The 250,299-nt window shown below is 45.0% G+C and overlaps 5 protein-coding genes across 11 annotated transcripts; 2 read left to right on the top strand and 3 right to left on the bottom strand.

Annotated features, from left to right (window-relative positions):
- Positions 1-7,401: 7,401 nt before the first annotated feature.
- ADAMTS14 (ADAM metallopeptidase with thrombospondin type 1 motif 14) lies at positions 7,402-77,192 on the top strand. Of its 3 annotated transcripts, XM_033149094.1 has the most exons (23): positions 7,402-7,590; positions 10,356-10,777; positions 25,774-25,927; positions 28,156-28,352; positions 45,237-45,320; positions 46,923-47,079; positions 52,880-52,985; positions 53,806-53,949; positions 54,232-54,364; positions 55,257-55,370; positions 57,671-57,819; positions 59,071-59,246; positions 60,894-61,027; positions 62,391-62,514; positions 63,375-63,458; positions 65,598-65,761; positions 66,307-66,472; positions 68,568-68,700; positions 69,894-70,101; positions 71,754-71,883; positions 72,349-72,459; positions 73,986-74,042; positions 74,849-74,954. In XM_033149094.1, the coding sequence occupies exons 1-22, from the start codon at positions 7,503-7,505 to the stop codon at positions 74,024-74,026; spliced, it is 3,219 nt and encodes a 1,072-aa protein (XP_033004985.1). In that variant the 5' UTR covers positions 7,402-7,502; the 3' UTR covers positions 74,027-74,042; positions 74,849-74,954. The 3 variants fall into 3 exon arrangements, with proteins under 3 accessions (XP_033004985.1, XP_033004984.1, XP_033004983.1); XM_033149093.1 differs by lacking the exon at positions 73,986-74,042 and having other exon boundaries at positions 46,923-47,070; positions 74,849-77,192; XM_033149092.1 differs by lacking the exon at positions 73,986-74,042 and having other exon boundaries at positions 74,849-77,192.
- Positions 77,193-81,193: 4,001 nt separating this feature from the next.
- LOC117046744 (microsomal triglyceride transfer protein-like) lies at positions 81,194-101,664 on the bottom strand. The gene is made up of 18 exons (XM_033149091.1): positions 101,311-101,664; positions 99,821-100,008; positions 98,515-98,649; positions 95,991-96,098; positions 95,149-95,265; positions 94,210-94,349; positions 93,280-93,430; positions 92,810-92,967; positions 92,242-92,410; positions 90,608-90,715; positions 90,265-90,477; positions 89,295-89,509; positions 88,509-88,609; positions 88,170-88,291; positions 86,893-87,114; positions 85,957-86,081; positions 85,224-85,394; positions 81,194-81,363 (listed from the first exon to the last, which is right to left on the bottom strand). Exons 1-18 carry the CDS (start codon positions 101,375-101,377, stop codon positions 81,213-81,215), a joined length of 2,661 nt encoding a protein of 886 aa, XP_033004982.1. The 5' UTR covers positions 101,378-101,664; the 3' UTR covers positions 81,194-81,212.
- A 1,243-nt stretch (positions 101,665-102,907) lies between these two features.
- Positions 102,908-130,499, bottom strand: TBATA (thymus, brain and testes associated). Of its 3 annotated transcripts, none has more exons than XM_033149087.1 (9): positions 130,385-130,499; positions 124,679-124,918; positions 123,785-123,955; positions 121,858-121,946; positions 110,834-110,998; positions 108,148-108,229; positions 106,408-106,573; positions 104,788-104,840; positions 102,908-103,301 (listed from the first exon to the last, which is right to left on the bottom strand). In XM_033149087.1, exons 2-9 carry the CDS (start codon positions 124,896-124,898, stop codon positions 103,222-103,224), a joined length of 1,026 nt encoding a protein of 341 aa, XP_033004978.1. In that variant the 5' UTR covers positions 124,899-124,918; positions 130,385-130,499; the 3' UTR covers positions 102,908-103,221. The 3 variants fall into 3 exon arrangements, with proteins under 3 accessions (XP_033004978.1, XP_033004979.1, XP_033004981.1); XM_033149088.1 differs by lacking the exon at positions 130,385-130,499 and adding an exon at positions 125,609-125,760; XM_033149090.1 differs by having other exon boundaries at positions 102,909-103,301; positions 121,858-121,943.
- Positions 130,500-135,721: 5,222 nt separating this feature from the next.
- Positions 135,722-169,175, top strand: SGPL1 (sphingosine-1-phosphate lyase 1). Its single transcript, XM_033149086.1, has 14 exons — positions 135,722-135,809; positions 149,725-149,890; positions 151,527-151,594; positions 151,841-151,988; positions 153,364-153,443; positions 155,591-155,719; positions 162,383-162,471; positions 163,495-163,600; positions 163,798-163,896; positions 165,577-165,726; positions 166,527-166,765; positions 167,627-167,773; positions 168,447-168,567; positions 168,690-169,175. Exons 1-14 carry the CDS (start codon positions 135,807-135,809, stop codon positions 168,831-168,833), a joined length of 1,689 nt encoding a protein of 562 aa, XP_033004977.1. The 5' UTR covers positions 135,722-135,806; the 3' UTR covers positions 168,834-169,175.
- A 2,959-nt stretch (positions 169,176-172,134) lies between these two features.
- PCBD1 (pterin-4 alpha-carbinolamine dehydratase 1) lies at positions 172,135-181,088 on the bottom strand. 3 transcript variants are annotated; one of them, XM_033149082.1, is made up of 5 exons: positions 180,955-181,088; positions 179,837-179,878; positions 175,364-175,495; positions 173,702-173,782; positions 172,135-172,542 (listed from the first exon to the last, which is right to left on the bottom strand). In XM_033149082.1, exons 1-5 carry the CDS (start codon positions 180,955-180,957, stop codon positions 172,444-172,446), a joined length of 357 nt encoding a protein of 118 aa, XP_033004973.1. In that variant the 5' UTR covers positions 180,958-181,088; the 3' UTR covers positions 172,135-172,443. The 3 variants fall into 3 exon arrangements, with proteins under 3 accessions (XP_033004973.1, XP_033004974.1, XP_033004976.1); XM_033149083.1 differs by lacking the exon at positions 179,837-179,878 and having other exon boundaries at positions 180,955-181,086; XM_033149085.1 differs by lacking the exons at positions 179,837-179,878; positions 180,955-181,088 and having other exon boundaries at positions 173,702-173,781; positions 175,364-175,465.
- Positions 181,089-250,299: the final 69,211 nt, after the last annotated feature.

Below are 250,299 nucleotides of genomic sequence, written 5' to 3'. Positions count from 1 at the left end.
TGCCGCTGACCGCAACTGCTTCTTGATGAAGTGGATATTGAGCAATCACCCTGGCTTATTTTCACAGAATTTGTGTAGAAGTTGTGATATTGTGCTTTCCTCTTTAGTTTTCGGTCACTTTCTATAGTAAAAAGCCTTAATTATTATTTTTTTAAAAGTTATTCTGTTGCCCAAGAGTGTTTTGGCGCCACTGCTATTTATTGCGGTGAGTTAGGAAGGTAAACAGTCATACACTGACTTGACTGGGCAAGAGATCCGTGCAAAAGTTTGGCAGTCTGGAAGTCCAAACCCTGCCCCCTTTAAAAAACATGGATAATATCTACACCTGCGGAGATTGTGCTAGGAGGAAAGTCAGACTCCGCCCCCCCCCCCGGTGTCTCCTGACTGTCAGTATTTTGCTGGAGGGATTCAATTACATCCAGAAATTTGGGTTCGTGCAATTAAAGCAGATTAGAGCCTTCTGTTGCTTTGCTGTAACAAATCAACTTTTAAAGGGGGGGGAACCCAGACCTTTTGTGATCAGGAACATGATGGGGAAATGCAGTAAAAATGTGTGGGATAAATGACCAGTGAAGAGGAAGATATATACCCACTGCATGGGATGACAGCCAGTGTGGTGTAGTGGTTAAGAGCGGTAGACTCGTAATCTGGTGAACCGGGTTCGCGTCTCCGCTCCTCCACATGCAGCTGCTGGGTGACCTTGGGCTAGTCACACTTCTCTGAAGTCTCTCAGCCCCACTCACCTCACAGAGTGTTTGTTGTGGGGGAGGAAGGGAAAGGAGAATGTTAGCCGCTTTGAGACTCCTTCGGGTAGTGATAAAGCGGGATATCAAATCCAAACTCCTCCTCCTCCTCCTCCTCTTCTTCTCATTGTCGTATAACCTGCTTGCAAGCAAATCAGAATGAATGTTCAATAAACAAGGAATCTACATGAGCCCATGGAAAGACCACAGGGAAACATAATAGGATGACAATGATTGGTTGATGTGTGGGATCCCTAAAAGGTGAGTGATCAATGCATGGAAATTCCACCCTAAAAGCCTAGCATGGACTTAATTCCCCCTATTTTTCTTTTTCTTTTTTACACACATATGTGGGTTTTTTTTATACGGGACCCGGTTGGTGCAGCAGTAAATATTTTCTGTTCTCATATAATCCTAGCTCTGCACGTCTGGGAGATGAGATCATCTCCATTCACGGGGATACTGCTGGCAGCTTCGCTTTAGTCCCTTTGGAAGGGACACGGCACTAGGCTTGTCAAGGGACCACAAACACCAGAGAGAGAAATCAGTAAGAGGCAGGGAAGTTGAACGCAACCCGAACAAGCTGGTGCTACCACACTGATAATTTCCACAAGAGAATTTGACAAGCAAAGCTAATCTCCTTACTCATCAGTGTTAAAGCCTCACCCATTTGCTTTGCACTCATTTTGCAGGGTCCAGTTCACTGTGAGGAGGGAGTACCAGAAATTTGTGATGTGTCTGTAATGGCTGTTGATGAACATACAGGCTCAGCTGGTGGAAGCAAGCAAGCAAGCGCCCGGATAAGTGACACACAAGTCTTGCAGTTATCAGTTCCTGCCAAAGAAACAGGCACACACTTGCGGGTCCCCAGGGCTGCCTCTTGCTAGCAACCTCCAAAATAGCATACTCTCCTCTTAGAATCATACCGGTAGAACTGTGGAGTTGGAAGGGTCCCCTCCGAGGGTCATCGAGTCCAACCCCCTGAAATGTAAGAAACCCAACTAAAGCATTCATGACAGATGGCCATCCAACCTCTGCTTAAAAACCTCCAAGGAAGAAGAGTCCACAACCTCTGGAGGGAGACCATTCCACTGCCAAACACCTCCTATGATCAGAAAGTTCTTCCTGATGTTTAGTAGGAATCTCCTTTCTTATAACTCGAATCCATTGGTTCAGGTCCTACCCTCTGGAACAGGAGAAAACAAACTTGCTCCATCTTCCACATGACAGTCCTTGAGATATTTGAAGGTGGCTATTATACCTCCTCTCAGTCTCCTCTGTACCAGATTAAACTTACCCAACTAACTCCTTCAACCGTTCCTCATAAGGCCGTAGAAGAGCATGGTCCTTGTCTGCTGGACCTTTTTTGGAACATGTTCTTCTGTCTTAGATTCAATAGTTGTGTTACCATCAGCAATCATAGCCTCCAAACTCTTTTTCATTGCAGATATACTAGGACATTTCCTTTGGTACTGTAGTGCAGTCACCCCATCCAAAATCTTCAGCCAGCCTTAAGATCCAGCTTTTCAATATCCTTCTTTAATTGTGTTGCCCAGAACTGGACACCATACTTCAAATATGGTCTGATCAAGGCAGAATAAAGCAGTACTATTACTTCCTTTGATCAGGACAATATACATACCTCTGTTGATGTAGCCTAGAATAGCATAAGCTTTTTGTGCTGCTGCATCACACTGCTGACTCATGTGATGCTTGTGGTCTACTAAGACCACTAGATCCTTTTCACATGTGCTACTGGCAATCCATCTTATATTGGTGCAGCTGGTTCTTCTTGCCTAAATGCAGAATCTTACATTTGTCCCTATTGAAATTCATTTTGCTAGTTTTGGCCCAGTTCTCCAGTCTTTTAAGATCATATTGAATCCTGAATCTGTTTTCAGCTGCAATGGCTAGGCCTACCCCTCCCAGTTTGGTGTCATCTGCAAATTTGATGAGCAGCATCCCCCCAATTCATTCATCCAAGTCATTTATAAAGACATTGAACAACAATGGGACAGAACCCTGTGGCACCCCACTTGCCACGTTTTCCCTAGGATGTCGAGGAACCACTAGTGAGCACTCTTTGGATTTGGTCAGTGTCCCAGGACACTGCCTACTTTTTCTATATGCCCTATCAGCTTTCCTATGCCACTTTGTTTTCTGCCTAAACCCCACACTTCTTAACTGCTCCGTGGCTGCCCTGGAGCCTCCTTTCTTATATCAGTTCTCTCTCTCTCTTTCCCCCAAGCCCTCCGCGAACCCTTCAGCTTCCTCTTTCTCAGACCATTGGCTATTATAACTAATTTTAGCTTCCTTGCCGCTGGAATTCCTGCCTCGTATCTTCCCTATGTTCCAGAACATTTCCCAATCACCAACCTGCCACTGTATGAGATTTTGATCCCTGCCAAACTGATGTTTTCCCTCCCTCTCAGAAGCTGGACTACAGTTTACTTCCCTCAACAGCTGAGCTTCCTTTGCTGCCACGCCAGCTTTGCTAAACAGTATCAGATGCTTGGCTGCCACAAGCTCAATATATAAATTGGACCAAACAGCTAACTAGAGAGGGTTCAGTGTGGAAAAGAGGCTGCCAAGGCAAAGGGGGGGAAGAGCGCCTGCCATTTTCCACTTCTGTTGGGGCCAATGTAGAGAAATGGGCACAATTTGACATAATTAGGTAGGCTTAAGTTCACTAAAACCAATGAACTTAAAGCTTGCCTGGGTGTGTGTTGACTGTGACATATCAGTTAGCAGAATTTGATCTACTACAATTAACGCACTTTGTAGTACACAAATAACTTTGTGAGACACACGGCTGTGCTTCAACAGTTGGGCACCATTATTTTATCATGTTCACCAATGAGAGATTCACAGGTCACACCAGATGGAAGCATGACTTTCCATTTCTCACCTTGGAGGTCTCAATAAATTGGCTCATATTCATGAGATGATTCCGGATCGGAAATCTATTTTTGTCCTTGCTAGAAAGGCTTCTGTAATTCGTTCTTTCAGGCGTGCACAGCTGGTCTTGCAGAGCTTCAAGCTCATGGATTTTACAGATGAGGGTGCTGAAAAAAGCACCAATTAAAATTATTTTAGAACTCTCGCCAACATTTCTGAAATAGGCCTTAGGTTTTTTTGTGTTTTTTTTTTAATGTGACATGTGCAGAATGCATTACAGCAGTCATTCGGGATATGCATTTGTTCAAATGTCCCAAATTCATGGCCACAGAGACCTTCCTGCAATGCCGTAACATGTGATCTCTATAAATCTCGGTGAGAAAGGATTTAATATTTATAGAACAATATTTCTATAAACAGAGTCAAGGGCTGAGGACAAAAGGCATATGTAAGCCTGGAGAATGGTAGCAGTGCTTAAAACGGGTGTGTACCAAAATATGTGTGGGGAAGTCTGTGTTCTGTAGACAAAGATTCACATTCCTGGACACGCCTGGAAATTCTCTCCAGACTGATCCAAGTGTGGAAGGCAACAAGACTTTCACAGCCCCTGTGTGTTTCTGTTTCCTCTCTGCTGGCACAAGAGGAAACAATCTCAGGCTTGCCAGGAATGGCATCTTTCAGCCACCTAATGCCTGGCTGAACAGGAACATTTAAAAATGCCATCCTCAACATTAGTATTGAGAAAGACAGACACACCTCACCAGGGAGGGCATTCTGTAAACAGGGAAACACCACCAAGAAGGCCCTGCCACAGGTCAAAGACAACTGGGCAGCATTCGGTTGTTACCATGTTGGTTAGCAACACAGTTGTTCTGCAGCTTTCTAGGTGGTCTGGAACAAGATGTGTACAGAATTTCATCTCTCCAGGCCTTGTGGAAGTACCTCAGCCACTTAAAAGTCTTCAGTTTTGAAGGACAGATGCCCTCTGGATGGGTCAGATATTTAGAGTGCTCAATGAGCCTTATGTCAGATCATCCGGGTTCCGTATCACTCTGCGCCTCCCCCTCTTTTTTAGTGTTTGTTTCAGTAATCGCTGTGAGATCCCTGCTGTGATTTCAGGGACCCCCCTGGAGATTCCTGTGCAGACAGCTGTTTGCACTTAAGATCATATGGCGGTTATGCTTTACTGCTCGTGATTCTTATCATGCAGAACAGATGCTGTAAGGTCTCATCACGGTATTGTACATGAAAATGAAGATCTCTGTCATACTGAGGCAGAGGGGGGGGATTTTCCTTCCTTGCGACTATCCAAACACACAGGGAGAGGGCAAAATGCAGGAAGCCAATATGCAACCCAGTCGTGCATGCATAAGCTGACTTCAGATTCTCAAAACTTTATTGCAATATGCAAAAGATTCCAGCAGGGTTCAATACAAAGAAAACAGCCACTCACAAAAAACTTCCTGCATCGATTCCAGCCTAATAAAATTCCCAAGTTCATGTGCATGCAGAGGATTGCAACCTTAACTAGTTTCGCAAGCCTGGTGTGAGCACCTCGAGATACACTGTATCTCCTAAGTACAACGAAGTGCCTCATTCCGTATCGGGCACAGAATTTTACGTGTGCATGCGTTAGTTTATTTTTTATCAGGAGCAGATTGATTCCATAATACAAAAGAAAAAGGATGCTTAAAAGGTTTTTGAGGAAGCTTCTTTTAAAAATATATATCAGGGGTTCATTGTGGAAGCAAATGTTGCTCCAGGGCAAGTGTTTTGATCCCTCTTTCCCAAGTCATAGGAAGTTCAGCGTAGGAAGGGTAAGTTTCCTGCTGTCACTCCCTTTGTTCTCACATGTTTCAAACTGAAAATAAATGGCAGGGAAGCAGAAGTCGGCATACATTTTCAGAATCTCAATCTGGACCAGAAGCTGCTGAAAATGGCAACTGTGTGCTTTTAAGCTTCCCTTCCGCAATGTCTAGTAGTAATTATATCTGTTCTGATGTCGTAAGCATATGTGTTTACCTGCCTATGCACACCATTGGCTGTGATTGCTGCAGGCTGCTGCGTGTCACACCTCTGATATCACAGCACAGACCTATTATAGAAGAGGGAGAGCTAGAGGCATGGCTGCTGTTTTCAGCAGGAGGCATGAAAGACTGGGTGTTAGGGATGCTTTAGCGCCGCTGAGTTTCCTGCATCAGCAGCGAATCAGGTTAGAAGGCCTGTGTGAGGTCCTTTCCAAGATTCTGTGCATGCTGTGATCTAAGCACCAACAACTGGATGTTCTAGAGTAGACTGTTTAAGAGTGTTTTGTGATCCAGTGTCAGAAAGTTGGTTAGAAGTCCAGGAAGAGCAGCAGAAATAACATTCCATCTGTCCATCTCTAAGCAAAGATCATACAGCAGGGTTATTGAACCCACCCCCATTCCAAAACCAGACCCGCTATTGGTCTCGTCTGCTCAATGTGCCGGATCCTGACACCCCTGATTGCCACTTGAGTATTAGATATATATACATTAAGCTTGAAATGGCCATTAAGCTTGAAATGGCTACCAACCATTTTAGCCATGATGGGGATGAGCCCAAGGAGAATTCTAACACCAAATACTTTGCATCCTAGAGGGAGAGCAGACTGCAGTGATCCAGCAATTGTGAGGAGCGATTACTTTTGACGCTACCCTATGTGGATTCATATTGACTTTGTTTAAACAACAACAACAACAAAACACCACCACCACCACCACAGGTTTGTTATATTTTAAGCCACCTCATGGATTGTTTTAGAAGCAGAAACTGCCATGAACAAATCTTTTCCTGGGACTCAACGGTACTTATTTCTGAGTAGTACGTGTACAGAAACGCACTGGAGGAAATCAGAGACTGCAACACCCTCCCTCTTGAAAGGGTTTCAGTAACTTTTGCAGGAAGTCCTAGCATCCCCAGGCTGGCAGAAACTTTGGAACGCCCCGCCCGTTTATGAAAACGGTGACCGATCCCATTTCTGAGGGGCTGCACCTTTGCTTGGACCAAGGCAGCTTCAAACCTCCGAGGCGGCCGAGCAGGGCAGGTGGGGACTTCGCCACGCCAGTCTGCAAGGAGAAGGGGAAGTGCGTCTCGCGCCCTGGCTGTGTGGCAACGTGCGCGCGTGCGGCGCCTCTCTCGGGTGCCATTGGCAAAAGCCCTTGAGGCGGGGGTGGGACGACCCTCGCCGAAGAGTGGGGGGCGGGGCTTGGCTTCGGGGCCGGCCAATGGCAAGTGGCGCAGCGCTGGAAGCGCCACGTGCAATGGAAAGTCCTCTCTCTCTCTTCACTCTGCGAGTGCCTCCCGCGGGAGAGACGGCGGCGGCGGCGAGCGGGCTGTGTGCAGCCCCCTCCCCTTTGTATCCCATTCCAGCCGGCGGCCCGCCTGTCACTCAGAGGCGTCGCCGTCGTCACGGCCCCCCCCCCCGCGGGCTCGGCTCTCCTCAGCTGGCAGCCGCCTCGAGAGCGGGAAGCGCCTCCTCCGCTCCGCCGGCCGCTCGCTGCGCGCCTTGCCCCGTCGCAGTGCATGGAGGGCACTCGTCCCGGGGCGGGCGCAGCGCGAAGACGGGGCCGGCTGGAGGAGGAGGAGGAGCGGCGCCTGCCCTCGCTCGCCTCGCCCGCTGACAGAGCGCCCTTCTCGGGGCAGCAGGAGGAGGAGGTGGCAGGCAGGTAGGAGAAGGGAGAGCGCGCCAGGCTGGGAGCGCGCGGCTTCCCCTCCAGCCCCTCAGGCGACCCGAAGGAGCAACTTTCCGTCCTCCTCGTTCTCCTCACCACCTCCCGGCTGTGTGGGGCTGGCCGGGCGCTGGAGTTCCCGGGTGGCGCGCCGGGCGAGCGTCCGCAAATGGATTACCCGCCTCTGTATGCGATGCTGTCTTGCTTGGTGCCTCTCAGCTGCTGGCTCGCCGCGGGCAGGGGAGCGAGAGCCCAAGGTAGGAAGGAGCGCGCGGCGCGGGGAAGGGCGCGAGTGATCAAAGGGGAGAGAGGGTGCGGGAGGGAAGCGGGTCAACCTGCCCGCACCGGCTAGCTCGCCTTGCTCGTGTCCCGCTGCTTGCGGGCTTCCTGGGGTAGGAGGTGGGCATCTGGTGACTGGCCTCGGATGGAAGCAGGAGGCAGGGTCCGTGAGGCGCGCTCTCGGTCCCCGATCCAGCAGAGCAAGGCTCGCTGAATTCAGGGCTTTCTGACTAGCAAAACGTGGAAGGATTCCGCCCGCCCAGTCTCTGTATCTTCACCGGCAAGCAAGTTCCACTGGGCGCCGGTGGTGCTTGCTGCCGCGTTAAACGGCGACCAGGAATGAATGCAAATGCGTCTTCTCCCCCAGCCTGACCGAGTGGCCCGAGAAAGATGGAATTGCTCGTTTAGTCATTGCGTGGAAGTGCAGTTCAGGGTTTTGTTTAGTTTTTGGCCAGTCATCTGTCGTCCATCTGATCAAGTACCAAAGTGTGGCACCAAATGCTGCGAAACACCGAGGTTTCACATTTCCAGGCACCCGTTGCATTGTACCCTGCCCCTTACTGTAGGTGGGCGGGGGGGTGGGGGTGGGAATCCAAACAAAAACTACTCTTTGATGTTGACTCTTAGACATTCGAGATCTCTATCGGCTAATCCTGTTTAGGACAGGATAAGAAAGGCAGATTTTGGGAGCCATTTTCAGGTGCTTCTGATTTCTCCACTCCTGGCTTTTAAAGATTTTGTTTCTTCCAACAAACGAACAAACAAACAAAACCAACAACCCCCAAAACACTTTAATAAAAAACAATTAAAGAAAATGGAAGGGGATATTCAGCATTTCCCATATTACCAGCGACGTGTTTTCTTTTCAGGACAGGGAGAACTCCAATTAAAAATTCAAAGCCCCCACCCCTGTTCCTTATTAAGTTGGGATGGAGCCCTGAAACAATGGCAAGCACTAAACACAGAATTAAACTTATCACTGTGTTTTGGCTCTATGAGTCAGGTTTTCCAAATTAGCTTTAAACCTCTGATCCTAAGCATGTTTCCTCCACAGTCGGGTTCATGGATTTCAGCTGGACTGATGACATTTGATGGGTGGGCCGAGAGTTCTTTCCATTTACCTTGCTGCCCAAGTATTTTTTAAACAGGTTCCATTTTAAAACCTTTGCTGCATTTGAAGGGCGCAGAGATGGGCAGTCAGAAAGACAAAACAACAACAACAAACAAACAAAAAACAGTTTGCAGGAATAGGAGTGCATCACTTCAAAGATTATTGTTTTTCTTAAGAGGGCAGTGCTGATCACCCCCATAGTGCATTTTTTAAAAGCTTCCTTTTGACAATTGATGCAGTTTAAGCTCTGTTGAGGAATTGGAATACAGAGCTAACACATGGGATTCTTTTTTTTCCACATGGGATTCTTTTGCAAGCCTTGCCAAAGTACCGGTATGTTACAATGCTGACACACTTTTTTTTTAAAGTTCAGTGGGATTCTCTACTTTAGAGAAACAGTGTTAAATGGAAACTGCACCATGAATACTTTGGATGCTTGGTTGTTAGCTGGGCATGCAAGAGGCACAAGGGCGTGTCAGTGTGAATTTCTTCTGCTGTGTTGAACATGCCCAGTTGACGCTCTGTGAGTTACAGTTTATGAGGGGGAAATCATAAAGGTTTTGCAGGTGGAGGAAGAAGAGCAATAGCTTCCCACTTAACAGAACTGCTCCTCCTCTCCAGAAATATCAATGTTTGCGGCCATTATTCTTTTGGCTTACTCTGAAACAAAAGTTTGAAGGTTTGTAGTTAAAATTAAGAACTACTATAAAAGAACTGGGTGAAGGATGGATCGAGGTAAAAAGAAAAGTGTCATTTGCAGGCCAACACAATTATGTAGTAGCCCAACCAGACATGTAGCCCTCAGCACCTGTGTCTATTCTGTTTGTGTTCCGCAGTCCCACATGAGCACCGGGGGGGGGGGGAGATAAAGCACTTATGAGGAACAGACCTGAATTTCCTGAGATTCTCAGCTTTAATTTATAAAACAAGTTTCTTATAGGGGAGTATAGTCAAACTTTGAGTAGACACACTGAAATTAACGGATGTGACAAACGTTGGCCCCTGAATTTCAGTGGGGCTACTCTTGAGTCAAACTCCGTTGGTTACAGCCCCTTTGTGTGTGTGTGTTATAAACAAATTTCTAACTCTTTGGATTGGTGAAAACACACTTGTAAGTTTAGATTTTAAAAAAAGTATGCCTCCTGGAACTTGCGCCTGGTGTGGTGGAGGTGGTGGAACTGGGCAGGAGAAGACTTCAGGTCCCTGCATAGTTCCTTGATCCACCCCCACCCCCCAATGGTTAGCAAAACCTGCATAAGTTATGCGAAATACTTGAAATCCCAGAATCAATTTAAAACAACGAAATGGGTTTCGCAAATGTGTCTTAGGTGCATTAATTTATTCTGGTTGTAGAATTTTTATGTATGCATTTGTCCAGACTTCATACAGCTCTGCCTTTGCGTTGTTACTGGATGCCTTGTGTGATAGTTCCTTCAGGTGGCTCACTTGGAAAGTAGTGTGACTTGCCATGGGCAAATGAATGGCTAACTGCGGGACTAAGCTCCACCGCAGGTGTGCATATCTTGAGAGGAGCAAAGGCTATTCAGACACACGCTTAAGAAAAAGGGGTTTCCCCGCCCCGCTCTGCTTTGAATGTATTGAAGTATGTCTATCTGTATTTATTTCCACTAGAGCTGCTCCTGTCTGGAAAGCTAAGTGAATATGGTGTGATTGTGCCCTTCAGTGCAGATTGCCAGGGACGGTTCCTCTCTCACGTGGTGTCTGGCTCGGTGGCAGCAAGGAGGGGCAAAGCCACCCACCCTCCCGCTCCTCCACCTCACCCAGGCCGGCGCAGGGTTCCCCGCAGCACCTCCTTTCTGAACCAAGGCGTGCCTGGGAATCGCTTGTACTACTTCAATGTTACTGTTTTTGGAAAGGAGCTGCATCTTCGCCTGAAGCCCAACCGGCGGCTGGTGTCACCTGGCGCATTGACTGAGTGGCAAGAGGACTTCCGGGAGGTCTTTCGGGAGCCGCTGCAACAGGACTGTGCTTTTACAGGAGGAGTCTCGGGGATGCCAGGTGCCGCAGTGGCCATCAGTAATTGTGATGGACTGGTAAGCAAAAGCGGATTGAGTCTTCTTCCTCTTCTTCTTTTCCACAAAGAGATGAATCCCTTTCTCTCTCCTGTTTTCCTAGTCGTAGGACTGTCCATCCCTTGTTACCTAAGCCCCTCTGAGCCTTGCAAATAATTTTTTTTGCTATGAGCGTGTACTGTATTATGGAATTCACCTTACGTTTGTTACGGATATTGGGGGATAAAGTTGCCAACTTCAGATTTCAAAAAAATTCTGTTTCCTGGCTGAAGGTCTGGCAGATCAGGATAGGGGAGTACCAGCAGGTAAGTGGGTGTGAAGGGAATTCCCATTGTTCTGCTGACATCATGATGGTTTCCTTTTGATCTTCCGCAGCCCTGCTTTTCAGCAGCATGGCAGCAGCACCTGTGCTGGCAGGATACAAAGTAAGAACACAATGTCAGTTTCCCATGCAGCAGTGGGTGAATTAGAGCACGATGGGGCTATCTCACTAGTCTTGAGCCTTAGTGGGGCTCAGGGAAAACACTGCTTTTCACAAAAGAGCTTTACTCAAGAACTGTTGTTCATTTTATCAGACTTCTGGCTCTTAACGCAGCACAAAATATTTGCTACTAGCCAGGCTGAACTTTATTTTTGGTTGATAGGTAACCATGCCAACTAGAGTGTATTGCAGAATGTATAGGATAGGTTCACCTACATCTATTGGTCTTGATAGATAAATCTCAGGGAACCACGTGCTGCCAGCTTTAGGTTATTCCTAGCCTAGCTGCTGTTTTAAAGAGAATGGTAGCCTGCATGAACCACTGCTGGACCAGTTGAGGCACCTGCAGGCAATGATGACTTCAGGGATTCGGTGTTGATTTTCAAACTTTGGAAAATGCATCCAAGTCACCTGCAGAATCCTAAATATTTAAGTCTGGCAAGGTTTCTTGGCCTCATGGCTTGTGGGACCGTCTTCATTCAACTACTGACCCTGGGTACCATATCGCAAATAGTTCTTGAATCTATTCTCAGTTTCCAGCTTAGTTTGCCGTGGGGAAGGGGCTGCTGCTGTTGGCAGTAAAACAGGCTTCCTCAACCTTGGCCCTCGAGATGTTTTTGGCCTACAACTCCCATGATCCCTAGCTAGCAGGACCAGTGGTCAGGGATGGTGGGAATTGTAGTCTCAAAACATCTGGAGGGCCGAGGTTGAGGAAGCCTGGAGTAAAACAACTCTAAAGTTCACTTGCACTCTCAGAGCTAGTTTCAAATGTATTCTGGAGCTTCGTAAATGCATTACACAAGTGCAGAATTCTATATTTGGTACATAATTCAGCACCCTGAAAATTCCAGCTTTTATGTTAAGTTTCTTTTTAGAGAATATATTCAAGTGTTTAATGGTCTGTTGCCATCTATGCCATTTTCTTCTGTACTGAAAATTTGTGTGTGTGCGCTCTCTCTCTCTCTCTCTCTCTCTCTCTCTCTCTCACACACACACACACACACACACACACAGAGTGAATATTAGGGTTCTGTAGGCTTGCCCTGTCCCCTTCCTGGGCTACTACTATCAGGTCCACCCAGGGCCTGTGCACTGAGTGTCACAGTTGAGGCTAGTAAGTGTACAGCCCAGGAAGCCTTGGTTTGAAGTGTCTGTATACCGGAAAATTGGCAGGTCTCTGTGCAAGTTTGATGCTGAACAAACAGATGCAGAGTTGGTCAAGTCAGTGCTATCCTAACATTGCACACTTGACTGAACACCTGTGCAGGTCTTAAAGCGTTCCTAGCGCACTGTGCAATGTACCAAGTCCAGTGGTTTTGGCAAGAATATCCTATGTTAATTGAAATCTTTGTCAATGGCAAACCTATTTATGCACATTTCCAAATACATGAGAATTTTGAAGGTATTTATTTGTTAGCTGCTTCTTTGCCATAGCTGATTTCAAGTTAGACAGAAGCCTTATGTACTATACTTACTAGCAATTCAAAGGAGTGGATACAGAGGCTCAGTTTTGCATGCTAAATTCCATCTTGGATGGAATATGAGTTTTGTTGCATCAGAATATAATGAGCAATATAGATAAAGTGGAGTATTAAGGTTATTCCTACGTGCACTAGGTGTTAGGCTATACTTAGGGATCTGATAATATCGCCTCTCTGCATACTTGAATGTCCCATTGATAGAAATGCCTATTCAAGCTAGCTATGGCGGAACTGATGAAGCTATATTCCAATGAATGGGTCAGTTTACAATGAAGAAGATCATGAGTTCTGGTACATACAGGTGGTGACCATTTTGCATGGGGTTCCATTCCTGGCCTCAGTGCATGTCTGCAGAGCACACATAAACCTGCCCCACCCTCCTTATACCACCCCCCCCGTTCTGCCCCCATTCTGCCCTCTTCTCGGTCCAAAAGGACCCAAACGACAGGAGTCATGCACAAAAAATAGTTGCTCCCAGTGTAATATTTCTGCAGGTCATTTCTATTTCTGCAGAAGAATTCCAATGATTTTAAGCCCAAATTCAAAGGCCTTGAAGTCGGCACATCTTTACCACAGCCCTGCCCCTTGTTTTTCACACTGCAAGTAGCCAAGTGTTTTAGTTACAATTTTCACCCACTCAAGAGGGTGGAGACAAGACAAGTTGAAGGTAAGACTGGGCAAATGAGAAACTAAGAGAAACTGACGTTGATGGACTCATCCATGCCTAGCAAGGATCTAGATACAGACTTGGTCTGTTGTGCACTTTCCTAAACCTGCCAATTAGTTTTACTCATCCTGAGCCTGCAGGGGCATGGCGTGTTTAATAAGTAAAAATACAGAGCAGTGTCTCTTTGAAGATAAAAGATCAGGTGAAAAACCAAGAATAATTGCAGGATATGTAGGAATGAACACCTCCAGATGCTTTTAGCCCCTTACATCAAAATGCTTTTGTCCTTCTCAACTGTATAATTATGAACATGGGATCCAATTTTCCAAAGTGGTTTAGGAAATTAGAAGTTCTAATTACCATGGAGTTGAAAACCTAAGTCTTGTATCATTCTGCAAACAGCACTACAGCTGTAGCTCATATGCCCTTCAGCCAGCTGCTTGTCATTTTCTAGGCAAGTGAGTAAGCAAACTAAGGAGATGCCCAGGAGTCTTCATCTGGCCAGAGCCCTAAATTCCCCTTGCGGCCCCTATATTTCATTTCAGTGTCCAGATGTCTGCTGAGTTCTCTCCCCCCTGCCCCATGATTTGCAGAAAGGAAAGATGGTGATTTCCCATAGCCTAACCAAGTGGTATTTGTGGGGATGGCGTGGGGAATAGCATTCTTGTTAAATGTTTAGAATTGTAGCCATATTTTAAAGGGGGAACCAAGTCAGACAATTGAGCTCAGTACAAGAATTCTCCAGGGTTTGACTTCCCCATTTGTACCTGCTGGGGATGCCTGTGACTGACATTAAACAGGTTCCCACATTCTATATATTTTGTCAAATGCAGAAAAGTTTTTTTGTTTTGTTTTCCCAGACGTTTCCAGGAGGAGGAGTTTATTTGTGGGCAGTAATTTATATCCTTTGAGAACTGTTTTACCTGTTTTTTACTTGCTGAAAACTTTTTTGTTTTTGTTTTTTTGTATACCTCTGTGGTGGTATTAAGAAGCTTAGAGTTAATAAATATTTCTAATAAATAACAGTGTTGTATCTAGACTAACTGGAGGGAGTGTAGTGACATTTAAAGTGGGGGAAGCATAACTTGTGAGCAGTAATAACATGCATTAACTGAATCGGGTACATTAACTAAATCAAGTGATTTCAGCCCCAGGTTCTTAATCACCACACTACCGTAGCAATTTCATCCAGGAAGGTTTGATTGCTCTCCCATCTGCTGGTGGCAGAGAGGCTCATCAGTCCCTGGGACGTAGAAACGTATTCTGAGGAACTCACTTATTGGGCTGTAGCCAACAGTGGCCAGTTTTGCCTTCTGTCAGCACATAGGGATGTTGCTGAGGGAACTGTTGCCAGTTCCCAATACAGTGGTACCTCTGGTTACGAACTTAATTTGTTCTGGAGGTCCGTTCTTAACCTGAAACCGTTCTTAACCTGAGGTAATACTTTAGCTAATGGGGCCTCCTGCTGCCGCTGCGCCACCGCCATGCAATTTCTCTTCTCATCCTGAGGTAAAGTTCTTAACCCAAGGTACTACTTCCAGGTTAGCGGAGTCTGTAACCCGAGGTGTTTGTAACCTGAGGTACCACTGTATGCCAGCCTGCCAGATTTAAGGTTTTGCTGTTAAGCATATAAAGCCCTAAAAAACCGGGGAACAAGATATCTGAAACATCAGTTTGCTCCCTATGTAGTTACCTGCCCACTGTAGTTGTCTATGGGGACTGCCTGTGCTGCGCCACTTATACCAGAGATTCATTCTGTAGTGATTTGGACTAGGTCCTTTACTGAAGGGCCCCTTGCTCGGTGGATCATGCTGCCCACTGCAGTTAGACAGGCTCCAACATTGTATGCATTTTGTCTGATGCTGAAAACTTTTATTTTTACAGGCTTTCCCAGATGGGTGGGTTTATTTGCAGGCAGAGTTTGCTGCCGTTTGATAATTTTTGTTGCAAACTGCTATGGTATTTTTTTGCAGTGCTTAATATAAATTATTTCTCTCTGCCTGAAATTGCCTCTCTTCTTGGCTGGTGCTCTTCTAGATCTTTTTAAATCTTAGTGAAATATTAGTTGCAGTGGACTGCTCTTTTGCAGCTGAGATTCCATGCCTTAATGATCTCCAAGTAGCAGTTTTTATCAGTTTTCTCGTATTTCACTGTCAGCATTTCCTGTCCTGTTTGGTGTGTCATCCTCTTTACCTCCCCTCCTATTGATTTATTGAGGAAACACTAGAGAGGGCAGTAATTTTATCCATGGCACAATGTGTAATGTCTGTGCCAAACTGTCTGACTTTTCATTAAACGACTGGCATGTTTCCAGCTTGGTGGATTCCACTGTCCTGTATCGAAACAGACTATCAATGGAGGTTTGAAACACCCCCATCCACCCATTCAGTTATTTTATTCCATAAAACCTCTCTGTTTTGTTTGGATAAGTTTATTTTAACGTTTTCCAAATGAAGCAGCCGTGTGTGCCGCCTCTTTCTGTTACAAAATTGAGCTCATTCTGGCAATGCCTGTCTTGTTGAGTGTCTTAGATAGCTGCTTCAAATTATACAAATCACTGAGTTGTATTCCCAAAGTATCCTCAGTCACAGCAACTTTTATGTGTCACATATTGGCTTCTTTTTTTTTTTAAATAAAACAACTTCTAAATGAGAGCCATGTTGTTCAAGTGAGAAAGATGAAAGAATTGGGCTCTCAAGTGATAGTATGTACAGTATTTGAAGGAATAAACCTCTCATTCCCTAGGAAACGTTGGTGTCTAAGACTACAAAAATAGAGGCTTTTGATTTATTTCCTTCCCTAAGGATAGGACGGAAGAACAAAAGAAAAAGATTGTGGTATTGACTTTTTAATGGCCCACATATGCAAAGTATATTAGAAGGGCAAGTGAAAAGTGAGCTTGGACAGCCTGGAGAACATCACAGGCTGCGCTGGTCCTTGTTGTCACCTTCTATTTTGGGATTGCATCCAAAACGCACTGGCAGTTGAGAACCTCCAGAAACAGACATAATCACTTCAGTGGCATAATAATAGTTGGCTATGTTGAAAGTTGCGCCCTGAGATCCACTGGAATAGTGCAAGTTCTTACGAGGAGCGCTTCTCCGATTGCACATGGCGTCATCGGCACCTCTAAAGAGATTTCTGACCCTAAGTGACTGCACGATTTGCTTCTGGTGTTGGTTCCATTGTAGATGGTGTTGGCACAGAATATGGCTTTTGATTCCCACCCTTATTTTAGAGATAGGCAAGCTCTCCTCAGCTTCAATTAGAAATGATCTGGCAATTTATGATCAGCATTGGCAAACGTTTGGATTTTTTTTTTTTAAAACAAACTTTTGAACTTGCATGTAATTATACATGCACAATTTTTTCTCCCTGATCTGTGCATGCTCTCTCGGTGTTGGTGGGGAATGGCAAAACATTGCCTAGGCAAAGGCTGGGATTTTAAAATCCACCAGGCTGCTATATACTGGTGACTTTCCCCCTCTGCATGGTTGGTTATTGTAGGTCACCTGCACCAGCCAACCAAATTGGAAGGCACACGCCAATATTTTTACATTGATTGCCTTGTTAGGTTAACTTTTAAATTGGTTCATTGGTCTGCTGTTCATGATGCAAGGGTTTTGTTTTTCAAATAGTCGAGTTTTTATTAAAAAATTTTTTTGTAACAGCCAGGTTCCCAATTTGGCTTTTGTTAGAGGTCGCAAGTTGTGGTGCATGCATTATTATTTTTTCCTAACAAGGAAATTCCAAGCCAAACTGATTGCTCAAATCACAAATTAGGAGACAGGGTATTATTATTTTTAACTGCATACTCAAAGCTGAACTCTTTGTTTCAGAAATCAACAAATGCTGAGGATGCCTCTGAATTTCTCATCCAAATATCCTCCAGAATTTCCTGAGTCACCCAGTCTTGCTTCTAAGGAAAAACCAGCACACTTGGAATTTCCATTTTTTCCTTTAATGAATGAATGAATGAATGAATGAATATGTATTTTGAACATGGTAGGGTGCTTGTGCACTATGTGGCAGCTTTTAGTTCCTTGGGTTTCTTTGTGTTCCCCTTGCAATACTTAACTGATGCACAGTGCTTTTTATCAATCTTTATGCGATTGTATGTATAATTGCCCCAAGATTCTTTTTGTGTGGCGTTTTTACCATTGCGGAGAAGTTCTTGTATACACCAGTGGAAAACCACGCAATTTTTTTTTTTTTGAGGGAATCGTACGATTTCTTGTTTTGCAATGTTTCATCGAAGTATATGTGCACTGTGGCGACAGGGGACTGTGCAAACAAGGTGAAGCAAGTGAAATCCCAGAATTGGTTTTAGATGTTCTCTTAGCTACACTGAAATTCAGGTGGAAGGAAAGAGGAGGAACAGAATTGTGGAAATCTTCTCCTCCCTAACCAACTTTAGTGACAGCCCTTAAATTCAGAGGAAAGTAGACCATGGAGGCACAAAAACGGGCACATGAGAATAATGTTCAGAAAACTATTTTCTGGGGCAAAGTGAACTTGTATTCAAAAACTGGATATTTTTGAACTCTGGTAGCATTGTTACTGAGTGCATGGAGTGTCCCGTGATCCTGATCACTGCATCTTCTTAACACTTCTAACCTCTGACAAAAGCCTCTGAAATGGCAATTTATCATTTGATCATAGTGTCATGGGCAGGTATCTAGGAAGGCTATGATTCTATGTCATGGGCGCTTTAGTTGAGATTCCTGCATTGCAGAGGATGGGAGTAGATGACCCTTGGAGTCCCTTCCCACTCTATGATTCTATTATTTTTCTATTCATCACAGTCAGCATTCTTTTGTTTTCCACCATAGGTTGTTTTCTGCCAAACATTACCTTGTTTTTCTAGCTGTACACAAGTTGCATAAGTTATGTGACTATTTACATTTCCTACATAACAGTTAGTGTAAAGAAAACGGCAAAACAGTGTAAAACAACAACCATAATTATGTATCATTTGCGGACCTAAAAACAACAGCAGCTACATAAATGAATACAGATTTTATTCACTGGACTGATTGTCATTCCTGACCACAGAAAAATGTGTGAACTGCAACAATCTCTGCTTACTTTTCCATTTTTTGTTGGAATTCTGACATCCCTGGTCACAGGAGGATGGAAATAAGAACTGGGAGGGGACCATGGCTTGGTGCCAGAATGCATGTTTTGTACACAAAAGATCCCAAGTTCAATCCCTAGTATTTCCAGGTGGAGCTGAGAAAGATTCCCGCCGGAGAACCAGACAGTGTAGAGACGAACCATTAATCTTACTCTATACTGTATGGCAACTTCCTACGTACCTAACTTGCTGAATTCCTGGTGTTGGTTCGAGCTTGGAGAAACACTCTGAAGGAATACTGTTGTGTGCCCCGGTCTCGTTTCTTCTTGTTTTCATTTGTGCACAAGCTGGCAAAACATGCAAATAAAGCTAGCGTTCTTTAAAATGGGCATACTTACAAAATGTTAAGTGCCCAACTTCCCTGGCAGGAATTGAATGAGCTGCTCTGAGGTCTTTTTGCTTTTTTAGAATACTCTCGTTGTAAGTGAAAAGTGCACACCAGTCATTATTCCATTTACAGTGTAATGGGAACTTGTTGGAGTTTGATTAATGGATGGGGATAGGAGGTTGCAGTTAACTTCCCCACGGCCCTTTACAAACATTGCCGTGTCTGCAGCTGGTACAGATGTTGCTTAATAACGGCCTTACACAATGTTCAGAATGTGTGGCTGTTTTAACTCAATCCTATTCATTCTTGGAATGTGCCAAAATGGGATTCTGGTTTTCAGGAACACTTTCTGCAATGGGGAGTGACAATGAAGAGGGTAGAAATGTTCACCAATTTTGCAAGACTCTCCTATCAGGAATGGAAGGACAGTGGCAAAGATCCACTGCAGCGTAGCAGGTGGAAAAGCATTGGCATCATTTCCTTGTTCGGTTTCCTAGCCCTGTGGCATCTCACTTGCCACGTGAGTCTTGATCGGTTGGAATTGGTTAAGAAGGAAATGTCCCACGATTTGCTGCTGCTGTGGTGTCAAAGAGGGAGAATGCAATGTGTTGGAAGAGGCTGGGAAATATTTCCATAATATGAAACATACCGAAGCTGCTGAAAGATCATTCAGTGAACACATAGGAAAAGCACTGATATGTACATTGCACATTTCTTTTTGTTGGCCTTGGGGGTGCCAATTATTGAAATAAAAAATGCTGGTTCCTGGGGAGGGTCAGGAAATAAGGCCAGCATATGTTTGTGTGTGTGTGTGTGTGTGTGTGTGTGTGTATCTGGATAGGAATCCTTACCACAAAAGCTGTTTCCACCTAAAGTTGACCTGCCCACATTCTACAATTGGAAACAATGTTTCCTTGGCAGTGCCACACTGACCTGTGATTCAGTATGTGTTTATGCAGAGCTGGATCCAACTTGAAAATGAATGCCTGCATTAAAATTATGTTCTGCTTAGTTGTTTGGGTGGATTAATGAGGCACAGAGTGTGAAAGTTATGTAAAGTAGGGTAGTAATGGAAGCTGTCTAAGATGCAAACTTCCGGAAGTAGAGTTTCCTTCCCTTATGCCTATGGACTAATAAAGACACTTGTAATAGAGTGGGTGAAACTGGGGGGTGGGGCGGATTATCGAGCGTGTAATCCCTAATAACAAAGACTAACTGTGCTTAATTTTTGGTTGTACTGGGTGGAATTCAATGTGGTGCTAAGGAGGTTGTTTCTACAGTGCGAGCATTTTTTCTCCCTCCACACATTGTTCTGGAGTGGGGAGTGTTTCTCAAAAGCCCCTAGAGTGGATTTTTTTTGGGGGGGTGCACAAGGGGGGAAATCCCTGTTGTGTTAGCAGGGGAGCCCTCATACTGGCTTCTGCTAGCAGAACAGGGTAGTTGAATACAGCTCAGTGTATTCAAAATAAGACATACCCTGTCTTGAATGGGGGGGGGAGATATTTACTTCCATCTGCTGGCCATGCAGATGCTGGATATTTGGTAAGCCAGAGAATAAGGTATGTTTGCCCTGGGCGCAAAATTGCTAGGGGCACAAAATTTCAACACCCGGTGCTTCCTCAATTCAGCTGCATGCTTCCATCGCTTCCATCCATTGAAAACGGCTCTCCATGCGAACCAGGAAGTGACCTCTCCATATAACAGAACAACTCTTCTTTGCTTATCTCTGCGGCTGCGATCTTCTGGGTGACGTGGACGTTGTTAGGCAGTTGAATGCACATGCGTACCTCCCTCCCACCCACCCACTTTGCGCAACCCCAGGCATCAGCAACCCATGCTACGCCACTGCCCCCAACCCCCTGACCTTTTATATGGAGACCCATCAGACATGCAGTTCTGCACCACATGCTGCTTCTGAACATTTAGACTAGCTTTGACTTCATGTGTGTACACAGAACGCTTCAGGGTTTTTATTTTACTGTGCAACGCTGAGAAAACCCGCGTCAGCCTAGAGGTTTGAGTCTAGTCATACGCTCATCACCTCCAAGCCAACTAAAATGTTTGAGACCCAACTTTACCAAGATAGCTGGCAGGGAGGTGCAGAGGTTGGCAGGGTCTACTGAAGCATTGCCTACTAGCCTCCCATGCTGGGGGCTGCCAGGAGCTTCTGCCAAGCCAGTCTCTCTTTGGCTTGGGGCTGGCTCCCAACTCCAGAGCTGCTCAGCTGATGAGATTCCAGCAGAGAAACGTGCTTGGCTGAAAAGGCTGGTGCCAGGCCCATTGGGAGAAAAGAAAATAAGGGGATTCAGCTCCTGTATGGGATCATTTTGGGACATTTCGCAGCCATGTCTGCACTTTTAGCCCTCCTCCAAAAAGGAGGGAGAAATAAGACAATAAAACAACTTTTAACCCCCCTCCCTGCCCATTTGTTGTTGCTGCTTGTCTTCTGAACAAGCTCTGTTATGTTGACAGTGTGGTGACTTCTTAGGCTTTCTCCCTTTGCCATTGACATATGCAGTAGAAGAAGCTATAGAACAGGGTTCCCCAAACTTGGGTCACCAGCTGTTTATGGACTACGATTCCCATCATCCCGGACCACTGGCCCTGCTAGCTAGGGATGATGGGAGTTGCAGTCCAACAGCAGCTGGAGACCCAAGTTTGGGACACTCCACTATCAGACACTATAGACCTTGTGATGTGGAAGTACGCCTCATTGAACTGTGTGATACTTGTTCCTGAGAAGGCTGTGCAGGGGATCACACTGTTAGTGCATTGTCCTGTTTGTTTTAAAATTGCTTTCCCCCCCCTGTAGCAACGGCAAAAAAAGAACCTGTGATAAACAATAAAAAATGTTAGAATTAAAAACAAACTAACTGAAACGAACCTTTGACCAATAAAATAATCGAAAGCACATCAGAATATCACTATATCTAGTTGAAAATGCTTAACCCCCCCAAAAAAAACTACTGCAAGATGTGTCATTTAAATATGATTTTTGGGAGCCTGATGACATAGTAAGAGCCCCTGCTGGTTCAGACCAAAGGCCCATCTAGTCCAGCATCAGTGAAGAAACTCACAAGCTGGACTGGAGTTCAGTAACAATTCTCACTCCTTGCGATTCCCATAAACTAATGTAGAGGCAGGTTGCCTGCTCCGATAGTGGAGGTAAAAAAGACTAGAGGCCAATGATTATCAGTGAATTTTGCCAATCCTCTTTTAAACCCACGCAAGTTCAGAGCTCTGTACTGAATTTTCTTTCCTGGACAGCACAGCAAAAAAGCGTACATAAGCCCATGACCTCAACACTCCCATTCATTCTTGCAGATACATTTTTTTTTTAAAAAAAGTTTACATGTACTTTTGTTTCTCAGAGTGGCTTGAACAGTGGGGTCAGTGTGAGCCCTTTCCCTGGAAGTAGTTATTATTCCTAGCCCAGGAGAGGGGAGTGCAAGTGAGGCAAGTCTTCACAAGAATACTTTTGGTGATTGCAAAGGTTAGGGGTTTGTGTGTGTGTGTGTGTGTGTGTGTGTGTGTGTGTTGTTTTGTAAAAGTGTGATTCTAGGTTCTGGACCAACATTGCATTGGTCCACTCATTAGCAGAGGCCCTGTGCCACCTGCAGTTCAGTGACCTTAATCTGTTCAAAGGCAGCGTTATAACATGGAAAAATAGATTGCCCAGTAGGGAGCAGATCATTAGAATCAATTGTCTAGACTGTTTTTTCAGTCATCCCAGGAAGCTGACAAGTGTGTAACGTGCAACCTGCACTCTGCATTCCATGTAAAGGTCATAAGAAAGGGATGCTTGATCCTTGCTTGCAGAAATGCAAAGGAGCAGGCAATGTTGAGGCAACAAATCATATGCACACTTACTTGGGCTTAAATCCCATTGAGATCAGTAAGGAACTTACTTCCCATGTAATCAAGCGTGGGATCAAACTGCATCAGGTCTCAGAAGGAGTTCAACCAGATCAGTACACTGCTGGCTACCCTTATGCACCTTTACTTGGAAGTCATTTGTACTAGCCAATGAAGACAATATCCAGATGTAGTAAGGAAAACCCAGAAAAACCCAGAAAAACCCAGAAAAAGTCCATCATTCTGTTCTCACAATGGCCAAACAGATGCCTCTGGAAAGTCTACGAACAGGGCGTGAGGGTAATGGCAACTCTCCCTATTTGTGATACCCAGCAGCCAGTGTTCAGGGGTGTGCTGCCTTGGACAGTGGAGGTGGAACATAACCACCATGGTTAGTAGCCATTGATAGTCTTATCTAATTTGTCTATTCCTCTTTGTGGCCATCTTGTGAAAGCAGCTTCCGTAGTTTAAGCATGTGATGTGTGAAAAGTGTTGTTTTCTTTTGTCTCCTGATTCTTCCCAGGTTCATGGATGTCCTGTCCTAAAAGAGATCAAGGGAGATCTGGTCCCTCCCTCCCTCCACTCTAGGGTGCACTCCTTTTTGATTTGCAAACAGTGAAGGGAGGGGGAGATCTAGGGTTGCCATAACAACCCTAGATCAAAAAAAGAGGATGATGACTCTTATTTTAAATACCCCTACTCTAGGCTATAGAAGCTTTGACATATTGTTGAGAGGTGTGGGGCAGGAGAAGGGAAGAGGAAAGCAAGTCTTCAACCACCAGTTATGCCTATGTTTCATCCAGAAAGTATAGCCAGAGATATTTTGGCAAGTTTAAAAAATCCACCCAGGCAGAAATTCCGCCCCTGTAAAGGAGGATGTGTCCTGGAAAAAGAAGAGACATGGCAACCCTTGGGAGCTCTTCCTTGTTCCCACTTACTGCAGTCTGGAGCTCTAGTGCTGCTTTGGATGGGTAAACAATATTGAAAGGTGGGGAGGTTTTGGAGGTAGTGGTAGGTGATATATTGAGCTCTTTTCATTGATGCTAGCATAGTATTGAAACCAGTTTGTACATGTTTATAACTAAAAAAAACAGAAGAAGGGAAACTGATGGTCATATAAGGCATTCTGAGGTCACCCTAGCTGCCGTACATTTATGGTACCAATATTCCTTCTTGTGTGTATAGTCCAGACCAGGGGCCAGCAAACTTTTCCAGCAGGGGGCCAGTCCACTGTCCTTCAAACTTTGTGGGGGGCTGGACTATATTTGGAAGGGGGGGAAATGAACTAATTCCTGTGCCCCACAAATAACCCAGGGATGCATTTTAAATAAAAGCACACATTCTACTCATGTAAAAACACCAGGCAGGCCCCACAAATAACCCAGAGATGCATTTTAAATAAAAGGACACATTCTACTCATGTAAAAACATGCTGATTCCTGGACTGTCCGTGGGCTGGATTTAGAAGGCGATTGGGCCAGATCCGGCCCCCGGACCTTAGTTTGCTTACCCATGGTGTAGGCCAACTTTTGCCAACCTGTTACCGTGCCGGCTGGGGCTGGGGCTGGTGCAAGCTGCAGCCAAAACATCTGGAAGGTGGCAGATGGGTGAAGGCTGGTTTAATATAATTACATTCCACCTGTACTACATAAACCTCCACTGCCCAGCTGTTTACCCCAGGCAAAGCTCGCTGAGCATTTAATATTCACGTAAGTGATTTTATAGTGCATTCCTATGAACTGCTGTCTGCTTGATATGCAAAATTAGTTTTTGGCTGCACAGTCAGTGTGAGAGCACTGCAGCAACTCTTTCAACTCTCTGGCAGTGCAAGCAAATCAACCATTGTTCTCAGGCCTTATTTCCCAGTGTGGACAGACTGGCATGTATTGGCAGCTCTGCGGCAACGAATTAAGCTGGGACTAGAGGCCACCAAATATGGTAACATGGCCAATGTTAGTTTCGAATTCCCAAAGCGTTTGTTGGCTTAATAGGGACAAAAATATTTCTTGAAAAAATAGTCTGGATTGTTGCAGAGCTTCAAAGGATACCGCTGATGTGTGTTACAAAAGAGCTTTTTCATAGCCAACAGATGAAGAAAAAAGTGGGAAAGTCAGTGACCGCTAGGTCAATATTAACATCCTTGCCAAAATCTGTCAGTCTGCAGTGTGTGATTTGATTTCCTTTTGATTGTCCAAAGCCTTAATCAGGTGGAGTTTCAGAATAAAACTGATGGGCAGCCTCAATGCAGATTTATTGGAAGTTATTTATTTCAGAGTAAAGACTTCTTATCGCAAGGATTTCATGCAGCGACTCCTTGGGTTGGGGGTATTCAACATTGTGACGCTCTGCGTTTCTAAGGTGGATTCTTCCTGAAGCATTCGAAATGTAGCATGTGAACTGAAATCAGAACTGTGATTAACCAAAATCGGGGAGACATTTGAAAATGGAGGAATTGACAGGGGCTCTCTGCCAAGTTGCACGTTAAGAAGACTAGTTGGAAAGAGTATTAGAGGATCCAGCAAAATTTGTAATGGCATAAATGAGGAAAGTTCACGCAATCACCAGGAGTTATTAATAGCACCAGAACTACTATTGTTATTAATGTCACTCTAGAGTGCATAATAGCAGCACCATTGATGGCACATATCTTGAAATGATGTTTATGTCACCAGCTACGCCATTTCTACTATTCCAGATATTTGCTTGCATTTACGGACCCCAACAGAAATTCACTGCTGTCTTGGCATGTGATTTGTTGTCTTTTTGTCTCTAGTGGAAATATGCACAAATGCCCAGTGCTATAGTGTTTAATACAGCAAGAAAACCACAACACTGCTATTCCTTTATCAGCAAGAGAAACAAATAGACTCCTAGTGGTGTCCAGCCTTGCAAATAGTATAAACTGCATGATCACTGAAGTCCTGCATTTTCACTCCAGAAGTTGGGAGGTTCCAGGATATGTTAATAATACTGCTGAATACATAGGGGCCAAACATGGCTTTAATACTGACATCACCAATACATGCTTCCTTATTTTTCTTTTGCCGTTTTCTTCCATGGCTCTCCAGGCAGGCCTGATTCGTACAGACAGTGGCGAGTTTTTTATTGAGCCCTTGGAGCGAGGACAGTGGGAGAAAGAAAATAATGGGAGAGCTCATGTGGTCTACCGTAGGTCTACCATCAAACAGAGAACAGAAGCATACAAGGACCATCATAATGAAGGTAAGTCTTCCTGTTGAGATGGATGCACATTTCCGGCATTGTGTTCATGGCTCCCACACATCCATTTCCAGATAGATTTGACTTGGAGGCACTATCTGCTGCTGCAACAGTTCCAGGACAGAAAAAAAACCATTATGCATGAAGAGGGACTCTTGCCAAGGTGCTGCAGTGGTGTTTGAAGTGTTGTCCATTCTCCCCCACCCCCACTTCTTCACAGGAAGCAGAGCTGGAATCCTGCTTGCTTGCAAATAAATACCTAGTGCTCATTAGCTTGATTTTATCCATTCCTGGGAAAACACACATTCTCTCTTTCTTATATAGAGACTCTTGTTTCTTCCTCTTAAACCTTCCAGATGCCTTGGGAGACCCAGAAAGGCAACCACTAATTCTATGTTCATATTATCTGCTCTTTGCTTTGCATATTTTATGGTTTTTGTGGGTTGCGAATCGTAGCTAATATACAGTGGAACCTCAGATTTTGAACGTAATCCATTCTGGAAGTCCGCTCGACTTCCGAAACATTCGAAAACTGAGGGTCAAAGGACGGCCTGCAAATTTACAGAGAAAATTGAAAAAAATACAGTGGTACCTCAGTTGAAGCTGTTTGACTTCTGAGGCACGTTTGAAAACGGAAGCATTTACTTCTGGGTTTTTGGCGTTCGGCTTCTGAAATGTTCGGCAGCCAAGATGTTGATGGCAGCCAAGACGTTGATGGTTTTTTAAAAAATGATTATAGTCTTGTTTATTTATTGAGGATCTCTATTTTTAACTTTTTATTGTATGCTGCCTAGATGCTGTTTTTGTATTGGGGGGATGAATCAATCAACCAGTCAGTTAATCAATCAATCAATCAATCAATCAGTATACATGCTTACATATAGAAAGCAAAAAAAAAGGCATAGCTTCTTCTCCTTTTAAGAGCTTCAGAGCCTGGCATCTTTGAGCAGATATAGTTTCCCCCAGGACTGACACACTGTGATGGGAGAAGCCTCCTCCTTTCTTGGAGGACAAAGAGAAACACAGTTTGCCTCTCCCAGTCACCAAGAAGTTGTTGCATATACACAGAAGAGATTTATTTTTGTGTGTGAAAAAAATGCTCCAGAATTCTGCAATCATAAAGTCCCAACATATGCAACTCGTATTCTTAAGCACTCCCTCTGGGTGGAGAAACCGTGTTTCTCCTAAAATAAGACACCGTCTTATATTTTTTTTTGCTCAACAAAACACAGTGTGGCTTATTTTCAGGGGATGTCTTATTTTAACCGTGTTGCATCGGTACGCTGCATAGCCACGCCTCTCCAGGCTGTTTTAATGGGAGGTACCACATCACTATGGCTTATTTTTGGGGTATGGCTTATTTTTGGGGAACGGCTTATATTTCGCAAATGCATAGAAATCCTGCTATGGCTTATTTTATGGCTATGTCTTATTTTAGGAGAAACAGGGAAGGTCTAGGGAAAGTACTGGTCTAGCGTTCTTTTGCATGAGAGAGTACTGGAGATTTACTTTGTCTAATAACTGGTTTTTATTTACAAATATGCAAGCAGAGCATAGTAAAAGCTGACAGCACAACTGCTAATCCTGCCCCAGGCACCCCAACCAGCAGCATGGACCGCTGTGCCCCTTCCATCTGCTATACCCAAACTCAAAGCTCTCAGGTCTTTCCACTTTTTCTGTGTCCAGATTCAGAATGCAAAACTGCGGTTAGCTATTTCTCTGCCCTTTCAAAACTGACGATGGTTGAATTCTGTAAGCTAAGGCCATCAAGGAACATAAATTCCAGTATACATGGCAGGCCAATACCTGTTCTTAGGCCAACCAAAATGTCACAAAATAGTGTTCAAGATTTGACATTTTGGTTGACCTATTAAATAGTCTGGCCCTACTATGTATTTTGGATTTTATTCTTACAGGCCAACATGGCTACCTTTCCCCTGTTTAAGGAGCATTCAGGCTTTCTTGTCCAATCCTTGGTCCCCAACAGGCAATACTTTAAACACAGATAATAGTGATAGCTTGACTCACAGCAATTAAGATCGTCCAAACACTACAGCATATACATTTCAGTGTGAAGATAACTTGCATGCTTTGGCTTGTGGTGTATGTGTTTTGAGGGTTTTTTGGGGGGCAGAATAATAAATTTTAGAGACCAGAATAACTACTGAAATTTCATAATTGTGCCAGCAATAGCTTTTTAACCCCTTTATCTTTGCTCCCAACTTTCCTAGTTCCAGGCTTTAGCCTAGGTCAGCTCCCAAACACACTGAACCTAATTGAAGAGCAGGTTGGCGAAGCAGATCGGAAAAGGCGCCACGCCAAGAAAGACGACTACAACATAGAGATTCTGCTGGCCGTGGACGATTCCGTCGTGCGATTCCATGGGAAGGAACATGTCCAGAATTACGTCCTCACCCTCATGAACATAGTGAGGCTCTCAGTTCTTTTATTTTAACTGTTACAAATGGGGACTGGAAGGGAGGATTGCATATCTCCGCTGATCGCATGAGTGTGGATATCTGCTGTTTGCATCGGATGACGTAGTTCCGCTGTTGCGTGTTCCAGTTTCTCTGTGTGAGCGCACATATGTATCCTAGAAGTCTGCGAGACCATAATGGCGCATATTGTGAAACCTTCATGTCTTATAATGGCATTTGATGTTGTGTTCAAAGGTGAGGGGCCTACCCAAGCGAAGGATAGTTGGATTGGCTCAATGGACATTTCCCTGTCAGATTCCATGGGCTGGGTGGGCGGGAAAGTGGTTGTTGAAGCAGGGAGTTGCTCAGATTCCCTACAAAGGAAATCACGACTCTTGATCAAAAGGTCTGATCAACAGTTAGTAGTAACCGACTGTCAGATCCTTCTGGCACCTCAGTTACTGTTTCTGTGGGTGAAGGCTTTCGGATGATGTGAAGCCTCATTTAAAATTCTGGCTATATAATGAAATTTGTAGGAATTGACCAGCTAAAAGATGTTTTGCTTGCAGTTTTACCAGAGGTCCGACTTCAGCAAATACCGGAGTAGCTATGGAGTGATTTCAAAAGAAGTGGTTCCCTTTTTGGAGCAGAGGTTTTATCCTAGCATCAACAATGACAGTTGTGGTGTAGTGGTTAAGAGCGGTAGACTCGTAATCTGGTGAACCAGGTTCGCGTCTCCGCTCCTCCACTTGCTGCTGCTGGGTGACCTTGGGCTAGTCACACTTCTTTGAAGTCTCTCAGCCTCACTCACCTCACAGAGTGTTTGTTGTGGGGGGGGGGAGAGAAAGGAGAATGTTAGCCGCTTTGAGACTCCGCCGGGTAGTGATAAAGTGGGATATCAAATCCAAACTCTTCTTCTTCTTCTTCAAATGTCACCGTGCTGCTAGGATGGATGTTTTTAATTAATGTTTGCCAGAGAGATGAACTCCATGCCATATTAGGGACCTGAGCGTTCACCTTGGCTTTACCCCTCAGATTTATCTGCCGTTTTATACGCCAGCTGTGTTCTAGAACTACTCTGCATAAATGATGTGCTTCTACATGCAGAATGGTTCGTCTGCTATTGGTTCATCTATTATTATTTCAATGTATTAGTTGCTTGCCCTATAAAGGAGCCTCCAAGTGACTTACAACCATTTTAAGGGCACAAAGAACAATACATTGCATTAAAAATCATTCAAGAACTCATAAAACAGACCCAGCAAAACAATAGCAAAAAATCATAAACAGGAAAAAACCATCAAAATATTAAAATCGTAACTGTCACATGGCAAAACGTAAATGCAAAGACGTCTCGTCTCTGTATAAATTTGATGTTTTAAATGAGGTGCTTTGGAAACCCTCCCCTTTCAAGTGCACCAATTTGCTCCTTAAACGAACCCAAGTTGTAGAGAAGCGAAAGGGTTTCCGCCACTCCTTGGCCCTGCGCTTGCCCCTCCTGCGCAACCGGGTGTCATGCATGATGTCATTTCCCCCCAGATTCTAGGGGGCGGCATGAGAAGCTTGAAATTGTCAGGTTTAATCAAAAGCTTTATTTTCAACCTCATTTCATGGTTTATACTCAGCAGGGAACGCTTTTCACTATGTGAATGTTCAGGATGCTGGGCTTGGGGGGGGTGGCGGGGGGGGGGGAGGAGTGGAAGAGAGGCAGCTGCCTTTTCAGATGGAAAAAGGCCCATTGGAGAGCTTAATGAGATAGAAGAAAAGATCGGTAAAAAGGGGAAAACATGACCTCTGTGGGTAAGATGAAAAACGAATAGCTTGCTAAAGCATTATTTCCTTCGCCAGCCTCCAGAACAGACTCTTTTTCTCTCCTTCCTCTTTGTCCCTTCTTTTCGTTCTGACACTTTCTTTTCGCAGCCTTGTCAAGTCTCCCGGCACTTGGTGAGCAACACCCACCATTTAAGGGCCTCGCCTGCTAGTTATCCATCATTGCTGGTGACCTTTGAGAGGCTTCTCTTTAGGCTGGACTCCCACAGCGCCACGATGCCACTCGGGGGGCCTCTGTACTTCAAAAGGTGTTTTGGCCTAGACCGTTTCCCAAGCAGTAGTCCCCCACCCCACCCCACCCCACACCACACACAATTTGACAAGTCTCGCTCTCTTCTCAGTACTGTTACAATAGTCCCAAAATGTGGCTGAGGTGGAATAAAATTAAGGGGATGCAAGCAAACTCCCCAGGGAGTAAGAGAACTATTTGTTTTCACTAAGTCTTGTGGATTTTTAGCTGCCTTTTGCCTGAAACCTTATGTACATCACTTGGAGATATTTGTGGTTAAGCAAAATCTTTCTAAATAAATGGGAAGCCAACTTCCTTCTATTTTTTAAATGCAACACAACTGAGAACCAGATTCTCTTAGTACGCTAACAGCCAACAACCATCTTAACTGCAAGGGGTTGCTTCTTCCCACATCTTCTCTAGGAGGTCTCCCTGCTCCAAATATTAACTCTCAACTCATACACGGCACAGGAACATAGGAAGATCAGCTGCCTTATACTGAGGCAGGCCATTGGCCCATCTAGCTCAGTACTGTGCATATTGATTGGCAGAAGCTCTGCAGGGTTTTGCATAGGAATCTATCCCAGCTCTACTTGGAGATCCTGGGAATAGAACCTAGAATGTTTTGCATGCACAGCATGTGCTCTTATCTCTGAGCGAAGACTCCCTCCCAATAATACCACTTTTGTGTATTCTTTCCCACAGCTTCAAGTTTCTTCCTTTGTTTGATACGGTTAGATCAGCTGGCAGAAGGGCAGGTTGGTGAGTGGCAACCAGGGTGTGAACCTCCCTATCTGGAGGAGGTAGTCTTTGCTGTGAAAAGAATGCGGGGAAACTTTTGTTTTAATTGGTGTTTGGATCAGTGAGCTCGAGTTAATGGGATGTTGAACTTCTTACTGCTTTTAGCTGCTGTATTGTTGGATATTTTGCATTTTTAGTTGTCAGCAGGGAGGGGCCTTATCATTTGGTCTTTTACGAAGCATCCCGTTTGTTGGATGGAATAATTCCATGTGCTTTGGATACTTTAAATTGTCCTGTAAATGCTGAAGTCTAGTGTGCAGAGAAAGAAACCATTGCGGGAAGGAGACTTCGACGTGTGGAGTGGAAAATGGGAGGACGCCGCAGGTTAGCTCTACTCAGAAGCAGCTTGTTTCTTTCTTAAATCGGAAATAGGTTAGCGGAATGCACAGTTGAGCAGAATGCCCCTGTGCTTTTTGTGGGGTGGGTGACCCGGGGGAGCAAGGCGGTGTTCAGAGTTCATCAGAAAGGAATACAAAAGGGAGCCATGCCAGCAGCTATAAATCGCAGCCTGACCAAGACCACACAAATGAACACTAATCCTGTTAGTTCAAGGCAAGGCTGAAGAGGGAGAGCCTTGGCGAAGCTCTTGTCAGATTGTAAGAAGAAAGGATTTGATGAACTGGTAGCTTGGGTGAGTAGAGAGACCACAGTGTTAATGGAGAGAGAGAGAGAGCGCGCAAGGCAGGGCTTAAGGGAGAACCAAGTCTGTCTCAGAAGTCTTTTGGCAGGTTTGAGATACACTGTACACTGTGCATTATTTTAGCCCTCAAGGGCTAAATCCTGCATGGGATATACTCTTATATAGGGCAGCCTTGAATGGAATTGAGCTGTTTTCCTCAACTAGAAACGCCCTGAGATTTTAAAGGGTTGAGCTTATTTCAGTTGTTTGTAAGATGTATCCTAATTGCGTTTTCTTAATGGAAAACGGAAGTTCCCTATATTGAAACAGTTCTATCAACATAGGGACGAAGTGTGTCTTTTGCCCATGAGCTGTTTATGTGGAAATGAAGTCTATATTTAGGACAGGATGATGACTGGATACTCATGTACATCTGTGTTGCCATGGATTCATTTCCCTCTTATTATTGTAAACAATATTTGTTTCTTTAGCAGCTTAGGCTGTCAATGAATCATTTAAGTTCAAGCTTTTGTGGTGATATAATTTAAAAAGTTGCCTTTAAAAATAAAGTGTGTTCCTGTTAGCGCAGTTTTAAGGCTGCAATACTGTACACACCTACCGTTAAACATAGTAGAGCTTGCTCCTGAGTAAACAAGCACAGGACTGCACTGTTAGAAATGTAAACCGAGTAAACATTCAGATATATTGAAATTTATGAAAACCATTTAAAGTGCTTTATGCTGTTTGGAACATAAACACTACACCGGTTGCACAGATTCCCCCCCAAAAAACATTTTGTTCAGTTTCTGGGATCTTCCTTGAATTCTGTCTGGTCTGTGACAATAATAAATCTGAAGAAGTGTGCATGCACACAAAAGCTCATACCAATAACAAACTTAGTTGGTCTCTAAGGTGCTACTGGAAGGAATTTTTTTATTTTGTAGTAAATCGATTTGTTCATTCATCTTCCTAGAATTCTGAAGAGCCAAGAGTTCTTTTATAAAGAATAACAACACAAAGGAAGTTTCTAGCCTTCATGAATGCAATGATACACAACAAGACTGAGCACACAAAATATCAAATGGCCTGATATGTGAGGCCATGCACAGTGTGTGTGCATATGTGTTAATTGCTTTTAAAAGCTGGCCTTGTAAAATGGTGCGGAGTTCCAAAATTGAATTCATGGGCACCCTATATGGGACGTGAATTTGGGGGAATGTGCATAGAAGTTAAGGAATGTACTGGAGAAAGCCAGAAGACGAGTGGGATTCTCTAGCCATGTGAACATTCAGGGTTTTTTAGATTCAAACTCAAACCTGGAAGCAACTCCTATGCACATCCTTAGCAGGTGTTGGAACAAAATGGGTTCTGCGTTCTTTGGCTACAAAGCCCAAGAGGTAGAGTAAGGGGTGCACTTTAGTGGTAGAACAACTGCTTTGCATGCAGAAGACCTCAGGTTTTTCAGGTAGCATTGGGATTGTGTCCCTTGCCTGAAATCCCAGAAAATTGCTGCCCATCATTGTAGACAGTACTGAACTGGCTGAACCAATGGTCTTACTTGGTATAAGGTAGATTCCCCATGTTCCCTGGACATTTCTTTTCATCTGTTCTGTTAATGCAGTGGTTCTCAAAGGGTACAGTATGCCACACTGATGTGGCAGGAGAGGATGGCAAATGTGGCAGGAAGATTCAAGGACAATCACAGAAACATTTAAACAATGTAATGTAGTATAGTATAGTGTCAAAGTATTTTTTATTTATTTGCAGAATATGGATAGATATCTTTTCGAAATGAGAGCAACAGGGAATAATTCATGTTCTTATGTAGCTCTGCACTGTTTTATACTTTCTGGATGTCCCATGATCATATTATAAAGTAGTTGTGTTCATGTGTTAACAAATGAAGCACTGATAGGGGTTGTTTCCTTTTGTTTTCCAGTTTTGTATTCCTTATCAATAAAAGATTAGGTGTGGCACGAACAAATTTTTATTCTGAAGGTGTGGCCCAGGGGAAAAAGTTTGAGAACCACTGCATTCATAGAAAGTGCAAAAGATTCCTAATCTGCAACCTTGCAGTGCTGATGGTTGCTTCCATGTCCCAGTGATTACTCTTCTCCTTGCTGGTATAAATAATAATAAAAAGATTATTAATAATTTATTTATACTCGCACATCTGGCTGGGTTTCCCCAGCCGCTCTGGGCGACTCCCAACAGAATATTAAAAACACGATAAAACACAAAACATTAAAAACTTCCCTAAACAGGATTGCCTTCCGATGTCTTCTAAAAGGCAGATAGTTGTTTATTTCCTTGACATCTGATGGGAGGGCATTCCACAGGGCGGGTGCCACTACCGAGAAGGCCCTCCGCCTGGTTCCCTGTAACCTCACTTCTCGCAGTGAGGGAACCGCCAGGAGGCCCTCGGAGTTGGAATAGCAAGGCAGAACGAAGCACCATTTATCTTTTCCTAATCCCTGGAGTTTATGGCCGATAATTTTTACTCTGCTGAGCCCACTGAAAGAGGGGAAAGATGCTTGGTGCGTATCATGCCTTACTGATATTGGAAGCCTTGAAAAATAAGGGGTGTGAGAAATGAGAGAATAATTTATTCAGATATTAAGCTCACGGCACTTAAAAAGCACAAAGCTCTTTCCCCCAGTGATCCTCTACGTTTGGCTGGAAGGTGGGGGAGGCCCTTGAGCCAGCTGTCTGTGAGCCTGCTGGGTTTTCATGAGGAGGACTCACTAGTTCCTGCCACCTTAATCTGATTAGAGGGAGAAAATCCTTCCAACCATATTCTAACAACGAGCTGGGTTCAAAACTGTAACAGTTACCATTTGGCACTAATGAGGTGGCCCGATTATCTACTGTGGCCCAAACATTGGCTTTGGAGATCCAAGAGCAATGGGAGGAATGTTACATGCAGGCACTTAGAATTTATTACGCTGCTGTTGGCTTGGGGTTGCTGACATTAGTTAAAATGGCAGTCGCTGCTGGTTTTAAAAAAATAAATATGAGAAACATTAAAAACAGCAACCCTGTACTGCAGAGGTTTTCAATCTTTTGGGGTCCACGGCTCCCTTGGCCAACTACATTCTTTCTGGAGCACCCCTGTGAGGCTCAGGAGCCCAGTTATGTCACCCCTTGCCTGCAGAGCTGGCAGCTCCTTACCCCCTTTCGAACACGTTCCCTTCTGGAGTGTTCCCTCAGCTTCCTCTCTTCTCCCCCCACCCCCTCCTTGAGAGTCCTCTGGGCAGCTGTAGCTGCTGCCTCTGGTCTCTAAGCTGCCCCACCCCTGCCCCAAAGAGAGGTGCCTCCTCCCACTGCTCCACAGGGGCCTGGGAAGCAACTGCTGGCCAGCCCCAGAGGCACCATTCTCCTGGGGAGCTTGTAGCCAGGGCTGCTTCAACAAACAGCTGTGCAAGCCTTTGGGAGGCAGAGATGCAAGAGAGCATCCAAGGAGGGGGGTAGAGGCCAGTGTTGCCCACAGCACCCCTGACTATCATTCAAAGCATCCCAGAGTGCCACGACGGACTGGTTGAAAACTACTGCTGCACTGTAAACTTTGTGATAATGGATCTTTGGAGACATCCACTTGTTCCTCTGTTATCATTAATTCTGTGTCCCAGATTAGTGGGTTTATTTTAGCATGCCTAGCTCAGATTCTCTGCAAAGGATGTTTCCCCACTGCAGAGAAGCAATCATGTTCAGGCTCTAGAACATACACTTAGCCCCCCCCCCCTTTTTGTGGCGGCACATCTGCACATACACCAAGGTATCCTTTTCAGTCCATTGTATGGATTGGATATCTTCCTATGGGGTCTCAAGGGAGCAATGTGTGTAAAGCAGGCATAGGGAAACTGGCCGTCCAGATGTTTGGGACTACAATTCCCATCATCCCTGACCACTGGTCCTGTTAGCTAGGGATGATGGGAATTGTAGTCCCTAACATCTGGACGGCCAGAGTTTGCCTATGCCTGGTGTAAAGTATCAAATGCAGTTGTAGCCTGCTTTCTATAAAAACATGACTTCGACTTTTTCTTGAACCATATGTGAAGAAAAGAGATATCAAACCAGAGTTGGATTTTTCTTCTTCTAAACAGCTGGGTACACAATTACGTTTTCTGTTCACCAGTTACAGCTGACTCCTTGTTCTTTGGCCTTCATATCAAACAATGTCACATCACTTATCACAGAAACCCCTGCAAACATTTGTTGCACCGTTCCTTGTTCTCTGTCCTCATTCTGTAAAATATATGTGCTTCTGTCTTGCGTTATCTCCGCCCTGCTCTGCTATTCATTCTTCTCAGAGATGGATCTTCCTTCCACCACAACCCTTGCTAAAGCTTTGTAGATTGTGTAAGAAAGAGAACAACGATGTATGGATTGATGGCATCATTTTTCCTCCTGGAAGGCAATGGCTGCTGTGTTTTGATATAGATGTGCTGACTGCTGCATTGTGGGAGATGGAATGGTAGCTGGCTGGAAAGACTGTTCTCCCCCACACAAACAATTTGAATATATGTTTTTAAAGGCACAGCAGGCAGCAAAATGAGGCAGGCCTTTCCCCAAACTTTTTGGGGTATTTCCCACCTCCCCGCCCCCATTCTGATACCAAAAGTGCATTGCTTGGGCAACAAAATGCCTTTACCCCGAACCATTTTTGCCCACCGCAGGGCAAAAAGCTGAATTTAGAACTGGTTTAAGAGGAGACGGGTTAGGTAAAATAAGAAGCTCCTGGATTAAAAGCATACCGCATTATGTTAAAATGCAACTTAATCCCAAAGCTAGCGATATTTTCCAGACGGGGAATGCTCTGCGTGATGTGTGGCACAAGACCTTGTTTGGCAAGGAACAGACATTGGCTGCTACAGTGGAGATGAAACTGCTGCTGCCAAAGGAAGAGGGAGAAAGTTGCTTTTTTTTTTTTTTTTTGGTCCGTGTGTCTCTTATGTCACAAGCAGAGAGACACTAGAACGATGGATTTAGCAGCTGGGTTGTAAGTTTTGTTTATTTAGCTAATTGTTACATTGAAACAATTTGCAAGACTCTCCCAAAATTATCTTCGTCCTTCCCCAAGGCACATAACTTTTATTGCCTATACAAGAGTAGAATAGAGAGAAGGAAAAGGGTCACTGCAAAAGAGTGTGTGCATGTCAATTGAAGATGAAGAGGTCACTTACTGTAAGTAGGAGCCTCACTTCATCAGGGACACGTCACGACATGCTTCATGATAACCCCCATAATAGCATCTTGGGGTCAGCATCTTCTTTGCCATGAAGTAAGCTAAAGTAGCTTGTATGCCAGGCAACCTTCCTTTTATTAAATCAACTTAAGGTTGCATAATATTCCAGTACTCTGGCCAATCCAGGGCTAATTGACAACTGAATATTTCATTCTGGTGGTATGGAAGCCATCTCTGAAAGTGACCCAGCATCACGGGGATACAAGTATCTTCAGGAAAATGGGAAGTACTGTTTTCAGTAAGGGAGTAAGTCGTAATATCTTTTTAGCATTTCCCAGTCGGTCGTCGTTCAGTTGTAAGATCTATTATTTTTTTATTATTCCTGTGGCATAAGATAAGTTCTTCCTCCCCCCCCCATCATTTAAATTAAAGGCTTTGCCTTTAATTTATTAATTTAAAAAAATTACATCTCCTTTCCCCCCTCCATTTGAAAGAAAATGCTCCTGGTTAGCTTTTGAGTCTTGTTGGAGATCTTGATGGCTTTGTGACATTTTTGTTGGTTGGATTCTGCTATTAAAGCTTAAATATTTTTTCTCTCTGTGTGTGAGCTTAATCTGTTCGTTAGAAGGATTTGTGCCAAGTAGATTCATTAGTCAAATCTTTCTCAATTTACTGCAAGTGGGGATTAACGGTTTTGCTGGCTCTGGAGTGCAACGTCCCCTCCAACCTTAGTTGTGTGACCTCCACTTTACCCCCTTTGTGTAGTGCAAAGTTTTCCCTTACCTTGGAGTGATGAATTGCCCCCGTGAAACAACACGTGAAGCTTTTCACAGGTCTGAATATCTTTGCACAGATGTAATTCGCTCAAGACTAAGCTACACATTACATAAATTGTGTGGCTCACAGCCATAGCGTGGGATTTTTTTTTAAAAAATAAAAACATTAACCTAGGTGTAACCCCCCTCCAATTTTCATTGGGACCACAGCAAGAGGGCTGGTTTATCTCCTAACCCTCCAGTCACGAACCTGATGAAAGTCCTGTCCCCCACTGGCGCCAATGCAGTTAGCTCCCCCCCCCCCAAATCCAACTGCAGTGTTTTGAAGTGAGGGGAAATTTTCATCAAGGTCCACACCCTCCCCACCCCCAGGATCACGATTGGGAAGGTAAGGGGTAAAACTCGCCTCCACATATGCTGCTGTTTCTAGAAAAGTTGGGCCCTAAACTGAGCAGCTAGACTGGTGACTGGGAGTGGCTGCTGAGACCATATAACAACGATCCTGAAAGACCTACATTGGCTCCCAGTACGTTTCTGAGCACAATTCAAAGTGTTGATGCTGACCTTTAAAGCCTTAAACGGCCTCGGCCAAGTATACCTGAAGGAGCGTCTCCATCCCCATCATTCAACCTGGACACTGAGGTCCAGCTCCGAGGGCCTTCCGGCGATTCCCTCATTGCGAGAAGTGAGGATACAGGAAACCAGGCAGAGGGCCTTCTCGGTGGTGGTGCCTGCCCTGTGGAATGCCCTCCCATCAGATGTCAAGGAAATAAACAACTGTCTGGCTTTTAGAAGACATCGGAAAGCAGTCCTGTTCAGGGAAGTTTTTAATGTTTGATGTTTTATCATGTTTTTAATATTCTGTTGGAAGCCACCCAGGTTGGCTGGGGAAACCCAGCCAGATGGGTGGGATATAAATAATAAATTATTCTTACTATTATTACTTGTACCTAGGATTAAATTTCCAAAACTCCTGATGTGGTTGCTAGCCACACAGTTAACGTAATTTGCATTTTGATGCTTGGTTGCACTGTTTTCAGAGGTACTGTTGTCTCCCTTGTTTCAGCTGCTCAATGCTCAGCCCAGACCTAGTGGGACCTGGTGCAGAGGGGGACTTGATGGGACCGACTGCAGCTTCCAGACAGTCCTTGTCAAAGTCAAGACCCCAAAGGGCCAGAAACTCCCAGATAATGCTAGATCCCATCTGGGGTAGAATTTGGCAGTATTCTCAACCAATTTTTTAACAACCATAAACAACCCTCCACATTTATTCTATGCCATTGCTTTAACCATTTGCCCTTGTCATGGTTCCAAGCAATCTCTGACTTCCAACTTGCTCCTTTGGAATGGTTAATAAGAAAGCCAGTTCAAACCAAGCTTGTCTTGCTTTAAAGGCAATCTGTAATCATGATTTAGGTAGCTAATGTATATGTTAAGTGTTGTTTCTCAGTGGAGTCTGCTTAGAAACGTATTTTCAGAACAGATGGACGGTGCCCATGATGATGGTGGAGTTAATAGCATTGGTGTGTCCTTCTGATGAATGGAGACCTTCTAAACGTCCCTCTTTCCGTGTGTCCATTGCACTGATTCTGCTTACCCAACACCTACATGCCATGTGAGGATTTTGACTAATGCCTTCATTCCTTAAGGCCCACCTGCAAGTTCCAGTCCTTGCCTCCAAAACGAAACTTCCTTTTGGTCCTTAGCAGACTACAGTCTTAGGAGACTCGCTGGTGGTTTTCGGTCCACCTCTTTGTGTGTAGATCAATTTGTTTCTCTCTCATGTTGTTGAAACCGTGACTCAGAATTAGAATGATAAAGGGCTTTCTTTCCCTTGCTTTTGAGAAACCTCACTTCCGTTGTCAGGAGCTTGGAAGAGTTGGATGCACAAACTGTCTCAAAAGCCCCAAGAGTGATGTTTCCACGCCATCTGTTTCCATGCAGTCTGGCCCTTAAAAAAAAAAAAAAGCACGAACGGAGCAGTTCTTTGTTACATGCAGATGTTGCCTTGCTACCTGCGTCTACATATAGCAGCAGAGATATTAAATCTCCCCTCCTAGCAGTAAAAAAAAATCTCATCTGGGTGGAATAGGAACAAGTGTACAACTTATTGCTGCCAGCACAAACAGCTCTGCTCTTCCACTTAGAGCTGGCTTGACCACACTCCAGAACACTTTGCGATCTCTCTCTCTGTGCGTAACTATCTCTCCCATTAACTGGGAGCAGAATGGGCATAGATTGGTTTCGCCCACCCAACTCTGCTTCAGACGGAATTCAGATTGTGTGCATGTACAACAAACGACTTAACCCCTTGGAGAGGTGAGGAAAGGAATTTCCTCAACAATTCTGAGCAAGACAAAGTTCTGCCACTTGGCAGTTGACTTGTGTTTGCTTTGCTTAATGTTTAAAGGCACATAGTTTTGCGCTCTCTCCTGTCTTCCCTCTCATTCAGTCCTCATTCTTCCCCCCCCTTTCCTTGACTTGGGCTGAGGCCAACCCATTTTCTTGAGGTTTTGTTTGCGAGCTGCCAAAGTCATGCTGAAGGCACTTCAGGTCAGCTCTGCCTGGTTCAGAGACGAGCTGGCATGCTCACTGCTAGTGAAATATCTGGTAGTGACCTCCCCTCTCCACATACAGGCAAGATAAATGCATCTCAAAGGCAAGGAGGTTGCTCGTATGCTTTTTCTGCTAATAGTTATTACTGATCGTAGCCAGACTCATTGTGCTAACACTTTTTGTTGCTAAGTACCTGATTTTATTCAGCAGGATTCTTAACTCTCTCTCTCTGTAACTATGTGTAAGGGGTAGGCAATGCAATGCCCTTCTGATGTTGCTAGACTACAACTCTTCTCTTCCCTGACCATTTGCCTTATGGCTGGGGCTGATGGGAACTGGAGTCCGACAACATCTGCTGCAGGGTAGCTACTGAAGGATTCACATGCCTTAGGAATTGCTTCCTGCCTATCTTCTGCTGCAACATCCAACCCTAACCCAGAAAGATGTCTGCAGAGCTGTCAACTACCCCCATGCTGCTTTAAGGCGTACCTGCTAGCATCTAGGTACAGCAGTTGGCTGCTTAATGCCAGCTTTGTCAGTGCTAGTCCTTTGTTTGGAGGAAGAAGAGATGGAGAGTCTAGATTCCGTCCCTCCCTCCAAATCACGATTGGTCCTGTCTCAGCCGATACAGCTGGCCATCTGCTCGGAGTTGCACACACAGTTCCCAATCCAGTGCCAGGAACAATGTGTGCAGTCCCAGTTTTTGATGCAGTGATCCAGCTGTGCGACTTGTGCACCTTTTTTTTGCCCATGCATTTTCCATTCTAGGAAGGAAGGGGTGCATATGCATCATCTTCTCTGGATCTGTTCATCTGTAGTAGTAGTAGTAGTAGTAGTAGTAATAATAATAATAATAATAATACCTCGCTCATCTGGCTGGGTTTCCCCAGCCACTCTGGGCGGCTTACGGAATTGTACTGAGGTAGTGGTTGTTACACCATTTATGCACATAGCTACTCAGAGGCACTGCCTTTGATATGGATGCGTTTGGCTAAGGTAGCATAGGAAATGGAGCCCTTCCTAGGTTTGGAGGACCTTTCAGCAAGAGGACTGCTAGAGCCTGAACTTTATTCTAGATTTTTTAATATTGATATGTACTGAGGGGGTGTGGAAGATTGTGGTTCTGGATCTCCACTTTACGCATACGTTTTCAACCATCAAAATGTGTCCAGTTCACATGTTTATTCGTTGTTTGGGAAATTATGATAGTGTACAGGGAAAATATCTCTGCCTTAGATACTTGGAAAATATTAAAATCGTCTTGTTTGCTTGCTGGTTATTAAGCATGACTCCTTGGAAAATATTTAAATCGTCTTGTTTGCGTGACTCCTTTCCCAAAAATGGAAAACCCTAATTCTGTTTTACATATGATATGGTAGTAAATAATGATATCATGTAGTCTTGGAAGAAAAAAAAAATCCTTCTAAATTGGGCCAGTTTAGAACTCTCTGTTGTCTGTTTGCATTTAGACAGCTAAGGGAACAAACTGGGAGGAGGTCCTACAGGGCATGTGTATTACCTCAGTGTTGTCTAAGGAGGGCCTGATCTGTGCTCAGCAACTGAAGTCTAGGCTTCATTTGCCTAGTGTGTGTTGCTTGCCCTCTGCCATGGCTGTAGGCCCTAGAACATTTTTTAAGGCCAATTGTGGGAAATGGGGGATGGAAACATTTTACGGGGTGGGCACTGATCTGTGCCCCTCCAAAGAGTCTTTCTTCTTTGGCGATCACTCGTATCCGAGTAAGATTGTCTTTCAAAAACACGGTTTTAACAATGAGTCTGTAAGTGAGTGTGGAGGCCAATTGTCAGTGTTTATACTACTTTTTTTTTATTTGCCTTGAGACAGTCTTTAAACCTCTTTGGTTGACCACCAGCATTACACTTTCCATTTTAAAGTTCAGAATAGAGTAGTTGCTTTGAAAGACAATCATCAGGCATCCACACAACATTACCAGTCCAACGAAGTTGATGTTGAAGAACACTGGTGATCTTTGCTTCTTCCAGTACACTGTTATTAGTTCGCCTGTCTTCCCAAGTGATGTGTAAAAAATTTTGGAGACACCGTTGATTGAATCTTTCGAGGAGTTGGAGATGGCGTTTATAAGTGGTCCGTGTTTCACAAGCATACAGTAAGGTTGGTAGCACAATAGCTTTGTAAACAAGCATTTTGGATTCCCTGCGAATGTCCCGGTCCTCAAACACTCTGCACTTCAATCAGGAGAAAGCCGCACCCGCAGAGCTCAGGCGGTGCTGGATTTCTGCATCAGTGTTGGCCCTTCTGGAAAGATAACTGCCTAGGTAGGAGAAGTGATCAACATTTTCCAACGTTACACCATTGAGTTGGATTTGTGGCGCTGCAGAGGGGTTATTTAGTACTTGTTGGTGCAGCGCTTTAGTTTTTTTGGATGTTGAGTGATAGGCCAAGCTTTTCATAAGCTTCTGCAAAGATGTTTAGGATGGTTTGGAGGTCATCCTCTGAGTGTGCACACACTACGTTATCATCAGCATACTGAAGCTCTATGATGGAAGTTACAGTAACTTTACTCTTTGCTTTCAGCCTGCTCAGATTGAAGAGCTTTCCATCTGTTCGATACATGATTTCTACTCCGGTGGGGAGTTTCCCTTCGACAAAGTGTAGGATCATGGCAATGAAAATAATGAATAGAGCAATAACACAACCCTGTTTAACACCTGATTCCACTGTGAATGGTTCACACTGATCTGTGCCCCTCCAAAGAGTAGGGCAATAGGGTAATAATTGATGTAGGGAAATAATTTACGTACATGTGTGTGAGAAGAGAGGGAAAGATTTCTCCTCTTTCTTATCCACCCCACCAGCTGTATATAGAGTGATGGGGTTGAGGGATGGTTTGGGAACCTGATTCATGTTCCTTTGGACTTTCCCCTCCAAAATGACTAGTAGACATCCAGTTTCTCTGTGAGCTGCAAATGTGTTCGGATGTGAACATTTTCCTTTTAGTTGGATGAATTCCACCCACTCTTTGGCCATTCATTGAATCTGCTGAATGTTTGCGGGATGTTTCGTGGCTGATGAACTCCCAGTGGGAAATCCAGCTGTTCTCAGTTCCACTTGGTGATATCATCACCCCCACCTAGCTTTCTGTCTTTATTTGAACATTTTGTTTATTCAAGATTGGTCTGTTTATGGTAAAAGAAGATGTTCCTTCAACACCTGGCACAGTAGCAGAGGGGCAGAACAGGAAAAGAGGGGAACTTATTAGCAAAGTTTACACGTTGCCACTGAGAATAAAATTTTTTCAATGTATTTGTTTGTTAAATATTTATCTCCTGCTACATCTTGACTTCCTTTTCTGTAGAAGACAGCAATCCCTCCTGTAATCTTTCAGAAACATTTTCATGGGTGTTTTGAGATAGGCAACAAGGGAATGAAGTCTAGCACAGGGAGAGCTAATCTTTATTGCACAAATTCTTAATGCAAGGGTTGTCAGGGCACGTTCTCTTTCAACTCGGGAGTAACCACTGTATTGTCCTTCAGAGGGTGTTGAACTACAACTCCCATCAGCCCTGACCATTGACCATGCTGGATGGGTCTGGTCAGAGCTGGAATCCAACAGTCTTTGGGGAGGGCACAGCCTTGACTATCTCTGCTACCTCCTCCAGTGATGCTAATGGAAGATTATTCTCACCTTTCTCCCTTTGCAATCCCCATAGCACATGCTAGGTTCCTGCTTACAAATAGAGGACTCCTATAGAGACATACTAAATGTGTATCAGGTCTGGGAAGAAGAGGCAAAGGGGGGTGGGCAGTGAAAGAAGCAGAAAGAGGAAAGAGCTTTGATGAGACTGCTTACAAGTCATTCCGTGTTTATTCAGCGTTTGAACCAGGATCGATGGCAGGAATTTGTTTGCGTGTGTGTGAGCGCGAAAAATGGAAAGATGTAAACCACCACAGAAATTTCTATTCGAAGGTGATACAAAAATTTGTGTTTATTGTCAAAACATTATCCAAGAAACATTTTATGCGTATGAGATACAAATAGGGCCCAGTCTTTATTCACTTACTTGTTGTTGTTCAGTCGTGTCTGGGTCACGAAGAGTCAGACACGACTGAACGACTGAACAACAAGTAAGTGAATAAAGACTGGGCCCTATTTGTATCTCATATGCATAAAATGTTTCTTGGATAATGTTTTCACAATGTGCATTGCATGCGCCCTTTATTTGCACCAGTGTTTCCCAAGCTTGGGTCTCCAGCTGCTTTTGGACTACAATTCCCATCATCCTCAACCACTGGTCTTGCTAGCTAGGGATGATGGGAGTTGAAGGCCAAAAACAGCTGGAGACCCAAGCTTGGGAAACACTGGTCTACATTACCCGTTCTGCTGTGCAAGGTGCCACTTTGCGTGACACCATTGGTGGATAAGCCATTATTATTAGTAGTAGTAGTAGTAGTAGTAGTAGTAGAAATAAATTTATAACCTGCCCTTCTTTCCACAAGAGCCCATTATAGAGTGATTTCTTTATTGGTCTTTATGTGCCAAAGCAGCCTTATGTGTCTTTGCGTAGCAAGATCCCAAGGTACCATGTCCTGAGGGGGGGGGGACAATATCTTTTCAGCCTACGGTGGCCTCTTTGCTGCTGTCTCATTTGTTCTGTTAGTTTCTCTCACAAAGGCCCCAGTCACCCTCCTTTTAACTAGATTCAGACCAAGGGAAACCAGGTCAACTCCTCTTGAAGTCCTCAGGTAGAAATGGGGGTTGCTTTCTACAAAAGTAGAGCTGAGGTTGTAGGTAATGATCACTGTGCTGCTTTGAGGATGAACAAGGTGAGCGTTGAAGCATGCTTCATACTCAGAACGTGATGCATACTTTTTAACCTGTGGCTTTTTATTTTCTGTATTCCCTCCCTCTGGCTCCCTAGGTAGATGAAATTTACCACGATGAATCATTGGGGGTCCACATCAACATTGTGCTGGTTAGAATGATTATGGTGGGATACAGACAGGTAAGATATTAGTAGCTTTTCTTTCTAATGTAATATATGTGCAGGCCTGTGTTTTAGGCAGAGGAAGTAAGAAGTTTGCAAACCAGTTTAAACGTTTTTTCTGTACTAGCTGTTCTCTAATTGTCCAAGCGTTAACATCCCTCATGCCAGAAATTATGGGGTATGCAGTGGTGCAGAACCTTTGACCATACAGGTGTTATTGGACTGCAGTACCCATCAGCTTTAGCCAGCATAGCCAGTGGTCAAGGATGATGGGAGATGTAGTCCAACAACTTCTGGAGGAGAAGAGGAGGAGGAGGAGGAGGAGGAGTTTGGATTTGATATCCCGCTTTATCACTACCTGAAGGAGTCTCAAAGCGGCTAACATTCTCCTTTCCCTTCCTCCCCCAAAACAAACACTCTGTGAGGTGAGTGGGGCTGAGAGACGTCAAAGAAGTGTGACTAGCCCAAGCAGCTGCATGTGGAGGAGCGGGGATGCGAACCCGATTCATCAGATTATGAGTCTACCGCTCTTAACCACTACACCACGCTAGCTCTCAGCCAAAGCTTCTCTAGTCCTGCTCTGCTGGGTGGATTATAAGAGATTGTAGACATTGGGGAGTTGGTAGAGAGAGGGCAGTAGAGAGAACAACAACAGATTTAAGGGAAATCTGTACTTTCAGAGAACTGGCATGATGTAGCCTTGGAGGAACCTATCTCTTCAGGCCACATGTAGGGAATCTAATGTGATGGCTGTTATCCATATTCTTAAAAATAGAAAGGAGAGGAGAGGACTGAGCAAACGTAGGGCTCAGATGCTAGGGAAAGACTTGATAAATGTGGAGATGGCTTGTCAGTCTTTTAATTGATCTCCTTCCTTTTCTGTTCATCCATCTAAGTCAAGGTTGGCTAGTCCTTTTTAGGCCAAGGGCTGCATAGATGACCAGCCCCCTCTTTGAGTGTCATATGGGTGTGGCCAATGTATACTTGTGCATGAGCTCATGTGTGTGCATATGCACACACGCACACACACCTGCTCACTTGTCCACTCATCACACCTACAGGCCACCTACAACACACGCATCACCCATGGACAACTCAAAGCACACAAACACACACACACACACACACACCAATTTGCAGCTGAGGGCTTTCCTGAGTAAAAAGCAGCTACTGCCCCTCTGCACTACAGCCCTGGAATACAGATGGTCAGTTGCTTTTTGCTCATCACAGGCTGAGAGTTTTTATCTCCCCATCTCAGCTTCGAGCACTATAACACTGATGTTGGGAGATAATGCTGTGGCTCCCAGGATTCGGCCCACAGGTTAGCCACCTAAATGTTGTAGGGAGTTGTCTCCACTGAACAGCATGTTTTGAGTTGTTTTACAGGGTTTTGTCACTCATGGGAGAGTGCCTTTTTAGGTCTCCATTTATTATTGAGCTGCTGACTCATTATGAGAAGGCTGATTTCCAATCAGCTGCAAGCCTCACGCCATATTTCTGACCCAAGAGTATGATTTTTTTGAGCTAGAGTTTCTGAAACAGACTTTATGAAGCCCCACTTTAAATTCTTGCCAGCCTCACTCATCCTGAATGAATTTCTCATTTCCTCGTTTCCTGTAGTCGATCAGTTTAATAGAGCGAGGGAACCCGTCTCGGAGCCTGGAGCAGGTCTGCCGCTGGGCCCATTCTCAGCAGCGCTCGGACCCAGAACACGCAGAATACCATGACCATGCTGTGTTCCTCACCAGGCAAGACTTTGGTCCCGCAGGTATGCAAGGTACTGTATTTATCTCGATCAGGTATGTGCAGTTTGGCGGACACAGGAGAGAGCCTTCCAGTTCAAAAGCGTTGTCTGATGACCTTCTGAAGAGCTTTTCCTTTACCAGTTGCCCTTAAAGTTTTAAAATAGGCTTACGAAAGTTGGGATTTTAAGAGGAAAGATGGAAAACAGACATAAGTATAGTTTATCCTTTTGAATTGTTCGTGCATGGTTCCGTGCATGCATAGAGGTGGCGCTAATTCACACTTGCACTGTTCTCTAACCATCTGAGCTAAATGCAACCCCTTAGTTATGCAGTGTGACCTCCTGGGTGCTTGATTAACCCCTTGCCACCCATTTTTGTATTCTTGGTCAGGGATCAAAAGTGGGTTTATTGAGCCTCTATTGGCTATGGGATTTTACATGACTTGGCTGATGACAAGCTGCGCCCGTCTGCACTACATTCAAGAATTTAGAACAAGCTTAAACTGCAGTCTTAAGAGAGCACTTAAAGGAAGGGCAGTGCAGCAAACTATATCTGCAAAGAGGTCTCCAAAATCACGTGAATGTAGAGCCTGGAATGGGGGGGGGGGCTTGCAGAGGAGGAGCCCCAGAGGGGGTGCTTAATCCTTTTTTGTGACTGCCATTCCAGAGTTCTTCTTTGGAAGAGCCACTCCCACAAGTTGATCTCCTCTGCATTCTGGTCCTGGAGTCTGTATTATAGATGTGGGAGGGGGAATTGTGTGTGGGTTTTTTAATGGGGGCATTTGAAGGAGGAAACTGGTGGTTGAGGAAGGGGATTACTTCCCTTGCAGTTTCTCTTCTACAAATTCAATCTGCCCTGCAATGGCATGATGAGAGGTAGGTGTATTGGAAAGCTCATTTGCCCCCTTCTAACATGTGGCTTTGCCCTAGAGCAGGCATAGGCAAACTCGGCCCTCCAGATGTTTTTTTTTTTTGGAATTTTAATTTATTTATTTATTTAAATTTTAAAATAGCTTTATTTAATTTCAGACTTCTAAAATACAACCATATCAAATCAACCAATAGAAACAAACAAACAAACAAACAAACAAACAAACAAACAAACTCCCTAAGAAACATATAATCTATACATTATAATCCACAAAAAATAATATTTGAAAAAACAAAACACAGAAAAAAGCAACAATTATAAATAACAATTAAAAATAGCAAGTTTTGTTTCATTATTAAGGGAAGCAATACACAGACAATTGGAAGTCAATTTTTAATTGTTATTTAATTGCCCTCCAGATGTTTTTGTCCTACAACTCCCATGATCCCTAGCTAGCAGGACCAGTGGTTAGGGATGATGGGAATTGTAGTCCCAAAAACATCTGGAGGGCCAAGTTTGTCTATGCCTGCCCTAGAGAGTGGGGGGAAAGGGGGGGAAGGATTTTGCACACAAAACACATCTTTGGGTTTGATAAGAGTTCAGTGTGTGATTTCCAAATTCTAGGTTCCTGTAAGGCAAGGTAAAACTATAGACTGTTTTAACTCCATGCCTTTGTATTTGTGATTGTGCAATCTGAGATTTTTTTTGTAGAAGAAAAGTCATTTGGAATAGCAAAGCGACTGAAACTTGGCCTAAAAATATGTGTTCATATTTGGCTGGTGTTTTTGCTGTAAGCAAAAGAAGTGAGGTATTTGAAAAGAATCTTAAGTATTAGCCTATGTTGTTGCTCTCCCTGCCCCAAGAACAAAGTTTCTGCAACCGTGACAAGTCAACATTTGTTCCTTGTCTGCAATGCGTTTGAGTCCAGTAAACAACACCTAACTTGGACTTCTAACTCTCCTGTCTTCGGAGGAACTTCTTCTTCCACAGAAGTTCTTACTCATTGAAGGGTTTTTTTTAGTTCCTCCAAGAAGACTATTAAATTCAGGTGGTTCCAATTCAGATGGTTGTATGAGAAATAGACTTTAAGAAATAGAGCAAATTGCAATTAGTTCACTGTGTCTGTGAAAACCATTCCAGCAAAATAATTTCTAACAACCAACGGTTGACTTTCAAATGTTATAAGCAGAATTCAGAATGCAAACGTTTTTAAAAATAAATTCTACAGTGTTACATCTTCCCTTCCAAATTTATATGAAGGCAGGTCTATGTTTTATCATCGTGAAATGTAACTGAATAGTGATTAGAAAATGATCCTTTAGATGCACTTTGTTTCAAATCCTTATTTGCAGTGGATGTGACCTTGGAGTTCTGTGTCCAGGTTGTTGTAATGTCAAACCTGTGCAACTGAAAGTACTGTTCTATGTTAGAAGTACCCAACTGGCAACCAACACCATCCATATAGAGTTATAGGGCTGAAAGGGACCTTAAAAGTCACATAGTGCAACCCCGTGTTCAGTGCAGGATAGCCAAAGCTGAGGCATTCCTCCTCACTCCTCCTGTACATCTCCTACACAGGGTTTTGGGATATTTTGCAAGTTGCTTTCCTAGGGCCACTTCTGCTTTCATAATAAAATAGTTGCCTGCCAAATTGCAGAGGGGGTAAGGTAAAGGTAAAGGGACCATTAGGTCCAGTCATGGATGACTCTGGGGTTGCGGCGCTCATCTTGCTTTACTGGCCGAGGGAGCCGGTGTACAGCTTCTGGGTCATGTGGCCAGCATGACTAAGCCACTTCTGGCGAACCAGAGCAGCGCACGGAAACGCCGTTTACATTCCCGCTGGAGCGGTACCTATTTATCTACTTGCACTTTTGATGTGCTTTCGAACTGCTAGGTTGGCAGGAGTTGGGACCGAGCAACGGGAGCTCACCCCGTTGCGGGGATTCGAACCGCCGACCTTCTGATCGGCAAGCCCTAGGCTCTGTGGTTTAACCCACAGTGCCACCCGTGTCCCTTCAGAGAGGGTAGTAAACCCCTTTTAGTTCTCCCTCTCCAAACAGCTTAAAAGGCCAATAAACCTAGACTAATTGGTCTGTTATCTGACAGGCTTCATTCACTTCTGTCTAAAGGGGGGGGGAGATAGAGCTATTTGGGGCAATATGGTAGGACATGCTTTTAGGTGAGAAACCCCAGGGAATGTACGTGGTTTTCAATAAAATGATTTCCTGAGCTTGACAGCTATTGTTGTGGTGGAGAGTGTGAGGGATTCTTAGATGAGAGTGTGACTTATATTTTCCTCTCGTTTTATTACCCTTAGTACAGTTCCACCCAACCATTTTAGTTTATAAATACATTTCAGCACGATCACATTTGTGCTTATAAAGCCCGGTGCCTCATTCATTCATTTCAATTCTTCTGCTTCCACTGGGTATCTCTGGAATGAACTCCATGGGAAGATCTTGCCCAGTGCACTGAGGTCAGGGCAAGTCTCAAGCTCCTTGCGGGGTGGGGTGAGGTGGGGTGTGTGTGGAAGCAGCAACTCCATAATGTTTCGGCTCAGCACAGGGATATGAGCCAAGAGAGGTAGTCAGCAAAACTGAAACGGCAATTAAAGTGCACACGCTGGTGGCCCGCCTTCTCAAAAGGGGGGGGGTCTAACGTTGATCCTGCTAAAACAATTTGCTTTAATGGAAGCTACTCTGGGCCTTTAAACCCAATAGCTATGCAGTGCATTGTAAACGAAAGATCAAAGTTACAAAGGTGGCCATTCATGACTTTGGCAGGGGTCCCTGACTTTCCAGTTCCATTTGGCAAGCATGCCTGCTTTAAAATGCTGAGGCCTCTGTTTGTGCAGAAAGTAGTGCTGGGGTTGTGTGTGGGGTGTAGATGGGAAAGAGACATTTCTGCCCCCCCCCACTCCATAGCTGTTTATGTCAAGTTTCTATGGCAAAATTAGTTTGATAACAGCCACCTTGTTGGTTTTGTTTTGTTTTGTTCTGCATGACACAGTGGAAATCATAGACTCATAGAATATTATAACTATAGCATTGGAAGGGACCCCCAAGGGTCATCTAGTCCAGCCCCCTGCAATGCAGGAAACTCTTTGCCCAACTTGGGGATCGACCCCACGACCCTGAGTTTTGAGAGTCTCATGCTCGACCAGCGTCGCTAAATGTTATAACTGGATCATAGCAACGCTCTGCATTGCGGCAGTGCTATTTCTTTTGTCTCGGTTCTGCGTTGAATCCATTTATGGGGATAATAGCCCACTTGACACAGGGTTGGGCAGGAAAAAAAGGTATAAATTCTCCTCCTGCCCCCAGAAGGAAACAGGACAAAAGTGAATGGTGGTGCTACCTGAAAGCACAATCTGATTGGTCGAGGAGCATTGCCATTAAACCATGGAAAGAGTGAGGAATGTAAAGTGTCACACACAGAGAGAGATATGTTAAATTCAGTCCTTGGCAATAGAAGCCGAGATGACTTCAGTGGAAATGAAGTCTGTACCCTGCTGGCTGCTCTCCAAACACTTGGCCAGCTGAGCGGTATGTGGCAAAGTCCTTTTGGTTTCTGCTTCTTCCTTGGTAGTGTTTATTTCACCCTCTTTGTGCAGTAGAACAACCAGCATTTCTCGGATGTGCTATTTGTTGAGTTTTCCCGTCTCTTGACTATGTGATCCAGTGCGGAATAAGAGGATAATGGCTTGCCACTGTTAACATTATTTTTTAAAAAAGCACAGTTTCTGTGAATGTAGCTGTTGCCTCTTGAGAGAAGCTGTAACGTCACTAAATGAGAGTTGAACAATTTTTCTCAGGGGCCAGCAAATTTTAGGATTGTGGGATCTATTCTTAAAAAACACCAGAACCCCAAAATCTACCTGTCTGAGGCATTTGCAAGATTGTTGTTTGGGATGGAGCCAGTCACATAAAGAGCTGTGGGAAAGAGAGTTAAATGCCTTTATTCAATATCTCAAAAGTATCTAAATGGAGAAAAATCTGTATTGAGGGAATAATTTTTATAGCTTTTTTTAAATAAACAAATAAACTTAGCAGCACCACTGCATGCCATGCCATATACAAATAATGCACTGCACAATAAACATCCAAGCCAGAGACAGAGAACCTGCTGCTGGCCTGATCATTGGGCATGTTGACTGGGGCTGTGAGAGGAGTTTGAAGCCCAGCAACAGCCAGGAGGAGAATCACAGCCCTCACCACTCCGATCTAACCAGTCACTAGGTGTTAAATGCCAGGATCTGGACCTTATGGCATTTGATGACAGATCTATTGAAAGTTTGACCCTATTTCCCATTAGCCTATTTCAGGGATGGCTGGTGTACAAGTCTAAAGCTCCACAGAATCGTCATACGGCTATGAGGGGCATATCACTTTACCTCTGACTCTGTTCCTTGCTAATAGTCCCCATTGCAAGCCTGCACAACTTGTGGCTCGTCAAACCAAAGGCAGCTCATGGTCGTACATTTAAAGTGGCCCACCGGAGAGTCAACCAACTTCCTGCTTTTGCTACCTGCCTCAGGCTGCAGAAACAGAGTCATTGTCAAGCATGGGGAAGGTCCCCACAGTACATGCTTAGTGGGCTGCATTTGCCTTGGCATATAGTTTCTGTTAGGTTGTCTGAATGCTTTCCCTGCTGTGTCATTGCCACAATGCCGATTGGGAATGTATGTGGTGCTGGGTAAATTACTGTATGTGTGCGTGCTGAGATTTAAAACAATTTTTGATTTTAGGACCTTCCAAGCATATATGCTTTCATGAAATTTGAGTGGCGGAACATCCTAAAATGATTCATTTGCATTCCTGGTGAAGCTCACCTCCCTCCAGAGAGAGCTGAGTGTGAAATTTGATGGAAACAGCTCTAGTAATTGATTCCCCCCCTTTCCTACGTGCCCCCCATCCCTGCCGTGGTTTGTTTTCTCTCCCTTATTCCTCTGCTTTGTTCCAGGATATGCCCCTGTCACAGGCATGTGTCACCCTCTGCGCAGTTGCACCCTCAATCACGAAGATGGGTTCTCGTCGGCATTCGTGGTTGCTCATGAGACTGGACATGTGTAAGTCGTCGGGGCAGGTTGCTCACTGGTACCTCTGCAGTGATTGATGCCTGGGTGCCCTTTGTTTCAGCTGCTCTTAAAAGTTTGCTGGCTTAATGAGAAATTTTAATGCCATGCTCTGGGCAGAAACATTTGATGTTGATTCTCCGATGTGTCTTTCGACCTTCCCTTTTTGGGTAAGGTTGTGGAAGTGCTCGTCATCCTGCAGCCTCGTTAGAGGACATTAGATAGCCTGGACCTGGGCCAGCCAGTTGCTGGCAAGGTAAGGGAAATGGTACACTCCTGATCCCCGGAGACCATTCAGTAGCTTCTAATGCCACTGACACTGAAGGGTTGATGACTCAGCTGTGGAACCTGATAGGCCCTTGTGGAACTCATTCCTATAAGGGTAATCACAGAGAGAACTCATGAGATGTCATCCATCATATGGTCAGAAGGTCTCTCTATGGACTTCTGCAAATTCTGGTTGCAAGTCCAGTTCAGCGCTTATATTTGGGCTACTGCAAACATGTTGTCGAGTGAGGTGTTCCCATGTTGTTGTTTAATTTCTGTGACCTAGAAAGGTGTGGGTCACTTTGATGAGGGACACTGACTCCCACCAGGTCTGCTTCTAGCCATGGGACCAAGGGGAGGTGTGGGTTGGAAGTGGTAAATCGGAGCAGTTTAAACGTAGTTAGGATTGCTTTTATGTCAGTTTCCTACATGTGGCAAATAAACAAATAGGAACTGAAGCAGTGGCATTCAAACTTCTGCTGTTCCATTATTCACTGTTTCATATACCTTAGTTCTTGGAAACACCACTTACAGACTTTTTAAACAGGTTAGGTATGGAACACGATGGCCAAGGTAACCAATGTGCCGATGAAACCAGCATGGGAAGCATTATGGCGCCACTGGTGCAAGCTGCATTCCACCGTTACCACTGGTCGCGATGCAGCAAGCAAGAGCTGAACCGATACATACAGTAGGTTGTTGTTGTTGTTTGTTTGTTGTCGTCGTCATGGGCTCTTAAGTTATTCTGAAATTTTGTTTTTGTCTTCTATGGAGAGAATGAATGGGTGAGGAGGGATGCACACTGATTTAATAGATATTAATAATTCCACGTTGAATTAAGACGGTGAAATCCAACCTAGAATGCCCAGCTGTTTAGGAGAACAAGGGCCTGTGGGGTATCTGAAGAAAAATGCTAAAGTGGCAAGGAACATAATAACCTTGAGCACGCTTTCTTTATTGTCTTGCGCTGCAGTTCTTACGACTGCCTCTTGGATGACCCTTTTGAGCACAACTGGCCTAAGTTGCCGGAGCTGCCAGGAATCAATTACTCCATGGATGAGCAATGCCGTTTTGACTTTGGTGTGGGCTACAAAACATGCACAGCTGTGAGTATAGAAACCCTGTTGGTAGGGGTCTGCTGCTGCTTTCCCCGTCCTGCTCTTGCGTAAATGAAAGGGATGTTCCACATACCCGCTTTTGGGCTGCCGTGTGGCCCCTGGAAAGTTGGCCTTGGGTGAATAAATGGTTAGACCACCCCTGTGATAAATAGATCATAGTTAATGGTTTGCCATGTTTTGCTCCAGCTTCACTTCTCCCCTAACAAGAGAAGAAGCAACACTCTGCAACCTCTGGCTTAGTAGCATTAGCCTCCAAACAAACCACAATTGGTAAGCCAAGAACAAAACCTTGTATTCTCGTTAAAAGTTCTTTGGACATAAAGCTAAGCCAGAGATTGTCATTTGTTGCTCCTTCTGCTAGGAAGGCGTGAAGCAGGAGCCGTCTCTGCACTCACGGTAATGGTGTCAGCACAACTGGGGCTGTTGAAAACTGTCCTGAAATCTAGCAGGGTGGCATAAAAATATTTGAAATAAAATAAAATAAAGGGGGTTTTGTGTGTCTTAGACCCATGTAGGCTTGGATTCCTTCAAAAACAGAGAAAATCAAGCCTTTTTTACATGGTTTTGAAAGTACTTTGACACACATAATTTAGCAGGTGAAGCTTTTCCTTGTGTAAAAGGATAATGTGATGGGGGGGGGGACTTCCCTTCCCTTAAGTTCTGTGTTTTCAGTAGGGGCAGTGCAAAAAGCAGCATCCTAACCTCAAACTTTCCTCATTTAAATAGATGGTTCTCTGGGTGTTATAATACAATAATACACGATCTTCACTAGATCATAAGCTGAAGTACTGGGGGGGAACAAGCTACTTGCATTTCCTGTTGGCTTAAATGTACAGAGTGAGTCCTTTCTTTGTCTGCATTGTTTTTTCCTTCTTCACAGTTCAGAACCTTTGACCCGTGCAAACAACTGTGGTGCAGCCATCCTGACAACCCCTATTTCTGTAAGACAAAGAAAGGACCTCCCTTAGATGGAACTGAGTGTGCATCAGGCAAGGTACCCATGCTGTTGAATCTAATATTGGACTGTTTCATCCTTGGCAGAAGGCTGGCGAGTTCCACCCCTGCCCAAACCCTTCTGCACAATGCATGCGGGCACCCAGACCATGCCTTGTTATAGGGAAATGTAGGGACTGTGTGTTGGGCAGCATTACGCAGGCACCTTTTATTCATCTAGAACATTAAAATGCTTTGTGTATGTCCACACCTTTCCCCGGAATTGGCAGTGGTTGAAAACAACAACCAAGCCAGAGATGTCGGTAACGTTCTGCATCTGCACCTTGAAGAATAGCTTCCTAAGATTAGTACAGAAGTACCATATACTTGAAGGGACGTGGGTGGCGCTGTGGTCTAAACCACAGAGCCTAGGCCTTGCCGATTGGAAGGTCAGTGGTTCGAATCCCTGTGACGGGGTGAGCTCCCATTGTTGGGTCCCAGCTCCTGCCAACCTAGCAGTTCGAAAGCACGTAAAAGCGCAAGTAGATAAATAGGTACCACTCCAGTGGGAAGGTAAACGGCGTTTCTGTGCACTGCTCTGGTTCGCCAGAAGCGGCTTAGTCATGCTGGCCACATGACCCGGATAAACTGTCTGCGGACAAACATCGGCTCCCTCAGCCAGTAAAGTGAGATGAGTGCCACAACCCCAGAGTCGTTTGTGACTGGACTTAACTGTCTGGGGTCCTTTACCTTTACCTTTTTACCATAGACTTATAGAAAAAGGTGAATGGAGGCATTGAACAGGAATCTTTTACCTCTCCATCCTCCACCGTGAAAACCATTATGTTTGTTCCTACATGCCACTCATTTACTCCCACGTTAACTTAGCAGAAAAGTACTTCACTTCTGTTACGCTTACGTGGTTGTTTCCATGCAGACTGTCTTGCCGCTCTTTCTGTCATGTTTGCTTCCAAGGAAAAGACAGTCCAGATCACAGAAGCAAGATTTGCGTCAGGTGCTAGCTCCTGGAAGCACCAGCAACTGTTGTTACTAGTTTATTTACAGGCTAAATTCTTGGTGCTGCCAAAGCCCTATCATGACCAGCTCAGAAATAATCTATAGCAGGGGTAGCCAATGTTGTGCACTCCAGATGTTGCTGGACTACCATTCCCATAATCCCAGACTATTGGCCATACTGGCTGTAGCTGATGAGAGTTGCAGTCTCACAGTGTCTGGAGGGCACCATGTTGGTCACTGCTGTCTCAGGGAATACCCCACCCTCCGCAAGACAGAGACTAGTTGAGATCTCTCAAAGAGATGATGCTCTTGAGTCCACCAACATTGGGCATGAAGTTAAATGCCACCAAAAAGCAATCTTTCAACAGTGATGGCTCTTGGATCATGAAACTCCCTCCCCAAGTGAGCCCACCCAGACACGTCCGATTGCATTCGTTTGACACCTACTGCGAAGAAGCATTTGTTTTGCCTACCCATATGTTTCTAAATCTGGTTCTGTTATCTTCCAGTGCTGTTAACTGCTGGCTTTAAAGCGAGACTGTTAAAAATCAAACTGTTTTATAAGTTTCATGATTCTTGCTTTAATTCTGTTGTAAGCTGCTTTGAGCATCCTTTGGTGGAAAAACAAACTCCTAAATTTAAATACTGTAAAGGATAAATGCATACATCTAAGGGTACTGGTACTTGGTCCAGAGCCAACTGTTACTTAGGTCTGCATTGCTTCGCTTGGTAAACTGTGTTTGCCAAGGCTATGTTGGTCTTACTCTGGTGGTCTCCACAGTAGGGTTCGATGGTTAGCTGTGCATACTTAAATACTCAGAGCTGCACATCAGGAAATCCTCACTACCAGCAGCTCCCTGGTGTATGCCCACTGCATTTTTAGCAACGAGCATTGGGTGTTTGCGCTTTGTGTTCAAGCGCAGTCATGGAAAACAGGAGGTTCATTCCATTCCTTCCCATTCCGGTCTTTTGAGCTGTTCCAGTGTAAATACTGCCAAGTTCTGATGTGGAAAAATCAAGGGCAAGGACAGGAACGCCGACCTCAGTGTGGTTTCAGTTTGCAATCTGTGCCAGGGGTTTAGCTTGGTGCTGCAGAGGTGACAGGCTTTTTTCGTGAATACACTGTGCCACCCAGGCCCCCTGAGACCTTTCTTTATTACTTTAAGGTTTCGTGACTTCACAGCCGTCACTGTCCGCCTGACCAATGAGAGTGGGAGAAACAGATTCCGAACCCTATTGTAAAGCCGGGTGCTTCCGTGGCTGTAGAACTGATCTCCTCACTAACACTGGACAGTAATGAAGAGGCAGGTGTTCAGGTAACCCCTGTTTCTTCTCCTGTTCCAGTGGTGTTTCAAGGGTCACTGCATCTGGAAGACTTCAGAACAACCGTACAGCCAGGATGGCAGCTGGAGTTCCTGGTCCAAATTTGGTTCCTGCTCCAGGACATGTGGGGGTGGGGTACGCTCCCGCAGCAGGAACTGCAACAACCCACCGTAAGTTTGGCCCTTCCTATAGGGGCATCGTTTTGGGAAATCGCATCTGGCAGGGGACAGAAGGGGCCCCTCGTCCTTCTAATGCATCTGGGTCACTGGAAAACCAAACAGACAGGAGGAGAGTTTGTGGGAAATCGTAGGTGAAGGAACAGTAGAACGAGTCTTAAATGAATTGCAATAAAATAAAGCAGAAATTCATCTAGTAACAACTGAAACATGTGATCTGTATCCTTGAGCAGTATTTCAGTTGCTGGGTTTACCATTTTATGCCACAGATATGAGCTATCTCATATGCATGGTTCTATATTTAAAACTGGGACGCGGGTGGCGCTGTGGATTAAACCACAGTGCCTAGGGCTTGCTGATCAGAAGGTCGGTGGTTCGAATCCCCGCGATGGGGTGAGCTCCCATTGCTCGGTCCCAGCTCCTGCCAACCTAGCAGTTCGAAAGCATGTCAAAAGTCCAAGTAGATAAACAGGTACCGCTCTGGCGGGAAGGTAAACGGTGTTTCCGTGCGCTGCTCTGGTTCACCAGAAGCGGCTTTGTCATGCTGGCCACATGACCCGGAAACTGTATGCCGGCTCCCTCGGCCAGTAAAGCGAGATGAGCGCCGCAGCCCTGGAGTCGGACACGACTGGAGCTAATGGTCAGGGGACCCTTTACCTTTTTTGCTTTATATTTAAAACTAAATGCATTGGTTAGTTGGACTGAGATTCTGGCAGTTTTCAGGGACTGTATTCTGTTTTACCAGTCACCACCATCATCTTCATCATCATCATTTATAATTTATACCCTGCCCATTTGGCTGGATTTTCCCAGCCACTCTGGGTGGCTCCCAACAGAATATTAAAAATAGAATCAGACATTAAAAACTTCCCTAAACAGGACTGACTTCCAATGTCTTCTAAAAGTCAGATAGTTGTTTATTTCCTTGACATCTGATGGGAGGGCGTTCCACAGGGCGGGTGCCGCTACTGAGAAGGCCTTCTGCCTAGTTCCCTGCAACCTCACTTATCGCAGCAAGGGAACTGCCAGAATGCCCTCGGGGCAGGACTTCAGTGTCCGGGCTGAGCGATGGGGGTGGAGACGCTCCCTTGGGTTTGCCCGAGCTTCTGACGCAAATATTTTTGGTGCAAAGAAAAGAAAGCACCAAGATTAGAAAGCATGGAAGTGAATGCAATTTCTCTTTAGGTTTTTTTGGGGGCGATATGAATGCAGGGCTCCCTAAACAGCAGCCTGTTTGTTTTCCAGCCCAGCCTACGGAGGGCGCCATTGCCCAGGTGCCACGTACGAGTACCAAGTCTGCAATACAGAAGAGTGCCGTGGTCCCTATGAGGATTTCCGTGCCCAGCAATGCTCCAAGAGGAACTCTTATTACACCCACCAGAACTCCAAGCACACTTGGCTTCCCTATGAACACCATGATGGTAAGGCATTGAGATACTGCCGATCCACCTTGAATTGAGAGCTTACCGAACTGGCCTGACTTTATACACTAGGAGAGAAATCGACTCACTCTTATCATCACTGTTGTTTCCACACTAGCTGAACATTTTTGATGTGATTCATGCGCAGTTGGCGCCTCCGCCTTATGTGCTCCCTATCCTCCCAAGTGGCCGAGAGGAGCAGTTTGAAAGCTTCTGCTTTTAGTTGGCTGCAGTTTACCATGTCATTTGAACATGGAACTGTGGTTAAGGCAAACTATGGCAAGCTTCAGGAACCACTGTTTGATGTCCCCACCCCCACCCCATTTTCATAGTCAAGTTTTTATTAAACTTAAAAATGTTAACATACATAATCCAGATTTCAAATTTGTTGTACATTTCTCTTTAAACTTTGACTTCCTGCCTTCCCCTCCATGCTGTTCTTAATCCCACCCCATTTACATTCTGCATTCTAAGAAACATTTCACCCAAGTCATTTTCTTCTATTTCATATATTATCAATCTTCTACCGATTCTCATATTTCAAATCCTGATTGCGATTTCACCTGATTATACTTGTACTATTCTTTCAGCTGTTCCAAAAAGGGCTTCCGTTCTTCCATGAATAGTCCGTCATGTTGGTTTCTTATTTTTGCTGTTAGTTTCACCAGCTCCGCAGTTTGAGTTTGGCTTTTTGAAGTTAACCATAGTTGGGGCTGTTCACCACCATCTGGCAATGCAGCGCATTTCATGGTTAAGGGGAAATTAACGCAAAAGCTTTCGGAATCTTCCTCTTGGCCAAGAGGCAATGGGCAGCATTTGGGCCCAAGGCCTGTTCTTGCTTGTGCATGCTATGCTAAACAATGATTCTGCGTGAGGTACTCTTTAAGCCAGAGCCAAGGTCCTCCTATATGTGTATTGAGAAAAGTCTTAAGTGGGGGCATTTTAAAAAATCTCTTTCAAAATGGAGGATATGAAATGCACCCCAAACCTGCTAAGCTCTAGAATATGGTACACATGTGACCTCCTGATTTGGATACCCTATGGAAAAAGATTTGGGACAGGGATGTTTCACCAGTACAGAGCAAGAAAGTTTGCATATGGTACTACAAGAGGCACTTGAATCCCATTTGGATGGGTGGAAAGAAAGCTTTCCAGCAGCAGCCAGGAGCAGAAGTCAAGGTGGACTTCAACACAAGAGTAATTAATGTGGTGCTATCCAGATGGTGTTGAACTCCAGCTCACCCCCCCCCTCCAGCAGTTTTTTTTTGGGGGGGGGGCTAACCATTGACAGTGGCGGCAGCAGATTTTATCTCCCTCCACTCCCTGAAGCAAAGGGTGTTGTGTGTGTTTTGCAACTGTTGCAAGTGACAATGGCAGCGACTGTGTCTGTAGCCTGGGCGCCATTTTGCATCCTCCACAAGGTCTGGACCCAGCCTCATTCTGGTGCATTGTGTGGGGGAAATGGTGGAGAATATCCAGAGGAAAAATTCTGCAAATTCTCCCATTTTCTAGGAGGGTGAGAAAAAAATAAAAATAAAAATCTCTTCTGAGAACATTGGATCAGCCCTACAAAACACAGTTGTTTCCCTTTTGTCTGAAATCCACACGCATAGTACCAAATGCCTCTGTGTGTTTGTTTTACTGCAGATGCCCAGAAGTGTGAGCTGATTTGCCAGTCTGAGGAAACTGGAGATGTGGTATTCATGAATCAAGTTGTTCATGATGGCACAAGGTGCACCTATAGAGACCCATACAGTGTCTGTGTGAGGGGAGAGTGTGTGGTACGTAATTGAAATTGCGGGTTCATCTGTGTTCCTATACGTCTTGTGTAAAAAGAAAGAGCAGAGGACAGTATTTCTTGTTGGTTGAACCTTCACAGATTTTGGTAGATTTTTCTGGGATGGGGTTGAACAGGGCTTTGCCAGATGTCCTGTAGTTTTCATATTTGTCTCCAAAGTAGCACATTTAGTGCACCAAAGCAAACTGCCCCCCCCCAAAATCCCACCTTACAGCAGTTTCAGCATCCTTTCAATTCTCCAGCTCCTAGGTGCCATTTTCCTTCTCCTTTGCCCATGTGATCCTGAGATTCATTTACCAACGCAGCTTTGAATCTCGTCACTTGAGGTGACCCACGTGATTTTGTCTTGAGTGTCCGTAATGGCATTGACAAACCACATGGGCAGTCATAACCCATAGGATAGTTTTGTAACCAGAAGCATACACAAATGAGACTGGGGACTTTGTGAGGTTGAGAAAAAATGGAAAAGGGGGCCAACAAGGAAAGCATCAAAACAAGGCAAATGTGTTTGTGACAAGTGCAGAAAACTCGCCAAAAGTGAGAGGCTCCTTTTTGATGCTCACAAAATAAGAAACATGAGTAATTTCATCTCAGTCTTAGTTTAAGATTCCTTTCATGTTGCAATTTTGGTTCGAAGAGATATTAACAAGTCTTTGTTGTTTGGGTCTTTAGCTAAATTGCCTCACTGTTGTTTAGGTTGTGCTTTTACAATGCATTCATTTAGAGAGTACGTAGTCCAGTGGATGTGTAGGGAGTTTGCTTCTAAGTACATGGGCTTAGGATCTCATCCACCCTTCTTTATTCCTACAGCCTTGCAAAGCAGGCCTATGCCTTGCCATTTTGCAGACGGGGAAACAATCCACGAGAGATCGTACTTGCTTGAGGCCACCCAGCAAGTTCGTGACTGAGCAAGTGGGTTGAACTTTGCTCCCACAAACCCAGAACTCCTCACCAGACAACCGCACTGGCTTTTTGTGTGTGGCTGCTATTCATTTGCACCACACACAGGGCTGTAATTGTGGTGATTGCAATAAATCCCCTGGCTTACTATTTCAGTATTTATAGCACGCTGTTCAGTCGACGAAGCTGAGCTTGCTAGATATAGAATAAAACACTGGACAATGCTGATTGCTTCCAGGATAATAGGAAGATTTTGGTTGAGTGGGGTGTTCAAAGATCCAACGCAGCTTGAATACCATTACACCCACACCAAACATTTTCTTAAAAACACTTGGGATCATAACTTTGTTTTAATGATACTGGTGATACATAGACTCTGAAGCAAAAATCTATGTTTTCGTGCATATATTTTATCTGTGTTTGTGTTTTTCTTCTTCTGATGACAGCATGTTGGGTGCGACAAAGAAATCGGCTCCCTCAAGCAGGACGACAAGTGTGGTGTTTGTGGGGGTGACAATTCCCACTGCCGGACGGTGAAGGGGACTTTGGTCAAATCCCCAAAGCAGGCAGGTGAGAGTACAAAGATAAACTTCTCTCAAGGGGGGTGGGGAGGGCAAGGACCTAGAGTGCTTCCAAGGCAGAGTGTCTTTTTAAATTTTCCTTACAAGCTATATAGGCTGCCAGAATTAGCAGCAGCCCTTTCCCCCTCCTATATTATTGGAGGGGGAAACTATTTATATTGGAGTTAATGTGAGCTGCATCTAGTGTTTGCATAAACACTGGTGATGGAGTGTGTTTGTATGACGACATGCAGAATGTGCACCGATGAACACCATCAGCAGGGAATTTCTGGATGTTGCCTTCCCAGTAGCCATAGTCTCTGAGTGACTGAGGATATGAACTCATCCGAGGGATTCCATCCATTTGTATATATTAACCAGGCAATGCGCAGAACATCCTGTTTGTTCTCTAATTTTGTGTATATTCTCCAAAGTCATTTGAAAGCTACATGGGTTGAAATTTCCTGTTTATGCTCTCCATTTGGACAAATTCTGGTGTGTGTGTTTATACACAAATACAAATTCCCTTATTCAAAAAATGATATAATTGTCCCTCCACCCGGCAAACTTTTCAGTGGCTTCCTGTACTCATGGTCCGCAGAACTGGATTGGATTACTCAGTCCATGGGGGACATCTCCATTCACTTTCAATGTGGTTTTGTGCCGGAGGTGTCTCTAGGGTGTCAAACACATACTTAAATAAACATAGCTGTAGAAAAAGTCAAAAGAGAAAAATACTTGTGTGTGTTTTTCAAAGCCTGTTATTTCCTGCAGCTTCAGAAAGTCTAAAAGCAAATGTTTCGTGGAACTTATCTCTGACTGTAGCTCTTACCCGGTTTAAGAATGGCTTCTTTTCTTCGCGGTTTTCAGTGGGTGCTTTGAAAATGTTTGAGATTCCAGCCGGCGCCAGGCATGTGCAGATTGAAGAGATGGAGCCAGCAACCCATACAATTGGTAAGAACCAAAAATGGGTTTAGGTAGACAGGGTCGATTTTGCCTGACACTCTTTATACAAAGGTCTTTTTAACAGCTTAGCTCTCAAGAAGAGCTTGTTAAAGAGATCTGCAGGGTTCAGTCCAGTCAGCATTAAAGCACATTAAAGCCTTGCTCATCTGAACGGGAGAAAACAAACTAAAGATGTTTAACTCTCACAATGAAATCAGTGGGACTTGAAAGTGGGACTTTAAATTTTGGCTGGATGTCACTACCCCACCCCACCCCACTCCACCCCACATCCCCAGCAAGCTAACTTTGGGTTCCACACATTGCTAACACCACATGTCAGATGCACATTAGTATTTATAAAGTTTCTCCTCTTTCTCGTCCTGTGCCAGCTTCATTAATCATTGTATATCTATATATATTATATAAGTAGGCATCACAGGCGTGGCTTGTGTGTTTGTATATGCTGTGTACTCTGAGAAAAGGACTACATGGGAGTAACTCCTAACAAACAATTCTTCATCGAGCTCAAAATATTGAGGTGCAAAACTTTACAAAGTAAGCCTATTCCCTATCAATTGACATAATACCCACCGTAAGATATAAGGGTTTTGAAGGGCTGTTCCACAAATTACTGCACGTGATAAGCGCTTAATCTGGAGTAAATGGTAGGCTAGTCCATACCCTGTTCTGAAACTAAACTAAAACATATTCCCCCATATTTATCTTTGTTTCTCTTGTCCTTCACCTTTCTTCTCTGTTTCCCTCTGTTCTTTCAACAACTATTAAGTCCCTTATTAGCCCATCAGAACCTGACAGCTTTTGTAACACGTTGCAGCATCACAGTAGACATTTTAAATTGCATTCCACCAGTGTGCTTAGTAACGTGATATCAAACCATTATTATTATTATTATTATTATGCAAGGAAATGTGGGTGGCAGGAATTTATCAATAGGTAGATAATATGAAGCAGTGGTTTCCCTCCCTCTTGTGCGTCTGTCTGCAGCTCACGTCCTGCTGTCTGTAAAATCTGTCCTTAGTGAGACTTCTGGTGGAATTGGCTGTGATCCTTTATTGGTGCTCACACAATGCTCCTCTATGCGCTGTACAAACTTGGAGAGGTCCAGACTAGAAGCCAAATCTCTCGTGCTCATAGGGGGAGAGGAAGGGGAAGAGAGTGTGTATTCCCCCCCCCTTTTCTGTTTACAAGCTCTATTAATTCAGAGGATGACTTGGAATGCCAGGCATGATTTAAGTGTGCCAGCTGATTACAAACCAGCCGAGCAAAATGAAAATGAACAATAACGAAGACGGAGGGGAGATAGATTGGGGTTTTATTTTCTACCTTTGCCCAAGAAGAGAGGCAAATGTATTGCAAAATACTGTTTTTACATTGCAGCAAAATGTCTGTCATACTGATGGATGAGGCAGCGTGCAGAAGGAGAGCCTTTATATTGCAAGAGCACTTGTGGGTGTTTTGCATGTCTGTATGTATGCACACACACGTGTGCAGCAGCAGGTTTTGCTTTCCTTGATTCAGTATCCCAAGCACAGCACCCCACCTCCTTCCATAGGAGCAAACGGGAGAGTCGTAGAATCAGAACTATAGAGCTGGAAGGGACACCGCTGGAATGGGAACAAAGCTTGCTTCATGATTAGCCCAGTTGCTTCCCTTTCTCTGCACCCTGGGGGTTGTTTCTTGGTGCAGGACGGAATCCTGGAAGACTTTAGGCACTCAGCGTGATTTAGCAAATGGATCCAGTTTTAAAAGTTATCTTAAACCATCTCAAAAAAACGCCATCCGTGCCAAATTATTTTATTGATTAGTGAATTGTATAGCCTGCTTTTCACCAAATGGTTCCATGACATAATTAAAACACAATATAGTAAAAAACATAAGCATAAATCAAGTATGCACACTACAGGGGGGGAACTTCATTCCCTTGGGAAGGGGCGATGTGTCATGCTTCTTGCCCTGGAACAGAAAGAGAAACTACCCCACTGACACGGACACAAAAAAAAACCCATACATACACTAAAAAGAAAAGAAAATGTTTGAACACTCTTGATTGCCTAATGCCCAAATTCTGCTGCACGTAAAAGGACGTTGATGAGAGGAGATGACCCTGAGCACTACTTTCCCCCACAGCTCTTAAGAACCAAGCCTCTGGCAACATCATCCTTAATCCCAAGGGCAAAGATGCCAAGAGCAGCACTTTCCTGGAGATGGGCCTGGAATGGGAGTACGCCATTGAGAACGGCAAAGAAAGCTTGAAAACCAGCGGACCCCTGCATGAAGCCATCAGCATCCTGGTGAGTTCTGGAGAGAGGTAGATGCATGTGTATGCTCAGCAACACATGTGCAGCCCCCCTCTCTCTCCCCCACCCCCAATTTCCCTTTTGCCCTTTAAGCCTTTTGCTCAACTGCACCAGACAAAACTATTTCAATGCATAAACTAATTCAAGAGCGCTTCACACAACCAGTGCTGTTTGCAAAATCCATGCAAAAATTAGGAAAGTTGGCATTTTCCTCTTTTGCACGTGAGGATGAGAGAGAGAGGCTAGGTTCAGGTTGAAACACAGGTGTCCTTTCCCCCTTCGCTTGCCATTCACTGGGCCATGCCTGTGCCTTTTAAAAATTCCTGCTGGAGTTTCAGAGTAAAAAAAACACCACCCTATTATATTATCCCCCCCCCCAATGGAAATTTAGCATCTTTTGGTTTTAGCCCTTGGGAGCCTGGATCTGGTGGACCCAGCAGAAAACTGAAGAACTGTGCGCACAACTATACATTTATGAAGACTTGTGGACAGGGCATTTCCTCTCTCATTGCTCTTTCTTCCCTTTCCCTGCATCCTAGGTCATCCCACAAGAAGATGAATCCAAGAGTAGCTTGATGTACAAGTACATCATCCACGAAGATCTCCTTCCTGTCATCGGAAACAACAATGTCCTCCTGGAAGAAATGGACACCTATGAGTGGGCCCTTAAAAGCTGGTCTCAGTGTTCAAAAGCTTGTGGAGGAGGTATTTTCCCCGCCCTGCATTACTTGGTTTAAGTGTCTCGGATGCACTTCCAGTGTATGGAATGCTCCTTGCTTGCAGAGGTCTGGTTCACGTATGAATGTCTATCCCAGGACTGCTCAGTGCTTAGCAGTTCAGGACTGAATGCATGAACCAACTCTCTTGAAAAGCAGCGTTTTTGAGGTGTTGAGCAATCACACTGTTACTGGCACTGCAGGGTAAATCAGGACACCCCCTGGTGCACATTTAAGTGCTCCCACTTCCTAATGTTGGCATCAGTCATATGCTGGGATTGCTGCCTATAGTTTCTTGATGTTACGAATACAGTGGTACCTCGGGTTACACACACTTCAGGTTACAGACTCTGCTAACCCAGAAATAGTACTTCGGGTTAAGAACTTTGCTTCAGGATGAGAACAGAAATCGGGCAGCGGCAGCTCGGGGGCAGCGGGAGGCCCCATTAGCTAAAGTGGTGCTTCAGGTTAAGAACTATTTCAGGTTAAGAACGGACCTCTGGAACCGATTAAGTACGTAACCAGAGGTACCACTGTACAAGAAAAGGAAAACCCTTGGGAATATTAATATTCTTGCGTTTGTGGGGCAAGTAAGGTACTTTTAAGAGAGCGTGAATTCAAACTTTAGATAGGGGTCACAATTCTTCACAGTGCCTCTTTTGAAAGGAAGTGAAATAATAAATATTGAGCAGATCAAGACAAGCTTCTATCCAGAGCACAAAGCAGGTTTTGAAAAGCCAGGTCAGAACTTGCTGACTTAAGCCTGCCCTGCTAACGTTGGAGTGGCATGAACTGCATTTCCAGGGATATGTCCTGGGAGCAGCTGATGAAGTCCACCCTACACACCCTGAGTTATGTTGATGACTAGGGTTTGATATCTGTGTTGTTCTTTACTGGGAAGGTGAGTAGCACATCAAAGCAGCTGCCTCGGTCCTCCCCTGTCTAAGTTTGTCTCGACAGATATTATGCCAGAAATATTGCCCCACCCGTGCCCATCCACTCACGGGAGTCACCCATGTGTGGAGCTATTGGTTTCTGACCTAGTTCAGTTGTGCTTGGGTCAGGGTGAGGGATCAGCTCCGCTCTCTACAAGGAAGGATTGCTCTAGGAAAACTGGCTAGGCTAGAAATTCCATGCGCAAGGAGAGGGTTGCAGCCTGCATCTGTCCAAACGAATGGAAATACTTGACAGAAGGTACTCTGATCTGTAGACACTTGTATCACAGACCGGGGTGTTTTACAAGTAATCACTGTGCTGCCTTGGGGTTGCCAAGCAACCACAGTAGGCTGTCTTTTTGTGGGCTGTCCTATGGAGTGAAAGCTGAGCCTGGAAGACCGAAGTTGCAGATTACACCAAGACCCAGCGTCCGTTTTGTACTGCGTTTGTGATGCAAAGTGCTTCCTGCACCTTTGCTTCCTCGGAGTAGTAAGGAGCTAATGGTGGCAGCAGCTGTGTAGTATTCATTCATTCATTCATTCATTCATATGATGCAAATATGTGAATGGGAAGAAGAAGTCACACACACACACAAATAGTGTAGTATATTGGAGTCCGTTTTTCAATGGGCACGTTTTCTGTATGGCTGTGCTATCTGTGTAATATGGCTGTTCAGTGAAGTGCCCTACTATGCAAATGAGCATGGTGTGAAAGCGGAAACAAAAATGGGGAGGGGAAGGGGGTAGGATTTCTGCTGCCTCAATGAGCCTGTGTTAGCCAGAGACAGAGGCGGGAAGAGAGAGAAGTGATTTTATCAGGTGGAATTAATCCAAAAGTAGTTTCTTATGCCACATGGAAGTTGCCTATCTGTCCCTCCTGGGTACTGCGATACCAGGATTCCAAATAGCTCACTTGCACTATTTGTCTTTACATAGGGTTCCCAGGCTATCTCCATATATTGTCTGGACCTATTTTCCACTTAGTTGACAAGAGTAGAGTACATCAGGTGCCTTCACACCATTTTCTGGACCCCCCCCTCCAAAAAGCATTGACGCCTGTCAGGAGCATGCCCACACATCTGTATGCCTTGAGCAACCTAGACATGCTGGTTCCCTCATAGCTGTAGTTTTGCTTCTGCTGTTTTGCAGGAATACAGTATACCAAGTATGGTTGCCGGAGGAAGAGCGATAACCGGATGGTGCACCGGAACTTCTGCGATAATGGGAAGAAACCAAAACCCATCCGTAGGAGATGCAACATGCAGGAATGCACCCAGCCTTTGTGAGTCATTTTTTCATTTTCTTAAAGGTCCGGGGGCCAATTCACACAACCATTTTTGAGGTGCAGAACTCACCTCAATATTACCATGGTATCGTGGTCTTATGAAATACCCATATGTAATAAAATCTCAAGTGAGTGAACAACCATTGAGATTGCTCTATTTATCCAGAATGCGGCAGCTAGACTGTTGACTGGGAGTGGCCGCCGAGACCATATAACACCGGTCCTGAGAGATCTGTATTGGCTCCTAGTATGTTTCCGAGCACAATTCAAAGTGTTGGTGCTGACCTTTAAAGCCCTAAACGGCCTCGGCCCAGTATACCTGAAGGGGTGTGTCCACCCCCATTGTTCAACCAGGACACTGAGGTCCAGCTCCGAGGGCCTTCTGGCGGTTCCCTCACTGTGAGATGTGAGGTTACAGGGAACCAGGCAGAGGGCCTTCTCGGTGGTGGCACCCGCCCTGTGTGAGGGAACGCCCTCCCATCAGGTGTCAAGGAAATAAACAACTATCTGAGTTTTAGAAGGCATCTGAAGGCAGCCCTGTTTAGGGAAGTTTTTAATGTTTGATTTTTTTTAAATTCTGTTTTTAATCTGTTGGGAACCGCCCAGAGTGGCTGGGGAAACCCAGCCGGGTGGGCGCGGTATAAATAAGAAATAATTATTAAATTGTTATTATTATGAACATTGAAAGGAAAAGCCACCATGTGTAACAGTCATGTGTAATCCACTCTGATGTTCTTGCTTATGACAGATGCTTATTTTGTGGTTATTTGGCAATGTTTTCCAGTTAAGGATCATACTGTTGTAATGGCAAGAACTTAAGAAGTTCCCTGCGGGATCAGAGCAACTATGTAGTTCAGCCTTTGATTTTGATCTGTGCACAGCGAGGCGCCTATAATCTGAAATCTCAACAGCCTTCATATTTGCAACCTAGATGGCCTAGTTCTCACTGAGATGTTAAATATGCATCTGGGCTAACTACCCTCATCCCTGCCTATAGAAAACAGACATGTCAAGGTTGAAAGCTAGGCTACATTCCCCCCCTACCCTTGATATCTTGGTTTTTTCTGCGAAGGGAATTTGTTTTGTGAGCTTGCTCCTGCAGGCTCAAGTGGCCCAGCCCAGATTTATCCCATTCCCGAGCTGACAAGTCTTTCTGTTAAGAGTGTCTGGTTTTGCTGTTCTCTTTGCAGCTGGGGGGCTGAGGAGTGGGGGGCCTGCAGCAAGTCCTGTGGCAAGCTGGGAGTCCAGGTCAGAGTGGTGCAGTGCACCCAGCACCTACACAATGGCACAAACAGGACCGTGCACACAAAGTACTGCACAGGAGACAAGCCAGACGCACGCCGGCCCTGCAGTCGCATCCCATGCCCTGCCCAGTGGAGGACAGGTGCCTGGTCTCAGGTAAGGGGCCACCACCACTTGGCTACTGTGCCACAGCCAGCATTTTGGTGCCCTAAGCAAAGCAAGGAAAATATTGACCCTTTTGCACTTCTGCAGTGCATCATGGAGCACCTTGATTTGATCAGCGGTCCTATGACGTGTCAGAGCCCAGTGGGAATTTTTGGGGAAGGAACCTTAGGCAGCTGCCTAATGCCAAGGCAGAACAGTTGTCCATCTAGCTTGACATTGTCTGCACTGATGAACAGCTGCTCTCCAGGGTTCCGGACAGGAGTCTTTCTAGTTGTTCCTGGATCCTTCTGCATGCAGAGCATATGTTCTACCAGAAAGCCACAGCCCTACCTTAATCCACAGTTTCATATTCCCTTCACTCGGTGACAGTAAGCTTGGGAGCCTGGATCCCCAATGATGATGCTTGTTGCTAGGATTTATTTATTTTTAAGATACCAGTACACACCTGTCCTTCCTTTGACCACAGCCCTCTCCTTAACAGACCCTGTCTTACTGGGTTTGCTGTTGAGGAAGAGCCTAGCCAAATAGCTCGGACTACATGGCAATGTTATTTTTCTTATTTGGGTGGATTAGAGAGCCCTTTGCTGTGCCAGGAGGATTCTTCTTTAAAAAAGAAAAGAAAAAGAAAAGCAAGCCCAGAGCAATGCCACTGGTATTATTGGGTGAGGAAAAACATGGCTTGAGAATGGTGTCGGAGCAATTACATTTGCTGCCTGCAAACAAATGAATTGTGGTTATGATGCAGCTTTTTAGACACTTTTGAGCTGCCTGGGAGATCTTGTCGGAATCCTGAACATCCTAGACCTTGCAGCTACAGAGAAGTTCGAAAATATATCTGGCAAAAAACTGCTAAAGAACCAGATGTAATTAGTGAAGTTGCCCGATTCTTTTTAGCACTTTTCTAAATCTGTATATCAAGACACAAACTGGCGTTGTTTTGAGGGGGTCGTTTTCTCTCTTGGGATCAGCCAAGTTTGTGAAGATAGATGGATTAAGTGAAGTGTTGTAGAATGTAAAATGCTGACATCCTCTCTTGCCCCCAAGGTTGAGGGGATAAGTTACACTGCAGTCAAAAGAATCATTTCATTTGTATTTCTCAAATGCATACCAGTCCTCATCCAGAACCTCCCGACAGCAGCTTTGATAGTCAGCCACTTGTTGGAGGGGAGAGGATATTGTGTGTTTGCGGCCGTCCCAATGCAGTGACTGAAATCGCATTTGTTTTGGGCGTATGAATCCAGACGGAGGAACCACCTGCCCTGCTCCAGTGACACGTCCTCCCTGCAGATCCTGCTTGCTGGCTCAGCCCTTTTCTCATTGGGGTGTATCGGGAGAGTGCATTGATAGATGGGTTTTCCAGTGTGGTGTAGTGGTTAAGAGCAGTGGACTTGTAATCTGGTGAACCGGGTTCATGTCTCTGCTCCTCCACATGCAGCTGCTGGGTGACCTTGGGCTAGTCACACTTCTTTGAAGTTTCTCAGCCTCACTCATCTCACAGAGTGTTTGTTGTTGGGGGGGGGGGAAGGGAAAGGAGATTGTTAGCTGCTTTGAGACGCCTTCAGGTAGTGATAAAGCGAGATATCAAATCCAAACTCTTCTTCCTCCTCCTCCTCCTCCTCCTTCTTCTTCCTCCTCTGTGGCAGTGCTCTGTCAGCTGTGGAGAAGGCATCCAGCAGCGTCAGGTGGTGTGCAAGTCCAACGACAACAACCTTGGCCAGTGTGAGAGCGAGAAGCCAGAGACCATCCAGGTTTGCAAAATGGCAGCATGCCCAGGTAAGAGAAGAGCTGCAGTTGCAGAAGGAACGGAATAAAAATGCATGCAAAGTGAATGAAATTGATGCAGCATTAAAACACGCACAACTGAAACATGGTGATGCCCTTGGGTGTACAGCATTGTGCTTGTTTACACATAGGGGTTGGGTCATTTGGTTGTTGCTGTTGTTGTTTATTGAATTTCTATACCACCTTTCACCCCAAGATCACAGGGTGGTTTTTACCATGTATGGTACATATGTGTAGAATTCTAAGGAGCCATGACAGCTAATGACCCCCCAAAAGATACTCTGGCATCCTGTTAGTCTCTAGAATGCCGGAGTGCACTTTATTTTCTTCGAACCATTTGAATCCATTATTATAGGAAAGTCTCTGGTGTCCCACCTGCCCCAGGGGAAAAAACAAAAACTTGACTCACTGTTGTGATCTAGATACTTTGACCTGCCTTCCTTTTCGTTCCCCCAGGAAACCTACCAAGCGTCACAACAAACTCAGGCACCAGCGATCACGTGACTCCTAAGGTCCAATGGGTGCCTCAGGAGAGTGCCAAAAATCCTGTTACCAAGATATCATCAAGTAAGTGCCCTCCTGCTTCTCAGTTTGGATCATCACCTGTTCCCCTCTCGATTTCTTTAAAAAATAAAATAAAAAATGCTGGACACTACCCAGAAAATATTGGTTTTGTGGAATATTGCAACAGTTGTTGAGGCTTTGCCAGGTTGTACAGGTCAAGCAGCTGACTTCTCATGACTTTAATGGGTGGGAAGTTGGTGTAGGGGCATAATCCAAGGAAAAAGAAACCTTCCTTTGCCTGGAATGCTTCTTGGGCAGCTGTTGTGTGCTTGAGAACGGGAAGCTGCCATCTTGGACCTCCTCTTACGCTTGGGGAATTGAGAAGAATGAAAACTTAAGATGTTTTCTGTCCAGTTCTGCAAGTGAGTAAATACACTAATAATGAAGACAGAGGTCAGAGGTGAGGAACCTCAGTCCTGGAGGTCAGATGTCCCCCCACCACTGCCACCAGGTCTCTCCTCCTAGCCTTTGGGACTCTCCCCAAGCCGGAAACCCTCCCTGGCCTTGTTCCACAACCTCTAGAGTATTTTTGCCTTGCTGGAACGTAGCCTTGAAGTCTGATGACTCTTGCTTGCCTGCATTGGATTGGCGAGTATGTAGAAACTAGCCTATGGCACAGAGGTAAAAAGTACCTTCATTGGTCTATGCACTCTGGCCTCTGGCCTCACCTACCTCTGATGGTATATGGCCCCTGGAAAGCTGCCCATTAGGGAATGTGGCCCTTGGGCTCAAAAATGGTTTTTCACCCCTGCCATGGGTCATAACACGGAAGTCGACGCAACCTAATTCAGACTTCTGTTGTACACTGTAGATTAGGTCTACCCAACTGGGGTCCCACCAAGCTGAGTACAGCCCATCTGCCAGGTTTCTGGACCAACTCCAGCTGGAAGCATATTTATTGAGTTATTGGTGGGCCACCATGCCAGAGTTTGGTTCTCACGTTGTGCAGGCCTGCTGTAACATTACACATGGTGAAACATAAATAATTTGCAGAAAAAGTTAACTTAATCTGCTGCTGCTGCTGCCAATGTGACTATATAGCCTAAGCTGAGAGCACTTATAATGATAAGCAATCGCTGGGAGGAAGAGGCCAACCTTATTTAGCTTAGAGGGCCAGTAGAATCTTCTGCACCTTAAAATACACCAAATAAAGTGGAAAGGCTTCCCTTTATATGGATCCCTAGATGCATGATCCCAGTTCAGAATTCGTTTTGGATTAATGCTCATCCGAGAGCCTTACACCACAAGCTCAACTCATAAGCAGGTCCCATTGAATTTATTGGGGCTTACTCACAGGTAAGTAATTGCAGACACTTGAGATCACTGTTCGAAAATGAATCACTGACCTCTAGCGTTCATCTGCAGGTGTTTCTCGCTAGTGTTGACTCTCTGGGATCTTTATACAAATTCCTGTGTAGGTGCTTCAGCATGCCTGCCTGCCTGTCTCTGTCTGACTGTTTCTCTTTCAGCTGTCTGTACACTTGCATCTCACTGACTTTTACGTTCCTCTCTTTGTCTTCTCCTCTTAGGCTCCCCTGCTGATATTCTGCAGTTGCTGACATATCCATAGGCCTAATGGCGTTTGGGTACATGCTTTTATGCAACTTGATTCCTGTAAAGAGTAAATAGTACAGTGGTTGTCTCTCTATATGTATCATCTTGAATCTTCAGACACACCCCACCACCTATGGTTGTTTCCCCCCCAAGTCCCCTCCCCTCAGCACTGCTTCTCTTTAGAAATATGGTTTGAGTCTTGCAGTTCTTTAGTCTTTGTATCATAGGAGCTGGGATTTTCCCATAGAAGGGAAGGTAGAGCGAAACCCACAACCCCAAATTTCTAACTCTGGATCGAAACCACCATATGCAACCAGTATCATAATATGGATGGTACCCACCCCTCCTGCATCATTGACACCCGTTGCCATTTGCCTGAGGTTGTGATTGCCCCACAACTCTACTGGGGTCTGTGATTCTTTCTCCTCCTTCTTTTTGTCTATTCCTATTTCTGTTTCTCTCTTTGCTTGATGCCACTTCTGGTATCACTGCTATGTATTGTTTGTGTAACTGATACGGAGCATTGCTTCTATGGCACAGGGTGGGGTGGGGAAGCCCATGGCTGTCCACAAGTTGAACTCCCAACCCCAATGAAACCCACCCAGCATGGCCCAATCTTCAAGGATGATGGGAGTTGGAGCCCAGGCACATCTGGGCAGCCGCAGATACTATTCTATGGCGAGAAGAGTGATGTAGCCTAGGTTGACATGGCTTAACCACACATGAGCCTTGTGGGATAATAGTCTTAGAATGCATTGTAGTATTGTTCTCTTGTGTGCGGTCATCTGAAGTCATGGTCACTTTCACGCCAACTTTCTGTAACTTTCCTTCATTGCAGAGGAGCCGTGCCTTGGAGACAAGTCCATATTCTGCCAGATGGAGGTCCTGGCTCGCTACTGCTCCATCCCTGGCTATAACAAGCTCTGCTGCGAATCCTGCAGCAAAAAAGTCCCCACCAGCCAGCCTCCCGCCGTTGACCAAGTAGCTTCTGAGACTGGCACCCGTGGAGGCGCTGCCCTTCCCGGCCCTCTCCCACAACTGTCTCCCCATCCCACTGCCACGAGCCAACTGCGAAGGGTGAAGGGCACTTCTCCGAAAGAGACAGAGGCATCCCGTGGTCTCCTGGCTACTCTCGCCGGCTCCACGGCCATTGGCACCTGCCAGGTTAACGCTGCTTCACAGCCTCAGGGCAGCCCTGACAATAGCACTTCAAAAGTGGGCACGCCAATGCTACTACCTCCTTCTCTTCCTCCTCCTCCTCCCCCTCCTCCTCTTCTGCAGGCTCCAGCAGGGTGGGACCCCGAGGAGCATCGGAGTAGTTCGGTGTCCCAGTGGCTCCCTGCTGCCTTGGACAAGCCTTCAGTTGTTTCGCAGAAAGGAGGCCCATCTCCTCCTCAAGATGGAGGCTGGTGGAGAAAGGACAGCGTGGGGCCCAAACAGTCAGCTGCCACTCTCAGGACCTCCTCCCCTGTTGTGACATGAGTGGGGGTGGTGCTTTCTTTCCCCCCAGAAACCCCTCTCTTATTTTTGGGGGAGTTTCATTATGTCTCTCTACACCGTTTACATGCAGAGGAGCGGGGTGGCAAAGCCACCATGTTGTTTTTTTTTTAAATCTGGGCCACTTTTCCCAAAATGGAAGGAGTAACCATCTCCAACGCAACCATGTTCATTTTAGCAACGGCGGTGATTTTGCCGTTGTTCTTGTTGGACACACACACACACAAACAAACAGTGCTTGCGTAGCCCAGGTTAGGTCGCCTCTGAGGGCTTTTCCTTCAAGAGATTTCTCAATCAATAAGACAAGACAGAGCCAAGCCAGCTCAAGGACCTTGTTTCCCCTCCTCAGTTTCCCCTCATTGCTGCTGCTATCCCAGCCATCCGGTGGAGCCTTGAAATGGTGCTGCAAGGGACATGGTTTTAATCCGAGTTACTGTGGACAGCGAGCCTGACGTGTCTCCATAACAGCACGCTATGCGGACTGAAGTTGATTGTGTCAGGAGAGAGGAGGAGACCTGGGGTGCTTCCAGGTGGAGGGCTTAATACTGCAAACGGGTCTTACAGGTAGCGCAAACGGGTTGTTGGCAACAGGTTATTGTTGTTGTTTTCTACCTTGGCAAGGGCAAATCTAGATTAAAAGTGTTGGTGGGGAGAGAAAAGCAGGTTGGCTTTTTTGTTGTTGATGATGATGGGCACCGTGTAGATGCTTCGAAAAGCTTGCATCCGTGAGGAGCACCAATCCCAGGGAAGTGTATGTGGTTTGGACTAACGGGCTCCTGAGCCAGCAAGCCAGCTGCCTCCTTGCAATGCTGAGCTGGTGTGCTGAAAGTCCTGGGACGGGGCGTGTTGAACCCCCCCCCCCAGCTCACTTGGAGTGTCTTTTGAACATGGTATGAGCAATGAACACCTCATCTTTAAAAACCATTTTTATGACCTTTTTGTTCACCATGGCAGTGACAATTCTCAGTCAAAAGCAGGGAGAATATGAGAACGTGAGGATTGCCTTGCTAACTGGGCCCAATGTCCATTTGTTCCAGCACTTTGCTTGTGCCAGTGGCCAGCTAGATGCCCACAAGCAATTCGTGATTGCTTTTCAGCCATTCTTTGTCTGCCCAGAGCAATCTGGTCATCAGAGGTATGCTGCCCTTGAAATGAGTAGATTTTCAGAGCAAACCAGGGAACCAGATACCCAAGTGTGTTACCAAATGCTTTGTGTTTTAAAACAACGCTATTGCTGAAAGGATGTTGTGGGCTTCCTGGTTCTCTCTCCCCCCCTCTCTTTTCCCCCCTCTGAAAAGCCACTTTTGTTCCTCACAATGCAGTTTATGTCACTTCTGAGTTTGAAGATGTTCTCTTGCATTGGCAGAATGCTGTTCTGGAACTCTGCTTGAGATGTGAGGTGACGCCAGTTTTAATAAAATATGCCCACCACAGGAATTCTGAATAAGTTAGGTAACAGGTGCGTTTTTTAAAAAAAAGCAACTCTGGAGTGACTTTTATCCAAGAACAACAACATGAGCTGCAATAGGCAGCTTTGGAACTGTCTGATATGAGCTGTGTTTTGCCAACGATGGATGCTAAATAAGATCGAGGTGATGTAAGGTTATGTGAATAATTGAATTGCCTTTTGGTGAGAATGGCTGGTTTAATATTAAATGGACACCCCATTCCACCCCTACACACAACACACTTGAGTCTCTCTTTTCTGGGGTTTTGGTTTGTTGGTGGGTTTTGGGGGGGATTTTGGTTTGCTGGTGGGGTTTTTTTTTTGGCAACCCTTTTTCTTTTTTAATCACGTTTGCACCATGTTACCTGTCTTTTCTAGAACCTTGCAAATGCCACAAGTGTAGTCTCGGGGATCAGGATGGCTTTGGATGGTCCCCACTGAACCGCATTGATCACTCGTGCTGCTTTTTGTGTCTGGGAGATGTTTCCTATGTTACTCTGAAAAGACAAAAGTCCTGTCATTTTAGTATCCAGATGAAAACACATCAGGCCACGGCAAAAAGAGATGAAGGAAAGCAGGGCAAATATCTGGAAAGTATAGGGGACAGATTCAGCAGCCGCATTTGGCAGAAAGAGACTTGCGTGTTTTGAAGTTCATCTTCATTGATTGTTTATAAAAACAACAACAACACCCCCAACTCAAATTATACTTTCCACGTTGCATGTTTTCATGGGACTGTGCAAAAACGGCTGTCCTGAGAAGCATATGTATACAGTGTTTGAGAACAGCACTCAAGATGGGCCATTGGCTTGATCCAGCAGGCAATTCCAGTTGACAGGCTCAAGGCTGAGCAGAGGCACTGCTAGTTTGCCTCCTTGCTCTAGGCACTGATCTACTTATAGGATTTGTGTAGCTCTACTTGGAAGGCCTCCACCGAGAGACGTGTTGGAAAGGGGTTGCTCAGCTGTCCAGTCTGTTGAGCAACTTAAGTTTCTGCAATTGAATTCAGGGACATATAAAAGTGTTGATCAAATGCAGAGGGACCGTACCTTTGGTAATATGATAGCTGCTTTTCTGTAGGCCATCAGAGTTTTGCAGCACGATAAATATAGCTGCCGCGTTCTCATCTCCCGCTGAAAGTTCATTCACAGAGGCTTGCTTCATCTGTCACTGATGCGACAGTCTTTTCTAATAAATTAAGTTACTTCGTTTTTTTAAATCACCATTTGCTTTATACTAGAAAGCCATTTTATACAAATCATGTCGCTGCGACTTTCCTACCAAGAAAAAACAAAAACAAATCTAACAGACATCACCAGAAGCTGCTTCTGGCTTTGCTGTCTTCCTTCTAATTTAATGCAGCAAAGCTGGAATAAGCACATAAATAATAATGAAGTCAGAACATTGCAATGATTTGGTGACAGTTAGTTCTTACAGCATAGCTTCCTCTAATGTGTTGATGGACAACCATTTCCCCTCTAAGATTGTAAGGCCTGCCTAGTTTTTCAATGCATCAGCTTAACTAATTGTCTACCAGAGGCTTCCTATTTCTTTTCCCACAATACAGAACGGCTCGCTTTAATCACCTATATTAAATGCCACTGCTCCTGAAACTGCTCGCCAAATAATCACAATTTTTCCTTAACACAGGGCCTTCTTAGCCTGCAATGATGAACTCGTCACAGAATGCATATAGGTGTATTACTCTCTCCATCCAGCAAGCACCACTGATGTACATCAGAACTGGGGGACCTGTGTCCCTCCAGATGTGGCTAACCTGCAACTCCCATCCTCATTGGCCATGCTGGAAGGGGCAAGTCCTCAAGTTGGTGCTTCAGAGCAGTGGGTAGGGCTTGCAAAGTTCCTGAGGCTTCAGCTTTACTGCTCATCAGCTGCTGGGTGGCAGGGCCAAAGCCTGTTTTCCTTTGCCAAGGCATCATCGGCAGCTCAGTTTAAGGCTCCCAATGGCGCATTGGCAGCTGCCTCTACCTGCCCCATACCTGACATGGGCATAGTTTTGGGGAACATGGTGTTGCAAGACAAACAGCGGCTCAGAAAGGCTACAGAACGGTGCTTCTGAGCATCTGCTCAGCTGGGGGAGAAATTAATTCAGTTCGCATGTAAAGGCAAATCTGGAAAATGTCACCATGTGTGACTGTATTTCAGTGAAAATGTAAAGCAAGGAGATGAATCCACAGGTCCCTTGCATAATTATGTACCTTGACCCCCAGGCTGCAATCCAAAGGACATGTCCCTGGGAACTGGTCCCGCTAAACTCAGTAGGACGTGCACCTCTGAGCAAACAGAAGTTAGCAAACATTGCTCACTCTGCTCTGTAGTTCATTAGTGATGAATAAGCGGCCATGGTCAACGGCGTGAGGGTTGACTGGGCAGCAGTGGTTTTTATGGAAACAAACAGAGTCTCGTGGCATCTTTAAAAAGGAGCAGAATTGTATCATCACATGTTGGGAGTAGAATCTTCCTCAGATGACTGAAGTGGGTTTTTTGGGGAGGGGGGGTAAACACTACCCTGGTACATTTCACAGCCATTTACTAGCCCCCCATGTTTTTCAGTTACTTCCCTCTATACCCAGTTATATCTGCCAATGAATGTGCATGTAACTGAGGATCATGCATCGTGCATCCGATCTAAGGCTCTAATCTACTAAAGTTTATGTCACAGTAACTATATTGTAACTTGACTAATGGCACAGTCCTGTGTCTGTTCAGAAGCATGCCCTACTGAATTTAATGGGGTTAATCCCAGGTCAGTGGAACTAGGGCCTCAGCCTAACACCCCCCCCCCCCCGGATAATGTTCATATAAGTAGCACATGCATTCTACATTTTCTGTCCAAGCTGCCTCTCTAAATGGTGGTAAAACAGTCACAGGTCATTTTTACTCTGGGCCTTAGTGAATACAGCATTGTACACCTCTGCACACGTGAGTCTCTTGGGCTGCTTCCTCTGGTGGATGGGAAATATTATGCAATGTATAGCCAGTTCAAGAATTTGAACATATTTTCCCTATCCTTACAATAAAAGGAGCCAGGTATTGTTGCATGAGAAAGACCAAAGCTTAAGTAGCAGGTTAGGTCTTAATATGATGCTTCCATCACAGTAGATACTGGAATTATGCAGACAGGAGTCAGCCATTCTCTAAAGCTGTGTGGTTTATTTTTATTTTTTTAAAGCATTAGCATTCACTCCTTCACCATTTTTTCTTCCATTGAAAATTGTTCGTGAGTGAGCAGGGGTTTCATGTCCACACGGTTTACTGAGATCCCCCCACCCCACTGTAAAAAGAAGTTTGCATCCTTCCTTTAAAGGGGTACAAGGGCTTTTGTTTCAGTTCATAGGCACTCGTTCAGTTGCATACACTTTGCAACCACTAGAGGTCACTGCTGGACTTATTATTTCTGAGTTCAATGTCAGCAGTTTGGAAAAATCTAAGGAATTGAGAAGCAACGTTGTTTGATGATCATGCAACAGGATACAGACCAGGTCCTATCAAAATCAGTGGCAAAGTCTCCCATTGATTCGAATGACTGCAGCCTTAGCAATTAAATAGGGCTCTAACATGGAGGTGTCTTTCTAGTGGGAACAGCATTAAAAAAAAAAAATCGAAATTTTCTCCCCTTCCTTAATTAATTTTTGTTTATACTTCTGCAAACCTCGGAATCGCCCCCAAGATTATCTGAAAGCTTATCCCCTCCCCTGGTGCATGGGTACTTTCCCTTTAGCTATGGACTCAGCCACTTTTATTCAGAAGCAAAAGCAGAGGATCAGCAGTTGTTGCGGAAAGGTGATATGATAGCAAACAGCAAAGAACAATCTCTTCTCCCCCAATGCCCTGCAGCAGAGGCTGGAAAAGAACAAAGGGGAACATTTCAAAGAATGGGCCAGCAGGGTGAGCCAAACTTGAGCTATCCCATCTAAAGGGGCTGATATGGAAGAAGCTGTGAAATGATCAAAAATGTTGGCGGGAGTTCCTTTCTTGACTCTCGCATTTGAACTACCGCCTTAGCAACTCGATACGGCACAAAACAGCATTCAGTAAGATTGGAAATGGGGGGGATTTGTGACCTGGTTGTCTGTGATGTACTGTTTTGGTCCATCCAAAACTTCTGTCAGAATAATAATGTTAGTGAAAAAAAGGGACAAGGTATTTGCGCACTTTAAACTTTGGCCTAGATATAAGATGTGAGTGGGAAAAGAGGAACAGCAAGTACAAGGTGACGACATATGGATGCTGCTTTTTATTGTTCCATTGTCTCTGCAAGCAGGATCCTGCACATTTCAGAGTTGGCTCGGTGAAAGGGAAGCTCACGCCCAGGGATGGTGGTCCATCTCCCTTTGCGGACAGTGGTGCTGTGGTTTGCAGAGGATTCTGAGACCGAGAAGATTTCTCTGTGAGGAAATAAAACCACAACCAGCAAACAGTGAAATCAATCTGACCTAGCATTTAGCATCTGTAGGATGGCTTCTGGGATTGCAATGAGTGCATGTACAGACATACAAAAAATCCCACATTTCTCTAGGACATGTCATCCATGCAACTAACTTTAGATAGGTCCCTATGGCCTGAAAATACCACCTTTCCACAATATTATCTAAACCAACTGGTACTGATGAAAACATATTCAAGTAAACCATTTTCACGTTATACGCTCCTGGAAGACTTGCTTTGGGAGACATTCATTGTATGTAAAAATAGCTGGTTCTTAACTTCTTTACGAAATAGTTTTTGGAGGGATTCTTAAAAATGTACTTTTCCCACCTCAGATGGTGAATGCAGCCTCAATAAGCCTTTAGACAGCTCTCTCTCTCTCTCTCACACACACACACACCCTTCCCAGTTTCCCTTCCTCCTCTGCAAACTGGTATATACTGGGAAAAGTAGAATCTTTGAAAACTCTCAAGAACTCCCAGTAATTTACAACATGTGGGACCTGCAACAAAATGTGCTCTTGTTCAGGGTCCTACCCAACCAACTAAGGGGTCATAGACACTTCCACTTCCCCCGTGCCTAGAAAGCACATGTTCAAGAGGTGCATGACCTCTCCCAGGATATTCCATTCTATTTCCCCCCCCACCTTGCATTCTATCCTCCCAGTTAATATTCCATGCCTACTGGGCATGCTCATTCCTTATTGAACAGTTTATGCCCCAAAATATTTGTTGTACTAAATATTTGTTGTATTTCTGCAAACTTTTGGAGTCCCTCTAAGCCTGCTGATTTTCCTCTCTTGTGCATGAATTATGCTGTTTTGGCTACTCCAGGATAGGGCTAGGAGTGTCTATTTTGGTTCCTTTCAGGTTCTCATTTTCCCAGATTCAGATCTATTTATTTCTACAATTTTGCAAAAACTCCTCCTGAAAATTCATCAGTGCAAATTTCTCTCTTTTTTAATATACCCACATTTGTATGTAATTTTGCCTTTCACACACATATTGGCAAGGCACTTGTAAATGTTATTTTCCCTAATATTTTTAATACACACTTTTGTACATATTACTTGGCTGGAGAAGTGCCTTGCGAAATGCACTGGAGTTTTTTTACTTTTTGTATGGGACGCTGTGTTTCAGTTTCTGTATTGTTTCAGAAAGCGTTAATTAGGAAAGCTCTCCTCTCAATGCGGATGGTATCGCTTTTACCTTCTCTGCCCAAAGATCCGCAATTGGAGAATGAGCTTGCCATTAGTGTACATAGGACTGGAACCTATCTGCACTTTGCCTTTTGTAGGAGCATGTCAGACAAAGAGGCTGAAGGTTTGGCCCTTGGGGAAGTTCTACAAATAAGTTCTACAATATGAAAACCTGAGAGCATATGACCTCTATGGAAGAGGTGGAAGACATGACATAGTTCTGATTTCTCCCTAGTGACCAATTCCAAACCTGCGGGTGAAGTTTGTCTCATGTCTCCGAACTGGACGGATATGCCAATGCCTTTCTCTTCTGCACAAGCAAAGGCTCTGTCTCACAAGCTTGGATGAAGCCTGGGAACACTGCCAAGTGCATCTGTGCTGGATGTCATACACAGCACCCGAAACCTGCTCTGGGTCTATTTATGTCAAGAGGCAGCCACAAAAGATTTATCGGCGAGAGCACAAGAGAGCAGTGATGTTATGTCTGGTGGGAAATCAATCTTGGCACAAGATGCGGTAGTTATGGTCCTAAGGAAGGGATTTATCGCCATAACACTGTAAAAGATAAGCCCGTGTTCTTTGTATTTGGGTAGCACCTCTTAAAGCTCCTTAGTCTAGCATTACCCAAGGCTTCCATTAACCTCCCAGCGACCTTCCTAGATGGTGGATTTAAGAGAACCAGTTTCAGCTCAAACGGTGGGTACGGAACTCATTATCGCTTGTTGCTGAAGACAAGGGCGATAAATATTTGCCTCTCTTAAAGGAGAGGCTATCCCGGCTTTCCTCGGCCTGTTGTTTCTGCATTTTTACAAAGCCCGAGTGGCAGTTAAGCTCATGGCGTAGTTCAGGCTTCCTCAACCTCGGCCCTCCAGATGTTTGAAGACTACAGTTCCCACCATCCCTTACCACTGGTCCTGCTAGCTAGGGATCATGGGAGTTGTAGGCCAAAAACATCTGGAGGGCCGAGGTTGAGGAAGCCTGGCGTAGTTGAACCAAAGCGCTGCAGCAGCCAGGGACAGGCATACCTAGGCGTTGGTGAAACTGGTCCCCACCAGGGGCACTGTCATGAACTGGCAGGATGATGATGAGGAGGAAGAGGATCCCAGCAAGGGGTGTAGCCTAGACTGGGGTACACCAAGGCAAGCAGCAGATGGAGAAGGAAGTATTCACAGGGTGGATGGCCAGAGGATGGGGGTCCGTGCACAGGAACGAGAGCAGCAGGACCCATCACCAGAGGGGGCCCTGTCCCCATGAACACTGCAGGCTCTGAGGTGTAGGGAGCAGCAGAAGGAACACTCCTGGATACTGAGGCAGGCAAGGGCCCACAGCCCAGCTCCCTAGGTGGCCAGGTGGGGCTCACTAGCTATGGGAGGAGGGGTGTGATTAAGCTTGGAACAGGTGAGGGTCACCTGCCTTGTCAAGCCCAGATATTGCAATCAGCAGGCAAAGTACAAAGGGGAAGCAGAGCTGAGGTGCTGTGTCTGCTCAACTGCCCATGTTGGTTGGGCCATGGCTTGGATGCTCCTGGTCCTCCAGGGTTGAGTCTGGATTGTATCCTGACTGCTGGACTTCAGACTTGGCTTACTTGGACTGTGTTTCCTGACTTTTGGACTCTGCTTGTGTGGATTGACCTTTGACCTTTGGACTTGACATACTGACTTGCTGCCAGGTAGGCCAGGGGTTCAGGACAGGTGCAGGCCCGGGAGTGGGGCTGAAAAGATGCCTATCAGACTATGGAGGATACCACATATATGTGTGTGGCGACATGACACTGCATTCGCAGTGAGATGCAATGTGGGAGGAGCTTCCTGTCCTTCTTGCACCACAGTGATTTGGGGGGGCAGAGAGGGGACACCGATACAGCTCCTTACTTGGGGGTGCAAGGGACCCTAGGTATGCCTTTGGCCAGGAATTTGGCAGAGACTCCAGTATTAACCAGCAGCAATGGTGATCAACACAATCTAGGCAATATTAACCAACAGCAATGATGGTCAACAGACATGGAGGACTACTGTGCCCAACTGTCATTCTTTATAAATCAGGGATGGGGAACCACAGGCTGAGGGCTAGATGCGGCCCCCCAGACTTCTCTAGAGTGTTTTTGCCTGGTTGGAATGTCTCCTTAAACCCTGACAATGACTCTTATGTGTGTAGAAAGTTGCCTTAATCAACATGAATTGCTCTGGCGCCATGCACCACTGGCCATTTGGCTCTCAAGGGTAATCCAAAGGGAATGCAGCCTTTGGACTGAAAAGTATCCCTCGCTCCAAAGTGTGGTTGACGTGTTATACATTTGGAAGCTCAGACCTTGAGGTGGACTCTGAATAATGGTTAGCACAAAAAGCGTGATATGTTGAGTTGAACTTTTCTCTGTATTTGACCTGTGATGGTGGTGGGTTATCCATGCAAGTGATTCCTTAATGTTGAGGTCGTTGAGTATTGCATTCTTGGACAGGGCTATAGTTGTGTTGGGGGTCAAGAACAGCACCTGCTCCAGTGCCCCTTATGGAGAAGCCTTTGGGATTCGGGAGAAAGTTAGGTGTTGTAAAACTGGAGAATGTTTGACATTATCCTCGGTTTAGATTCCATAGCTATGGAAGGTGCTTGAGATCTACAGCTCACCTGTAAGCGACTTCTTCTTCTGTAAGCTGCAGACACATGAGCACGGGCATGGCAGAAACTCTTCCAGCTGTATTGAAGTTTGTGGCCATTTCGACTTCTGTTTGGGTTTTGACAGTGGCTTGAAAAAATGGCGCATCCAGTTCTGCTTGGAAATCAATGGTCAGTGCGCCCCTGTAATTGGAGAGGGAAAGTGAGCACTGCTTTTCAAGGAAGTTGGCTAACTATTGTTGGCAGTGGAAAGCTGGTTTTAACCTTGATTTGCACCAAGTCCTGCCGTCTCTGATCAGTTATTTCAGGTGTCGCCGTCCCGCCCCCCCCCCCAATGTAACAGTTGATGTCTGCTACTTCTTACCAAAAGAGTCATCATCTGAAGTGCTATGACTCCTGAGTAGCATTGACAGAACTACTCAGCCTCAGAAAACAAAGGACACACATATCTGGCTGCTTTGGGTCAATGGCTTGAAGACCAGAGGTGCCATTTTGGACATGTAACTAAACTGAGATGGGTCTGAAACAGTGCATGTTTAGCATGGTTGATATAAGAGGCAGCATAGAAAGCATGTCCAGCAATTTGCATGAGGAGATGGAGATTGAAATGCAGAGAGCAATGCTGGACAATCAAATAGTCATTTTATGGGGTTTATTGAGTTGGGATAACACTATGAATTTTCCAGTGTTTTGGGTAAGGGTCCATCACACTTAGGAGATGAATCCACTTCTTACTCACACGTACCTTGTTTCGACGCCTGTTTTGAACTCCTGCTCCCACAAATTCACATTGATGTCAGCTGAAACATCTAACCCAAGTCCTCCTCGGAGAGTGATCACAGTTTGCAAACCAGACTGAAGTGGGATTGCCTGTGCAGCACAGTAACATTCACTTACTGGATTGTTCAAGCGCTTATCATGGGCCTACAAATGTTACTAACAGGGCAGTCATATGTGTATCTACTCGAAAGTAAACCCCACTGACTTCAATGGGGCTTACTATTGAGTAAGTTACATCTTGTCTGTACAGGTGTTATTCCCTCCCCCCCCCCCCCAGCTAGTCTGCAAGGGACAGTCGGTGCTCATTGCTTCAAAATAGTAATAATTGCAATCACATTCCTAGCCTATCTTTCTCTAAATCAGGGATTTAAATGTGGTGCTCTCCAGCAGGGGTTGGGCTGCAGCTTCCATCAGCCCCAGCCAACATGGCAAATGGTCAAAGATTGGACTGAATAAGAGCCCTTGATCAAGAAGCCCCGCTAAATAGCACTACACAAAGAAGTCCTGCTTCCTGTAGCTCACCAAGGTAGCCTCCAAAGGTGGTGGCACCAGAAGCAATGTGATGTTCTTATGGGAGCAGCTCTTCACCTCTTCCCATAAGTAGTACTCTTGAAGCACATGGGTGACTGGAAAGCTAATGCAGATTCACAATGTTGTCAGTTGAAGGTTGCATGTCCTTAGGCTAATATATCAAACTGCAGGCACTGGGAATGTTTGGTGTTCTACCTGAATGCATCAACTGTCTTGAGAGGACCTGTTATTGGTGCTTTGGTTCCAACATGGCTTAAACAAATGCAGTGGTGTTTGTGTGTGTGTGTGTGTGTGTGTGTAGGGGGGACTGGTCCCACCATGACAATTCCTTCTATGCCATCAGTGTACATGGGTAAGCAGGGGCTGGTACCTGTAGATGGTCCATCAGCAATACGTTCCCTTTGACCACATTTGTGGGTTCTCCTGAGCTCGTGAAGAACTTCGACATCAGGTCTGTGTATCCTTCAAAGAAAGCGATTGGCCGTAACTGGACATCAAGCAGAGCAGCAGACATGCCGGCCATCAATTCGTCCTCTCCGTCGGCTGCGCTGCCTCCCAGGATGCCCTCAAATCCTTTTGCTTCTATGGCCACCTAGGATACATGAGATGGGGAAGTCTGTGTGATGCTCAGTACTACTCCTTTTTCTGCAGCACTAGACCACCACTTCAGAACATACTCCTCTTTCTATGTAGTAGTAGTAGTAGTAGTAGTAGTAGTAGTAGTAATTACCACTGCTACTACTATTATTTTGATTTATTACTTATCCTTCACCCTAAGGCTTCAGGGCATACAGTCTCACACATGAAAAAGGAAGGGCCCTGAAAATACACATCTCAGGTGTCAAAGGCTAGAGTAAAGGCCAGGAACATTTCCCAAAGTCTGTATGGTTAAGTTGCCCATGTGTGGTGGAACCATCAAGAGGGTCCGTCCGTCTCCCCCCCCCGCTTATCTTAGGGAAAGAGTTGGTCTTTCAGATATTTAAAGGGTGTATGCTCCCCACCCCACCCTAGTTCCCAACAAGAGCTCTCCCTTTTCCTAAATAAAGGGAGGAAAATAGTCAAGATGTTTCCATACACCACACAGCAAGGCCTCGCCCCCTCATCCTAAAGCAGGTCTACTATTATGACATTGAGCCAATTATCACTCAGCAGCTATCTTCAGGATTTGGGCTGGTGTGAGGAAAATGCCAAGCACCTGCCTTGGTTTCCAGAGCATTATTGGCCAGTGAAACATCTCCTCCTTTGGAGTGGGGGCCACTGCCTAAGCAAATTGGGTCGCATCTTTTTGTATAAATTGACGAATAACGCTAATAAAAATTGGGAGAGGGGGAAATCTGTTGAAAATTAAAAGGTACGTTTGGACGACAATTACACATTGCCCATAAGGCAAGGGTGAGACCTAAAAAAAATATTCAGAACCGTCTCGAGGAAGAACAGAACAATGAAATACGGGCTGGATCTAGACATGTAAAAAAGCATTTCAGGAAAACGCGTTGTAAACCTCAAAGTGGGAAGCCACGTTGGCGAAAGATGGGACTTCACAGCGCCACCTGGTGTTGCAGTGTCATAACGCATATACAGTAAAACGTTTTTTCTTTACTAATGTAGCCGAGTCCACGATCGGATCAGCAATAGGAAGCGCCATACCTGAGCTGCTTGGAGCTGGTAGCCATGGCTTAGGATATTGAAACTGGTGGTGCTCTTCCTCAGGATGCCAATGTCTGAGAACAGGAGATCCAGGCCAATGGTAGAGAGAGTGTCATTGGTGGCTGAAAGGGAGATCGGAGAAAGAGACACATAGCCTCACATGAAGACCGGTCAAGAGATATTGCATAAAGAGGAGCAAACAGCTTTCCAGAGGTTTTAATAAAAGCGTGGCAATAAAATCTGCTTGAACATGTGGTCTGGCCCCTTGATCTCTTTCAGTGGTGCCCCAGAATATGCAGGAGAATATGGCTGCCTAGTGCATAAGGGGGGGAAAGTCACCTGTCAATGGTCCCGAGAAGGAGATGGAGCTGCCAGCTTCAGAGGAGAGGAAGTAGTAATTATTTATCTGTGGGTCACTCAGAACCTCTTTAGCAACCTTCCTGTGGGGGAAACAAAACAAAACTAGGAAGGGATGTGTGATATGGACTGTATCTGCAAAGGAGAGTAAACTCGTTTTGGGGAACCTGGCTGCCATTTTGGAAGACGTTAAATTCATTTGTGAAATATATGGTAAATGCAGAGAAGGAAGAGTGCATTTCCTAGAATAATGTAGAAAATCTGTGACCATGGACCCCTACAACGTGGAGGGGGGGGAACGGGGGCAGAGGTTAATATCTCACTTTAAAAAAACAACAACAGTGCTAGTACATTTTGCCTTGTAGTTCAGGTGCTGCAAACGCTAGAAACGACCACATCCTGTCAGCACAAGGATCTCCGCTTGCGCAATGGGACTTCCTCTCGTGCATGTGCCCACACTCTCCCAACTTGCTCCAGAGTGTTAGGGGAACCCCTAAAATATATTTATGAGGTACGCTGGGGAAGAAGAGGGGGAGAAGCAGAAATCCATTCACTTAGTGCTACATTGGATCCTACCCTTACACTTTCCTAAAAATGAAAGCTGAGAATCTGGGGGTGATGATTCATTGGGGGGGATGGGACTGCTCCCCCTTGCTCTACACCCTGTGAATGCCTATGTCTGCCATGTTCCTAAAAGCCAGTTTGAAAGTGGGGTTCTGATCTCTCCCCAGGCCCAAATTGAATATTATCATACAAGGATATTTTTACCTGGTTGGATGATGACCGGAGTGTACGATGCTTTGGATTTTTGACAGCAGAAATCTTGACATTTCTGGTTCAAGTTCTCTGGTGGCCAACAGGATATTGGTGAAATCCTCTGGCGAAGGATCATTGTTCAACAGGATTTCTGCAGCGGCCAGCCTTGAAATTTTTGAATAGCGTCTCTGCACTTCATGGAATATGCGTTTCAATGCAATTTTAACCTGGCAACGCAGAAATTGAACCCGGCCTGTTTGGTTTTTAGCATGACATTCAGCAACAAGGTTTGTACAGAGGCCATTCATGAAACCAAAAACCTTTCCAAGCTACAATTTTATCCCTGACATGCTAGTTTTCTACGTGTAGGGGTCTCCCCCATGCTCTCAGTCATATAATCCCTTAATTGCATTGTGAAGTGGTACAGTCACAGGAGGATTATACCATATGCTTTTTTTTTTTTTTTTTGATAGGGTGATATATTTATACCCATTGTGGTCACCTCCACACCCATACATTGAGAGCATTCTTATGCCACTTTAACATCATGGCTTCACCCATAGAATCATGGGAATTGTAGGCCTGTAAGGGGTCTCCTAGCCATAACAAACTACAGTTCCCAGGATTCTTTGGGGGAAGCCATGACTGCTAAAGTATTCTAAGTGTGCTTTCAATGTATGGTATGGAAGTGACCCTTGACTCTCCCTAAATAAGGGGAGTCTGTCTCAAAGTCCAGCCTCAGAATATCTCCAGGTCCCACCTGTAGGGGGAGATGGAGAAGAAGGAGGAATATGACCTTTCAAGCAGAAGTGGAGGAACCTCCAAAGGGTTGGTGTAATTATTTTCTGTTGGATACCAGGCAGTGGACAAATTATAAGCCCAGCCCTTCTTGGCACAAGAGGACCTAGATTAAAACTTACATAGGACAAAAAAAGATATATTCTTGGGAAATGCTCTTTAAGTAGCGGAGACTGTGCCATACCGTGTTTGAGATGTGCTGTGCAGAGTACCTCTGTAGTGCGTTCAGCGCTGTGGCTGAGACCGTGGCAGAGCCCTCTTCTGCATAATGCAAGAAGACGGGAATGGATTCTGGGAGCAGCGCATTTTTCAGGGACAACAGATAAATCACCCTCTCAGAGTCCTTCTTGGTGTTCTTGAGCCTTTGCACGATGGAGTCTACTTCAAGTCTTACTTCCTGTTTGTTTGACACGGGAGACACAAGAAAAAGGGAGGTGGGCACTAAATCGACAACATCCGCAACCTGAGCTTTCCTAGGTGTGGGTGGGTGGGAGCAGAACAAGGCATTGGAAAGGGCGTCAACTCACTTGAAGACCACACAGTTTCATTTGGCACAGCTTGCCAATCAGGCTGCCGATTACAATATTCCCTGTTTCCCAGGTGGCTGCTTCAAGTTTCTTTCCATTCAGTTTATCCTGGAAGAGGAATGAAGGCAGGTCATAGCATAGAGATGCCTGAGAAATTTGATTTGATTTATTTGTTTTTGCAAATTCCAATCGGGAACGACCTGATCCACACCTCTTGGAGTACTGGGAGGATCAGAACACAGCCCTCCTTGGCACTGTACAAGCCTTTTGAGCTGCCGCCTTTAAAAAAATGTATCGGAATATGGCTTGAGATGCACATTTTGTGAGAAAACGTGTTCAAAAATACCTATGTGAACATGGACTTTCATGCAGATTTTTCACATGTGCATTGAGAAACGTTGGTTGGCAAGGCCGGAAGCGAAAGTAGGTAGAGCAACAAATATAATTTTTTTCTTTTGTACACTAGTTTCTACACACACACACACACACACACACACACACACACACACCTCTGTATCCTCCATCCAGACAAGCAAAAGTCCTTATCTAAGTTCAAGGATGCCTTTCAGCTAGGCAAAATCACTTAGATTTTGCCAATCAGGCTGCCGATTACAAGTAGATCCTGAGAGATCTACATTGGCTCCCAGTGTGTTTCCAAGCACAATTCAAAGTGTTGGTGCTGACCTTTAAAGCCCTAAATGGCCTCGGTCCTGTATACCTGAAGGAGCGTCTCCACCCCCATCGTTCAGCCCGGACACTGAGATCCAGCGCCAAGGGCCTTCTGTCGGTTCCCTCACTGCGAGAAGCAAAGCTACAGGGAACCAGGCAGAGGGCCCTCCCATCACAGGTCAAGGAAATAAACAACTACCTGACATTCAGAAAATACCTGAAGGCAGCCCTTTTTAGGGAAGTTTTTAATGTGTGATATTTTTGTATTTGATTTCTGTTGGAAGCCACCCAGAGTGGCTGGGGAAATCCAGCCAGATGGGCGGGGTACTAATAATAATAATAATAATAATAATAATAATAATAATAATAATAATAACTTAAGGAGGGTGCAAAGCAGGATGCATGAGGGGGTGTGGCTTAGGGAGAGGGTGTGTGGTCTGGGGAAAGTCCCATGGGCCAGATAGAGAGTCTTGTATTCAGCTCCTGGAACACAGGTGCCCAGACCCCTAGCTTGAGTGTTAACCTGCATATATGAAGAAGCCACCACTGATGAATCACTGGCAATATTTCCTATCAATGGATATCGACTCAAACATCACTTGTTTCAATGGAGCCAGCTTAAACATTCACCTGAGAGTCGTCATGAGCGGAGCACTCGTGTACAGTGCACAGGTGTGTGAACGAGCCCAAGAAAATCACTAGAGTGAATTCTAGGTTTCCAGAACGCCACATTCATGCATTTCACACTTTCAAATTCCATCCTTCTTCAGAGCAGCAAAAAGAAAGGGGAAAAAAGCAATTTGCCCCATTTAATTTCACAAAAGCCCTGTGGGGTAGGTCAAACTACACCCAGATCTAAATCTCTGTTCATCCTATGTCACATGGACATCCATTCATAAATAAAAGGGGTGAAGTAAAACTCAAGAAAATGCCCAGAGAAATAAGCCGCAGTGCCTTCTACTTACTACCACCAGACGCAAGAGCTCCTTTGAAGGGCGAGGGGAGAAGGCTGCAGCGTAGAAAAACTTCTCCAGCAAGGCGGCGTTCTTTTTGCTCCCGAAACTGAGAAATTCGGACACTGCCATCAAGGAAGCTGTAGAATGGGCAGCCACTGCAGCTTCAACGTAGAAGGACCTAGGAGGTGGGAAGGGGTGGAGACAAAAGTTCAGGTGTGCTGGAAGAAAAGGAAGAGACGTACAGAGCACCCAGGATTAACAAGACAGAGCCAAATTATAGATCAATTAGATGGGCATCTGACATCAGGTGACCAAAATTTAAATATCAGTGCCACACACTGTGTGACAGCAAGGGATGGGCAAATCTGTCCATTTTTGTTTTACTAAGTTTCTCATTCTTCCATTCTTCAGTTCCATTCTCCATATTGTCTGATTTTAACTGTTGCAAACCACCCTGAGTCATCCCTTTAGAAGGTTCTGAGTAAAAAAAAAATCATTTTATAAATAAATACGTAAGTAATTTCCAGGGTCTTAAGAAAGAGCAATTCTTCATTTGCCCTGCTGTCTCTTTTCTTACGCCATCTCTTCTGGTGCTTTCTTCAACAACAGTAGGATGTCCTTCTTCTTGGCATCCCGCAACATCTGGACAACTTTGCAAAAATGCCAAGTGGTCGATGCCTCAGAGAGGTCCATTCTGCGTCTCCTTTTAGCCAGTGTTTTCAAGTAAGTTTTGAGCTAAAGGGGAGAGAGAAGGAGAGAGAGAGAGAGAGAAAGAAATTGAAACACACAAACATCCTTCTTCATAACAATGTATATCAGCAGTGTATGCTGATATATACTGGTATTCCAAAAATGGAAATTTTCAGAACTCCCTCCTGACAAACGGTCTCCACAAGCTATATGCTATTTTCACACCTTGTGAACCAAGAAACCAAGGGATGAGGTCTCAACGCTCTAAATAATTCCTGATTGGGCCTCCTCTACTCTGAAGTTTAAATAGAAAATTGGTAAATCTAGACATAAGCAATAGTTTTCTGTTCCACTCACAGTTGGGTACTGGGTGTTGGTCCTCTTGACAGGGTCGCTCGCTATGTTAATGGGTTGCGGTTTTCTCAGCACAGCCGCCAGGGCTTCCTGAGGACTTTTCCCAGGTAATTCTTTTGATCCAGGCACTTGAGTCACAAGTTCAAGGTGTTGCCTGGGGAGTGAAAAGACACTTGTTGAAAAGGGCCTCCATCTTTAAATATCACGAACATAACTTGCTGTGGCATGGACTCACGTTTGAAATCCTGACATCAGGAACCCCGTCTGAACCAAAGTAAGGCACTTTTAAGTTTAGTTAGGTGCAAAGTATTGGTAAAAATGCAACACTCAGGTGTCCACGGTATCCTTGCAAGAGGAGAAAACCAGAACAACTTGGCCATGTCCCCATTAACACTCATTGGCCACACTCCCATGACCTCCTAGCAGCTCCACCAGACACACTGTGGTTGAATGAAACAGATATGAATTCAGGTGAACTCCTTGGTTTTTATTTCAGGTTGTGCAAATGGGAGAAACAGTGCTGTTAGGGTGCTGGACCAGGACCTGAAAGAGTAGGGGTGAAATTCCACTCAGCCTTGAATAACATTGGGCGATTTTAGGACAATCAGTCTCCCAGCCTCACCTCCCTCACAAGTTTGTGAGGATAAAACAGGGAGTGGGAACTGTGTATGCTCACCTTAAGCTCCTTGAAGGAAACGTGGGGTATAAATAAATGATGACATTTGAGAAATGGTGAGGAGGACCTCAACAACAGCCATTAATACTAGGTTGTTGCCACTTGTTTGGGACTTATAGGTTTCTCCTCGTACTCTGGCCTCAACTGCAAGGAAATCAAGATTCCACAGGACTCCATTTTCTAATTCTGACCAAAGAAGGTGCCATTTGCCATCCCAAGTGTGCCAGGCCAACTGAATGTAGCAGCGCAGAACCAACCTGGAGGTGATATCAACTCCAACAGAAGACTTGAGGTTTAGAGAGATTGTATGACTTTCTTCGGACAATGCGGACTTGAGGAGCTGTCCTTCCACAGAATAAAGACTTTTACTTACAGGTTGCCACAGGACTCCAAACACCTGTAAAAAGAAGATGAATATTTCCTCACTAGACCCTGCCTCCATCTCTTAGGGTTGCCTGGAAGAGCAATCCTGCACCATGTAAAGTTAGCTTTATCTAGAGCAGCCAATCAACCAGTTGCTATTAAATATTATAAAGTGTCATTAGAAGAAGAAGAGTTTGGATTTGATATCCCGCTTTTCACTACCCGAAGGAGTCTCAAAGCGGCTAACATTCTCCTTTCCCTTCCTCCCCCACAACAAACACTCTGTGAGGTGAGTGGGGCTGAGAGACTTCAAAGAAGCGTGACTAGCCCGAGGTCACCCAGCAGCTGCATGTGGAGGAGCGGAGACGTGAAGCCGGTTCACCAGATTACGAGTCTACAGCTCTTAACCACTACACCACACTGGCTCATTAGCCTTCAATGGTTTTCCTCCAAAGAGAAGTAAGTGGTTGTCTATGGGAAAATAATGTTTCTGTCTCAGTGCTAATAATAATAATAATAATAATAATAATAATAATAATAATAATACCCCACCAATCTGGCTGAGTTGCCCCAGCCACTCTGGGTGGCTTCCAGCACATATAAAAACATAATAAAATGTCAAACGTGGGGGAGAGAGAGAGAACTTATTGTGCTCTCTATGTATGGCATTCATCGAATATTGCACAGTGAATCAGCCTAGGAAAAGTAGTTCTACGTGGACTTTGAAATCAAAACCCACTAATTTTTGGGCGCAGGATAGACTGGTATTTTGAAAGTGGTTAGAGAAAGCTGGAAAATGGATAGAGAGGCAATTATCAAATGAATTGACTTGCCTTGTTAACAGAGCTGAATCCAAACTTTGTTCTTTTGCAGCCATGTAGGTCTTTTGTCTTCAGAACAGAATCCTTGGAGACTGTGTAGGTCACTGGGCAGCTCCCAGAAATGTCATCCTAAACAACATAAATGGGAAAATTAGAATAGTGAATGCTACATTAGTCCTATGTTTGATTCAAATGCCTTTTTTTTTTACTATTCCAGTGATGGAGTTGACTGAGCATCACATGTACTGGGCTGGATCAGATGTTTTCTGAATATGCTGCAGACTCCATCCAGATGATGCAATAAATGGGATTCTGGCGGGTTGACTCATCTGTAACAATGGTGGGGGATCTGTGGCCCTCCAGCTCCCATCCACCATTGCAAAAGGGCATGGAGGATGTTTTCCAAATTCCATGATTCCTACACAAGATGCACAAATGCTCTTTATCAATGCTGAAAGCACTTGGTGTTTGATTTTTTTTGCAAACATAAAAAGTGGAGTGGCTACATGATCAGAACTGGCCAATTATAAAGTTGAGGGCACAATGAAATAAACCCCATGGCGCTTCCTTAATTGTTTGCCTTATTTTGTGGTGGGCGAGAGCTCTTTTTAGAAGACGTAAAAGGTGCTAGGTATTCCAATTCCAATTACCATAGCTGTCAACTTTTTCCTCTTTTTATTTTAAGGGAAATTCCCTTATTCAGAATAGGATTCCTCGCAAGAAAAGGGAAAAGTTGACAGCTATGCCAATTACAACTGTAGAAGAGTACAAGGATATTAGCCGCTGCAGTGGCAAGAAGGAAGGAAGGAAGGAAGGAAGGAAGGAAGGAAGGAAGGAAGGAACCCTTGTTTTACCTCAGTCACTCTCCCAGGGTGGGTCTGAAACTGGAGAAGGCTGACCAGGCCTCTCTTCAGCTCCAAAGTTAAGGGGCTTCCAGCTTTGTCTTCATAGATGCCTTCAACCTGCAAAGTGAAAGCAAGGCCATGACGGGAGGGAATCCTGAGGGAAAAAGTAACCAAGGACAGCAGAAAGAGGTGCATGAACTAAATGGTGTTGTCACGGCAGCTCTTGCCTTTGATGCTGCTGTGAGTAACGGCCGGCTCAAGCGTTGAGCTTAAAAAGCTGTTTATTAGACATTGATAATTACAGAGTGATAAAACATGACTACTCTCCTAGCTAACAGATTTCCGGACTAGAATCTTCGCGCCTTTTCCAGCAGAGGAAGCTTCTAGTCGCCCTGAAATGACGTCTGAGTTTACGTCTCCCCCTTTGTTCCTTCCCCTGTCTGCTACTGACAGCGTGAGGGCTTTCTCTTTCTTCCTGTGACGTCTGCTGATGGGGGCTGGGGGATGAGGAAGTATCTGTACTTATTATCGGCAATTGCTCTCGATATTTACACTTCTCCCCCTGACTGGCTGAATCCCAATTCTCTCTCTCTGCCCTTTCATCTATGCTCTCCCCCCTCTCTTCCCGAGCAATGCTTTGATCCCTGACAGGTGTATATGGACATCATTTCTCTTCCTCGTGGGCTATCAGTAGTTTGATAATGAGTAACAGCAGCATGCGGTAGGAAAATCTGCTGCTGCTTCTTCTTTTTTTGGCACCCATAAGAACGGTAGGAAAATCTGGTTACATGAAACTGCCCCAAACTCAAAGCAATGGCAGGAACCTTTGGAGTATCCCAGACAACTTTTCAGACAACAGAAGGATGGATTGTGACTCTCAGAGGTGAACAGGCCATCCCAGGTCCAACACCACTGATAGAACTTATGCACCTCCTCAAAACAGAATGCTTTTTCAGCAAACTCAATTCACACATTTCAGCTGTTAATTATCAAGCATTTAAGTCATAGAGCTGTGTGGAGGCGGCCTCTCGAAATTCTGTGCCCCATTTGTGAGTAGGCAACTTAGTCACCATTTTGAACTCCCTGAACCTAGTATCATTCCAAGGCATTGTGAAGATAGGTTAGTGACCATGCCCGAAAGAAAATAGTGAAAAGTGTTTGAAGAAAATTCTGCAGAGTGCCATTCTTTTTCTGTGTTGTGGGAGTGAACACACACACAGAGAAAGTCTCAAATGTTTTTAGAAAAATGCAGTCTGACCATTTTTGGCTCAGCTCTAGTTTCATTAAATGCAGGTGTGAACCTTCCCATAGTGTGGTTAGTTTAATGTGAACCTGTGTCATTTGAAAAAGACATCATGGCCATGTGCATCTCATGGTTTCATGTGTTTCGTTGGCTTCAAACCTCATAATCTGGTTTCTCTCTCCTTCCCATCAGTGTGGTGGTTGTCTGTGAAGCCAATACATCTATAATGAGCCAGGTGACAGAGCCAATTATTTAATATCTGCAAAAGCAGGTCTAGCCAGTTGCATGTCTTCCAAGAAGTGTTGTTCATGCTGCTGAACATGCTAGTTGTATATTCAGGTTGTTGGTCTGACGCAGTCGAAATAAATAAAAAATTTAAAAATTGTTCAGTAGCCACACAAAAGCTTATGCCCAGAACACACTTACTGGTAGTTGGTCTCTAAGGTGCTACTGGACAATTTTTTTAATGCTAGTTGTATGTCCAGTAAGGGTGAAGCTGAGATGTTCTATTAACTTAATTTACAGCGTTAAAAGAACACCATCCTTTATAAGCCCCTGGTCAGTATCAATGTGTTGTAGTCACCATTAGCCCTATCCTATACTTTTAATTTTCTTTTAAAAATAGGTTTACATTTCATGTTATATTTTATTACCCTTTTACAAAATAAGCTTGCATCACCTCTGCACCTGGCATTGGCAGAGGGTTGGTTTAAATTATGTTTGAGGTGCCTTCAAACTCCATGAGTCTCGACAAGCAACGCTATGCATAAAATTATTACATTATGCATAGGTATGGGACACTGCACCCCGAAACACATAAATTCGGTAAGATTCAGAAAAGGTAGACAAATAGATAATAAGTTATTTGAGAACTGGAACATTTTAAAATGTACACCAGAATATGAAAGCACAGGCTTCTGTTGTGCCCTTATGCAATATTAGTTCTATCCTATATTTATTGAAGCAGGCTGGGTAGTACAGTCACTTCCGTCTCCTCCTTGGCTTGCACAAGTGCATTATTAGTGGTATTAATACCTGGCATACTACCTGATATTACTTGGGCACTGCCCAGTAGTCCATAGGAAGCTGTGCTTGTGGTTTCTGAAGGGAGCTGCCACTTAACTCGGGCAAACGTTGACAATTGTCCTCCACTAATTGCTTTCTAATGATGACAGTGAAAAGTACAGTAAACATCCTTGTTGACAATGCTGGCTACCTTGCTTGAAGCTGAAACTGGAGAGAAAAGTGAGCAAGCCTTTACCTCAAAAGGTCTTCCTCATATTAACATACCTTCCCATTTTTCCAATGCAGGAAAACGGGCTGCTCCAGTTCTGTAGTGTTCAGTGAAACTTGGGCAGGTTGATCATTGTTATCAGTTTGACTCTTACTTTGTTCCGGATCGTGATGGAGTTGTAGGCCATGGATCTAAGTTCCCAAAATGAGCAGAAGAAAATCAAGACTTTTGCCCACCTCCCCAGTCCTTCATAGTTACAGCAGCCAACACCTTTGGGCCAGGTGGTCTGAAGGGGACAAGGTTGGCACCCCTTCTCATTCTCATTCTCTCTCTCATTTTCCCATCTCACAAGTTCTTTGCAAATGCACTACACCCAGACGTCCCTCTCTTCCCCCAGCTGAAAGCAGCGGTGCTAAGTGTCTATAAACAGAACAGGTCTCCAAGAGAAGTATCCATTGGTTATTCTATGTACCCAGGGCTAGCCTGAGGGAAAAGACCTGCATTTCTCTACTCCCCTTTTAATAACAATGCTAATTATTTGTCCAATCCCTTTTAAAAACCATCTAAGTTAGTGGATATGAGCTCCCCTTCTGGCAAAGAATCCCATAGTTTAACTACTGTATATACTTGAGTATAAGCCTAGTTTTTCAGCACATTTTTTGTGCTGAAAAAGCTGCCCTCGGCTTATACTCGAGTGAGGCGGGTGGTGGGGGCGGCGAGAAAGAAGCCCTTTCTCTCCACTCGTGCCGCCGCTGCCCGCTCACCCCAGTCAACCATTCCTTAAGAAGTGTACAAGAACAGCGGTTCTTTACTCTCCCCAGGCAGCTTGTTCCATTCCTGAACTGCTCGCATAAATGCAAACTTGGCAGAGGAGGAAGAGGAAGGAGCAGCCCAAAGGGCTGCTTTCGGGCTGCTCGTTCCTCCTCCTCCTCCACAGCAGCAAAGGTGAATCGGCTTATACTTGAGTCAATAAGCTTTCCCAGGTTTATGTAGGAAAATTAGGTGCCTCGGTTTATATTCGGGTCGGCTTATACTTGGGTATATACGGTATGTGCTTGCAGTGTATAACATAATAAGCAACGTTCTTTTGCTCGACGTCTGTGCATAGTGTTGGCAGGGAACGAGGAGGGATGTTAGCTGAGGCTAATCATTTCCAGATCAACCTGAGTTATTGGTCAGGCTAGGTGAACATTCCAAGTGAGCAATGTCAGTTCTACTGCAGAATAGAAGCCCAGCGGTAGCAGGGAGGAACATACAATCTAAACATGCTTAAAGGAATCTCCGGCGTTGGTTAGTAATGGAAAACCAGTGTTTCCCCTCTCAATCGTTTAAAACCCATTGTAGGATGAAGACGTCACCAACTTGGACTTGGAGAAGGTGCTCCCCGGCATTGTTGGGATTTCTCCACACGAGATGCACATCCACCAGAGCTTCAGCCTGCAGCTTGCTTCCTTGCAAAGATGGCCTCGACAGATATCTTAGCTGGCCACCCAATGAGTAGCGGTACTGGTATAGGATTCCTGACTTGAAAGATGGTGCCTCCAGGTTCTCTATAAAAGAGTCCTACACTGAAGTCACTTGAAGACTTTTAAATAAGATGCCGAGTCTCAGCTGGTCCATGTGAGAAGGAAAGGCTGAATTTGTTGGAGGTGCTGGACCCCAAGAATACTGACCGGCTGAGTTCCCCCACCCACCTCACAAACCCCTTTTGCTAAGGCAGTGTGTTTTGGGACTACAACTCCCATCATCCCTGACAACTGGTCCTGTTAGCTAGGGATTGTGGGAGTTGTAGTCCCAAAACATCTGGAGAGCCGAGTTTGCCTATGCCTGGTTAAGGATAATTACTACCGAAAACAGTCAGTCACGGGGACAAAAATTGCAGAAACAGAGTAAACAGAAGCCGTGAAAATCCATCCCTATTTTAAATAGACGGGATAACAATAATTGCTGAGATATTACCATGTCTGCAGGAAGATGGAAGATGCTCTTAAAACACTCTTACAGATATTAATGGACATTCCTTAATCCTGATCCACACCAGGTTTTCTTTGAAGTAAGTTCCAATGATTTGAATAGGGTGAGACTTCCATAAAATATATTTAGAATTTCAGCCATAGAGCTTAATGGGGGGTGGGTGGGAGAAAATCTGCCCAATCCAGTTAGTTGATAATTGTCAATTCCCCTGTTGCTAATAGCTTTTAAAATGTGTTTAATTTTGGCTGAGGTGTGCCACATCTGAATCGTTTTAATATGGTTTCTCTCCAATTTAAGCCACCATAAATTGTAGGGTTTAAAGATCCTCCTTGCCAAACACTAGGATGGTCCAATACGTTGTGTTATTAAAATGATTGTTGTTTTATATAACACACCATTTGAATGCTCATAGCAACCAAGTAGTTACGTTTCATAACCCATTTTGATTTGGGATCCTTAATTATGCAAAAAGTCCATACCAGATCCAAGGAAGGGGGTTGGGAGGGGGAGCATAATCAGCTTTCCACTGACCATTTGGTAGCTATGAAAGCTAAGTCATGTTTAAATACTTTCCGTGCCACTTAATTTAGTATTTCCCACAAACATGTGGAAAACAACAGATGCTCAGGGAAATTTGCAGGCAAGGCTCTGGGATCTGGGAGCCTGAATCTGAGCCACAAAGAACTGCCCCTCAGGATCCACTGGTTGATAGTTGCCATGCCAATAAATCGTACATAAAGGGGATCCTTCTCACAGCTTCCCTCCTTTGAGCTTGAGAATTGCAACTAGCAAATAAGTTAACCAGGACTCACCTCAGTGAGATACTTTTCAGATTTCATGCCCTCCCCCCAAGCTTTCCAGTGCCTTGCCTCTCTTACCTTTTGCTGCAGAGGGAAAGAAAAAGAGAAGTAGCCAGCAGTATCTTGAAGCTGCCGGCGAGCTCATGGTGCAGATTGCGTGCGCAAATCAAAATGCATGGATGGGCAGCGAATACAAAAAGGGGGTGGGGAGAGACCCCTCGAGCAGAGATTCACAATATATTGCGGCCAGCCCTGACTTGCTTCCTATCCCCAAATTACACATCACAGGGAAGGCAAATGATTAATCAGCAGCAGCAAAAGGTACTCAGGGCCTGGAATGTGGTGGATCAACATTTACCAAAGCTCTGAGGACGAATGCTGCAATGGACATTTGAAGTGGAGCCTTTGGAATCTGCTTGCCAATTTTGCAGCCTTTCTATTCCCTACCCATCAGCCCCCCCATCTGTAAGAAAGTTCTGCAAAGGGGCCCCCTTCACCTTCCTCCTCCTCCTCCTCCTCTAGAGGGAAACTGATGTGGAGGAAGCAGGCATAGCACTAAGAGGCAGCGCCTCTCTCTCTCTCTCTCTCTCTCTCTCTCTCTCCTCTTTACCAACATCAAGGGGCTCAGTGTTCCAGCCTCTGAGATCAAGTTACTTCAAGGGCAGGCTGGGAGGGAGGAAGAAGTCTGGCTTTGTGAATGCACTTCTGGAGGAGCGAGCACACGCATGCATTTGCATGCACAAAAACGGCCAAATGAGATCCATTCTAGCTTGTAGGAAGGGTTCCCTCACGCTGAATTGAATTGTTCAGGAGGTAATCATTCATGGGAGGGCCCTTCGTAGTGAATGAAAGGCAGAACAGGCACTTCCTTTGCTTGGGTGAAATTTGGCATCACTGATAGGGATCACATGGCGGCACAGAAAGTTTAGGTGTTTCCCTGACGCTGGAGGAACAGTCCCTTTGCGGAACAGGCTTTCCATCGCAGAGGAATGTGCCAAACCACAAGCACTTTGTATCCTTGTTTCGCCTCAAGAACTGAACGGCTTCTGGAGGCAGGCAGGGGCATGTGTCCAATGTTTTTGCTCATCATAGATTTATTGTTAAAGAGAATTCTACAGGCTGCCTTTAGAAACCCAACAGCAGCAGCAACAACAACAACAACAAAACAATTCCGTACGATTAAATCCTTGTTTCACGTTATATACATGAATTTCATCAGCAAATTCCTGAGCAGGAGGAATCTTTCTCCCTGTCGTCTCCCCTTCACTCTAGTCAGTTTCACAGCCCAAACAGGTAACTAGAGCCTGGCTCTTTAGGAAAATTTAAGCTCCTCCATACCCAGGACAATTCAGAGCCCTAAGCAGCAGCCTCAAACAACTAGCTTTTTATTTTTAAAAAGCAAAGCTGCAGAATTTTAGCAACATCTTAATTGCACTCCTACTATGGTCATTAAAAAGCAAGCAAGCAAACAAACAAACAAACAGTAGTGTGGGGATGGAATGCAAATTGTTCCAAGAGAGGAAATAATTACCGGTAATTGAGGCATTTAAAGGCCTCTCTAAAAGCCTCAACATACTACCAACTATCAAAGAAGGAATGAAAGGTTCTAAGTCCTTGTCTGAAAGTTCAGAATCCTCATACAATAGGCCCCATGCCATGAAAGGTGCGCCTTCTAAGTTCATCATGCTGCAGCTTCTTGGCGTTCCTCATTTGAATCATGCTGAATACCAAGCTGGAACACAGGAGGACACAGCAGAATGGGTCTTTCCAACGGTTTCAGAATAGTGCAGAGTCTCACTGAACAATATCTCAAAATGTCATCCCCCTTGAAGACTGCAGTGCCTGAATCCAAGAGGCATGTTCTGAGATGCCGGGTGTTTCTAAAGAAGCCCTTTTCCTTGCAGCATTGTTGCCATTGGGTGAGTAGCAGGAGGGTAGCACTACAAGCTTGAGCAGCAAGTGTAGTCGCATCAGGAGGAAGGTTTTTCCCTAATTGGTTTGGTCTGATTGGTTTTGCTTTTCATCTGCAGAGGGGTGAAACTGGAGAACCTCTGCAGAGCCGATGTGCACTGAAAATGGAAAGCACAAATGAGATGTGTGTATCTGAAGAAGTGTGCATGCACACGAAAGCTCATACCAAGAACAAACTCAGTTGGTCTCTAAGGTGCTACTGGAAAGAATTTTCTATTTTGTTTCGACTATGGCAGACCAACACGGCTACCCACCTGTAACTGGAACAAATGAGATGGTTCGGTTAATGTGTTTCCAGCTGATATATGAGAACCAGAGATTATAGCCACATTTTTGTACGCCCCCCCCCCAAATAAAAACATGTCATTTGCTATCCTAAACACTAGAAAGGCTCCCAAACCTCCTTTGGGCAACTACGTAGCATATTATGAATGATGACTGATTGCTTGCATCCACCGAAGTAAGCCAGAATCAGCAGAGAATTCCATAGGGTTATATAAATATGAAGTGGAAAGATAATCCAAGTTTACTTGGTGCCTGAGGTCAAAGATCAAAAAGGCCAACTCAGTTGTGTGTGGGGACGGGGAAGTAGCAATAAGCAATTTTTCACTCCTTTAATGGTATTCAAAAATATATATGAAGTATGAAGCAGTCCCCTCAGACTGTCTAACAGTAAGGCCGGAACTGACTAAAACCTAAACCTGAGACCCAAATGCTGGGAAGCACTCAGGAAAAGTAATCTGCAGGATAAATTTTGTTAGCAACAGAACAGTAAAGTATCAATCCGTTTCAATGAAGGATCGGGGAGCCTGTTATTTAAAAACAGGTCACATTCACCGGTCATCCAGTAAGGAATGTTAATTACAAATATCTATCAAGTCCATGGGAAGCATACATGGCTAATTTTCTTTCTCCAGTTGCTGGTTACGAAATATCAAGTCATGCCCTATGTCTAGGAGCACTGCTGATTTTGACTGGGCCCACTGCCATGGCAGCAAACAGAAAAAAACCTTGCTTAAGTCAAAGATCACTTTGATAAACCTGAAGCTTTTTGAGGAAGTGCCAGCATCTTTCCCCTTTCTGGATGCAGCTCACCAAAGGCTTGACTTCACACCTTCCTTCTTTAGAAATACAGGAAATGGTTGTGCCATCCATTTTGTAATTGTATAAGTCCTGCTGTAATTATGTCAGGAGGGCACGATGTTGGCTCTCCGCGTGGTTCAGCATGCACAAACCGGGCATGGAGCATAATTCCACATTAAGTGCTTGCACAATATATATGCAGTCCTGTTCCTCCACTTTAGGGTAGTTCACTGAGCCTAAGGAGCAAGCAGCAGCATATGCATGCCCTGTGCAGATGGCCTCATATGGAATAGTTTGATGGGAACACATTGGAAGCCTAGCTGTGTAATCGGGCACTGCCCTTGGCTTATTCTGAGTCTAGATTGGCTCGACTCAACCCACCTGAAGCACATTCAGCAGCTAATTTCAGGACATTTCCACTGGTTGCTGCAGGGACACCTACTTAATGCCTTGCATTTTCCAATGAAAACATAGCATTTTCTACAGGGTTTTTTGTTTTACCTGGCTTTTCTTCCTCTGGGATAGGTTCTTGTTTTTGTCTCATAACAGACAGCCTGCAACAAAATAAACCAGGGCCAACATGATTATAAGAGAAACTATGCACCTTGACCAACATTTCTGGCATGAAAACGACTTTTGTCATTTTGTGATCATCTTGGACAATCTGTTCATCTTCAGCATTTGCATAGCCCTTTAAATGGTTTCTTTCCAGCAGGAATGATGCTGGGGAGACTTTAGCAGTCCGCTGGCTGTGTCCCAAATGTTCATGCAGTGCCAGATTTACGTATAAGCTAAACAAGCTACAGCTTAGGGCCCCACTCCCCCCCCCCAATTTCACTATTAATACAGTGGTACCTCTGGTTACGTACTTAATTCGTTCCGGAGGTCCGTTCTTAACCTGAAACTGTTCTTAACCTGAAGCACCACTTTAGCTAATGGGACCTCCTGCTGCCGCTGTGCCACCAGAGCACGATTTCTGTTCTTATCCTGAAGCAAAGTTCTTAACCTGAAGTGGAGTATGTAACCTGGAGTGTCTGTAACCTGAGGTACCACTGTATACTTCTCCTTAATTGTATTTCAGTTCAACCATTACTTTGATAAAATACATATTTTGTTATGTGCCAATGGCTTTAGATACCTATTAGGTCCATAAATTACCATATACCGGTAGCATATATTCAACACGAAAAACAGCGACAATTTGTTGTTGACAAAGGACAGCTGGACATATAAAGGGCCCCATCACTTTCAGTAGCTTAGGGCCTCATCAAACCTATATCCAGCCCAGGCCCGTCTTAGAGGGATCAGCCGCCCTGGCGCAGCGATCCCTTGGCGCCCCCAGCCTGCCGCCTCTCTGCCCGCCTCCCTCCCGCGCTGGCCGCCCCTCGGGAGGGGGGGGGGTGGGCGAGCGGGGGGTGAGGGGCGTGGCGTTGGAGCAGGCGCTCGCGCGCCGGCGGGCGGAGGATGAGGGGCGGGCGGGCGGGCGGGCGGGCGGGCTGCAAGCCGGCCGCCCTCGCCTCCCAGAGCCCCAGCTGGAGTGCTGGAAGGTCGCGCAAAGCCCCGCGCCGCTCCAGCTGGGGCTCCGGGAGGCGAGGGCAGGCGGCTTACAGCCCGCCCGCCGGCGCGCGAGTGCCCGCCTGCCCGTGGGGGCGGGTTGGGGAGGGGGAGCCCGGTATGCCGGCGGGCTCGCGGGGGCGCCCCTGGGGTGCCCAGCGCCCTGGCGCGCCGCGCCACCGGCCTCTATGGATGAGACGGCTCTGATCCAGCCCTTTGTTCATGCTGTTGTAACATATAACCAGTGGTTTTGAAGTTCTACTGGAAGTAGACGATGATGACAATAATGAGAATGTATTAATTGTAGCCCATCCTAGCCACTTCTCCCAGCCACTCTGGGCAGCTAGTAGCCACTGATAGCTTTACCCTGCATGAATTTGTCTAGACTTCTTTTAAAACCACCCAAGTTGCTTGCTACCACTACATCTTGTGGGCACGAATTCCATGATTTAAGTCTGTGCTGCTGTGTCAAGAAGTACTTTCCCACATAACATGTCTAGTTATTTTCTGTAATGTGCCACAGAAATTCATTTTAGCAAACATTCAAAGGACTTGCGAGGAGGGCACCTGGTTACATGATTTCTCCCAAGGCTGCGTGGTTTGGAGGCAAATCCTGAGGCATCTGGGGGCAACTGTGATGGAAGTCTCTCTTCCATGCTTGTGGTCAGCTCCTGGGGATCAAGATGTAAATTGGCAGTTGCCGTCTGCAACAATCCCATGACAAGGTCCTTTTCTGCAGGGAGAGGAGAGGACATGGTTTAGGAATCAAAAGATCTCACCTGCACAGTTTTAAGGTAAAATAAATACTGTAGGTTTGTCCCAGCTGCCCTTCCCCCCCCCCCTGCATGCACTTTCACATATAAATAAGAATAAGCCCACAAGCTATCATTCCCATATAAAACTATCAGTTTGTAAATAACCACATGAACCTGGCCAGACCTTGAGATATTTGAGGGGGATCTAGATAGAGCAGGGTTTCCCAAACTTGGGCCTCCAGCTGTTTTTGGACTACAATTCCCATCTTCCCTAGCTAGCGGGACCAGTGGTGTGCGATGATGGGAATTGTAGTCCAAAAACAGCTGGAGACCCAAGTTTGGGAAACTCTAGAGGATTGGTGATGAGAGAACAGGCCTTCTCTGTAGTAGCCTCTCGTTGATGGAATGCTCTCCTCAGGGAGGCCGGACTGGCAGAAACTTTGTCATCATTTCAGCATCTGGCAAAGGCATACTTGTTTCCCCAGGCATTTGGGCAACACTGGTGATAGGACTGTGCTTAATAATGTTTATGTGATTTTATTATTGCATTTTCAGTTTGGCTGTAGAGTCACTTGGGGGCTTCCTTAGAGGAAGGTGTTGTACAGGTTTAACATACCTGAACCACACTTAGGAATTATTCCTATGTTGCTAATTTAGGTGCATATCTAGGAATCTAATTTATTATGCTTCTGTATTCATCATGCAGGTTCATATACTGCTAAGTCACAAAAAGGGTGATGTGCCTAAGACACTAATAAAACAACATAAACTTAATAAAACAAAGAAAACTGTTCATAATACACAGATTGCACACAGCTGAGTAACAATACCTGAATGAATTAAAAAGCTTTAAGTGTCTGATGCTTAATAGTGAGGGTGTCTGCTTAATATCAGTTGGGAGTTCCATACTTTTGGCACTGCCACTGTTAAGTGCCCTACTCCTGGCAGTTCCACCACGCACCACTGGCAAAGGTGTTGTTCCTAATGATCTAATGGTCTGGCAAGGCTACATGGAGTGAGGTGGTCCAGCAGGTAAAGTGTTTGGCCTGGTGGCATATTGGCAGCCAGAGCAGATATTTCAGCAGAGGTGATGTGTGCGGTCTCGATGGCCCAGCCCAGTCAACAGCTGAGCTGCTAAATTCTGTACTAGCTGCAGCTCCCAGGCCAGTCCTAAGGGTGGCACAACACAGAGTGCATTGCAGTAATCCAGGGTACCAGCGCATGGACCACATTGGCTGGGCTATATAATCTGCAAATGAGACATGGCTGGAAACAATTGCCAGAAAATCAGAACTGACTGCAGCAACATGTCAGCTGCACATTCTGCTGCAAACCCGGGGGCTGCTGTCTTGTAATGTGTGGAAAGGCCTATGCTTCAAGATGGCATTGCAAATAATGCTGCATGCCCCGAGGGTTTTGATGCATTAGACAACAACCCACTGAGCTGGAATTATGTAACAGGTGTTAACAGGGGAAGATGGTTGATAACAAAGTGGAGATAATCCACATTTCCAAGGGCTTTTGCTCCTTGCAGGCTCTGCATGGACCTTACCCCTCTGCGCAGCCATGAGCAGCCATTGCTGAATCGCAGTCAAGGAGTCTGTCTGCAGGATCTGACAGAGCAGCTCCAAAATCTGTTGGCAGAAGAGTACAGTGGGAAAGTGTCAGCACAACCGGGGTCGGAGTGACATTGAAACAAACAACAGGGTCAAGAGGATATACACACAGGCTTATCTTGGTAATTTTTATGCTGGTGAGAACTTTGCCCTACGTTACCATTCGTTGCTCCTATGGTGCAATCTCCCCACGCCTCTCCCCGCAGTCCCAGGCAGGGGTCAGAATGAGGACGCTGGTCAAACCCTTGGTGGGCTTCCATTTATACCTAGTAGCTTGCAGATTTAGACGTGGGTTGCGCTGTGGTCTAAACCACAGAGCCTAGGGCTTGCCGATCAGAAGGTTGGCGGTTCGAATCCCCATGACGGGGTGAGCTCCTGTTGTTCGGTCCCTGCTCCTGCCAACCTGGCAGTTCAAAAGCACATCAAGTGCAAGTAGATAAATAGTTTTTGCTCTGGCAGGAAGGTAAACGGCGTTTCCGTGCGCTACTCTGGTTCGCCAGAAGCGGCTTAGTCATGGTGGCCACATGACCCGGAAGCTGTCTGTGGACAAACACCGGCTCCCTTGGCCAGTAAAGCGAGATGAGCGCCGCAACCCCAGAGTTGTCCGCGACTCGACCTAACGGTCAGGGGTACCTTTACCTTTACCTTGCAGGCAGCAAGGTATGCAGACCTATCTTAGGATAATTAGGGTTGCCATGTGTCCTCTTTTTCCAAGACCCACCCTCTTTTTCAGGGGTAAAATTTGAGACAAATTGCATTTATTTGCTTTGATTGGTCGTCATAGTGTCCTCTTTTTTGCTCTTCAAAATATGGCAACCCTGGAATGCTTAGGTGTTCCAGGAAAGGTCCTGGGAACTTTTACTTGGTGTTGGAGAGTAACATAATGCCATGGGCAGTGCGAGATCTTCCCCATTGCCACCACACTCCCCTTAGGACCACTCAATCCCTAGACAGGTGTACTTTCCAAGAGCCCAAAGCAAACGCTTGCCCAGAGCCCAAGGTATAGCTTGCTTTTCTCTGTCAAACCCTGCCCAAGCACACATGCAGCATGAGCCAAGTGGATCTAGGCATGTTAAGGGGAAATATCCCTTTTGAGTCTGGCCAGAAGTATACCCAGTACCCTGACACCAACTTTATGAAGTTTATTAAGAATAAAAGAGGCAACAAGAGGACAAACATAGGCTGTTGCTTTGGGGAAAGAATAAAAGGAATCTTTATGTTCAAATCTCTCCAGCCTATCCCTGCTACTTATAATCAGGCTTCAGGTCTCCGCATATATATATTTTCTGATCCAGGCGGGCCTTGGTTGACAGGTGGTTGTGGCCTGCCAATAACTAGTCAGTCAAGTCCATCAGGGAGATGCCTCAACATCTTTTGGAAGTTGGGAGGTGGGCTATGAAAAAGTTGACTAAGGCCACTTTCCCCCAGTTCTACCAGAGGAAATCTATTTGTGTATTCAAGAGGAGAGACATATACTCATGGTGTGTGTGTGTGTGTGGAGAATACGATCTTAAACAGGCGGGTTAGCACGCAGCAGGCCTGAGTTACACAGCCTAGCAAAAGTTGTGTCCTATGAATTTCCGTTCTGTTTGGGCACTCACTCTGCATAGGGTGCTCAGAAAGTGGCCATTTTGTACCAGGTTTTATTCTTTTTTCAAAGTGCAAAGAGCAACTGTGTGTTTCTCTGAATCAGATACATTCCCATTTTTGTCGTTGTTCGAATTTCCCACTGAGATAGCTGATCACGGATATTCTCTCACATGTGCTGTCTCAGGCACTGGTGAATTCAAGACTGGATTACTACAGTGCACTTTATGTGGGGCTTCCCTCATGCTTGACCTGGGAGCTGAAGGCAGGAGTGAGACCTTGTCAGCATATTTTGCCTCTGCTCAGAGTTCTGCACTAGCTGCCCATTTGCTGCTGGGCCAAGTTCAGTGTGTTACTATTGGCCCTTAACAGCTTGGGACAGTTTACAGTACCTGATGGATCACCTTAATCTGTATAAGCACATGCAGCTGCTTGGATTTGTGAAACTGGCACTGTTACCGATGCCATATAATACTCATTCCACAATCGTAAGAAATCAATCCCCTTCAGCAGCATCTACACTTTGGACCCCCTCACCTGTTCACACCAGGCAGGTTCCTTTGCTGTACTCTTTTCAGAACTTGTTTAAAACGTTGTTTAGGCAAACTACATGTGCTTATCTCTTTCTTGGTTACTGTTCATTTTAATCATCTTTTGAATGTTTTTAAATACCAGTTTTTAACTGGTTTTTTTTTAAAAAAAAAATTAATGTTTTACTTTATAGTTTTGTAATCCACTTAGATTTCTTACAACCAAATGGTACATATTTTTTTTTTTAAAAAAATATCAACATCTCTAGGCACTTTGCTGCTTTCCTAACTTTCCCCCCAAAGCAAATGAAACATAACAATCCTGTGTGTGTGATAATTATCTGCTTTATCAGATTTAATTTCTAGTCCATTCTGAGCAGAAACATTTCTTATTACTCCATCAATTAATTTCCAGGAAAATAGTTGTAATTGGTTGGTGGTACAGGTTAAAAAAAAGAAAGAAAGAAGGGTCTGTTTGCCCCATTTCTTTTCATGCATGGCTTACTATAAGTTCTTGGTCGCGGAAGAGCAGGGTTGCATCCTTGCCTTTATTCTTGGCGTTGTTCCTGTGCAAACGGCGTGATGAATGGCAAGCTGTACCTCGAGAGGGAGGTGGGATGAGACGTCCTGTTTCTTCTGAGTATTGCGTCTCCCTCCGAGACTTTTCTCCCTTAAAATACAACAACAAGCTACAGTAGAGGAACTGAATATGGAAGAACAAGTCAGACACAAAATATTGCAATGTAGAGTGCTCCTGTCCAGATTGTAGTAAGTCAGCCATACCCTCTTTCAGGATACGCCATTCCATTCACCTCCTGCCCAGGTTTTCCTTTCCCACCTGCTCTCATCTGTCAATCAGCATGCCATGTCTACTGAGCATGCTCTGATCCTGCTGAGTTGAGTTTGCAGTCTGTCCCATATTCACTATTAGCATACATTACAGCAAATTAATTATCTGATTATGGGTCTGATAAGGAACCTTTAATTTGGACATAAACTCAGGAGCCTATTTTTGCTCCAGTAAAGGAAACACATTTCTTAAGAAACCATTGTGAATGCATTTTGGCCACATTTAAAGTGACCTCATACCACTTTAACAGTCCCTGCTTCCCCCAAAGAATCCTAGGGACTGTAGATGGTTAAGGGTGCTGAAAGTCCTTAAGAGACTTCTATTCCACTTACAGAACTATAGTTCCCAGAGTCTCCTGGGAAGAAAGATGGACTGTTAAATCAGTCTGAGAGGGGAATAGGGGTTCCCCAGGATTCTTTGGGGGAAGTCACAACTGTTAAATGTTGTAATAGTGATTTAAAGGTGTGGCCTTTCAGTATGGACAAAATTTACGTAGGGCTCCAAAATATGACATAGGAAAGGTACTAGATGTTGAAATCAAAATACTGTAACCCATCCTTATTTCTAGCTGAGGCTTGTGAGCCATCTACTGGTGACCAACAGTGTACAGTGGTACCTCTGGTTTTGTACTTAATTCGTTCCGGAGATCCGTTCTTAACCTGAAACTGGTCTTAACCTGAAGCACCACTTTAGCTAATGGGGCCTCCCGCTGCCGCTGCTCTGCCAGAGCACGATTTCTGTTCTTATCCTGAAGCAAAGTTCCTAACCTGAAGCATTATTTCTGGGTTAGCGGAGTCTGTAACCTGAAGCGTATGTAACCCGAGGTACCACTGTATATGTGTGAGAGAGATTTGTAATGACTTTTAGTTAAACATGATTGATTGACTGGGGTGTGTGTGTGTGTGTGTGTGAGAGAGAGAGAGAGAGAGAGAGAGAGAGAGAGAGAGTATTGTTGGATGGATGGGTGGATCTAGATAGATCTCTGGTGCCAAATGTTTAGGTTTAATAAATAGGATGTAATTAGAACTTGTATGTTATAACTGGAGTATGTTGCAAGACTGTCTCAGTGTGCATTAGAAATGGGTTATGCAAGAGGTTTCATCAGAGTTTATTTGTAAAGACTGTGTCCATTGTCAAGAATATAATCAAGATACATGTGTATTGGAATGTGTGTACCTACTTATGAGCACCAGCAATTAGCATGGAAATAGGTAAATGTTCTAAGTGTTTACCAATCTCTAATCCTAGTCAAAGAACAAGTGTTGATGAAGACAGGGGAATTCCTTTGTTAGGTGAGAGCTAACCATGAGTACGTACTTCAAAGCATCAAAAGAACTGACCATTAGAACTAAACTGAATAGAGGAGGCTTAGGTTTTTAGGACGGTAGAATTAGGAGAGATGCCTTGGACTGAGTGCTGCACTGACCTTCTTGAGATGACCATGCTATAAAATCTGGACTCCATCCATGCAGACTAAATAGGTGGGGGGGGGGAAATCGTATTTCTTAAAGCTACAACGGTCTCTGCCGCTTTTGTTGCACCTGTGCCTGGGACCCAATATAGACCAGAAGGAAAACTCCAAGCAGCTTTTCTCTAAGCATTCTTTATTGATTTGCCATGGCAGAGCAATGGTACAGCTGGCTAGTGCCCAAAAGTCTGCACACCCTCACAAGCACATACAGGGGTGTTTTATACTCTTTACAAACTGCTAATAACCCAACCCCTAGCATTCCTTCTGGCCAATCAGGCTGGGGAATACACCCATCTGGCTGTCTTACATGTTTCAAACTGCTTTAGCCATCAGGAGGTGCTATATACTTATTCTAGCATTTAACTGCCTAGCCGTTGACCTTCGCCTGCACCTGCATCCCAATAATAGCCAAGGCTATTGCTGACATCGGTGATGGGGTCAGTTCTGCGGTTAACTAGTCTACCGAAACTAGACAGTCTGTTCAAAACAGGAAGTTTGTGGTCAGCTGTTTTGCCAAACTGCTGATCTGCTATGTTTGCCTAAGAAGCTGCAATGTAAGGATTTTGGCTAGGGCAAAGTTGAATCGGTCAAAAGGGAATCGGAGCGAAGCTGTATCTAAAATGGGGTTTCTTATGGCTATCTCTTTGTCCATTCTGCCCTTACATATCTGGTGCCTCATTCCTGGTGCCTCATTTTCCCCCCTTTCAATCGAGAGGAGCAGCTTGTTCTGCTTCCTCATCAGATTGACCTACTGAGCTTTCAGCTATACATAAAAGGACTTCCCACCCCCCTTTGGTGACTCTGGGTGGCGTGTCCCTGGTGTGAAAGCTTCAAATCTCCTTGTGACTACACTGGAGGAAGTCGAATAAGAGCCAGTGCCTCACCCCAAGTTCATTCCTCGAGGACTAAATTCTGGTTTACTGTTACAGCTGAATATGGCCCATATTTCTTATGGAGGGTGGTGACATTTACTTGAGGACTGGAAGGGACTAATAAAAGTAGTGTGAGAAGAATAGGATCAATGAATATTTACCTACTCTGACTTCTTGAGAGCAGTTGCAATGTAGCAAATAGTCGGGAATAACTTTCTAACAGTAAGAACTGTTTGGCTGTAGAATGGACTCCCTATTCTCTTTGCCAGTGAAAATACACCCATAGGTATAAAAGACTAGGCCCTCCCCTTTGGTTCCCAACTATATACACGCAAGAGAATAGAAAGAGGTATTGTTGCCTTAACAAAGTCAATTTCAAGGGGTCAACAGGATTTCCCTTTTCATCTACCCGTCCAATCCCAACAACCTAGACCAACATTGTTCACACCTCTAACACTCCCAATCTATAGAATTATGCCCTGTCTAACAACTGGTCGACAAACCAATAATAACAATGTCCTTCTGACCAATTTTCCCGATGTGGTTCAGCTGGAGATGGTCTCCGTTGCATAAAATGGAAGTTTCCGGTGGCCCATGCATCGAGTGACAGCGTCCGGTGTGTCACAGCAGGGGCTACTTCAATTCGGTCTCCCGTGCGCTGGGCGTCCTTGCCGGTCAGACGCAGCAGGGGAGACTGGTGCACCGTGCGTTGAGTACCTACTCCTGGCTAGGCACAGCAGGGTGTCGACTTCAGGGGGTCACCTCGGCCTTTCACCGCCGTTGGGGTGGATAGGAGAACCGTGTATGGACCGTGTAAGAAGGTCGCGCTTCCACTCCTTCACCCACACGCTATAGCAGGCTGGAACTGATGGACTGGCTCAGCAAAGCTGCACAGTGTTCGCTCGAGGGCCCACCTGCTGAGGGAATGACAACACACAGACACAGACAGACAGACAGATAGAGAGATTATTTGTTCGTGGAAGGTGATATGCTCTTCCACCTGTCCATTCTAGCTGCTACTTTCGTGGTTTCCTGTAGAGGAGTTCAAATGGTAACATCTTAGTGGGGGAACTTCGGTGAAGTCCACAATCAGGCTCTTCATGGGAGTGTAGCCTACATGTTATACTCCAGGTGGGGGTAGAGATCCCTGCTTGGGGTCGTTTTTTGCACACAGGATACATCTCTGGGAAATAGCAGCAGTCAGTTGAGAGAGATTTGGCACATATAGTTTTCTCCCGAGATGTTCCCTAGCAGCAGTGCCTCCCAAGTGTGTGGACTCATGGTAATTTTTCACAATCTTGCTGGCCAGGTGTTGGGGCACAAATACTCGGTTGTCTGGGAGGAGTAGCCATCCATCTTGCAGTCGGGCTCCCTCCTGATGTGCCCATTCTTGTTCTTCAGGGGCATAGTGAGGCTCTACGTCCTCAGGGGTTATGTCTGGGATAAGAGCAGCCACGGTTGTAGGTGTTGGTTTCAGAGCTGCCTCTCGGGCAGCCTTGTCTGCCTTATGGTTGCCTCTGGTGACCAAATCTCTACCTCGCCCGTGTCCTTTGCAGTGCATCACAGCAATCTTCTCGGGAGCCCACACCGCCTCTAATAGACTTTCCACTTCTTGTCCATACTTCAAGGCTTTTCCATGGGCTCCTATCAAGCCTCTCTCCTTCCATAGAGCTCCATGCGCATGCAGGGTTAAGAAGGCATACTTCGAGTCTGTGTATATATTTGCCTTACATCCAGCTGCCAGTTGCAGGGCTCTGGTGAGTGCAATTATTTCGGCCTTCTGGGCAGAGGTTCCTGGTTGTAAGGATTCTGCCTCTACAACTTCCTCGTTGGTCACCACAACATACCCGGCCTTCCTGAGTCCGTAGGTTACAAAGCTGCTTCCATCTGTGTAATATACTATATCGGGATCTTTCAATGGCCCATCCTTCAAATCTGGCCTGCTAGAGTAGACCTCATCCATCACCTGGAGACAGTCATGGTGCTCTATTTCTTCTTCATCAGGCAAGGGCATCAGGATGGCGCGGTCTACCCTAGATGTAGTCTGGGATTTTCACACAGCGTAGCCGTTACTGCTCTCTGGCAGGGTGGTCATCCTTTTACTACTGAGTCCAATTGTTTAGAAAATTAGGCTTCCGGCCGATTCCAGCTTCCCAGTTTCCGAGTCTGGACTCCTGCTGCCACATTATTCTGTTTGTGGACATACAACTGGAAGGGTTTCTCTGGATTTGGCAATCTTGGGGCCGGTGCCTCCATTAGGCATCTTTTAATAGTCTCAAAGGCCTTTTGTTGTTCTGGTCCCCACACAAAGGGGTCTTCCTCCACTCCTCTTGTTTTCTCATTCAGGGGTTCTGCTAAAACACTGAAGCCAGGTATTTAGCACCACCCTGTATTTCCCTAGGAAGTCCCACAACTGCTTCCTAGTGGTGGGCTCTTTATGAGACATATGGCTTCTTTCCTCTGTGGTATGATACATTGAAGCCTAAATACTTGACTTCCTTCAGACACAATTTATGCCTTTCTCTGAGAGGCTTGTATCCTGCCTCCCATAACAAGTGTAACAGTTCTTCTGTACCCCCTTTTCCTTTTGGGCTGCTAGCACAATTCACAATTGGCAGCAACTGTTGGTACATCCTGCCTCCACTGAGGGCAGTTGTATACAAATATCATTTCACTCCCATTGGGAAAGCCACACCCTTTCATTCCTTAGGTATCGGGCAGACCCATCAATGAATCAAAATTGCAGAGGCACTCTTTTCCCTGTTGCCACAAACTCCAAGCAGCCATCTCCTCATTTGCAGACACTTATAACTCAAAAGGCTGTGCAGCTACAACAGATTTAGCCTCAGATAACACTTTCCGTTGCTGCTTCCCATTATTCCTTTGTTCACAAATCCCATTTTAGGGGTATATGTATAAATGAGGTAAACCTGTGCCCTGGATTCAAGAGCTAAACATTTTGCATCAAAGGAATGCCAAATTAATGTAATCAGTGACCATTATCGGGTATCCTAATTACAGAAAAGAAGCAATACACCCACATTTTTGCTGTACCCAACTACTCATTCAATGATGAATTGGTACTGGGAGACAGTCTCCCTTTCTGACCCCATTTTCCATAAACATATTGAACAACACATAACACTAAAACTTCTATACTTCCATACAGGGGACAGAAGATAGGTGAATAGATTAATATAACAGAAATGACTTGGTATGCAATTGCATTATACAGAGTACCTAAATTTTCGTCCCATTCTGGCATCCACCATCCTCAACTCAAAGTGCCATACAGCAAGACATATTTATTTTCAGATACTACAAATATTAAAATAAACTCAGTCCAGAGGATCATTACCCAATCCTCCCTTTTTCTTTGATGCTGCTTTGTTAACAAACTGGCAATGAATGACAGCTATGGTCCATTGGAGGGAAAAGCAAAGCAACCAACCAACAATAATCAGTGCAGGCCTAAACATGTCTTTAACAAAACAAAGTGACATTAAACCAGTAAAATTCCAATTGAAACCAGTTATAGGACGAAACCAGCAAATTTAATCCAGTCACCTATCAGTCTGCTTGAAAGATACCTTTTCCCTAGCTGGTGGGACACGGTTCCAGCTCTTTCCCCCCTTACCAAGGTAGAGAAAGGGGAAAGGCTGCTGCGAAGGAAATTTCTGTGCTTTTAAAATGAGGCTTTTTCTGTTCCCCCGCTCCCCCTCCCTTTCCTCCATTTTCTTCCACTTCCCCTTTTTCTCTGCTTCCAGCAAGCTTTTGTTAGAGACCTTTAAAAAAAAAAAGGAACGGGGGGGGGGGGTTCTCTCATATCCATAACAAATATCAATTAAGATACAAACAATTAATGAATTGCCGGAACCAAGTCAGTTAATTTGTGGCTTCATCCTAACTAACAAGAAACAGAGCAACCCAAAAGATTTCTGAAACCCTTTCACCAATCTTCCCAGCACATATCAAAAGGCAAGCATTTCTACTTACAGAAGTTATTATTGTTTAGTCCCTTCCAACTCCTCGCGATGCCATGGACCAGGGCACGCCAGGCACCCATGACCTCCACCACCTCCATCAGCCTAATCAAACCCATACTGGCAGCCTCGAGAACATTGACCAACATCTCATCCTCTGTCGTCTCATTCTTGTGCCCTCAATCTTTCCCAACATCAGGGTCTCCTCCAGGGAGTCCTCTCCTCTCATGAGGTAGCCAAAGCACTGGAGCCTCAGCCTCAGGATCTGTCCCTCCAGTGGGCAATCCAAGGCGGACCTCCCCCATAATGGACAGGCTTGATCTTCTTGCAGTCCATAGGACTCTCAAGAGTCTTCTCCAGCACCATAATTCAATTACAGAAGTATTTGGCAATAATTACCTGTAACTCACACCCTTTTACAACGTACCTTAACTCTCAGGATAGCAGGATTGCCTTTCAATGCAAATGCCTGGACTCAGGGCTACCTTTGCTTTGCCCTTTGCCCCCCTTTTGCCAGGCTGAGCAGCATGAAATGCAAATACTCTAAATCACCCACTTTCAAAAGGCTAGGAGAATTACTTATTGGAGGGAAACAGAATAAAAGTCTGAAGACCACAGATGACAAAGTTAGGCAAAGAAGGGGAAGAGAAAGTTGTGGTTTTCCACAGCCCCTCCGATCCAGTTGGAGAAAACACAAGCCTCGATGCAAACACACCAAAGAAAAGACCGTTTGCAAGACACCCACACACGCAGGCCCCCCCCTCTCCTCTCAGCCCTTTTGCTAAAGAGGAAGAGAGGAAAAGCTCACCCCTTTTCATCACCAATTCCTCCAGAGCCTACAAAACAGGTAGGCTGCCACTGTGCAGCTATGCCTTCAAAACCCTGACTCTAAGGGTCCCTAAAGGTCTTACATCCTCTAAAACCCTGCCTCTACGCAGGCACACTTCTCAGAACCCATTGCATGAAAACCAAAGATATGCAGAAACATACAAGGAAGTACAAGGGAGTTGCCCCGCTGTGGTGCAACGACCAGCATAAAACAACAAGAAGGTGGGGGGAGGTTGCTACCCTGCAACCCTCACCATTACACACACACACAGATTGCTTCTGTCGATCCCAGCAATATTCAAAGCTGGAAACCAGAAAAGCTAAGTCCCCCCCTTTCCTTCCCCAGGAGAAATTAACTGAAGAAGGATAGCTGGGAAAAACTTAACAAAATAAAGATTCTCTCCCCTGTCCCAGCCCTCTGGAACCCAGAGCCCTGGCCTTGACACATAACACAATTACACAGTTGTGTTAAAGCAGAGAGAAAACACAAAGAGATCCACACAATATCACACACACCTATATTTGGCCTGTGCTTCTGGGTAACACAGCACTCTGCAACAACTCAAAAGATAACCTCAGCCATTATTTTGGAACCTATTTCCAATAGTACCGGTACCTTCAAATGGAGTATTTGCTGTAGAGCAACCCCAAACCCATTATGTCCCATGTAGTGCTTTTCACCAACCTTTTTTTTTTTAGTGTTCTTTAGTCATCCACATTCATCACACAGCACTTCATTAATCACACACCACTTCATCACACAGCTAAATTTCCCAATCATTCAGTCCTTTCACACCAAACCAAACGCTACCTCCCTTTTCCCCTTTTCCTCCTACCTATATGCATGTTTTTCATCAGTGGACCACTTACCACTGATTACTGACATCGCAACCTATATGTGTGCCTTCAATGGACCTCTTTCAGACCATTGAGTAGTGGCACACTTACCTATGCGCGTGTTTTCCCCAGCGGACCTCTTTCCTGCTGAGTACTGGCAGCACGCTGGAGAGTGATCAAGTCTCCCATCTTCTCCCAATAGAGAAGGCCATTCCTTACCCAGCCGGCTCCTGTCTCCCTCTGTTCCTCGGTCCGTTGCCGTCTTCGTACAGGTCAAGGGGGGGGGCCAAGGACACGTCCCAGTCTCCTCTGGCAAATCTGCCAGGCGGCCGCAGGAGAAGAAGGGCGGCTCCCAGGAACCCCTCCCTCTGTACGATAGGGCAAGGGGGCTGCCTCTGGTCAAAGAAGGCTAACCCTTCATCCGAGTCACGGCACCAGGAAATGTTGCACCTGTGCCTGGGACCCAATATAGACCAGAAGGAAAACTCCAAGCAGCTTTTCTCTAAGCATTCTTTATTGATTTGCCATGGCAGAGCAATGGTACAGCTGGCTAGTGCCCAAAAGTCTGCACACCCTCACAAGCACATACAGGGGTGTTTTATACTCTTTACAAACTGCTAATAACCCAACCCCTAGCATTCCTTCTGGCCAATCAGGCTGGGGAATACACCCATCTGGCTGTCTTACATGTTTCAAACTGCTTTAGCCATCAGGAGGTGCTATATACTTATTCTAGCATTTAACTGCCTAGCCGTTGACCTTCGCCTGCACCTGCATCCCAATAATAGCCAAGGCTATTGCTGACATCGGTGATGGGGTCAGTTCTGCGGTTAACTAGTCTACCGAAACTAGACAGTCTGTTCAAAACAGGAAGTTTGTGGTCAGCTGTTTTGCCAAACTGCTGATCTGCTATGTTTGCCTAAGAAGCTGCAATGTAAGGATTTTGGCTAGGGCAAAGTTGAATCGGTCAAAAGGGAATCGGAGCGAAGCTGTATCTAAAATGGGGTTTCTTATGGCTATCTCTTTGTCCATTCTGCCCTTACATATCTGGTGCCTCATTCCTGGTGCCTCACTTTCAGTTCTCCAAAGGACCTCAAACCTTGGGCGAGTGCTTGGCACCTTATGGACTTTTGCTACTGCTCGGCAGAGAGAGGGGGAGGCACCCAATTTTTGTGTATATATCTACATCTATCTATCTATCTATCTATCTATCTATCTATCTATCATCTATCTATTTATCATCTCTCTCTCTCTCTCTTTCTCTCTCTGTGTGTGTGTGTGTGAATGAACCACTGAGCTGCGGCTTTAAATGATTGATATGGAAAGACAGAGCTTTGAATCTTGTGTTTCTAAATATGAGTGGTTTGTAGCATTCAGTGAATTTGAGCTGGGTGAACAAAGCTTCTCCCAGAAAGGGCATCACTTCATTTTTGAGCCATCATCCAGGTTAGGTTGGAACGAGCTGCTCCCAATATTGTCTGTATTTGAGGAAAAGCTCAAATTTTGGTTGTGCTAGTCTTCTGCTTTTCCATAATTCTGACTTCTGGTAAAGTTTCAGCACCAGCACCAGCCCTGACAAAACTAGAGATGATGATGATGGTGTTGTTGTTGGTGTTGTTGTTGTGTAATTGGTTGGCCTTGTGTAACCAGCCACAAATATTTAATTGAGGCAGCTGCTCCAGAAGTCAGTTGGAGCCAAAGTTTCAACAACAGGAAGGCTAGCAACTGCATGCCATCCTTTGCCTAGAAACCACCCCAGTCTTTCCACAGTGCCCTGCCCTCTGGTATTGGACCTTAGCCTCAGAGTTCAGAGAAGTAAGCTGGACTGGAGTGTTGACATCCCTAAATCTGGAGGTTGCTTAGATCTTGTTGGTTTCCCATGGACACCTGGTTGGTCGCTATGGGAACAGGATGTTGGACTAGAAGGGCCATTGGCCTGATCCAGCAGGCTCTTCTTATATTCTTGGAGTCTCAGTCTCAGCCCAGCCCATGGTGGAGCTGAGTCTGGGAACCTGTCCCCTTCCAGATGTTGGTGGGCTCCAGCTCCCATCAGCTCTAGCCAACGTGGCCAGTGGTCCGAGATGATGGGAGCTGGGAGTCCAATAACATCTAGAAGTTGCAGGTTCCTTGCCCCCTGCGGGGGAGAGTTATGCATGCTTATTCATTTCAACAGAAGTCCATCGTGTAAACTATATCATAAAATCACAGAATTGTAAAGTTGGAAGGGGCCTCGAGGACCATCTCATCCACCCCCCGCAATGCAAGAATCCTGCCCACTGCCATCCCTGGGTGGGCTTGAACCAGCAACCATCTGGTTAACAGTCAGACACACCAACCCGCTGTACCATGGGCTTATCACCCCCTACCTGTACGTTAAGCATCCCACTAACTCGCCTTTGGGTATTCTTTTAATGAGAAATAACTTATTCTCATATAAACAAAATGAGGAGTTGTCATTTTCTGAAAGAATCACTAAAGAAGGTAGCCCAAGTCTCAGCAGGGTTACAAAATGGAAAACAGCAGTGCTGTTTTTCCTCATTATCCGAACAAATAATTGTACTGTACTGCTTTTCCTCCCACCCACTGTACTTGGTTACTTTCATTCCCAGTGTTCGGCCCACCCTATTCCTTAGCAAATCAGCCCCTCGGTATGGGATCAAAGTGCCCCCACCCCTTTTTCCTACTCACTGCCCCTTTTTTCTCAGTGGACGAGGCGGCTCCGACTCTTGCAGCAAGTTCCCTCAATTCTTCTCGCCAGGCATTGGACAAAGAACCTGCTTGAGAGGGGGGAGGAATGAGGAAGACCGCAAATTTGAAATAAAAACAAAAGTGGCTGGGATGCGGTCATGTGGGAGCCAGGATCGGCTGCAGCTTCCCTCCCTGAGCTTGCCTCTGTGCGTAATGTGTGGAACAGTCTTATAGGCAAAATACATGATTGGCAGTCTTGTGTGATATATTGATAGCAGGCAGTTGGACACTGTACCACTTCAGAAGGCAGACTGTACGTTCCACTTCACAAAAACCCCCTTGTGCATTCAAAACTAGCATGCTCGTTCTATTATTTCTTATATGCTCGTTTTGACAGAGGCATCCTGGCCTCTGGGTTACGACGGAAGATCATTGTTTCAAATGCTGTTGAACATTCAGCAGCAACTTGATGAACATTCGGAAACAGCTTGGAAACGAGGCCACATTCATGCCATGCATATGAAGCACTCTTTTACCACCATAACTGCCACGGATTTCCCCAAATAATCCTTGGAAGTGTCATTTGTTAAGGGTGCTGACCTCGCGGGGCTACAATTGCCAGCACCCTTAACAAACGGCATTTCCCATGGGGGGGGGGAGTCATGGCTGTGGAAAGTGGTATAAGAATGCTTTGTATATATGGTATGGATGTGAACACAAGCACAATCTGTTAAACCCCTGGCAATAATTTGATGCAGAAACAGCTGAGAACCACATTACATCCTGCCGAGATCATGTGAGGCAGCTCAAGAAACAGGCACACCCACCCACATACCCTGTTTCTGCTTTAATGCGGGTGCTATTAATCACTATGTCCTCAGGAGGCATATTCATCATGATGATATTTAATGGCACAGTCTGTGATATAATAGCATTGACAACCCTTGTTGATTAGGATAGATTGCAGGTGGTGAAGTGGATCTCGGAAGGAAGCTAAGCTGAGCTTTTTGACAGTAGTGCTCTCTGTGGGTATCGTAAGACGGGGCAACAAATCACACACACACCAAAACCTGTTTCGTATGACTATCAGGACTGTGTGAAAAGCTCTCTCTCCTTTGGAGACAAGCTTCCTCGTAATTGTCCAAACAGGCAGGAGAAAGTATTCGCCCGGAGACTCTTATCAATATCTGATCTAAGCACCGGGCTACAAAATACACCAGCTCCAGATCTGTGCCCTTATGCACAGATATATGGATGCGGGTGGTGCTGTGGTCTAAACCACTGAGCCTCTTGGGCTTGCCAATCAGAAGGTTGGTGGTTCAAATCCACACAACGGGATGAGCTCCTGTTGCTCTGTCCTAGCTCCTGCCTACCTAGCAGTTCAAAAGCATGCCAGTGCAAGTAGATAAATAGGTATCGCTGTGGCAGGAAGGTAAATGGCATTTCTGTGTGCTCTGGTTTCCATCACAGTGTTCCGTTGCGCCAGAAGCAGTTTAGTCATGATGGCCACATGACCCAGAAAGCTGTCTGTGGACAAATGCCGGCTCCCTCGGCTTGAAAGCAAGATGAGCGCTGCAACCCCATAGTCACCTTTGACTGGACTTAACTGTCCAGGGGTCCTTTACCTATATATATATATAGCCCACAAATTTTGAGCACGAGGAACATGATCCAGACCGAGACTCTAGCATGTTTGTGGAATAGGGGTGTGTGTGTGTATGTGTAGAAGGTTTAACTATTAGCCCCAATCCAGATCAAGGCCCCTGTGGGCTATTTGCATAGTGGGGGAAAGCTTATTTTGAAGTAAATGGGAGGTGCCCCACCAAAAAAACCCTCTCGTTCTGCAAATTGCCAGTGTGAACCCCTGGAAAGTTTTCCATGTGTGAGTGTGGTGCTTGTGTTGGAAATATTTCTGTTGCATACTAACCTGTCGATAGCCAGGGGACTGGAACAGGTTGTGGGTCTCCAATGGGTATCTGAGCCCCAGACGCCCCCAAAATAGAAGCACGAATCTGACTTTTTATCATTGGGTGAGGTGGCAGAAAGGTCTGCTCACACCACTCGTCATTAACTGTGCAAACAGGAGCACCATTCAAACCTGCAACAGAAGAAGGCATCCGTGGGTAAGTCGCACAGGAAAGAACCACATTATAGAAGAAAACTGTGGCTTGAACTGGAGATTGGAGGAGCTACCTGGTTCTGCTTCAGAAAGGATACCCTAGACTCAGATTCTTCACCTGCGTGCCTGTTGAGCCTTTAGAACTTCCTTCTGGAATCCATTTCGGATTTTGAAGGCTCCAATTCTGCCTTCAAACTTACTGAAAGGTGAGACTCCAGCTATGTACACACCATACATTGAAAGCATCCAACGCCCCTCAAAGAATCCCGGGAACTGTAGTTTATGCATCACAAAGCTACAGTTCCCAGCACCCTTAGCAAACTACAATTCCCAGTGTTATTTGCGGGAGGTCATGTGCTTTGAATGTATGGTGTATGCACAGCCACTTTCTGTGGTGTGGTGAGCCTACATTAGGGTATTAATTACCAGGGGAATTTTTGTTGTTGTTGCATGCCTTAAAGAGCTAATTGAATTGTCACACACTGTCTGTACTTTTTGCATTCCATTGCACGTAAAGCTCACAAGTATGCCACTGTGATTTACAGCTATAAGCAGCAATTTAGTGCTGCAACTTTTGCACATTTTTATTCATTTATTTGAGCGCTTTCGGATTTTCATTATCCAATACATGCCCGAAACAAAAGCGTGCCTGAACTTTACTTCTGAACAGACTCGTGCAGGATTGCACTGTTGTGCGCTTACCTTGAATATGAGTGACTCTGTGAGGGTGGGGATTGTGCCGCGAGAAGAAAGAGTGATGGCTGAGGCAGCCAAACCGAGCACTGTTCTTGGAATGGGGTCTCAAGGCCTGAGCGCTGAAACGGAGTGGGGTATTCAGGGCCACGTGTTTAAGCTTCCCTGCCAGAACAGTGATGTCTTTGCCTGTGAAGGGGCTGGCAGATGGACTCTTCAGATCCCCCATTTCCTCTTTAGTAGACGTTCCTGAGTAAAAAGAGAAGAGGCAAAGTTATAAAAAAAACAAACACAATTATACACCTTGCGGTGCAACGGATGCCTAAAGGATGTCTCTCCTAGGAAAACAGTGAAATTTGGTTCCCTTGGTTGCTTACGTAGTTCCCAGGCTCCTCGTTCCAAATCCACAAAGGCGTGAAAAAATATTTTGACAAACAACTTTAAACAATTGCAAATACCCCCGTTTCTAGTGAGACAGGGCACTTCTAGACTGTGGCGAGTTTGCAAGTAGAACTGCAGCAAATTCAGCTTGTGCAATTAAAATGGTTTTGGGTCTGGGGTTCTTATGCATCAAGCCTGGTTCAAAAATAACCTGACTTTCTACAGCAAGGAACGCAATGGAAAAGCAGTGAAAAAGTGTGGGATAACAATTGCTTGGCATGATGCTGTATAAACAAGCAAATCCGAATGAATTCTGAATAAAAACACATTGCCTGGAAGCCAATACAGTTTAAAACATTTCTTTTCCCTTCCACTGAAGTGAATGCCTTTAAAAATACATTGATTTTGCTCTGATCTGGCCTAACTATTATACGTTATCTTTTACACTCCAGGGAATCCAACCAACTTGATAGAATCAAATGACTCTAGATGAACGCTGGCGAGTTCTTGTATTTTTCTCTCTATAGAGAAGTCAATAATCCTGAATGTTGTACTAACCTTAAAAGCCACTCTTAAACAGACTGCCGCAAGTAAGGATGATGTGAACAATCTCGCATAGGTGTGCTGGAAAGGTTTTAATGCCAGAGACTCTATGGCAGGGAGCCTGAGTCACGTGATGAACGAGAACTTGAGAACTTGAGTCTGCAACAGGTTTGCTGAAGAACAAAACAACAGGCCATTTAAAGACACCCTCCCTTCTGACAGTTTTGAAAGGTGACCTGGAGTCTTGGCCGTGCCACTGAGATCATATTCTGAAGACCCAGCAAGCTCTTTCTCTCAAAGGATTGTGTGCTGTTCAACACACACGCACACGCACACGCACACACACACACACGTTGCACCGTCAGCATCAATAAAAGAGTTGCAATTGTGAAGAAGCATTGAAGCATCTTATCAAAACAAAAACAGAAACTCAGAAACACAGCTCAGTTTAATGATGCTATCTTGAAGCCCCACAGCGTTGCATAAGTTGACTGATTATGTTTCCACACAGACCTGTGTACAGCATGTGCTGTGTGGAAAGCAGCCAATTAGTTACATTAAAATGTTATGATTTCAAAGTTTCGTTTGACCAATGGCGGTGAACAGAGCCAGCACCTATTGCTGGAGGTGAATGCTGGAATCTTTCTTCATTGCTAGCCATCAGAATTTGTGAAATGGTGATAATGCAACTTGCATTGCAATATTTACCAGCCCCTGCTAGCTCCTGTTTATTCAAACGCTGCTACCATTCCTGGGCAGGGATATTCCTATCCTAAATGAATGATGATACATAAGCAAGAGTGGTGAACCAGTGGCCCTTTAGATATGGCTGAACTACAACTCCCATCATCCCTAGGTGTTACTGATGGGAGTTGGGGTCCATTAACATCTGGGGGACTGTAGTTTCCCCACCTCTGGTATACATTTTTCACTCAAGGAAAGATATTGCATGTAACATTTAGGCTCATGGAAATGTGATTGCCAGTTAGGGTCTTGATTTGAGCAGTACCAGGCCTGGAATTTATTGTTGAACCTGTTGTTCAGTTTGGGGACCTGGTTCTCCTATATCAAGTGTAACCCAGCACCGTTTCCCAGCCAAATGGAAAAGATTGTTATCTCTGAAGTTTGTCCCCTCTTACCAGTGACTCCCTGCAGCTGCTCTTCCTATTTCTGACTTTGGGTCAGTCAGCTTCCAGGTGGGCTTGAACCCTCACACTTTTTGGTTTACAAACAGATGCAATCATCCATCTGACAAGTTTTGAAACCCCCATTTCAATATACTTAAGCCAGTGGTTGTCAACCAGTGTGCCATGGCACCCTGGGGTGTCTTGAATGATGGTCAGGGGTGCAGCAGGCAACATTGGCCTTGGTCCTTCTTTCCTTCCCTCCCTCCTCTGATGCCTTCTCGCATCTCTGCCTCCCAAAGGCTTGTGTGCCTGTTTGTTGCAGCAGCCTTGAGTATAAGCTCCCCAGGTGAATGGTGCATCTGAGGCTGGCCAGGGGGTGCTGGTTGCCAGGAGCTGAGACAGCCTCGGATTAAGCAAGCGGGCAAAAAAGTCCAGACAGCCAGTCCACCAGCCTTTGCTGTTTGGAATGGACAGACAAGTCCCAGGCCCTTGTGGGGCAGTGTGAGGAGGCATCTCTCTTGCCCCTGACCCCACAGGGGTGCCACAGAAAGAATGTACCGTAGTTGGAGAAGGGCAACCAAAATGGTCCAAGGCCTGGAAACGATGCCTTATGAGGAACGGCTTAGGGAGCTGGGTACGTTTAGCCTGGAGAAGAGAAGGTTAAGGGGTGATATGATAGCCATGTTCAAATATATCAAAGGATGTCATATAGAGGAGGGAGAAAGGTTGTTTTCTGCTGCTCCAGAGAAGCGGACACAGGGCAGTGGATTCAAACTACAAGAAAGAAGATTCCACCTAAACATTAGGAAGAACTTCCTGACAGTAAGAGCTGTTCGACAGTGGAATTTGCTGCCAAGGAGTGTGGTGGAGTCTCCTTCTTTGGAGGTCTTTAAGAGGAGGCTTGACAGCCATCTGTCAGGAATGCTTTGATGGTGTTTCCTGCTTGGCAGGGGGTTGGACTGGATGGCCCTTGTGGTCTCTTCCAACTCTATGATTCTATGGTCAAGGGAACCGTGGACTCAAAAAGGTTGAAAACCTCTGACTTAAGCACATGCTCTACTACTCTTCTATAGAAATCAATGATACTTTGGTGAGATTGTGCCATAGTTACTGAAAGTATATACTTCACCCTTCAGTTCCAAAACAAATTTCACCATCCTATCATGACAGCGAACTGTCTCAGCAACAAAGGTAGTTGCTTTTGTTTTTTATTCTTCACAAGGATGGGGCAGATGCCTTCATATTTCTTTTATTCTAAATACTGTGTACAGCTCTGGTTGCCCATCTCAAAGAGGATGTAATAGAGTAGGAAAAGTGGCAGAGAAGAGAAACCCAAATGATCAAGGGACTGGAGCCCCTTCTGTGAAAGGAAAGGTGAAAACACCGGAGTCCTTTTGGCTTAGAAATATATATATATATGACTAAGTGGGGCCATTATAGAGGTTTATACAATTATGCATGGATGGGAAAAGTGGAGAAACATATACCCCCTTTTCTCATACTACTAGAATCTGGGAGTCAGCCATAGAAATTGGTTGATAGCAGATTCAAAAAGTAGAGGTAGCAGAGACAAAAGACAGGATTTCTCTGTACAATACACAATTAATAGTATTCGCTACTGCCAGGTTCTGATGATGACCAGCTCAGGTGGCTTTAAAAAGCAATTCGAGAAATTCAGAGAAATCTGTCGACGACTTGTAGCCATGATGACTACATTCAACATCCTGGTTCAAAAGCAGTATGGTAGTGTGTACTACCAGCTACTGGGAGTGAGTCACAGTAGTTGGCCTTCACACCCTATTCATGGACCTTCCAGAAGATCTCGTTGGCTACTGTGGGAAACACAATGTGGAACTGACCCAGCAGTTCTTCTGGGTTGTACAGATGTAGCACATCTAGTGCTGAGAACAGGCTGGTCTCCTTCTGTGGCATTGCAAAAGTTTTAGTGCAATGCAATCTAAAGTCTCAAGGCCAAGCCAGGGACTGACACAATGTCCTATTTCTCATCACTCTCTGCCTGCGCCTCTGATAGAAAAGGCAACTGTGGAGAGGGGTTTATATTGTGCAGATGGGCCCGTATCACCCAGAGATGCTTAACTATTGGTAGAAAGCACAGTTGAGCCTGTGGTGGACCTAGGAAAGTCCTCGTAAAAGGGAATGGACTTGGAGGTAGAATTTGCAAGGAGGAAGGGGAGTTGACTGAATGGACACGGTGAAGAGGTAGCTACTTCAGTCACAGTCTGGGAGAAGATTCAGACTGTGTTGACAAATGTTTATTTGTTGGTGCATCAAATGCCACCGTCTCCTGTTGAGGCACTGGTCTTGATTCAGCTTCAGTAGGCTGGTCAATGGATAGATGTAATTTGTGGGAGTGGGTTAGGGTTTTTGTGTTGCGAGTTGCTTCCTCATGTCCCATGGAAGTGAAAAGAATGGGGAAGCTGACTCAACCAAATCCTAAGCAGTTTCTGATTTAGTCAATTTCACCCATAATGGAAAGGTTGTACTTCCTTTTCTTTGTTAAGAGTCACATGACTGGCTGGTGTAGGAGACAGAGGAGAAAGGATCTCCCAGGGTAGGAGGCTAGAGTAAGAAACACAAGTTCTCAGGTGAGAGCTAGGAAGGTCTACTTTTCTGTATATGGATAAAGGATATGATGCAATTAGTTTTTATTTCTTTCTCTCTTTCTTCACTCTCTCACCTTCCTATTTCTTGCTTTTTATTCTCTTTTCGCTTCTCTTTCTCTTTTTTAGATTAGATTGGTTTTTTATTGTATTTTATGTTGAAAACTTTCTCAATAAAAATATTTTGCAAAAAAAGGGGGGGCTGCTGAAACTTTGGGCACTTCCTTTTTATTCCACACTCATGATGATTTCTGCTCATGGTGCTATTGGGGCAGTCAGACATGATACCGCTTTGAATACTGTGTTTGAAGCTGTAAAACTTTTGGGGTGCTCAAACTTCTTCACTTCCCATCAGGGCAAATGCCTATAAATTCCTGCTGAAATCCCACAACTTTTTATAACATACATGTTCCCGTTCGTTTTTGTCCACTTTTGTTGCACTGCAGCCCCTCCAGACAGCAATAGTGTGGTAGCGTTGGGGCAGCATCCCAGAACAAAGAAGAGCAGAAAAAGTCCACAACTAATGCACTATTGTCGTGTCAAGAAAGTGTTGCAGAATACATCTGTGATAAAACACCTGTCTGGAGGGACCCCTAATTGGGCCACCATCCAATAGACATATGCAAGAAATACATAAAATGTCCAGTCTCAGAGATGAATCTGGGACAAGACATGAAAGGAAATTATAGCGGTCGGTCAAACAGAACAAGAAAAATATATACTGCATATGTGTGGAAATCAAGGTGGTCCGTAGTCAACAGCCGTATGCAATTCTTCTAGTAAGAAGCAGAAAGAGTGTTCTTGTCTCTCAACTGTTTTTAAAGCCATTGCAGGATACTTATGGAAATTTTATATAGGAGGTAGTATGTTTCTTGCTTTCACTCTCTTTCTTCTCTCCCCCCCCCCCTTGCCGAGTTCTCAGAAAGCATTTTTTTAAAAGGATCTGCATAAGCTAATTTGGCCTGCAGCTATGGCATTTGAACAAAGACAACAACAAACCCCAGATGTGCTTCTTATTCAATATTTATAAAGGAGCGACTCACCATTTAAGCTGTTGCCACATCCATGTGGGGAGTGGGGTGTCCTTTTGACTTACTGTCTGGCCAAAGGCTGCAAAATAATCTCACTTCTGTACATAACAAAAGTCTGCCTTCTTTGTCCCTGTGTCAAAGTTGCTAGGTAACACTTTTTCTTGACAACAGCCAACGAATGTCCCTCCTACCCCTTCTCCCCTTTCATCTGCTCTGTTTTCTTTTCGCCTCCCCCATTAACCATATACTGTAGTCAACTCTGGGTTTTCTTTCATCCAGAGGCAAATTCCAATTAATTTTATATATATAAAAAATCCAAATTTGTTTCAGCAGTGGGAGGAGACGTGGATTCATCACAATCAAGACAGGAGGATTGAAATATTTTGCTATTTTATTTTTATTCCCTTTCCATTAACAATCTCATGCATACTTGTCTTGCACTCTGTGATGAACCCAGTGCTAGGCTCAGCCTGTACATTATGTGCCAATAAAACCATATCGGACAGAAATGCCATCGGTCTCCAGTGACCTTCGCTCCAAGGAAAATAGCCCGGATGTGAGCTTGAAGTCCCTGAAAAGGTCTCACCACTCGTGACTGGGGTTCATGTACTGGTAACTTGTTTACGACAGACACTCACCTTGTGGAAGAGAAGAAGTTGGAGATCATGTATCTCATCAAGCGTCTGCATGATAAGATCTTTTGACATGCTTGCATTTTCAGGCTTCCATGCTGACATCAGTAATGTCTTTGTAAACAGCACTGGATCACTTCCTAGGGCATGGTATAGTGTTACTTACGCGACTGAGAAGACTCTGAGATACATTACATACTACTGGTATTATTTGTATTGACTGCATGCAGGTTTGAAGGCCAATGCTGTGGTTGTCAGTGAAGTCATGGCTGGAATGTTTTACATGGACCCCAGGCCTATTCAGACTTAAAACTAGTTTAATAATCATTCTTTCTCTGCAGGGAACTCTGAGAGTTGTTGCTCTCTGAGAAGGCATGGAGATGTCTGAGAACTCTCAGCAATCTCACACTAAACTACTGCTCCCAGAATTCCCTGGAGGAAACCTTGAAAGTTAAGCTAATAAAACACTACCAATGATAACAGAGTGGCAGACTCTTATGATAGAGTACCTGAAACTAGCAAAACTGACGGGAAGAGTCAGAGGAGTGTCAAACCAGAAAGTATACGGGGAATGGAAAATATTTAAGGAATATCTAAAATTGTATTGTACAAACAATATACCGGTACTTGCGGAACTAGATTGATACTTGCAAGCAAAAAGTGTATTAGATAACATATTGGATTATATAAAAATATGAGATAACATAAATCTGTGCAAAAAAATAGACAATACAAGCAGTATAATGAGAATGATTGGAAGTTTTACATTTTAACTTGTTATTTAATTGTAATAATATTGTATTTTCTTTTTCTTTTTTACTTCCCCCTTTTTATTGTTTTTGTTTTGTATGACTTGTTATCTATGTATATATGTTTATGTGGGAAACTAATAAAGATTATAAAAAGGGGGGGGAAGAAAGTTAGGCTAATATTGGCCATATATTTGCAAGAAAGAATACGCCCTCCGTGTATGTCCCTGTGGCAGCTGTCTGCTGCCTCAGTGTGGTATTTCTGCAACTCAACTGGTTTAAGAAATCTTAATTACTTACCGTACTTGCATAGATTTTAATCAGTTAATTAAATGACCCATTAAGGGTGCAATTCTAACCACAGCTTAAATCCAGCTGAGGAGCCTTAAGGGCATTAAGCATTGCTCTGCTGACAGGGCTAAAGGTTGATTGTGGAGCAACACTTATGATGTCCTGCTGGTGGAGCAAGTAAAAATGGGGCACGTCAGGGATGTGTGTTGTTACAGCGCATCCAAAACCTCTTAATTCCCTCAGCATGTCCACAGAAATGCCACAACTTTATGGCAACCCTGGTAGTAAAAGAAATAGCTGCTCATAACATTTCACATCTTGCTGACAGCATCACTGCAGGGCAATGGATTTGGCAGCCGCCCTGTAGTGGCATCTCCTTTTCTCTCCCTCTAAATGTGAGTTAGGAGGACTGTTCTGCCCATCTGCATAAATATAGACAAATATGCAGTTTTTAAAAAGGTAACTTTTAAATGATGTACTCATGTGCTACAACAGGTATCAGCTTAGAGTAATTCATTTCTCTCTCTCACACACACAGGGAACATCTCTTTGAAGGCAGTGCATGCCATCAGCAGTTTTTATTACTCATTGCAATAATAATAATAATAATAATAATAATAATAATAATTTAAAATAAAATATGTTGGCCTGTTTATCAGGTGCAGCTTTGTAGACCCCGAAGAATTTTTACGCTGATCATCTGACCAGTTAACCAAATAAACATTACAGTACAGGACTAGAAATTCTAGTTTTATGTCTTGCTTCTGAATTGTTTCGTCTAAGCAATGGCAGATATGGTTACACTTAGCCCTACGGCACCTGTAGCATTACTGACAGACAAGCTTAACTCTGTAGGACTCCTTTCAAGTTAGTTTCCTACAACAGAAAAGGAGTTTTGCACATGCAAAACTTATTGATTTACACTGAATGCAAAACTTATTGATTTACACTGAATGCAAAACTTATTGATTTACACTGAATGCAAAACTTATTGATTTACACTGAGTGATTGAAAACTTGATACCATAGCCACTCTTGCATAGGAATAGTGGGAAAAGGCAACATAGTTCCTGCAACGTCAATTGCATTAAAACATTTCTCATAAGATTTTCCTGCATGTATTATTTGCAATAGATGACCCTCTGAACAACCAAAGAGAAAGCTTGCAACAAATATTGTATAGAACCTCCAGTTCCAGAGGATATTTGTGCATACATCTTGAGTTTTTTCCTTGCATCACTGAATATGGGGAGAAAAAGAAATCTCAGACATGAATCCAAAGCTTTGTGCTTGATCAACAGGGTGATTTGTGATGTCTTTGATGAAAACAGAATATTTGAAGAGAGAAAAACCTAGGAGGAAAGAGAAGTTTGGTCAGAGACAAGCTGGATTTCAGGTGTCAATGAAACACCTGAACACAGAATGTCAGATCTAAGATTTCTTGGAAAGCTCTAGGTCACGGGTCAGCAAACTTTTTCAGCCGGTCCACTGTCCCTCAGACCTTGTGGGGGGCCAGACTATATTTTTTTTTTGGGGGGGGGAAATGAACGAATTCCTATGCCCCACAAATAACCCAGAGATGCATTTTAAATAAAAGCACACATTCTACTCATGTAAAAACACCAGGCAGGCCCCACAAATAACCCAGATGCGCATTTTAAATAAAAAGACACATTCTACTCATGTAAAAACATGCTGATTCTCGGACCGTCCGCGGGCTGGATTTAGAAGGTGATTGGGCCGCATCCGGCCCTCGGGCCTTAGTTTGGGGATCCCTGCTCTAGGTGGTATGGAAAGCCACAAATTATGATGTCATCCCCCAGCTGTAGTGAGAAGAGAAAGAAGAGGATCAGGAACAGATCCTAAGAGTTCCTAATGGAAAGGATGAAACTACAAAAAGTTTCACCTAGTAGTGACAGTAATCACTGAATGAGCAATTAAAGAGGTAGGAAAAGAACCAGCAGGGGCAGTCAAAAGAATCCCTGGAGCAGAGACTCCTTACAAAACAAAAAGGAGTTGGAAGGAAGTGAGGTGATTGGTAATAGGGCAGTTTCTGTGGGGTGCAGTGGGTGGAAGGCGGATTGCAATGGGTCATAATCATTGGTAGGACAGTTTCTGGGGAGTTGCATGGGGTGGAAGCTAGTTAGTAACAGGTCAAGAGAATGAAGTCGACAGCAAGGAACAATTGGCATACTCCAGGGAGTTTGGAAGTAAAGAACAGAAATGTATTCACAGTACTTCATTAGAGGGTGATGATGGATTTTTCCTTTTTTAATGTGGGAAATGGTGGTGCATTCAAAAAACACTATATACAGTAGTTAGCAACCAGATAAGTCTGAAGTGGGCAAAAGGATAGTACTGTAGTGGTAATTTTGGAGTCTCTGTGGTACTTAAGACAACATTCATGATGGTAGCCATGTTAGCCTGTAGCAGCAAAACCAACAAAGTGTCTGCTAGCATCTTAAACTCTCTCACGTTTATTTGAGCATGTCTTCCTGGGTCAGAGAGGCCATTTTGTCAGGTGCATGCAGTGTGGCCTTTAGCATTTTGGGTCATCACCTCTCCCCACTTTCCTAGGCAGAAAATGGACAAATCATGGAGGATAAGGTTACACAACCTCCAGTATCGGAAGAGCATGCTCACAAGTGGGGGCAAGCGCTGTTGCTCTCTGGTCATGTTTGTTTATTAAAAAGGTAAAGGGACCGTTAGGTCCAGTCACTAACGACTCTGGGGTTGCGGCGCTCCTCTTGCTTTACTGGCCAAGGGAGCCAGCGTACAGCTTCTGGGTCATGTGGCAGCGCACGGAAACGCCGTTTACCTTCCCGCCGGAGCGGTACCTATTTATCTACTTGCACTTTGACATGCTTTCGAACTGCTAGGTTGGCAGGAGCTCACCCCGTCATGGGGATTCGAACCGCCGCCCTTCTAATTGGCAAGTCCTCGGCTCAACGCCACCCTTTTATTTATTGTATTTAGACCCCCCCCTTTTCCTACAAGAAGTTCAAGCGAGCATAGTTCCCTTTACTCTCCAAATTATCCTCAAAACAAAACAACTCTGTGAGGGGTAGGTTGAGAAGTGAGGCAGCCACCAGCCCACGGGTGAGCTCTCGTGGCAGAGTGAGCCTTTGAACCCAGGTCTCCCTCCGACCCACTCTAACCCCTACCCTACCCTGGCTCTATCAGGCCGCAGCGAGGTGTGCCTTCGTCCTGCTCTAGCCAGCCCTTCCCCTTGCAGCCGCGTCCCCTGCCCGCGTAGCTTTCGCCCGGTCGCGGGGCAAAAAGAAAGCATGCGGCTCCGCGGCCTTTGGACCCAGCGGGTCTGCGGCAGAGGGCGCTGTGATTGCCAAGGCCTGTGGCGAGCGAGCGAGCTACTCGAGGCGGAGGCTGCGAGTGCGCCTAGGCCTGCTTCCGGGCCGGCACCCGGTGGCGCTTCTTGCAATCACAGCCGCGCCGAAACAAAAAAAAAGGGCGGCGGCGGCGGCGACAGCGACTCCTCTCTTTTGCCCTCCTGCCCGCCCTCTCCTTCTCCCTCTCGCTCTCTGTCCAGTCACGCGCAGAGAGAGAGAGAGAGAGACAGGCTGGGGTGGATCTGCGGGCGGCCGCTCTCCGCCTCCTCCTCTTTTTTTTTTTTTTTGCAAAGCAAAGCTCCTCCGCCCGACGCTCAGGCCGATTTAGTTGAGCAGCACAAACAACAACAGCAGCAGCAGCGTCCTTCGCTGACCCCGCGCGTGCAAAGGCTCCCCGGAGAGGCTGTGGAGTATCATGGTGAGTGTGTGTCGCTCCCCCAACTCCTCTCTGGTTTTGTTTCACTTATTGGGGGACCCACCACCGGACGAGGGGGTGCTGGTGGCGCGCGCGCGCGGCTCCTCTCCATCACTTCTCGGGTCCCCTACTCGAGTTTCGTCAAACTTTCGCTCCGCTTTCCCCGTGCTCCCCGACCCCAGGGAAACTTCTCCGGAGCCCCTCTCGCTCCCGGGAGTAGCAGACACGGCACTTTGGCACGCTCTTGTGTGCACACGCGTAGCCCGCGCAGATGGACCCGTGCGGTGGGATGCCGAGGCGAGCGTCGGGAGAGAAGGAGCCCAACCACTAGGCGCTTGCTTGGGCCGTCTCCTGTAAACAATGCGCGGAGGCGGAGGAACCAACTTTTCCAAGGTCAGGTTGGGATAGTGGGGCAAGTGAGCGAGACGTCGTCGGGATACCCCACCACCCCAAATCGAATGGGAACCAGTACGGATTTTCTGCTTGGGGTCTTTCAGTCTTATCAGTTCATAGGCTCAGCCAGTCTCAGGACCTACCTTCCCCACCCCCACATTTTGCTGATAAGTCTGAGGGACGGTCTACCCCTGGGCTGGGGAACCTGTAGTCCTTTGGTGCCATCAGCGTTTATGGATGATGGGATTTGTAGTCCTTTGGCATGTGGAAGGCCACAGGTTTCCCTATCCTTGGTCTCCTCCCGCCTCCCGCCCTCTCCCCTTATAGAACAAAGTACTGGACTTCTCCATGGGTCTTATTCATCTCCCTATTTCCAGATTGATCTCAAAGCCTGGCGTTAGCTTTTCCTTGCTGAACTCACTCCCCGTAATGCTTTTGTGCTTTGCTTTCTTATATCTCTGGATAACCCTGTTTGTCTCTGGATATCCCTGTTTGTCTTTACTGTTTTCTCTCCACAACGCGCTCTCTCTCTCTCTCTCTCTTTTCCTCCTCTCCCCCCTCCATCTGCTTCCCCCTTAAAGGTAAAAAAGTACCCAGACAGGGGAAGTGGTTAGATGGGCACCCTGTGTGTGTTTGGTAATACACAAAAGCTAGTGAGTGTGAACGGAATGGTCAGAGATTACTTTCTCAGTAGAGAGTTTACAAAACAGGAAGTGAAGGGGGGGCGGGCAAATAAAAGTGGCCTGCCCTAAAAATCATTTTAAAAATGGAATACTTTTAATGTATCCTTTTCAAGAGAGTCTTTCTGAGGAATATCTTGAGTTAGCCCACGCTGGTTGCCTTGCTCCATTCTTATTACCCTGAAATGGCTAAGGGCTTGATGGTTGAAACTGGTCTTTGCATGGGCAGAAAACCAACTATTGTGCCCAGCTTGGCACTTGGTAGAAAATAAAAAGGCCGCTTTCCATATTCATTTTGGAGTTGGTTTCTCCATAGTTGCACAGCAAAGTCTATTGTGTGAACCTGTAGCACGGCAGCTGCACTTTCGGTGATTCCTGCTTTTGAAATATCAATGTTCCCCTCCCAGAAAAATCACTGCAGAGTGCACCCATACATTTCTGCTTTGCACAACACACTGCTTTTTCCTCAGATGACTGAGTGCCCAAAGAGGATTGCATCCAACAGGATTAGGCAGTTCCCCCCCCCCCAAGAGCCTGGGGGCCATTTGTCAGGGTCCACATGCTGGGGGGGGCAGAGCTGAAGCTCATGGTGGGTGGGGCTAGAACTAAAAGTGGGCAGGGCCTCTCTCTCTCTCTCTCTCTCTCTCTCCAGGAGGGTTGCACCTGTTGGCTAGAGAGGCTGTTTGAAACCTGTAGGCCGAAAGGTTGTCCATAGGTGACTATAGAGAATTAACATTGATCATTATGTGATACTATGGCAGTGGACAAAGCTGTATTGTAACTTTTGAATAAATTGATTTTTTAAAAACAAACAAACACAACATTGATTCTAAGCCCTGCTGGGTGTTTTATGTTGCCAGTTGTAGCTTCCCCCTGCATGTACGCTGGGGGAAATGGTTGCATGCATTTGGTACATGTGACCGTGTACACAGGTTTTGTTGCCCAGAGGTGATACCTGTGTAGGACACCGACCATGTGTGAAGCAGTTCTCGAATGTGGGCTGAGTTTGGGCATGTGGTAAAAATGATCCAGGCCTTGTCATATGTCGAAATCCTTTTTAAAATGCAGCCTGACATGTTGTGGCGAAGGATGGTCAAGCAGAGGTGTGATCACATCATTCCACAGTGCAAATGTGGTAGTTGCATGCTGTCACTTCCCTGCATGTCTAACTGTTGCATTGAATCCAGGGTGCATAAAAATCAATGTTTTTAAAAAAAAAATCAAAGAAATTGGATTATTAAAATTTAAATCGGGATTTTTTTTAAAAAAAATACTGTATTTAGATCGGATTTTTAAAATAAAATGCTTTTGGAGGAAGAATCTTTCAAAATATAGTTTTCTATTTAAGTTACATTATAGTCCAAAGGCTGTTCATCAGGAAATAAGGATTTGTTTTAAGTTTTTCATGTGTACTAAAACTCAGTCTAAGTTTTGTGGTTTTTTAAAAATTGTTTAACCACATCAGGTAACAAACATGGATACATATGCTATAATGCTATTGTTTTAGTTAAACAAATTGTTTAAATTGTTATTAAGTAAATTATTTTTTCCCCTTCCCTTAAAGTACAGCAGAAAAGTTGTCCAAATATAAACAGTTAACTTGTTAAACCTCACAATAATTTCATAATTATCCGTCTATGTCTTTTTAATAGTATAACCAAATCAGTAATTTTTGATATAAATTTATTATTCCAAAAACGAAACCTTCATCTGGTTGTAAATACCTGTATTAAGATTATACCAGCAAGAATGAGTCTTTCTGTAAAAAAAATGATTTAAATCAAGTCTTACTGACTAATGATTTAGATTGTGATTTAAATCAAATCCACCCTGATAAAGTCCATGCTCATGAGACTCACCATCCATTTTTAATAGTGCCTAAAAGTTTAAGACTGCGGGTGAATTTGCTCCAGTGATGTGAGTTAGAATATTTGATTCCCCCCTCCCATTTTATAATTTTTTTAGTAACAATTAATGGATACTAATTGCAATACGGTATTAGGTAAGCTTGGCCGTTTCAATGCTTTTAGCCAGGGGTCAGCAACCTTTTTCAGCTGTGGGCCGGTCCACCATCCCTCAGACCATGTGGTGGACAGGACTATATTTTGAAGGGGAAAAAAAGAACAAATTCCTATGCCCCACAAATAACCCAGAGATGCATTTTAAATAAAAGGGCGCATTCTACTCATGTAAAAACACACTGATTCCCGGACTGTCCACGGGCTGGATTGAGAAGGCAATTGGGCCGCTTCTGGCCCCCGGGCCTTAGGTTGCCTACCTCTGCTTTTAACCTTGATTAATAAATGTAAGTAGAATAAACACACTAAATTAGATTACAGTGGTACCTCGGGTTAAGAACTTAATTCGTTCTGGAGGTCCATTCTTAACCTGAACCTGTTCTTAACCTGAAGACCACTTTAGCTAATGGGGCCTCCCCCCCCCCCGATTTCTGTTCTCATCCTGAAGCAAAGTTCTTAACCCGAGATACTATTTCTGGGTTAGCAGAGTCTGATGCCTTCTTGTGTCTCCCAAAGGCTTGCACAGCTGTTTGTTGCAGCGGCCCTGGCTACAAGCTCCCTAGATGAATGGTGCCTCTTGGCCAGGGTGTGCTGGTTGCCAGGAGCTGAGGCAGCCTTGGAGTAAGCAAGCAGGCAAGCAGGCAAGGGAGCTCAGCCTGCCCACCCGTCCTTGCTGTTGGGAATGGACAAAGTCCCAGGCCCCTGTGGGGCAGTGTGAGGAGGCACCTCTCTTTGGGGCAGGGTTAGGGTAGCTCAGAGACCAGGGGCGGCAGTAGCGGCTGCCTGGAGGACACTCAAGGAGAGGAGGCTGAGGAAACACTCCACAAGGGAATGTGTTCGAAAAAGGGTGAGAGGCTGCCAGCTCTGCAGGCAAGGGGTGATATAACTGGGCTCCTGAGCCCCACAGGAGTGCCACAGAAAGAATGTAGTTGATGAAGGGACCCGTGGACTCAAAAAGGTTGAAAACCTCTGCTCTGGAGCCCTGGCATTTTCTGATCCATGTTACTCTATGCAGATTACTCGATTTCCCCCCTGGAAAACACGCATTACTGATCTTCCCTAAATCAAAATGCCCTCCCTTTCAGGTTCAGGGTAAACCTCAAAAACAGTGAACACCGAGACATCTTGGACAAGCAACAGTTGTTTTTCATTATTCTAATTTTTCTAAACACTAGATAAAGAAATCACTTTAAGCATCTAGTCATGGATGTAGCTGAGTCCCGCACAGTGAAGGACATGCAACAACTAGTGGATCAAAATACATATCCAGCCAATTTATTGGGACATGAATGAGTGTTGTGGTGTGAATCCAGACATTCATCTGTGTTGACTGCATGTGGGATCAGGTCCAGAATGCCTACATTTTCAGTAGTCAAAACAAAATAAAAAAATAAAAAAATCCTTCCAGTAGCACCTTAGAGACCAACTACTGGTAAGTTTGTTCTTGGTATGAGCTTTCGTGTACATGCACACTTCTTCAGATATACTGAAACAGAAGTCACCAGACCCTTGCATATAGTGAGAGAGTGAGGAGGGGTATTACTCGGAAGGGTGGTGGGAATGGGTGATTGAGTGATGGGTGTGGAAAACCTGTTGATGACTGTTAATGACTGCAATTAGTCCTGAAGGAAAAAGCAAGGGGTGGGAGATGGCTAAAGATAGCTTTGTCATGTATAATGAGATAAGAATCCAATGTCTTTGTTCAGACCAGGTCTCTCCCTGGTTTTGAGTTTGGTAAAGGTAAAGGTAAAGGGACCCCGACCATCAGGTCCAGTCGTGTCCGACTCTGGGGTTGCGACGCTCATCTTGCTCTATAGGCCGAGGGAGCCGGCGTTTGTCCACAGACAGCTTCCGGGTCATGTGGCCAGCATGACAAAGCCGCTTCTGGTGAACCAGAGCAGCGCATGGAAACGCCGTTGGAGCGGTCCCTATTTATCTACTTGCACTTTTGACGTGCTTTCGAACTGCTAGGTGGGCAGGAGCTGGGACCGAGCAACGGGAGCTCACCCCGTGGCAGGGATTCGAACCGCCGGCCTTCTGATCAGCAAGCCCTAGACTCTGTGGTTTAACCCACAGCGCCACCTGGGTCCCTTTTGAGTTTGGTAATGAGTTGCAATTCAGCAACTTCTCTTTCCAGTCTATTTCTGAAATTTCTTTGTATTAAGACAGCTACTTTGAGATCTTGTATAGAATGTCCTGGGAGACTGAAGTGTTCTCCTACTGGTTTCTCTGTCTTGTGATTCCTGATATCAGATTTATGTCCATTTATCCTTTGGTGTAGACAAGGGCACTGTTGGCATTTGATTGCATACACAATGTTAGAGGATGAGCAATTCATACACAATGTTAAAGGATGAGCAATTAAATAGTCCTGAGATAGTACATTGTGTATGCAATCAAATGCCAACAGTGCCCTTCAGCTCTCTATATTGGACAAACAGGCCAAACCCTACGCCAAAGGATAAATGGACATAAATCTGATATCAGATTAGGACTAATTGCAGTCCTTAGCATTCGTCAACAGGTTTTCCACACCTATCAGCCAATCACCCATTCCCACCACCCTTCCGAGTAATACCCCTCCTCATTCTCTCACTATATATATTTTTTGACTATGGCAGACCAACACGGCTACCTACCTGTAACTACATTTTCAGTACTTAGTAGTGATCTTTAACATCTAAGGGAGATAATAACATCTAAGGGAGAAGACTCCCTGGAAAAGACCCTGATGCTGGGAAAGATTGAGGGCACTAGGAGAAGGGAACGGCAGAGGACGAGATGGTTGAACAGTGTTCTCGAAGCTACCAACATGAGTCTGCCCAAACTGCTGGAGGGAGTGGAATACAGGAGTGCCTGGCATGCTCTGGTCCATGGGGTCACGAAGGTTCGGACACGACTAAACAACAACAAGGCTTTGTAAATCAGTAGGACTTAGTTGTTCCCAAGCATGTGTGTTTAGGATGTGTCCTTCTCCCTCTTTCTCCCCACCCCCATCCTAATCTAGACATACATTTCTGAGATCTCCTCTCTTATTAGTCCTCATTTACAGTTCTTTTCATTTGTAGTGTTCACTGATGCCTACATACAATGGATCTTTCATGTGGTTTGTCTTTATTTCAGACTGTCTTAAAGCTTTTCCGCTGTGGTTTGTTGTTAATTTGCATAGCTTCTTCATCTATTCAGGAATATATGAGCCTGCAGTTTAGATCAAGGAGCACCACACAATGTACACAGAATTGCGGGTCTTCAGCTTGGCTATATATCATATCATTGAAAAACAGAACAAATTATACCCTTGCAACATTCTTTTATCACAGACTCCTACCAGTCTGGGCTGATTTTTCATACTGTAGGTCAAAAATGCAGTAAGGTTCCTTAGGGTATATAGGAATTGAGCAAGAAAGCAGCCATGCCTGGAATTTTATCTACAGTGATCTCGTTGTCACTAAGAAAGGAAACCTGTTTATGGACTGTGTTACTTTAGTCTTCAAGTTGAGTCTCACAGAGCTAAATATATATTTCCCTGCACAAAGAATGCTAGCATGTCAGGGTGAAGAGTTCTAACTTAAATCTTTTCCCTGACAGGTCAGCTTTCTTTGTTTTGAACTTTCTTGTGTGAAGATACTTTACAGTGTGATAAAATGGCACAGCCCAGACTGTAGATTCTTTGCTTTGGTGAGAACTGCATTTCTCTGAAGAATCTGCATTTGAAGAGCATGGACTTCAATGGCCTCTGGAATTTTGGATCTTCAGAAGCTATCTTTGTTCTTCAGGGTGTATTTGCATTCTTAAACCATGGCATTGCTTCTAATTCCTTCCAACTTGCTAATTCCACAAACCACTGAAATACCTCGTTAGACAAGTTCTTTTTTTGTTACAAAAGTACAGGCAACTGTTGGAGTTGATGTTGCTCTTAATAAGAGTTGGAGTGGTATATGAGGGGATGCAGAAGATGTTCTCAGATTAGAAGACCAGTAAAGAGAGTACGTAATCATCAGTATTGCTTAGAGCTTTTTGCCTAGCTTGAGAAGAAGCTAAGAAACAGGCAACCCAGATACCAGGGAGCTGAGGGAAAGTCTCAGAATAGACAAGGAACTTCTGTGGCCATGGAAGGCCTTTATGTCCTCATATTATTAAAACAATTGTAATGACTAGGCAAAATACTACTAGCATTTAAAGAGCTCAGGCCTACTCTTAGCAATACGTATTTCCAGGGACAAAAACGTTTGCCCAATGGTAAGGATGAGAAGCTAAGAGAGATGGAGAGTCAGGCAACATAATAGTAAAACAAAAAAGAGTTGATCGCATGAAAGGGGAAGAAATCAGGCCCTTGGTGCATTCCAGTCAGTCAGTCGCCCCCCCCCCCATTTGCTGTCTGCCTTCTTTTCAGTTAACGCTTAATTGGAAGGTGATAGAAATTACAGCCTCTGCTTGTGGGGATCAAGAACAATGTGCCTGCTTACAGCCACACTTCTAATGTTCAGCGTTTGAGGCATTGGAGATGTCCATGCGCCATGGTTTGGTGCCTAACATCTCCATCTGGCTGGTTGGCATGGCTGCAATGCCGCACCAGTCAGTTGGTTTGCGGGGCAGCGGGGCATCCAAAGACACACACCTTTTGCTGCTGTGCTGCTACACGAATCACCTGGTTGGGGTAGTGTGGCACCAGAAAACGCACGTCTTTTTAGTGTTGTGGTGTCCCATCCTGGCACTCAGGCATCTTCACTTGGTCTCAAGTGGCCAATAGTCAGGTGCAAAATTTGCCTGGTGCTTGGCTAATTTCGAACACTGCTTGGCACCTGTATTTTGAACCAACTGAAGTATGGTTCAAGTATTTCCAAGTATTCTTCAGAGGTGGCCCCACATACAGTCCATTACAGAGGTCCACCTATATGATGCCACAGCACTGATAAGCTGATGAAAGGCACTTCACTGCCCCAGAGGCTATCAGGGACTCTGTGACAAAGTTGAGTCAAAGAGTACCCCCATAATTGCAATTTCGATCCTTTCTGGGTATACAAACAAACCCATTTCTGACCCCTGTTTTGTCATGCAGACCATTACTGATTTCACATACTTGTTCAACACTCGCTTTGCCTCACCTGAACACCATGAAAAGATAGAGAGTGAGTGTTTAGTGTTGTCAGCATACATGGAGACACCTTGCTCTGTGTCCCTGAGTAGCTTATCCCAGCAGTTTCATACAAATGTTAAAGAGGATTAACTTTCGATTGCTAGTTGGAATAACCAGGGAGATGGTTTGGAATGCTGTCCAGAAACAGGTGGAAGTATGCCCTCGCTTTCTGCATGTCATCAGCAGTTCTGTTGTGTAATGGTGGTGTAAGGAAAAGCTAGGGGATCCCTTCAAGGAGCATAGCTGCAAAGTAGAGGGTTGTTATCTCTTGTACTCTGGTAGAAGACACAAGCTTAGCAGGTTCTAATCTTCAGATCCATATATAATCATCCTGATAAAGAGCAGATAGAACAGTTCATGCTGAACTTTGAACCTCTGTAAAAAAAGGAACATGAACCTCTCTTGGATAAAAAGCACCTCTGCATAAGACAAAAAAGGATTGCTTAGCTGGCTTTCTTTGTTCCTCTTTCAAAAGGCCTCGGATAATGAAAAATGCATGCAGCTTGCTTACTGCTGCCTAATAAAGTAGGCTTATGTATGTATGTATGGATTGATAAGGAAGTAGAAGTTACTTAAGTCAAATAAGCATCTGCAAATAGACAAATGCATAGGGATTGAAGTGGCAGGCAGGGGAAGAGGGGAGTTGTGAAATTTCTGTATTTCGACATGTTAGCAACATAGGAACCTGCCGTCCACCCAGTCAAGACCATTGTCCTATCTTGCTGAGCATTGTCTACACCAGAGGTGGAGAACCTGTCAGCCTCCAGATACTGGAATACAGTTCCCATTATCCCTGGCCATTGGCCTTGTTGGTGGGGCTGATGGGAGTTAGAGTCCAACAACACCTGGAGGGCCACAGGTTCCCTGACCCTGGTCAACAGTGACTGCCAGTGGCTCTCCAAAGCTTTGGACAGCCCGTATATTGCCAACTGGTGATGTCAGGAACTGGATTTGACTTCCACATGTGCTCAAACACTTTTCATTAAAAACTATTGCCTTCATGTATCCACAAAAAAGATACATTGCCGCACCCCCTTCATAAAATAAGTAGCAAAACTTGCTAGGAACCTATAAGAAATGTGTAATATGCCTTCTCTGTTCTGTTGGCGTACGTCAGTCTCGAGAGGCAATGGAGTGCACTTGTGGCGGGTGAAGTCAACTGCTGGAGAACCACAGGGCCTGTTGTGACGGCAGAGGCGGGTAACACAAACTGCAGCCTCTTGCATTTTTGCTGCACTAGCAGCAACAAAATGGTCTCTGGTGTTCAATTTTGGGCAGTTTGTATGGAGGTTCTTGGCTGCCCAGACGACAAGACTCCCTTCTCGGCCTCACTGATGTGATTCAAAGGAAAGCAGAGCAATACTTTAAGCCAGTGTTTTTCAACCACTGTTCCGCGGCACACTAGTGTGCCGCGAGATGTTGCCTGGTGTGCCATGGGAAAAATTGAAAAATTCAAGAGAATTACTTTATATATAGTCAATATAGGCACAGAGTTAATTTTTTTAACATTTTCTAATGGTGGTGTGCCTCGTGATTTTTTTCATGAAACAAGTGTGCCTTTGCCCAAAAAAGGTTGAAAAACACTGCTTTAAGCACCAGCTTGGCTGCAGGAATTGCCAGAAGGCCTTATCCAGTGGCCTTAGGGACCCCACTCCAGATTTGTGTAGGGTTTACTCCTTAGCCCTTTTCTTCTCCCAAAGCTGTCCTGCAAGGTAGCAGGTACAGGTACAGATTTTTCCTTGAGGCTTACTCCTGAAGCCTTTTATATAGGTGCATGGCAGCAGAGGTTTAATATCAGAATTTTCCTTCTCATAGAATCATGTAATTCCTTTCAGAGGATTTTATCAATTGGAGGGATCACCTTTTCTTTTCTTTAATATGTAAAATCTTATATCTGTGCAGATATCCACATTGAAGAAAACTCCTGCACATTTTACATACCGGTATTAAAAAAAAGAAAAGAAACAGCAAACCCTCCATGGGGAGTTACAGGTAGGTAGCCGTGTTGGTCTGCCATAGTCAAAACAAAAATAAAAAATAAAAAAGCATTCCTTCCAGTAGCACCTTAGAGCAGTGTTTTTCAACCTTTTTTGGGCAAAGGCACACTTGTTTCATGAAAAAAATCACGAGGCACACCACCATTAGAAAATGTTAAAAAATTTAACTCTGTGCCTATATTGACTATATATAAAGTAATTCTCTTGAATAGGAATCAAATAAACAAATTTTTCCCACGGCACACCAGGCAACATCTCGCGGCACACTAGTGGTTGAAAAACACTGCCTTAGAGACCAAAAGGAAGGTTTCAAAGGGTTTGGACTGAAATATTAGTGCCATTTTGTTCTTAAGCCTGGGATCCTTAGAAATGGGAGTGTAGTTACAGGCTAAACTTACTAGAGGCATAGCTGAAGAAATCTGTAAATTATCCTTAACCTCTCTTGCAAGCCTCAATTCATTCTGAGCTTTGGCATTTAATAAAGGTGTCAAAGGATCCTTCTTGTCTATAACTTCCCATCTTCTCCGCTTCTGGGGTTGTAAATGTTAATTGCATTCATGATGTGGATGGCCCTAAAATGTGTAATGTTTTATATATGTTGCAAGCTGCCCAGAGTGGCTGGGGCAACCCAGTCAGATGAGCGGCGTACTAATAATAATAACAACAATAATAATTAATAATGAATAACAATAGTTATAGTTTGTTGTTGTTGTTGCAAAATAAAAGCTCATTTGAATCAGACCAAAGGCATCTCCGGCCTTGCATTTTGCTTCCCATAGTCTCCCTGCTTATTTAACTTATATGCAGAATTCATCATGCGAAAGGCTGGACTGGATGAATCCCCAACCGGAATTAAGATTGCCGGAAAAAATATCAACAACCTCAGATATGCTGATGATACTACCTTGATGGCAGAAAGTGAGGAAGAATTAAAGAACCTTTTAATGAGGGTGAAAGAGGAGAGCGCAAAATATGGTCTGAAGCTCAACATCAAAAAAACTAAGATCATGGCCACTGGTCCCATCACCTCCTGGCAAATAGAAGGGGAAGAAATGGAGGCAGTGAGAGATTTCACTTTCTTGGGTTCCATGATCACTGCAGATGGTGACAGCAGTCACGAAATTAGAAGACGCCTGCTTCTTGGGAGAAAAGCAATGACAAACCTAGACAGCATCTTAAAAAGCAAAGACATCACCTTGCCGACAAAGGTCCGTATAGTTAAAGCTATGGTTTTCCCAGTAGTAATGTACGGAAGTGAGAGCTGGACCATAAAGAAGGCTGATCGCCGTAGAATTGATGCTTTTGAATTATGGTGCTGGAGGAGACTCTTGAGAGTCCCATGGACTGCAAGAAGATCAAACCTATCCATTCTCAAAGAAATCAGCCCTGAGTACTCACTAGAAGGACAGATCCTGAAGTTGAGGATCCAGTACTTTGGCCACCTCATGAGAAGAGAAGAATCCCTAGAAAAGACCCTGATGCTGGGAAAGATGGAGGGCACAAGGAGAAGGGGACGACAGAAGATGAGATGGTTGGACAGTGTTCTTGAAGCTACTAACATGAGTTTGGCCAAACTGCGAGAGGCAGTGAAGGATAGGCGTGCCTGGCGTGCTCTGGTCCATGGGGTCACGAAGAGTCGGACACGACTGAACAACTGAACAACAACAAGTGGCCTATGCGAATTCCACAAGCAGGATTCCACAGGCTTACTCACTGCATTCTGCTATTGTGCATTTCAGTTAAGGCAAAATCACCACACCTTGGCAGGGACCTTGCTCAGAAGAATGTTTCAAAGGTTGGATGTGGAAGAACAGGTCTGAGGAGCAGACTGCAGCCGTGAAAATTTGTCTTTTCTGCAGCGCGGCTTTAAGAGAGTGGGAATTGGATACTACAGACATGGTTGACAAAGGGGGCAGGGGATCTTGGGACCGCAAATGTGAATTTGAAATATTAATTAAGGGTTGGTTTCTTTAAGGAGTATGGGCTCAAGGTTACACAGTGAGGTGGGAAAAGGTAGGAAGCAACGCTCAGCAAGTATTGAGATTGAGACTGGAAAGGCTCCTTTCTTCAGCGCGTTTGCTACAGCAGAGGTCTTTCCCCGCCTTCTACTTACAACAAAAGATGTTAGGAAAAATAAAGGAAGCTTGTGTTTAAGGAGTTACGCATGCCAGAGTTGTCCTTTGTGGGGCTAAAGTTTTGGGACCTCAAGCTGATACGGCAGATCCTGCATTGTCCATTGATGCCATTCAAAAGTCGCAGTGCAAGGCAGCCCTGTGGAAATGAACGGGAGGCTAACGTTGATGGAAGGTGTTCCGTGTTGCTGTTGAGCTGTAATTTTAAACTTACACAGGGAGAACTTACCCTGAGGAAATCTTGGGTGATGAAGAAAGCAGTTACAAAATACACAGTCTCAAGAACAGCAAACACTGGTTAGTTTTAGTGGGAGACACTAAACATGGATTTATGTTCCCTGTGCACTTGTGGTTTTTATTTTGGATTAACGGGGACTGTTTTCAGATAGGATTCATTCACATGCCAGCAAAGTCAGGCTGCACAATTGAGGTTGGTATGGTGCTCTTGTGCAACAAAAGTAGCCCACGGTCAGGGATGATGAGAGTTGTGGTCCAGCAACATCTGGAAGACCACAGGTTCCCCAACCCTACGCTAAACGGTTTGGGACAAAGTTGCTTTTAGAGCTGTCCTTCCATCTGAGCCAAAATTCTCCCTAAGATTTCCCAGGGAGGCTCTTTTTTGCATCTCCCTCAACATCTGAGTTGTGCTTGGTTGGGACATAAGTAAGAGCCTTCGTTTTGGCCACTTCTTGATCATGGACCCTCCTGCTGAGAAAAGCCCACCACACCCCTCTTTGATGACTCTCCACCTCTGTGCAACATCACTTATCGCTGAGCAAGGATTTTTCCTGTCCATTTGGGGGGTAAATAATTTTTATTAGTTTTTCCGAAACACAAATATCGTAGCTGTGAACTTTAGAATAATTGAATTGTAGAGTTGGAAGCGACCACGAGGCTCATCTAGTCCAACCCCCTGCAATGCGGGAATCTTTTTGCTCAGTGTGGGGCTCGAACCCATGGCCCTGAGAGTAATTGTCTCATGCTCTACTGACTGAGCTATCCTGCGGGCATCCTGCATTGTCAAACAAACAGTCATTCTTATCTATACACAAAAGAAACTGCAAAGCATACAGTAACAATTTCTTTAAACACGAAAACCACAGGTGTATAATAGTTTGTTAGGGCTGTAATCCAGATTCAGTAATCGTAACTGAAATCAAAAGCAGAATCATAAAGCCCCCCTTTCCTACAAACAAGATAAAATTGAACCAAAGTGTTATGAAATTACATAATTTACATTATGAAATTGCATTAAATTACATAATGGCTCTTGGTAACTCAATTTGCCGCTTCCCTGGTTTTTAAATGCCATCTCCCTGACATGCTAATACCTGTAGATGTGTTTATTTGCTGCCTCTTTTCTTCTCGATTTTATTTTTTGTATTTCATTGTTGGTGTTACTTTTGCTTTGATGGTAAAACTGCCTTGGGCATTTCTTTGAATGGGAAGGTGGGGCTAAAACACACACCTAGCAAATAAATCAGCCTCACTTTCCAGCCACATTTATTCATTCTGCCTTGGCTTTGCCCTCTGCCTCATGGTCCTTTGTCTTCTTTTCTAGGATGCAGTTGTTCCTTACAAAGAAATCCTTCTGCAGTATTTAAACGAAACAAGAAATGCCGTGAATGCAAAGTGTGCTGGGGTTGAGCCCTGGCAACTGGTAACATCCACAATTGGTGCTACCCTCCTGGTTGTTTGGCTACACATGTTCCTCTTCCAACGAGAAAGTAAGTGCTATGTGTCTCTGATGTGAGGAATTTTTTTGGGGAGGGGGTCCACTGCATTTGCGTAGCATGATGCTCTTCAAACAGGATTTCATTATTAAAAGCCCCTGACCTTCGTGGAAGCAAAGAGATGAGGTTAGAAAATCCCAACTAACTCTTCACCTTATTTTATTTCCAAGTTTATGGCTGTGTTCGGCCCTAATACTAAACTATAATTTACGAGAGCTTGGGCTTCTCTTCCAGTGCAGCTGCAAGGAGGAGAGCAGACTAACCACAGTTTGGTGTGTTGTCCAAATCCTAAACTGTGTTTAACCTTAATATTAGTGTAAACAAACTTTAATATTAGTGGAAATAAGCCAGCCAGCTTGTGTTTATAATCAGAGTTAAGGATAACCACAGTTTGCTCAGGATTGGATGCATGAGCAAGCTGTAGCTGATATAAAACAGAAACGAAAGCTTTCAAATTTCCTACGGCTCAGCCAGGGGAGATGGGGGTTGTGAGTTTGAAGCTCACTCAGCTCTATTTCTGTAATGTTTTATTCCAGGGATTGGGTACCACAGACGCTGGGGCTTCTTCTCTATATAGCCCTTGGGACTCCCACAATGCTTTATGATTTTGTTATGTTGCCCACTGCTTTGATACTTAACATGACTGGGCCGTATACAAACACTTTTAGAAGTAAAAGGCTAAACTGTGGTTTCGTTTCGAACAGCTGGCTCGAAAGTGTTCAAAGTTGGATGTTGTAGAATAGGCCCACCAAATAAAGTTATATGTTGATAGGGTGCATGGTGAAAGAGAGAGTGTGCACAAGTTACACAAATTTATAAATTAGCCTGCCCCTCTGCAGTTCAGGGTTATGGTACTGAAGAAATTTTATACTCTCTGTTGTAGGGTGTGATAGGTCTTGATATCCGTGTGTGTGTGTGAGCACATGTGTCCTCAAAGCTCGATGGAGAAAAGAAAGGTAGCATTTTAAATATGGACATGTTTGATAACACAGGCAACAAGTTGGTTCTTAGTTTAGCACAAAAGCCTTGTGTCCCCCCCCTGCGCGTTAGATTCTGCACCCCTTTGTTGGTATTAGCATTTTTCCTACAGCACATGTCCAAATATGTTCCGAGCTGCTTTCTGTGTTCATTCCATCAATAAGCTTTCAGGTTGAGTTTATCGCCCCCCCAAAAAATTGCTATGTGCAGACAGGAATCCAGAAGGCTTCAAAGCATTTCCAGCTTTGCCAAGACGGGCATGTGCCTGTGTTGCAGACATGCTAGCAGTTCATTTATATCCCTGTCCCTTCTGGTCTAAAGCATCTGGGGAAGCTTCACATGCCAAGAGGTTTCGTGCATGCCAGCCTTCTCCCGTGTACATGCAGGGTTTTGCAATTCCCAAAGATGTGCGCACGGATGTGCTTGGGATCAGTAGAGGCAGTGCAAAGGTCTTGGCAACAAATTGCTGGGAACTTCGATGGCTAGAGGGCAGTGCAGGTAAGCATGCAAGAGGGGTTGAAGGCAGCTTTCTGAAGCAGGAAGCCTTCTGTACTTAAGAAGCAGGGAGTCTTCTCTACCCTGGCAAAGAAAATAAAATTACATTTTGAAACTTTGGGGCTGAATAATTTTTTAAAAAATGTTTTCTTTCTAGGTTTAACATCACGATCTAAAAAGTGCTTCTTCAGAGTTATACGCAAATTGCCCTTTATTGGTACTATGGTAAGTTTTTAAGCATTGAGCTACTTACCTATTTAATTTGCTAGGAGGAAACATATTTTATTGCTCTATCATTTGATCCTCAGTGGGGGGGGGGGAATGAAAAGCATACCTGCAAAAAGAGGTCAGCTCGTTTAAAACTGAACTCTAGGCTTGAACTTTTTTTTACAAGGAATTTGCAATTAAATTATCCCCATGATTAGAATCTGTTCATATTATATTTGCGTGTGTGCTCGTCTATCCTAACAGATAAAGAAACAGATGAATAAGACGATGGAAGATATGGCCAGCACCTTAAGTTTCTTGCAAGATAAAACGAGTTACGTCAAAATCCTGCCAACGAAAGGCTTGAGCCAACCAGATGTGCTGAAGAAGATGAAAGAATACAGCTCTATGGGTATGAGTCTGAATGCAAACTGCCACGTGTCAATCAGTTTCAGCATCTGCTCTGCTCCAGTGCAGATGTTAATTAATAAGGAGCAGCAAATGGCTGTGTGTTACAAATACTCAGCCTTCATTCTCAATTAATGACGGAAGGATAGTTCTTGGAGAAGAGAACAGAATTAAAAACCCTGCCACTGTCTCATAAGAACGAACTAATGTTGCTAATTGCATGAATATGAGGAACTTGACTTAGAAAGTTTGGAGAGCTCCTGTTTAGAGGGGTGTAAAAAATGATTTTCATGATTTCTCCTTGCCATGTATTTTTCACAAATGTTGGACATTTCTCTCTTCCAGAAATATATTATTATAAGTTTGGGTCCCGTTCTGGAGCATGAATTCCTGCCACCTGCTGTTGTAATAGTAGTAATAATGATGATGATGATGATGATGATATTAATAATAATAATATTGTTAGTTATACTCCACCCATCTGGTTGGGTCGCCCCAGCCACTCTGAGTGACTTCCAACACATAATAGGTTAAAGGTAAAGGACCCCTGGACAGTTAAGTCCCAATCAAAGGCGATTATGGGGTGCGGCACTCATCTCGCTTCAGGCCGAGGGAGCTGGCGTTTGTCCACAAACAGCTTTCCTGGTCGTGTGGCCAGCATGAATAAACTGCTACTGGCGCAACGGGACACTGTGACAGAAACCAGAGCGCACGGAAATGCCGTTTACCTTCCCGCCACAGCGGTACCTATTTATCTCCTTGCACATATAAACACATATAAAACAACACATATAAAAACATAATAAAACAACAAACATTAATAATAACCATCTGATCCAATATAAAAGTCACAAAATCTTGAAAACAAACCACTTATATCAAGTAAATCAATATTCAATAATCCATTGGAATCCAATAGTGAACAGTAAAATCAGCAAATAAAATTTTTACAGTTCCATGGTTAATCATTGCTTTTTAACAATAGTTAGAGGCAGGCTGTCTGCCAGTGCTTAAAAAACAACAACCCCTTGCCTATCTGCTGATAGTTGTCTCTGACAAAGGGTGTCTTAAAACCTCACATTGTCTTGTTTTCAGCTGCCCAGCGTCTGATATGAGGTCAGGCGAGCGGCAGGTAGGTGTGACTTAGAAAAAAAACCAGCCTTGTTGTTCAGAAAGGGAGACCTGCTGGGCCTGATTCTGCACGCAGAGTAAAGGTTCCCCAGCTCTGCACTAGACTGTAGTTTTAATGTTGTCTCCATTTAATGTTGTGTTTTAATGTTGTCTCCATTTAATGTTGTGTGAACAGTGAATCAACTGCAGTTTTGATCGGCAAAGTGCTTTAAAATATGATGGACGGTTTTTTGTCTCCATGCTTTCAGGTGAAGTAAACTGGGAAGAAGGGAAAGTGTCTGGGACAGTGTACAACGGGGATCAGAAACTCACGGATCTGCTTGTGAAGGTAATACAGTGTGGTAATAGCTATATGTTTATACTTCGGTGTGTTGAATGCATGTGTGTAATTTTTAATGACGTATTTTAAGGGAAGCAAGTTCTCATTTTGTATTTTTTATGTTGTGAACTGCCCTGTGCTATCTTCGGGTGAAGGGCAGGGTACAAATTAAGTAATAAGGATAACTAATTATCTCTGTAATGAGGCGTTCTATTTTGAAGGAACAGGAAGGAATGTGAAGTGGAAAGCAAATTGTGACAGAAAAAAACCCACCCCACTTCTGAGTAAGTGAGGTTCAAGTAGGTGTGCTGGTTAGGCATCACACACATTGGAATTGGAAGCAGAAATTCCCCTGAATTGATGCCCTGTGAATCATTTCAAATGTATTAATGTGTCTTGCTCATAATTTTAAGGTGTGGTTTAGCTGCCACATGCTGTGACTTCCAAGCATTAATTCAGTTAAACTTATCCTCCCTGCCCCACAATTCCCAATGGAGATAGGAATTGTAGAGAAAAGGTGGAAGAGGTTGGTAAACTGTCCCTGCCCATGCCACAGTCAGTTTACAAGGAATTATTTTATCACCAATCGCTTCCTGTGAAACAAACCCGACACGTTTCTGCAATAAAAGCACGCATAAAAAGAATTTCAAGCTTCAGGCCTTGATACAAAACCTCAGCTTAAAAGGCTTGTTGAAAAAGAAAGGTGTTCAATAGTCTGCTTGACTCCCAGACAGTCCTGTGTCTCTCTTTTTCAACTTGCTTTCCTTCTGTCACAGAAAATAAGTAGGAAGAAATGTCACGCTAGCTCTATAGAGGCACCTGAGCCTCATGTGATGAGAAGAGCAGGCCTGTGCTTGTTCCCTTACTCCTCTGCAGGCCCCCCTCAGAGGTCCAGAGGGACCCTGGGCTGCTTCTAGGTTTCGAGGCCCCCAGCCATGATAGGAATGGATGGCAGCACTTGAAAATAAAACAAGGCACCAAAAGAAGAGTGAGGCACAGAAATATTACAGTTCTCCACCTTTCAACATGCACTCGATCCAACAACAGCCACTGACTGGTAGCGCTTTTGTTTATATAATTGGCCGATCTGAGTTCACCGCAATCAAACCATGTGCCATCGGAACGGATATATTTGTCTTAATATTTGTGAACATTTTAAACTCCGAAATTTGATAAAATCTGTATCAGGTAGCAAAAAGAAAACAAAAAGGTCTCTTGCCAAATCACATATTTTATTTGCTTTGATTTACAGCTCTAAGATGAGCATGTTTGTCACATTTTTGTCTGATGTGCTCAAGAGCAAGTGGTGAAACTTACCCACAATTCAAAATAAAAAATAAAAATAGCAAGGGCCTACATTTGAGGCCCCCTTTGATCTTGAGAGCCAGTGTGGTGTAGTGGTTAAGAGCGGTAAACTCGTAATCTGGGGAACCGGGTTCGTGTCTCCGCTCCTCCACATGCAGCTGCTGGGTGACCTTGGGCTAGTCGCACTTCTCTGAAGTCTCTCAGCCCCACTCACCTCACAGAGTGTTTGTTGTGGGAGAGAAAGGGAAAGGAGAATGTTAGCCGCTTTGAGACTCCTTCGGGTAGTGATAAAGCGGGATATCAAATCCAAACTCTACTTCTTGAAGCCCAGGTCACATGGCCTTCCTGGCCCCGCCTCTGATTGGTTCTGCTCCTTTGCTGTATTTTGCCTCCTTGTCCTATCCCACTACACGCCTTGGGTGGGAAGCCGCCTCTGTGTGTGCATGTAGGCTTCTCACATGATTTAGCCTAGGGGTCCCTGCTTCAGACTTTGCAGCCAAGGTGTGGATGTTGGTGGTGGAGCAGGTAGCGTCTTGAGGTTGAGGCCAGTGAGCATAGCTCCACTCATCGCTTCACGCAGCTACCATCATGTGAGACATAACTCCTATTCAAAGCTTCTGCAGCATTAGAATTTTGTGTTTGGATGATAGGATCGGTGAGAGTATGCAAAGCATTCTGGGGCAAACTTTATAGCAGAGAAAACTCCGCAGTGTCCTCCTGCGATTTCTCTTTGATGGATGGGGAGCGAGGTGACTTTCTCCTGTACATAAAGAACAACAACAGTGCAGCGTCACCTTTTCAGGGTTTACTTTGGAGGAGCTATCTCACCTGTGCCATTTTTCTCCCTGAAGGTTTATGAGGAATTTGCATGGAGTAACCCGCTTCATCCAGATATATTCCCAGGCGTGAGGAAGATGGAAGCAGAAGTTGTGAGAATGGCTTGCACGCTTTTCCACGGGGGCCCCAAATCTTGTGGAACAGTAAGTAACACAACATGAGTCTCACTAGCTGCAGTCAGTGTATTTGTGTAAATGTTAAAAGATCCATTACAGAAAAAAGTGTGTGTCTTTTTTGCCTTGTTTCCAAGGAAAGCTGGGTCTAGCCGACTCTAATGAAATTGTTATTTTATTTATTAGAATATGTATATAACCTGCTTGATGAAAGAGCTGCCTAAGCAGTGTACAAATGAAATTGTAGATAAGCCACAGTTGAAATCCACAAAACAGTTGAGAAACGAAACACCGTTAAATTTTGTTAAAGTTTGAAAACAAATTTACATAGCTAAAATATAGGTAGCTAAATTATATGTCTGGGTAGGCAGCAGAACATATATAAGCTATCCTGACAATTAACAGCTGTGCTGGCAAACTGGTGACACAGTGGACACCAAAGGTAATTTAAGGAATTGTGGACAGCCTGCCAAATACCTTGGTAATTATGCAGCCCTATTCATTAACCTGTTTTCCAAGTTGCAAGCTGCTTGGCTAGTTAGTTTACATAATGTTGATGGTTGACCTGTGCAGGCGATGAACTTGCTTGCAAATGTAAAAAGCCTTGTCATTTCCAAAGAGGACAACACCAAGAATTGTGGGTGTCCAGTTTTTGAAAAAGTCAAGTCAAAATTAAAAGAGAATTGTGTTCTCTCCCCCCCCCCCCGCTCTCTCTCTCTCTGTGTTATCAGAGCAAGTTGTATGTAATAAATATGTTGGGTGAAAATTGTGGTTGGTATTTCAGCAACTCATATGTTTAGTAGCAGCATCTTCTATATACTGTTGCCAAGAAGGTGAGCAAATAGGCACAAGTTCCTTTGGATCTAATGTGGATGGTGTTTGTTGCTGGAAAAGTTTAGGGTCAGTAAGATTCATTCATTCATTCACTTTATTTGTATACTGCTTTTACACACACACACACACACACACACACACACACACACACTGCTCAAAGCTGCTTACAACAAAGAAACAGAGAGCATTTCAAGCAACAAATCCAGCCTAAATCCAGCACAGATGTAGGCATGCTTAACCCCATTAATTTTAACTTCATGTCGTAGTTAGCCTAGGGTTTATGGCCCTAGCAATGCAGCGTCCCATCTATAAAGTGTTTCTCCAACTTGGGTCCCCAGCTGTTATTGGACTACAACTCCCATCATCCCTGACCATTGGTCCTGCTAGCTAGGGGTGATGGGTGTTGTAGTCCAACAACAGTCATGCTCTGCATACTGTCAGTTTGTTAAATGCAAGAGGCATTGTATGTGGGCCAGGATCTGGGAGCCCTGGCTTTCAAAGCTGTGGAACAGTGTGTCTCACCTATGCCAAGAGGGTGATGGGGAGGAGAGAATGGATGCCATAGATTGACTTGAAACCAACTACCGGTAGACAGTTGTTTGGCTACAGATCTATAATAGGTCAAGGGCTTGCCTTTTGATGGGTTTGATGTTTTACTGTGGTTTTATAGTTTGTTGGAAGCTGCTCAAGAGTCGCTGCGGCAACCCAGTCAAGACAGGCAGCGTATAAGCGATAAATCATCATCACCATCTCTTTACCCTGGCTTTTCATACATGAGATGCATGTATTCAGGACCTACCCTGCTCTTGCAGTTTGTTTTACATATTTTAAATACCGAATTTTAAATGGTTGTAACCTGCCCTGGAGCCTGATGATGAAGGGTAGGTAATAATCGAAATAATAATGATGCACTTTTTAAGTGAAGTATACTGATTGGCTTTTGTACCAAGAGAGACGAACATCTTTATGTCAATTTTTAAATTCTCCAGACGTTTTCCCGGAGTAAAACTGTCAGGTTCACAATACCGTTTCCAGTTCCTGGACATACATGAACTTGCAAGATGTAGTATTGCCATTTGATATGCAGGATGGTGTTGATCTCCTAACTGCATGTAAATAAAAACTATCAGAAAAAATACCAAGAATAAAAAATAATAATCTGTTTTTCTTTAGCCTGTGTTCCTTATGAACAACGAAACCAACCTCTTAGAGTTCTACTGCTACGATGCTTATCTGTGCTACGTACTTAGACTGAAACTTATGCAGTAGTTAGCCCCTTTCTCCAGGGAACACTGGGAACTGTAGTTTGCGAGGGATAGAGAAGGCTAAGGATCTCTAGCAACCAGCACCCTCACCGTACCACATTTCCCAGGAATTGTTGGGGAAGCCACGATGAATAAACTGCAATACATCTTAATGATTAATGTAGATATGCCCTAAGTTTCCCTTTCACAGTTATCTGCACTGATCCAAAAATACCTTACATACACTGTCTGTATTGGCAGATGCTTCTGTGCTTCATGTACGTTTTTAGGAATGTGAGTGTGGGGTTAATAATAATAATAATAATAATTTAATATTTATACCCCGCCCATCTGGCTGCGGTACAGTCTTTGTTAATTGATTATTGCCATGCCTGTCAATATATCTACCCCCTCCTTTATTCTTACTGTAAATTTCTGGAAGTTAAAATGTGTTTATGAAATTCTGAGCCCCCCCCCCTTTTTTTACTTGAGAGTAGAGCACAGATACTTCCTTTTCCTAATCTTTTTTTAAAAAAAGTTTTTCTTGATCTATTTTCTCGCAGTGTAGAATTGTTGAGTTTCAAGGCTGTACCTCTCAGTGCTTGTGCACGGCAGGCGTTTATCCTGAGGCCTAATAACTATGGCTGATTAATGAAAACATAATTAGGGCGCCTCCATGCGCTCTGGTTTCCGTCACGGTGTTCTGTTGCGCCAGAAGCGGTTTGGTCATTGTGTTATGTATTGGGTTTAACACATGTTATGATTCTAACCAATCGTAGAAGCGTAGGTGGATGAAAGTTCTAATGGCAAGCACTGTCAACTGCCAACTGCCAACTGGCACTTCTTGCTGGGGCTTTCAGAGTGTGTTCTTGTTTTAATATGGGAGTGAGCTGTTGAATAAACGAAGTTGCATTGGGCTTCTGACTTTTCCTGAATATTTAATAGTCATGCTGGCCACATGACCCGGAAAGCTGTCTGTGGACAAACGCCGGCTCCCTCGGCCTGAAAGCGAGATGAGTGCCGCAACCCCATAGTTGCCTTTGACTGGACTTAACCGTCCAGGGGTCCTTTACCTTTTGACTCAGGTCCTCTTAATGCATGCTATGGAGCTCCTCCTTGGCCACTTCCTTTGTAGTTGCTTCAGAATTTTTTTTAAGCTCTCAGAGTTTCACTTCACAACAAGTTTACATAAAAACCTTTGAATGATTCCTCCCCTTGGGGGGTGCATCATACAAACCTACCTCAGCCAACCCCCGCAAAACCAAACAACTTACCCTTAGATGAGGGATAGGCGAACTAAGGCCCGGGGGCCGGATCCAGCCCAATCGCCTTCTCAATCCGGCCCGCGGATGGTCCGGGAATCAGCGTGTTTTTACATGAGTAGAATGTGTGCTTTTATTTAAAATGCAGCTATGGGTTATTTGTGGGGCATAGGAATTTGTTCACTCCCCCCCCCCAAAAAAAATATAGTCCGCCACCCCACAAGGTCTGAGGGACAGTGGACCGGCCCCCTGCTGAAAAAGTTTGCGGACCCCTGCCTTAGATCTTCCCCTGTTGCTGCAAGCCAGCTGCAAGCTCCCATACTTCTGTGTCCTTCACTGACTATACTCTAGTTGTTAATCTAAAGAGGTAAGACATGCCAGAGATTTTGCCATGGAATATTTGCAGAAGTGTGTCAATGCAAGAGCAGGAGGAACAGGGAGAGTTGCAGTATGAACACAACTCTTTGTAATTAATTTCCTGAAATTAAAACTTGCAAACCTCTGCTGACTTGCAGTCTGCTAGCATCCGCCACTCATCAAATGCCACTGAGCCCAAGCATCTTCTAGCTATTACTACCCTTCAAAGAAAGTTCTTGGGCTGTTACGCTGCTAAACAAAGAAACTAAATGTGGCGAAGAGCTGTAGCAATATTCTTATTGCCTGACCCAAGGAATTTCAGGCTAATTTTGCCACATCTACTCTGTTGGGTCAGTGCCTGGGCTTGTTTTACATTGTGGAATGGGGAGCTTTCATTTTTAGTCTCCTCTCTTGCACCATATGACCTGCCACTTCTGGTTTATTTCCCGTTTACAAAGGCCGTGCGCATAGGTCTTATCGGCACTTCCAGCCTGTAATGGAGCCAGTTTTCCACTTGACTTTCAATGCAAAATATATTGCAACAGTGAGAAAAAGATTAGGGACAACGCACAGTCTGAACCTCTGGTGAAAAATGAAAGCCTGCCAAGTCATAAGAGCAGTCCCAGTGCTCTTACCCGTAAAGAATTAATTGCCAGTGGTGGCATTTTGTTTTTACCAGAGGTTCAGGCTGTGTGTCGCTCCAGTTTTGCTGTGTCTGTGGGCATAGATGTGCTGCCTTCTTGTGGGTTTCCAACCAAACTCAGAGGATTACATGCTTCTGTCGTACTGCTCTACCATTGTAACAAACTTGACATTGCCTCTTGTACTTGCAAAACCTTTCCCACTATTACGAGGAAACTATCCATGATCTTTAATCCCAGAACCAAAGGATATTCCTCTTGGTCTCTCACACACCCTTTCTGTCTTCTGCAGACTTCAGAAATGCACATCTTAAATGGGCTCTTCCCTGCTCAAACTGGCAACATTCAGAATAATCTTGTCAAGAAAGAAAGTGAAATGGAAAAAGAAGAAGGCCATTTTTTCTGCCCAGCTGTTCTGGGGTTTTAATAACTAGATATGCACTGGAAGCAGAGCTTTCCTCCCTCCCTCCCTCCCAAATGTTGATGTATGTACTACAGCTTCCATCAGTGGTTGTGCTGGCAGGTGTTGATGGGAGCTGTAGTACCACATATGAAGGGGCACCAGGTTGGGGAAGGTTAGTATGAAGATTTCCTGTCAAGTAATTTCCTTACACAAAACAGGACAGAGTAAAAGAGGAGTTTATTGTATAGGAAATGCTATCTTGGGTTTTTAGTTTTATTTTTTTTTGGGGGGGGAGATGACACCCCATGCTTCTCTTGCTTACAAATAAACCCAGCCTTTTCTTTCCAGACACATGCCGTGCTGAAATTAGCCAGTGCTTTACTCAAATCCCACTTGGGAAGAACAGCAGCACTGGGATAATAATCTTGCTGAGCAACATACAATTCCTTGTTGGTGTTTTCACAGCTGTCAGGCTTCTGCTAAAAACAAACAGTACGTCATCTGTTCTTTCTTTGTTAGAGGGATAGTGACGTACTGTCTTGTGCAATGACAGTTTGTTTTCTTGGTTTGTTTTTAAAGGGAGAGGAATCAAAAGCATGTGGGATCTTGCATTGACAAATTGTGAGCCAACATATGTAGTGGAATGCCAACATATGTGGAATGCCAACATATGTAGTGGAAGTGACAGATTAGCAAGGAAGAGTTATACCCTCTAAACTTCATTTGAGAGAGAGAGAGTGTGTGTGTGTGTGTGTGTGTGTGTGTATGTGTGTGTGTATATATATGTGTGTGTGCGTGTGTGTGATAAGACAGCTCTCCTTTTCCCTTAAAATAGTCAAATTCTTGAGATAATGCATTCAGCTTTTTTTGCATACAGAATTAGAAAGATAGCCCCAGACGTCTGCTTCATTTTTTGCTTGTCCCCCTTTTATTAGTGGAAGTCAGTCAGCTATATATGCTTGAAAAGGCAGTCAGCTGTTGCTGAGTCACCTGGCATTGGCCAGCTGCCCAATATATTGCAAAAACCAGAATAAATGTCCTGTGACAGTGATTCATACAGTCTCAAGGAGATAATAGTCTACACTGGAAGGCAACCAAGACAGTGTTATATAGGCTAAAGTTGACATCAAAGCTTTAAGCGGAGGCCAGAAAGGGTCTGAATGTGGCAGTTCTGCAATGTTCTTAGCTTGAAATTGTGCTGACAACCTCACTCAGTAATGGACTAGACTCTCATTTACATTTCTACCGCTTACAAATTTTGGATTGTCCCATGAAGAGTGGTGCACAATCTTCAAAATACCACAACTCTGCTCTTTTCTGATATGCACAGTAGCTGGAATGTTTGGAGACGCTTTTGCGCAAAGAAGTTAAGAAAGAGTGGCTTGGACGCTGGATCCCACAGCACCAGGCCAACAACAACAACATCAGCCAACTCTCTTAAGCAGACTTCTCATTCAACTGTCTCCCTTTCTCAGATTACTTCAATATGTCTCTTTGGGTTTATGTGTACCAACAAGTCTGGCTGCAGAAAAGTCCTTGCCACAACTGCCTACAGGAGCTTTTGTAGTTAACATGCTGATAGTCCAGCTGGGAGTCCCTTTGTTCTGTTAGTGCAATTTGTGTGCATGCACACGAAAGCTCATACCAAGAACAAACACAGTTGGTCTCTAAGGTGCTACTGGAAAGAATTTCCTATTGTGTGTGTGTGTGGAATTCTTCTGTTGTTAGGACAGGGTATTATTGCATCTCCTTGGCTTGATTTTGGTGTTGCTGTGACACTTACATTCTCTCCCGTGATGTGTGTATGGGTGTGCATGGTTGTCTGCACACTTCACACTCCTTCAGAGTTTCTGATAACTAGGGACTAAAATTCACTTTCCAGTATAAAACGGTACTTCCAGTTGTATGTGGTCATTTAAGTGTGTCTGTTGTTTTTAATTCCTTCTTAACAGATGACCTCTGGTGGGACAGAGAGTATCCTGATGGTCTGTAAAGCTTACAGGAATTTGGCTTACGAAAGAGGAATCAAGCATCCAGAAATGTATGTAGCCCATTCTCTCTCTCCCACACACACTTCTGTATCTTATGCTTCTGAACACCAGTTTCTGGAAACCACAAGAGCAGAGAGTGCTCTTGTACTTGGATCCTGCTTGGCCTCTGGTTGGCCACCGTGAGAACAGGGTGCTGGACTAGATGGACCATTGGCCTGATCCAGCAGGGCTCTTTTTATGTGTGTGTGGATGGATGTTTTTATTCCCCCTCCCCAACAAAGTAACTAATCACACGCTTAATATAGGAGAAGTTATTTTCATTAAGCATCTTTATAGACCGGTCACTACTTTAGCTTTTCATATGCTGGGCCAATACTTTATACCAAAGAAAATGGAATAAAAAACTTAATGGAAGGGGTAGCCAAACATGGCTCCCTTCAAATGTTTTTTGGACTCCCAACTCCCATCAGTCCCAGCCGTATGGCCAAACTTTGAATTTACTGCAGAATGGCAAAAATTCAAAAAGCACAACTTTGAAACCTCTTCTAAATGCACCCCCCCCCCAAATACTTTTGCTTATCTAGGAGCACTCTGGAGTTTGGTGGTTGTTCATGGAAGAATAAACTGTCAGTGGTGGCAGAATAATAGGATCACAAAGTTGGAAGGGACCACAATGATGATCTAGTCCAGCCCCCCTGCAGTGGGAATCTTTTGCCCAATGTAAGACTCGAACCCACGACCCTGAGCCCCTCTGTTTCAAAAGCTGCCTGCCATGCAGAGGGTGGTGACTGTTGTTTGTGACAAGCCAAATGCCCCACTGGGCATACAGAATAACTTGTGCAGTTTTCCAAATTGTGGTCTTGTGTGGATGTTGGTTTTTTTTAATAGCAGAAACAACTTATCAGAGGTCCATGCGATGCATGTATTTCTTTAAGTCCCCCACATCTCCCAGGCTTTCAGGTATATATCAGTTTATTTTTGTGCATACAAGGAGGCGATGAAACAGGAAAGAAACTAATCACGGGCAACTACAAACGTTTTCTGAGACATCTTGCTATATCTGTCTCCCCCAGGCTGGTTCCACAGAGCGTTCATGCGGCATTTGATAAAGCAGCTCATTATTTTGGGATGAAGATTGTGCACGTTCCATTGACCAAGACGATGCAAGTGGATGTTAAGGTATTGCTCAGATATTCTCAGACCTCTTATCAATAGTGTCTCTGTAAAGTGCCAAACATCGTTGGGCTTCCTAGGACAGGGTTCATCGAAAGGCCCTGTATCCCAATCATAGTTGCAGGCCTGGTGTGCCATTCTGAAGGCTGGTATCTAATAGAGCGTCTTGACTGCCTGATCATTTTCTCTTGATTTTTTTTCAGGCAATGAAGAGAGCCATTTCCAAGAATACAGCCATGCTGGTCTGCTCAGCACCGCAGTTTCCTCATGGAGTCATGGACCCAATTGAGGACGTCGCAGAGGTAAATTACCTTTGTGCTACTTTCACGCTAGGTTGCTGGAACTTTTCCCTGAAATGAAAAGCGTAAATACAGCGCTTGCAGACCAGATTATCGTATTCACCTGAGAGATACCATTGCTTGCTGTGGGGGGGGGGAGAGTCGTTTTCAGCACACAAAGTTTATCCCTTTGCCTCCTCGTCCATAGCTGATGAATGAAAAACCCAGCTGCATGCCCAGATCTGGCCTCCTGCAGGGCACCATGTGTCCATAAATACAAACCTGCATCACTTGCAAATCTTAAGATTTAGTGTCAGGAGTATAACGTATTCCTGGACACCGCAGAGTTAGACGCAGACTTTTCTGGAAGCTTCTGGCTGTTGTGTAATTGACTGGACAGCACAACGCAGGAACTCAGCAACTCACTGGATAACTATACAGTATTTATTGAAGCAACTAGTATCCATAAGTTACTATTTACAGACTTTACAAAATAAAAGAAACAGAACATAAAATCTTTCCTCTCTGTCTCTCTCTCTCTACACTGACCACTTTCTCCACACCAACACCTGCACCACACACTAACCACACTAACTACAAAGCTCTCACACAGAGCTCAGTCTTTAGGAACTCATTGACCAATCACAGGTCGTTGCTAAGGGTCTGAGAGAGAGAGCAGATCTGGGCTTTCTGCCAACTAGTTAATTGCTTGGAGATAGACAGCTGAAATTCTGCACGTAGGCAATTCTGAAATCTCTAACAGCAAAGTGACTGCAAGATCCTGATGTAGCTGAGTGCAGCTCCACCTCTTTGGAAGGTAGCTGCAAACGGTTCTGTTACCATACTTTCTGTGGGCTTAAGCATTGCAACTGCTCCTCCTTGCTGCAATGCAAGTTTTCACCAAGTGTCACCCGCTCTAGCAAAACATATGACTTGCTGAGCAGATACCTGTGTGGGCTCAGCCCAGGAGAGAGAGAGTGCTGTATGTTCTGGCATGTGTGGCAGCTGTGGCTCTCGGTTAGAAGCATACATTTACATTGTACGTGCAAATTAATGTCACCAATTATGCTTCAAATCCTGCCCTGGACATTGGGGTGGGAGTCAGGCTGTACCTTAAGAGAGGGGCTTCAGCTCAGTGGTGGTGAACATGTTTTGCATGCCAAATATCCCTGCTTCAACCTCCTGCTATCTCTAGGTAGGAATGGCAATAAGTTTTGCATCAAACTCTGGAGAGCCTCTGCCAGTCCATATAGAGCTAGATTTGACTTGGATTCATACTGCTTAAGTATCCTGTAGCGTGAATATCAAGCATGAGCTGTTGAAGCATTTTAGTTGGAAGTCGAAGTGACCTTGACTTTGCCGGCAAAAGAAGACATGAGCAGTTTTGGATTTGAAGCAACCGTGTATTGATGCAGATCTCCCGTTCATTGACTTAATGAGGATCAAAGGGAGGATAATAGTTTGGAAATCACAAGTAGAAGGACTTTGGTAGACACTACCAGAATCTGAAGCCGCTGGTCAGGGCCTCCTTGCTTGTAGAATGCCTTGCGAATGGTGAATTTTGCATCTTTTTAGGGAGGAATGCTCAGTCGTCTTTTGTAAATAGGTTTGATACTTTTGAGGTTCACACTTGGCAGGAAGTTTCCGTCTTGTTACTTTTGGTTCAGCTGGAGAAACTAAGTTGATTTCCCCCTTTTGGCACAGCTTGCATTGAAATACAATATTCCCTTCCACGTGGACGCTTGCCTGGGAGGCTTTCTCATTGTCTTCATGGAGAAGGCAGGGTACCCTCTGAAGCAGGGTTTTGATTTCCGAGTGAAAGGTGTCACCAGCATTTCTGCAGATACCCACAAGGTGAGTTTAAGCAGGTTTAATGGAGAAAATATAGCTTGAATTGATTGTCCACTCTCCAAACTGGATCAGGCATGCTTCCTTTAATTCTGCTCCCGATTCATTTGTACGGAAAGACTTTTATGATCATGCCACTGGACATTTGCCCTAAACTGCAATCCTAAACATAAGTCCTTGCAAATAAATTTCACTGCACTTCTCAGTAAACTTGTTTAGTTTCAGGGTATGTAAGCATGATGGCAGATGTGTACACAGCAGGATAATTTACCTTTGCAAGAAAGGAGTGGGCTTTAATAGAAGACTAAATGCATTAATTAATACATTAATACACTAATCTTCAGAATGTTTGGAACTGGGTTCACATGTGATCCTGTGTCCTTTTAGCAAGTTGACACCTGTTGCCTTGTTATGCCCTATCTTTGAAGGAAACACTCCAAATAGCTTGCAGGCTTCCCATAGGCATCTGGTTGGCTATGGTGAGAGTGAGATCCTGGTGCAGGTGGGTCTTTGGCCTCATCTGGCAGAGCTCCTACCTGCTCATAGACTCTCAGCAGCTGGGATGCTTTATAAGAAAAAAGAAAACACACACTTAGCATTTTAAAAATCATTGAAGCCAGTGTGGAATCACTAAGTTGCCGGTTTTACCCTGCAATTCCCTGCAGAAGAACATGTCTGTGGAATTTGAACATGTCTGTGGAATTCAGTCTCCATCAGATTCTTGTGTGTGTGTGGGGGGATTTGTATTAAATGCTTGCTTTTTATTGTTTTGCCACTTGGACTCACTCCCATTTCGCCCTCTGCAGTACGGCTATGCGCCAAAGGGCTCCTCCGTGATCCTGTACAGCAGTGAGAGATATCGGCAGTATCAGTTCTTCATTGCCCCTGACTGGCCAGGAGGTATCTACGCCTCCCCTACCATGTCTGGTTCCAGGCCAGGTGGCCTCATCGCAGCTTGCTGGGCGACGATGATGCACATAGGAGAAGACGGATACGTGGAATACACCAGGAAGATAATTGCAGCTGCGCGCTTCCTCGAAGCAGAGTACGTGCGGGGTTTAAAGGGGACAAAGCCAGATGCTTCAAATAGAGATTTTGAGAGGTGGTCGGGGCCACCCATCTGCCAATCATGACATCATAATGTTGTTGAAATTTGCCCACCTGTCAAATTGGCCCATGAGGCTGATCCTGATAAGGACATGGCCCATGGAGCTAAAAGAGTCCCCCATCCTTGGGATAGCAGCTCCTTGAAGAAGAGAGGCACACGGTGTCACTCCCACCCTGACTTACTCTATGAAAACTTGGGGAAGCTATGGCCTTTCAGATGCTGTTGAACTACAGCTCCCATCATCCCTGACCATGAGCCACAGGTTCCCCACCACTGAGATAAACCATTGTTTAGTGTGATATGAACAGGCCTATGCAAGCCTAAAGCTCACATGCTGCCCTCTCCTGCTCCAGCCAGCATGGCTGCAAGGAGTTTGGAAGTGTTTGCTTACGTTTTCCTTTTAACAGCGGCGTATTTGTCAACCTTCTGTTTGTGTGAAATGAGCCAACTTGAAACCGTGGTTAAGCGACAGTGGGAAAGCTTCCGAACTGCTTCTTGCAGCTGTTCTGGAGGGGAAGAATGGTGACGCTTTCTGTGTTCTTTTAGGGGAAGATTGAGGGTTTTCCTGAATTTAAAGGGAGGGAAGCCAGCCTTTTGACAGTAATAAAAATCTGAACAATATTACCAGAATTCAATGTAATTAAGATGTATGCATCATTTTTTTTTGTCAGTATAAAAAGGCAATAGGAATATTTTGATTTTGTTCTGTGAACTGCCCTGAGACCTCTGGGTATAGGGCAGTATATAAATTGAATAAATAATAATAGTGTAAACTTTTAAAACTTGCATCTTTTTAAGGCTGCGGAAAATTGACAAACTCTTCATCTTTGGAAATCCCGAGGTGTCTGCACTTGCTTTGGGGTCAGACAAATTTGACATATATCGGTTGGCAAACATGTTAATAACGAGAGGATGGAATCTGAACATTCTGCAGTTTCCTCCAAGGTGAGCTCGTCGTGATCCTGGGCTCTGTGGGCTGAGTGCTTTGATGATCACCTGGGAGGCAGGAGAATGAGCAACAGTCAAGGAGCTGTTTTGGCGCCTGCCCCCCCCCCCCATCTCCGAGGAAAATTTATTTGCCGCAATAGCCACATTAAAAATGACTACATTTTACGTGAGCCAAGTACTCAAATCATCTGGAGTGAGAGGGCACGGTGAGGAGGGGCAAAGGAATTCACATGCCGTTGTGCCACGATGCGAGGAGGATGGGAAGCTTCTTTCGCATTTTATCTCACAAAGACGCTTTTCTTTTTAAACCAAAAAAGCGTTGACACAGATGGCTTCTGCATTTTAGTAGTAGAGCGAAAAAGGTACTGACTTGTTGGGTGTCCAGTGACTTCACAAATACCTTGGTTTCTCAAGAGGAACAGGAAGCACATAGAATCAGCGCTTCCTGTTGTGTTCATGTAAATTTACAACCAGCTCCAGTCTGTGTTCAAAACCCAAAGCAGCTGCTGTATTCCACACAGGTGAGCATCGTGTATGGATGAAAGATGCTCTTCAGATCTACCAGCAGTTTTCTAGAACTAAAAGAAAGGATATGTACAAACGGCTGCGAAACAAAACAGCACTATTGGGAACAAAGCTAATTTTTTTTCCTTTTTATCTCCTTCCCTAGTATTCATTTTTGCTTAACCCAAGTGCACACAAAGCCTGGGGTGGTTGAACTGCTGCTGAACGACATCAAAGAATGTGTCCACGAGATCATGAAGTTCCCCGAGGGCAAGACCACTGGCCTGGTAAGACGACCCTCAAATTCGAAGGGGATGCTTTGGGTTGAATTTCAGCAGGAGCGTCTTGCGTTTGCCAAAAAAAACTTGGATGCGTTTATTGATTTTTCATTTTCTTTTGACTTTTGTAGGGTGCCATCTATGGCATGGCCCAAGCCATCCCCGACAGGAATATGATTTCAGAGATTGCTGGTGCTTACTTGGACTGCCTGTATAGCACGGAAGTGTCTCCTTCGTCTGAAGCACATGTGAATGGGTCTCCAGGCCTCCACTGATTCTGTGTGTCTAGTCCACTGATGGATGGTATTCTAAAGAATTCCAGGGGAAAGGAATGTTGGTCCTCCTGCGGATCATATGGCAGCTTGATCTCTGTTCTTGTCACATCTCTCTTTCTGAAAAGCATCGGCTCTGTTCACCATTTTGTTTGAGTTTTCAGAGTTAAGTGCTTTCCTTCCCCCCTTTCTTTCTAATACTAACTCCTTGTGTTTCTTCACACTTGCTCACTGCTGCTCCTCCTAGTCCTCGACAGAACAGCTATATTTATGTCCACTGCAACTCCATTCTACCCCTCCTCATTCTCAGGTGTTCAAAATCTATACATTCCTTTCCTTCCTCCTGGTTGGCTTTTTGTTTGTATATTTGCTGAATGATGAGCCACGGGGAAATAACTGAAAGTGTTGGAAGAGGAGAACGGAGAAACTCGTTTGTTTTTTCCACATCGGCAGGTGTGGGGTTTGCTCTGAAAGGTACTTAGCTCTGTTCGTTTCCCCCATGGTATGATCTTGCTGCTTTCCTCTTTCTCTGGATTTTTTTACAGTGCCTCCCACAGCCCTATTGAGTCGTGGCATATCTGTGGAACAGCTTCAAGGGCAACAACTTATTCAGTTATCTGAAGGTTTTGCTCCAGCTTAAAATAATGCACTCTCAGCAGTGTTAGAAAGCGATTTTGCGATTCCTAGGTGCCAGAATTGGATTTTGAGAAGTCCAGAGCTCTGCTCTCCTTCCTTGTAACTGGTTCTGAGCTTTTATAAAAGTGGAGAGCACAAACATCCAAATTTTTGTTTTGTTTTAAATGTAATCTCCGTTTGGCTTTCTTTGTGCTGCTTTGACTGTAAGGCACATTTCTACAAAGAGCACTCACAGGTTTGCCTTAATGTTGATAGCATTCCCCCTGGGAAGCCCAGGAAGGGAGCAGAATACCATCAGCCAACAGGTGATCAACTCTTTTGTGGTACTACACTGAAAACAACCTCAGTGGCGAATCAGCCTCAGGTATAATGAAAACATTCCACTCTCCGTTCCTATTTATAGGTAGAAGAGGACTTCACAACTGTGTTTTGGGCTACCTGCTGACTAGGAGGAGTGGTCTTAACTTGTATTCCGATACTACTGTGCATTTCAGTTTGCTTTTAGAAAACAGCTATAATTCCTGAGAAAAGCAGGCACCAGTAGCTTCTTCCAAGGCTTGAAGTGAGGGTGAAAGCAGAGTTTTCAGTCGGGACTTGAGCCATTTTGATACAGCACTAAGTACTTCACTGGGTCAGTCTCATGAAATATTTCATTACCTCCTACTTGGTAGCAGTGGTTCCTTTGAAGGAAGCACAAATGTGAATTTACAGAATTGTAGATTTGTGAAGCACATTGTTTTGCGCCATTATGACAGAATCCTTTTCGTGGCTTTATTTGTTTAGTGGGACATGTTCCCGTTTGACTATTGTGAATTCTGGGAATATTGGCTTAGCCCTCCATAGCCATCTTTCTGATTTAGTTTTAAATCTAGCCAGTCCAACCAGAATGCTTTGCAAACAACTTGGACTTGTATAGAACTCACGATAACTTACTACTGTGTGCTGTTCACCAGGTTGACAGTTCTGCATTATTTAAGAAAGGGAAACATTTGACCATCACATCCTTGTGCATAACTCACCCAGAAATGTGTTCCAAGTAGTTCTGATTATGTTTTAGAGTGGAATGAAACTCTTGTCAGTTTCTGCAATAAATGATTTGGGTTTTGCAGTCCAATCAGGAAGTTGAACATGTGTTTGCATACACCTTTTTTTTTTTTTAAATTACTCTGTAGGATACTGTCTCGGTACTATTTTATTTTGAATGCATAATCCATGTTTACTTTATCATGCATCATGTATACAATTCCAGGTTTAAAATAAAAAAATTCTAGGGCAGAAAAAAAGTTTTTTGTTTTTTTTAATATTGTTGGCATGACTTCCATTTAGCAGATAAGATTTTTAAATGTAGAGCTGCATTCACTGGTAACTTTTATTGCACGGCCTTTCACAAATCATCAAGTATTATTAGAAATGAAGGTCTGCTGCCCAATTTGTTTTCAACTTGGTTTTACAAAAGTGTAAAATGTAACGAGTACATTCACTTTTTCTTTTCAGGTACAGTGGTACTTTGGTTCTCGAACTTAATCCGTTCCGGGAGTCCATTTGACTCCCAAAACAATTCAAAAACCAAGGCGCGGCTTTCGATTGGCTGCAGAGGACGTTTGGCTTCCGAAAAACATTCGCAAACCGGAACACTCACTTCTGGGTTTGCGATTCTGTTTGTTCGACAACTAAGCCATTGTAGGTACCACTGTATTTGAGACCACTGTATTTGAGACAAACACTCATAGATGTTGTTTACTAAAGGGTACAATCCTATGGTCCCAGGGGCCATAGCATAGACTGGATCTGTCCTTCTGACATCACAGCTTGGACCTCTGCAAGGGACTTCTCTCTCTTCTGACATGGTACAACCAGAAATGGGACATTCTAGGAAATGGTTTGGATCTGAAGGATCCGAAAGTCATCCTAGTTCCCTACCACACCCACCTCAAATTAGAGAGACATTTATATGCCACCTTTTTCTTCCAAGGATCTCGAGGTGGTGTACATGGTTCCTCCTCCCTACTTCATCCTCACAACAACCCTGTGAGGTAGGGTTAGGCTAAGAGATGGTGACTGGCTCAAGGTCACTCACTAAGCTTCATGGCTGAGTAGGGACTGGAACCCTGCTCTCCCAGGTCCTAGTCTGACACTCTTAACCATTTAATTATGCTCATCGAAGTAACTGTAGCAATGGAGGACAGTCCTGTGCCCTTCCTCCACCTAATAGGATGCTGGGACAAGGTGGCAGGCTTGCATTAACACCCCCCCCCCTGCACGCATCATTTATCACGCCCGGTTCAGAAAATGCCTGGTTTGAGTTCCGTCTGCTCATTGGTGTTCTGGAATATGCCCTCCAGCAGGTAGAAGGTAAGACTCGGGGAACAGGACAGGTGATAAGTTTATTGTAAACTGCTTAAGTCACAAGCCAGGTTGACTAACTAACTGTATCGCAGGTAGGGCAGGGCAATACCTGGTTTTATCACCAGCTAAAAACATTGCAATAGACCGATAGCTCCATCCTTTATTTCAGACATCATGATATATGTAGAAGCACTGGCTGGCTTCACGGTTGTCCCCACAGTGTGATTTTTGCATAGCACACACATACACCATGATTCACGACATATTGGCAGGTCAAAAATTATGAAACGGTTATCGTGATATGGACTTCAAACCAGTTTTAGACGATATATCGCCTACCCCAAAGGTAGCTTTTTACTGTGCTGGTATAATACTGCTTGAACAGACTACGGAGTAGCAACACTGAATTCTGAGAGGCAATAAACATGGCACAAGACACCTTTGACAAAAAAAACACAAAATAATGCAATGGCATGGATTTTTAAAATGGCATGGTACCATCATGCACTGGGCTAATACCTAGGCTCTGTCAGCAACTGGATAAAAATAATTATCTGCATCAACACCTCACACTTCTCCCTCGGCATTGGCTTGCACAATAGAAGACTGTAGATGGCAGGGGTGGCCGAGTCTAAGCCAGCGTGTTTGCCACTTGCTCTATGAAGCTGGCCAAGTTGATATCCCGCTCCGATAAGCCTCCACACTCATGGGTGCTCAAGGTTATGTGAACCTACAAATATAAAAATAAAAAATGTCATCATGCCGAGTGGGAATACAGGAAGCACATGTCAAGTTTGCAAGCACCCTAGAGCAGCAGGACACATTTTAAAAGTTCAGTACCGCAGTACGAAGTACCTCTTACTCCTGGCCCCAGAGAGTACACCAGCACAACTTAGGGCTTAATCCAAAACTTTTCATGTTGGCGACACGCTTTTTAGAAGTGCATCATTTCGTGACACAGTAGTTCAGCTTTTACTAGCAAACTAACCCCTTTCCGGCCCCGGGAGGAGCGTGGGGAGTGTTTGCGCAACATACCTACACACTGCAGCGGACACACAGTTTGGAAAGCTCTGGTTTAATCTATGCCACATACATTAGAAGAATCCACTTTGGATCTAGGGGAATTCTAAAGATCTCTATTGCTTCTTAGCTGCTGGCGAAACATTGATTTTAAAGTGGAAAAAAGAAATACTGATGCCTTGGCCAAGGGACACGATCCTCCTTTTACGCAACCCAAGAGCTGTCTAGGCATAAATAGCACAGCCCTAGTGGTTCCTTCCCCTTCTTTTGCATTGGTAAAGGAAGTGTTCTTTACCCAGGCAGAGGACTGTAGTTCAGAAGTAGAGAATCTGACTTTGTTTGCAGAAGGTCCTGGCATTTGCAGCTGGGGCTGGGAAGGCCCCATGCCTGACACCTAGACAGCTGCTGCCAGTCAAGGGTAGACTATACTGAGCTAAGCTGCACCCATCTTCTGGCTGTGACTAAGGCAGCTTCCTGGATTTCTAGCTTCCCCCTGTCAAGCCCCTGCAGAATACCATACCTTTGAAAGGAAGAGGACAGGCCCAAGTTGGCTGGCAGGGGTAAAATGTAGCTGGTAGGTGACATTTTGGATGGAGGGTTAACACCCCTCCCCTTCTAGGCTCCTCAGTGGTATATGCTTAAGGGGAGGGGACACAATGGGAATTGGGGAGATGGAAAGCACGGTTTGGTTATCTTGATCTTAAGCCAGTAGCATTTAATCACATGCAGCTCAATCCTACTCATGTCTACTCAAAAAGTTAGCCTCGTTGAGCTCAGCGGAGCTTACTCCCAGGTGAACGGTGTATATTGTAAGATTGCAACCACAGACCGCTTTGTCTAAGCTTGGACAGCCACCTGTTCTCTCTTACCTTGTTGTAGACATTGAACCATTCAGGGTGGTGGTCCAGTTTTTCTGCCTGCAGAGCTACTCTGGTCATAAATCCAAAGGCCTGCTCACGAGATGCAAAGGACGAGTTAGGAAAACACACACACATACAAGTTCGCACATTATGAACTTCATAAATATCAACCAATGCTCATTTCTCTCAACACAGGCTTGTCATTGACTCTTACATAGTTTAAAAGAATAGACAGTCATTGACAACACAGTACTGCACACAATGTAGTAATTTGGTAGAGAAGGGTTTACCTTGGGGAGGCTTAAACTGCACTTAAGCTATTGCCCCAAGGGAGAGCTCAGTCGGTAGAGCATGATACTTAATCTCAGGGTCATGAGTTCGAGCCCCATGTTGGGTGAAAGACTCCTGCATTGCAGGGGGTTGGCCCAGATGATCCTTGTGGTCCCTTCCAACTCTTCTATGATTCAAAGTTCTGAATTGGCATAAACAATATCCTGCTGCCTAGAGTAAGAGTTAAGACGGGGTGCAATCTAGCACCAGTCAAGTCAATGGTAGTTCTTTCCTTTCCCCTGAAAGCATTAGGGACTGCACCCATGATACTGTTCCATCAAATAAATACACTTAAGTGCAAATAAATGTTAAGAATAATATGGCACTAACACACACAATTGTTTAAAAATTCAAATAGCAGCAGCTTGTGTGTGTGATGTAGATAGATCTATATATCGGGATAACAGCTGGATTCTCTGCCACATTCCTGAGAAAAATGCGAAACTGCTATTTGCATTGGGAGGAAAATCCCCTTTTGCTGGGAGTGTGTGTGTGCCTAATTAGAATATAGGGTTAAATTTGCCTCCTACATCTCTACACTTTTGTATGCATCAGATGAGACGGTGACAACAACAACTTTTTGCATTTTTTTAAAAATCCATGTTAAGGGCAAACACATATTTGGCCCCCAGGACACTATAAACACAGTAAAAAAGGAAGTTACAATGCAAGAAAAACAAAAACAAACTACATTCAGAGATAGTGCTAGGTTAAGATCTCTAGGGTTTGAGCAGCAGCAGCAACTCCTATGCCTAGGGATATACTTCTGCCATTCTGTAGGGGACCCTGAACCACTCCAATGGGAAGCAGTGGCAAGCCCTGACCTTTGACCCTGGCAAGCTCCACAACACAGATGTTTGCCTTGGTCATAGAATGCCGCTAGGTTGGCCATCTCTTCCTCCCTCTCTCCATGGAGGTGTCATGCTGCAGCTGCACCCATAGCCAAGTCCTACATCAGGGGTCAGCAAACTTTTTCAGCACGGGGCCGGTCCACTGTCCCTCAGACCTTGTGGGGGGCCAGACCATATTTTGAAAAGAAAAAAAAAAGAACGAATTCCTGTGCCCCACAAATAACCCATAGATACATTTTAAATAAAAGGACACATTCTACTCATGTAAAAAAAACACTGATTCCCGGACCATCCGCAGGCCAGATTTAGAATGCAATTGGGCCGGATCCGGCCCCCAGACCTTAGTCTGCCTACCCATGTCCTTTATCAACAAATAGAGAGCTGCAATGGGGCAGGGAGCGGGTTGAAGCTCCCATTGCTACCTGCTTGAGCTTCCCTGGAATAAAATCCAGACAAAAGAACTATGATGTGGGGATATTATGATTTATACCCGATTGAAGTCCTTGAAGTGGAACTCCTTGTAAATGGCATCTCTACCCTCCACCTCATTCCATCCAACAGCTCTGAGATTGGGCAGCAGCTGTTCTCTCTCTTCGCCGCTTAGTCTGTGGGCTTTTCCCGCCTAGGAAAGAGAGCAAGAGAGAGAGAGAGAAAGAAAGTGGAACTGCCACAAGAGTTTTAAGGTCACCTTCAGGACTTCATAATACAAGCTTCATTTGGAATGCACACTCTCAATTGGGGCGGAGAGCAGGACAATCGGTCTTGGAAGAAGAGCCAAACTAGTGCGCCCATCAGCGAACATCTGAACTCTCCATTTCGAAAAAGTAATTCAGACTGAAAGCTCAGAGGGTGGTTTGTTCCATACATGCGAGTAGACTTTGACTTGCAGCTGAGCAACAGATGTGCAACAAAAGAACGTCGGTCGGAGCAGGTCAGGTGTGGGAAGGGATTTGTCTATGAGCATTTTGATAGGGTAAGGCGTTCAAACTTCTCTTGTTTCAGAGTTATTTTGGATCAATTGAACCATCTGGGTGAGAACATCTGACAAGATGTTCGCCCCACTTTTAACTGCCACCCACAATGTTTGGGTCTTGCTACACTTTCTTTGTAGGAAATGCCACAAAAACAACAACTGTAATATGCCATTAGGAACAGCCCAGTGTATGCATTACCTACAGTAGAGGTGAAAAATGGGGCTCTCCAGATGCTGGACAAAGCTTCCATCATCCCTGGCCAATGGCCATGCTCTCTAGTACTTATAGGAGTTGAAGTCGAGGTGTTTGAACCCATCCTTTGGCCAACAGGCTAAATTGCAAACCTTTCCATATCTCCTACTCACTGGGCTCTGTCTTGGGAGCAGTTAACCAGCTACACCAGGCTATACACCTAGGGCTTATGAACGAGAGAACCACCGATTCGAAGACGCAACGGTACACACTGCTTGGCAACTTCACCTGGAATCTAGAAAAAAGAACGTCACCCAGTAGCAACAGAATCCTGCTTTTAGGCATTTTCACTGTCAACAAGTTGCTATCAGTTTGGTTTTTTTGCATCCTGCAGTTGGTGCCTGTGATTAGACGCTCTCCTAAACTACACCACAACGCACACCTGCAACGTCACATCACGTGCGCTGTTGGGGGTGCAGTGCATTTTCTGTCTTTGGGAAAGCTTTTCTTAAAGCACGCTGCTATTATTCTCTGGGAAATAGGAAGCACCCATGTTTATATGAAGGGGGGGGGTTAACCAGCTTGTTTGCAGTTAATGGTTAAAAGCTATTGCATTACTTTGTTCTGCCGTTTAAACTCGCCTGGATATTGGGAAGGACAGAGAGCGGCAAATCGGGAACAGCCAGTACTGTTGTCCATAGCACAGTAACTTATTGGAAACAGCCTTTCTAATGCAATGAACCCCTCCCCAGTCTGCAGCAAATTTTGTTTGAACCAGAATTTGGATAATAAATGGAACCACTTTGGGTAATATTTTGTATGACTGCTATTACCACTGGGGTGGAGGGAAGGTGGAGAGAGGGGGGAAATACCATTATTATGCAAGAACAAGCCTCCCAGTCCATGGCGATCCAAGGCTAGGCTGGCTTATGTAAGGCAGTGCCGTCAGCAGGAGGCACAACCGGACTTTCCCAAGCCATGGCCTTGAAAGATCTTTGATAAGGTCATGAGACTGAGTGTCCCAACACAGCTGGTGGGTTGTGTTTTTCAACAACTAAAACACAGGAAATGATTTGTTTTTGCCAAGCACCCAAGGCTGAATGCACACAAGTTAAATTCATGTAAGTTGTGGGCTTACTGCACATTGTTTTATAACACAACCACAACTTTGCATCACCATGCAATACATAAGATAGTTACTGAATATCAAACATTTGTGTAATTAGCCTGCCTTTCCCGTTAGGGCAATTTGCTTGGACTAGACGCCACTGTGGTTTCTTAAAAGGACAACAAAGAAGCTTTTTGTGGATAGCTCAGTTGGTTAGAGTGTGGTGCTGAAAACACCAAGGTCACAGGTTTGATCCCCATATGGGACAGCTGCGTATTCCTGAATCGCAGGGGGTTGGACTAGATGAACCTCAAGGTCCCTTCCAACTCTGCAATTCTACCAAAACAGTATTCATATTAGATCAGGGAAGCATCACTAAGGTGATGTCTGGTAGATTCCTGCTTTGAACATCTTACAATACAGCTGAAGATGTGGATTGTTTACGACTCTGGTCATACATAAACACACACATAGATGCATATGAGGTTCTTGAGGCTTCTGTCATGTATGAGCTAACTCACACTGCTAGTGTGTAGAGAAAGCTTCACAAGACTGGAATCCCCAAAAGGAGGGGGGAGGCTTTCCTTTGATCCTCCAGATGTTTTATTCCCCTTAGCTCCCCCACCAAGATGGCCAATGGTCAGGTATGGCTGAAGATGTCCTTCAGCAACCATTGGAGAGCCACTCTACTGTAAACCAGCAAGCTCACGGAGGGCTAAAAACAGCCTTCCCCCAACCTGGCGCCCTCCAGATGTTTCGGACTACCAGCTCCTGCCAGCCCCAACCAGGATAGCCAACCGTCAGGTATGATGGGAGTTTCCAGTCCAACAGTATCTGGAGGGTTGCAGGACCCTCACCCCTATACCCTGCAGGGAATATTCAGGGAGTCACTCAAAGGGGTTTCTTCCCATTTTCATTTCAGCCAATTGTTTTGTTGAAGTGCAGCTGCAGAGAGTAAACACTGCTCAGTGCAATAAAGCTCCAGCCTTTGCCCTTTGAGTGAGATCAGTAGATAAGCTGGCACAAGGTATCTTAGCAACAATAAAGGAGAAAGGACACGAGAGCCCACTGCTTTTTGCTCTTCCAGAAACTGCCTGCTAGAAGGGAGGAGGCAACTGTCACGAGAAAAGGAAAACAGGAGTTCCCCTCTATCATGTGAGTGGATGTTTCAAAGAGCTCGCATACAGTTTTAAGATGGATGTTGTTGCCGTCAAGGCAGCAGACACTGGTGCGGTTCTTCCACTTTATCCTTGAAGTGGTTAAAGGTAAAGGGACCCCTGACCATTAGGTCCAGTCGTGGACGACTCTGGAGCCACGGCGCTCATCTCGCTTTATTGGCCGAGGGAGCCGGCGTACAGCTTCCGGGTCATGTGGCCAGCATGACTAAGCTGCTTCTGATGAACCAGAGCAGCGCACGGAAACGCCATTTACCTTCCCGCTGGAGCGGTACCTATTTATCTACTTGCACTTTGACAGCTTTCAAACTGCTAGGTTGGCAGGAGCAGGGACCGAGCAGCAGGAGCTCACCCCGCCACGGGGATTCGAACCGCCAACCTTCTGATCGGCAAGCCCTAGGCTCTGTGATTTAGACCACAGCGCCACCCATGTCCCAGCGCCACCTGCTGGGTGGTTGGTGCTCCAGCAATTAATGGAAGGTTAAAAAGAAATTCAGATAAGGCAACTGCAAAAAGCAGGCTCTCCACTCCTGAAAGGGATACGTCCCTTGTGGGATTGTGCCACAACTCTTGCAAATCCCAGGCCATGACAAAAAAACAAGATAAGGTAGTGATAGTGATGATGACTAAGCAAGGCTAAATCAATTCTTTTCACTTCTTTTACAGTTTAAACAAATCAACACTTTAATTATGCAACCTTGCCATACAATGCAAGAATAGGATTTTAAAGTGACACTCCTTGATTTCATCTACTGTATTCAGTTTAAAGACGACATCCCCTTCCTGGCACACTAAACTTGGCAGGCTTTGCCCCACTTTCTGATGCTGCCCAGAAATGGAAAGAGATTACATCCATCAAGGATGCATATAGAAGTCATATAGACAAGCCTAGAGAAGGCCTCACCTGCTAAGGCAGGGATGGAGAACCTGCAGCATCTTGTTGGACCCCAGCTCCCATCAGCCTTGATCACTGGCCATGTTGACTAGGGCTGATGGGAGGTGGAGTTCAGCAAGTTCCCCATCCCTGTGCAGGGTCTGTGATGTTGAGCCTCTGTTAAAAATGGCAGGCATCCAGAAGACACAAACGATGGGGTGGAGAACAGTGTCCTTCAACCTTCAAGTCTGCAGATGCTGGCGGGACACCTCTTCCCATTATCCCTAGCCAGCTTGGCCAACAGTCAGGAATGGAGAGAGCTGAGGTCCAGCTTGCTTCCCCTATCTAATGCGTCTGACCATGAGACCTAGGCTGTGGGTGTGTATGTTTAATGCCACACAGATCCGATGTGCTTTGCCCCTTTTCCTCTCCAACATAGGAAACAAAAAACGCTTTCCACATGCTTTCCACAAACCATTAAAGTCCACATGCTTCTCATTACAGCTGACTGCCAAAAGCATTTAAAGGGGAACGTCACACCAACAAATGTAATTTTCTAACTTCCTGGACCCAGTTATAAACAACAGATGCATGAAAAGCTAATTCAGGCATACAACAGAAGTTACTTTCGTCTACTTACTTGGAACTTAAAAAGGTATAGCAACTCCCTTTCAGGCTTCAGCTGGGGATGGCAAAAGTTGCAAAATGTATTACCCAAAAGGCAGTGGCAACAACATCCTCCACTCCCCCAAAACTCACACATGAAACATTGACTGTGTATGCACCATCCATTTAAAACACATGTCCCTCCCAAGAATCCTGGGAGCTGTAGTTTAAAGATACAGGGAACTGAAGCTCTATAAGGGGTAAACAACAGTTCCCAGAGTCCTTTTTTGGGAGGGTGTGTGCTTTAAACCAGATGTTCCCAAGCTTGGGTACCTAGATATTTTTTTTGACTACAACTCCCATCATCCCAACTAGCTAGCAAGACCAGCGGTCAGGGTTGATGGGGGTTAAGAGTCTCACAACATCTGGGGACCCAAAGCTGGGAAAGGCTGATTTCAATGCCTTTTTCACCTGTCTGCTTAAGTCCCTCCCAAAAACAAGAACAGCAAACTCTCTTAAAGCAACATTTAAACCTAGCCAGGGACAAAATTAGGCTTTATTTCACCCGTGCATATGTGCACGCACATGCTGGGAACCTCAATGGTGCCACACTGAAGGCTTCACCTGGGGGGAAAAAACCTGGCTGCTAGCCCCCCCCCCCCAGCTAAAAACAGAAACTGCCAGACGCTCTCTCCTTCCCTCCCCCCACTGTCCACCCCCTTGCTCTGCTGGGTTCAAAGGTGCCACGGTTCTTAGAGGACGCCAACCCACCTTATTTTATGATTGTCCGTGTGCCTAACAAGAGTACAACTGTCGTGGCCGTAGAAATACTACAGCTTTCAGAGAGATCCGTTGAAATGCAAAGAGAGTGGCACCTTAAGACATTGGGATTCTCCCCATCTTCGAGTCTGAGCCTAAGAACACACAAACAAAACAAAAAACCCCTTCCTCCCGCCCCGCCCCTCCTTTCCCGGCTTTAAAGAAGGGCAGGGCGTTTAACTTGGCTTATGCATTAACTCGTCCACCTATTTCACCTGAGCGGCTCCACCTTCCTCAATGCCTCCGTTTTTGCACCAGGAGGGATCTCTTAAGCTAGGTTTGCAAGCCACCGTGCAAAGGACCTGCAACAAGAAAGCACCTTCTCTAACTTACCATGCTTGCAGGCGGTTAACTAGCAGCCGGGTTGTGCAAGCAACAGGAGGGCGAGCGGGCGCTCATAGCACCGCCCGGGCGCTTCGCAGACGTTCTGCTTTCGGCCTTGCGTTGGCGGAAGAGGGCGGGGCCTCTGTCCGCAGGCTGCTCACTGGGAGCGGGAGTAGCTTTTTCAATGATTAACCAATGACGTATCCGCGGAGGTGGAATCTCGAGGCGCGCAAGGTTCCGAAGCGGCCCTTTGATCCTGATTACTGAATGGAACAAAGGTTCGCGCGAGGGGGCGGGGCGGGCCAGATTAAGGGTGACCAAAGTGAGGGAGGGAATACTCCGCCAACGCAAGAGGATGCTGTGTGATTTGCCAGAGATTCTCTTAGCGGTGATTCCTGCATTGCCAGGCGGGTTGGGCTAGATGACCGCGTGGGTTGCCTCCGACTCTACAATTCCGTAAGATGGGCAGCAACTGCTGATGGCAGCAGAGCTTTGCTCCCATTCCAAGGTTCCATTGCCTTCAAATGCACATAGAAGCGAAATCCCAGATATGTGGGGTCAGGATTGCAGCCCTGCTTACAACCCATTAAGACAGGATGTGGAGATCTGAAAAAATGACATAGGACAACAGATATCATTTTATTTGTGGTTTGGACTGATGACCTGATTGGTTCCCAGCTTGGAGAACAGAACGGAAAAGGTCTGCAGGGTACCAAAAATATTGGGTCAGTGGTAGATGAAACATCTGAGGATGCAGATGTCCCTACAGGCAAAGTGACAGCCCTGAATGAATGAAACGGTTGCAGCACAGAGTGCCAGTGAGATGTTACGAAAAAGGGTCAGGATGCCGAGATGCCTGCCTGTGACTGCCTCAAGAGGCAGAAGTAACAGGGAAACCTATCAGATGGGTTGTTTTTAGAAAGAAGAAATGGACAGGAAGGGAGGACTAAGCAGCAAGGAGAACAGAAATGAGAACAGTGTGCCGGTGTGACCACCTCATCAAAAAAAGATGATGAAATTTGCATAATTTTTGCCTATATCAACAAATAGCTATAGATAATGACCTATGAAGAGCCTGCTGGATCAGGCCAGGTTGTGTATCCATAGGCAGTGGCTAGAGGAGAAATGACCTCTGGGAAGATGGCAGAGAGAAGAAACTCCATGGTGCATCTGCAGCAGAATGCCTTCATCTGCCCCAGCTGCAACAAAACATATGTCTCCCGAATCTGTCTCTACAGCCACAGCAGGCACCGTAACTCTCCAGCGGTTTGACTTCACTTCCAAAAGCGTACTCCTCCATTGGCTCCAGAGACAAGATGGATGCTATGAATATACATCTCTATGGACTAGTATGTCCTGGTGAATTTGTCCTTCTCGAACCACCAGAGGGGGTTCCTCACATCCTGGTAGCTCACATAAAATGCCAGTGCTTCTTAATTATCCTCTGTATACTCCTAGATCAAGTAGAGAATTCAAAAGGGCAGGTGAGCTGGTCTGACTTTTGCCTGTCTTACCTGAAGGAGAGATTATCTGGATACCTCTTATGCTTAGGGGGGCATTATAAACAACTTTATCTGGGTAGCCCCTAGATCATAGAATCTTGGAGTTGGAAGGGACCCCAAGGGTCATCTAGTCCAACCCCCTGCAATGCATGAATCTGAGCTAAGGCATCCACACATGGCCATTAGCTTTTTTTGCTGCTGCATCACACTGTTAACTTATGTTAAGCTTGTGGTCCACCAAGACCCCTAGATCCTTTTCACGTGTACTTCTAGTAAACCAGGTGTTTCCCCATCCTATATTTGTGCATCTGGTTCTTCCGGCCTAGGTGCAGAATCTTACATTTGTCCCTATTGAAATTCATTTTGCAAGCTTGCACCCAATTCTCCAATCTGTTAAAGTCATTTTAAATTCTGATTCTGTCTCCTGCAACATTAGCTACCCTTCCCACTTTGATGCCCTTTGCAAATTTGATGAGCATCCCCTCAATTCCTTCATCCAAGGATAAAGATGTTAAACAACAATGAGCCCAGGACAGAAACCTGCAAAACCCCACTTGTCACTTTTTTCCAGGATGACAAGGAACCATTAATGAGTACTCTTTGGGTTTGGTCAGTTAATCAGCTACAAATCCACCTAACAGTTACCCCATATAACCTACATTTTACCAGCTTCCTCGCGAGAATATCATGGGAGACTTTGCCAAAAGCCTTACATCAAGATATACTGTGTCCACAGCATTTTCCTGATCCACCAAGTTTGTAATTCCATCAAAAAAGAAATCAGTTTGGTCTGGCACAACTTATTTTTCAGAAACCCATGCTGGGTCTTACTAATCACAGCATCCTTTTCTAAATGCTCACAGTCTGACTGTTGAATTATCTGTTTATCAAAGTCAAGCTCACCTGTTGGTAGTTACCTGGGTTTTCCTTTAACCCCATTTTGAAGATGGGATGACATTTGCCTGCCTCCTAGATTGCAATTGATTCACTGTGGTTGTGTTAAGAGTGCTGTGAGATGCTAGAAGACCCTGTACCCCTCATGGAGCTCCAATTCCCAGAGTGGTTTAACAGTCAATCCCTCTTCCCAGGGAACTCTGGGAATTGTAACTCTGGGTGGGAAAAGTTTGCAAAGAGTGCAGCTCTTACAAGAATAAAGAAAGTGCTTGTGTGACTCACATAAGTCGATTCATCACAAGCATGAAAGATTTTGGAACGGCTGTCAGAACACTAAGATCAGGAGTCAGAAGGGGCACAACCGCAATATTTGATTTGATTCCCAGCATGTCCTACACTCCCTGATATTTAACAGCAAGTCTAGCAATTGTCTTCTTCTGGTGAGATTCACTTGTTTATATGAGTCCTTTGGGATCCATAACTCCGAGTCTCTGGCATCGCTTCTTGTAGCTCTGGGGGTCTTCCTTGGCTGTTGTTGTTGTTGCAGTGATTGTCCATGTTTGATTTCCGTTTCTTCTGACCACTAACAGCAACACCTTTGTGAACTAGCACACTGCATATATCTTGGTTCATTAGAATGGTGGGGTTTTTTGGGGGGTCTTTTTTTGTCAGAGCAATCATTCCAGGAGTAATGCTGATCCGAGAAAAGCACTTCATTATATTGCCGGATAACTTTTCAATAATATATGGTTCCCTTCAGCTGCCATTTGTCAGCAGTTTGCTAAAATAGATCTTTCACAAATCAAAATTAAATTGGAAAGAAATATGATGGCAGGGACGTGTGTATGTGTGAGTCTGGCAATGGAAATAGGCACATAGGCTATAGAGTTAATAAAGATTTACTGGACGACTCATACCATTCTCAAGAGATTAACATTGCCTTGCCACGCACTGCTGGAGCACCATTTGGCAAATCCATTGGTTGCATCAGGCCTAACTTGCTTAAGAGCTGTGATAATTGCTTGCATTGCACAAGCTATGGAACAGAGGGTGCTTTGCAAATCTCCATAATAAGAGTTGATTGCTGCCTGCGGAGACCACACACAAGTGTTTTCCAGGTGATCTGAATATGCCCGTCCTGCTACACGAAAGCAACAGGTAGGGATGGGGAGCCTGTGGCCTTCCAGATGTTAATTAGACTACAACTCCCATAATGCCTGACCACTGACCAGGCTGGCAGCAGCTGATGGGAGCTGGAATCCCACAATATCTGGAGGGCCACAGGTTCCCCATCCTTGCAGTAGGGAATTTAGAGATTCTGCCAGAGAAAGGACAGACAGGGGCCCTTGTGGGTGTAGAGGTTTGGAGCTTTTAGAGTTAACAAGCTCAACCGGTTGTCCCACCCACAGGAGGAAGAGCGTCACCGGATGCTCTGTGTACTGTTGTACTGTGTAATGTGATACTTGTTTTTTCTGTGTCCGGAGAATGGAGAGAAGGGAGAAGCCACCAACATGGCTTGCGTCTCTCCAGGAATGTAGATTTATGCCTTGTAAAATAAAACTTCTAGATTAGAAAGAAGCCGGACTCTGTTGTCTGTAATATGCTGGCATGCACACACCCCGCTGCGTGAGAGAAGATAAGAAGATAACTGCTGAATAGCACAGGAGACGGCAGCAAGGAAAAGCGCTTTAGTCAGGTACTCGCAGAGGAAGTGTGCCGGGCTCCGTTAGTGTGCAGAAATTGGTTTGAAGCCTTTCCAACAATCAAAAAACGCTTCAGGTTATGGAAGTCCCATATTTGCGCTTGTTTATGATTCTGGACTGGTTCAGGAGCGGTTCTGAAGAGTTCCAGACTGTGTGTGCTTTGCCTCCCTGGCTTGGACTGTGATGGAGCATCCAGGGAGTTTGCTTTGCCAGCAGGAGCATTCAGCAGTCTGCTGAATGGCTCAGGAGCCTAAAACCTGCTGCCAGAGGTTGGAAGGCAGCAGGGAAGCCCAGATCGAGGGCTGCAAAGCAGTTGTACCTCTCTGGTGAAACACCCATCTGTGGAGCCGGGTGAGAAGCTACAGATTCGTGAGTACGCTACCCCTGGGCAAGATGGAGGGAGCCATAGCATTCCCAGCAAGGAGGAGGGAAGTTTTTGTTTGCAAGCACCTCCAGCCTCACAGCTTCAATGCAGAGGGCTGTTCCCTGAGAGCGTTGATGTTTTGGCCAACGCCTGTGAGGAGGAAGGTCTGGCCAGTGCTTGTGAAGCCTGGAAGAAGACCCTAGCCCAGTTTCAAGGGGCTGAGGGACTGGCTGAAGTGGCTTTGGAAGGCTTGCCCCCAGCTCGGCTTATGGCTGTTGTGCAGCAACAGTGCCATGGAAAGCAGGAGGGGGGCCAGATCGCCGTGGGCTTTGCTCCCAGAAAGGGAGGGGCTGTTTCCAAGTCTGAAGCCAGTGTAAAAAGTTTTGACTGTGGAGCTGTATTTTGTCACGTCGCCTGCACCTGGTCTTTTGTTGACGTGCATGGCTGAAGATAAGGGCAAGGCCGTTTCTCACAGCCATCAGGTCACGTGCCCAGCTGAGTGAGAAGGACGGAGCCGAGATAAGCCCTACTGTTGTGATGCAGTCACCGAGGCAACGCTGAGAGAGGCCAACCCTGGTGGGCTGCGTGTGATGGTTGCCGTCGTCGTCGTCGTCGTCGTCATCGTTCCTCCTGGTGGACTTGTGAGGAACTGCGAGTCTCCTTCTACAGAGCAGTTCAACATACAGACTGCTGCAGTCGAGAGGCAGTTTGTGACTGTTGGAGGCAAGAAAAGGCTTGACTTTTTGCTAACCGTCAAGGGACAGATCCAAGGGACAGAACTGGCATTTTCTGTGGTTGTTGACATAACTCTGTATTGGTTGTATATGTCAAACCTTCTGTCCAATGTTTTTGCTGTTTGTTTTGTGATAATCACCTGTTCTGCTTGCAGGGGCCAGAAGATGCTTCTACGCGTGAAAGGCAGCCAGGACGGGCTGTTTGCTGTTAAGAAGTCTCAATCCAGAACAGGGGGAGGTGGCACTGATGGAATGTTTGCTCAGTGCACCAGTGTGCCCGTGCACCACTTACGTTTGTGTCAGTGGTACCAAAGGCTGGCAAGTCGCCACTGGGACAGTGTGCTGAAGCAGCCTGAGTTCTCTGAAGGGTGCAAGTTAAGGGCATGTAACAGCTTTCTTGATTGCAGGGTTTGCAAGGTCGAGGAGTCGACATCCTGCTACCCCGCGTCTGAAAGGGAAACCACGCGTCCCTTTTCCCTGGTTCATGTGGCTGTTTCTGAAGGGAAGCCAGATGCTAGCCTGGGGGGAGCGTGTTGTTCTGAGTGTTTGGCTGATGCTTTCTCTCGCCACATGTGGTCTGCGTTGCTCAAGGAGGCAACTGAGGCAGCACCACTGGTTGCAGTGGAACAGCAGGTTTCTACTGGAGTAGGCTGTTCCCAGGTCCTCAGTGAGAGGGGGAGTAAGCACAGTGTGACTAACTTGTTTTCTTCACAGGTATGTGGTCTTGCAGAGAGGCAGCAAAGGATGCTGCATGCTGCCACTGAAGACATGCTCTTGGATGCAGAGCTTCCACAAGGGTTCTGGGTGGAACTGGGTGGCAATGGTCCAGGTGGATCAGCCCCAAGAGGGGGTATCGCTGTGGTTTTGGCAACTGCTGGTGGCTCGGGCCGAGTTCCCGGCCATCACCAGGGTGCAGCGCAGCTAGTGGTGACTCCAAGGCAGCAGCCTGGGAGTGCACCCGCATCTCCTATGTCAAGGACTAGGAGGCAGGCCACGCTTGGTGACTCTTTGTGTGGCAACTCTTCTCCAGGAGAGCCTGGCGCAGGCCTCGTCCTGGTGCAAGAGCAGGGTTCTTTGGCAGTGAAGCAGGAGTCCAAAGGTGCGCCAACGTCATCCTTGGGTGGTTCAGTTAGGATGCACAGGCGCAGCAAGTCTGTAGGTGAGATGCCTGACGTCAAGGATGTGCAGGTGGAGTCCAGTGCAACTGGAGCAGAGGGAGAATCTGAAGTGGTATCACAGCAGTCTGCACGATCCACTGAAGGGATTCTGCCCGAAAGGTTCACGGCCACTAGCGTTAGTGCTTGTTTGGTTCAGTGTGAACCGGAAAGCCTTGTGAAGGTTCAATGGGTATCTCAAGGTGAGGCCCAGAAATGGCAGGATGCCATGGTAGAGCAGGTAAGCTCAATGAGGTCTTTGGGTGTGTGCACAACCACGACGCTGTCAGAAGGTCGTTGGGTGTACAGACTCAAGACGGCAGCAACTGGCGAGTTGCAGTGCAAGGCTAGGTCAGTAGTCAGAGGTTTCACTCAGGAGGAGGGGGTCCATTGTTCCGAGGTACTGGACGCACCCTCTCTCAGAAGCGAAACCACGTGCATGCTGTTAGCGGTCGCGACTCAAAGCAGCTTTGAGGCAAGCCACTTTGGTTTGGGTGCCTGTTTGGATTCCGACCTGGATGAGGAGAGGTACGAGGTACCTCCGCCAGGGTTCGAGGACAACGGGCCAAATCAGGTGTGGAGTTTGCACGAGGCAATCACTGGCTTGAAGGAGTCAGAGGTTTGGAGCTTTTAGAGTTAACAAGCTCAACCAGATTGTCCCACCCACAGGAGGAAGAGCGTCACCGGATGCTCTGTGTACTGTTGTACTTTGTAATGTGATACTTTCTGTTTCTGTTGTCCGGAGAACGGAGAGAAGGGAGAAGCCACCAACATGGCTTGCGACTCTCCCGGAATGTAATGATTTATGCCTTGTAAAATAAAGCTTCTAGATTAGAAAGAAGCCGGACTCTGTTGTCTGTAATATGCTGGCATGCACACCCCCGCTGCGTGAGAGAAGATAAGAAGATAACTCTGCTGATAGCACAGGTGAAGCAAGCAAGGAGAACGTACAGGAGAGGTACGTGCGCTGAAGGAAGCTTGCTGGACACCATTAGCGTGCAGAAGTTGGTTTGAAGCGTTTCCAACAATCAAAAACACTTCAGGTTATGGATCCAGGTTTTCCCCGATTCTGGACTGATTCTGGAGCAGTTCCAGGGATCCAGAACGTGTGTGCCAAGCTGAGAAGTGCCTCCCTGGTTTGGACTGTGATGGAGCATCCAGGGAAGTTTGCTTTGCCAGCAGGAGCATTCAGCAGTCTGCTGAATGGCTCAGGAGCCTAAAACCTGCTGCCAGAGGTTGGAAGGCAGCAGGGAAGCCCAGATCGAGGGCTGCAAAAGCAGTTGTACCTCTCTGGTGAAACCCCCATCTGTGGAGCCGGGTAAGAAGCTACAGATTCGTAAGTACGCTACCCCTGGGCAAGATGGAGGGAGCCATAGCATTCCCAGCAAGGAGGAGGGAAGTTTTTGTTTGCAAGCACCTCCAGCCTCACAGCTTCAATGCAGAGGGCTGTTCCCTGAGAGCGTTGATGTTTTGGCCAACGCCTGTGAGGAGGAAGGTCTGGCCAGTGCTTGTGAAGCCTGGAAGAAGACCCTAGCCCAGTTTCATGGGGCTGAGGGACTGGCTGCAGTGGCTTTGGAAAGCTCGCCCCCAGCTCGGCTTATGGCTGTTGTGCAGCAACAGTGCCATGGAAAGCAGGAGGGGGGCCAGATCGCCGTGGGCTTTGCTCCCAGAAAGGGAGGGGCTGTTTCCAAGTCTGAAGCCAGTGTAAAAGGCATTGACTGTGGAGCTGTGTTTTGGCACGTAGCCTGCACCTGGTCTTTTGTTGACGTGCATGGCTGAAGATAAGGCCAAGGACATGACGTGTGGTACTGGCCATGAGAATCGCAACAGCTCTACCACAGCCCAGGCGGAAGAGGATGCCTACTGTTGTGATGCAGTCACAGAGGCCAACCCTGGTGAGCTGCGTGTGATGGTTGCCATCGTCATCGTCATCGTTCCTCCTGGTGGACTTGTGAGGAACTGCGAGTCTCCTATAGAGCAGTTTGGAGAACTGACTGTTGGAGGCAAGAAAAGGCTTGACTTTTTGCTAACAGTCAAGGGACAGATCCAAGGGACAGAACTGGCGTTTTCTGTGGCTGTTGACATAACTCTGTATTGTTTGTTTATGTCAAACCTTCTGTCCAATGTTTTTGCTGTTTGCTTTGTGCTTATAACCTGTTCTGATTGCAGGGGCCAGAAGATGCTTCTACGCGTGAAAGGCAGCCAGGACGGGCTGTTTGCTGTTAAGAAGCCTCAATCCAGAACAGGGGGAGGTGGCACTGATGGAATGTTTGCTCAGTGCACCAATGTGCCCGTGCACCACTTATGTTTGTGTCAGTGGTACCAAAGGCTGGCAAGTCGCCACTGGGACAGTGTGCTGAAGCAGCCTGAGTTCTCTGAAGGGTGCAAGTTAAGGGCATGTAACAGCTTTCTTGATTGCAGGGTTTGCAAGGTCGAGGAGTCGACATCCTGCTACCCCGCGTTTGAAAGGGAAACCACGCGTCCCTTTTCCCTGGTTCATGTGGCTGTTTCTGAAGGGAAGCCAGAAGCTAACCTGGGGGGAGCGTGTTGTTCTGAGTGTTTGGCTGATGCTTTCTCTCACCACATGTGGTCTGCGTTGCTCAAGGAGGCAACTGAGGCAGCACCACTGGTTGCAGTGGAACAGCAGGTTTCTACTGGAGTAGGCTGTTCCCAGGTCCTCAGTGAGAGGGGGAGTAAGCACAGTGTGACTAACTTGTTTTCTTCACAGGTATGTGGTCTTGCAGAGAGGCAGCAAAGGATGCTGCATGCTGCCACTGAAGACATGCTCTTGGATGCAGAGCTTCCACAAGGGTTCTGGGTGGAACTGAGTGGCAATGGTCCAGGTGGATCAGCCCCAAGAGGGGGTATTGCTGTGGCTTTAGCACCTGCTAGTGGCTCGGGCCGAGTTCCCGGCCATCACCAGGGTGCAGCGCAGCTAGGGGCAACTCCAAGGCAGCAGCCTGGGAGTGCACCCGCATCTCCTATGTCACGGACTAGGAGGCAGGCCACGCATGGCGACTCTTTGTGTGGCAACTCTTCTCCAGGAGAGCCTGGCGCAGGTCTCGTCCTGGTGCAAGAGGGGGGTTCTTTGGCAGTGAAGCAGGAGCCCAAAGGTGCGCCAACGTCATCCTTGGGTGGTTCAGTTAGGATGCACAGGCGCAGCAAGTCTGTAGGTGAGATGCCTGACGTCAAGGATGTGCAGGTGGAGTCCAGTGCAACTGGAGCAGAGGGAGAACCTGACGTGGTATCACAGCAGTATGCACGATCCACTGAAGGGATTCTGCCCGAAAGGTTCACGGCCACTAGCGTGAGTGCTTGTTTGGTTCCGTGTGAACCGGAAAGCCTCGTGGAGGTTCAATGGGTATCTCAAGGTGAGGCCCAGAAATGGCAGGATGCCATGGTAGAGCAGGTAAGCTCAATGAGGTCTTTGGGTGTGTGCACAACCACGACACTGTCAGAAGGTCGTTGGGTGTACAGACTCAAGACGGCAGCAACTGGCGAGTTGCAGTGCAAGGCTAGGTCAGTAGCCAGAGGTTTCACTCAGGAGGAGGGGGTCCATTGTTACGAGGTACTGGACGCACCCTCTCTCAGAAGCGGAACCACGCGCATGCTGTTAGCGGTCGCGACTCAAAGCAGTCACTTTGGTTTGGATGCATGTTTGGATTCCGACCTGGATGAGGAGAGGTACGAGGTACCTCCGCCAGGGTTCGAAGGCAACAGGCTGAATCAAGTGTGGAGTTTGCACGAGGCAATCACTGGCTTGAAGGAGTCAGCCAGAGATTGGTCCTCAGGCGTGCAAGAAGCTTTGAGAAAGCTAGGTGTCAGCCAGAGTTGTGCTGATAGCTGCCTGTTTCTGGCAGGAGTAAGCCCAGAACAGGGTCTAGTTCTGCAGTCCAGTGCGGACATGCTTTACCTGGTGGAGACCAGGGGACAGGTGCAACGGTTCGCAGAGGAGCTTGGTCAGTCTTTCCAGCTCAGGAACCTAAGCCCTGTTGGTGTTTACCTAGGTGTGCAGGTAGACAGAGCCGAAGACGGTAGTGTCTTGCTCAATCAGACTGACAAGGTAGTGCAGTTGTTGAAGAAGTGCAGAGTGTCTGAATGTGCTAGTGTCAGAACACCCATGGAGACGTGTCTAGGTGAGGACAGTCAGACCGGGGAACGCTCTGAGTTCGAGAGCCCCGAGGTGTTTAGGTCAGCTCCTGGGAGGCTGTTGTTTCCTTCGCGGTTGAGCAAAACTGACATAGCAGTTGCTGTGGATCTGTTCAGCAAGGAGGCTGCAAATCCCAGTATGCATGCCTGGAATGGCATGGTGAGAGTGCTCCAGAGTTTGCAGGAGACTAAGGAGTTTTGCCCGGAGTTGTCAGCTACCGGTGAGCCCCAGCTCACGCGCTGGTGCGACGGCGGTTGGGCAAATTCCGAGGACAGGAAATCTGTGTCTGAAATGGTTGTACAGTGTGGAGGAGCTTTAGACGGGTTGAAGTCCCGGTGCCAGAGCCTCATTGCTCATTCTCGTGCAGAAGCCAGGTACAGTGCGTTGTCAGTGCTTTGCAGGGAACTGGAGTTCTATAGGTGTTTGGTCCAGGGGATCTGCGTTCAGAGTTGCCTGCCCGTGATGGTTTGGGAGGACAACCAACTCTGTTTGTTGGTGGCAGAGTCTGGACAAGTCAAGGCCAGACCCAAACACCTAGACGTTCTCTTTCGAGACGTGTGCGTTCAGACCGGCTTGGAGAAGCTGAAGTACTGTCCTGGTCAGGTGAACCAGAGAGTTGGGTTCACGAAGCCCCTGAGCTTCCAACGTCATGGGGAGTTCTGTGAGGGTTTGTGTGAGGTAAGCTGCAAGCTTACAACGCCCCTGTGTGCGGGACAAGAGGGGGTGTAGAGGTTTGGAGCTTTTAGAGTTAACAAGCTCAACCGGTTGTCCCACCCACAGGAGGAAGAGCGTCACCGGATGCTCTGTGTACTGTTGTACTGTGTAATGTGATACTTGTTTTTTCTGTGTCCGGAGAACGGAGAGAAGGGAGAAGCCACCAACATGGCTTGCGTCTCTCCAGGAATGTAGATTTATGCCTTGTAAAATAAAACTTCTAGATTAGAAAGAAGCCGGACTCTGTTGTCTGTAATATGCTGGCATGCACACACCCCGCTGCGTGAGAGAAGATAAGAAGATAACTGCTGAATAGCACAGGAGACGGCAGCAAGGAAAAGCGCTTTAGTCAGGTACTCGCAGAGGAAGTGTGCCGGGCTCCGTTAGTGTGCAGAAATTGGTTTGAAGCCTTTCCAACAATCAAAAAACGCTTCAGTGGGAGTGCTTGCGAAGCTGGAACATTGGCTCCAAAAGTTCCAGCGTTTGCAGGAAGGATTAAGGGCAATTATATTCTGTTTCCAAAATTCCAACTGCCTGTTTGCCTCCACCTGTACTTGGCCGGATCTACTTTAGTCATGCAAAGCTCTTTACTCCCAACAACTCTGCCAGGTTAAGCTTGTCCTAGGAACACGGGAAGCTGCCTTGCACACACCATTGGTTTATCTAGCGCAGCGTTGTCAACATGACTGGCAGCTCGTCAGGGTTTCAGACGGGACATCCCTGGAGATGCCAGGGATTGAACCTGAGGCCTCAAATACTCTTCCACTTCCAAATGATCTGACCCCTTTAGCAGTCCCCTTTTAGGATCAGAATCGCAGGACTGGGATGGGGAAGCATTGAAAGATCATACAACAGCCCCCCTCCTCCCAGATCTCATTATAGTCTTGTTATAAGTTTGGCAGAGGGTGAGAAGTGGCCTGTATCCAGAGACTTTTCTAATCCCTGCATCCAGCAAATGTTAAAACTTAACCAAGGCTTCTCATCAGTGGCATAGCAAGGGAGGGGCGATGGGGCGGGGTGCCCTGTATTCCAGGGGAGGGGGGCGACACTCCCACCCCTCCCCAAGCCGAGCCCCTCCACCTGGCACCCCGTCCGTGCTGCTTTACGGACGGCCGGGGCAGCCCCACAAGCCGCTGCTCGCTCAGTGCCTTGCTTGGTCGCCGCAGGAGCAGCAGCACCAGTCCGGATGGACTGCGCATGCATGGTATTTCCGCCCCGACATGCGCCGTGACGTCACAATGCATGCGTCAGGACGCCCCACCCCAGGGGGGGTGCCTCCACGCGGCGTTTGCCGCCCCGGGCGGCCAAGAGGCTTCCTCTGTCCCTGCTTCTCATTCTTGGAATAGCCAGGAAGCAAGGCGAGCAAAGGAAGAGTTTTCGGTGGGAGATGGCAAATGTGTGGAGCCGCTTCCTCAACTCGCAAGTAGCGAGACGGACAAAAGCCAGCATTGAGAGCTGAGAGCTTGGACAGCGATAAGTAAAGCAGCAAGCTGGAGAGAGAGAGTCAGAGCAAAGTTTGATTTCCGCTTGAATCCAAGGCTGTGGCTATGGGAGAAACGAGATGCTTTTTGGGTGTTCATGCTGTGCAGGGGTGCCAACAGGAATTAAAATACAGTACTGGGGGGCCCAAGTAAGCTTCGCCCTGCATAATTGATCACATAACATAGTGCACACACACCATTTGAATGGCAATGACCATCAACTTGTTCTGGGGGGGGGGCTGGCTCCCTCAAATATTTTATTGGGGGGGCAAAGACCCCTCGGCCCCTAGGAGTTGGCTGCTGTGATGCCTCGAACCCCTCCATCGCAGGCTCAGGTTGTATATTTGTGCAAATAAACCACGTATCATAAAGACTCCACGGTCTCTGCTGTGCCTCATTCCTGAAGGAAACGGAAACCTTGGATAAACTCCCGGAACCGCTGTCATCTCAAACCGCTTGGAGATTGGGGTGGAATGCGGCAGTATGATTAGCCATTTCTACACTGCAGGGAAAAGGTTGTACTTTAGATATCCCTTTTGAGTTCCATTATAAGGAGTGGTTGGTTGGTTGGTTGGTTGGGGGGTAGGGAGGTGTTGGCATAAAGGCGTGCTTGCTTAATTATAAGAAAGGCAATTAAAGTGACTTTGTGATTTCAAAGACTGGCATGTACGCGTGTGCATATGCATAATTCCGGGGGAGGACATTTTGAATAATCAGGCTAAGAATAGCTGTTTCAAAGCCAGCAGGATTAAGTTATAGCTTGGGTGGCAAAGGTGCCTGCTTCCCGTCTCTCTCCCCCCCCCCCCAACTTACCTACCAGAGCTGCCTCTCTCTACTCTGCCGGGCTCTGATGGCATCCCTGCAATCCCTCCTGCGGCAGGTTCTTCCAGCTCCGTCAGTATTTATAACATTGCCGCTGTCTCTCTCTCACACAAAAGGTTTAATTAAAAGCCTTGTTTAGTGTTTTGGATTTAGTGGATTTGTGGCAACCTTTACACTGACTAAAGAGCCAGATAAACAGGGATGAATTATTAACAAGTATTAATTATCCCCCGCGCAAGGCTCGGCCTTGTCGTGTTGCCGTGCCAAAGTCACTGAGGAGTCATTTACTCATTCGCTTGAGAGGGAGGAGGGAAACGGACTGGGGGGGGAAGCAGGGGCATGGCCAGTTGGCTGTCAGGGCAAGCGAAGCCCCCCCCCAATGCAATGGGCAGAACAACTCTCACTGGGTTGTGTGCCGCAGTTAGGGATGGGAGAAAAATTCAATTCGGTTTGCATTTAAAGGCTGAGAACCTCCCCGAGTTGCACTTTCTGAAACAATACGAGAACAGAAATGCGTTGCTTTACAAAAATGTGTACGTTAGGTAAAACTGCATGAACGTGTGTGGCCTATTAGGAGAAAGTCACAGACTGATATGGAAATGCGGAGAAAGGAGCTTAAAACTGGGGAGAACGAGAAACTGAAATTGACAAGATTTTTCCACCCCTTCTTGTTGAGAATGCAAATCAGATTGATTATTTCATGAGCAAGGAGGGGCTGATAGCTCTCCTACAGATCTGCACAGATCAGCTGAGGTATGTGGGGGTGGGTGGGTCCTGTTTGCATCATCATCATCATCATCATCATCATATTTTCCTCATTTAATTTTTTTTAAAATCTCCCATTGACACCAATGGAGGAAAATTAACTTGGCTACTGGTGTATTTGCTTGGGAGTGAGGGGGCTTTGCATCCTGCAGAGCCAAGGCTGTCCCTTGTCCCCATCCCCATCTCAATATCAGTGAGATGAGGCATCTATGTCCCAGAGCTTTCTTCTTGTGTACCAGGGACTCCTTGGAGGTGCCATCGCAGGGGTGGAGCTTTTCTTCCTGTGGTGGGGTTGCCATATTTCAAGAAGTGAAAACCCTCACACAAAAGTGTGTGGGTGGGAATTCCGAATGTATGTTCTTAAGGCCCCTTAAGGCAGCCTGACTACCTCTTATATTAAACCGTTTCCATGGCAGGAAATCTTCTGTCCTGGCCCATTGCCATAGGTGGTAATAGCCCAAGTTCACTCCTCTGGACTTATAGGAGTTTGACATTGAAAATACATTCTAGGACATACAATCTGTTGTAACAGGGTTGGAGAATAGTCATAATCTTTTATGCTCTGTCCAAATTGTTTTTTAAGAGAAAGGGAATAAATCACTGCGGAAAGCGCACATGAATTTAAATACCTTGAGCCGAGGCAGGTACCGAGACAAAGGTTAAGGCCGTCATCCTGTGCACACCTACCAGGGCTCATTGTTTTTAATGGGCAGCCTGACCCCAAACGGGCAGTACAAAAAGAATATTTGGGCAGTTCAAAAATTCATGCCATGCAAAAAGCTGTATTATGTTAGGTGATGTAAAAAGTAAACAACGTGAAAAGTAAATTCGGTTGTCCGTGTTCCCCTAGAACCCCTGATTCTGACCAAACATACCCATTTCTCCTACCCGCACCAAAGTCCGCACTTCATGTGTGGAGCTTGCAACATTTTCTACGTTAGTGCCGTCAAATTCCCAGTTCTGATGCTTCCTTCCCACTCTTTGCGGGCATCTAAATGTAATGGAATGTGACTGTAAGCAGGAAAGCGTGCACACACGCATGAAGGAAATGCACAGGTGTGTAGTGCTTTGGCCATGAATTATAATCACACACCACTGGGCAGTTCTACGTTTTCTTTCCAAAAAGTCCCTGACACCTACCTATGAGTAAGGCCTATGAGCAGAGTGGGGTTTACTTCCACACAAACTTGCATAGAGTCCTTCTCTGTGAATAGGACTCGGAAAAGGAACCGGGTTGTCGCTTGATTTGAGGTTGACGTGGATGATGACCATGACAAGTATAAAACAAGGAATGGAGATGGTAAACAAAGGGGCCTTGCTGAGGAGTGAGAGTGCCACCAATGAAGGCAGAATGCCTTTGAATATCTGCTACTGGGAATTGCAAGTAGGGAGAAGACGGTTGCACTTGGCTCTGGCTTGCTGGTTTTCCCCATGGGCACCTGGTTGCCGTTGTCAGAACAGAAGGCCGGACTAGATGGACCTTAGCCTCATACAGCAGGCTCTGCTGACGTCTGTTGAAATTACACAGTAGAACTGCCCCTATAAGACTGATTGCCTTGTGACCAGGTTGTTTCTTGAAATAGAAATCAGTATTTGCAACTGTCAGGGTGCTGCCAGCGGCTCCCGGTTGGTTGCCTAGGAAATTATAAATTTAAGGGAAAGTTTATTACAGACCTTTTTTATTTCAATCTTTACAGATAGAGGCCATAGAACCCAGCCTCTTGGATAATGGCATTGCCCCGAGTGAATCTCCACCCCCCATCTCTCCCACTTCCTCATTCGTCATTCTCATCGTCTCCTCTATGGGTGCTGCTACGTGCTCTCTGCCTTCGAGCTCTTTGCTTCCCTACTTTTAAGGCTCGCCGGGTTCCGGGAGATGGATGGTCTGGAATGCTTTCTAATGACAGCGTGTCAGCTGGGTGTTGTTCTGGCTCTCCCATGATTCCCCAGCTTCCCACCTCATCTGCCTCTGAGCTGTGACCTCCTTCAACCCCCTGTTGTAAATCTATACTGTCTTCTTCCTCCTCCTCCTCCCTGGAAGGGTCAGGGTGGGGAGGTGGTCTCCACCACCACCCCTCCTCTGCCCAGCACCTGACAGCAACTTAGAACCAGCGTCGTTGCGTCATTTGCCAGTGTGCAGGGGGGCAAGGCGCAGAGGATTCACAGCCCAGCCCTTGCCACTGGAGCCAAGCAGGGCCACACAGCACCTCCTGCCTGACCGATGTGGCCCTTGAGGGGAAATCCCCGCTCACCATCTGAGTGAGGAGCGAGCAAGCACTGGCCAGGCAGCCATTCAACGAGGGGCCTGGGGACATGGTGTCAAGGTCAGGCCAGGCTCCAGTGCCCAGAGAAACCCTTGGTTTGTGCCCCCTCAAAACTGTGCTCCCCCTGTGTCATGGCTCCCCTGGCTCCACCCCCCACTATGTCCCTGCTTAGAACTTATTCACACCCTGCATGGTGGTTCAGGGTGCATGGCCAATCCCTGTGCTTCAATGCATGTAACTTTGCAAACATGCATTTTCTGAAATGCATGCTGTTGTGCCCATACGTGTTCACACAAAACAGTTCAGGTGCACTTGTGATGATGATGAAGATGATGATGATGCATACCCTGCTCATCTGGCTGGGTTTCCCCAGCCACTCTTGTTAAAATAGGATATGTGAAGCAGCCCACAAATCCTTAGTAAAAAAGGTCACTGGCCTGCAAGATCGGTGTCCAGTCCTCTATGCCAAATGCAACATGTTGGTATACATTGTGGCCTAGGCAAGTATCAGTTTTCCTGATTTGGCTGCCTTTCTTAGCTGATGGTCTGCATGAGGCTGGTTGAATCACAAGTTGTGCAGACTGGCTGCACCATTTTTGAACATGTTGCGATGCAATGTTCTCTGCCTGCCACTAGGGGTCAGGGAACAGCTACTGGAGAGCATATTAGAGTGAGAGTTTCTAAAAGAGCAGGCATATCTTTGAAAACCCACGTTCTTCAAATCAGTTTTGTGCATTGTAATCCTCTGTGCTTCCATACCAGTGATGGTTGTTTGCTGTTCTTGCAGTTTGTTCGACCAAAACCACATGTTCTGCTTAATTTGCATTTCACATCTAGGCGTCTATTGATCATGAGCCCCTGCTCATGAACTTTTCATAAGCAGCGCATAAAACCCACTGATTTCTGTTTCCGGTGGAAATAAGAAAGATGCATGTGCTCTGCTTTCTTCTCTTTTACCCCCATGCATTTTTTGGAGGGGGGGCATTGCTAGATTGCTAGGGGGCATTGTTATATTAGATATGTGCCGACTAAGCTTCCACAATTACAGAAGCAGGCCTCAGCGGATCTGCCACAGGCTGCTTTCTGGTGGTGAAGCTTTTTCCAGATTGTGACACCCAGTCATAAGATGGGGCTGGGTGGGTGGAAGAGCACATGATGGGCTGGTGGGGAAAGTGGAGGCCATTGGCACATGTTGAAGCAATGAGCAAATCAGAAGTAAGTCAAATATGTTGAAGAGACTCAGCGAAAGATGCGGGACGGTACTCGGAAGCACAGGAAATGGGGTCAGCAGCAGAAATAAAATGAGGCAAGGAAGGGCAAGTACAATGTGACATGAGTGTGGGCACAGGCAAGGGGGTGGGCTCTGAAAGCAGGGATAGCCCATATAAGCCCCAAACCGCGACATGCCAAATGCATGTTGCGCGGTCCAGAAGAAGAAGAAGAAGAAGACGAAGAAGAGGAGGAGGAGGAGTTTGGATTTGATATCCCGCTTTATCACTACCCGAAGGAGTCTCAAAACGGCTAACATTCTCCTTTCCTGTTATGTATTGAAGTTCTCACCCTAGGCCACTAGGGGTGTTGTGTATATAGTTTCACTCTGCTTACCGTGGCTGCAGTTCTCACTCAGGTCCGCAAATACAAATGAAGGATTGAGATTGCCGCTCATGGGTTGGGTAGCTAGAGAGTGAGTTGCTACTGTTGCATGTTACTGAGTACTATATAAGCAGGATGGCTCAGCCCTTCAGTTCAGTTCTGTTCCAGCTCGAGAATAAAGAGAGCTGCTTGGAGAATCACTGTGTTGTCTGCTATGTCCACCCACTATTTAAATATTCCCCCCCCCAATAAGCACTCTGTGAGGTGAGTGAGGCTGAGAGACTTCAAAGAAGTGTGACTAGCCCAAGGTGACCCAGCAGCTGCACATGGAAGAGCAGGGACGCAAACCCGGTTCCCCAGATTACGAGTCTACCGCTCTTAACCACTACACCCCCCCGAATGCAGCACACCCCGAAATCACCCCCCCCCCGAATGCAGCACACAACCGCTCACATCGCAGCTGCCTGATTGCTGCCTTTAGCCCTCCTGTTTGCCGCCGTGGCAGCCAATAGACAGCTGCCCTTGTCGCAGCAAGCGGGAGCGCGATTGGCAGCCCCTGGTGGTGATCAGGGAGCTGACAGGTGGTTTCTGCGACGTGAGCTAGGTGGGAGATGCTGAAAATTGCTCACCGGTTGGAACCAAGTGTGAGATTGAAAGCAGCAATTGTAAACGATCAAGTGGTTGTGTGCTGCGTTCTGGCAGGTGAGCGATTTTCGGCACCCTCCCAAAAAACAATCAAGCGGCCAATCGCGGCTTACAATCTTGGGCTCGCACCAAAAAACCATTTGTGCGTCCCCCCTCAGCACTACCCGTGTATAAGACGAGCCTAAATTTTGAACCTCATTTTTGGGTCAAAAAAGCTCATCTTATACACGGAAAAATATGGTTCCATCTTTATCTTCCAAGGACATGACACATGAAAAGCTCTCATCACCACTTGTGGCAACAACAAACTCAAGCCCTAATCTCTTGCTCTGGCTATTGAAATTCTCATTTCTAAGTTTTGCTTTTTTGTGTGTGCTGTGAACCAACATAGAGTTGGTTGGATAACAGAGGTTGGATTCAGAGATTATATAAAAGTAGCCTTTGGGGAATGTCAGACTATCTCAAGTGAGACAAAGACTTTAGAAAACGGGTCTATTTGTGGTTATTGGGGGGGGGGAATGCATGGTAACTTCCCCTCCTGCCCACAACATGCACCCTTTCAGGTAAAACATTGGATTTGATGAATGGCAGAAATTACACATGGCAAAGTGGAGAGGTGTGTGTAGCCTCAAGCCCTTGATGTTCTGCCAAGTAGGTAAGCATAGGCTGTAAGATGCTCTAATTTGCTCAGCGGTCAGAGTCTCGGAGGCTCTTCCTGCCTGCTGTGAGTAGCCAGGAAACATCATATTCTGGCTGTTACATCATATTACTCCTGCAGTGGAGGTGGCGTGAGCTGCCGGGTTGTTATCAATGCTCTGTACTGGACATTTCTTGCCAATGTTGCGCCAGGCTCACTGTCCTTCACTGCGTTAGGTTTGCAGGCCTGGCATTGCATCCATGTTTTCTGAGCCTTCAGCCACGTGGAGAGCAGGGCGTCTGCAGACTGTACCTTGGAGAGTAACCCCCTGCCAAGTACAGTACAAAAAGCACAGGGGAGGCAGAAAAGATGCCCAGTTTGTACTAATCTTGCAGATTGCTGTCAGGCACCCTCACAGGGTTTGGACAATAATCCGACTCTAGGCAGATAGCAGGTTGTAGGGCAAATTGGATGTGATGCAGGAGATCTGCAACTGGGACTCCTCTAGGTTTAAACTAAAGTTCAATTGCAACAGCAGACACACACACCACCAGCTGAGAGAGCCAAGGGCATTGGAGGGAGGGGGGTAGGTGGTTAATTTTCCCTTCCTGTGCCCAATGCCTGATGAAAATAGCCTCCCTGAAACTGTTTGCTCCCGTGGCAATACATAGAACAAGGATTGGGAAGCTGTGGCCCACCAGGCTGGACTACAACTCCCACAATCCATTTCTGTTGACCATGTTGGCTGAGGAAGATGGGTGTTGGAGTCATTCAGCTTCTGGAAGGTCACAAGTTCCCTACCCCTGACACAGAGGTGCCCATATGATACCTGTAAGTGTTGCTCCATAAGGATGCAATTACAGTGGTACCTTGGTACTCAAACAACTTGGAACCCTAACCCTGGAAACCCGGAAGTAAGTGTTCCAGTTTGCGACCTTTTTTCGAAAGCCGAATGTGCTCCGTTTTGGGTGTTACACTTCCGATTTGAGTGTTACGCTGAGGTCTGTCTGTTTTTGCTATTTATTTTTTGTGGGTTTTTTGCAGCTCTTTTTTTTTGTGACTGTGTGGAACCCAGTTCAGCTACTGATTGATTGATTGATTGATTGTGTGACTGCATTACATTGTTTATTGCTTTCATTTTATGGATCAGTGGTCTCGTTAGATAGTAAAATTCATGTTAAATTTCTGTTTTAGGGGTTGTTTATAAAGTCTGGAACAGATAAATCCATTTTGCATTACTTTCTATGGCAGAGCGCGCCTTGGCTTTGGAACGCTTTGGTTTTGGAACAGACTTCCGGAACGGATTAAGTTTGAGAACCAAGGTAGCAGCTTCAGGGTAGCAATGTTAATTAGGGAAAATAGCACTGGAGAAAGTTTAGCCACCATGCCATTATCAAAGACCTGATCAGAATGCAACCCCCCCTTCTGCTTCATACATAAACTTGATCCCATTTGCTCACCCCCATCTGCTATTATCTTTAACCCCAATAAAACCAACATCATTATGGGATATCTTAATGGACAGAACTTGCAACAGAACAGATTTGTCTCACAGGGACTGAGTGAATCAGGCAACACCTTTTTCTATTATGAATTCAACAGGTATGATCAGGCAATCTTATACATAGCTACTGAGAAGTAGGTCCCACTGAATTCACTCACAGGTAAGAGTGCACAGGGATTACCGTCTCAGGCAAGTGACTTTTCCTTAGCCCATCATCCCATCTGATAATGGGAGGAATGTTGTAAGCAAGCATTGCTGAGGTAATGCTGGCAAAGTGCCTCGAACACTTGAAAGCACTTTGCAAGATGCTCAGTAGCATTATAATCTCATTTAAGCAAATAATGCATGACAACACACATCAGTGAATGATTACAAAAATCCACAGGGTTAAGCATCACAACAAATGGATGGGTTGCTCATAATCCAAAGCTTCCAAAGGCCAACATAGCAAATATTACCTGCAGCTTTCACATTTTTAATGTCAAATGTACCCTGCTTTGAGAATCTTTTAGACGGAAAGGTTGGCTATGAATAATCTTGATAAGGATGAAGAAGTCTTGTGTGAATGCCGAGGATGTTCTTAAGGCACAGGAGACCACCACCTTCCTGAAGGTTAAGGAGATATGGGTCTGGTCTGGTCAGTGTCCAGATTTGAGACCCCTTGGAATCCACATATATGATACTTTGGGATCCATGTTGGAAGAAAGCTGGCAAACAAAAGTAAGAATGATACCACCACCATCAGAACATTGGAGGTTTTTAAGGTTGGATAGCCATCTGTCATGGGTGCTTTAGCTGAGATTATTGCATTGCACTAGATGACCCTCAGGGTCCCTTTCCAACTCTACAATTCTATGAGTCTATAAGAATCAGGTCAGATGCCCATCTAGCCCAGCATTCTGTTTTCACAATGGCCGACCAGATACCTCTGGGAAGCCTGCAATAAAGATCTAAGCACTCTTTTCCACTTGTGAGTCCTAGCAGCTGGTATTTAGAGGCATGCTGCCTCCAACTATGGAGGGAGAAAAGAGCCATCACCGTCATTTTGCAATGCAAGGATGACTATTATTACTATTACAGTGGTACCTCGGTTTATGAACAGTCCTGTTTGCGAACTATTCGGTTTCCGAACTCCGCAAAACCGGAAGTAGTGTTCCGGTTTGCGAATTTACCTCGGCTTACGAACGGTGTAAGGGCACCGGCAGCGGGAGGCCTCATTAGGGAAAGCGTGCCTCGGTTTAAGAATGGATTCGGTTTAAGAACCGTCTTCTGGAACAGATTAAACCAAGGTAACACTGTATTATTATAGATGTATGTTGAAATAACTCCCCCTGTATGGCTCCTAAAGGTACAAATGCATTCTGCTCCCTTGCAACCAGTCACCAATTTTGCATCCCACCTGGGTTTTTTTCTTGGGGGGGGTGTCAGGAGAGGAAACTGCAGGAAATAGCAGCTGCAGACTGGGTCAGCTGCAATGTATAGCGAAGTCTGCCCTGAATTCTCCATCCTGCATGGAAAGTAGAACCAAGTAATATGTTGAAAGCAGCTCCCCAGGGCTGGATTAAGACACGCCGAGGCCCTAAGCTTGGTAAAGTTTGTATTGCAAAACAAAATGTGCATTATTCTAACAGAGAAGGCAATGAAAATAGAAATAATATACTTTTATATTTGCATTTATACCTGCACATAGGCGGGGGTACAACTAAAACATTACAATCTAATTAAAACCTATATATTGCAGTAAGCCATGAAATGCCTTTAAACAGTGCTTCCCCCCCCCTAAAAAATGTTTAGGGATACTCTCATTTTCCTACTCATATTGAAATACTGCCCCTCAATGAGGCCAAACTTAGATTCACAAAATGTTTAGGGGTACGCGTACCCCTAGAAAAAAAGCACTGCCTTTAAATGAAAACACCTTATGATTTCTTTGTTAGCATATATGGGAACTTTTCATGGCAGCAACTTGGGAACAGTTACACAGAAATAAAACTGTGTTTTGCACATGACATAACATTTAAAAGCACATTCTTTTGTGCTTTTTTTTTTAAAGAGTGAAGTCACTGAAATTTAGTGGTTTTTTAAAAAAAGAAAATTGTTGAGACCTTTCATAATCGGAAGCCCTAAACTGTAGTTTACTTAACTTGTGCGTAAATCTGTGCCTGCAACCACATTGCGTGGTGTGCTCATTAACTGCTGAAATAGGTCAAAATAAAAAATAAATAAAAATTGTGGGGAAATGGCTTTGGAAATAGGTAGTGGAAGGAAATAAAAGGGGGGGGGGAAACTGTCAGAGGTAATGATTTGTGCTGTGTTTATGACCGCTACCATTCTGCTTTGTCCTCAGGTTCTTTCTTTCTCTCGTTTTAAGAAATTGTACACTTGCTGCTGGAGGGTAACCGTGTTTCTGCAGAATATTGTGCATGTACCTGTGGAGCAGCACCCAGCAGGTTGATTGTAGAAAAGGGAAACCGGGCTGAATAGACATGTCCCCCACCATGCAGAGAAAATATTTTAGACCTCTCCTTTTGTCAGCATCAAAAGGTAAGTTTAAGCGAGTGGAACGCTAAAGGCTTCGCTAATCCTCTGCTGCGCCTTGGGGGGGGGGAGGAGTAGATCAAATCTCATTTCATCCTTGAAACTCTAGAATGGTCATTTCCAAGATTTTTTTGACCCTTTAGGATTCCTTCTGAGTGACATGGCTGGAGTGGGCTTGGGCTGTGGGCAAAAGGGACCTAGCGCTTATCTTTATTTGCTTGTGTCAGTTTTCCAACTTCTTGATCTGCTGCCCCTTGACCTGGGCTGGATCTACACTGGTTTGTAAAAACGCTATGAAAGGCTATTTTAAAAAAAAAGGTATATAGGTCTCCATGCTGCTCTGCAGTGCCCTCTGGTGTCACATTTTTATAACTAATTTTTAACGTTATAACCAACCAGTGTAGATTTGCCACTGGACCCATGGCAGCAAACTACATATGCCAGCAGTTCTAGACAAGACCTGCCCTCATAGGTTTCTTTCATTCTTGGCCTCCTGCCATTGGCCATCCTAACTGATAGGCCTGGATAAATAAGGGAGGGTCTGAAACTCCCTAGGAGCTGGCATGAATACCCCCTATCCTTGCCTTACTGATGCATTAGCAAGAAAGAAGCATTTATAGCAGTTGCTAAGGATGAATCCTAGCCAGAAATCATGTGCAGGATTTTAAAATCCTTATTCGCCTGCCCTTCACCCTAAAGTCACTGGGCAGGTTACAGCAATTAAAACACAATGCTCTAAACAGCTTGAGACAACTGTTCATGTGAATTACCAGCAGGCCTAAAATCCAGAAGTTTCATTAACCAGCTGCTTTTGTGATATTTGAAAGGAGCCTCACATACAACTGGAGAGAGCTATCCCCCGAGTAATCAAGTAAATACAAATAAAATCTGGAATCCATATGGATTAACTGAAAGGTTTACTGCTCTGCTGAACTGATGACTTCTAAAAGCGCAGGCGATGCATAGCTTATTAAAAAAACCTATTTTTAAGTATTTTGAGGCTGCGGTGATGTATTGGTCCCAGCATATCCTAGAAGTGGACGACATTTTCCTCAGAAGATTTAAACACTTCTCAGCATCGCCACAAAACTCTCCCCACAGTCAACAAGAGTGAAAATGCCTCAATAAAAACAGTCAGAAGAAAATACAATATATTTCCCCTTCTTGTTCCCCCCCCCTTGTTGTGCTTCCATAGTTCTCTGGGTGTAGGAAAAGAAAAATGGATGGCTATGAAAGAGGTGAGCTGAATTAAAATAAGTCAAAATTTTGACTTATTATCTTTATTTTGAGAAATCAAGAAGAAAATCTCAGTTGCATTATTTCAGTAGGCTTAGTGTCATGGACTGATTGGACACAGAGGAATGGTGGGAGGAAGCTGCTGGGGAACCCCCAAGAAGGCTCAGAGCCCGGGGATTGGTGGTGGGACAACAATGAGTGGTCAGAGGGGAAAGACTGGGAAGAGGAGGCGTCGGAAGCTGAAGAGGTAACGGGGCTGAGTGAGCAGGGAGAATCTGTGGCAGAGAAGAGTCCAGAACTAGAGGAAGAAACTGAAGCAGAGGCGAAGAGGCAGAGACTGGTGAAGAGGCATCCAGCTGCAATAAGCTCACCTCCCCGCTGGTCTCCCAGAACCAGAAGAGGCATGAAAAAGGCAGAGGAGAGATTGGTGACACACAGACACAGTCTCTGATTGCTTGGGGAAAACCCTGGAGAGGAGGTGATTTAGGCAGCTGTGGGGAGTCGGGAACCTTCAATCTCAGCAACTGCTTTGTGGGGGCCAGAACTACCAGAGATGAGTCGTTGTGCTCATTAGGCCTGACACTCCCGCGCAGAATGTGTTTTTGCAAATAAAGCGTTAACTCCAACTTGTGATTTACTGCTGGCTTGCTCGTGCCACTTAAGCACACCTTAACCCTGTATTGGATCAGGGGTGGTGAAACTGTGGCTTGCTGGATGGCATTGGACTTCATTTCCCATCAATCCCAGACAATGCAATGAAGGGTCAGGGATAGTGGGACTTGTAGTCCACAACTTCTGGAGGGCCACAGCTTCCCCATCCCAGCTCCAAGTTATCCAGTTCAAAGCAGACTTTACCAGCAGGCCAATGGGAACGAGTCTGGGGCTTGCCATGCCTTCATGAAAGCCTGGAAAGAACCTGAGAATCACAAGAGATAAAAGGGCTATTGCATTCATGTCCTGCTTGTGGGCTCTCTAGAGGCACTTCAATGGCCACTGTGAGAACAGAGTGCTAGACTAGAACAGCCTTTGTCCTGATCCAGCAGGGCTCTCCATATGTTCTTATAAAAGCAGCCTATAAAATTAGAAGCAAGATTCTTGATCTGTTCTCATCTGCTGTTTCATTCTTCCAGTTTACCTCTCCTGGTTATATGCAATGTGGACCAACATTCCGTTCTGTGGCTTTTCATATTTCCATTGAGATCCATCATAATACCGGATTTTAAGCTAGACAATTTTCAGAAGATCTCACTGCATTTATCGGATCCTAGAGGTGTCATCCATATTTAAATCCCAATCAAATCCATAGGCTTTGGGCTAGGTTGCAGCCTATTGCGAATGTCCAAGAAAAATGGTGCCGTGTCAATGAATCATCCAGATACTGTTTCCTCTCATAGTGATGTTTTCCATAAAATCATCAAGTGTTAAGAGTTGGAAGATCCCATAGAGAACATCTGGTCCAGTGTCCAGTCCGCTCAATGTAGCACTTGCAATGCGGGGTGCAGCTACAATATTTGTGGCAGATGGCTATCCACCTGCCTTTACTTTGGGAAAAAAATTCCTGTGAAGAAGAGTGCACCACCTCCTGAAGCAGTCCATTGTTTTCCATCGGCAAAGGAAACATGCCGGAGGGACCCGCCTGAAACGACAGACTTCCCATGCAGTTGGGCCCGCATCCAACGCAAAGTCTTCTAGGCACCCTTGTGCCTCTCCCAGCGCTTTCATTCAAGTGCTGAGCCATATGGATTTTTGGATCCAAGGCCAAAGTTAATTGCAGAGAAGACGGCGATTTATCTTGGCCGTGCCCCTCTCATTCGGAGGTCAGAACTGCTCGCTGGCGGTGACGAGGGCACCTGCTGCCACCGTTGTTGCTGGTGCAGAAGGTGAGCTGCAAAGCTGCGCTGTTCTATCACCCTCTTTTAACACATAGGCTACCAGACTTGATTGGATCTCTATTATTAGCAGCTGATATGCCATTAGAGCTCCTCTCCTTACTTCCTTTGCTAATTAATCAACCCTCCCAGTGACAGCGCTTTACCATTAAATAATTTTCATTAGCAACGAGAGGCCAGCAGTGTAGATGGGCTCATCTGTCTTCATTAACTCTCAGAGTCCCATGACTGGCCAATGCCAATTGGGGAGAGTCTTCCCTAGGCTCCTCCCCTTTCTGTTCATCTTCCTATGAACAACTTGGTTGTTTTTTTGGTGGTTGTTTTTGGTACATAATGTGTCGCTTCTAAATTAATTAGGATTGCCAACAACCCCCTAATATCCCTTTCCATCAGGTTCTTCAGCTGCATGTGTGTAGCAGCTGGTTGAAAGTTTGGGATTCTGATTTTTGGGTTTTTTTTATAAGAGAAGAAAGAAATGAAGAGTAGTGGGGAGGAACAGAATAGAGGTTGTGAATCTGACTTTTGGAAAGGAAGGGCTGAAGCTCGGTAGCAGATCATCTGCATGCAGAAGGTCTCTGTTCCAACCCTCAGCTTCTTCTGGTATGTACAGGTTTGGGACTCTGGTGAAGCCCCTGGTCTGAATTCCTGGAGAGTTACTGCCACTCAGTGTGCACAGAGAATTCTGAACTAGATTTACCAATTCTTTGACTTGGCATAGGGCATAGTTTCCTATGTTGGTATATGAGAAACATATCCAATATAAATGCAGTCATTTATTCTTCTTCTTATTATTAAAGAGGGAGGCGAAAGGTTATTATTGTGCCTCCTTCCCTCCCCATCTCCAACGCTCCTTCTCGCCAGATTTCTTGTGTGCAACTTGAGGAAGAGAATGGACAGTGAGCCTTTTAAGAGGTGGATAAATAATGTATAGTTTCCTTCGTTTTGGAAGTAATCTGAGAATGCCTTCCTAGGTCAAGAAGGGAGATCAATATTCATTGATATCTGAATTACTATTCTCCCAGACTAAAAATTGACTTCCCCACTTGCTTAGCGGAACTCGCTTGGGAAATAACCCTGGAGACCTCAGGACTCATGCACACAAAGTCCCAGAAGGGCAGGCTAGGAGCTGCGGCATTTCACGGCCGTGCGGTGAAATAGGCTCTCATTCTGAGAATAGCAGGAATGTTTCCCCTCTCTTCCACTCCAAGTTTTACACAGCTCACTGGACGAAGAGCTGTCCTTTCGACCGGGCTCCAGTCTTTGTGCCATCATGTCCCCAGAGCCAGAAGGACAAAGAGACTCATCGCTGTGGGAGATGCTGCAGCGGCAGAAAATGCTGCCTTCTCATGCGCCTTGAGGAATAAGAGTGGCGAACCATCCCAGAGCGTCTTAAGGAAGTGACCTTGAAACTTGAGGGGTTGTTTTTTTCTCTCTCCTGGCTTAGCACAACCGTAAGAAAGACAAACTAGCCACTCCTAGAGGTCCTTGCGGTGGAAGAGGTTTTTCTGGTTGCCATGAACATTTAATTGCTGTCTCTTTGTACAAGCAAAACACAGTGGTGTTCCCAGGGTAACAATTCCTGATTCCCGAGCATGATTGTTTTCCTGCTTAGATATCAAGGCTGTCGTCTCTTTTCTGGTGGCCATTAACTGCAGCAGTACAGGCCGAAAGGCAGCTATTGAATTTCTGCCAGACACACGCAAGTTGCTGAAGGCGGGGAGGGCTGGGGAGGGTATCAGGCCCATGAAGTATTTTGCCATTGGGAACTTCAGCAGATAGTCAAAGTGCATCCAATGCGTATTTAAAACACATGACTCTTCCCCCAACCCTACCCCAAATCCTGAGGAATGTAGTCTCCTCACCACAGATCTACAATTCCCAGTGTCCCTAACAAACTACATGTTTGGGATTCTTTCTGAGGAAGTCATAAGGTTTAAATATGTGTTGGCTTTGCCTTAAATGTATGTTTATTTTCCTATTTTGCCTCAAAATATTTACCTAGCCTGTTTAGCGCCCAGCTGAAGGATGTTCCTTAAGAGTTACCGGTACATGTTATTTATAGGGCTTAGACAAAGATTCCAGCTCTTAATGCAAACTCGTAAATCACACTTCCAGATACAGCTATCGGTCACAAACTATAAAGTTTCATTGGGCAGTATACATCACTTACTGTCTTTCTTAATGTTTGTGTATGTTTAATTTCCCACAGACTTTCTCCTGCTGTTATTTCCTTCTGATTAAATAGTAAATCTAGGAGATTTCTGGAGACGTTGTGCTGGGACGGTATAAGTGGAATTCTTTTTAAAGAGACACGCCTGAGGTAAAAATCCATACATAATAACAACAAGAACACCACAGTCCTAAGCTGTGTTACTAACAGTTTGGGTTATCCAGTAAAAAGAATGCACTTAAGTGCATAGGATTGCAGCCCGGCCTAGGAGGCATTGCCCTCACTCTGAGTTGACTTCATTTGCCCTCAATTATTTTGTAACATACTCAAATACATTTGGCTATTTACCACCATGATCGGCCCATTTCACCACCCCACTTCTGCCGTGCCCCGAGTCTCCCCGAACTCAACAGGAGCTGGGGTGCTCTTCAAAATGTTGCTGCTCACTCAGACCCCTGCTATGTGATCTCCAGTTGGCTGAGTTTGCCAACGTGATCAATTGAGCAAGAAAATATGCAACAATTGGAAGAGTGGAGGAATAGCACCGACATCGCAGCATATCGGAAGCAATGACAGAGACCCCTGGCAACAGAGAAAAGGTGAACATTCTCAAAGCTTAAAAGTCTCTCCCCAACCCAACCAGGAAGTAATTCTGTCTCCTCCACAGCTTTCCATCCCAAGAACAGAACATTTGGTGAAGTCCTAGCTTGATTATGTTTCTCCTGTTATAAAATGTGTTATACAGAATAAAACTGTAGACTATAAGCTGCCTCGGGCATTATGGACTGGCAGCAGAGAAACTGGGAAAGAAAGAAAATGTGTTCCCTCGCATGGATACAAGATTCATACAGTTTATTCATACCGTTTATAGAAATTTAATAAATAATAATATGCCTCCTCAGTTTATGAGGCATATGGTATTCCAAAGGTTATTCTAAATTTTGCAAGGAAGTCACTTGTCCAAAGGGCACGGCTGCTTTGACATGGTCCAAACTTGTCCATGCCACAGCATTTGGCAGCACAGATCACATTTCATTACACTGACAAGGCCGAGCAAATTCTTCCAGTTGTGTTAATTTTGCCCACAAGTCAGCTTGTGTCACATTTACAAAGAAGATTGTGACATTTCCTAGCCGTTGTCATCCCTCCAGGTTTTGTGGTCCATTGCAGCGCATTTCTAAAGTGGAAAAGGATTTGGTGTAAAGGAGTTTGCGGCTCTCCATCGCTCTGTCACAGTCCAGCAGGGCACCCCCTGCAGTCACCTGGGAAGTCAGATGTGCTCACCAACAGAGTGGGTGAGAAGTAGACTAGCACATAACGTGTTTGTTTCCTTTCTGGGTCGAGAGTGATGAGTGGCACATTTCTAATTCCTGACATGGAAGGTCACAGCTCAGAAGAACCCTTTGGGAATGGGGGAGTACAGGGAACTGAAGGGCGAGTCTTTGAATGACATTGATTCCTCCCAGCAGACAATGGGTTGGAATACAATCGACACAAAACTTTGTTCCATAGCAGCAAACCATTCAAGCCCTGTTGCCCATTGTTACGGTGCTTCCATCGGTATTGTTTTGTGACTATAGCTGTTCCTTTTTATAACTTTGTACCTTCTGGTTTCTCTTTGTTGTATGCTTTGTTCATTCCTTATGTTCTCATGACACAGATTAGTCTTGGTTTGCATCAGCTTGTTTCACACAACGCTAAGTCATGGCTTGTTAAACCAAACTACGGTTGGTGTGAACATGTGTACCTAGCCCAGCATACTTACTATTGTTTTCTTTCTGTCAATAAATAAATAATAAAACCATCATGTGAAGGCAAGGCCTGTTGGCAGCTTACAATTTACAGCTTGTTTTAATTATGGTTTCACATTGTGTTTGAACCCAACTGTCTTTCTTAACCATGGTTTGTATGACCATCCCAGACACTCACCATGAGGTAAGAGCAAGCCATGGTTTGGTGGAAGAAGATGGGGCTTATTTGCTGTTCCGCAAGATGACGTGAGCAAATCATTGTTACATAGTTAAAACATGGCTTAGATGACACAAACAAACCATGGCTTATTGTTATGTGCAAATTCAGCTTATGTCAAGTAGTGTTGTAAGACCATAATAATGGGCTCTTGAGCTCTTGAGTGGTGGATTCAGGAACACGAAGAGGCAAAAACCATGCAGGGTTCAGCAGGATTTATTTTGAGTTACATATGTAAAGCAAAAGGCACAATCCAAAAGTTGGACTGAGCACTGAGAGACTGGCGCGTACTCATTATAAAGGCAATACAGAAACCGAAAATAGAAACCGAAAATTGGCTCAAGGTTCACATGTTCCTTAGGAGTACAACCTCCCAAAGCCTCCCCAACTCGCTCTCCCCAGTCTGGGAATGTCCTGGCAAGCCTTGAATATACTTGGCAGACTTCCCAGAAATATAGCAACATAAGCAACAACAGTCCCCTATTGTATGCTGAAGATTGAACCTATTCATAAGGCATGTGTGTGTGCCTAATCAGCAAGAAAGCATAACTTCAATTAACCGGCAATAATACTTATTGCATTAGATAGGAAATACAAAAGCATAAATCAATAATACCCATGCAGGGGGATGAGTCTACTAACTAGGAAATACCTTACATCTTAATGGACTGAATATAACGTTAATACAGTTGGCAGGAGCCAACTCCAGCTGCATTCCTCCTGTCTGCTCAGAAAGCGCATGCATCCCGTCCAAGGCTGAGAGCCCCCCCTTGCTCACACAACTCAGAGCTGCCCCTCTCCCAAAGACCCATAGGAACAATACACAAATATAAATCAATACATACCAATACATGTAATGGATACGCAACTCCAACAAGCCTGATGCCTCCAGTATGATCAATCAACAAGACCAGCTCTTAAGCCCATTAAAGGCTAACCACAATTAACGGCACATTCCTTAAAATGGGCTTTCCGTCCCCCTCTCTCGTGATGGTGTTTCTATGGTAACAGCCAAGGTGCTATTTCTGTATTAACAGGCCATTGTTTTAATTCCAGACCGTACACCGTTATCAAAACCTTGAAGCTGCTGGCCAGTTTTGGCTGATTTCCCAGAAATAGTTGAAGAAGCAACATTAGGCACATTCCTTTGTCTCTCTTAATATTACAAAAATACAGAAAATATATTAATGCACAAATGCTGTGAATGATACACAAATAAACAAGCTTAGAAAGCAATTAAGGCATTTATAATCAATATGGGATATTTAGCTATTTGAACTGTCCCCTTCAGTGTTACTCAATTAAACTTGCTCAGTTAAAATTTCCCTTCTTTTCCCTTCGTTTCATGTTTTAATTTAGTGTGGAAACATGCAACAGACACGTGACTTTTTAAACAAATGTGCCTAACTAGTGGTGATGATAGACAACAGGCTGTGCTGGCCTAACACCTAACTTACTGCTCTGAGGGTTAATATTTCCCCAGTGCTCACAGTGGCTACTGATCATCAGGGCAATGTGTTCTGAAGTCCCTTTGACCAGCTGATAGTCAGCGCTTGCATAGATCTGTGTGTGGTGCTTTGAAGCCCTGCCAATCATCTGACCAAACGGGCTTCAGAGTGCACTGCTCAGGGAAAAATGGGTCACCTGATGCCATTGTGACATCAGGTGAGTGGACCCTTTTGCTACTGAACCAGTTTTTCTGGAATTGCAGTTGCCACATTGGAATTGCAGTTGCCAAAGCAGCTCACTTCAATTCAATAAAAACAGGAAAGGTAGGCCCTGCTTACATCAGGCTTACAAACTAGACAAAACACTGAAGCAAAGACAGAGTAGAGGGGAAAGCAGATCAGTTCTCCAAGGAGCTTAAAGCGGTACACATGGTTCTCCCCCATCTCATTTCATCCTCACAACAGTCCTGTGAGATAGGTTAAGCTGGGAGATTGTGACTGTGGGGTTTTGAACCCTGGTTTCTTAGGCCCTAGTCCAACATCCTAACAACTACACTACACTACACTACACTACACTACACTACACTACACTACACTGAGGTACTGTGCATATGGCCTAATTAACCTCATACTTCAGCTCCTCATCCATTTGCTTCACCTCCAGCCATAGAAGCACCCTACTGGATAAACAAAATTCCCCTCAAAACCGGTGTCAGATTTTTGCAAATCTGGGGATTGCTGTTACTACAAGAATTCTTTGCCGAAGATTTCTGCACCTTCACAATTCTCCCCCAAAGGGAACAACATTTACATTTGGTAGTGTGAATGTGCCCTGTGCCTCATTTATTTTGCTTCGGTTCCATTGCCTGCAGAAACTTCCATTTCTTTTCGATCAGCCGCGCCATTCCTTCTCCTGCAAGATTTGCAGCTTAGCTGTTTTTCAGCTCTCTGCAACGTCTTCCTGCCTGCATGATGAGTTGTGCTTAGGGTAGATTTTGGTTAAGTAAGTAGATAGATACAGCTTTGCTTAAAACAAATGAAGTTGATTTAGTGGACCTATACAGCAGTCAGGCACCAGCGTTATTTAAGAATATTGGCTCTTTGGAGTCAAGGCAGTAAAAGCACTTCGTTTTCATTTCAACCCTTAACTGAATATCAGTTGCTTCAATCTGTTCATTTACTAATTCCTCTCGTTTCCTTGCCATCTTCTTCTCTGCCCAGCTCACCCTTAGCCAGTAAACCAGCACATAGTATGAAATGCCCCGTGCTTGCAGTTCATGGACTTTGTGCAGTTTTACAAATATTTTCAAAGTTCAGCAGAACTTTATGAAAACAGAAGAAGAGCCTAACATAATCACATCACGTGGGACAGGAACATAGGAAACTCCCATATACTGAGGCTGTGTATGTACCATATATTTACAGCATATGGGCAGGGTATAAATAATAAAATCATCATCATCATCATCATCATCATCCCTTTCCCGATTCTCTAGCTTTCTAAAATGTGCAGGGAGCCTCCACAGACACAAAAAGCTCCCTGTTACAGATGTTTGCCTACCCTGAGCAGGAAGGCAAATGGGAATGGCTGCTGCAGCAGGTTTGAATTTATCATGCTTGCCTCCACCCCCCCCCCCACATGTTTAAATTTAACTTATTGTAACACCTGAAGACAGCTTAAGAGTTAACAATATCAAGATGGGCACAGAGAATCCTTGCATGAAGGAGCTCCAAGATTGCATGCAGGGGTGGCGTGGAACCAGGGGCAGGGATGCAGAGGCATAGACCACATTTATATTTTGCTTTGGAAAGCAGCATACCAAACTTAAGATGCGCAGATGGGGAGGAAAGGGGTAGAATCTTCTTAATAAATCCATTCCACGCCTGCAGAAGATGAGACAGGAGTCGCATATTCAACCATGTCATTTTGCTGGGCTGAAAGCAAAAGTGTTTCCAAATCCATTTGTTCTGTTCTGCGGTAACTCTGCTTATTTTGGGCTTTCAGGGAGCTCGGGCTCCACTCCAGCATCTCGGAGATGCTAAAGAAGCAGAGGGAATAAGAGATGGATCCTGGTCTGAACGCATGCCATGAACCCATTAGCTGGCCTTAGCCCCTTCTGCTATATCGGGAAAACAGTTAAGTAACCTACCTTTCAGGATTGTTGTAAGTATTACAAATAGGTAAAATATGTGAAGTGCTTTAAACACCATAAAGCAATATATGCTGCAGTAATTGTAATTGTTATTATTATTTACTGCTGTTAGTATAGCTGTTGTTCAGCTGAAACCCACTCAAGCACCAGGCAAATCATTCCCAGCAATGTTTGTCAATATCCCTTTAGTCCATCAGTAGGGCCGAAGCTTCCTAAAGTGTTGGACCAGACGCGGGTGGCGCTGTGGTTTAAACTACTGAGCCACTCAGGCTTGCTGATCAGAAGGTCGGTGGTTCGAATCCCCGTGACGGGGTGAGCTCCCGTAGCTCTGTCCCAGCTCCTGCCAACCTAGCAGTTCGAAAGCATGCCAGTGCAGGTAGATAAATAGTACCACTGTAGCGGGAAGGTAAACGGCATTTCCGTGCACTCTGGTTTCCATCATGGTGTTCTGTTGCGCCAGAAGCGGTTTAGTCATGCTGGCCACATGATCCGGAAAGCTGTCTGTGGACAAACGCCGGCTTGAAAACGAGATGAGTGCCGCAACCTCATAGTCACTTTTGACTGGACTTAACCACCCAGGGGTCCTTTACCTTTTTTTTTTTTTTTTTAACCTTGCCAAGATTCACAAACCCATGATACACACAGACTGTGTTCTCTGTGTCTGCCCCTGGAATTTCTGCTGCCTGTATTGTGCAGCGACTGGGACGTTCAAGGAGATTCATGCCATGATTTTCTGGTGGATTGCACAGACTAGGTGATGCTGAATCAACAGCACACATGTCAGAACCATGCCATACATTTAAAGCACATTCACAGTCACAAGAAAACTGCACTTTGGCATGATCCTTCCCCTCTCTCCATTGGTCCACAATAGGAACAAGCACCCCCTTTAACCTGCAGGATTTGCAGTGATTCATGCTTCCCACTCCACTCCATAATGACCAGCTACATCAAGCAGCCATTTCATTGGTTTAAAAGAAACTCGCCACTTTTCTGACCACAATGTTACAGATGTAATCATTCCCCCCCCCCATGACGATTATTTTACACACTGCAGGGTACCAATAATAATAAAAATGTAAACATCACATTATTTTTTCACCTTAATGTAACTTCAAATTAAAAGGAAGAAGAGGCCAAGGCGAGCCATAATATGTCTTGAAGTCTTTTCAAATGCAAAACAAATAAATAAAGTCCTGCGAGATGCTGACAGCATTTTGAGAAGCCCACTTTGCTTTCTCACCCTGCAGTTTCAATCTGATCCAATTTCTGGGAAGGAAAATACATTTCCCTGAAAAATCGGAAGGGGGGGGGGGAATGGTAAAAGTTGGCACCAGAAAAATGATAGCAGAACCCTGCTGTTCTGTAGACACTCTTTAAAGAGATTGAAAATAATCAAGGTGACAGTAATTTTGTAAAGTGTCTTTCCAGTTTCGGAATTCAGATTTAAAAGTCTGAACTGGTGGGGGAAATGCAATGGAAGCAAGGATACTGCTAACCCATTCAGTCCCACTGAAGCCTTCCTTCCTTCCTTCCTTCCTTCCTTCCTTCCTTCCTTCCTTCCTTCCTCCCTTCCTCCCTTCCTCCCTTCCTCCCTTCCCATCCCCATCCTATTCACAGGGTTTTATGGTATGCAGAGATTTTGCAGTGGGCATCCATAGCTTATGACCCACCAAATTGAACACTACCCACCACTAGTCATGTATGCAATCCATCAGCAGCTCAATTAACTTCTTGATTTTACAGCTTCTGATGAACTTCAGAAGGTGTAGCCTGGGATGTTTATTAACCCCCTGGGTATGACCGCTGAACATGTCTGGTGTGGTTGGTGGGTTGCATCTTGAGCAGGTCTGCTTTATGAGACTTGGGCTTCATGTTGTTGACTTGGCTGTGCTGGTCAAGGTGGACTTACCCTCCCAAATTTGGGGAGCATGTCAGGTGACCACAAGGAATAAAAACATAGGAAGAGTACAACACAAAGGTCTACATAGTCCAGTGCTCCTTCACAGAACCTAGCCAGATGCCTATGAGAAGCACACAAGTGCAACCACGTTCTCCAAGCGCAGTTCCCTCCCAGCAACTGGTGTTCAGAGTCATACTCCTCTGACAGTGCAGGTGGAACATAGTCATCAAAGTTAGTAGCCATTCATAGCCTTCTTCTCATCGAATTTGTTTAATCTCTTAAAGTTGTCCATGTTGGTGGCCACCACTATGTCTTGAGGGAGCAAATTCCTGACAGGCAACTGTCAGGGATGATTTCTCCCTTGGATAGAAAGACATAAAGCTACATCCAGCACTGCTAACAACAGGGATGCAAAGCCTGTGGAACGACAAAGGATGTTGAACTTGAACATCCGCCATCCCAGACCATTTCCAAGCTGGCTGTGGGTGATGAGATTTGGAGTCCAGCAACACCTGGTGGACCACATGGTCCCCACCCTCACTTTACTGGCAGGGCTTGTTATTTGGTACCTGGAATGAAGGACAAGATGTGACTGCTCAATTCTAGAAACAGAAGCCAACTAGGCTGGTGGCTGAGAATTTTATTTCAGCACTGGTGATGGGATACCAACCGCCACCACACCTTAGGGGAGTTGAGGGGACAGGGCAAACCAGAGGACACACACAGCTCAGTTACCACCACTTTCAGCTGGCTGCCTCAAATTGCTTAACGGTAGGGTTGGCTGGGGGAGATTGGTCCATTAAGTCACTGCTGCACTGAGCTCAGCCTGCTCTCGGCCAGCCTATCTACATCCTTATACTTAGAACCAATCTAAGGAGTGGTAATGGCTGCCAGTTTCCTCCTCTTTGAATTCATTGAGGAAAGGAACAAAACCAGAATTCCTCGGCTCTGCCTAACATTTGCTCCTGCGCCACCTACTGTTGGACCTCCCTGCCTCCCACCCTACCAATCCCAATGAGCTCCAGACTTCACTGAGGCCCAGTGCTATAGGCTTTCAACCTTGACAAATCTCCACCCTGTCCAGATCTTGGCCTGGTCCAGCATGCGCCTAAAAACTTACCTAGGCTTACTTTCCTTTGGCTCGAACAATACAAATCCACGGTCAAACACCTAATGATACATGTAATGTCAGCCACAAGTTTAACTTTCCAAAAGAGTTTTATCAATCACTGTGACACCGTCGGCCATCTTGCTGCACAATTCTGCACACACACAAATGAGCTGGCGTTTAGCCATTTACAACTGATTTTTTTTTTTTTTACAGGCACCATGCAATATATATTTTTATGTGGAAACTCTATTTAGGGCCCTGATGGATAAGGCAAGATAAACTCATGTGACCCCCCCCCCCATTTCCCTGCAGGGTTTTGTGCTTTGTCGTAAAGAGCGGGAGTTATAGTATTCCAGACTGTTAGCTATAAAAATGGAGCCTTGTTAAAGTTAGAGTCAGGGGGTGCAATAAATGAGTTATTTCGGCATATACTGTATCAGAGTTCAGGGCTCTTCTTCGTTACTTGGAAGTAGTGCCGTTATGTGGTGGAGAGACTCTGCAGCCCGGGACTTTCAGGACAAGTGCTATCTGTGCTGGAGCCTGAAAGTCACGTGGCCTCTCCTTTAAATAATGTATTCCCCTACAGTTCCAGCTCTTGACTTGTTCAAAGACAGTTTCTTTAAAATTTAATCAGTAGCTTTATCATCGCCTGCAGGAAAAAAGTGCCAGAGCAAAAGTGCTTTCAGAGCAAGGAAACCTGACATCTAATGAAATAGCACCTTTCCTCATCTCTCTCTCTCCCCCCCCCCACCCTCGGCCACAGTTTTGTTAATTTCTCCTACAACTGTGCCTATTAAAAAGAAAAGGTCGGAAGGCTCCATGCGCTGTGGTGACAATCTGAAGCACCATTCAGGTGACCTTGTTAGAACCACTGCACAGTGACTCAGCTGGGATGGGATCCTTGTAAAGTTAGGCTGCCTGAACAGCTCTGTGTATCGTGCCAAGGACTCACTGAACACAACTGATGATGGGCAGGCCAGTCTCTTCCTAGTTCTTATTAGTTTCACATGTGTTCATTCCTAAGGGCCAGTGTGGTGTAATGGTGAGAGTGCCAGACTATGACCTGGGAGACCAGGGTTCAAATCCTCACTCAGCCACGAAACTCAATGGGTGACCTTGGGCTTCATGGCTAAATGAGGGCCAGTCGGTATCTCCCGGCTTGACCTTGCTCGCAAGGTTGTTGTTGTTGTGAGGTTAAAATGGAGAGGGAAAGAAATGCATACACAGCCTTCAGTTCCTCGGAGGAAAGGCAGGATATAAAGATAATAAATAAACTGTTTTGCCTCATCATTATGCCATTATTAATATTATTATTTTAAATCATGTATTTTACATTTATTATGTTGCAGACTTTGAGCTATAATATATTTATATTGCATAAAATTAGCATTTTTGGATACATCTTTTGCCCTAAAGTACATTTCCCCCCTCATCAGTGTATTAGTGTATTAGTCCGGAAAGTGTGATTCAGGCTGGTTTGCTTAAAAATGAAGTGCAAATGAAATAGTTGTGCATCCCTACACAATGAGCCAGCACCATAATCTAAACTGGAAAGCATGCCTTATCTCTTGAAAATGTGGCACTTACTCCTCAAGTTGTCCAGGTGGTGCTTTTTGAGATTCGGGATGGGCAGATGGGTGACTTTTGGTTTCTCTCAGTTTCTCTTTCTTTTCCAATCTGAAGTTTGGTTCTGCATATTTTCACATCAATCTGGTTTTTTAATTTTTTTTAAAAAGTCCAAATGAAAATATGTTGCCATTTTACTGGTAGTGTGCATTTTTTTGTACTGTGCACCTTTTTGGGTATGCTATTTCCCCTAATATATGCATTCACCCCAGTACGGGCATTTTTGTCAACTTTAATTAACTGGAGAACCACACTGCGAAAATTGGAGATGTTAGAATTTGGAAGGCTGGCTGTGCTTTGGTTTGCACAATGTTTCAGAAAGTTCACCTCTAAATGAGAATAATAATAATAATAATAATAATAATAATAATAATAATAATAATAATAGTTGTTGTTGTTGTTGTTGTTGTTGTTGTTGTTGTTGTTGTTGTTGTTATTTGTACCCCGCCCATCTGGCTGGATTTCCCCAGCCACTCTGGGCGGCTTCCAACAGAAATCAAATACAAAAATATCACACATTAAAAACGTCCCTAAAAAGGGCTGCCTTCAGGTTTTTTCTGAATGTCAGGTAGTTGTTTATTTCCTTGACCTGTGATGGGAGGGCGTTCCACAGGGCGGGCGCCACTACCGAGAAGGCCCTCTGCCTGGTTCCCTGTAGTTTTGCTTCTCGCAGTGAGGGAACCGACAGAAGGCCCTCGGCGCTGGACCACAGTGTCCGGGCTGAATGATGGGGGTGGAGACGCTCCTTCAGGTATACAGGAATCAAATTTCTAAACTGGAGGTTGGTGCAGGAGACGATACAGTGGCACCTCGGGTTACAAACACTTCAGGTTACAGGCTCTGCTAACCCAGAAGTAGTACCCCGGGTTAAGAACTTTACCTCAGGATGAGAACAGAAATCGCCACGGGAGGGATTCCCTGATGACAGGGAGAATTAGAGGATATTCCAATGAAAAGGTTCAAAAAGAATGGAAAATCTTTTCAGAATACTTAAATCAGTATTATAATATCAAAATCTCCTGGTAGGCATAGCGTGATTCTTGTATACAAAGAAGAATACTATCTTTTTACTGGGAAAGAACCAAAGAAGACAATATAATAATATAGACCCGTGTATAAACAAATGGTAAAAATAAGGATGCAAGGAGTATAATCGGAAGTCAATTTTGTTTATTTTGTGTTGTGTGTTTGCTTCTGTCTCTTGTTTTTTCTTTTCTTATTTTGTTTTACTGAAACCTCTTTTTGCTTCAGTTCTTTCTTACTGATTTTTCCCCCTTTTTTCTTTCTCTCTCCGATCCTGCTATACTTTTTTATTTGACCTACAACGGAAAAAAGGAAAATGGACAAAGGTTCATGTATATTATGGAGGATTGTTGAAGAAGTATACAAATTAATGAATACATTAGCATGTAAATACTGGGGAAAGGGTCAATTGCAATGAAGAAATGTGATTATGTTATGTTATGTTATTATTTGTATGATTTTGGTTTTATCATTATGGAGTTTAAATAAAGATATAATAAATAATAATAAAAAAGAACAGAAATCACATGGCGGCAGCAGTGGGAGGCCCCATTAGCTAAAGTGGCATTCTCAGGTTAAGAACGGTTTCAGGTTAAGAACGGACCTCGGAGCGAATTAAGTCCATAACCAGAGCTACCACTTTAGTCGAAACTCACTTGAGAGTTCACTAATCTGTTGCCCATAGAAAATGGCAAATTTGCAGGAATTTGCAGAAGTCTGCACAATAGTTCTCCTCTATATCCACAACAGAAGAAAATAATAATACAGAATGCATACACTTTTGTTCACATTCAACTCAGAAGAGTATTTTGGTTAGATGAGAAGAAATACAACAGCAGGAGGAAGAGCTGGAAAAGGAGGGCAAATGTCAAGCACACGTATGAAGGAAGAGTTGTTCTTTAAATTGTTGAGCAGGTGGTTCGATTTGACGGTGAACTTCTATGGCCTGCATCCCATGGGACTTGGAATGGATGAACCAGTCTATTTATGTCTCTGTTTAGTCATATATTCATTCTATCCTATTTCTGCATTAATCTACCAAAAAGGGTGGGAAAACATGCACAAAAATTGTATTTAAATTGATTTTTTTTGGTAGTGTGCTATTTAAATAGGTATGTATGTCTTTTATATACCACTTCATATTTCGACAGAAATCTCTCAGTAGAAATCTCTAAGTTTACAAACCCACCCAAAAGCATTCAACATAAGAAATGCAATACAAAACCTGCAACCGAAACACAATAAGGTAGAACTACTATGACCACTACTAATCATAACAACCCCACATGTTATGTAACTTCGTTAAATACATTCCTCTAAGCAATGTAACCACATGCAAAACATAACAGTCCAGGGAACATCAACAGGCAACGAAACATCCTAAACATTTCATAAATATATTTTTAAAGCCACAAAGTATGATCACCAAAATCATTCACCTGCATATTCACACCACACTGAACTATGCGTCCACACTGCACAAAACTAAGCATGCAACCTCCGAGTATGCAATTGCTCAACAATCTTCTTAACACCCACATCACTCAATTCTCTCTTTAGTAAAACACTTCAAAGTTGAAGGAAGGAATAAATATAGTGCATGCATTTCTAAATGTGTTTGATCCTAAAATACCCATTTTAAATGCACATTGGCACGTTCTTCTGAATCAAGAACCGCATCACACCCTTTGAAGAAGTGTGAAATCCAAAGAATAATTATGTTCCAACCCGCAAATTAGTCCAGGAGGCAGAGGTAAGATCCGTTTGCACTGGGATGGACAGGATTCAATTTCCCCAAGCACCTCTGCATGAGACCTGGGGGAAGCAGGCAAGTGTGTGTGTGCCATGCTGGTGGCAGTAATAGTGGTGGACATTTTCAGAACTACACCCAGCATCTCACCCCTGCATTATCGTAAATGAGAAGCTACATCTCGAGCACTTGCCTTTTGGCTTTCCTTTGCAGTTGCATGTGTACTTCCACATCACAGCATTTGGCCTAACCCTGCACAGCTGCTGAGAAGATAACTGAATACTTGTCCTCTGCTGTCGTGTCCAAAACTAAATCTATTAGGTGCGGCAAGGAAAGCAACAATGCGAGAGAGAAAGGCAACCTGTTGCTCACTGATCCCTTCACTTTTAGTATGCTTGTTGGTAAAGGAGATCACATCCTCTAAGGCTTACTTCCTTTTGGCTTCTTCTCCAAGGTCGGTTATGAGCAGGCACCCCCAAACTTGGCCCTCCAGCTGTTTTGGGACTTCAATTTCCATCATCCCTGACCACTGGTTCTGTTAGCTAGGGGTGATGGGAGTTGTAGTCCCAAAACAGCTGGAGGGCCGAGTTTGGGGATGCCTAGTTGTGAGTATGAGTCAGCTTCTGCTTGTGTTAACTACTTGGCTCCATCTTGACCACGTGTAAAACCTGTACCCAAGTTTTCTTTATCCTTTTAACCAGCAGTCTTGTTGGACTATTTATTTCTGCACACCATTGCAGTATATTTATCAAAAGCCATCAACATTTTAAAAATTGACTTTTTTATTGCATTGTTTCACTGCTCGGTTGTTTTCTGTCCTAGGCTCCTTTTGGAGCAAAGGCAGGATAGAAATGCGATAAAACAGTGCTGCCTATTCTGGTTGATAGCAGCTCTCCATAGTTTCAGGCATGATTTCAGATGCTGCGGCCGGGTTCCGTTGCCCTTTAAAGATGGTAATGTCATGGATTGGACCTACTGCCTTCTGCATGCAAGCAGGTGCTGTCCTTTTCAGTGGTGGCCCCTCCTCGTTTTTAAAGTTCAGGTGCATTTATTTGCATGTGCAGAGATTTGTGGCTAGACACACCGCAAGCCATTTGCAAGCTCCTCGTTTTGCAGGAAGAGTGGAGAACCTCATCCCTTTCTTCGACTGGGACAAGGCTGAATCTTCTCCTCTTATAAGATTTGCTCGCTTCTGGCTGAAGGGCATTCCCAAAAGACAGGTTAATTTTTAGGGGTCGGTTATAGCTATAATAACATGGAGACACAGAATTGATTACTGTCTCCTCGACAATTTGTTTTCCGAAAGGATGCTCAAGCGGTGATTTCAGCCACAGAATGATTTGTTTGTCGGCTGAGGGGGGAAAGCATGGCAGGAACTGTGTGCCAGAGCATGGCAACCCCAGAAGGTTAAAGATACCTGCCGATTGCAGAGGACAGTGGAAAACGGCATGTCAGAAGGAGGGAGCCACCTCATCAGAACTGAGCAGCCTCATCTGTTGGGAATCTATTTTATATTATTACTAGCAAAAGGACTGCTGTGGTGGTGTCGGCGGCGATATGTGTGTTTCTCTCTATCTGTATTTCAGGGCAGGACCTTGTAGGAGTGCTGGCGAAACTCTGCGGAAGGAAGACCTAACTGCAGGAAATCAGCACCACGGCCAGTTCCTTGTGGAGCAAATGTCAGAAACTGGACCAGTGTTTCTCAAAGTTGGGACTACAATCGCCATCATCCCTGATCACTCGTCCTGACAGCTAGGGATAATGGGAGCTGTAGTCCAAAAACAGCTGGAGACCCAAGTTTGGGAAACACTGGTTTAACCAATGAGGACAATCTAAGCAGGTCGTCTGCTCAGGCCAGTTTACAATGGAAATCAACACATCATTTTCCTGCCCTACAAGTTACATTTGTTGTTGGTTGGTCGTTCAGTCGTGTCCGACTCTTTGTGACCCCATGGACCAGAGCACGCTAGGCACGCCTATCTTTCATTGCCTCCCGCAGTTTGGCCAAACTCATGCTAGTCGCTTCGAGAACACCATCCAACCATCTCATCCTCTGTCATCCCCTTCTCCTTGTGCCCTCCATCTTTCCCAACACCAGGGTCTTTTCTAGGGAGTCTTCTCTTCTCATGAGGTGGCCAAAGTACTGGAGCCTCAACTTCAGGATCTGTCCTTCCAATGAGCACTCAGGGCTGATTTCTTTAAGGATGGATAATTTGATCTTTTTGCAGTCCATGGGACTCTCAAGAGTCTCCTCCAGCACCATTATTCAAAAGCACCAATTCTTCGGCGATCAGTCTTCTTTATAGTCCAGCTCTCACTTCCATACATTACTACTGGGAAAACCATAGCTTTAACTATATGGACCTTTGTCGGCAAGGTGATGTCTCTGCTTTTTAAGATGCTGTCTAGGTTTGTCATTGCTTTCCTCCCAAGAAGCAGGCGTCTTTTAATTTTGTGACTGCTGTCACCATCTGCAGTGATCATGGAGCCCAAGTTACATACACAATAGGAAATGGAGGTGATGGTGAGCAAAAAGAGAAAGCCTGAGAACAGAACAGGAATTCATCGTTCTTTTGAGCTAATTTGGTTTGAAACTGTTGCAGTTCAGAAGAACAAAGTTTGCTTCTAGATGAGCCAGGAGGCATTTTCTTCCTTCCTACCACCAAGTCAGCTTCAACCATGCTGGGGGTTGGCTCTAGCAACTGTCTGATGCCAACTTTCCTGCCCCTAGCTCTGCCCACTCTGATGGCAACATCTTAGAAGGGTCACATGCTCATTTCCAAGCCACTGGTACTGGTGGACTGGGGAGCATCTTGCTGCCCTCTGCCAGCTATATAATGTATTCTTCTTAAACAGATCAAAGCAACAGTAGTCAAATATGTACCGGTAATAGGCTTGAGAGGACAGGAGCATCTTAACTTTCCGTCATAAAGCGTGAAAAAAATCTGCATCTATTCATCCTGTTTTATTTAATGAGATGAAGGCGCCCTGCTGTTGACCTGGCACATGAGTGGTGTCAAACTTTTTGCCCTGGCTTGGCTAGAACTGAATCATCCAGGGATTCTCAAGCTCCCTTTTCTCTGCTGAGCATGTTTTCTCACGTGAACTGATTCTCACTGCTTCCAAACACAAGAGGATCCCCACCCTCTGCTTTGCATTCTGTGAAAAGCAATTCTTTCAAGAGGTACAGGAGAGAGGGGTTTGCAAATACCCGGAAGGGAGGTTAGAAATGGGAACACACAAAAACAGAGTTCTGGGAAGGTAAAGCGCGTTATGAATTGGCTAGCTGAAACAAATGCTATTATACACGGAAGAGGGAAATATGTGATTGCGCTGAGGAAGGTACCTGAGAGAGGTAGCTGTTTGTTTGTTTTTAATATTGCGGGATCAGGAGCTTGGTGTTCCATGGAAGGAAGGGGAAAAGTCAGCTTACAGTGCTTTGATACAATGGCGCCTGCTTTCTTTGGCACATGCCTATCGATATTTCATTGGAACACCACTTACCTTTCACAAGCCAGCTTTGATTTTCCTTTATCTGCTTCCCCGGTGCCCTAAAACCACCTGCAATGCTGCTCTGACATTTTCCACAGCTCCTCCTCCACCTGCAGTGCTTTGTCAATTACCGTAATCAGTTGGTAAACTACAGAGCCTAGGGCTTGCTGATCAGAAGGTTGGCGGTTCGAATCCCCGCGATGGGGTGAGCTCCCGTTGCTCAGTTCCTGCTCCTGCCAACCTAGCAGTTCGAAAGCATGTCAAAGTGCAAGTAGATAAATAGGTACTGCTCTGGCGGGAAGGTAAACGGTGTTTCCGCACGCTGCTCTGCTTCGCCAGAAGTAGCTTAGTCATGCTGGCCACATGACCTGGAAGCTGTACGCCGGCTCCCTCGGCCAGTAATGTGAGATGAGCACCGCAACCCCAGAGTTGTCCGCGACTGGACTTAACAGTCAGTGGGATGACACTTGCTTTCAAGCATCATCTAAGCTCCCTGCAAACAAATCAGAACAAACAATCAATAAACAGGCTTCTTGGGTACACCCTACGATAGTGCCATCCACCTGCATACTGAAAATAGTTACATTGGAAGAGGAAATCTGCCTGCTGATTAATTGGGGCTCTTCCACTTATTTATTAATTTTTTTTATCCCACCCTTCCTCCCAAAGGAACCCAGGGCAGCAAACACCAAAGTGGAAAAGCAATACAATTAAGAGTAAAATCGAAAACAAATTTAAAACAAACAAAAAAAAAACATAATGGAGATTGCTATGAGATGTGCACATGCCATCTCGGTGGAAAGGGAGGCCTTGCATTCAGCTACTGGTAAGTCTTTCCACTCCTGCAACGACGTCTGCTCTTCTCCCTGTGTTGTCCAAATCGGTTCTGGGGTTCTCCCCCCATCCCCTGCACAGCAGATTCCAGGGTTAGGGGGCATGTGGGGCACACAGGGAGAGAAGAGAGAAGGGGAAGTTATTGTTATTTACTGAATTTTTAGTCACTTTCTCTTGCTTAAGGAAACCCAAAGTGACTTGCAACCAACCCCCAACCCCACCCACATAAATACATTAAAACTGGGGGAGAAAAAAGTTAGTGTGCATGTACTCCCCCCCAAGTTATGCTATTTTCTTATTTCAGAAGATATTTTCCTTCTGAATTAAAGTTCCCTCTCCTGCATGGCCCAGGACGACATACTACAAGGCACATAAAAACTGATGGCCCATTACAACAACCCCCAAAGCCACAGGATGATAACACCTTTATTAGGACCATCCAGAATGTCACAAAGTCATGTGCAACCTTTGGAGTTTGCTAGAACTTTCCACCAGGCTGGATGTCAAATGCAACAGAAATAGTGCCCCAAAGCTCACCAGAGGCAGTGTGTTAATTAATCAACAGCAACCAATTCTTTAGCCAGCCAACAACGTTGGCACAAATAAAAATAAATAACAGTTGAGAAGGAAAGTGAAGGACTATTCTCAAATATCTACTAGTATATCAGAAGGTTGCTTGTGAGATTCAGGAGCCTTGCAGGGAATCAAATGAGCACAGTGGACGGTGCACTGAAGCTACTTAGCTACAGGCTCCTGAAAACCTCTGACAGATCTGTCAGCTGGACATGTCAACTTGTCAATCAAGAGGCTGGCCTCGCTAAGAACGAGGAGCGAGATACCCCATCCCATTCCACTCTGACTCTTCTTCCAGGTGCAGCCTACAGCCATGAAAACAACCAGCCAGAAACTTGTGAAGAACAGCGGCAATGTTGCAGCAGCGGTGGACACAGCAATTTTCAAGGGTTCTTGCATCCCGAGTCTCGCAGGAGGCAAAGATGTGTATCTAATTTGCTATTAAAAAAAGAAAAGAATGCAAAACACAGCCACTCTGTGGTGCCTGGCAGCTGTGAAAAGGTTAATTTAGAACCTAAAGACATGGCTGGAAACAGTAATGTGCCCTTGGCATCAGCCGGTGATAGTTTGTTCCAATGAAATTTGATGATGCTTGTAGATTCAGTGATTGAGCATGTTGCTTAATGAACCCTTGGCTCATTGAATCTTAATAAACCATAGCCAGGCTTGGAGGGTGGAGTTCTGCGAGACCTTAGGAGGCTTCCTTTCGCCCACATGTTGACATTTCTCTCAACCCTTATTAATCTCTGCTGTCGTTTCGCTAAGTTGCCTCTGGACTCTCAGCTGCCCTGATTGTTCCAAGTGCAAGCCTGCTCATTGCCTTTTAGAAAAGTAATAATAATCTGATTTTTAGAATGTCTCTCTCACCCGGTCTTGATAACCGTTAAAGACATTGATCTATCAATTTACGACTTGTTCCCTTGGGGGTCAGCCCTTTTTGTCCTATACTGAAGATATGAGCGGTTGAATTAAGGATGTATTTACAAGGTTGATGTAAAGATAGCACGAAAGCTCATACCAATAACAAACTTAGTTGGTCTCTAAGGTTTCTACTGGAAGGAATTTTTTTCCCCATTTTGTTAAGATAATATATGGCAAGAGCTTCGAGGGCTTCGGGAAAATGCTATATAAATACCATTTTGGCTTCTGGGACCATTCCTTTGCTTTTTAATGGCCAAGGGTGGTTGGTTGATGTTTCTTCAAAGGAAGCTAATTGTTAGAAGATAGTGCCTTGATATCTAGAGAACTCTCTTTGTAATCACAGGAGGTGGTGATCCCAGCTAAGCAAAGCGGTCTTAGGAACATAGGTGGCTGTCTACCAGCTGCATCTGGTCTGTTGGCTGAGACCCTACCTGTTTGCACTCTGCCTCGCTATAGTGGTACATGCTCTGGTTATCTCCTGCTTGGACTACCACAATGTTCTCTACGTGAGGCTACCTTTGAAGGTGACTTTGAAACTACAATTAATCCAGAATGTGGCTGCCAGACTGGTGACTTGGAGTGGCTGCTGAGACCATATAACACTGGTCCTAAAAGATCTACATTGGCTCCCAGTACATTTCTGAACAGTTTGAAGTGTTGGTGTTGGCCTCTTAAGCCATAAACAGCCTCAGTCCTGTATACTCAACCACAGGATTAAGAGTCTCATGTTCTATCGACTGAGCTATTGGAAGCTGCCTTATGCCAAGTCAGGCCATGGGTCCATCTGGCTCAGTATTGTAAACATTAGCTAGCAGTGGGTCTCGAGGCAAGAGTGTTTCTTCACCCCACCTGGAAACACAAGGGATTAAGTGTGCTCCTACCATGAATTACTGCTTTTCTCATAAGACAATGTAGTTTGTGTGCATATTAAGAATGTAACCAAAATAACAGGGACCTTGCTGGATAAGACCAAAGACCCATCTAGTTCAAAGTCTTCTCACCCTTTGGGTTGACTGAGTGTAAGGAGGTGAGTCAGACAGTGAGGATTGGCTCCTAGGGTCATTCTGGAGAAGGTGTGTGGGAAGAACACAGTAGAGTTGTTCTCTATGCTCCAGTACAGACCACTGAGGAACACTGAAAACACAAGGTACTATTCAGTTTCACAAGAATAGTGTGAGAGTTCTGCTACCTACAAAGGAACTTCATGGAAAACACAACTTGAGTCACTCTGAAAGAAGATATTGGAGCACTCCAAATCATTTGCCTGTGCATACCTGCACAGAAAATATTAGATCTAGCTGAAAGGCAACACATGGAGATCTGCATTGATTGTTGCATCCCTAATTATTATTATTATTGCATGATCTTAGACGGTTGAATAATCTTAGAGGGGCTTGTGGCTGTGAGAGGGCATGGCTGCGACTGTCATGAAAAGATCCTGCACTTCTGAACTTGCCACTACTGTACTGACTGTGTCAAACACGTAGAATGGTACCAATCAACAAAACAAAGGGGAAAGAAAGGTAGTGCATCATTCTGTTTTCTTTCTGCCAGCTGAACCTTCCCATTAGATGAGGAATGGGGGCGGAGAGGCTCCTCCTTATTCATGCCCGTCTCTTCATATCATTGGTCCACTAGTTGTAGGTGTTGTGCTGCAGCTTCACGATTTATAATTGGCTTTAAAAAAGAGAGAGAACTGGGTCAAGAAAGAAACACAGAAGCTGGCTCACTGAATTATTCTCAGGGAGCTGTGAAAGCCTCACAGTCTAATTCTGATGTAAAACAGAGCAGGTCAAATAGTACTCAGTGAATACATTGGATGAATGATGCTGAGATTTGTCAAATAATTTATCTGAAGGGGAGAGAAAAAGAAATGTTTGCAACGTCTCAGGCTGCATGTAAAACTGATCAAATCTTATTCATCCAGTGTGTTCCTTGAGGGGAGGAAATGACAACTTTTCATTGGTTAATTTATTTAGGGATTATTTCCCCCCCTCCACAGTACCCAGTGAGAACTAACACATTACAAATTCCTTCCCCTAAAGGGGAAGTCTCTCGAATGCAAAGGGTGCATAGAGAGGACTAGCAGCATGGGAAGTGTTTGATTATTAATATTTGCAAACAGGAGAATTGGCCTATGAAGCAGCCAATTCTGAACAATATGCAATGTGACATGTTTTTCTCAAAGTCAGAACTGTTTATATAAATCACACCTCCATGCACCAGGTGCTTTTTTTTGGGGGGGGGGGAAATATACATTTCCCCCCAAAGAGTTTTTTTTTGGGGGGGGGGCAGCGGTGGGAAGAGCATCCTAATCTCTTGAGCACACCCAAGCACAGGAAACAGTCAACACTCAGACAGAAGGGCCAAAGGTGAGGTTTACATAGAGAAGGCAGGAAATTAACTGTGGCAGTTATCTCACTGGTCCACATTTTGCCACATCATAATCCATTGTAATGTTCGATGCACCTTTCCACCTGGGGGATTACACGCAAGCTCTATTTAAGGCAGGATTAACAAAACGAGACAGTCACTTTAAAATGCCATTTGAAAAGCAGTGCCATGCCAAACCCCCATCGCATAAGCATCCTTACCACCCAAAATGACAAGAGGAAGAAATAGGCACATACAGGTATGTATGTGTGTGTCACCGCAAATTCATTTAAATTTAGATTTTAACATTAAAAATATGCAAAGGGTTGGGTAATGAACTGACCGTAAAATTGAGGCCAGTGGCCAAAGAAATGAGGGCAAGGCTCTTCCTTCCACCCCTTGGATTGTCCCCCCTTCCCAAATATATATATAAAGTTGTGCACCTTAAGTAAATAGAATATGTTTTGCCCTGGATTCCAGCAGTGCAGCAGTTAGATAATTAAGGTCTCAGGTTCAATACCCAGCACCTCCATTGTTGGAAACCCTGGAGAGCTGCTGCTGGTGAGTGAAGCAAGCCGGCTTCAGAAACCATGGTTTGAAGTTGTTTTATTTAGAAACTGGGTTCACATGCCAGAGGGACGAGCCAGGTTGCATGGAAAGTGAAACTAAGCTCTGCTAAAGCCTCCCTCCTGGCAAGGTGGGAGGAGGATGGGTGTGTGTGTTTGTGTGTGTGTGTGTTTGTGTGTGTGTGTGTGTGTGTGTGAGAGAGAGAGAGAGAGAGAGAGAGAGAGAGAACCAAAGACTGACAGCAGTTTCTTCCTATCTGTGTGCATAGCACTAAACCAGAGTGAGGAGCCTTTTCCTTAAGACTCACGGGGAAAGTCATCCGAGCTGATGGAGGATGGAGCTAGAGCCAAAAGTGAAAGGGCTTTGCATCATTGCAAGAGCTCTCTCTCTCTTTCTCTTTCCCTTCCCCACTCTCTCTGCCACGCAATGCCCCTTTTCATCCTGCGTGAGCATCCGTGACCTTAGTACATCACACTCTATCAACATCAATATCATGTTTTGTCTACATTATGAATTGACCAATTAGAATATCAGCCCTACTGGTAACGGTTGTGATCTTTGTGAATTACGATTGCCACCACCACTCATATATAAGGCGCTTTACAGAGAATGTAAGGGCTGCTCCCTGCCCCAAGGGGCTCACAATCTAGAAAACAACATATTGAGCCAACTACTAAATAGCATCAGTTGACTCTTTCCTGCTGAGTTCTTCTCATCTTGTTAATATTCTCCCATTTGTTCTGTTAATTAAGGCAGATTGGTTTCTATATTTATTACCTCTAGGTGGCAGCAGGGATCAAACCAAGGCACACTGTTTCCCCCCAGCTGGTAAAACTACAGTGTTCAAATTCAGCGATGGAGATTTGTCATCAATTGGCAGAGCTGCTTGTAGAAAAGGTCTGTATTGGATGTATGAACTGCATCTATAGAATCGGATTGCTCCCAGCCGTTGCTTTTATTGCACATAGTTTCTGAACAGAATGAGTGGTACCTTTCTCATCACTCAGCTTACACGGGCATCCAGCAGGAACGAAACAATTTTAGACGTTTTGCTTGTAACTAACAGAGCCCGCCATATTGCAATGACAAGACAGCGTGTTGGATTCATTTTCTTATCCAGACTTGCCACTCAAAAGCATGGCTGGAAATGGATTCACAATATTGATTGTATTGCAGATGGGTTCCAAAACTATATGGATTCCGAGAGCTGTTTTACACATTACATTTTCCTATTTGCAGATAATCCTTGAGTAAGTGGCGGGAGAGAGAAAAGAAACTCTTCAGACATCTATCATGCTTGGATGCTTGAGCATTGACTTTGTCAATGGGTGGTTTGACTCAGGGAATAAATGAGGAAAGTTAAAAAAATGTACTGGAGAATCTCCAAACTCCTGATTCCAGTTTCTTCCTCAACCTCCATACAGTGTGTGGAAATTGACTACGTCAAATCCTGAGGAGCCTCCATTCTCAGTGAAACTTTAAAAGGGGGTGGTGGTGGTGGGAAATATGCACTCGACTGAAAGGAGCACTTCTGGATTTGGGTAAAGAAAAGGGAGGCAGTGGGCATGAAGCCATCAAGCGATTCCAATTGTGAAATCAAATTCACATCTGTGAAAAAATGCATGGGATTGGGCCACATGCCTGCACACTTAACAGGGAAATCCTATACACGCCTTTTCAGAAATAAGCCTTTAGCTGAATGGTCTTACTGCCCTGCAGTTGTGAACTTAATTTCCTTCTGATTAAACATGCATCGTGTTGCGGGGCACAACAAAGAGCAAACACAGGTAAAGGTAAAGAAGCAACAACACTTAACTATTGTCCACAGTATAGTCTTCATCAAGCGTGAAAAAAGTAAACAGAGTGAACAAATCTGAGTGAAAAATCCACACTGAATAATTTACTCATCTTTTTATGAATTAATTGGTTGCAAGATACCTTGTGATTTATTTATTTTTTGCAGTTTAATTTTACATCACAACGATCAGTGATATGAATCCCTCTGCATATCCTGCCAAGCAGTGACTTATTTGACTGTTCCTATTGTGATCCGCAGGATAATTTTAGAACCCCATTTATCCCATTGGCTTCATTCATCAGATTAGCACACTTAGATACATGCCTACTGGTATGATATCTGAGGGTGAATGATAAATGGATGCCTATATTGGTGATTCTTGGCAGAGTGTCTAATGTGCTAGGCAAATTTTGCTGCATTCTTGACCTTCTCATTTAGAATTCATAGGAAGCTGCCTTATACAGAGTCAGACCATTGGTCAATTTAGTATTTCCTATATCGACTGGCAGTGGCTCTCACAGGATTTCAGGCGGTGTTTTCTCCCAGGCCTATCTGCAGATGCTAGGGATAGAACCTGGGATCTTCTGCAGGCAAGCTACCACTGAGCTATGGCTCTTTGTCCTTGAGTGGGAGCCACCAGGAATCAAGCAAACCTCAGTGTAGCAGTGTCCAGTCATCTCGCATGGATGGATCCACTGTAGATTCAGTTTCTTGGTCATGACAGCATGTGACAAAGAGCCCAGGTGCTGGCTTTTCTTGAGATATTATCAAGTTGATCCTGTGATCAGCAAGGCATGCAGAAATCTTGGATCACCAGATAAGATGGATTTTCAGCACAATCCTAACCATGCATACATAGAGATAAGCCCTAATGTATTCAACATCTGAGTAGGCATGGTTGGGAGTGCACTGTTCCGATTGAACAATGTGGTGCTGGCTGGCAAGAAAGAGTGGTCCGTTTCGTAGACTTTAATGTAAACAAGTGTCTCTAGGATGACACTTAACCTGTGCCATGATATCTGTTCCCTTCTGGCATTGCAAGAGATTGGGGGGTGGGGCGAGAAAACCCAGGTTCCATATTCCCACCCATCCTGCTTTTTTGCTCATGTTATATAATCATTTGAACGAAATCACCCTTGCATGAAAGCTGGAAGAACCTGTCTGTTTGGGGCCTGCAGAACAGACTCCTGACATACTCCAGACGTCCAGCCAAATAGATGTTTAGGAGGGATTTAGTCCAGAGGCATCAGCCTTAAGCTCACGTTCAAAGTTGTGTGAGCTGCATAGTGTGTATATCTGTTCTCAGTTACGCCGGAGTGAACTTGGCTGGCAGAGTGCCACTGCCTTCAGTAATCTCCCCCGTCTCTGAAGCTTTAGATCAGAACACATGCCTTGTCCTCCAACGAATAGCATGTCTTCAATTACCTCTCAGGGCTTTGATGCACCTTGGCCTTGGCATTGCTTTGAAGCATTTTCCTCCTCTCACTGCTCAGGCGTAGCTCCCATTAGTGTTTCCAGGGAGCAGTAAAACTGTAGTGCTTGCAAGAAAATTGCTGGTTTGAAGAATTAAATGAAAGAAGACCACATCTTTGCTTTACTTTTCCTAGCAAGGAGATTCATGAGGCAGACAGGTGAGTAGATGGAAACTCGCAGTCTTTTTATCACATTGATGGCTTGAATGGATTTTGTTTCTTGGAGTATCTTTTAAGACTTTAATTAAATCAGGAGACACTCTCTCCTCCAACCAGCCGCCCGCTGCTTATCTGCCTCTTAAGGCCTTGATTCATTACGCCGTATTATTTCTCTCTCTCTCCATCCCAGAGTAATCTTTAAAGACCGCAAATGGAAAGACAAAACTTTCAGGGGATAAGCTAAGAAATAAACATAGGCATTGTTGTTTTCGTGCAGATGTTTGCAGGCTCGTGTTGGATGACCCCCAAAACAAGATGTCGCTCAGTGTGAGCCATTGCTGCTTCAGCTTCTTTTCCAAGGCACCCTTTCTAAGAGGCCCTCTGACAGTTTTGGTTCTCCGCCACAATCTGGACCACATTCTGCTTTGTAATAAAATCTGACGGCGGGAGGGGGAGGGGTTGCTTTAGGTCATCCTTAGACACTGCAGTTGCTTGAGAGGGAGAAGATATTTTTCTCTGCAAAGTGGCAGAGAACGTGCCACGTAATACTTGTTTTGTGCTCACAATAAATACAAACTTTGGAATTCCCTGCCTATTGACACCATGCAGGTGCCTTTGCTGTATTTCCCTCCCAGCACTTGCTAAAAAACATCTTTGTTTAGGCAAGCCTATCTAGATGCATAAAATCTTGAGATGTGTTGTCATCTGGTTTTTAGCTTATTGTTGATTTTTAAAAAAAAGTTTTAAATAGTTACTTTTAGTTATTATGACTGATGATTTTATTGTTTTATTCTTTTTGCAAACTGCTTCGAGGTTTACAATCAAGTGGTATATAAATCTTGTGAATTAGATGATAGATGGATAGATAGATAGATAGATAGATAGAGGGGGGAGTTTGCTCTGAAATCCAAGCTGGCTCTGCAGTCTGCATGCATCTCTGTTTATGTATTACATCAACTCCTGAGTTCCACATGTGACCACAGAGGCATACCTGTTGGAGATCTTCAGTTTGTAGCTCGTTGCATGCCTCGTGGGATATTGCACTGTGGCTCTGCTCCCTTTAATTGCTTCAGGGGAAATTGGCCAAAAACCACTGAGTCCCAACTTGGGTTAAAATAAAGCAGTTTGTTTAATTAAATATCAAAATGGCAGTCAACAGAATAAAGTGTTTTAGTGGCTTGAAGCGCTGAAGGCAATGTTAAACAATAATATGGCAGCTTGTTGCTGGTCATTCTCCTGTGTACACATTCCAGCTTGTCCATATCCTTCTTAAAACGTGGTGCCCTGAACCAGACACAGTGGTCCAGTTGTGGTCTGGCCAAGGCAGAATAAAGTGGTACTATTACTTCCCTGGATCTGGACACTATAATTTCTGTTGATGCAGCCTAGAATTACATTAGTTCCCCTTCTAACTCTGAGTCCATGACCTCATTTCCTTGAAGAAGGGGGATCTAACCTCAGGGCATCTTGTCCATGCCCCCCGCTGCCAAAAAACAACAACCAGGATCTGAGAGTGTGCCTGTATGTACTCCCCCTAAATCTCCACAGCCCTTTGCTCATTCCTTCTGTCTCTTCTTGCAGCATTCAGCCCACTGCTCCATGTACTTAAACTCCTTCTCCAGTTCGGCACTCATTTATTTATAGGCAGTATATTTGCGATCTATAAAGCGTAAGTACATCCCTAACCCATCCAATCATGCTTCATCACTGCAAAGAAGTCTCTGGTTGGTGCATTGCTGACCCTTGAGAAGTGCCACTCAACAGTCCAAAGGCTGTAACTCGACTTCTTTGCTTCTCTGCCTCCCCCACCCTCAAACCCCCGGTAAGATGCTACCTAATAAATTTCTTGCAGTGGAAAGGAAGAAGTATCTAATCTTTCTGCTCACTAGATTTAGTTACACCATTAGCTGGATCTTTCTCATAAAACTAATTTTTTAATTTGTAAATGTAGCTGAGTGGTTTTTATAGAAGACTGTCAGGAAATGATAAAATGCCATCAACAGATTTATATAAAGGAATTTAGTGCTGGCTATCCTCCCTCTCCTTTCTGCAATCCCTGCCATTGTGAGCTGGAGCTGTTCATAGCTAAAACATGTCCAGAGAGCAAGAGTTCCAGGGCCAGCGCTCAGGCCTTTAATTTTACTTTTACAAGACAGGTTTACAATGTCAAGAAGGATGGGAGAGCTGGAAGCACTGTCTGCTTCACTCTGGTCCATGTTCTGCTTCGGATCACACCCAAACAACAAGAGGCAGAAAAACAAGATGAAGGTCCTTTTAAAAAAGCTTCAGGAAACAAGTCCATCTTTTAAATTCCGGAGTGGCAGGGAACAAGTGGCCCAGCTGTTCTGTGCTAGCATTATGCAACGTGATCTGAGAGAAGTTCGGCAGAAAATTCTCGAAGATACAGCAGACTTGGCAGTTGCATGTTAATTAACAGAAAGGGTTTTCTATATGAGATAAAGCAAAAGCCAGGAAGTCTTTGAGATGGTAGCATCTTCCTCCCTCAAAATCAGCATTCGTTTAAGCAGCACAGGACACTTTCCTTGCATAATTTCCCACTATCTAAAAAGGTTAACCATTGTGCACCAAACAAGCGCCAATGAACAGAGTCTTCTTTTCAAATTCTCCATGTATATCCATCTAATAAGTATTGTTTCCATCCTCAGCGTGTCAGATCCTGGTGTTGTAAGCTGAACTAGTTGTGCCTTATGTCGTGATTTCCTTGCCAGCTTTGCCAGCGTGAATGTCTCAGTGTTATCAGCCTGTCTCAGTCAAATCCGCCTTTGATTATGGATGGTGCTTTTAAATAACTGCCCTTCTCTTTAGTAAAGAAAACAAGCAGGTATCAGGAAAGGAGAATCTCACCACTACAGTGGTCATATGCACCCTGCGTGCCCATGAGTGTTGCTATTTAAACTTGGGCATTTTTATAGCCAAGTTCAAAAAGTAAGTGTGAGTTGGACAGCAAGTGCAGCCTCAGGTTCCGTACTTTCAACAGGATTATTAGTTGCTAGGAAAGGTGAGCATATAATAACATTTGCCTTCCATATAGTAGCATCCCTTGGCTCCGCAAAGTGCCAAGGATTAACACTGACCCCAGGAGAAACATTTTTTTCTTTCTCCACAAAACACTGCTCCATTTTCTTCCCCAAACCCTTCATTTCAATGTATTTTGTGTCTGGGGGACACTTCCTGTTTCAATTTTTCTGACGCAGAAAGAAAATTACACCTGAAACCTGTATGGGTGATAATCACCTGTAGATTGCTAGGAGGTGGCACAGTAACCATGCATACTTGCAGCAAATTACACATGTATTGGTTAGTCACACGTGATGGTTGGTGTGCCACCTTCACAGATTTACCTTCCTGTGGCAAAACTCCCAACTCACGATCCAGCCTTGATTGCTCTGCATTTCACTGCCTCTTTGTACACAGACTGCTTTAATTCTGGGAATTGGGATCTATTTTAATGCTTCCAATTTCCACCACCAAGATATGTGGGCTACTCCAGTTTCCACTGATCCCTGCGCCTCAAAGGGTCTGTCATGGGCTGGGTAAGTCTCTACAGCTGGCTTCCCATGCTTACTACAGAGTGTCCTAGAGTGACAGAACTCTGTGAACACCTGACAGGCTGTCAGTAGGTGAGGGTGATGTTCTCTGCAGATGTTCTCTGCTGCCTGGTGGGCAGGAGCAGATCCAGTGGGCTTAAGTTATAGGGAGGTAGAGTCTGGTTGAATATTAGGAGGGACTTCTCAATGGTAAGATAAATTCAACAGTGGAAGTGATGCCCTAGAGGCCTGGTGTGGTCTCCCTCTCTGGAGGTCTTCAGGCAAAGGCTGGACAGAATATACCGGTAATGGAGATGCTCCAGCTCTTATCCTGTTCTGCGGGGCTCCCAGGAGAAGGCAACACACACAATCAGCTAAGGCTCTTTAAGCAGATCAGGACCCTGGACAGCTCCTAGTGGCCCCTGTCCGCTAAAGTTTAAAAGATGCTGTCTCACCCAGGATAATAATGTGAGTGGCCTTGGGTACTTTGGCTATACACCTTGACTTGAGGTGGGATGGGATGTAATTTGCTGCTCCACCTCAAGAAGCAAAACATCTTGGGTTGGCCCTGAATTTTGCCCTCATTTTGGTCATGACTTAATCCCAGGAGGTGCTGTAGGTTTCTCTGGAATATCCTTGAAGTTTGACACGCTCACAAATGCAGCCTGGAAAGCTTTCTGATAATCAGGGGAGGGGAGGGAGAAAGTCAAGAGGACATCATTTGTAAAAGGTCTCTGGATGAGAAATTAATATCCTTTCTGCTGACTTGCTATCTACCTGGGCTTGTTCAGATTGCTCCTTTGCATCGTGTCTCCCAGCCAACCATCCGGAATCTCTGCTATTATCTCGTGTTCACCATTTGTATAACTGACACTGTTTCCCCATCCCTCCCCACTCATCTGGAAGCCCCGAGATCCAATTTATTGACAAGAAATGCCTGTATGAACTCTAAAGCATTGTCTGTTGCTGGGAGGTAGTGGAAACACATTCCTGCTAGTTAAGAGGACTTTTACAGCTTCAGAGTCTGGGCAGAGAAGTTGCCAGTCATTACCTGTTGTCTTTAAAGATGAGCTCCCATTTGGCAAGGTTCCTGAAATATCACTGTTTGCAAGAAAGAGTAAGAAGAAGTGGACCCTGCAACAGAACAGGAGGGCTCCTGTTCAGATTTCCAGAACTATTGGATATCTTCATGTCTACTGCAGCAGGCAATTTTTGTTTCTTGCTAGTGAGATCTTGACATTCCGCCCCCTTGGGAAAAAAATGATCTGCTTATGAAAAGAAGTGCTACTAAGAAAAAAATACCCACATCTTCACAAAGCATCAGCACCAGATGTGGGAAACCTCTGGAGCAACATTTGGTGGAACAGAGGTTCCCCACATCGGATCTACGCAAACTGGAGGCAAGCTATTTTTAAAAAAATAGATTATTTTTTTTTTACAACAGCTGAGAAACCATTTTCCCTCCCCTATTCATAATGCTTTATTTGGTATTATTGAAACCATCGGTTAGACAGACTGTTGTTCATAGCACCCCCAGGCAACTAACCTATGCACACTTTCGAGGTTTTTTAAAGTCTTGCAGATGCCAGTCTCAGAAGCAACACCCGTTGAACCCAGCCAGGTGGTCCACCTGGGGTGGGGGAAGCCGGCTCCTTTCTTGCATGAGCAACATTTTTCTGGGTCCAAAGAGTTAGTGGTGACCTACATACACGCCCAATTATAAAGCACATATCACTTCACAAGCTAGAAACCGGTGGAGTGGTAATATGCCAAGATGAAAAATGGCCAACAGAGCGTTTTTTCGAGAGAATGTCAGACCCAGGAGAGTTCAACTGATGTGGGAGTGCTACTAGGGAGTTCACAGGAGAAATACTGTCATATTAAGCCAAGTGCCTATTTATTCGCCATCAAAGTGAAGGATGTGGCTGGTTTGGTGGTAAAGCAAAAGCAACCTGCCCTATATATTGAAAGGGCCCAATATTAAGAAATAGGAAAGTGTGAGGGTGGCTCTAAGGGGTTTCATAGCTATTTTACTCTCCTTGTCTAGCAGGGAATTGAAATTATTGTAAAAGATCCATTGGATCCAGATGTTTCACCTTTGACACCTGCCCTCTGACACTTCCATTTCTCATTGATAGACAATGCTCCAGAGAGTGTTTCTGTTGAAATATTTGGTCAATTAGCCTAGGATAACTATATCTATCAGTCTACCACACAGAGTTCTGAAAAAAATTCTGGAAGGAGAAAAAGCGACAAGATATTTTTGGGCAATGTGAGTTGCATTCAACAAAACCATCTCATTTGCACAAGGAGTTTTGCTTGTGCAACAGAACTTCTTCTCCTTGTACCTTCCCTGAGTGCACCCCAAATCTATTCTGGGGGTTCCCCAACCCTCTGGAACTGGATTTTGGCTGTGTGTGGGGTGCATGGGGATAGGAGAGGGAGAGGAAGTTTTGTTGCATAAGTGTAGGTCCTTGAGCAAACAGGACAGTTTCATTGGATGCAACCAGTCCTTAGTTTGATTTATGAAATGTCATTGGCCTCACCTGTTTTGCATAGGTCTTCTCCCATTGTACCAGCCACTAGGCTATCCAAGATCAAATTCAGGAGTCTTCAGAATTCCATAGTTTAACTATGCACTGACTGAATGAGTGCTTTCTTTTGTCTGCCCCGTATCTTTCTGTGCCTCCCTCCTAGCTCTTTGCACATCTGGACAGAAGCAGTAGCATCCATGGTCCCAGTTCTGCCATTGAACCAAGGCCAATGGGATTTATTGGTAGAACACATGTCAACAGAGCTGCTGAAATTCTGAGACTCTGGCAAATAGTGCAATTTTTTATTTATTTTTTAAAAGCCAATTGATCCACTTGGGAGTATTACAAACAGAGGAATGTTGGGCAGCAGCTGTTGCTGCCACCAGTGTAGGGTTAGTCTAAAACAGGATCAAATATGTTTCCTGCCATAGCTGCCGCTGACATGCCGTTCGTCTTCCTAAACCATAAGCCTCCTATGATAGACAATGAGTGAAGAAAGATATAACACTAAAGGGAAATTAGAGCAGGTCCCCTCTAGCTTCCCAATTCACATGGTAATTGTGGATCCCATCAAGCTGAAATCTGGGTCAGTTACATCACACTTCAGGTGAACTGTCCATCTTTAAACAAAGCATTTAAGTGTCTGACTTATATCTTACACTTTCAGTGTTTTTAATAGGATGCATTTTCAAAACTCTTGTCAAACTGCTCCTGGTTTTTGAGTAGAGGGTGAAAGGAGGAAAACGGCTTTTGTGATACCAGGGTTGTTGTTTTTTTGCTGAGCTGTGCTGAGCTGGTTTTTGCCATGTGCTGAGCTGGTTTTTGCCATGTGCTGAGCTGGCTTTTGCCATGTGCTGAGCTGGTTTTTGCCACGTGCTGAGCTGGCTTTTGCCATGTGCTGAGCTGGCTTTTGCCATGTGCTGAGCTGGCTTTTGCCATGTGCTGAGCTGGTTTTTGCCACGTGCTGAGCTGGTTTTTGCCACGTGCTGAGCTGGCTTTTGCCATGGAGTGGAAAAAGACACATTTGGATTGAGTGTGGCATGAGCACTTCCCAAAGCCCCTGCTTTTCCTTAGGATGTCCCTATTTTCCTTGGAGAAATGTTGGAGGTTATGGAGTTATTCAACCCATGAGCTGTCTGAAGGCAATCCTGTATAGGGAAGTTTTAAAAAATGTTTAATGTTTAATTATGTTTTTATATATGTTGGAAGCTGCCCAGAGTGCTGGGGCAACCCAATAAGATATGTTAAATAGTAAAAATACCATTATGGAACAGGACGTCCCTATTTTTATTGGAGGAATGTTGGAGGGCATTGAACCTGGGACCTTGTGCATGCAAGCATGTGTTCTACCACAGAGTTACAGCGTAACAACCCTTGAAAAGGGAACTGCTGGGCAAAGAACCAGGCCTACCAGACTCCCCTCTAAATTAGCCTGTGTTGAGGTACAGTTGCGCAGTCATCGTTCCTGTGACAACCAGGAATGCTTTGGATCGTATTTTAACAAGCTTTTATTGTAAGCTGCTCAGCGAATTATGGGTCAGCCCATAAATGGCAGGAACAGATAAATAATGCAGTAACTGGTCTCTTAACACCCGCCGTGCCTGACCTCCTGACCAATCACTGTTGATCAGCAAAGGAGCTTCCTGGTTAACAGAAAGGAGAGCTTAGCGGAGACAACGGCAAACTCACAAAACACGGCACTCTTTAGCTAAAAGCCAAGAAGCACTCTTCTTTCTCCCAGCCCCCACCTTCGCCGTACCTCCACTCTGTACTCCCCTTAAACACTTGTGCTAATTAGTTAAATCAATCACCCAGGAAATCATCATTCCCACTCTTAACTTCTCCCCCAGCCACCCACCCCCAAGCCCCAGGCAGGCCATCCATCTTAGCTTCCCTCTTTGCCAACGCTTCCCAGAGCCAGCAGGAGCCTCATGATTGAATTCAGCCTTTATCGCCCAAAGAATGCCCTGAGGGATCAGAGAGACGAAGGGGGCCAAGGGGGCCCTGTTGGATGTCTTTGCTGTGCTCCATTCCCATGTAAGCACAGCTGGTTTAATGAGGGTGCTTATGGGCTGGGCCCCTTCCCTTGGCCAGCGGTAAGGGATAATTGCTTGCAATGGCAATGCGCCCACCTCCTGTAATGGGACAAAGCTGAGCAGCTCCTACAGTACAAGGCTGAAGGCAAATAGGAATCAAATAGAATGACTGTATAGATATGTAAGAACATCAGCAGAGGTTCTGCTCCAGGTACTCCTGTGTAAAAGGATGATGGGGATTGCCACCACCGAGAGGGTCTTTTCAGTGACGGTGTGCTGATTATGGAATGCTGGTGCCAGCAAGACTCGCTTGGTGGTGCCTACATTCATATACTTTTGGCACCAGGTATGGACTTTCCTATCCCGCCAGACCCTTTGGGATCATGCTCTAGAGAGCAATGTTTCCCAAACTTGGGTCTCCAGCTGTTTTTGGACTACAGTTCCCATCAACTGTGACCATTGGTTCTGCTAGCTTGGGATGATGGGAGTTGTAGTCCAACAGCATCTGGAGATCCAAGTTTGGGAACCTTGCTGTAGAGCCAGTGGAGGCTGATCTATTAGGGCAAATGGGGCAATGCCCCACCAGTTTCACTCCACCCTTAGCCAGCCCCCACCTGCCTGCCTTCCTGCTTACAACCAGGCTGGTGGGTGGCACCAGCTATCACCTTCCTTCTGCTTAGTCTCAGTCCTGCCTTTGTAGAATATGATGGGGACAAAAGGAGTAAACTCTTCCTGTTACTGGATCTGGCTCCATTTACTGTTGGCCTCTCTGCCTTCTGTCCTACTAGTTCCATGGCTTGTCCACACTTCTGCCATTTCCCCCAGGGAAACCCACTGCTTACCACTGAATCAGAACAATCCAGTTTTTCTGCAGATTGATGTTTGTTCAAATTCAGTGGTAAACAGTAGGGAAAGCGGCAGAACCACTCAGACGCATGCCCAGAAAGCACGGGACAAACAAAAAACTGCTCAGACCTCTGCTTTCAAGGCACGGGAGTATCAGAAGTGAGGAGAAGCCACCACTGTCTAGAGCACAATCCTAACCCTAGTGACCGGGATGGCAACAGCAGCTAGAATAGCACCTAGGGGCCTCACTCTGACACCAGAGAGGAGCATCACAAATGGAGGAGGGTTGCCCCAGTGGAGGGCTACAGCTTTGCCCAGAAGGTGACCAATGACAGTTCTCCCTCTTGCAAGAGCAAGCAAACATGAGCTTTTGGAGGCGGGCAACAGTGGCTTTGGATTAACTGGATCCAAATCACACACCTCAAGCTCAGTCTTCCAGCCCTGCAGCTGTGGCAGCCAGGAGCTGGAGTAGTGGAATGGGAAAATAATGGAAAAGAGTAAGGCCCCAATCCCTGCCCTGGTTGGTGTGAGTTGGCAGGGTGAAGCTGTGGAGATATTTCTACAGTACTTGGTCACTTCCTCTCTCCAAACCCGCTTAGAATTGATTGCTCTGTCTATTTTAGTTCTTGGAAGATATTTTTCCCCTTACCTGGTTGCTGTTTTAGAATGATTTTGTGCTGCTTGTGATTTTTTTATATATTTAATGTGGATAATTTGATTGATTTTAAAGATGATTTTACTTTTTTTAAAACAACAACAACATGCCGCTGTCATTTATAACTATTATTTTTGAATTCTGAGCAAACTGCCTAGCAGATGTTGCTAATGGGTGGTCAATAGGTGTCAAAACTAGATCAACAAGATTTGCCTCTCTTCATTGTGTTTTATTTCATCCACATGAAATCCCATTAGAACCATCCCCTTCGTTTTCAATAGCTGATGCCTCCCTCCCCCTCCCTCTTACTTTCTCTTTGACACAAATTGCTCACTTTAAAAAGAATGCCGAGAAAGAAAATTACAAGACATTTGAGTTGCGTTAAAGAAAACTTGTCAACCACTTTTTCATTAATGTCCACTCCTTTGCAAATCGCAACGCAGATTGCTTTGAAATCACATTTGCTGGTACCAAGTCTGTCAACTTCTCTCCTTTTGCCAAACATTGTGTCAAGGCACTTCTAACAGATCGTATGATTGAACATGGCTTTGTTTTGTATTCTAACTTGCTGGCAATTTTGCCAGTTGCTGGCAACATTCTATAAAAGAGTTAAGAGATGGTCAGCTCCTTCTGTGGCTCAGCTTAGATTTCTTTCTTTCGCCTCTCTTTGTGTGTGAGGGAGGAGGATTTCTTGTCAGTATTGATGGGCAGGCGTGAATTCTCCCAGACTGCCATTTACCCTTTCTGTAAAAGTGAAAGACAACAACAACCTTAAGTATAGTGCCTGCCTACTCTGCCTATAAACCACATTTGCACAAAAACTAGATTAAAAAAAAAAACCTAGAACGGCAAATATGCTACCTGTCTGGTCTGGTCACTACTTGAAAGGCATGGCCAGATACGTATCACAGGATCGTGCCAAGCACGATCAAGGGCTGCTCCACACAATTTGTTTGCTGTAGGGAACACAAGTGGTACAATAGCATTTCCAACAGCAAATGTGTGGCTGTTACGCATAAGTGCACACACATCTTTTAGCATCAGCCTTCGTGTTTCTGGAAACCTGAGTTCAGCCAGGTTTCACGTGTACACATTCAAATGAGTTTAAACAGACACATGTACTCATATATGTTGTCTACATGTTGCATGTTTGCTACGTAAAATGCCACAGGAACTGCCCCTGGAGAAGGGAGATTCAAGCCAACTATGAATTCTTCATCAGTGCAAGCAATTGAGTGTGTGTGTGTGTGTGTGTGTGTGTGTGAGATTTGTGAAAATGTTACATGGAAAAAATATGAGAGAGACATTGCACACACTTTTGTAAGTCAAGAAAATCTATAAATAATAATAATAATAATAATAATAATAATAATAATAATGGACACATCCATCCAATTTGGTAGTGAATAGTTCAGGAGAAGGGCCACATGCACTGCATGAAAAAGGTCTCAGGTCCAATCCTTGGCATTTTCAGGTAGGTTGCAGAGCTACCCTTATCTGAAACTCTGGAAAGTTGTTGCCTGTGTCCTGCTGCTCAGGAAAACTGTAGTCAACGAAACTAGGTGAACTGATGGCATAAACATGTCCCTACATTCCTGAGTGAGCCTTGTGAAATTTTGGACTGAAGAGTATTTCTAGCTAAGGATATGGCCAAATTCAACTCTGGATGGAATGTGAAGGTTTATATGAGGTTCACCAACTGCAATAACAAACCAGAGTATATTCCCAGTTTATTAGATCATGGTGGGCTTTGGTGTGGGTTCCTGGGGACGTAAGCTGTGCATCTAATGGTGGCACGATGTACCAGTGCTGATGTAGGGACTTCTGCATCTTCTCAACAGTGGCCTAAAAGATTTAGAAAGCCTCTGAAAATGCTGGAAGCTCTTACTCCTGAAACATGCCAGATTTTGATAAATTGATCAAAAGAAGTGGGGGATCTGTTGTACACAATGGCCAGGGGTAGCCAATGTGGTACTCTCAAAACGTTGTTGGACTCCAGCTCCCCTCAGCCCTAGCCAGCATGGCCAATGGTAAAAGATGATAGGAGTTGTAATTCAGTAGCATCTGAAGGACACCATGTTGGGTACCCCTACAACAGGCAGAATGTAGAATACGTCAAATCTTTTTTTGAGTGGAACCGGTTGAATCTGCCTATCCCTAGCTTGAGTCCACTACTGTGTGTTTACGGAAAGCCTTTTAAATGCTCTTCTGGATTGGTGTGGTCCTGCCTCAGTATTGCATCTACATGCAACCTGGTGGGTTCAGAAATAGAATATACCGGTAGATCAGACATCCCCAACCTCTGGCCCTCCAGATGTTTTGGACTACAATTCCCATCATCCCTGTCCACTAGTCCTGTTAGCTAGGGATCATGGAAGTTGTAGACCAAAACATCTAGAGGGCCGCAGGTTGGGGATGCCTGATATAGATTTTCCAGTAGCCAAGTTAGTACCTTCAAACTGAGGAAGCTGCTTCGGCATCAAAACTTTCAAGTCTACTGCTTTATATCTGAAAGACACAAAGTTAAGATCTTCCTAAAAGCAATCTTTTATAGAACTTAGTTAACTTATTTTTCTATCACTGCAGCTGTAGATTAATTCTTATCATAGTGAAACAAAGTGAAAAAAGGAGAGAGATATCTGATTGAAGAAGGGAGCGGGAGCTGAGTTAGGGAAAAAACTATGCAAAGGTTTTTCATTCTCTTGAAATCTAGGATTGTTACTGAGCTAGAGGTAAAGATGGGCAAATTAGTTCTGTAAGAATAAGAGTGAAAATTCCTGATTGTGACCCAGTGCTTGGAAAGTTCATTTTAACAAAGGAACTAGTTCTAGTTCAACATGTCCAAATGGGAACTAATACCAGTTAACGTTCATGCCTTTACAAAACAAACTAGTTCAATTCAGATTCAGTTCACAGTTCAACTTCAGCCAAACGATCCTTGGCATGTCCGCCACAGCATTCAGACTCTTTACAAGCAGCTGTGCAGAAGTATAAAATACACTTAAGAAGATGATGAAAACATCAAAACGCCGAGACAGTGGGATGTGAAATGTTCATTTTCTTCAACAATCACAACTTTTAAGTTTAAATCCCAAGAGCAATTCACATGCAAAGGGATGAACTTGACCAGAAATCATTCCAAGTTCCACCGCAAACCAACTTAATTCATATTCAGTTTACTCAGCAATTATGGGAAATGCTTTCAGCTGTAGTGCAGATATTTTAAAGCTAAACCAAAAAAGTTCATTTCAAGCATTGTCCTGACCTGGAATTTCAGCAGAGATTTTTTTATGCAGTATACTTGTTTTATTTTTTTAAAGCAATACACATTTAGCCATTTCCCCATTTTAAACTTTCATTTTAAACAGCATTTCATTGTCAATTAAACATGAACACCAGGTTAAAGTGCTCTCCCCTAGCACCTCCCCTCATCTTCCCTCCTTGCCACTTTGGAGCTGAGTTTGACTTGCATTAAGCCAGAATTTGCTAGTACTAGCCAAACCAGGGAACTCTGGCTTGATGCCAGAAAACAAGCCAAGAAAATACACCAAGGCCAGATGAATGCATTGATGACACAGGCCAGGAGTGGGAAACCTTAGTCCTGGGTGCTGAATGTGGCTCTCAAGCCCTCTCTATGTGGTCCACAGATCTCTCTCTGAAGCCACACCTATTCCCAAGCCACACCCCTTACTGGTCCTGCTTGTAACTCTTCCTGAATGTTTTTGCCTGGTTTGGAAGGTTTACTTGAACTCTGATAATCTCTCTTGTTGGTCTCGCTAGAGTATGGCGAGGAGCAGGGTGCATTTGTGTCGAAACTCACCTACCACACAAAGGTAGAAATTACCTCAGAGACTTTTGTCTCAGCTGGTTGCTCAGAAGGGAATGGAGTTCTCCAGGGACCGGGGGGGGGGGGAGGCACTGCCATTGTAATCTTTTATGGCTTTCTCTGCAATTTCCTCCTTTTCCAGCTCACCATCAATAGGGAAAATTATCCATTCTACTCCCTGGGCACTCCATAATAATGCAAACGGCTGCCAGCACACTGAGGGAATGACAGAGCATGCAAATTCAGAAGTCCTTAGGGCCATCTTTCCTCCCCCCCCCCCGTGATTGCACTCAGTTTATTGAAATTAAAGGTAACTGAGTTGAAATGGCCACAAATACTTAGGGGAGAAAAAATAAGGAAAGGGAGAATATATACACCATGTGATCCGTGATTACAAAATGTGCACACCTGAAAATAATTTTGAGCTTGAAGTTGCAAGACTGCAAATTCAAGGGCCTCGTTGAATTTGATATTGCTCTTGAGTATTCATGGCCAGGTGAGATTTTTGGAAGGCAGCTAGAAGAGGCGCAGAAACCCAAGCTTCTGGTGAGGAGGAACATGTGATCCTCTTGAAAGCAGCAGCAGAAAAGCAAACAAAGGGGAAATCACATAAAAAGAAATGCAAATAAAAAAATAAAAAAGACAACCCAAAATATTGCAGAATCTACAATATGAGCCACATTCTTACTTAGGCCAGTTTTCTCTCATTGTACACAGCCCCACGTTCAGTTCAAAAAAAGGGCATTATCTTAATTGCTACAGGGCACCGTGCCACCTGGCAAACATCTTTTCTGTGCTCGGTTGCCCCAGAATGAAGCCTTCACATTGGGACACTGAGTTATTTTGTTCCTAAATAGTGTGAACACTGAGAAGCTGGCTCTGGAGCATGCCATGCCAGTTGCTCTCAGTAGATCTGCCCATTTGCTTTGGGAAAGTGGGAAAGGAAAAAAACAAACAATTGTCCAAGTTCCAAATCAACCAGTCACTGGTTAGAGAAATATAAAGCCATGCAACTCGTTATTTCACATTTTAAAATATCTTGCAATGTATTCTGCTTGCGTAAAACCTCTACGTAAGTTGTGAGGTGCTTTTGGAGTCCATTTAAATGGCACAATTGGCACCCCCATGCTGCAAATATGCATGCAGAAGGGTGCAGCATCTGTGCCAGGTTGGCGGCGGGGGGTGGGGTGGGGGAGAGACTTCCAGGAACCAGGATGCATTCTCAGACTGGCAGCCTGAGACCTCAAATCTTGCCTTATTCCTGTGCCTTCTGAATTGCACTCTCTCCTCTTTCTGTCACCACTGCCCGATCCATCTTACAAAGTACTTCAAAACGTGGCTAAATATAACTGTTACCATGTGGAGGGGAGACAGGCAGGGGAAAAGTCACCATTTAGAGCCCTTTTCCTGTCAGAAAATATTCTGTAAACTCAGCCTTAGGGACTCTGAGCCAGGAATCACAAGTCATCCTGTCCCCTCCTATGGGAAAGGCACGAGAGGCCATTTCATCAGTCAGGGCTGCATTGTAAAAACATCTCCAGTCTTTGGGGTAGTAGGGAGGAAGAAAACGCCTCCTGGCTCATCCAGAAGCAAACTTTGTCCTTCTGAACTGCAACGGTTTCAATCCAAATTAGCTCAGAAGAACGATGAATTCCTGTCCTGTCCTCAGGCTTTCTCTTTTTGCTCACCCTCACCTCCATTTCCTATTGTGTATGTAACTTGTAGAGCAGGGAAATGATGTTGATTTCCATTGTAAAATGGGCTGAGCAGATGACCTGCTTAGATTGTCCTCATTGGTTAAACCAGTGTTTCCCAAACTTGGGTCTCCAGCTGTTTTTGTACTACAACTCCCATCATCCCTAGCTAGCAAGACCAGTGGTCAGGGATGATGGGAATTGTAGTCAAAAAACAGCTGGGGGGCCGAGTTAGGGAAACCCTGGCTTAAAGCAAGCTTGGGAGACCTGAGGCCTTCCAGATGT

Source organism: Lacerta agilis, chromosome 5 (assembly GCF_009819535.1).
Source record: "Lacerta agilis isolate rLacAgi1 chromosome 5, rLacAgi1.pri, whole genome shotgun sequence".
Classification (NCBI taxonomy): domain Eukaryota; kingdom Metazoa; phylum Chordata; class Lepidosauria; order Squamata; family Lacertidae; genus Lacerta; species Lacerta agilis.
Note: the sequence above shows the minus strand (reverse complement) of the source record. Positions and strands in the feature narration are given on the sequence as shown.

Coding starts and splice junctions, on each gene's coding strand:
- ADAMTS14 (XM_033149092.1), top strand. CDS start 7,503: ATGGATTACCCGCCTCTGTATGCGATGCTGTCTTGCTTGGTGCCTCTC. Junction 53,950..54,231: donor GAGCTGAACCGATACATACA/GTAGGTTGTTGT, acceptor CTTGCGCTGCAG/TTCTTACGACTGCCTCTTGG. Junction 54,365..55,256: donor GCTACAAAACATGCACAGCT/GTGAGTATAGAA, acceptor CCTTCTTCACAG/TTCAGAACCTTTGACCCGTG.
- LOC117046744 (XM_033149091.1), bottom strand. CDS start 101,377: ATGAGCTCGCCGGCAGCTTCAAGATACTGCTGGCTACTTCTCTTTTTC. Junction 98,650..99,820: donor AGCACCTTCTCCAAGTCCAA/GTTGGTGACGTC, acceptor TTGGGAACTTAG/ATCCATGGCCTACAACTCCA. Junction 92,411..92,809: donor AAAGCACCAGAAGAGATGGC/GTAAGAAAAGAG, acceptor CCCACCTCCTAG/GTCCTTCTACGTTGAAGCTG.
- TBATA (XM_033149087.1), bottom strand. CDS start 124,898: ATGGGGGATCTGAAGAGTCCATCTGCCAGCCCCTTCACAGGCAAAGAC. Junction 123,956..124,678: donor CAGAGTCACTCATATTCAAG/GTAAGCGCACAA, acceptor CTTCTGTTGCAG/GTTTGAATGGTGCTCCTGTT. Junction 106,574..108,147: donor GCTCATGGCTGCGCAGAGGG/GTAAGGTCCATG, acceptor CTCTCCCTGCAG/AAAAGGACCTTGTCATGGGA.
- SGPL1 (XM_033149086.1), top strand. Junction 153,444..155,590: donor TCACGGATCTGCTTGTGAAG/GTAATACAGTGT, acceptor TTCTCCCTGAAG/GTTTATGAGGAATTTGCATG. Junction 163,601..163,797: donor CGATGCAAGTGGATGTTAAG/GTATTGCTCAGA, acceptor ATTTTTTTTCAG/GCAATGAAGAGAGCCATTTC.
- PCBD1 (XM_033149082.1), bottom strand. Junction 173,783..175,363: donor ACTTCAAGGACTTCAATCGG/GTATAAATCATA, acceptor TCTCGTGAGCAG/GCCTTTGGATTTATGACCAG. Junction 172,543..173,701: donor GGTTCAATGTCTACAACAAG/GTAAGAGAGAAC, acceptor TTATATTTGTAG/GTTCACATAACCTTGAGCAC.